The sequence below is a fragment of the Anser cygnoides genome, chromosome 5 (assembly GCF_040182565.1).
Source record: "Anser cygnoides isolate HZ-2024a breed goose chromosome 5, Taihu_goose_T2T_genome, whole genome shotgun sequence".
Lineage (NCBI taxonomy): Eukaryota > Metazoa > Chordata > Aves > Anseriformes > Anatidae > Anser > Anser cygnoides.
The window spans coordinates 35,818,982-36,065,988 of record NC_089877.1 but is presented as its reverse complement, the minus strand read 5'-3'; the positions used below and the strand labels follow the sequence as shown (position 1 = coordinate 36,065,988).

The following is a 247,007-nucleotide window of genomic DNA, read 5'->3' as shown; positions in this document are numbered from 1 at the left end:
GACAGGTTTTGCTTTCAGAAACTACCCGCAGTGCACTAATGAGAAAAGCAGAGCTGTGAAGAACATTTTTGAAGGCTGCTTTCCGTATTAGGGCATATGATCTGATAGGCAGTGTGCTTCCCCAGAGTGAATTCAGTGCTTAAACAGATCAACTGCAGCTATTTGATGTTGCTTGTACCTGTGGTCGCTGGGGCAGGGACTCCTGGTTTCTCTTACTGACTCCTATTTAGAAGCCTGCAATGCTCCAGCAGCAGCAAAGCGACCATCCTAAAGGCAGCAGCTCATGAATGCTACAAGCTGCCAGCTCGTGCAGGGGGCTCCTTCCCGGCCTCCTGTCGGGCCGTTCTCGGCAGTCCCAAAGACCTCCCTGTGCACGCAGGAGGCGCGCAGGATCTGCCTTCGCTGTTGTGCTCTGCTCCTGCAGACACAGAAGGTGTCTGACAGCTCTCGTGCTCGCTCTCACTCTCTCTCCATAAACACAAAGAAGTGCCCACGTGCAGCACAGGCACACAGGCAGCCAGCTGCAGGGACACGATGAAGCAGAGTGGGGCCATCAGGGCCCTTGCAGATGGGGTAAGAGCCGGCCACTTTGCTGCTCCCGGCCTGCAGTTCCGTTGCCTCCAGGCCCTCTGCGTGTGAGCTCTGCTCTGGGTGCTGGAGGGAATCAAAGACTAGCTTAGGTTGTAACTCCAACCCCCTGCTGTAGGTAGGGATGCCACCTGCTAGGTAACTACGTTTGCCTCACTACCCTCACAGGGAAGAAGTTCCTCCTAATGTCTAATCTAAATCTATCCTCTTTTAGTATAAAACCATTCCCAATGGTTCCTGGCATTGCCTACCTGAGTAAAGAGTCCTTCTCCATCCTTTTTATAAGACCCCTTTAAGTATTGAAGGGTCGCAAGGAGGTCTCCCCAGAGCCTTCTCTTCTCCAGGCTGAACAGCCCCAGCTCACTCAGCCTTTCTTCATAGGAGAGCTGGTCCAGCCCCCTGATCACCTTTGCAGCCCTCCCCTGGACTCGCTCCAGCAGGGCCACATCTTTCTTGTGCTGGGGTCCCCGATCCAGGACGTTCCCCTTATCCAGCAGCAGTTCCCCTGCGGCCTGTGGAGAGGCCCCTGGTGGAGCAGGCTGTCCCCCTGCAGCCCATGGGTCCCACATGGAGCAGATCTCCATGCTGCAGCCTGTGGAGTGGAGCCCACGCCGGAGCAGGGGGTCTGGGGGGAGCTGTCGCCCATGGGGGACCCGAGCTGGAGCAGTTTTCTCCTGGGGGATGGACCCTGTTGTTTGGAGCCATGTGGGAGCCCCTGCAGAATCAGTTTGGGAAGGACGGCATCCCGTGGGAGGGACCCACGTGGAGCAGGGGCAGAGAGTGACCGTGAAGGAGTGGCAGAGACGAAGCATCAGGGACTGACCGCAGCCCCCATTGCCTATTCCCCTGCACCGATCGGGGGAGGATGTAGAAGAGGGTGGATGGGGGAAGGTGTTTTTAGCTTGCTTTTAGTTCCTCACTCTTCTAGTCTGCTAATGATTGGAAAGAAATTATATTAATCTCTCTACACTGAGTCTGTATTGCCCATGCCGTAACTGGTGAGCAATCTCCCTGTCCTTAACTCAACCCTTGAGCCCTTTCCATCATATTATCTCCCCTATTGTCATCAAGGAGGGCGAGTGAGAGAGCGGTTTTGGTGGAGCTCAGCTGCGTAGCAGGGTAAAACCACCACAGCAGAGCCCGGCCCTCTCTGCCGCTGTCTTCAGATATAAATATTTGAAAATGTAAAATGTATTTCAGTTTAATTAACATAATTAATATTCCTTTTTCTTCAGTTTTTGAGAAATGGCATTTGCTTTCCTTTGGGTTTTTACGCAAAACTCCCGTAGGTATATCAGAAAGCCTAGTGTAAAAAAAAAAATCAATCTTTTTATGACATACTCTTATATCTTCACGTGTGTTAACTTCAGCCTGACAGGTGCTATATCACTGGCTATATATCTGCATACATACACTTACACATACATATATATATATATATAAAAGCACCTCCAGTGCTTGGGAACATCTGCCCTGAACAGGTGCAGAATCCTAAAACCCTAGTTAAATGTTTGAGAAAGGTGGGCCATCACCCTGGCAATTCCAAAGAGACAGAAACCACTACAACATGCAGCCATGCCAGCCCCTGCGACAGGCCCTGCGGCTGGGCCCGAGAACCAACCCATGCCTCTCTCAGTCACCTCTGTCCACAAGACGAAACAATGGATGCCAAAGTCACCTCGTTTAGTAAGGGCAGAAACTCCTACTGAGAAGGAGGAGGAGGAGGAAGAGGATGAGGCAGTGAGGCAGGCTACTCCAAAGCAGGGCCATCACAAGAACAGGAGGAAGAATCACAGAATCATGGAATGTGCCGAGTTGGAAGGGACCCACAGAGATCATCAAGTCCAACTCCTGGGTCCTCAAAGGACCACCCAAAAATCAGACCATGTGTCTGAGAATGTTGTCCAAAGGCTTCTTGAACTGCAGCAGGCTCGGTGCTATGACCATGTCCCTGGGGAGCCTGTCCCAGTGCCCAACCACCCTCTGAGTGCAGAACCTTTCCCTCACACTCAGCCTGACCCTCCCCTGTCCCAGCTCCATGCCGTTCCCTCGGGTCCTGTCGCTGTCCCCAGAGAGCAGAGCTCAGCGCCTGCCCCTCCGCTCCCCTCGTGAGGGAGCTGCAGGCCGCCATGAGGCCTCCCCTCAGCCTGCTCTGTGTGGGCTGAACAAACCAAGGGACCTCAGCTGCTCCTCACACGTCTTCTCCTCTACACCCTTAACCATCTCTGTAGCCCTCCTTTGGACACTCTCTAAGTTTTATGTCCTTATACCGTGGTGCCCAAACTGCACGCAGTGCTCGAGGTGAGGCTGCAGCAGGCAGAGCAGAGAAGGACAATCCCTTCCTTTGACCAGCGAGCAACGCCATGCCTGATGCACCCAGGGTGCAGTTGGCCCTCCTGGCTGCCAGGGCAGCAACTCCTCACATATCTTCCCCTCTAGACCCTTTGCCATCTCTGGGGAATGCACTTGCTTCTCCAGTTGTTTGGTGGACAATAAGTAGCACTGTTCCCCAGAGCTCAGCCCTAGAGCCAGTCCCGTTCAACATTTTTATCCATGATCCGGATGCAGGAGTGAAATGCATCCTCAGCAAGTTTGCTGATAACACTCAAGTGGGAGGTGCTGTTGCCTCCCTGCAGGGATGAGAGGCCATGATGCAGAGTCTCTGATGAAGAGTCCCTCCCCAGCTTTCCTGTAGTCCCCTTTAAGTAGTGGAAAGCCACTGGAAGGTCTCCCCGGAGCCTTCTCTTCTTCAGGCTGAACAACCCCAACTCTCTCAGCCTGTCTGCAGAGGAGAGCTGCTCCAGCCCTCTGATCACCCTCATGGCCTCCTCTGGACCGGTCCATGTCCTTCTTGTAGTGGGGGCCCTAGAGCTGAACACAGTACTCAAGGTGTAGCCTCAACAGGGACGAGTACAGAGGGACAATCACTTCCCTCGCCCTGCTGGCCACACCAGTTCTGATACAAGCCAGGAGGCTGTTGGCCCTCTTGGCCACGTCAGCACACCGCTGGCTCCTGTTCAGCCCCCTGCCCACCAATCCCCCCAGCTCCCTTCCCACCAGGCAGCTTTCCAGCCTCTCTGCCCCCAGCCTGCAGCCTTGCATGGGGTTGTTGTGCCCCAAGTGCAGGACGCGGCACTTGGCCTTGTTGAACCTCGTACAGTTGGCCTCGGCCCATCGGTCCAGCCTATCCAGGTCCCTCTGCAGAGCCTTTCTGCCCCCAGGCACATCAACACTCCTGTCCACCTTGGTGTCCTCTGTCAGCTTGCTGAGGGTGCACGTGATCCTACTGCTGTGTCCTGGGAGGTGGTGCTGGGGGTGCTGTGGCAGGGGAAGTGTCCCTGGGAAGCGCCGTGCCCTTCCCTCAGCCTGTTCTCCAGGCGGGGAGAGTGTGCAGCTCTGGGGCCAAAGGAAGGCCCCGGGCCCAGGCCCTGGGCTCTTCCCTGTCCTTCCCGCATGCCCAAAGCTATGGGCCTGCGGGCCCAGCTCTGCCCCATGGGACAAAGTGACAGAAGATGGACCCAGGAGAGAGAGAGGCACCGGTGCTGGGAGTGAGGTTCCAAGCACTTGAGGGCTTTAATCAGAAAGACCGCTGCGCAGGGAAAGGCCATGCTGAAAAACTTCACAAGGACCCTGGTATGATGTTGGGTCACGGGTGTGGGTGGGCCGATGGAGCCGTTTCTGCAGCGTGCTGAGGGCTGTGCAGGGATGGGTGCCCCCCCATGGGCAGGGCCACCCGTCCCTGGGGCCAGAGCCCCCTCTTGCAGCCATGTCCCCAGGCTCGCCTCACGGCGCTGTCCCCAGGGTGCTGACATCAACGTCATCATAGCCCGTGTCCCCATGGGAGTGCGCCGGGGTGTCCCCGCCGTGGGGAGCGGGGGCCTCCTCCGGCACAGCCGCAGCATCGTCGTAGCCATCCGGGAGGCTGTGCCCAGGCTGGGCCTGGGGGGCTGCACCAGGCATGGAGGGGCCGGGGCTGAGGACGCAGCTGCAAGGGCCACACTTCCTCAGCTCCCCAGCACCACTGCTTGGCCACGGCCCCTCTCCTCGGTCCCCTGTGCCTTCCTGTCTTTGCTGAGTGCCCCTTCCCCTACCTGGGACCTCCCTCGGGTTGTGCTCCTCCTTATTGCTATCCCAGTTCTCATTTTGCAACTTCATGCCTGAGCCCTTGGACTGGGAGCCTGCAGTGGAGAAGAGGGCACTGGGTGCTTGTCCAGGGATGGGACAGCCCCAGGCCCCGGGGAAGACCATGCTCCCACCTGTGTGACTGGGCACCTCCTGGTACTCGGGCATCAGGCTGTAATCCAGCTCTTCGTACACGGCCTCAGAGCCAGGATCCGTGGCTCTGATGGGGCCTGAAAGGCAGTAGCATTGCATCGGCATCCGCCTCTATCCTCTATGATCCCAGGGGAACCCCCAAGGCAGTGCCCACCTCGGCGTTGCACCCGTGTGCGGTGTGCCTGCACAGCCAGGGCTGCCAGGGCCAGGCCCAGCAACGTCCCCAGGAGCACGCACAGGACCGTGGGCACAGGCACGCTCCCTGACACTGCTGTCAGTGGGGCAACGCTGCTGGTGACACCTGCAGGGATGGCCAGGGGCAGTGTGAGGCTGGGATCCGCATGGCAGCAGGAGCAGGGGTCAGTGGGCACGGGCAGAGCCACCTGTGCAAGCATCCCCGTGCTGGCAGCGGCTACCTGCAGTTGTGGTGGCCCCGCTCGTTCCCTCGGTGTCCTCGTCACAGGCGATGTGGGTGACCCCAGCGGGGCCGCAGGACTGCAGGTGCCAGAGTGCCGAGGGGCAGCGCCAGAGCGAGGGGACCCCCTCCTGGCATTGCACCCAGCCCAGCCAGGCGGGGACCGAGCCCTGTGCGGGGACGGCCTCCAGCCTCCCCCTGGTGCCACAGCCCAGCTGGCGGCAGACAACGGCAGCTGTGGCGGGGCTGGTGTCGTTGGCGCACACGCGGCCCCACGTCCCCTCGTGCAGCACCTCCAGGTGCCCGCTGCAGCTGCTGCTGCCCCCCGCCAGACGCAGCAGCCCTGCAACAACAGGGGACAGCGGGGTCACGGCACCTCACGGGGCAGCGCGCACCCCACGGGCAGTGGGGACTGCTCCCCAGCTCAGGGATCACAGTGCTCACCTGAGCAGACGGCACCGGCACCACCGCCCCGGCGGCAGACACGCTGTGCTGGGGCTGGGCAGTCCCAGAGAGCCGCCTCCGTCCCCGAGCAGCCCCCGGCACCCGGCCACAGCGTCCCCACGCCGGGCCCGAAGCGCTCAGAGCCGGGCGCCTCCAGGGCCCGTCCGCACCCCAGCTGGCGGCACACGACGTCGGCATGTGGCAGGTCCCAGGCGTCCTGGCAGACGGTGCCCCAGGTGCCCTCGCTGTACACCTCCACCCTGCCGGCGCAGCGCCCGGGGCCGCCCGCCAGCCTCAGCCACCGGCTGCCTGCACGGGAGGGCCAGGATGGGGCTGGGGGCACCCGCTGGGCACCCGCGGCCCTTCCCGGCGCACTCACCTGAGCAGGCAACGGCCGCCTCTGTGGGGCTGTGGCTGGGCGCTGCGGCAGGCCCCGAGGCGTTGCACTGCGCCAGGCGCTCCTCGGTGCCAGCACACCGCAGCTCCTGCAGCTCCACAGGGCCCAAGCTGGCGGCCGGCACAGCGTAGACCTTCTCTGGCACACCGCAGCCCAGCTGCCGGCACGCCACGGAGGCAGCTCGGTCATCCCACAGCCCCGCAGTCACACGGGCCCAGTCCCCGGTGCTTGTGGCCACCTCCAGCCGCCCGTCGCACCGGCTCTCCCCGTCCAGCAGCCGCAGGGGCTCAGCGGCGCCTGCAAGAGCCCGGCCATGCCGTGGGGACGGGCACTGCTCCCCGCCTGCCACGGGTGCCCGCGTCCCCTGCACCCACCTGAGCAGTTGACGGCGGCGGCATGGCCAGGGGGGCAGGCGGGCTCCCCCAGCACCACCACGGGGCACTCGCCCGGGTGCCGCTCGCTCCCGCTGCAGCTCAGGGCATCGTGCCGCAGCGGCCCCGTCGCCGTGCCCGTCCCAAAATGGCCTCCTGGGGGCAGGGAGGCGGCGGGGCCACAGCCCAGGTGGCGGCACAGGACGTGGGCGTCGGGCAGGTCCCAGGCGGTGGCACAGAGGGGTCCCCATGTCCCCTGCTCCTCCACCTCCACCCGCCCGGCGCAGCCCGAGCCGCCATCCGCCAAACGGAAACCGGTGTAGGCTGCGGTGGAGAGAGGGCGCTAAGGGGGCAGCAGAGCAGGGACCCACTGGGCACATCACTCTGCAAGGGTCCACCCCAGCCCCCCAGCCCCAGCACTTACGTGAGCAGACGATAGCAGCGGGGCCAGCACAGGACTGGCCGTGGGTCGGCCGCCGGGCGCAGTTGGCGAGGAGTGGCTCGCTGCCGTTGCACTCAAAGGCGCCGTCCCAGAGCGGCCCCGTTGCTGCCCCAAAATGGCCGGCACCGGGGACGGCCACTGCCATGCCGCAGCCCAGCTCCCTGCAGACCACCTGGGCGGCCTTGAGGTCCACGTGGCCGTGGCAGACGGTGGCCCAGGCGCGGCCCTGCCGCACCTCCAGCCGCCCCGAGCAGGCGCCGTCCCCTCCAGTCAGACGGGAGAACCCTGCCGGGAGAGGAGGGCTCCTGGGGCGGATGCGGACGAGGGGGCTCCCTGCAGCACCGCATGTCCCCAGCACTCACCTTGGCAGACCACAGCCCTGTTGTATTTTGTAATTCTGGTATATGGTCCCCAACCCTGAATCTTGCAGTCCCAAAGGGCCTTCTCGTTTCCGGTACAGTTGATAAAGGCTAAGCTGATGGGACCTTCCGCTTGGCCAAAGAGGGAGCTGTGGTAGGCACCAGCGGCCGAGCCACAGCCCATCTGCTGGCACACCACCTCGGCGTCCTCCATGTCCCATGGATAGTCCGCCACCGTGCCCCAGCGTCCCCGCAGCTTCACCTCCACTCTCCCCTCACAGGGTCCCCTGCCAGCCGCCAGACGCAGCTCCACCGCCTCTGTACCAGGCACCAGCCTCAGTCCAGTCCTGGGGGTCCCAGCACGGCATCCCCAGCACCACCACCCCTCCTCACCTGTGCAGGTCACGCCCACATCCCACTCGTGGCCGCAGAAGTGTTTGCCCCAGCCAAAGTGGAGGCACTCCTCCAAGGTGGCTTCTGTCCCAAGACAGAAGATTGGATGCAGCCAGATGCGTCCCTTGCCCTGCCCAAACGGGGCGTACGGGGATGTCCGGGCCACCGCACCGCAGCCCAGCTGCCGGCACACCACGCCGGCGCCGCGGTGGTCCCAGTCGAAGTCGTAGCTGCAGACGGAGCCCCACTCGCCCTCGTGCTTCACCTCCACCCGGCCGGCGCAGCGCCCGCCGCCATCCACCAGCCGCAGCTCCCCGCTGCCTGCGGGCAACCCCAGGGGCCTTGCTGAGCCCGCGGGGTGCCTGCCCCACGGCTGCTCCCTGCCCCACCGCTTGCCCACTGCCCCACGGCCAGCCCCTGCCCCACGGCCAGCCCCACCACTCACCCCCGCAGAGCTGCACGCAGAGGAGCAGCCCCAGTGCTCTGGCAGGCACCATCCTGCCCCCAGTGCCAGACGCAGCCCCGCGGCGGGGAGGGGGATATATAGGCAGCCCCCGCTGGCAGGAGCCAATGGGGGCGGCGGAGGCACCTTGTGAGCCGCTATCAGGAGGGTTATCTGCTGCCTGCCGGGGCCCAGCCTCCAATAACCTGCTCCGTGCCCAAATATGAGACTCGGCTCCGCTTCTGGCGTCATGCACCCCCCCCGCCTCCCCACTGGGGCTCAGCACCCAGATGTCCTCAAGGGGAGCCAGCCAGCACATCACCCGTGTCCCCCTGAGCTGGGGTTGGGGCTGTGCCTAAGGAGAGCAGGTCCCCGTGGGGAAAGGAGAGGCCCCAGAATAGGGTCCTGCCTCAGAACATGGCCTCCCTCAGCACCCCAGTACTCAGCCTTTGTCGGGGGTTGGGGAAGCCTTGACCCACCTGGAACAAGCCTGGGGGTCACCGGGGAAAATCTGGTCTCTGTTCTGGCCCTGACACGTGCAGGAGGGACATCTCCAGCCCCTTGCAGCGGCTGGTGGCACAGGGCAGAAGGGGGACGGTTTCCCCCACTCGGGGACCTGGCGTCGGCACTGACCGCACGCAGCTGCTGGGCCACCTGCACTGCTGGCGATAGCATCGTGGCTTTGTGCAGCAGCGGGGATGCTACCAACGGGGCTCGGAGCCGAGGCTGAGCCCTAGGGACCCGCACAGCTTCTTGGGGACTGAGCTTCAGCATTGATAGCAGACAGTCCATGTGATACATGCTCTGGGGGCAGAAAGAAGGAGCCCCAAAGTGGGAGGAGGAGGAGGAGGAGGCAGTCTGACCCTAGCAGCAGGCACAGGGACAGCCACAGAGCTTGGTGCGGGGGGTCCAGCTGCTGCAGGGCCAGCACAAAAGCCCCCAGCTTTAGAAGGGGCCAGGAGCAGGGGCCCAGCCCTCCCTGCCCGTGTCCCTGTGTGCAGCCCGGTGCTGGGGCAGGAGGAAGTGTGTGCCGGATGTGCAGGTGCTGCTCAAAAGCGAAGCCCTGCCCGTACGCAGGGCCGGGACACAGGGCATTGCCCTTCTGGCACAGCCCCACTGCAGGAGGAGCGCGTGGCAGCACGGCTCGCTGGGGACCGGGGGCTCCTGGGTCCACGGCTGCAGGGACGGGCTCTGCCAAGGGGCTGCAGCTCCCGGGCTGCTCAGAAAGGCCCGGGCCAGGCTTCAGCGTGCAGGACCTTGCCGTGCCGGCAAGCTGGGCACCCAGCCCCAAACCCCCTGGTGGGGAGGTCAGCCCCAGGAGCAGAGTGGGAAGCTGCCGCCCCAGCCTGGGGTCCAGGCCCAGGTGATGTCCTCGGGGTGCCAGAGCAGCGCTGCTCTCCCCCCCGAGCTCCTTCCGCTTCTCGCTTTCTGCCCCAGGCAGCTCCAGCTCCAGCCCCGGGCAGCCAGGGCAGGAAGATAGGACAGGCTGCGGCAAGCAGGCACATGCCTCGGCCCAAGGAGTGCTGCCCAGATCTGCTCCACACACCACCAGCCCTTTCATGCCCTCTGTTTTATGTATTTATTTATTTTTCTGAGTTCTCTGCCCCATCCCACTTGGGCAGGGGAGGGGAGCCAGTGAAGGGCTCTGTGGTACTCAGCTGCCTGCTGGGTTAAACGACAGCAACCTGCGCCAACTCAAGCAGCTGTGCTGGAAATTACCAATCACAACCATCATCTGAGAAAAGGAAGAAGCAAAACCCATAAAGGAACAGCTCACTACCAGCTTCTTAACCACCACGTATCCTGAGGTTTAGCAGGTTGCTGTCTGGTCCAGGAAGGACAAGGACAGGTGAATGCTGTTGCCTATTTTGCTGGGACAGGTTTTGCTTTCAGAAACTACCCGCAGTGCACTAATGAGAAAAGCAGAGCTGTGAAGAGCATTTTTGAAGGCTGCTTTCCATATTAGGGCATATGATCTGATAGGCAGTGTGCTTCCCCAGAGTGAATTCAGTGCTTAAACAGATTAACTGCAGCTATTTGATGTTGCTTGTACCTGCGGTCGCTGGGGCAGGGACTCCTGGTTTCTCTTACTGACTCCTATTTAGAAGCCTGCAATGCTCCAGCAGCAGCAAAGCGACCATCCTAAAGGCAGCAGCTCATGAATGCTACAAGCTGCCAGCTCGTGCAGGGGGCTCCTTCCCGGCCTCCTGTCGGGCCGTTCTCAGCAGTCCCAAAGACCTCTCTGTGCACGCAGGAGGCGCGCAGGATCTGCCTTCGCTGTTGTGCTCTGCTCCTGCAGACGCAGAAGGTGTCTGACAGCTCTCTTGTGCTCGCTCTGACTCTCTCCATAAACACAAAGAAGTGCCCACGTGCAGCACACGCACACAGGCAGCCAGCTGCAGGGACACGATGAAGCAGAGTGGGGCCATCAGGGCCCTTGCAGATGGGGTAAGAGCTGGCCACTTTGCTGCTCCTGGCTCGCAATGCCCTTACCTCCGGCCTCCGACTGCATGTGAGCTCTGCTCTGGGTGCTGGAGAGAATCAAAGAGTGGCTTGGGTTGGAGGTGGTGTTAAAGATCACCTAACTCCAACACCCTTCAATAGGCAGGGATGCCACCGACTAGGTCAGGTTGGCCAAGGCCCCCTCCAGTCTGGCCTTGAACACCTCCAGGAACGGGGTATCCACAACTTCTCCTGGCAACCTCTTCCAGTGGTTCACTACCCTTACAAGGAAGAAGTTTCTCCTGACGTCAAACCTAAAAGAGCATCTAACTCCAACCCCCTGCCATAGGCAGGGATGCCACCCAAACAGACAGCCAAAGCTGCCACCAGCTGACCCCAAGGGAAGGGCTGCTGGGGTGGTGTTGGTGGGGCCACAAGCAACAGCAAGGATGCTCCAGGCACGGAGCCATGTTGGAGCAGTTCTTGAAGAGCTGCTGCCTGTGGGCAGGCCCCGCAGGCTCAGTTCGGGAAGGACGGCATCCCGTGGGAGGGACGCACATGGAGCAGGGGCAGAGAATGACCGTGAAGGAGTGGCAGAGACGAAGCATCAGGGACTGACCGCAGCCCCCATTGCCTGTTCCCCTGCACCGATCGGGGGAGGATGTAGAAGAGGGTGGATGGGGGAAGGTGTTTTTAGCTTGCTTTTAGTTCCTCACTCTTCTAGTCTGCTAATGATTGGAAAGAAATTATATTAATCTCTCTACACTGAGTCTGTATTGCCCATGCCGTAACTGGTGAGCAATCTCCCTGTCCTTAACTCAACCCTTGAGCCCTTTCCATCATATTATCTCCCCTATTGTCATCAAGGAGGGCGAGTGAGAGAGCGGTTTTGGTGGAGCTCAGCTGCGTAGCATGGTAAAACCACCACAGCAGAGCCCGGCCCTCTCTGCCGCTGTCTTCAGATATAAATATTTGAAAATGTAAAATGTATTTCAGTTTAATTAACATAATTAATATTCCTTCTTCTTCAGTTTTTGAGAAATGGCATTTGCTTTCCTTTGGGTTTTTACGCAAAACTCCCGTAGGCATATCAGAAAGCCTAGTGTAAAAAAAAAAATCAATCTTTTTATGACATACTCTTATATCTTCACGTGTGTTAACTTCAGCCTGACAGGCGCTATATCACTGGCTATTTATCTGCACACATACACTTACACATACATATATATATATATATATATAAAAGCACCTCCAGTGCTTGGGAACTTCTGCCCTGAACAGGTGCAGAATCCTAAAACCCTAGTTAAATGTTTGAGAAAGGTGGGCCATCACCCTGGCAATTCCAAAGAGACAGAAATCACTACAACATGCAGCCATGCCAGCCCCTGCGACAGGCCCTGCGGCTGGGCCCGAGAACCAACCCATGCCTCTCTCAGTCACCTCTGTCCACAAGACGAAACAATGGATGCCAAAGTCACCTCGTTTAGTAAGGGCAGAAACTCCTACTGAGAAGGAGGAGGAGGAGGAAGAGGATGAGGCAGGCTACTCCAAAGCAGGGCCATCACAAGAACAGGAGGAAGAATCACAGAATCATGGAATGTGCCGAGTTGGAAGGGACCCACAGAGATCATCAAGTCCAACTCCTGGGTCCTCAAAGGACCACCCAAAAATCAGACCATGTGTCTGAGAATGTTGTCCAAAGGCTTCTTGAACTGCAGCAGGCTCGGTGCTATGACCATGTCCCTGGGGAGCCTGTCCCAGTGCCCAACCACCCTCTGAGTGCAGAACCTTTCCCTAACACCCAGCCTGACCCTCCCCTGTCCCAGCTCCATGCCGTTCCCTCGGGTCCTGTCGCTGTCCCCAGAGAGCAGAGCTCAGCGCCTGCCCCTCCGCTCCCCTCGTGAGGGAGCTGCAGGCCGCCATGAGGCCTCCCCTCAGCCTGCTCTGTGTGGGCTGAACAAACCAAGGGACCTCAGCTGCTCCTCACACGTCTTCTCCTCTAGACTCTTAACCATCTCTGGGGAATGCGCTTGCTTCTCCAGATGTTTGGTGGCCAGTAACTAGCGCTGTTCCCCAGAGCTCAGCTCTAGGGCCAGTCCCGTTCAACATTTTCATCCATGATCCGGATGCAGGAATGGAATGCATCCTCAGCAAGTTTGCTGATAACACTCAAGTGGGAGGCGCTGTTGCCTCCCTGCAGGGATGAGAGGCCATGATGCAGAGTCTCTGATGAAGAGTCCTTCCCCAGCTTTCCTGTAGTCCCCTTTAAGTAGTGGAAAGCCACTGGAAGGTCTCCCCGGAGCCTTCTCTTCTTCAGGCTGAACAACCCCAACTCTCTCAGCCTGTCTGCAGAGGAGAGCTGCTCCAGCCCTCTGATCACCCTCATGGCCTCCTCTGGACCGGTCCATGTCCTTCTTGTAGTGGGGGCCCTAGAGCTGAACACAGTACTCAAGGTGTAGCCTCAACAGGGACGAGTACAGAGGGACAATCACTTCCCTCGCCCTGCTGGCCACACCAGTTCTGATACTAGCCAGGAGGCTGTTGGCCCTCTTGGCCACGTCAGCACACCGCTGGCTCCTGTTCAGCCGCCTGCCCACCAATCCCCCCAGCTCCCTTCCTGCCTGGCAGCTTTCCAGCCACTGAAGCCAGCCTGCAGCCTTGCATGGGGTTGTTGTGCCCCAAGTGCAGGACGCGGCACTTGGCCTTGAACCTCGTACAGTTGGCCTCGGCCCATCGGTCCAGCCTATCCAGGTCACTCTTTAGAGCCTTCCTGCCCTCAGGCACATCAACACTCCTGTCCACCTTGATGACCTCTGCTGGCTTGCTGAGGGTGCACATGATCCCCTCGCCGTGCCCCGGGCAGGTGGCGCTGTGGGTGCTGGAGCAGGGGAAGTGTCCCTGGGACTTGCCATGCCATTCCCTAGGCCTGTTCTCCTGGCTGGGAGAGCGTGCATCTCTGGGGCCAATGGAAGGCCCCGGGGCCAGGCCCTGGGCTCTTCCCCATCCTTCCTGCATGCCCAGAGCCATGGGGATGTGCCTGAGGGCCCAGCTCTGCCCTGTGGCCCCGAGGGACAGACGACGGGCCCAGGAGAGAGAGAGGCACCGGTGCTGGGAGTGAGGTTCCAAGCACTTGGGGACTTTAATCAGAAAGAGTGCTGTGCAGGGAAAGGCCATGCTGAAAAACTTCACAAGGACCCTGGCATGACGTTGGGCCACGGGTGCGGGTGGGCATAAGGAGCTGTTTCTGCAGCATGCTGAGGGCTGCGCAGGGACGGGTGCCCCCCCATGGGCATGGCCACCCGTCTCTGGGGCCGGAGCCCCCTCTTGCAGCCATGTCCCCAGGCTCTCCTCACGGCACTGTCCCCAGGGTGCTGACATCAACGTCGTCATAGCCCGTGTCCCCGTGGCACTGCGCCGGGGCGTCCCCGCTGTGGGGAGCGGGTGACTCCTCCGGCACGGCTGCAGCATCGTCGTAGCCATCCAGGGGGCTGTGCCTGGACTGGACTGGGGGGGCTGTGCCAGGCATGGAGGGGGCGGGGCTGAGGATGCAGCCACAAGGGCCACATCCCCTCACCTCCCCAGCACCACTGCTTGGCCATGACCCTTCTCCTTGGGTCCCCTGTGCCTTCCAGTCCATGCCGAGTTCCACTTCCCCTACCTGGGGCCGCCCCTGTGTCGTTCTCCTCCTCATTGCCATCCCTGCTGTTTATCGTCAGATTCATGCCTGAGCCCTTCAACAGGGAGCCTGAGGTGGTGAATGGGGCGTTAGGTGCTCGGCCTGGGATGGAGACAGCCCCAAGCCCCGGGGACAACAATGCTCCCACCTGTGTTGCTGGGCACCTCCTGGTACTCAGGCATCAGGCTGTAATCCAGCTCCTCGTACACGGCCTCAGAGCCAACGTCCGTGGCTTTGACAGGGTCTGCAAGGAAGTACACGTGGCAAAGGCATGATCCACTGTTCCCCACAGCCCCATGGAGACTCCCAAAGTAGCACCCACCTCGGCGCTGCACCCGTGCGCGGTGTGCCTGCACAGCCAGGGCTGCCAGGGCCAGGCCCAGCAACGTCCCCAGGAGCACGCACAGGACCGTGGGCACAGTCACACTCCCCGACACTGCTGTCAGTGGGGCAACGCTGCTGGTGACACCTGCAGGGATGGCCAGGGGCAGTGTGAGGCTGGGATCCGCACGGCAGCAGGGGCAGGGGTGAATGAGCACGGGTAGAGCCACCTGTGCAAGCATCCCTGTGCTGGCAGCTGCTACCTGCAGTTGTGGTGGCCCCGCTCGTTCCCTCGGTGTCCTCGTCACAGGCGATGTGGGTGACCCCGGCAGGGCCGCAGGACTGCAGGTGCCACGGCGCCGAGGTGCAGCGCCAGAGCGAGGGGGCCCCCTCCTGGCATTGCACCCAGCCCAGCCAGGCGGGGACAGAGCCCTGTGCGGGGACGGCCTCCAGCCTCCCCCCGGTGCCACAGCCCAGCTGGCGGCAGACAACGGCAGCTGTGGCGGGGCTGGTGTTGTTGGCGCACACGCGGCCCCACGTCCCCTCGTGCAGCACCTCCAGGTGCCCGCTGCAGCTGCTGCTGCCCCCCGCCAGACGCAGCAGCCCTGCAACAACAGGGGATAGCGGGGTCACGGCACCTCGTGGGGCAGCGCGCACCCCACGGGCAGTGGGGACTGCTCCCCAGCTCAGGGATCACAGTGCTCACCTGAGCACACGGCACCGGCACCACCGCCCCGGTGGCAGCCATGCCGTGCTGGGGCTGGGCAGTCCCAGAGAGCCGCCTCCGTCCCCGAGCAGCCCCCGGCACCCGGCCACAGCGTCCCCACGCCGGGCCCGAAGCGCTCAGAGCCGGGCGCCTCCAGGGCCCGTCCGCACCCCAGCTGGCGGCACACGACGTCGGCATGTGGCAGGTCCCAGGCATCCTGGCAGACGGTGCCCCAGGTGCCCTCGCTGTACACCTCCACCCTGCCGGCGCAGCGCCCGGGGCCGCCCGCCAGCCTCAGCCGCAGGCTGCCTGCACGGGAGGGCCAGGATGGGGCTGGGGGCACCCGCTGGGCACCCGCGGCCCTTCCCGGCGCACTCACCTGAGCAGGCAACGGCCGCCTCTGTGGGGCTGTGGCTGGGCGCTGCGGCAGGCCCCGAGGCGTTGCACTGCGCCAGGCGCTCCTCGGTGCCAGCACACCGCAGCTCCTGCAGCTCCACAGGGCCCAAGCTGGCGGCCGGCACAGCGTAGACCTTCTCTGGCACACCGCAGCCCAGCTGCCGGCACGCCACGGAGGCAGCTCGGTCATCCCAAGGCCCCGCAGTCACACGGGCCCAGTCCCCGGTGCTTGTGGCCACCTCCAGCCGCCCGTTGCACCGGCTCTCCCCGTCCAGCAGCCGCACGGGCTCAGCGGCGCCTGCAAGAGCCCGGCCATGCCATGGGGACGGGCACTGCTCCCCGCCTGCCACGGGTGCCCGCGTCCCCTGCACCCACCTGAGCAGTTGACGGCGGCGGCATGGCCAGGGGGGCAGGCGGGCTCCCCCAGCACCGCCACGGGGCACTCGCCCGGGTGCCGCTCGCTCCCGCTGCAGCTCAGGGCATCGTGCCGCAGCGGCCCCGTCGCCGTGCCCGTCCCAAAATGGCCTCCTGGGGGCAGGGAGGCGGCGGGGCCGCAGCCCAGGTGGCGGCACAGGACGTGGGCGTCGGGCAGGTCCCAGGCGGTGGCACACAGGGCTCCCCATGTCCCCTGCTCCTCCACCTCCACCCGCCCGGAGCAGCCTGAGCCGCCATCCGCCAAACGGAAACCGGTGTAGGCTGCAGCGAAGGGAGGGCACTGGGGGGGCAGCAGACCAGGGACCCACTGGGCACCCCACTCTGCAAGGGTCCACCCCAGCCCCCCAGCTCCAGCACTTACGTGAGCAGACGATAGCAGCGGGGCCAGCACAGGACTGGCCGTGGGTCGGCCGCCGGGCGCAGTTGGCGAGGAGTGGCTCGCTGCCGTTGCACTCAAAGGCGCCGTCCCAGAGCGGCCCCGTTGCTGCCCCAAAATGGCCGGCACCGGGGACGGCCACTGCCATGCCGCAGCCCAGCTCCCTGCAGACCACCTGGGCGGCCTTGAGGTCCACGTGGCCGTGGCAGACGGTGGCCCAGGCGCGGCCCTGCCGCACCTCCAGCCGCCCCGAGCAGGCGCCATCCCCTCCAGTCAGACGGGAGAACCCTGCCGGGAGAGGAGGGCTCTTGGGGCGGATGCGGACGAGGGGGCTCCCTGCAGCACTGTATGTCCCCAGCTCTCACCTTGGCAGACCACAGCAGTGTCATACTTATGTGGACTCTTATAGGGTCCCCAGCCCAAAATGTTACAGCTCCATAAGGCCTTCTCATTGCCATTACAGTCGACAACAGCAAAGCTGAGAGGACCCTCAGCTTGGCCAAAGAGGGAGCTGTGGTAGGCACCAGCGGCCGAGCCACAGCCCATCTGCTGGCACACCACCTCGGCGTCCTCCATATCCCACTTGTCATCTGCCACCGTGCCCCAGTGTCCACGCAGCTTCACCTCCACTCTCCCCTCACAGGGTCCCCTGCCAGCCGCCAGACGCAGCTCCAGCGCCTCTGCACCAGGGACCAACCTCAGTCCAGTCCTGGGGGTTCCCGGGACGGTATCCCCAGTACCACCACCCCGCCTCACCTGTGCAGGTCACGCCCACGTCCCGGTCATGGTCGCAGAAGTGCTTGCCCCAGCCATAATGAGGACAGTCCTGCAAGGTGGCCTCAGAGCCACGGCAGAAGAAGGGGTGCAGCCAGATGCGTCCCTTGCCCTGCCCAAACGGGGCGTACGGGGATGCCCGGGCCACCGCACCGCAGCCAAGCTGCCGGCACACCACGCCGGCGCCGTGGTGGTCCCAGTCGAAGTCGTAGCTGCAGACGGAGCCCCACTCGCCCTCGTGCTTTACCTCCACCCGGCCGGCGCAGCGCCCGCCGCCATCCACCAGCCGCAGCTCCCCGCTGCCTGCGGGCAACCCCAGGGACCTTGCTGAGCCCGCGGGGTGCCTGCCCCACGGCTGCTCCCTGCCCCACCGCTTGCCCACTGCCCCACGGCCAGCCCCTGCCCCACGGCCAGCCCCACCACTCACCCCCGCAGAGCTGCACGCAGAGGAGCAGCCCCAGTGCTCTGGCAGGCACCATCCTGCCCCCAGTGCCAGACGCAGCCCCGCGGCGGGGAGGGGGATATATAGGCAGCCCCCGCTGGCAGGAGCCAATGGGGGCGGCGGAGGCACCTTATGAGCCGCTATCAGGAGGGTTATCTGCAGCCTGCCGGGGCCCAGCCTCCAATAACCTGCTCCGTGCCCAAATATGAGACTCGGCTCCGCTTCTGGCGTCATGCACCCCCCCCGCCTCCCCACTGGGGCTCAGCACCCAGATGTCCTCAAGGGGAGCCAGCCAGCACATCACCCGTGTCCCCCTGAGCTGGGGTTGGGGCTGTGCCCAAGGAGAGCAGGTCCCCGTGGGGACAGGAGAGGCCCCAGAATAGGGTCCTCCCTCAGAACATGGCCTCCCTCAGCACCCCAGTACTCAGCCTTTGTCGGGGGGGTGGGGAGCCTTGACCCACCTGGAACAAGCCTGGGGGTCTCCAGGGAGAATCTGGTCTCTGTGCTAGCCCTGCCACGTGCAGGAGGGACATCTCCAGCCCCTTGCAGCGGCTGGTGGCACAGGGCACAAGGGGGACGGTTTCCCCCACTCAGGGACCTGGCGTCGGCACCGACCTCATGCAGCTGCTGGGCCACCTGCACTGCTGGCGATAGCATCGTGGCTTTGTGCAGTAGCAGGGATGCTACCAACGGGGCTCGGAGCCAAGGCTGAGCTCTAGGGACCTGCACGGCTTCTTGGGCAGTGAGGGGAACGAGGAGGAGAAGACAGCCTGACGTTAGCAGCAGGCACAGAGACAGCCACAGAGTGCAGCATGGTGTGGGGGGGGTCCAGCTGCTGCAGGGCCAGCACAGAAGCCCCCAGCTTTAGAAGGGGCCAGGAGCAGGGGCCCAGCCCTCCCTGCCCGTGTCCCTGTGTGCAGCCCGGTGCTGGGGCAGGAGGAAGTGTGTGCCGGATGCGCAGGCATCGCTCAAAAGTGAAGCCCTGCCCGTACGCAGGGTCAGGACACAGGGCATTGCCCTTCTGGCACAGCCCCACTGCAGGAGGAGCGCGTGGCAGCACGGCTCGCTGGGGACTGGGGGCTCCTGGGTCCACGGCTGCAGGGTCGGGCTCTGCCAAGGGGCTGCAGCTCCCGGGCTGCTCAGAAAGGCCCAGGCCGGGCTTCAGCGTGCAGGACCGTGCCATGCTGGCAAGCTGGGCACCCAGCCCCAAACCCCTTGGTGGGGAGGTCAGCCCCAGGAGCAGAGTGGGAAGCGGCCACCCCAGCCTGGGGACCAGGCCCAGGGGACGTCCTCGGGGTGCCAGGGCAGCGCTGCTCTCCCCCCCCCCAGCTCCTCCGGCTTCTCGCTTTCTGCCCCGGGCAGCTCCAGCTCCAGCCCCGGGCAGCCAGGGCAGGAAGATAGGGCAGGCTGCGGCGAGCAGGCGCAGGCCTCGGCCCAAGGAGAGCTGCCTGGCCCCACTCCACTTATCACCAGCCCTTTTGTGCTCTCTTTTTTTTTTTTCTTCAGTTCTCTGCCCCATCCCACTTGGGCAGGGGAGGGGAACCAGTGAAGGGCTCTGTGGTACTCAGCTGCCTGCTGGGTTAAACGACAGCAACCTGCGCCAACTCAAGCAGCTGTGCTGGAAATTACCAATCACAACCATCATCTGAGGAAAGAAAGAAGCAAAACCCATAAAGGAACAGCTCACTACTAGCTTCTTAACCACCACGTATCCTGAGGTTTAGCAGGTTGCTGTCTGGTCCTGGAAGGACAAGGACAGGCGAATGCTGTTGCCTATTTTGCTGGGACAGGTTTTGCTTTCAGAAACTACCCGCAGTGCACTAATGAGAAAAGCAGAGCTGTGAAGAACATTTTTGGAGGCTGTTTTCCATATTAGGGCATATGATCTGATAGGCAGTGTGCTTCCCCAGAGTGAATTCAGTGCTTAAACAGATTAACTGCAGCTATTTGATGTTGCTTGTACCTGTGGTCGCTGGGGCAGGGACTCCTGTTTTCTCTTACTGACTCCTATTTAGAAGCCTGCAATGCTCCAGCAGCAGCAAAGCGACCATCCTAAAGGCAGCAGCTCATGAATGCTACAAGCTGCCAGCTCGTGCAGGGGGCTCCTTCCTGGCCTCCTGTCGGGCCGTTCTCAGCAGTCCCAAAGACCTCCCTGTGCACGCAGGAGGCGCGCAGGATCTGCCTTTGCTGTTGTGCTCTGCTCCTGCAGACACAGGAGGGGTCTGACAGCTCTCGTGCTCGCTCTCACTCTCTCTCCATGAGCACAAGAGAAGTGCCCACGTGCAGCACAGGCACACAGGCAGCCAGCTGCAGGGACACAATGAAGCAGAGCAGGGCCATCAGGGCCCTTGCAGACGGGATAGGAGCCAGCCCCTTTTCTGCTCCCGGCCTGCAGTGCCCTCGCCTTGGGTCCCGACTGTGTGTGAGCTCTGCTCTGGGTGCTGGGGTGAATCAAAGAGTGGCTTGGGTTGGAAGGGATGTTAAAGACCATCTAACTCCAACCCTCTGCCATAGGCAGGGATGCCACCCAAACAGACAGCCAAAGCTGCCACCAGCTGACCCCAAGGGAAGGGCTGCTGGGGTGGTGTTGGTGGGGCCACAAGCAGCATCAAGGATGCTCCAGCCACCGTGCCATAGCTCTGGAGGGAGCAGAAGTGGCAGCTGGGGCTTATGGGGTCATGTCAGCTACAAGGGGAGGAAGTCGAAACGCCGTCCAGGAAAGAAAGGCACGCATCTTGTTTTAGATATCTTTATTTTGTGGCAGCCTAGGTCGAGGACTGAGAGCCTCCCCATTGTTCCTTGCAGTCATGACTGGCGCTTCTGCAGGGTGCCTGCCTAGTGCTGCCATCGGGGCGGTCTCTTGCGGAGCTGGGGATAGTCCTGGGGGCTGCTGTCGGCCTTACTCTTCAGGGGGCACCGGGGCCCCCCAAGCAACTGGCCCCTGCCCGATCCAGGGGCTTAGAGGCTGGGCCTGCTGCCCTTGGAAGACGGCCCTGCTGCCGCTGCCTGTCCCGGCCCCTCCTGTGGTGGCTCCCTTCCTCCTCTGTGGTGACAGGGGTGGCCGCAGGGCTGTCCTCCTTCCCCCCGGCAGCACGGGCATCCCGGCGCTCCCGCTGCCAGTGCACCCCAGTTCTGTACAGCTCTGCAGCGACGGTGACGAGCCGTGCCACGAAGGGCACCGTGTGGCTGTGGAGGGAAGGCTGCAGCTGCCGCACCAGGGCCTGCTGGTCCAGCCCGAAGATGCACAGGGAGGCGAGGACGATTCCCTGCACCACAGCCACGTCCCACCACTGGCTGCCGTAGATCCTCCGCAGCTCCTCTTGCAGCCACGCCAGCAGGGGCCTGGCGTCAGCCAGCTGCTCCTGGAAGAAGGCTGCCCAGAGCTGGGGTGGGAAGCTGTGCTCAGGAGTCCTGAGCACCAGCCCCGCAGCCCCCTGCTCATCCTGCTGGCCGTCCCCCAGCTGCTCTGCGGGCTCTGGGATGGGACACTCCAGGTAGTCGTCAGCTGACCGCACCGAGTACTTGATGGACTGGAGCCTGCCCCCGTACAGGGGGCAACTCGGCTTCTCCTTGGCCCACCGCAGCACACAGCCCAAGCAAAGCTGGTGGAGGCAGGGCATCAGGTAGGCCACGTCATCCTGGCCGTGACGACAGAGCGCGCAGGCCCAGCCCGACGACCCGTCCATGGCGGCAGGGCGCTGCAAAGATACCACCAACTGCAAGAGAGAGTGAGGCCACGGTCACTGGTGCTCCCAGGGTGGGCGGCAGCGATGCCCCGGTCCCCCAGCAGGAAACCCTTGGGCCCCGTGGCTGTGCCATCCCGTGTTCCTTGCTGGCATGGAACTTGGCTGCGGCTGTGGCCCTGGCAGCTCCCCGAGCCCTGGCGCCCGCCCCACGCCCCCCCAAGGGGACGCATCCCCGCACAGCTCAGCTGCGCTGCTGCGAGCGCACAGGGCAGGGCAAACACAGGCAAATGTTGTGGGGACGGGCACCCAGAGCAGCTGCCGGCGGCCCCACAGCACGACCCGACCGAATCCCCGCTCAGCCCTCCAAGCCTCACAGACACGCTGGGCAGGAGTGCAGGCACGAGCCAAGCTGGGCCGGGCCCTGCCGGCACCTGGACATAACGGGGAGGGCTGCGCAGTCACACTGCCTCGTGAGGTGACATCACACTGCCTGCTCGGTGACATCACGCTGCCTCGCGCGTGTGACGCCACATGGAGCCCCCAGCCCCTGCGGCGCTCACTCTGGCACCGCTCTGGCATCACTCCCTGCAATTCTGTGATTCTGTGATCATCTAACTCCAACCCCCTGCCATAGGCAGGGATGCCACCCGCTAGGTTACTTCATTTGCCTCACTAACCGCACAGGGAAGAAGTTCCTCCTAACGTCTAACCTAAATCTATCCTCTTTTAGTTTAAAGCCATTCCCACTGGTTCCTGGCATTGCCTACCTGAGTAAAGAGTCCTTCTCCATCCTTTTTATAAGACCCCTTTAAGTATTGAAGGGCCGCAAGGAGGTCTCCCCAGAGCCTCTCTTCTCCAGGCTGAACAGCCCCAGCTCGCTCAGCTTTTCTTCATAGGAGAGCTGCTCCGGGCCCCTGATCACCTTTGCAGCCTGGACTCACTCCAACAGGGCCACATCTTTCTTGTGCTGGGGGCTCCGATCCAGGACGCGCGACTCCAGGTAGGGCCTTACAAGGGCAGAACAGAGGGGACAATCACCTCTCTTGCCTTGCTGGTCACTCTGCTGTTGATGCAGCCGAGGATGCATGTGGCCTTCTGGGCTTCAAGCGCACTGCTGGCTCATATCGAGCCTTTCTTTCACCAGAACCCCCAAGTCTCTCTCCACAGGGCTGCTCTCAATGAGTTCTTCTCCCAGTCTGTACTCCTGTTTGGGATTGCCCCAACCCTGTGCAGCACCTTGGACTTGAACTTGTTGACCCTCATGTAGTTCATGCGGGCTCACTTCTCCACCCTGTCCATGTCCCTTTCGATGGCATCTCTTCCTTCTTTGGTATCAACTGCACCACTCAGCTCGGTGTCATCTGCGAACTTGCTGAGGGTGCACTCAAACCCATCATCTACGTCACCGATGAAGGTATTGAAAAACACCAGTCCCAAGACAGACCCTTGTGGAACACCGCTCACTCCAGCACCACTCAGGCCAGCACTCATGCCTCTGCACACACACCTGGGGCTGCAACCGCCATTCTGGACAGATTGGAGAGCTGGGCGATCACCAACCACATGAAGTTTAACAAAAGCAAGTGCCGGGTCCTGCACCTGGGACGGGGCAAACCTGGCTGTATGTACAGACTGGGGGACGAGATGCTGGAGAGCAGCCCCGCAGAGAGGGATCTGGGGGTTGTGGCTGACAGCAGGTTGAATATGAGCCAGCAGTGTGCCCTGGCAGCCAGGAGGGCCAGCCGTATCCTGGGGTGCATCAAGCACGGCACTGCTAGTCAGTCGAGGGAAGTGATTGTCCCACTCTACTCTGAGCTGGTGCAGCCTCACCTCGAGTACTGTGTGCAGTTCTGGGCACCACAGTATAAAAAGGACATTAAACTGTTGGAGAGTGTCCAGGTGAGGGCTACGAAGATGGTGAAGGGCCTAGAGGGGAAGACGTATGAGGAGCGGCTGAGGTCACTTGGTCTGTTCAGCCTGGAAAAGAGGAGGCTGAGGGGAGACCTCATCGCAGTCTACAACTTCCTCGCGAGGGGGAGTAGAGGGGCAGATGACCTATTCTCTGTTATCACCAGTGACAGGACCCGTGGGAACGGTGTTAAGCTGAGGCAGGGGAAGTTTAGGCTGGACGTCAGGAAGAGGTTCTTCATCGAGAGGGTGGTTGCACACTGGAACAAGCTCCCCAGGGAAGCAGTCACTGCACCCAGCCTGTCGGAGTTTAAAAAATGTTTGGACTGTGCACTTAGTCACATGGTCTAAAATTTTGGGTAGACCTGCCAGGAGTTGGACTCTATGATCCTTCTGGGTGTCTTCCAACTCGGGATATTCTATGATTCTATGATTCTTGTTGAGCATTTCCGCCAGCTCCCTCAGTACCCTTGGGTGGATCCCATCTGGCACCATAGACTTGCATATAGCTAAGTATACCTGAGCCTTTTCCTCATCTCTGGTCAGTGTGTTTTTCTACCACATCCAATAAGGGATGGGGATTCTCTCTCATCCTTCTTTTGTTGCTTTTTGTTGTTAAGTATTTAGAGAAGCATTTTCTATTGTCCTTGGGGACAGAAGCCAGACTCAGTTCCAGCTGGCCTTTGGCCCTTCTCCTTTTTTCCCTGCATAGGCTCACGACGTCTTTGGATGATGTGCCTGAGTGGTCTGCCCCTTCTTCCAAAGGTCATAAATTTTTTAAAATGTATTTATTTATTTTTCCCTGAGCTCAAGCCCCATCTCTCTGTTCAGTTGGGCAGATCCTCTTCCCTGCTTGATCATCTTTCGGCACACAGCCTGCTCCTGAGCCTTTAGGATTCCCTTCTCAAAGAGCGTCCATCCTTCCTTTCCCTTCAGGACTGCCTCCCAAGGGACTTTGTCAACCACTCTCCAGAGCAGGCCAAAGTCTGCCCTCCAGAGGTCCAAGGTGGCAGTTCTGCTAACCCCTCTCCTTACTTGCCCCAGAATCAAAAATTCTGAATTCCTGATCACTGGGGCCAAGATGTGATCTCCAGATGGGGAGCACTTCCCACTCTGCTTCTGAGGCTGACCTCCCCACCAAGGGGTTTGGGGCTGGGTGCCCAGCTTGCCAGCACGGCAAGGTCCTGCAGGCTGAAGCCCGGCCTGGGCCTTTCTGAGCAGCCCAGGAGCTGCAGCCCCTTGGCAGAGCCCGGCCCTGCAGCCGTGGACCCAGGAGCCCCCGGTCCCCAGCGAGCCGTGCTGCCACGCGCTCCTCCTGCAGTGGGGCTGTGCCAGAAGGGCAATGCCCTGTGTCCCGGCCCTGCGTACGGGCAGGGCTTCACTTTTGAGCGATGCCTGCGCATCCGGCACACACTTCCTCCTGCCCCAGCACCGGGCTGCACACAGGGACATGGGCAGGGAGGGCTGGGCCCCTGCTCCTGGCCCCTTCTAAAGCTGGGGGCTTCTGTGCTGGCCCCGCAGCAGCTGGACCCCCCCGGCACCAAGCGGCACTCTGTGGCTGTCTCTGTGCCTGCTGTCAGGCTGACAGGTCAGGCTGTCTTCTCCTCCTCGTTCTCTTCACTGCCGAAGAAGCCGCGCAGGTCCCTAGGGCTCAGCCTCAGCTCCAAGCCGTGTTGGCAGCATCCCCGCTGCTGCACAAAGCCACGATGCTATCGCCAGAAGTGCAGGTGGCCCAGAAGCTGCGTGCGGTCAATGCTGGTACCGGGTCCCTGAGTGGGGGAATCCGCCCCCCTTGTGCCCTGTGCCACCAGCCGCTGCAAGGGGCTGGAGATATCCCTCCTGCACGTGTTGAGGCCAGCACAGGGACCTGATTCTCCCTGGTGACCCCCAGGCTTCTTCCAGGTGGGTCAAGGCCTGTCCCCCGACAAAGTCTGGCCACTTAGGTCCTGAGGGAGGCCATGTTCTGGGGACACCCCTGTTGCTGTGGGGACCTGCTCTCTGTGGGCACAGCCCCAACCCCAGCTCAGGGGGACATGGGTGATGTGCTGGCTGGCTCCCCTTGAGGGCATACAGGCGCTGAGCCACCATGGTGCCCAGGGGGGTGTGGGTGCATGACGCCAGAAGCGGAGCCGAGTCTCATATTTGGGCACAGAGCAGGTTATTGGAGGCTGGGCCCCGGCAGGCAGCAGATAACCCTCCTGATAGCGGCTCACAAGGTGCCTCCGCCGCCCCCATTGGCTCCTGCCAGCGGGGGCTGCCTATATATCCCCCTCCCCGCCGCGGGGCTGCGTCTGGCACTGGGGGCAGGATGGTGCCTGCCAGAGCACTGGGGCTGCTCCTCTGCGTGCAGCTCTGCGGGGGTGAGTGGTGGGGCTGGCCGTGGGGCAGGGGCTGGCCGTGGGGCAGTGGGCAAGCGGTGGGGCAGGGAGCAGCCGTGGGGCAGGCACCCCGCGGGCTCAGCAAGGTCCCTGGGGTTGCCCGCAGGCAGCGGGGAGCTGCGGCTGGTGGATGGCGGCGGGCGCTGCGCCGGCCGGGTGGAGGTGAAGCATGAGGGCGAGTGGGGCTCCGTCTGCAGCTACGACTTCGACTGGGACCACCGCGGCGCCGGCGTGGTGTGCCGGCAGCTGGGCTGCGGTGCGGTGGCCCGGGCATCCCCGTACGCCCCGTTTGGGCAGGGCAAGGGACGCATCTGGCTGCACCCCTTCTTCTGCCGTGGCTCTGAGGCCACCTTGCAGGACTGCCCTCATTATGGCTGGGGCAAGCACTTCTGCGACCATGACCGGGACGTGGGGGTGACCTGCACAGGTGAGGCGGGGTGGTGGTACTGGGGATGCCGTCCCGGGTACCCCCAGGACTGGACTGAGGCTGGTGCCTGGTACAGAGGCGCTGGAGCTGCATCTGGCGGCTGGCAGGGGACCCTGTGAGGGGAGAGTGGAGGTGAAGCTGCGGGGACGCTGGGGCACGGTGGCAGATGACGCCTGGGATATGGAGGATGCCGAGGTGGTGTGCCAGCAGATGGGCTGTGGCTCGGCTGCTGGTGCCTACCACAGCTCCCTCTTTGGCCAAGCAGAAGGTTCCATCAGCTTGGCTGTTGTTGACTGCCATGGGGCTGAGAAGGCCCTCTGGGACTGCAAGATTCAAGGCTGGGGACCCTACAATGGCCCTCATGACTATGACACTGCTGTGGTCTGCCAAGGTGAGTGCTGGGGACATGTGGTGCTGCAGGGAGCCCCCTCGTCCGCATCTGCCCCAGGAGCCCTCCTCTCCCGGCAGGGTTCTCCCGTCTGACTGGAGGGGACGGCGCCTGCTCGGGGCGGCTGGAGGTGCGGCAGGGCCGCGCCTGGGCCACCGTCTGCCACGGCCACGTGGACCTCAAGGCCGCCCAGGTGGTCTGCAGGGAGCTGGGCTGCGGCATGGCAGTGGCCGTCCCCGGTGCCGGCCATTTTGGGGCAGCAACGGGGCCGCTCTGGGACGGCGCCTTTGAGTGCAACGGCAGCGAGCCACTCCTCGCCAACTGTGCCCGGCGGCCAGCCCACGGGCAGTCCTGTGCTGGCCCCGCTTCTATCGTCTGCTCACGTAAGTGCTGGGGCTGGGGGGCTGGGGTGGACCCTTGCAGGGTGATGTGCCCAGTGGGTCCCTGCTCTGCTGCCCCCTTAGCGCCCTCTCTCCACCGCAGCCTACACCGGTTTCCGTTTGGCGGATGGCGGCTCAGGATGCGCCGGGCGGGTGGAGGTGGAGGAGCAGGGGACATGGGGACCCCTCTGTGCCACCGCCTGGGACCTACCCGATGCCCACGTCCTGTGCCGCCACCTGGGCTGCGGCCCCGCCGCCTCCCTGCCCCCAGGAGGCCATTTTGGGACGGGCACGGCGACGGGGCCGCTGCGGCGCGATGCCCTGAGCTGCAGCGGGAGCGAGCGGCACCCGGGCGAGTGCCCCGTGGCGGTGCTGGGGGAGCCCGCCTGCCCCCCTGGCCATGCCGCCGCCGTCAACTGCTCAGGTGGGTGCAGGGGACGCAGGGACCCGTGGCAGGCGGGGAGCAGTGCCCGTCCCCACGGCATGGCCGGGCTCTTGCAGGTGCCGCTGAGCCCGTGCGGCTGCTGGACGGGGAGAGCCGGTGTGACGGGCGGCTGGAGGTGGCCACCAGCCCCGGGCCCTGGGCCCGTGTGACTGCGGGGCTGTGGGATGACCGAGCTGCCTCCGTGGCGTGCCGGCAGCTGGGCTGCGGTGTGCCAGAGAAGGTCTACGCTGTGCCGGCCGCCAGCTTGGGCCCTGTGGAGCTGCAGGAGCTGCGGTGTGCTGGCACCGAGGAGCGCCTGGCGCAGTGCAACGCCTCGGGGCCTGCCGCAGCGCCCAGCCACAGCCCCACAGAGGCGGCCGTTGCCTGCTCAGGTGAGTGCGCCGGGAAGGGCCGCGGGTGCCCAGCGGGTGCCCCCAGCCCCATCCTGGCCCTCCCGTGCAGGCAGCCGGCGGCTGAGGCTGGCGGGCGGCCCCGGGCACTGTGCCGGCAGGGTGGAGGTGTACAGCGAGGGCACCTGGGGCACCGTCTGCCAGGACGCCTGGGACCTGCCACATGCCGACGTCGTGTGCCGCCAGCTGGGGTGCGGACGGGCCCTGGAGGCGCCCGGCTCTGAGCGCTTCGGGCCCGGCGTGGGGACGCTGTGGCCGGGTGCCGGGGGCTGCTCGGGGACGGAGGCGGCTCTCTGGGACTGCCCAGCCCCAGCACGGCGTGGCTGCCGCCGGGGCGGTGGTGCCGCTGCCGTGTGCTCAGGTGAGCACTGTGATCCCTGAGCTGGGGAGCAGTCCCCACTGCCCGTGGGGTGCGTGCTGCCCCGTGAGGTGCCGTGACCCCGCTGTCCCCTGTTGTTGCAGGGCTGCTGCGTCTGGCGGGGGGCAGCAGCAGCTGCAGCGGGCACCTGGAGGTGCTGCACGAGGGGACGTGGGGCCGCGTGTGCGCCAACGACACCAGCCCCGCCACAGCTGCCGTTGTCTGCCGCCAGCTGGGCTGTGGCACCAGGGGGAGGCTGGAGGCCGTCCCCGCACAGGGCTCGGTCCCCGCCTGGCTGGGCTGGGTGCAATGCCAGAAGGGGGTCCCCTCGCTCTGGCGCTGCCCCTCGGCGCCCTGGCACCTGCAGTCCTGCGGCCCCGCTGGGGTCACCCACATCGCCTGTGACGAGGACACCGAGGGAACGAGCGGGGCCACCACAACTGCAGGTAGGAGCTGCCAGCACGGGGATGCTTGCACAGGTGGCTCTGCCCGTGCCCACTGACCCCTGCTCCTGCTGCCGTGCGGATCCCAGCCTCACGCTGCCCCGGCCATCCCTGCAGGTGTCACCAGCAGCGTTACCCCACTGACAGCAGTGTCGGGGAGCGTGCCCGTGCCCACGGTCCTGTGCGTGCTCCTGGGGACATTGCTGGGCCTGGCCCTGGCAGCCCTGGCTGTGCAGGCACACCACGCACGAGTGCAATGCCGAGGTGGGCACCACTTTGAGAGTCCCTTTGGGGCTGAGGGGAAATGTGGGACATGCCAGTGCAACACGTGCTTCCTTGTAGGCCCCAACAGAGCCACAGACGCCGGCTCCGAGGTTGTGTACGAAGAGCTGGATTACAGCCTGATGCCCGAGTACCAGGAGGTGCCCAGCCACACAGGTGGGAGCATGGTTGTCCCTCGGGCCTGGGGCTCTCCGCATCCCTGGCCGAGCACCCAGTACCTCATTCTCCACCCCAGGCTCCCTGTGCAAGGGCTTTGGCATGAAGCTGCTGGACAATCACTGGGATGGGTACAAAGAGGAGAGCAACCCTGGAGCAACCCCAGGTAGAGGAAGGGGAACTCGGAAGGGACTGAAAGGCACAGGGGACCCAAGGAGAGGTGCTGTGGCCGAGCAGTGGTGCTGGGGATGTGAGGGCATGTGGCCCTTGCAGCTGCATCCTCAGCCCCGGCCCCTCCATGCCTGGTGCAGCCCCCCTGACCCAGCCTGGGCACGGCCCCCCGGATGGCTATGACGATGCTGCAGCCGTGCTGGAGGAGCCCCCTTCTCCCCGCAGCGGGGACGCCCCGGTGCAGCCCCACGGGGACACGGGCTATGACGACGTTGATGTCAGCACCCTGGGGACAGCGCCGTGAGGAGAGCCTGGGGACATGGCTGCAAGAGGGGGCTCCAGCCCCAGGGAGTGGTGGCCCTGCCCATGAAGGGCACCCATCCCTGCACAGCCCTCAGCATGCTGCAGAAACTCTTCCATCAGCTCGCCCGCACCCATTGCCCAACGTCACGCCAGGGTCCTTGTGAAGTTTTTCTGCATGGCCTTTCCCTGCACAGCACTCTTTCCGATTAAAGCCCCCAAGTGCTTGGAACCTCACTCCCAGCACCGGCGCCTCTCTCTCTCCTGAGTCCATCGTCCATCCCTTGGTCCCATGGGGCAGAGCTGGGCCCACAGGCACGTCCCCATGGCTCTGGGCATGTGGGAAGGATGGGGAAGAGCCCAGGGCCTGGGCCCAGGGCCTTCCTTTGGCCCCAGAGCTGCACACGTTCCCCGCCAGAACAGGCCTAGGGAAGGGCACGGCGCGTCCCAGGGATGTTTCCCCTGCCTCAGTATCCATAACTGAGTTAGCACTGGTTCCTACTGCTGGGTGGAGCCACCCGAGAGGAGAGGAGTGCCTTCCGCCCCCCCAGCCTCCCCTTGCCTTCCCAGACCCCCCGCTGGAAGGGTAACCGGGACATAGCTCCCTCCTGTGGGGTGTCATGCTCCAGGAGGTCTCCGATCTTCAGGCTGGGCTTCAGCTCTCGCAGTGCAACCAGCTCCTGCAGTGCATCCTCATTGAGCGCCGACACACTCAGCCTTGCATTGGAAGGAAAGAAGAAGCCTCAGTACCAGAGGTGAAGGGGGCACCTGAGAGTCTCCCCGTGGTACGTGTGGCAGGGCTCACCCCAGTGCCTGCAGTGGGCAGGCAGGATGCCTGAGCTGCCGCAGCAGCAGCACTGCCCCGGCTCCCAGCTCGGTGTCACTCAGATCCAGGCAGCTCAGGCTGCAGTTCTCCCCAAGGTGCGTGGCCAGGGCCTGGCAGCAGGTGCCCATCAGGTGGCAGCTCCCCAGCCTGCAGGTCCAAGGAGAGACAGCGTTGGTGGGGCAGTGCTGGAGCTGCTCGGGCTGCGCAGGAGCACAGCCAGTGCTGCATGCCCTTACCGCAGCACCCGCAACTGGCAGGCGTGATCCCGGAGCCCCTCGCACAGCAGCTGCACGCCGGCATCCCGCAGTCCTGTGTTGAAGGACAGGTCCAGCTCCTCCAGGTGTGGGCTGGTGCCCAGCACTGCAGCGAGGTCCTGGCAGCAGGCGCTGGTCATGCGGGTGTACCGCAGCCTGCGGGAGAGAGCCTCATCGGCGCCGGTCCTCCCATGCCACACACCATTGCAGTGGCCATACCCAGCCCGCTGTCAGTGGAACAGAGGGACAAGGCCAGCCTGCAGGACATAGTTGGGCACATCCCCAGCCCTCTGCTCCCCCAGCCTGGGATGTGTCCACAGGGCCCTGCCAGGGACACAGCGTTCCCAGTGCCGCTCACCGTAGGATGCGCAGTTGGCAGCCAGGCTGCCGCAGCCCGGCGCAGAGCAGCCGCACGCCGCTGTCACCCAGTGCTCCATCGCCCAGCTCCAGGCAGGCCAGGCTGGGGTGAGTGGCTAGCAGCGTCCCCAGGGCCTTGCAGCCACCCTCTGTCAATCCACACCACTGCAGCCTGAGGGGAGAGCAGCAGAGAAGCCAGCCAGCCAGCACAGAGGGACAGCAGCCACCCATCCCATGGCTGGCCACCAGCATGGAGAGGCTGCCCTCACCCTCCCGCATGGGATCCAGCCCTTCCCCATCAGCACCCCCTGAGCAGGGACGGACAGAAGTGGCCACCCAGCACCCAGGGGCAGGCCCCATACCTGAGGTTCTGCAGTGAGCTGCCCACGTGCCCCAGTGCCTGGCAGAGTGGGTGCAGAGGAGAGCGCAGCTCCTCCTGCCGTGGATGTTGCCTGGGAACGAGGGGACAGGTATGTCCATAATCTCCCATGATTCTCCCCAAGAATAAGTAAAACCCTCCACCAAGGGACTAAACCACTAGTGAAGAGACATGGTGGTGTTTGGATGGAAAGAGGCATTCACCATTTCAGCTTCCAAAACCCTCTTTTGTGATGGAGAAGGGGAAATCTCTGTCGTTTTGGCCACTGGAGCAGAGCGGCGGTACTCACCAAGGCAAGACTGTGGCCGGCTCCTCACTGCACTGCTGCTGGCGGAAGGAGCAGCTCCGGAGGGTGACACTGTCCAGTCCATCCCACTGCTTAATGCAGAAGCAAAGAGCCATCTGGTCGTATGGCGTCAGCTTGATGTCATGTAAATCTATTCCCGTGAAACATCCCAACACCTTCTGCGCAAAGCTTTTTTCATTCATCTCGAACAAAAAGTGGAAAGTGTCCAACTCCTTAATCATCATCACTTCACTGCGATGGGAAAGGCCTCTGTATCTTGTCTGAAGCCACCTCAGAAGATCTTCCCGAGCTCGTGGTGAAATTCTGCACCCGATTCTTTCACCTGCGTACTCTATTGATTTGGGGTTTACCAGACCAAACAGGAACCGAATTGTTAAGTTCAAATCCTTCCTAGATTTGCTGTAGCTTTCTAACAATGTATTTACGTTCTTTGCAAGGGCCTCTGGGTCACTGACAGTTTCCTCATCATCATCCAGGACATAAAACATAGCCGCAAAAAACTCATGGAGGTGCAGGTGAGTGAAGCTGTAGACATTGCCTTGGTCTACGCCTTTCTTCAGGCTTTTCTCATTGAGGAAGAGGGAGAGAAGGTCTGGCCAGTCCAAGCCACAGTCCTTGATTTCCCTTTCCTCAAAGAGGACCTTGTGTTTCCAGATGCCATCAGCAGCCAAGGAGCAAAGCCTGCGCAGGAACTGCTGCAGGTACTGCTGGGCATTGCTGCCTCTGCACTTCATTAACCAGGAGAGGTAAAACATGCCCATCCACGTGGTGGCCTTGGAGCACTCAAGAAGGTTGTTCTTCTTGTAAAGCTCTTGCTCAAGGATGGTGCAGATGGTCCAGCTCATGATGGGGATGACACACAAGCTATAGAGGGTCTCATTTCCCCTGGTGAACCTGAAGGCCACATCTGCTTTATTGTCATTCTTGAAGTACCTGTGGAAATACTCCTCCCTTGCAGCTGCCGAGAAGCCCAAGATTTCCACGTAACACTCACCCTCCAGGCACTGCCCCAGGTTTTGAAGAGCCGTTGGCCTTGTGGTGATGAGCAAAGAGGATGCAGGGAGAACAGTCCTCTTGAGCAAGCTCATCAGCGTGGTTTCCAGTGGCTTTGCTTCCCTGGGGTCAGAACTCAGCTCGTCTTTGGGCTGAGCCAAAGGGAACCCCAGGGCCTCGAAGCCATCAAAGACAAACAAGACCTTCTCCTGATTGTCCAGGATACTTCCAGCTGGTATTCGCTGGTGAGGACAGCATTTTGAAACCAGGTCCAACATACTCACTTGTTTGGAAAGGGAAAGCTCCTTGCAGTCTATGCAGAAGACATAGTCAAACTGCATGTAGAGGGCCCCTTCCACCCACTCCACCATCATCTTCCTGACCATCATTGTCTTCCCCATGCCTGGGGCACCCACTAGCACCACAGTCTGTGGTGTTTGCCCATCTTCATCAGGTTTAAACAGTGTCTGCGCAGTGACAGCGATGGTGGTGTCGGCACATCCCCAGCTGACATCTGCACCTTCAGGCTCGCCTCCGCTCTGGCTCCATGGCTTCTTGGCGATAGTCAGGGCAGTGTAGCGGCTGCTCACGGACAGGTTCTCCCCCAGGCAGGAGTTCAGCTCTTTGTACCGGAGGAACTCTCTGGCCACGTGCTCTCTGTACTTCTGCTTGTACTCTACACCAGAGAGAAGCAGAGTCAGTGCCAAAGTGAGCCAAACTTCCTGACCAGCACAACTGTGCTCCTGACACACCAACAGCATGGGACGTTTGTTTCAATGGCCTGCCTCAATGCAAAATTCAGTTATGCATTTCCTACGTGCCACCCATCAAGCTGCCTTTATTTTTCTGGGAATTTTTAATGGGAATGTCCCCAGAGTGTCCCCCTGTGTCCCCAGCTAGGAACCCATCTGGCAACCTAGGTTTTCTGGGCTGCAAGAACTGCTTGAAGAAGCACCACTTGCCCCTTCCAGGCACCCCCATCCTTATCACTGTGGTCCTCTCTCTGCTGCTGGTCCCACCACTCCCTTAAGGGGAAGGGTGCAGTGGGAACTTGGCAGAATCAGTGGGACACCACCTTTCCAGCCTCATCACAGAGCTGAAACCTGCTCTTTTACACACTTTTATCTTTTGTCTCCAGATCTCAAAAGACAAAGAAAATCAAAGTTTTCCCCAGTTCCTTACCCTTCACCTTCTCATCCAGGATTTTTTCAGCAAGGTCTCTCTGGTTCATCTCCTCAAACAACCCAATGGCGATGTCCACGGCGGCATCTTCCCCGTAGCTGTTGCCCATGCAGTTGACAAGGGTGGAAGGGTGTGTGGCCTCCACAAGCACATCCTCAGGGATGTTCCAGCCTCCTTTGGTATGAACATGTGACAACTTTGTCTTGAACTCTTGGAAGCCTTCAAGTGTGAGACCTTCCAGTGCAGCTAAGAGGACGGTGAATGCACTCCCTTCTCCTGCCATCATAGGATATAGAAAATCACCTGCAAAAAAACAAGGCTTGGAAGTCAGCGCTCTCTTCCCATTGTTCTGGGACATGCCTGAGAACACGTAAGCACTAAAAGCAGCTGGGCTGGTACCGAAGACTCAGTCTCATGGCCATTCAGAAAGTACCAGGGTAGGGGTAGTGGTGTGAACTTCACCCACAGCTGTATATGCAGGGGAGGGGAAGGGTTGCTGAGACAGGAATAGCTGCTGGCTCAGAGATTCAAGAGGAGAAACACCTATGCAGAAAGGCAGCAAACCGTAGGGGACAAGCACCCAGGATATCACCCAGTGGCATGGCGCAGCACTGGAGGTACAAGCCATGGAGACCAACCTGTTCTTTCCCCGGGGCTGTGCCCACCTGGCTGGCCAGGACACTGCGAGCACCTTAGAGCCAGGAGCAGAGCAGTGCTCAGCCCAGCAGCACACGGGGCTGGTGTTCGGGGTGACAGGTAAACCCCCAGTCCCCCAGCGAGCTGTGCCGCCACGTGCTCCTCCTGCAGCGGGGACGTGCCGGAAGGACCCGGGCAATGCCCAATGATGCATATAAGCAGGGTGTCATTTTTGAGCGGCGCCTGCGCATCCGGCACACACTTCCTCCTGCCCCAGCACCGGGCTGCACACAGGGACACGGGCAGGGAGGGCTGGGCCCCTACTCCTGGCCCCTTCTACAGCTGGGGGCTTCTGTGCTGGCCCTGCAGCAGCTGGAAGAAGAAGGAAGCTGCAGGGGCTTGCTACTGCCTACTGCGGTTTCCACCCCGGAGCAAGGGGGACCTCACAAGGGGATCTGATCACAGGAAGTGTGAAACTGAGTTTAGATGATTGCCAAAAGAGATTAGGATAGAGAAATTAAAAATAGCTGTGCAAAATGGAGAATTAGACTGGGAGCTGTCAGGGAAGATGGTTATTGGGATGATATGTATGGACAGAAAGGAAAAAGAAGCTGGGAACAACAGCAGCTGTTGTCCTCACCTAACAGCTCTCCTGGACAGGGAGGTGCAGCAGAGGAAACCTCAAAGTAATGAGGGGGGCAGACAACAAAGCAGAGGAGTAGGGGGTGGCTGGAAATGGCAATGGTAGTGGTAGCACATCAGAAGAAATGGATTTTTGTATAAGTAATGCAGAAAGCAGGAAAAGGCCATCATAAAGGGTCAGATGACAGAAACAAGCTTTAACAGAGACAGATACAGTGTACTGGAAACAGCCATCCCAGGAGGATCAGTCCTGTGGAAAATCCGGTGCCAAAGCTGAAGTAATGGCACCTGCCAGTCCTCTGGACAAATACTCGTGGTCCTAAAGAAGGTGAGACTGCTCTGAGTAAAATTTTCAACAAATTTTGAAAACAATGTCGTTGTTTTTTTTAGAAATTATAAACCTAATTTTTCACTGTGGTCCATTAGCAAGGCTGACAGAAAATCCTGGCAAACAACGGTGGAGTACTGCCAAATAAACACATTCACCATGAGAACGGCTCCTATTTTAGGGAGTGTGCCAGTGGTTATTGCTAAGTTACCAGAAGACAACAAGTGGTTTTCAATTATAGGTCTGACTATTTCACCACCATCCCACTTATTGAAGAATCATTTTTTCAGTGTTGCTCTTGCATTTGGACAGAAGGGATTAAAACCCTGTGCTGGCACTACAGGGGCTTCCCAACATACTTGCAGGACACAGGCTTACTTCAGAAACATGTTCAAACTGTTGTCTCCAAAGAAAAAAGAAAAATCACCATCTTATATGGATGCATCCATATACCAGCACATACTCCAGCAACCAGAGCTGCAGAAGAAGCGAGAGTCATCCAGCTTTTAAAATTAAAACATGAAATAGGATTTGAAGTCCATTTGGAAGAGGCACAATTAAGTGCAAGCCCTGGCTACCTACTAGGATTTACCTTTGGTGAGACAGGAAGAGAGAGTTGCAAGAATGGTTAAGGTTTGCATGAAATCAAAGCTTTTTCTGATCAAGCCCAACTCAGAACACCGTTAGGGGGATTTAATTTATAACGGCAGCATGCCCATAACTCTGCTGGTATCAGCAGGCTGTTGTGGTTTAACCCAGCAGGCAGCTGAGCACTACACAGCTGTTCACTCATGTCCCCCCACCCCCACAGTGGGATGGGAGAGAGAATCAGACAGAAAAGGTGAAAACCCGTGGGTTGAGATAAAGACAGCTTAATAGGACAGAAAAGGAAGGGAAAATAATGATAATAGTAATGATAAAAGAATATACAAAGCAAGTGATGCGCAGTGCAATTGCTCACCACCCGCTGACCAATGCCCAGCCCAGCCCCGAGCAGTGTCACCACTCACCCCAGCCAACCCCACCAGTTTTATTGCTCAGCATGATGCCATATGGTGTGGAATGTCCCTCTGGCCAGTGTGGGTCAGCTGTCCTGGTTCTGCCCCCTGCCTGCTCCTGGTGCACCCCCAGCCTCCTCGCTGGCAGAGCAGCCCCAGAAGCTGGAAAGTCCCTGGCTGTGTGGGCACTGCTCGGCAAGTGCTAAATCATCAGTGTGTTATAGCATTATCCTCGTTCTAAATCTGAAATACAGAACCATACCAGCTATGAGGAAGAAAATTAACTCTATTCCAGCTGAAACCAGGATACAGACCATCATGGAAGTTCCTGGTTAAGCCTCTGGAGTGGAGGTGGAGTGAGGGATGGATGGGATGATGCACCAAAGTAGTGGGAAAATGCTGCCCTAAAAGCCTCTGCACCAAAACAGCCAGTACCAGAAATTTCAATAGGAACTTCCTCATCAGCTGGTTCTGGAGAGCTGAAAAATTAGTTATAGAATCACTTGGGTTGGAAAAGACCCTTAAGATCAAGTCTAACCATCACCTAACACTACCAAGTCCACCATTAAACCATGTGTTGAATACCTCCAGGGACAGGCCACCACCTCCCTTGGCAGCATGTTCCAATGCCTACCAACCCCTTCGGTGAAGAAATTAATCCTGGCATCCAATCTAAACCTCCCCTGGCACAACTTGAGGCTGTTTCCTCATGTCCAATAACTTGCCACCTGAGAACAGAGACCTACATGCTCCTCACTACAATGTCCTTTCAGGTACAATTGTCCTCTCAGTTGCCCAGGCAACTGAATATTAATATTATTTGCCATTAATATTAATTGGTATTTATTAATATTAATAAATATTAATCGATAATGCTTAATATTAATTGGTATCAATTAATTAATATTAATTGGTGGAAGAGTTACCATACAGACCTTACAATGACCAGATCTCAATCCTGCCCTGTCTGAGCAAGCTGCAGATCACACCGTTGAGAAAAAAACCCAGCTGCAATCATTGGCTGTGGATACAAGTGTACTAGTAATAAACCAGAGGTACACTTCATCAATGAAAACACTAGATATGAGCAGGGAAAAATAGTCCTCTGTGCTGCTATTAATAGAATAGGAGAGCAAGTAGCATGGAAACTATTAAAAACTCATGCCCACTGAGAGTACAGACATTATTAAGAGAAGAAACATCTAAGCAGAACCCTTTGCACCTCTTCTTGGACTGTGATTTATTTATTTATTTTTTTAAATAATGGAATAAAATAGGGAGGTGTGGTTGGAGAACGGGAGATAGAAAACATATGGCAGGAAACAAAAATGATATTTCTGATAAGCCCAGAAAGATAATGGAAAGAAGATATATGTAATGCATGTTAAAGCACATGGGAAGACTGAAAACAATACATAAATATTTTAATAAGCCAGATCAGCTGGCTCAGTTTAACTGCTGCAGTCTTGAGACACAGGAGGGTTTGCAGCATCCTTGCTGGACTCAAGAAAATAACCTGCCTTTGGTAGATGACGAGAGATGAAGAACAGTGAACACAGCACTGAGTCACAAACCAGGCCACTAGCTGTGTGTTGAGGTAACTAAACAAGCCTCAGCTGCCAGATTTTGCCTGTCTGGAGCTTTGTTTTATTTCAGTTTAACTGGAGTAGTCAGTAATTCCTGCAATAGGATTTTTCATGATTAGATATCTAACCTGTGCCCTGGCGTGGTCTTGCTTAGCTTGGTCTAACTCCTTAATGCAATAATAATAATTTAGGACCCGAGAATAAAAACTGTTACAGCTCTCAAGGGAACCCAGAGAATCACGGCATGGATGGATCCACCCAGGCTGGAGAGTCTGCTACAGTGTTAGAAAAATGCTCTAAAATTATAATAACATGATGATGTTGGGTTTATTCATTTACAGGATCAGCCTCAAGGGACAAGAAGTTGCAGTGAAGCAGCTAGAATAGTGACAGAGATGCTAAATCCTATAATGGTCCCTTAAACAAGGCAGATGCAGGAAGAGTTTGGGAGTGGGGTAGGGGAAGGAATCAAACAAGGAAAAAAAAAAAAACAAGTTTGAAATAGAGAGAGAGAAAGCTAAGTGCTAGAAGTATTTAATTAAAGACAGAACTGTGGATTAAGCATATACATACATGCAATTACAATGATTATAATCTTGCTCATGCTAACAGCAAACACATGGCTAACTGGGTGTGGAGGGGGAACTATCCATCGTTTTCAAAAGGTTAGGGGGAGGCATCCAGAAAAGCTTTTTAAAGAACAGAGACTGAGAGAAATGCTGCTGTGTACCCCTTAATATATCCTGCTAACCAGTTAATTGCATTTTTGCAAAGTTTTGTCAATTATTGTGATCATAATACACTCTAGAGGTAAAATGCTTATACATATGATTATTGCAGAGCTAGCCAGTTATGACATGAAGTACTACAGTTACTATATGAAACCTACAGCACAGGCCTAAGGTCCAAGCAGGAAGTAGAATTAGGAAGAGGATTAGAAGCGAGGTTACAAGACAGGGCTAAGGTCTTTCCTAGAGTTAAGGCCAGAAAAAAATTTCCTGTAGCATAGATGCAACGCTCCTCCCAGAAACAGACTAAAAATAAGATTAAATATACACCTGAGAGGTTCAAGGAAAAGACGTAGACTTGGCAATGTTATGATGATTGAATTTGATGATCTCAAGGCTCTTTTCTAACCTAAAATAATTTTATAAGCTACCTATAATACAGAATTAAAATCCATACAGCAGACAGCACTAAAAACAAGGGTACATACAAGCTCCTTTTTGCTGTACCCACCCAGCCTGGATGCCCTGCTCAGAGCTTCCTATTGTGCCATCCTCCAGCTCACTGGGCATCAGATAGGTCTGGGGACAGCTGCATCCCTCGGGAAGACCAGGACACATCCTGCTCCTTCCTAAGGCTGATGCTGCTGCTGAGCCCCTGTGCTCCCAGGAACAGCAGTGGAGCTTACAGCAGGGGCTCCCCAGAGCCAGGGATGTTCTTGTCCCTGCATGCTGTGAGCCCAGGGGAGGAGGAAAAATCATCAGCACGGTTTTTACAGTTCCAGTTTCCATCTGACCTTGAAGGAGCTGCTTTCACCTTGCTGCATCTTGAGCTGAAGCACTGCTTGCTGTGCTGGCACTCTGCTTTCTCTTACGCTCACCTGCTATTTGTTTAATGTTTGCTTCAAATGTGGGCAGATGTTTTTTTCTTTAAAGTGGGATTTAAACAGTCTGGGTATTTTTTTAGGCACGCTGATATAGCTGAGATGCACACCAGCAGAGCCATCCTGTGCATATTGGCCCCTCTTCCTACAACTTGCAGGAGTACAATCTCTTAAAATGCCCAGGCTCCCTGAAAAATCACATTAAGCTTGTCAGTGGGTCCTACATAACTGTATGGAGAAAGATAGACAAGCACTGCAGCCCTTATTTCCCGAGCAAATCAAGCTAAAAGAGCCATAGACAGTCCCAGGACTGTCCCAGGACTTTTACCCATGGGTAAAAGCAAGGTTTGACCCCAGAGATGTGAATGTGAGGACTGTGACTGGAGGAGGTGGGGGCTGGGGCAGCAGAGTGGGGGGGCCGCTTGCTTTTAAACTGGGAGGATTCAGGGAGAAGGGAAGAAGAGCTGGCACAAACCCACCCCGTTACACAGCGTTTTAGCTTCCTCCCCTGCACCGTGCACAATATCTCTGGCAAGACAGCTTGCCACCCCTTATGGGATCATCATTCTCAGATATCCTTTATCCTGGTGCCATAAGCCCCCCCGATCCTCCCCCCCTCCCTCTCTATGCAAAGAAAAATTCCAGATTACCAGGCTGCCCCCCTTGCCCCCCTTCCATTCTCCCCAGTACATTTCCCCCTGTTTGTGGCTACAACTTGCTGCAAACCCAGGTGGGCTTTGGAGGAGCAGAGGAGCGGGCAGGGTGCTCAGTGCTGCAGGGACAGCCCCAAATCGCTCAGCCCTGAGAAATGGGGATGTGAGACAGGGCTGGCATGCCTTATTCCCCCTACCCCCCTGTCATCCCGTCCCCCTCCACAGTCCCAGCCCTTCCTGCCCTATTGGAGCATCCTCCCCCCTCCCCTGCTCTCCATCTTCCTGCAGTCTGCAGAGCTGCATTGTGGGAAACTCCCAAGTTTTTTCCACCCCCCCCCCCTTCCTCTGCCTCCCTCCCTCTTCTCTGCGCAAGAGCCAGCTCCGAGGTGCGACTCGTAGGGCCGAAGGACAGGAGGTAAGGGCTGCTGCTGCTGCTGCTTTTCCCCCCATGCCCACCAGCACTGGGGAGGGGGCAGAGCTGCCGGGGTCCCTCGCTATCAGCCGAGAGCTGTGCGGTGTCTGTGCTGCGGGGTGGCTCAGCCAGACAGCCACGCAGATCTACCTGCTCAAGGTGAGTGTCCGCCTCTCTGCAGCTGCGTGTGATGGAGGCCAGGGGCTGCCATGCCGGGAGCGAGAGCGCCCGCCCGCGTGGTTTTTTTCTCCCTGTTAACAAATAATGATGTTTTTAACCCAAAGCAGCGAGGGCGGGTGGCTCTGAGCAGCCCCTTTCCCCACACCTTTCCTCCTGCTCCCTGAAGGTCAGGCAGCCAGAGGAGGAGGCATTTCCGCAAAGGCAGAGCCCGCCGGCCTCCGCGTACCTGCCGCAGCCTCCGCGCGATGCACCAGGCTGGCCTCACCGGGACTGAGCTCCCTGCTTCCAGCCTCCGGGGAAGCCGCAGCCCCGGGATGGAGGCTGGGGACCTGGTGCTGTTCCGGAGACAGAGCTGGCTCCGGGCATGGAAAACCAGAGCGGGCTGTGTCCCGGAAATGGTACGGGCAGGAGGAGGTCGCTGCAGCGCTTCGGTCTCAGCAGGAAAACTGCAAACCTCCCTGGAAGGCTTTCAGCAGGCTTCCAGCTGGGTCTCCTCTCCTGTCTGCCCGCACGGTGTTATTCATTCGCCCTTCGCTCTGTGTCGATGCGTTAAAAGTCTGTTTAATCACTTGCAATCCTGAGGCAGGAGGCTATGCAAAGCGAGCGCTGCTGCTGCCTCCTTTTCTGTGTTAGAAGCTGTGGGTTGTTGGGGGGGGAACAAAGGGGGGGCAAACATCTTTGATTACAAATGGATAGCCTTTGATACACTCCCCTGCTTTGTGCTGGAAAGCTTTTTACAAAGGAAAACCTGCTCAAAATAAATAGAATAAGCACAAAATGGAGAGCTGAAAGGCAAGGCTGCCTATTTCGGGCTTTGGGGAGAAGAGCGCACCAGATGAGCAGGGGGAGGAGGACACCAGACTTGGGCTTCCGCCTCACAGTGTGTACAGCAGGCATGAAATGCAAGGGGGAAGTCTTGGGCATGTTGGTCTGTCCTTGCCCCTGTGTGCATCTGTGCCCCATACGTTTGCACTGACCTGTTGATTTGCTCCCTGCTCCTGTCCGGGGTCTCAGTGACCATCAGGTGGGGGAAGGAACCTGATTCTTATCTGGGAATCAAAGTCAGCCTGGGAAAAACTTTAGCGGTGGGGTGAAAGAAAGAAGCCTGATGGCAGCCCAGTTTTCCTGGGTGGGGCTTGGGCAGGATGCTGTTGGGAGAGGGAGGGTGGACGTAGCTGGATGGAGCTCCCTGCTCCGTCTTGGGACTGACCTCCAAAGTCTGACCTTCACAGCTGTGACCTTCAGCAGTTTCCATCTTTCCTTAGCCACAGCACCGAAAACTAGCCCCTCACCCATGCTATTGCTGCAGAACAGTGGGAGAAAAATCCAGAATTCCTCTGAATACATGTATTCATCCCTTGGCTGGCAGACAGCCACGACCGTGGGCTTGCTCGGGTGTGCTGGCCCCATCCGTGGGGGGGGGGGGGGCGGGGGGGGGGGATGGGGGTAGGACAGCTCTGAGCAAGCCTTTCTATGCAGGATGTACTTGGGGTGTCCTTCCCCGATCCTATCCAGCTTCTGCAGGTGGCAGTGAGGGCGAGGACAGAGCTCGGGTTTTGGTGGTGGGCATTTCCCTGCAGGGTGCTAGGAACCTCCCCAGAAGGTCCCTGCTGAATTATCCCCCATCTGCCTGCAGTGGCTTCTTGCATTTCAGCTGCAAAGCAACAGTTTTTAGGCTGATGCCTGCAGATCTGCAGGCCGTGAGATTCGGACCTCGCTCTGCTCACGCAGATCTGCATTCGCACGTTTGTGATCTCTTCACTGGCCATAGCTGAGATGCAAAGGGGGTGATGGCAGGAGAACCTGGTGCAGTCCCGCATCCATCAGAAGGATTCGTCAGGGTGCCCATAAGATTAAGAGAGCTGTCAAATCTGCTGCTGCTTACTGCAGTGCCTGGGGATATTTTACTGTGTCAGAGGCGGCCCTTTCTTTTCTTTCTTTTTTTTTTTTTTTTTTTTTTTTTTTTTTTTTATTTTCTGCTTCTCTGTTGCATTTGAGCAAGAAATGGCACTTGCTGACTGTCAGGATGGGGCCTTAACAGCAGTACTGGGAGGGTAACGTGCACCACTGGCACATTGCATACCACACACACACAACCAAATAAAATCCAGAAAGGCAGAACTGCAAAGCTTGGAGGAGTTGAATGCGCTTGGATGATTTATTAGGAAATCTGACTTTTTGCATTCGGGTGCTAGCTCCTGGATCCTTGAGGGGGGCAGCACCCTGATTTAGAAACACCTGTCCTCTTGGCTAAGGCAGCTTCTCAAGTGCTGGAAGGTTCAAGGTGCAAAACTGGGCTTTGTGGTGGGGACAGCAAGGTGTCCGCTCTTCTCTGAGAGGTGGCAAGGAGGCAGAAAACATTTGCTGACAAGGTTATTCCTGAGATGGCATCGCAAAGCCAGTGTAACGCAGAGAATGGAGACTTGCCCCGTGGTCCCTGCCTGGTTGTCAGGGGGGATGCAATGGGGAATTGCTCAGCTATTCCCTGGGGAGACCTGAGGTTTTTGGGGGCGGCAGTAACCTCCATCATGGAGAAAGCAGCTCCCTGAGCGTGAGGCTGAGCAGAGCAAAACGTGGTGCAGACCTTCAGGTGATGGAGGTGGGGGTGCAGAGCTGTGAAGCTGGGGTTGAAAGATCAGTAAGTGGCTTCCCGGTAGCAGTGCTGCAATGGGAGGCTGCTGGTTCAGCTTTGGGTTGGGCTTTCATGCTCTGGTGTCCTCCCTGCAGATCTCACAGGAGGCGCTGGCTTGTTCCTGGCAAGGGACGTGCACCTTTCAGTGCAGCAACTTTTCCCCGGTGCCACTGAGCTGCTGGCATTGACTTGCTTGGCTCCAAGAGGGCTGGAAAAGCACGATAAAAAAGCAAAATGAGCATGCTTGCAGAACACCAAGTGTGGCAGAAAGCTGAGACATGGGGAGCTGCCCAGGGTAGGATACAGGTGTGCTACAGCAGTGTGGGATGCAGGCTTTGGTCGCACAGACTGAGGGCACGGGTTTCAGCAGGGTTTCAGCCCAGAAGTGTGTCCGTGAGGCTCAGGCTGGCTGGATGATGGCTGAGGTCCACACTGCTGGCTGAGCATCTTCTGCTGCGTCTCCTGAGTTGTTCCTCTTGAAACTGCTCCCAGGGCTTCAATCCCGTGTCCTGCCAAATAATGCTGTGGAAGGAAACCATCCTGGCTGGAAAGCTCTTCCTCTGTTTCCCCCAGACTTCTGTCCTGGGGTGAGCGGTGCTCAGCCTTGCATCAGGGAAAGGCTTGGGTTCTGATACCTTGTGGTTTCTTACCATTCAAATGGTAAGAACTACGTTTTTTTCCACTAGAAAAATGGAGATATGAAAAGAAAAGCAACTTTTAACTCTGCTTCCAAGGCAGGGACAAGCCCCAGGTTAAAGCTAGGGCAGAACACAGCCAAGCGAGATGCTCTGAAACTCTTCTGGTTATCTTGGTCCCTCTCTGAGGGTCTGTGCGCTGTGCCATGACCCTGAAAGTCCAGGCTCTGCAGCCCAAGGCCTATTTCCAACCTAGTCACAGCAAAGTATTGTCAGATTTTTATTCTAGAAATGGTTTTGCTGTAAACTGTGGCTGAGAGCACAGCTATTTCAGCTGCGTGTGAGGGCTGGTGGCACCTGAGTAGGTGACCAGGAAGGTGACAGCTCTGCCATCTGTGACTTCTCCTGCCCATGGCAGGTTGGGTGCACAATGGGTCTAATGCAATAAAGAGTCCAACACAAAATCTTTTATTCCTTGGGGTTGTTTTGGTGCTGCTTTCCCTGTTCCCACCATGTCCTAGGGCAGCTGCAAGCCAGGCCACAAGAAGAGGGTTTTGTCTTGCTTTTGTGTGTGTACCAGCGCAGGGCACTGGGCAGTGAGTGGTTAGGACAAGCCGTGCCCCTTTGGGACCAGGGATGGAGGAGGGAGGGAGTGCATTCGGTCAGGGTCTATTTTTTTTTGGCATCAGCCTGTGCATTTTTAATAGAGTGATGGGCAGGAAGCTGAACTGACCTAAGTGCTCTCTAGCCCATGATGCCACAGAGAAATGGTTGGGTTTGTGGCTGTGAGGTGCCCTGGGTCGGAATCATGTGGGTGGTGTGGCAGGAGATATGTGGTGAGCCCCCTGTACTCCCAGAGAAAGGCAGGGTGGGACAGCAGCCAGCCTCCCTTTCCTCTTGGCACTGCGGGTTGAAGGGCAGGGTTTATACCTCTTTATTTTTATTTTTATTTTTATTTTTATTTTTATTTTTATTTTTATTTTTATTTTTATTTTCACACAGGGTAAGAGAAGAGAACTGTGATTTGGATATATATATTTTTTAATTTAAAAAAAATTAAAGCCCTTGTAGGTAGCATGTTGTGTCTCTTTTCAGTGCAAACCTCCATCTCCAAGAATAAAATGTCTGCCACGTCTGTTCTGGCGAGAACTTTGGGATCAGGGCACGTGTGGCTTGCAGGAGTGATGCTCAGTTCAGATGTCATCTCCCGTGGAGGCTGGGGACCATCCAGCAGCACCCGGGCTGGTGCTGGCGGGAGTGCGTCAGGGCTGGCCACTGCATCTGGAAGCTGCGTGGGGATCCGAAATGCTGCGTCACCCACGTGGGAAGCGTGGCCAGGCTGTGTCGGCATCCTCTGAGAGGATGTTGGTGTGCGGGCTGCAAGCTGGGGCTCTGCCCGGTCTCTCTGCAGTTGCTCAGTTGCTCAGGTCTGCATCCTGGTCCCTTTGCAGATGCTGGATAAGGACAGTTTTGTGGGGCTGTGCAAGCCCCTCCTGTTCCCATACCCTGCCTTGGTGCTGGGTATAATGCAGTTTCTGAGCACCAGGGTGTCCTCCCAGGCTAGGGGAGAGGCGATGTGCCCTGGTGGCACAGATCCAGCAAGGCTCAAGGGCCATCGGATTTTGGGTCTCGGTGCAGCCGCAGGACTGACGCAACCGTGGAGCAGAGGCTTTGCTTTGATTTGAAGCTTCTGCTGCCTGTTAAAATACTTTCAGCTCTCTGACGCTCTCCACGTCAAGATTGAAAGGGCTTATTTGAAAGAGAAATGTTTAATCTGGGGATGAGGGGAGGGTTGCGGGGAGTAGCAAACGGCGGGTTGGGAAAAGGACTCATAAATATTTCATCAGAGTGAAGTGGGTCAGCGGCGTTTGCTGTAACTTGGCGCTGCTGTCTCCGAGGCTTTGCTTTGCGAGGGCTGGCAAGCACAGCTGTCTCCCTGCACAGCTTGGTCGTGATGCACCGGGGCTGTTAAAAAGCATCTATGGGAAGCGATTCCTGCTACGGTTGCATCTGTGCTGCGTTTTTATCACATTTGCTGTGCATTGCGTCAGCGGTGGGGGTCCAAAATAGAGATAAAAACCTCCCTGGGGAGATGCCAGCCAAACAACACAAACTCCTTACGTAAAGCCCTTCCAATATTTATGGCAATACTGAGAGGTACTGCATTACCTCATCCATCACCACGGCACCTCTTGGAGATAGGAAAAGGCTTAGTCACGCTACGCTGCCGTCACTTATCTTATATGCTTGTATGGCACCTCGCTGCCCTTAATGTGTCTATTGCCACAGCAGCTCAAAAAGGGGGAGAAGGATCATTTGTGTTATAGGGTGCTGGAGAGTTGAAGCTGCCCAGAGTCACGGGAGGAGACTGGGATGGGGCAGAGAGCTGCATCCAGCTCCTTCCAGCCCTGCAGAATCCCCCTAGCACAGCAGGGAAACAGGCACATGTCCCCAGGGCGCTTCCTAAGGCTCCCCAGGCTGCATTACTCAGGGGTTAGAGAAGAAAGTCAGTATCCCAAGTGTGGTCCCCTTGGAGCCACCAGCAGCTCTTCACTTCCATGGGGAAAAACCTTGCCTATCTTTGGACTCTTTTCCCTAATGTCACACTGAGTCCTTCTGCGGACTTGCTGATCCAGCACGAATCATCAGGACAGCCTTGACGACTGCTGTTGGCTTTAACCTGCTGGATGGGCAGAGCAGAGGGGAAGGACCTCCTTCCACCATGCTACAGAAATATCTCTACCACTTTTGGTGGTGGTGCAGTGGTGTTTACAGGGAGCCGAGGTCTATGTGTGCACAAGTTAGCAAGCAACACGGGAAAGGAGGCCTCCTTGCTTCCTGCTGAGCACAGCTGCTGCATGAGCTCAGCCTCCCACAGACCAATTATTCCTTCCTAGTTTGTTCCTTCCCAATTTGTTCCTTCCCCATCACACTAGCCGTCCGGCTTGATTGCAGGCTGAGGACAAGCTGCCTCGGTGGAAGAGGTGAGTGGGTTCCTAGGATGTCTCGGGGAGAGACATGAGACAAAAGTCTATTGAACGGCTCGGGTGACCAGCAGGAAAAACGTGAAGATGTGACTGATGCTTCTGCTTGGGTGTCCAGAGGTGGTGGGATGCGCTGTTGGCTGATACAAACTCTTGGCTGAGCCAATGTCTGCAGAGGATAGCAGAGGTGCTGTGTTTGAGCCAGTGGGTTTTCAAGGTGAATCCCATGGGGAGAAAGATAATGCTAGCCTAGCTGTGAGTCAGCAAGCTGATTCTAATTTATACCTTAAAATATGTGAAGTGGTTCCAGCCCTGTCCTTAGTAGCTGCGGAGGGACAAATCCTCCTGATTTTTATTTTTTTTTTGAGGTGGGATTTTGATGCTTTCCTATGTGACGTTCACTGGAGATAGACAGGACTTCACTCCCTCCTGCAGGCTGGTCACTTTGGCCTATGCTCCCTCTTTTTCTGAACTCACCTCCAAGCCACTTTGGTTCATGGGGAGATTTGGCAATGGACAGTTTTTGGGAGAAGAAAGGGAGGTGAGAATGGTCTTGAGCTTCAGGACCTGAGGACTAGCACCCCAAACCCCATTCCCATGGCTCTCTGAAATAACCCCTTTCTCCAGGGCAATGTTCTTGACTGCAGCCTATTTGTTCTGCTGCTAGAAGATGACAAGTGGCAATGAACCAGCATTGCCCTGTGGCCAGTAAAATCAGCTGTCTCCGTGGAAGACTTGTCAGGATAGGCTACCTTTTATCTGGCACTTTCATCAGCACATCATGAGCTGATCTTAGCCAGGTGTTCCAGCTGATTTTCCTTGGGCCACCTCAGCGAAGACCGCTTTGGTGATGGTAATGCTCAACACGGCCATGCTTTCTTCCATTGAGGGTCTGTACTGGGTTTACGTGGCAAGGTTTTGGTAGCAGGGGGCCATAGGGGTGGCTTCTGTGAGAAGGATCTAGAAGGTGCCCCATGTTAGATAACGGCCCCACTGCTGACCAGAGCTGAGCCAATGAGTGATGTTGTTTTGCACCTCTGTGAGAGCATATTTAAGACAGGGAAAAAAAACCACTGCGCCACACAGCAGCTGGGAGAGTGAGAGAAGTGAGGAACAGCCTTGCAGGTGCCAAGGTCAGTGAAGAAGGAAGGGGAGAGGTGCTCCAGGCACTGGAGCAGAAGTCCCCTGCGGCCTGTGGTGAGGACCATGGTGAAGCAGGCTGTCCCCCTGCAGCCCATGGAGTACCACGGTGGAGCAGGGTTCCACCCTGCAGCCCGTGAAGGAGACCACGGTGGAGCAGGTGGACCTGCACCGATGGAGGCTGCGGCCTGTGGAAGACCCCTGCCGGAGCAGATTCCGGGCCGGACCTGTAGCCCGTGGAGAGGAGACCACGCAGGAGCAGGTGACCTGGCAGGAGCTGCTGCCCGTGGGGGACCCAGGTTGGAGCAGTTTGCTCCTGGGGGATGGACCCCGTGGTACGGACCCATATCTGGAGCAGTTTTTGAAGAGCTGCTGCCTGTGGGCAGCCCACGCCGGATCAGATCGGCAAGGACTGCATCCCGTGGGAGGGACCCCACAGCACAGGGGACGAGAGTGACCGAGAAGGAGCAGTGGAGAAGAAGCGCTATAGACTGACCATAACCCCCATTCCCCCGTTCCCCTGTGCTGCTCGGGGGGAGGAGGTGGAAGAGGGTGGATGGGGGGGAAGGTGCTTTTGGTTTCTTTCCTTTGTTTCTCACTTCTCTAGCTTGTTAGTTAGCAATAAATCTTACTATCTCCCTATGCCGAGTCTGTTTTGCCCGTCACAATAATTACTGTGCGATCTCCTCGTCCTTATCTCAACCCTTGAGCCCTTTTCATCGTATTTTCTCCCCGTTCCTCTTTGAGGAGGGGGAGTGAGAGAGCGGTGGAGCTCGGCCGCCCACCCGAGTAAAACCACCACAGGGTCTTGCACAGGTGAGCTCAGCCTCTGATATGACATTGAATCAATTTCCACGAGGCAGTGAAGGAGAGAGGTTGGGAAGTGCAGAGGTCACACAAAGCCAGTGTCAGCACTTGATCCCCCCAGAAACACCACCATTTTCTAACAGCTTGGTCCCTCAGCTGTTTCATCTCATAGGTGCCTTACCTTTTGTACTCAGAGCAATGCTGCTTTTTGTTTTGGATTTTTTTCCCCCTTTTGGGGAAGTTATATTTTCAAGTGCCTCTTTGAAGTGGCCAAATTCTAACTTCCCTGTTTATGTGCACGGTCTGCCACAGGAACAAAATCTGCAGACTTCAGGCTAAAATTACCTGCTCTTCACCTACCAGCTGGTGCGTGAACCTGTGATGGTAATTCAGTCCTGTGAGCTGCTTTTGGCAGGTGCAAATTGCACTCGCCAAAGGGAGGATCTGTTTGAGAAGAGGGCCATTTTCTGCTCCTTAGAAATCTGATTTGATCTGAAATGGCCAAATGCAGGTATGGCAGTTGGAAAAAAAAAAAAAAACTGCCAACGGTGTCTGGGAAGCTCTTGAAACTAATTGGTGTTCGGCATCTATCTCACACACCGAAAATGTTTTTCCGTGCAGGTCTAAGAGCAGTTAACTGAAGGATATGATGAGGTCTCTGAGTACTGTGCTCTCATGTTCAGAGCTGTCCCTTAGCTTCGGGAATGAGGGACCCGCGCAGCAGGTCTCCGCAGCACTGCTGGCTGCTCTCGGCTCACTTCCAGCTATATCGTGTCAGAGGGAACCGTGGGCAGCCTCGGCTGCACATCTCATCTCCTCGCGGAAGACCTCTGTCCCTTGCCGGCTAGCGCTGAGCAAACCGCTTGCCATGCCTGGCCCAAGCAGTGTGGAGCTGCTGCTTGGTCCTTGCCGTGGTTCTGCTGCTCCAGGCGAAGGGGTTTGGTGGCTGACAGTGGAGATGGGGCAGGGAGAAGCATTAATACTTGTCTAGCCCTAGGGACCCAATTAATTGATCACCCAAAAGCCAACACAGGTCATGCTACTTAACTAGGAGTAGAGAGAATGGGGCTTTGGTACTTATTACCCTCTTCTTTGTCCCAAAAAGGCAAACCTTCAGGCATTTCTTTTCCAGACAGGTCAGGATGACAACGAGCTGGATGGGAGGTTAAGGAAGAAGATTTGAGGATTTTTAAGGTCTTTTCTGCCAAGCGTGGCTCTCTTGGCATGGCATTGCTGGAGGTCAGGCATGGCCAGTAGCTATTTCTGAGGCTAATGTTTTCAACCAGAGCAAACCTGGAGTTTGTGGGTCAGCCCTTTTGGTCGCAAGTATAAATTCAGATGCATGACCCCACTGTGTCAGCTGAATTGTTACCTGCTGACAGGCTACAACAGTCTGAGTCAGTGTGGCATTTGGGGACCCAGTGGAAATGGTTTGCTTTTTCATGAAGTGTGGGTGGGAAACTCCACGCGTGAACCTGTGCTCAGCACTGCTGTGACCCCACGCACGTCTGTGGGGTGCAGCTTCCCACCACACCCTGCAGCAACTGCTCCTCCTCGCAAAACTGCTGGGGAAGGCTCAGGAATGAGGCCAGTCTCCACAGAGGGAACAGAACCTATTGGTGATACCTCGCAGCGAAGCTAGCAGTGACTCATCTGTTCCATTTGGTGCAGAACTGATGCAGCATTTCATCTACGCACACAGGAGGCAGATGAATAGATGCATTTGCTAATTTGATGGGGAGGCAAAAAGGTGCACTTCAAGGAGCCTGGGAAAGCTCTGCCTTCCCCTGTTGCTTTGGATGGGACCAGCTCATTGCAACTGGTCAGTCTGCACTGACCTGGCCTTAATGCAGGAACCAGAACCAGCCCAGGAGGAGTGTGGTGGCTGTGTGCTGCAGGAATTTGGAAGGTTTGTCTGTTCCTTTTTCTCCTTAATTGCTGGTGTCATGGTCTCTGCTCCCCCTTCCCAGCCTGCGGAGGAGCTCATTGGCTGCCAGCAAGTGGAAAACTCTCTGAAATGGCAAAAATTGTTAAACAAAGAAATAGCACGGGGGGAGGGAGGGAGGGAACAAAGCCTGTTTCTCACAAAGCCCTATTCTCCAGTGCTGCTATCTGTGTGGGAGGCAGGGAGGGAGCTGGAAGGGGGAGGAATGTGTAGACAGGCAGAGGCAGCAAGGGAGGAATAAGTAGATGTGATCGGCTATGGAGAAGAAAGAGCAAAGGTGGAGAGACTGGCCATTAGAGAAAAAATTTGTGTGATGGAATGAATAAGGGAATGGGAGGAGGAGAAAAACCCTCACAGCAGTGCACGCACACAGACTTAATCTTTTTGAAAACGAGGAACACCCACATCAGGTGGAAAAGAAAAGTTGCTACAGAAGTGTTTGAAAACGAGCACACTCATGCCCTCGAAAGCACAGGACTGGAAAGGGGAAGGAGAGCCAAAAGGAAACGTATGATTCCCAAGGTAGGGAGTCTGGGAGGCAGCTGATAACACCCCGAGGAGGATTAAGAGCCTTGCTGAAAGAGGATGAGCTGCTCAGGATGAGTGCCCTGGGTCTGGAGGAGGAGGATGACAGCTACTGGTGGCTGCAAGCCAGCAGGATGCTAACACTGCTAGCAGTGCCACTGCCACCGGGGGCAGAAGGGGTGCTTGAGCTGCTCGATGCTGTTTGACAGCATCATCCTGACCAAGCCAAAGGGTTTGGAAAGGTGCTGGGCAGATTTGTGGCCCAGATTTTAATGCTTTGTGCAGACATAACTGGAAGTGCCTGCAAGGGAGGGGGAGTGAGGACAAGGTTTCTTTCTTGTTAACTGGGTTTCAAGAAGGCACGGATGATTTCTTTAAAACAGTACCCACTGCATTGCAAGGGGCCAGAGGTGTTTGCTTTGACCTTTCTCTGCCACTTTCCTGGCTGGACAAGCAGATGAGGCAAGGGGTTGTTGACCGGAGAAGACCTGAGAGAAGGTCAGAGAGCCTGATGGATACTGACAGATTTGGGATTAATTTTGCAGGATGTGCAGATTATGCTACATTTGGAGTCTGGCTTGGCAGAAACAAATAAATGCAAAATGTGTTCAACACGTTCACATAGTCCAACAAGGACTGCAGGACAAAGCTTCCTGGCGGCTAGTCCCACTGGTGGCAAACCGCTGTCAGAAAGCCTTTCACATGCACACTTAAGAACTGCTGGTATTGATTTTTTATTTTTTTATTTTTTAGTTTAGTTTGGTTTTTAAGGCTTTTAAAACCTTTTCTTATTAGCATAAGGAGCTTGCATTGCTTTTAGTGAAAACTCGCTTAGAAATCAAGAAATTCGTTAGTGAGCTGTTAGTGATGGTGCAGGGCATGGTCACAGGACAGGGACCATGGCACAGGGGATGCTCTGAACAAAAACAGCTCCAAGGAATCTGGAGTCCAGATCTGGTCAGTCAGAGCATGGGGGAGAGGGAATGGGTAATCCAAGGTATCTGCGCTGCACACAGTCCCCATTTCTCAGTGAAGAGGTGAATTTTCTCATTCCACAATTTACACACACATCCCACCTCTGTACAAAACCATGGGCTGCGTATAGCTTTCCTAGGGAAAGCAGCAAACATTTAATGGGAGCATCCTATGACTGCACAATGTGCGAGCAGCCCAGCTAAATGATTTGAAAGACACTAAGTAGGTAATTTCATATTTATGATACAATGAATCTGACTCTCCCTGCTTTAAACTCAAAGCCTGCTCCCACTGTGGGCCTTTCTATTTCTTTGTGGCCTGTGTCATCATTGCACCAGATGTAAATTGAGGATAAATTGCTCCCAAACCTGAGGAGCAGTGCCTTGTGAGTGGCTGTGGAGCCATAGCATGTAGGAATATGACTCTGGATGTACTGAGCGGAAAGTTATGAATGGTCTTTGGAGGCACTAGGAAGGAAAAGGTAAGGCAGGTGGCATTGACAGAGATATTACAAGTGAGCAAGGAAGGGAAAATATCCTTGCTCCTGACAAAGTGCATATGCTTACCCACCAAGACCCAGGCCACAGAGAAGGTCTTAAGCTTGGTGAGCACCTGCAGTGGTGTTTGTGTGCTACAACGTGCATATTGATATTATTGATCTCATCCTTAAACTCCAATAAAATCCCTCACTGTTACCTGTGAGTTATTTATTAGAGCTGATACATCTTCAGTGAAGCATGAGGGGAGAGTGGAGGTAGTTTGGAAGGACACCCACAGTAGACATGGCACGTGTAGAGCAGCTACATGGGAATTTGCTGTTTTTTTAACTGAGTGAAGAGCTGGTCTTATTTATTTATTTATTTATTTCCCCTGGATAGAGCTTGGAGCTAGACTGAATGGCAAATTCAAGGGAAGACTAGCAAATACCCTGCTTAAGCCCTGGGTGCGGATTATTTGTCTCTTTTCAATTATTTACTTCAAAGCTGGCCAGCTTGGATTATCTAATGTCTTTTGGAGACTTCAGGCCCCATCTCACCAAATAACTGCTCAGCTAAAACTCTTCTGCCCTAAGGGAGGTGTGTAAGGAGGGTCAGTGAAAAGCCTTCTGGAAGCGCACGTCCTATCCCCGTGCTACAGGGAGAGCTGAGATCTCTCTCCTGGTCTAACTACCAACCTTTCTGATGGCTGAGAGACATCCCAACCTTTATATGAACGGACTGAGTTTTCAGCAGGGCTACGATAGTGTGGATGTGTTCAGCATGGCTTGAGCATGACAGTGTAGACAGATGCCAGGGCTAGCTTGGGTACTGGAAGTGATTTGGCTACACTTGCCTGGAGCTCAGCACGTGTTATTTAATTTCACTGAGTTGCTGATGGACATCTCTTGCATACTGTGTATCCCCATTCTGAGGCTGCAGCTCAGAACTTTGCTCTTCAGTTGGATTTTAATTCAAATTTCAAGTTAAATTTTTGGTGTCATCCAGAACGTCAGCTTTCATAGGCAGGAGGCAGGATGGGGACTTGACTGGGATGTGGTCTGTAAGGGCTTTACCTGAGCAGGAAAATATTCTCTGTTCAGGGGAAGTATATGGCATACTAGTATCAAGGTCACAAGCGTGGTGCAGCACGGGAGCTGTGGACTTGTGTGACTCCAAGGCTGCAGCTCCCCCAGTCAGCTCCAGCTGACCAGCACTGGCGAAGATGCTGGCCATCACACAAGAAACAGTTCCCAGGGAGACCAGGAGAGAGGGCAGTTTCTCGCACCAAGCAGGAAACTGTTGTTTGGTTTTGCTCTGAACCCAAACCTGACATTTCTGAGTAGGTTTCCTCCAGGCCAGCATTTCCGCCTACGTGGAGATTAAAACACAGCATTTGTTAGCTTATTTCTCCAAAGAGGCAGCAGCACAAAGCACTGCTGTCACCCTAGGACCTTCTCTGTCTATCATTAAAGGAGAGATCTGCCCTCTGAGCCATTATGGAAGAAACATCTACCTGTAGGGGTTCTTGAGGAGCCTCTTTATTTCTAAACCCAGACAGCTAATAAGCTCGTATTTCACTTAGCAGGCAGAGCACTCTCAGCAGGCCCCTCCAGCACCGAAGGTCAGCGGGGAGGTAATGAAGCAGGTGACTCAGATCTGACTGCTGCCTCCTGTTTATTCACTGTTTCCCAAACCTGCCGTGGTGCTGTGCTGCTGGAGGCAGCCCGATGGCAAGCTGCCCACGGCCGCCTCTCCTTCTCCCCTGCGTGCAGGGATGTGCCTGTGGGAGCTCCATCTCCCACCTCGTCCTGCCCAGACCGCTGCCTAGCGAGGCTGGCATGGATGATGTTTTTGCCGTGTTTTTTCTGTCCCTTTGAAGCCCGCTCTGCCTGCTGAATTATTGGAATGCAGCCGTGCTGTTTACTGCTTTCATCAGCTCCTTGGGGAAAATGGCTCCAGCTAATCACCTGCAGTACAGCTGGCGTCCTGCTCAGCTCTGTAGGCGAGCCCAGCTAACCACTGCAAGGAGGAGACAGGAGTGAGAACTCTAAGTCACCAAAATCCATTTTTTTTTGCAAATCCGTGCAGCCGCACTGGAGTCAGTACACCATTTGGCAGCAGCTGGCCCTTACCTTGCCTTACAGTAGCATTGCTGACAGCCTTGTAGCTCTGATACCGGTGATAATTGAGGAGCTAATCCATTTTAATTCTGCAGTCCCTGTCTAAATAGAGAGTATCAGACAAGATCCCATTAACCACTTGTTAAACTTCACGTGAGAATACTGCTGCAAAACGAGAAGGGTAGAGTGTGAGTTACAGGCAGGGAGGAGCTATAGATCTGCTTCTCCATGGAACAAGATGTTCTCACCTTACCCAGGAGGAAGGCAGCTGAGGAGAGCAGATGAAAATTAAGATTTATTTGGTTGGAAGTGAATACATCTGGTCACTGACAAAGGGCACTGTATACGTGGCTAGGATTGGGTTGTCTCACGTGGAGCATAGCCATGGCAGCACTAGGTGATGGCTGGTGTGAATGTTTGGTGTTCTCTCAAGTGCAGGCACTGTAGTAGATGCCTTGACTGCAGCTCACAGTTGCTAAATGAAGAGCCAACAGTTTTCCAGTTTTTCTGTTCCTCTCCATCGCTTTCAGCTGGGATGTCGCTGGCTTGCTCTGTCTTCATTCACCTCTCAGTGCTCTGCTTTCTCTTCCAGGTGCTGTAACATGTCCAGGTAGGACACTACCAGTGTGAACATCATCCCAAGACAGTCACTCCAAGCCGTCCCTCTCAGGTGGCTCCTCTGCTTCAGCCAGCAGCCAGACAAAGGTGAAGACCTGGGATTGCTCCCCTTGTGAGAGGCATCCAGTCGCTGCCCACAGCACTCGTAGGGATGGATTCCAAAGGCAACGTCCGAAGTGGAAACAAACCCGATGCCAAGGCCCCCAGCTCTGGAAAGCCAGAAAAGCCCAGCCCCGTGCCTGCCACGAATGCAGACAAGAAGGAGACCCCCAAAGAGCAGCCTGCTCCTGCCGCTGCCACCAAGAAGGCAGGCGGCGATGCTGCCGTCGTGAACAACCACAGCAACCTGAAACCCAGCCCAGCCGCCACGGAGACACAGGAGGCCACCGGCCAGTCCCCTGACTCTGACCACAAGGGAAACAGCTCCGAGGAGTCACCAGGCAGCATCTTCGACAACATGAAGCCCTTGATCATCATCGGAGGAGTGGCAGTGGCTGCGCTAGCTGTGATTGTGGGAGTGGCGTTCCTAGCCCGGAAAAAATGAAGACCGAGGCAGGGTGGGCTGAGAAACCCAACCCGGCTGTACAGCTCCTTTTGAGACAAATGCATGCAGAAAAATTCTATACATATCTATATATATAGAGCGAGCTAGATAGGTCAACAACAAACACCAACCGCAACTCCAAGAGTCTTGTTCAAGACAACTGTGCCAGTTTGACCCGATGTGGGTAACTCCATGCACTCAGTGTGTTCTTTTCATGTAATATATCTTGGCTTATACCACTGTGTATAGATAACAGCTTCTCCTGATCGGTGTAAACGACGGTGTCCCCTCCCCTCCCTGCTGTCCTCTCTGGGAGACACCCCCACCTCTCTTGCAGTCCCCTGTTCTCAAGTCCAAAGTGTTCTTTGTCCCATCCAGAGTCCCTGCTTTGTGTTTTGGTTTCTGTTTGGTTTGTTTTTAAGTTGGGTTGTGGTGAAGAAGATGTAAGGAGAGATGGAGCCTAGTGAGAAGACCCAGTTCACCCGCCATTGTGTGTAGGGCAAAGTGTGATCTCTAATAGGTCTCGTGTACCTGCTGCTCGTCAACCCACCGTTAAAAACCCAACTCCAAAGTGCCCCAGAGAAACCAGGCCGGCTGTAGCTGGAAGCTGCAGCATGGCAGAGCTGAGTAAGCAGGTCAGGACATCACACAAGTCTTTTCACTGGCTGAGCTGCCAGCTAGGGAGTGAGCGGAGAGACTGTACTGTGACCGACAGTGCAGGTAGCAGTGTATGGAGATACCTGCCAAAGTCCCGTGCCGATTGCAGGCAGACAGCAGCTGCCATCTGCTTGGTTTCTTGCATGTTGGCAGCCTTCAACATCCCGCGGATCACCAGGGTCACAGGGGCAGTGCTCAGAGATAGAGAGGCTTTGTTTTGGATCTAGTATTTCCTAAATTTAGGCTGGGCTTTGCAAGATGCTGTGGCCTCAGCCCAAACTCCCTTGAGGTCAGCTGGACTCTATTTCTTGGGGGGTCTGGATCAGGCTGTTCACCTGGTGTTTTCCCACTGAAGGCTCTGGCCTCTCTGTAGATGAGAAGGTAGGAAAACAGGGAGACACAAGCTGGTTTTAGGGGCAGACAAGAGCTGGGACCCCATAAGAAATAACACTGACCTGCTTCACACCAAGGAAACCCTGGTCAAGGGTACTGGAAATCCATCTGGTGATCCTAGGGTGAATTCTCACCTCCCTTCTGTGAGTGGCAGGGATCTGTGACTCCTCTACATCTTGGAAATGGAAACAAATTCCCAATACTGGGGAACAGCCTGGTTTCATTGGTGAGTACCTCAGATCTAAAGCCAGACCTTGCAAGAAGGAAGGCAGGTGACCAGAGAGTGTTCGGTGCAGTGACAGATGACCTTCGCCTGACACCAAGAAGTGGGCAGATCTTACTCTGAGAGTTTCCACTAGGCTATTTTTGGCTTCTGTGCTACTGCAAAAAGACTCTTTACCTTGCTCTGTGTTTTTAAATTAGGCCAGAGCTCAGATGAGGTCAGAGATTAGATGAGGTCAGAATCACAGGCTCTCTGGAGCTCAGCAGCAGTTGCAGCCAACGGAGTTTTGCAGTAATGTTTAGAAAAAGGCCATGAGAAGGTGGGGTGAGTTCAGCAGAAATCAAAGAGCCAAAGTGACATGTCTTTGAGCCTGGATGTATAAATTTTGTGGGTACTGGGCCAGAGAAAGGCCTTGGGTACTGTCTTTGCAGTACCTGCTTCTGGCAAAATTACTGGCTAGTATGGTGGATGTGTATAACCCAATCTGGCAATTCTTCTCTTGGCTCACATCCTAATTTGCCTCCAAATTTGGCCTGATGAATGCATATGGCTTCCCCAGACAAAAAGCCTTTTTGACACAGCCTGGCCATTCCTATGCTGAGCTTTGTCATCCTCCTCTTTTCTCCAAGGCTCATAAAATATTCCCAAAAGGCACGCAACCTCTGGGAGTATCAGATGCTCTCTTCTGATGAACAACAGGCTGCTTGCAGCTTGAGCTTAATGTCTACCTCTACTTTTACCAGTACAGCGACAGGAGATGGTTACGTTGGGTTCACGGTGGTTTTGGTATGAGTGCTAACAGCCCCAGGGGAAATCCTGTTAGATGAAAGCACTCTTCCTCTGTATTGTGGACATGCCTCCTAGCAGCAGTGTTGGAAGCAGAGGGTCCATGGCTAGGTGCCCCTATAATGCCACTTTTGTCTTCCCCTCGTCCTGTTTTGCAGATGTTTAACGGTTCACTTTTTTTTTTTTTTTTTTTTTTTTTTTTTTTTTTTTGTGGGTGGGAGAAGGGAGTGCAAGCAACAGAGGAGTGTGAGAGGTATTGGGTAAGCAGAGATGTGAGACAGAACATAACTCAGAAGCCATCCCAGCAACGCTCCCGTGCAGCAACTGCAGGAGGGCTTTGCAAGAGCACACAGTGGGGCTGCTGCATCTCCTGCCTGCACCTAAACTGAGAGCCTGGGGCTGCTGCGGAGCCCCCAGACCCCGTCAGTGCCCTTGGTACATCCTCGTGCCGTGCCGGGGTGAGGCCCCTTTGCACACCAGCTCCCCCTGCTGCTGCTTGCACCCTGACCCGTGCATTCTGCTTTCCCCACGAGGGAGATTTTGGTGCACAAGCCAGAAGCAAACTGCAGTGCAGTGCGGCCAGGAATCTCGTCTACGCGACTGGGAGGACTGTGCTCACCGAGTACAGGGTAACGTATCCAAACGAGTGGGGTTTGGATACAGGGATGGATATTCCTGCGCTCCCCTTCCCTCAGATCTCTGGAGCACAAAGCTTTTGGCTGTAGAGAATTTTGTAGGAAATTTTGCTTATGTTGCCCATGAGGAAGGGAAGCAGGCTATCCCTGTTCTGATTCTTGTTTTGCCAAAGCAGGGCTGGTGATTTTCAGACATCGACTTCTGTTTTGAAGTCCTGTCTTCAAAAAAATATTTCCATCTGCCCTGTCTGCTCCTCCCTTTCAACCCCTGACGTGGGATTTATTTATTTATTTTTAATTATTATATTTTTAGCGGTGTGTGACATTACAGATGCAGCATCTAGCCATCCTGCACTGGCCAGCATAGGTAGATGCAGGGGGAGGAAAAAGAAACACCTGCCTTATTTGAATGCGTTTTTTTTTTGTTTGCTTGTTTTTTCTTTCTAAAGTGTTTTAGTGTTTCTATTTCCTTGGCTTAAAGTTCAGCAAGAGAAGAGGGGAAAAACAGTTCTCAGCCAATGTGGGCCTTAACCATTTCTGTCCACATCCAGCCCCCCTTGCCCTTAGGGCACGTGGATGGATTCGAGGCCAGTAACTTCATCCACAAACACACCACAGAGATGGTGCTGGGACTGCAGCTCATCCTCTGGGTATGTAACCACGTGCTAGCCCTCACTAGGCAGTGAATGTGGTTTGTCTTGTCCATAAGGGAACTTCTGCTTACTGCAATCAATTAACATCGCCTGCTGTCCGGATCCTTTCTCTGGAGCCCACCTCTCTGGTTTGGAAAAACACTTCTGTCTATGTGTGCGTGTGTGTGTGTGTGTCTGTACACCACCCTGCCTTGAATATTCTATGTATGTATGTATACTTGCAGGTTTATATTACTGCAGTCTGGGTAAAGCCACATTCTTTGTAAGGAAAAAAAAAGAAAAAAAAGAAAACACAAAACAAACCTGGAGATGACCCTTCGTTTGTTCCTCTGCATTCACACAAAGTGTCCGTGACGTCTTTTCTGTGCCATTCACATCACACCATGCAGCACCCGAATTCCTTTTTCTGTCCTGGTTTCTTCTCAGAGCAAAGAATGTATGGCGAGCGAACTGCCGAATGTACCATGTGCCCATTGTGCTAGGAGCTCAGAGTTACTGTTCCCCTCCCTGGATATTCGCGTGAGCTACTCGCTTAAAAATAAGGCACTTTTAGACAATACTGAACTGTACTGGACTGTGTTGTAGTGCTTTTCACAGTGTGGGTCTAGTGTTGACTTGAGTCAGGTAGATCAAGCGTAGATGCCATACAAGCTCCCAAGCACGCAGCTGGGGCCGTGCACTTCAGTCCTGAATTGCAAATGACATCCTCTTAGCAAACACCTCCTGTTCTGCCTTAACGTGTCAGGCTGTGCAGTGGTTTCGTTTTGAGAAAAAATGTCCAGCGAGAACTAGGCTGAGAAGAGCAAATTCATCTCTCTCAGAATCGAAGTGATATTGAAACCAAATTTGTTGAGAAGCAGAAGGCTTAAATGACTGAACTCGCTGTGCTAAATAAATAGTTGTCTTTTCTCATACTGAGCACATGCCGTTATTTGCTTGATGTTATTCTTTGTGTGGTGTTTGTGATATGAAGTCCTTCTAGTGATATCTCCACGGGGAGAATGAACTAATGCTTCAAACTAGTAAGATTCTGCGCTTGGGTTTTGAAGAGATCTAGATTGCTAGTTTACTCTTTTGATAAAGTGCAAATTAGAAATTTGGGAAACTGACTTCACAAATATTGCAGCTTATCTCTAAAACTATAGATTCAATTATTACACCAGATCCCAGTCTATTTTTAAGGAGCCATATGTTTTAGTCAAATACAAAGATGATGTTGTGCTCTTGAGCAACTTTGTAGAAGGTTTTTGATGCTTCTAGCTTTAAGAAAGATGAAATGGGTTACACGTCCGCTTCCTCTTTCTACTGGTTTAATAGACTGTGGTAAGTCCTGCTACTCCTAACAGTTCTGCAGTAGGATGCAAACAACCCTGGAAACAGAAGGATAATGTAGCAGCATTTTTGGGAGGGTAATAATGCATTCTTGCGGGTGCTGTCACACCTCACAAAGCACTGAGCAGTTGCTTGCCCTGAAGCACTTACTAGTCCCACTAGGTGGAGTGATACATTAAAAATGGATTTGTCTTTGCTGAATCAAAGTTTCCCCAGCTGCCAAAAACTAGGGGAATTTTTCCATTGGTTTCAGCATGCTGTGATCAGGCTTTGCGATCTTATCAGCACCAGGGTTATGATTGCAGGTCTCTGTGAAATATAAATTCATTTCAGTGGCATGTTTTACAAAACTGGCAAAAAATACTTCTTAGTCCTTTTCTGAGTACAAGGGAAACCTTCTCTAGTATTACCTGAGGCAGCCACGCTTATACTGACATTAGCGTTTATGTATAAACAACAGAATAACTAAAACACAAAACCAATCAACCAACCAAAAATACTAAAGCCAGTGAGAGGAGATGATTCCTGACTGAAATTCGCTTCCTTTCCCGGAAATGTCACTGGGTTTAGAAATCTGCCTTTTTCTAACTATTCTTAGAGCTGGTTGAAAATATAAATTCTGAGGATTTGTGAGGGAGAAAAAAGTGTTCTTCAGGAAATAAACCAAATAAGGAAGATAATAATAATAGTAATAATAATAATAATAATAATAATAATAATAATAATAAAAGACTGACTACTAAGCCATGCAAATTATCCCTTGTTAACTGGATTTCTCAAGTATATTTTTGCTGTCTCTTTTCAATGTTAGAGTCTATGAAGCAAGAAAAAGGCCTGAAGTTTTCCACAACCAACTTTGTGCAATTAAAGGAAATTACAAGTTTATAATTTGGGCATTTTTAAAGGCAGTGATCTCTCTTTTCTCATGCTCTGTTGTCAAAAAGTCTGAAAATCCAATGTAATCCCATTTTGATCCTCCAGTTTGTGACTTTTTGCTAGAGCAGGGATGCTGGTACATCTTACTGACCATACAGGTGTGTTCTCTTCATCGAGGACCCATGGAAGAGCTGCTTTCTGTAGCAGTCGGCAACCACATGGTGTATTTTTCATACACTGCTAGCAGTTCTGCTTTACAAGTTGGGCATCTCCCTTTATGAAGGGGTTGCCTCTGACATGGATAATTAAAATTCTGCATTTAAGTTAGTTAAGTTCCTAGTGCTGGAGGCTGGAATTGGGATATTTCCTGATATTTACCCTAGAGGTATTTGGCTCTTTACTCTTTCACAGAGAAATCTGCTGATGCTGAAGATCTAACCCGGACTGTCAGCACATTGTAGGACTTGTGAGTGGCACTCGATTGACAACTCCACTGCAGAAAGCAGGGAAGCCTGAGCAGCAATTTTCTGGGCTGGGGTATGTTGCACCATCCATGTACTTCAGAATTCATGCTGTGGGTGACAAAGAAGCCAGGAGAGGGTGATATGAGCAGTGTCTGCCTCCTACTGCAGATTAAATTTTGCTGCTCTGTTTTCAGCCCCTAAGTGGTTCTTGTCCTGCAGTGACTGTTTGGGTCCTATTCCTAAAATGTCTCCTGTCCCCACTTCAACTAGAAATTAGTTCTCTTCCAAACTTCATCTTTTTGAAGTATTACTAAATCATTAATGGGAAGTTATTTTTTAAGGGCAAAGAGCACAGAATATGGTTAATAAGGTTAATGATAGTCTTAGCGCTCATGGTCAATATGTGGCAAAGAAAGAGTACTTAATCTAGGTTCATCCTACTGAGTGCATCTATCCAGAAGATTGTTCTCCTTGGGCTAGACTATGATTCCTTGAATTTAGCAGCCCAGATGATAATGCAAGGTGCAGTTGAGGGGACTGCTACTTAACTGAGACACTGCCTTGAAACATGCCCTTTGTGACATTCAGCTTTGGCTGGCTATGTTTCAACACTATTTTTTAGTCTTTTATTGCATCTTGCATTGGTTAGCTCAGATCATATTACCTTGATTGGCCCTGGGGAGTTAAATCTGTTTAGCAGAGGGTTTTTTATGATAAAGACTTTCTTCCTCTCTCATATCATCAGTCCAGCCATGTGATCTGTTTCCTTTTTAAATCCCGAATTCCTAGACTGTCTGCTCATGCCAGGTCTGCTACAAACTATATGGCTCCACTGGCTTCTGGAGATCTGATTAATTGCTTGTGTTTTGCTGCTGCTTCAGCTACTGAACTGTATTCCCAGGCAACTCTGCAGATGTGGCCTTTCCACAGCAAGGCAAAAATCATGCCCCAGTGCAGGGGCAGATTTTGGGTTGCCCTACCTAACAGGCAGAGCCAAAGTTCAGCCACTCAGCACCCAAGGGGAATGCAGAGACTGTGTAGTGTAGCAAGGAATGTATGAAGTCTTCATTTGCCTTAGCTGCTAAGGCTTGGGGGTCTGAGATGCAAGATACTGCATGCTTGTCTGCCACAGAAGCTCAGCAGAGGATAAAACCCTAGCTGGAAGCTCCCTTTCTAGTCCTTACTCTTTCACATCAGAGAAACGCTGCATGGCCACGACTTCTGCTTGGTACTGAAGAGCCGGGGGCTGCCTGCCAGTTGGCTGGGGGGGCGGCAGAGCACCAGAACAGGTTGCCCAGTGAGGTTGTGGAGTCTCCTTCTCTGGAGATATTCAAAACCTGCCTGGATGCAATTCTGTGTACCATGTGTTAGGTGACCTCGCTGGGCACGGGGGCTGGACCAGGTGATCTCTGGTGGTCCCTTCCAACCTCAGCCATTCTGTGGTTCTGTATTCTGGCTGCTCAGGAGATGTTAACGCAGTGTGTGTGTACACTACACGTGGCTGAAGCTAGTGCTGCTTTGGTCCTCCAGGTTTTGCACCAAAAATACAGGCAGAGAAGAGAGGTCCTTGAATCTCTCAAGCTGGCTCTCTGCTGAAGCCAATGATCTGTATTTTTGCTGGCCTGGAAGAATCAGTTCTTGTGCAAGGAACACGCTGCTGTTCTCGTCCTCCATTAGCTGCAGGGCAGAGGACACAGAAGACTGAAAGAATTCCTCGATTTGAATGGGCTGCTCAAGTTTTGTAAAGTTACACGAGACAACTGGTCCTGAAAAATTTACATCTCATTCAACAAACCATGCTAAAAAGTTGATGCTCAGAGCACACGGTAACAGGACAGATCTTAGTCTTTGGTTTTCCAAATGCATGAGTTTGGCTCTACCCTGTACTGAAGTTCTGCTTGCTGCTTTGTGAAGCATTTGTTCTGTTCGAACACTGACATGCTGTACGTGGGGAGACATGCTCTCTGCTCTTTGAGGTTATGCCTTTCTGAGTAAATAGATCTTCTTGCTAAGAAATATAACTTGGATTAAATAGGTTCGGACCAACGGCATTTGTACATCTTACTCTTGCACTCAATTCTTCTCCAGTTCGTTGTTCCCAGCTTGAAATTCCCAAATTACTCCATTCTATTTTTCTAATTTCTCAAAAAGCAAAGCCCCAGCGCAGGATCCCAAGAATAGTCACTGGTTCTTTCCATCTGTGTGTGATGATGCTCCAGTACCAAAACTCCCAGGAGGAAGAGAGGAATCTTTAATCATCTTTGCAACAGTAAAGACCTGCATTGTATCCCTGGTTTTGCCACAGCAGCTTCAAGCAGTCAAGTTTCTGGGACAATTTGATAAGAACAAGGGTGCCACACGTTTGCCATGTTTAAAAAAAAATTAAAAAAATAAAAAATTAATCATTTGGCTTTAAGTTTTGAGCAGCCCTTCTTAAGCCTGGTGCCTTTTCCTGAGTCACTGGTTAGGACCCTTTCAATTGAAATCTTTAAAAGGTGCATTCTCAACTCTCCAGTGAAAACCAGCTCCCTTCTAGCAGTAGGTGCAGGTTATTTACAAACTTGTGGAGAAACCAAAATTGTAGAAAGGGAACTCGTAGGTCAGACTACAGGGGATTTCTTTTTTTCCTTTTGGTTTGCTTTGTTTCTATTACTTTGCCAGGGACTGACACAAAGGACTTGGAAGTCCGATGGAAAGCTCAACCACGAGCAGCAAGGACATGCCTGCTGCTAGGCTGGAAGCCACCGGCATCTTTCCAGTGTCTTTGGTGGGTTTTGTGTCAGCCCCTGGAAATGTTTTCCAATTGATATTAATTTTCAAGTGACATCTTGATTTCTTCCCTGTACAAACAGACCTGCTTGTCACTTACACATATTTACCTGTGTTCAACATACAGGTTTATTGTTTTTTTTTGGTTGTTATTGTTTCATTTTTTATTTTTTTTAATTATTTTCTTTCAAAAACAATATGCTGCTAGATACATTTCCTGGAGGGAAATGGACACCTACCTACACACAAAGCTATAGAGCTAATTTATACCTTGTTGAATTTATAATCTTGTCTATGCTTCTATGGACACTTTGTATGGGCTGCAGCTCAAACCTTAAAATAGTCAAGAATTTTTCCTTTCCCATATAGTATTCTATTTACTTTGACTTAAAAAAAAAAGCGTATAAATGCAATAATGCAGGTAGACTAGAAATACTAGATTGAAAATTAAAGTAGTTTAGCTTGTCCCATTGTGACTGACAGTGTTGTATGACACCCAACGCTGTACCCTAACATTTTCCAGGCTTTCTACGTAGCTGAATCTAGTATTAGCTTTGAAAACCCATTGTATGAATGGTGGGTGGATGGGTTGGAAACGTGTGCTCTCTACACACTGTATGTTACTCACATCAGAAGCTGTATGGCCACTCCATATGCTGTGAAACTGTAAATGATTCCCAATACACCTGTAACTCTTACCAGGATTGTGAGAAATAAACTATATATAGATATCTATATATACATATAGATATATTGAATAATTCCTCATGTGAGCATCTTTGTGTATGTGGTGTGAGTGAAAATGGCTATCCTTCCTCTCACTCCTCAGCTGTGACCATGTTTCCTGCAGGCTGAATATTTGCTAGGATTAGAGATCCCAGTATGAACCATAATGCAGGGCAGTCCTTGCTCCGAATCAATGCCAGCCTACCCAAGGAAGGTAGGCAAAGAAAGATTATTTTATTATTCCCAGAGAGAGATGAGGTGTAGAACAGCTAAATGACTTCTTCAGAGCCACCCAGGAAACACCTCCTGATTCCAATGATCCCCATTCTGCAGGCTGGTCTCCAGCCTTTGCTGCAGTATGAAACGCTCTCCCCACCAAATAAACTCTTTGATTTGCTTGGTTTTGTTTTTAAGTTGGCCTGGGATTGCCCATCCTCATGAGGAGTAAAACGAGCATCTGGCTGGTGTCCATGTCTGACGAGAGGGGAGGAGGTTTGGCAGTACACATCACTGCGAATAGCGGCCATCATGCTACATGCTAGCTCCAAACAGGGGCTCTGCAGATATCTGCAGGCTTTTGGAAGTGAATCCCGCAAGAGCTGGGAAGACAAAATCCCTCATTGTAAACCCCTTGGGGCCAGGAGAAAAGGGCAGCCTTTAGTTGCCAAAGCTTTAATTGCCTGTGATTCTTGCTGCAGAAACACAGATGAGGGCTCAGGTTTTTAGCTTGTCTTAATGTTCATAAAAGCAGAAGCGTAAATAAATTCTTGTCTGAGTCCTGACTCTGAGGACCTGGGATGGGTGGATTCCTGGCCCTCCAGCTAGGATGTGTAAAGCATCACATATATTGGGACAGTGAGGAAGTGCAGAGCTGTCTGGGCAGGGGTGGAAACCTGCCCTGCCCTACACGTACTGCATGAGATCATCACTGCAAAGGAGCTGAGGCTCCTCTTCAGTCCCTAGGCTGGGGAAATGCATCCTCTGGCCAGCGAAGGCCAGCCCATCTCCTCTTAGCAGAAGAGGGTGTGCAGCTGTGACAGGGAAGGCAGCAGGGATGGCGTGACAGCAGGTGATGCTCCAACACGGAAGGTTTCCCAGTAGTTTGGAATCAGTGGAGGTGCCTGCACAAACCGTCCTCCTTGGACATGAAACGGAGCCGCTTGCTTGAGGGAGAGGAGGGAGGATGGTCTAGGCATCTTTCTGTTGTGCCTCCTTCAAACAAAAATGGCTTATGACTGCCAAGGAAGGCAGCAACATCATTGGCGAATGTACAGTGAGCGAAAGCGTTTCCCAGAAATGTTCTTGCTCAGTCCTGAGTGTCCCAGCAGGTGGGCACGGCTGTGATGTGGCTTATTTGCAGATGCCCTATGGAATGCAAGGCACGTCTGAACACAGACGTGTCTTAGATATCCCCCATCCATCCTTCCTCGTTTTCCTCCACATTTTTCTCTGCACATGTTAACAGAAATTTAAAAAGCATGAAAAGCAGAGGAAATGGTTACAATTATCTTAAGCTATACACTGCTTTTCCCCACTCCTTTCAATTCTATCCCTCATTTAGCCAAACAAAATGGTGTGATTCCAAGTCACTGCACTATAAACAAGAAACACTGTGGTTATGTTTTACCAGACCAGGTTCAAAGAGGAAGCACTCAGCTAACTTAACTGAAACATCCAGGCTCTACCAAACTGAACAGTCTGCATGAGGTAGCAAATAATTTTTATTGTCCTTGTTATCCTACTGCAGTGCTAGTTACTACTCATGCTTGTTACCCTCCCAAAATAAGCAGACAGAGAGACTGCAAAGTTCATCCAGTGCTTGCTGGAAGAGAAATCAACAGAAGAGCATTTACATAACCTACCAGCATGTGCTCTGGTAAAGCTGAGATGCTGGCACCTACTGAGCAGTGACCAAGTATTAAGACATCACTATATAGTTTAATTTCCTAGGAACTGGGGCTCTCTCACATGCATTTTTTTCTTTCTCTATGTCTTCACTTTCAATCATTGTCAAGTCCTCCAATGCTTTGTATTTTGGACAGTCTAGGGAGGATGCTAAGAGCTGATGGAGCAGGATTTGAGACAGCAGTTGCTTTCTGCTCTTGGATTTAGAAAATAAACTGAAATGGACTCACAAGTAAGGAATAAGGAGCATAAATCTAATGCTCAGTGCCATAAAGGCTAAGGCTGCTGGAGTGTCACCAACCTCCCCTCACAAGGTGGTTAAACCGAATAGTGCAAGGTACCCTTTGAGTTTTGCTTGGTTTTAATCTTGTTCTGGTAGCTAAGCTGGAGCAAAGAGAGAAGAGCATCCAGGTGTCTCTGCAATTAACCAGTCTGCCGTTTCAGAACGCGCTTTTAGAGAGGAAAGGAGACCGACGGGCAGGTGATTGGACAGACGGACAAGCAGACAGTAGGATGGCATGATCTTTATTTCCTTTAGGAAATCTGGCTGGGTATCAGGTCTCTTCAAATAAATAAACAAAAAAATAATGGCAGAATTGTACTGTCTTCATTTTATACCTACCATTTTGTAATTGCGTTGTTTCTTTATAGCGCTCTAGCAAACATCAAGACGTAAACCTATTAAATTACCACAGAGATGAAAAATGCAGATCCAGAAACTAAACAAGGCTGGCAAAAAAATCACAATTCTTCCAGTGACCCATAGAGCCAAAAGCAATGACATCTGCAATAAACGAATGTTTTTCTTGAGGAATAATATTACTCATTAAAAATCAAGAGTAAACACAACTAATTTGATCTGAAACAGAGATGAAGGTTGGGAAGGACACTTTCAGGAAGGTTTGGATGGCTTTATTTAGTTCCTTCTTATCTCCTGTGTCAGAAACCCATGTTCATGGGGCTTCACGGGGAAGCTTTCGGTACTCAGCCTGCTGAGGAGGGATTTCAGAAGTCGGAGCAAGGTGGGGAACCCAGCACCTCAGCCGGCCACGGCCTCTCAGCTGGGCACTGAACATTTGCTGACATTGCAACATTAACATTTGCTTTTTCATTTCCAACACGCTGACGCCGCCTTCCCCTTCTCCAGCGTGGGGTGGCCAGCACATGCCTTCAGTCAGTATCTATTGGGAGGGGGGTATAAAACTAGCACGGAAAGCCCAACTTCCACACAAAACCCGATGAGAAGAAGCACTAAAGCCAACACAGCGCTGACTACGAGGGGAAATACAGGGGGCGTCCACCGCAGGGTGCGGGGGCGGCGGGCGGGAGGGTTTAAAAGGCGCCGCGGGCCGCTCATGGCCGCTCCCCTCACGGCCGCTCCCCCTTCTTCTCCCCCCTGCGCATGCGCGGCCGGGCCGCATGAGGAGACGGCCGCCGCCCCCGCCGCCCGGCTCCGCCATGTCGGAGCGGCTCGGCAAGCCCACCTGCCTCATCGTCGCCAGCGCTGCCGCTGCCGGTGAGAGGCCGCCGGGCCCCCCCCTCCTCCTCTTCGTCCGGGGGCTGCGCACCCCCCTCTCCCCTCCCTGGGCTTCCCAGGCACGCCTGGGGGAAACGAGCGCCTTCCCTTCTGCCCTCCTTCCCCTCCTTGTTGCGCCCCAACCCGCAGGGACGCGGTGCTCGCATCCTTATTTCTCCCCGTAGAAGGCTGTGCTTTTGTCTTAAAATCCCTCTCTGAAATTCTGGAGGGCTTTTAGGATGAGCAGGGAAACCCAAGTCTTTGCGCCTTGCTAGGGGAAGCGTGCTGGTGTCGTGGATGCTAGAACACAGATGTGCTTTCCTTAAATCGCTGGGCTCCTGTTTTCCAGGTGTGTCAGCCCAGTCCTTCCTTCACTGCTTTACGCTGGCCAGCTCTGCTTTTAACCTGCAAGTCGCCACTCCTGGGGTAAGTAAAAATGGGCAGTTGTGATTTCAGACAGAAACCAATTGATACCTTAACTGACAAGGGAGAAGTACACTAATTTATTTTCTTTAAGACGCTTTATTCACTTACAGATTAAGATATGCTTCCTTTTACTGCTGGTTTCTTAATATTGAACCTGAATGTGAGCATGCCGTAGTATGGTTCTGAACTTCTCTGTTCAGTATCCGCTCTTAACAATGAGCGGCCAGATGAGTATTTGAGAATCACTTCAATGGAAAAACTTGAAAACTTAAGGTTTTTGAGAACTGAAGTCTCTCAAAATCCTGCATGTTTATCTGTTAAGAAATGTAGCAGAAGTCTGCAGTGATACTAACCACAGTCTTTGAACCGTGTTTCCACTAGGGGAAGTCAATTGATTTTGTGGATGTGAATGAGAGCAACATGCGCTGGATACAGGACTTTCGTATGAAGTCGTATGCAAACCCTGCCAAGCTGGAGTCAATTGATGGTAAGGTCTTCGCTGTTGGCTGGTGCCTCGTTTCTATTTATGAGGGAAATATGCTTCTTCATGTTAGGTCTTTAGAGGATATACAAAAGGCATAAAACCTTGTGTTTTAAGAGGAAGCTGTGGCAAGTACAGTTTATTTTTACTGATCTTACATTGGTAATTCCCTCTTAACTATTCTATAGTGTATTACATATTATTAATTTTTGAAGTAAACGTTTTCCTAAAGTAGAATGTAGCAGACAGTGCTTTTAAGCTTCACGTAGGTAAGAATGTCTCATTAAAAACTTGTGTTCTCTGTTTGAAGAGCCACCTCTTTTTCTCTGTTCCACAGGGATCTTGTTTCCTTAGTTCTTCCAGTTTTTGAAGTTTGAGTGACTTATGTGATGATGTCCTAAGTTTGTCAAATCTGAAATGGATTTATGGTCAATTTCTAAATTTGTATTACAGTTAGTTTTTGTTCCCTTTTACTAGGTGCTAGATACCATGCATTGCTGATTCCAAACTGTCCAGGGGCTGTGACTGACCTTGCAAACAGTGGGTACCTGGCTAAAATACTGCAGCATTTCAGCACTGAGGAAAGTAAGTGAACATCGTTAGATATTTTATTAAATCAAGTAATCCATCCTACCTTGCTATTGTTGCAAGACTGTTACCTTGCAATGACTTGTTCAGGGGAATTATTTACATAGTAGTTGTAGAGTGTTGCAGCATACCAAACTGGAACAGCTATTTTAGAAAAATGTATCTTCTCTTAAAAAGTACTATCTTTGTGCAAATTATAAAAATAATAACAGTAGCTTTGGAATGTGTTTGTAAGAAGAAGGTTCTCTCCTCAATGATGCAGAAATTGCTCTCTCCAAGTCAGTAGGGCTGAAGGTTCAGGGTGAGATGTGGGATGTATCAGAGTAGTCATTAAGGCCCCAGTAGATCAAGGCTTTTGGCTATTTGCAGATGTTCACAACTTCTCAAATATGCTTTGATTTTTTTTGTCTCTAGAGCCTATCTGTGCGGTTGGACATGGTGTTGCAGCATTGTGTTGTGCCACCAATGAGGATAAATCCTGGGTTTTTCAGGGATACAGTCTAACAGGGGTAGGTTGAGCTTTCATCTGACTTGTGTGGGGTCTTTTTCTGTTATGAGGCTCTCTACCTGTCCAGGGGTCTGTGACTTGAGGTGATGGTGCCAATGTTTCTGGTCTTATCCTAGCACTTCCTACACATGTAAGTTACCAGCTTGGTATGCTTAGTTTACGTTCAAGGTGTGGAGAGTTATCATTGGCAAGGGGTCCCAATACCATGCAAAAAGGGATTGTCTCACTTCAGTTGTCACATGTTTTCCTTCCCACTGTTCCATAAACTTGAGTCTATAGGATGCTGGAAATGGCTGCTGCAGCTCTTTGGTTTAATAGCTGAGAGCTCTTAAGAATTTTTTTTCTGTTACACAGATGCTGGAGGTAGACTTTATTTCTCAAGGTGCTCGTTTGTTTTAACAGGTAGAGAAAGTTTCAGGGGTTGAGGAAGAAGGTGTTTAGCTGTTTCTGAGTTAAAAGCTAGTTTGTACAAAGTATGCAGATGCTGATGCTTTATCTACTGTACTGCCTTATCTCTGACCTTACAGACCGCTTATAGGGCAATTACACCTGTGCACCACGGTAATGCAAGCCTATATAGTATTACTTCTAGAGTTGAAAATTTACACCCAAATAAATTAAGTTTATGGGACTCAAAACCTATCATAGTGTCCTGATGTGCTTGTACTTGGTATTACAGTCTATGATGAAGTTTCTTAAATAAGAGGCATGATGTGGGCTAGCTATAGTTGGTCTGGAAACTCAAATTCAACATTTTTCTTTCTGTATAAAATGTCAACCAAATAATTCTAATTTTTCTTCTCTTCATTTAAGTTGTGTCTCATATTCAGCTCCCAGTAATGGAGTAATGTTATTTGGACTCCACAAGTGACACTCTAAATGTTCCAAATGTACATTTCAGTGTTCAACACCTAAGCAGGTCTTGTGCTTTTATGAAGTTAATTGCATGCATGCTGTTCAGTGCCCAGGCCTGCACCCTCTACCTAGTTAAATATCTGATCTATACCACACTCAGTGCAGATACATGTTCTTCTATCCTGTTTTGAATGGCTTATCCACAGGGTAGCTTCCTGAAAACCACTTGTACTAGAAATATTGGCTAGTGGTGTTGCAAAATTGGTACATGCATGGCTTCAAGGTAAATGATCAGTGCTGCAAGATTAGGTTTTAGTTGACAGTAAACACGTCTTGGGTTTGAGGACTGAATGTTTGAATATCAGCACCTCTAGACCTTGATGACCTGAAGATCAGGCTTGTCTGCTACTGGGAAAGAAGGTTTCCTAACACTTATACCAAGGTCTTGACTTGTTTCTGGTGTCACTGTATGATGATGCAGGAGTTCTCAGTGTTTTTCCTTGACTCTGTTGGGATGCTTTCTCTTTACTAATACCTCAAAGTGCCTTCAGAATATGGAACGGATATATTTTTGTTTCTGCTTTAAAGCAGTTGGTATGGTTAAGTAAGCAAACTCAATGCTGAGAATATCCAGCTGCAATAGCTTCTTATTTGGGACACTAATTTTGAGATAAAAATTGAATGCTTCCTGATATCAAGATCTAGTGTACTCCAGCGGACTTGCTGTGTGGGATGATGCATTACAGCTCTGCAGCAGTATTTCAAGATCTTTTTTTTAAATTAGTTTGCAATTCTGTCTGTTCTGTGGGTGCAAGGTGTTTTCTTTTCCTATAATGGTAATAACATTGAATTCAATTCCTATGGCGGCCAGTATCTTATATCACCTTATACTTTCTAGCTCAGAGTATTTTAAAGCAGCTCAAACTAGTAGTTTGGAAATTGGATCAAGTGGAATTTAAAAAATGCAATTGCAAAGTATGATGCTGTGTTAGTTCTTGGAAAGCTTCACAACTGAGGGGGGAGAGAGAATCATAGATATGACATCTTAGAGATGTTGCTTAGCTATTCTAGTTAAATAAGTGTTTAAATAGCAAATGTATACCGTGCAGATCTCTTTGGCTTGAATTCAGGAACCCTTCAGCTGATCTGCAAAAAATGAGTTGTCACTTTCTTTTTCTCATGTGGGAATCTTCAGTGTGCTCCCTATAGAAAGTCTGTAGAAGCTGTCTGTGGTCATCTAGTTTTCTGCTTTGTTTCTGTTGCATTTTCTATGTACAGCTGGGAGGATGGTAGTGGAAACAGGAAAAAATGACAGTTTTGCCTGGCTTATTTTCTATAAAAGCAAGAATTATTTCTTTTTGATCTTTTTCAGCCCTCTGTGTATGAACTAATAAGGCAGCCTAATTTTGCCAGTTTATCCATTATTGTGGAAGACTTTGTGAAAGATTCTGGAGCTACATTTAGCGGTACGTCACCCCCCATTGTCCAGCACTTCATTTCATGGCCACATGCTGGAAATTAATGTCTGTATACCCATTTTACACAGGTGAACAGGACTTGGATGTGATATTTAATCTTGCATTCTCATTTCACAGATATAACTGAATACCCTAGTGGATTTGAAAAGATGAATAAGTGCTATGAAATACTGCATGTGGATAAGTAGGGCAGTACAGTAGAGCACATTATCTATGTGGCTGTCCGTACAAACTTTTTTAACCTATGGTAAGCGTGAGGTAGCTTATCCTCCTGCGAAGACAGAACACATGCTACAGGGGAGTGTGTCTGCAGGAGAGTTTCCACTGATCTGCAGCTACACAGCCCATACCTGCAGGGAGATGTCTGCATGAAGGTCATGTGCTGCAGCTGCTTCCTGGCTACGCAGCAGGGAGCATGTGCTGTGGTGGGAGAGGTTAAGTCGTAGGTTCTGGCTCTTCTAAGCAAATCTGGCTTATTATTGAAAGCCAGAGGCAGTATACTGAATACTTCTGGTTATTCTGATCAGTTGTCCTCTAGCTTTGAATAAAATACTTGATGGTGAATCTGGTTTTGTAGGTTTTTTTCATTACTAGTAATTTTATTAGTAGTAAAAATGTAGAAGTTTGCCTTTCAAACTGCAAAACACAAAGCTCTGTACTGTGTGAGAGGAAAGATCCATTTAAACATGTCACTTCTTTCTCTGGAGTATTTCTGGATGTGCAGGGAAACATGTAATTTCCCTTTACAAGCTGCTCTCTTTCAGTACCGAAGAGCTATGGGGAGAATTAAAGAACAGAACCATTTACAGCATTTACAACCATTATTTGGTTTGCAGCTGTTTAGTCCCCTATTTTGCTAGTTTTTTTGAGTCTGCACTTAAAGTTAATGAGATGTCTATGGTATTTAAGTCAGCCTTTATTTAACAGAATAATGCCAGCCATTGAACTGATACAATTTGAAGTGGCTAGATTAGATATTACATATGTGGTGTAGGTGGGAAACAGAACCGGGATCCTAATGCTGCATATCTATTTTTCCACTGACAAGAAAAAAGAAATGCCACACTTATCAAAGTGCTGTGTACTCTTTGCTTAATCCTCTTCTGTCCGTGCTGCCATCAGACTGTGTGTGCTTAAATGGCATCTTTATGCTTTTTGAATGAGCTGCTGCTACCTCTTTCTGCATAACTGGTTCAGTACTGCCAGTTTAAAAGTTGGTGTTTCAGTGGTACATGTTATGTTGTGTGTTTGGCTGAAGAGGCGTTGACAAATTAAGCAGAAGAAGAAGCATGTGTGGTTTGAAGGCACTTTGCTGTACTTAGGTCAGTAAGAGGCTGGGGGGGCGGAGGAGAAAGTGAATTGGTTATTACTGACAAAATAAGGGTTCTGTCTGGAATGAAGTAACCTAAAAGTACTACTTGGAGTACTGAACAATTAACACATCAGAATTATAATTGACCATAAAGTGTTTTCCTGAAGGTTCTCTGTAGCATCATGATTACAGCTTTGATGTCTTGCATAAGAAGAGTTTATACAAGGCAATTAGAACTTAAAGTTTTCTCTAAGGCTTGTGTTAGGAAAATCTCTTGATATATGCTATTTACCCATCTGGTGTTAATTGAATTAAGGGACCAGTGTTGCTGTCTTACCACTAGAAAGTCCTCTGAAATTCAGGACTGGGGGCTTGAGGTTGACTTTGTTGGGGTTATAGTTCAGACATCTGTCACCCAGGAAATCCTGGTCTTGTGCATTAGAGTTCTATGAGATGAAATACTGAAACTGAAGTAGTGTCCACTAACATAATGCTTGTTGTTTTTCTCCTCTTGTATGTAGCCAGCAAGCCAGATGCTGTACATGTTGTGCTGGACAGGCACCTTGTGACAGGACAGAATGAGAATTCCACTCTTCCAGCGGTCCAGAATCTTCTTATGCTTTGCAATGTCAGGTGAGGCCATACGGGAAATGAGAACACGACCCGGTAGTGTCAAAGCATCCTTTGCTTTCAGGAATCTTGTCCCCCAGACAATTCTTTTTCCTCTCGCTGCTGAAGTGCATGTTGTCTTTGCTTGATCTGTCTATTCAGTCTGATAAGTCTTTTGGTAAAAAAAAAAAAAAGGCATTTGAGTATTTAAAAAGAGTTAAAAATGGGTTGGGAAGTACACAGCTATCCGTCGAGGCTGGTGGCATGAAACAGAGTAGGCTTTGCTAAATATTTCTGTTAAGAGAAACATCTGGTTTTTTTATGTTTTGGCAAATTAGCATTTAGTTAGCTGTATTGTAGGATCCTGGAAATGAACAGATTTCTATTCTTTGGTAAGAGCTTAGCTGTTTGACTCTTCCATCTTCTCAGAACACTTTTAATAACCACAAAAATATTCTTTCCTTCAGGTGAAAGGGTGTTAGAAGCCCCTTCCTGGCTGTGGACTAACAAGTCATGTCATGTTTGGATGTTTTATTCAGCAAGAAATGAAAGAGCAGGTCTCTTTGCAAACAGAATGGATGAAGAGCCAGCAGGCTAAGGATTGTCTTGCCTGTTAACTGGATAAAACATGTCTTTAAATTTCTATCCTGGACTATGAAGTGACTGACATTGAAGTGGCAATGTCAGGTTTTGCAGACACTGAATGGATGAAGGTTGTGAATAAGAAAACTTGGAAGTGCATCACACTTCAGAAGCAATTATGAAACCACCTTGCATTTGTGTTACTACATTTTTTTTATTGCTTCTCTCTAGACCCTTAACTTAAAGTTGTGGGAAACTATCTTTTAAAAAAAAAATCCATGGCCATGAGTATGATTTGGTGAAGCTGAAGACCCTGCTCGAGGCTGGCATTATACTGATAATTAGTAATTCTACCCCCAAAGAGCACTTGGACATTAGGGAATCATCTGGCATTTGTGGTTCAAATATAAAAGTCTACATCTAGTGCTTCAGTGAAATGTAATTTCATGTGTTCTTACCTTTCTGTTGGTAGGTCACAAAGTTACTGTCCGAACTTTAAATATCTGTGATGTTCATGTATCCTTAGAATGGAATGCAAAATGTATAGCTAAACTGAATAAAGCAGAGTCATTTGTTTGAAGACACTTTGCTGTAGTGCTACTGTTGGCATAACATGTCCTTGTTTTGTTGCCTTGTATGTTCACATTAATGGGTTTAAAATGTCAGCTCAGCTGATTTTTTAAATGGTCTTCTGTTAGCTGTTCTGCTTTGTGGTGTGTTACATTTTTGTTCTTTTCAGTGGTTGAAATTTTTCTCTCAGGCAAGTACATTGCAGTTGTTGCTGGAATTTTATGGACAAAGGAAAAAGTGTAGTAGATAATATGGGTCACATCTTGTGAGCAACAAACAGATCAAACCTGGTTTTTTCTTTCTGAGCAGCAGGTGTAACTTGAAGTTAAGCGTGGAAAGGAATATGCATAAGAATATTTGTAGATCTGGTAGCTTAAGTCTTTGTTTCTGACAAGCCTTCTCAGGGATTTAACCTCTGTCACTGCCAGGACATAATTTCCATCTGGATTTCCAGTGGGCTCTCTGGTGAAATGATGTGGAAGACTTTTTTTGTATTTGTATTGCAGAAGTATTTGGAGTTAAGGTAATTTTGTGTTGAACGTTGCAAAGCTACAGCCAGGAGACCTTATCCCCAGCTATTTTATTTAAATAAAAGTGAAGCTCCCCACCATAGATTGCCTGAGCTTCTGTGTAGGGAACTTAACAGGGGCTGGAGTCAGGTTTTCAGGATCCTAGAGGAGGTACGTGCAACTTCCATGGCTCCTAAGATGAGAGCTTTGCTCCTCTGCATCTAGCCCATGACTGCAGCTGCAAAGTAAAATCTTTCCAGGAGAATCTGAGAAGCTACATGTCTCTGGTACCTTTCAGACTGCTTCCATGCACCTTTGCCAAAATCATTACACCTTTCATTGCTTACCTGTAAAAATGGAATACTGGTGACTACCCTGTGTCCTGTTTTCTTAAGAAAATTTCTGTCCAGTCTCATCAAGAAGCTGCCAGGTGAAGAAGCAGTGTTCAGGCCACTGCAGGCTCTGATCAATTCCATTGTATGTTCTTTCCTAGCAGCCAGGACCTGTTGAAATTGCCTTGTTTGTGCCAATATCAGGAAGTACACTAAAGTACAAAGTACATTCCCTTTAGATTTTTGCAATGCTTCCTTCTTGCCCTGCGAGAACATGGAAGAGTTGGTGTCTATTTTCATTCTTTCACATGTGCAACTCTTCAATCTAAACGGTCGCTAGTGTTGAAGCTACTTCTGGAAAAGAGGAAGAATTGCATGACCCAATGCAATCCAGCAGAAAGTGGCTGGAGAGGGGATGTGTGTACTTCTGTGCCTACAGTTTTCTAGTGGGGGATGGTGAGGAAGGAAGGATCCTGGCTGTGTGGATGTGGCTCAGCTTCTAGTAAAACAGAATGATTTTGTTAAAACACCCCTGTCATGTGGGTGGTGGGATAGCATAGTCATCTTCAGAGATTTCATTGAGAAATGGTGAACAACTAGCAGCAATGATTGTATGAGAACATAAATCATGTGACCAATTTTAGCCAAGGATTGGGAAAAAAGATTATTTTTTTTTGCTGTGTTTAACAGTGGCATGGCCTCACCATAAACAGTGTGTGTGCTTCTGGGCTCCACAATCTAAAAAAGATGTTAAGGTCCTTGAAAGCGTGCAGAGGAGGGCAACAAAGCTGGTAATAGGGTCAGAAGGCATGACCTCTGAGGACATTTGGGTCCTCTAGTCTGCATAAAAGGAGGCTCAGAGGAGACCTCATTGCTCTCTGCAGTTCTCTGAGGAGTGGAGGTGGACAGGGAGCTGCTGGTCAGGATGAATATGAAGCAAAATTTCTTTGCCATGAGAGTGGTCAAACACTGGAACAGGCTTCCTAGAGAGGCGTAATTCCTGTAAGCGTTCAAGAGGTTTTTGGATGATGCCCTCAATAATATGCTTTAAGTTTTGGGTAGCCCTGAAGAGGTCAGGCAGTTGGCATGGATGATCTTTGTAGGTCCCTTCCAACTGAGCTTTTTTTTTTTTTTTTCTAAAGCTGGGGGAAAGATAGAATTGAAGTAGAAAATGTGTAGCTGTTTAATGTCATGCTAGAGGCATTCAGCAAAGTCTTATCCTGATGTTTTTTTGGGAGGGTTGGGGGCTGGGGTTAGTGGATTAGAGCGTGAAGGCAGTATCCGTAATTATTGCTTACTATCATTTGACTTTTGTGCCACGTGCAAACAACTAAATGCACTCATAATCTACTTCATCAAGAAGATACATAGAGAGTTGGTGACTTTTCATGATGTGTTTTCATTTAGTTCTTCATTCTGGAAGTTTCCAGTACATTTTTGTAACGTCTGCTTATTTTGAAGATGCTTAAAAGCAGTGGGGTTAAAGTACAGGCCACAAAAGCAACAGCATGTCTGGTTTGGAGGATTGTAGCATACTTCTTGCTTCAGATTCATATTAACTGTGTTCTGCAAATGTAAGAACTGTTTTTTTTCATGGCGAAGAGAGCAGCTTTCCTGTCTGGTCTGCTGTATCCATAGTTCTGAAAGGTCTCCCAAGGTCAGAGTAAGTGATTGCTGAAGACAGCAGATGCAGGGGGAGGAAAACAATGTAACAAGGAAGGTACCTCGGTGGTGGAGAAGAGACAGGAACTGTACAACTTTTCGTTGGAGTCTTCTAAAATGACTTCTTTGTCTGCCTTGAAATACAAACAGATGAAAAGAGAAGTGACAGCAGACAGCCTGCAGTCTCTGGCTGGAGCGAATCCTGCAGTTAGTCCCTCATCTTGTGTTTGCATAGATTTGGGCAACAACTAACAGCACAAACTGAGGACTACATCTGGTGTGCAGAGATAAGGTTCCTGGAGAGGTGCTTAGCTCTGGCTTTGTGCTGCCTAGCGAAGGCAATGATCACTTGCTGCTTCTGAAGAACAAGCAGGAAGCTCAGTCAAACTGATGCTTTCAGGTCTTCACTCTTTGAATGATCCTGCAGTTTGTGGCTCAGAAAGGGGTAATATTAATAACTCCCTTTTCCCCGAACACTACTGTGGGCTGTTGAAAGGCCAACAGGGTGTTTCATGATGTCTTGGACCCTTATGAGGCAAGGCTGCATCTGACTATGACCTGTAGGTGAATTGCTCTTCCCCTTTCTGTGTGATGGAGGGAACAGCAGCAGCACCCTTGGTGCCCACCACTTGGCAGGGCCATACCACCAAGTGGCTTGGCTGAGGTGCTGATCAGCAGCTGGTCATTGGCACTGTATTAATGGAGGTGTCTTCCTGCAGCCACCTCATCCCTTCTGCTGTCTGTTTGCTGAACTTAAGGCCAAACCTTAAACTGCCAAAGCCTTTATTTGTTAGGCCTACAACAGGGCAATAATTGCTGCTGTCTTCCCATCTGTATTTGCAGGTCACGGGGATTTCTTGAATGCTCTAGGTAAAGGTTCATTGCAGTGGCTGGCTATTTTGTTGGTGAAGATGAAAAAAGAATTATTATACTGGAGGAAAGCACAGGGGAGGAAGCAATAGTGTAATAATTCATCCTTGAATGCTGACAGTTCGGATTAGAGGACTATTCTACCTAGGGAGGGAGGAGCTCTTCTTGAACCATAAATCTCCCCTACCCTTGTGGGCTGTTGAGGCACGATCAATCTCAGGGATAAAGGACCAGACCGAGGCTTTGAAAGTCTTTTACCCAGACTGCTCACTGTTTGTCGTGTGACACCATGGGTAAATCACTTCAATCCTCTCAAAGAGGGTACATGCTTCTCAGCAGACTATTAACTCAGGTGTCTGCGGCACTCTGTGCTGAGAAATAGAGAGCAGAGCCCTATCTGAACTTGTAGCTGGACTTGTAACAGGATTTATGCACTAGTAGCACCTTTTTCTCTACCAGCTGCTGCTGCTGAGGCAGTTGGGGTTACTCCTCTGAACATCTCTCTCCTGCGCATCCCTCTGCTTGTCCTGGGAACAGCCAGATGCATTCAGTCCTCGGAGCACAGCAGAGCTGCAAAAGGAGGCACTGAACAAGGTGACAAAGACTTGAGAATAATGTGTTTTACTGAGGAAGGACGGCAGGCAAGTCTATTGCTCTTGGTCTGTGCTAGCTAGACAAAATACAAATAGAAATGGGGCATCTCGGATCATGCCTGCCTTTCTATCTGCTCTGTCATGATGATGCAGGTGTTGGTTGCCCTCTCCCTCTGCATCAACACAACTTTATGCTTGCATTGGGCCGGTTCCTGCACCCTGAAGGTAGACTAATGAAATATGAAATGAGAAAAACTGGCCTCCTTTTAGAGAGTCTCTTAAAGGGAGGCTACCTTTTCTTCCTTAATGCTCGCGTTGTCTCCTTCTTTAATCTCAAGAGCCAATACAGAGAGTGAGGGGCTGACTAGTCTGCTCCCTGAGACGGATAAATTTTACAGTGGTGTTTCCCCTTTGTAAGAAGGGGGAATAGGGCACTTTCTAACAGTAGATCAGAAATTGAGGATATTCTAGTCCATCTTGGTGGCTAGGCCAGTGAAATGCTGTCTTGGAAAGCTGAAAATAAAGGAACTGGCTTACTGTGTCAGTTGCGTGGACCTAGCAGCCCTCTTTCCAACAGCTCTGCTCTCTTGTACTCTCTTGTAACCGTGTTTAAAGAATACAGGAGGTACTGAGAGAAACTGGGAGCAGCAGCAGCCTGTCTCGAGGGAGGAAAAGCTTCCCCCCACCCCTGCCTCGTGGATGAAATGAGAGACCTGCAAACACCTGAGGAGGTTGATAACCCTGCATTTGTGCTCAGTGGTTAGTTGCTGCTGTTTGAACGGTGGAAAGGACTGCCTGGGATGTTGCAGCCTCCCACAAGGTGGTGGTGCTGCTCCACACGAACTTTCACGTTCCTCCTCTGCCACCAGCAAGCTCCATCCCCAAACACCAAGTACAAAAATGTTACTTTCCTCTTGTCAGTTCCCAGTCTGCGTACCTGGGCTGGGCAAGTGGCATACAGCTGAAAGAGAGGCAAAAAGCTGCGACGCTACCCAGTGCTACGCTAGTGTGAAATGCATGTTAATGCTGGATTATACATTAATCTATATGCAGCAAGCTGTACCCATGGCTCCCTACTAATTTATAACCAGAGGGTCTGCTGCCCCATGCTCCTTCCTTTCTTAGGAGGATGAGGGTGGCATAGTTAGAAATCCTTCCTTTCATGAAAGCCTGAACAGTTGTCATCTTCTGGTGCCTCGTTCATTAATGCTACCCTCCATGCTTTCCTTGCTAGGACTTATCCCCACGTGGAACAGGCTGTTGCTAAACACTTTTTCTCCATTTTTCTCCACCTTGCCTTTTTTCTTTATGTAAAGCCAAGGGCCAACTCGAAATTGTATCCAATTCTTTCAAGTTGCTCATGTCTCATCTTGGGCAATCGAGTAAGACTTAAACAGCTGTGCTGCCTCCTAAGTTTGAGGAGCTCCTTCGGTCTGCTTGTGGGTTTGCTCTGGCCCCTTGATCTCCTAGATCAAACACCAGCAATATAAACTGGAGCCATGTATCCCTGAGAATGAGGGAACAGTGCTTGTGCTACGAGGGCGCTGCAGAGATGAGGCTGAATTCCTTCCTTGTGCACGACATCCCCGGTCATCAGTGCAACGGGATGCCAGGCTGAGCATCAGGCTGAAACTGGGTGATGCAGATTGTAGCAAGGCAAGTGTCCCCTCTGCTTTCTAGAAATGCTACATCTCCTAAGGCAATTTTGTCAGGAGGGTGCTGCGATTGTGTGAACTTCCCAAGACAAGTCACAGACCCCTTTGCAGGTACTCTGCATGATCCAAACACATCTGATCCCAGACTATAAATTAGACCCCAGGGGTAAAGCAAAACCAAAATTGTACAGGTTAGATCATAAGCTTTGTTCCATTATGCTGAAATCAAATCTGAGCAGCAGGGCCTGCCGTGGCCCTTGACAGCCCTCACCCTGACGGTGCAGCGGCCACACAGCACACACAAGCCTGGTGGGGTCACCTGCAGGCCCTGCTGCTCAGTTTTGATTTCAGAAGAAATGCAGGTCTTCTGATCCCAAAGGAGCAGTCCTCCACTGCCTTTTCCACCGGGAAGAAAAGCACAAAGTTGTTCTCTTTGCTCTGTGGAGCTTCCTCAGCAGCTACTGGCCGTGTTTGGAGGCAGGACGCTGAGCTAAATGGACCTGCAGTCAGACCATTCCGGCTTTTCTTAAGGAGTTGGACTCGATGATCCTTATGGGTCCCTTCCAACTCGGGATATTCTTTGAGTGTTAGAGATGTATATCTGTTAGACTATTTTGAAGCCTGTTGTTCATAACTAATAATGTTAATAACATGTAGTTTTCTATTTCAGCTACTTTAGTAAATAAACTTCCCAGGATCCTGTAGCTGGCCTAGTAAAGGGCTGATTTTTTCCCCCACAGCCTTGGCAGTATTTCCTTATATAAAAGCAGGCTTCTGTGATTTTTTACTTTTATGCACGGCTTTTCTCCTCTTGCTTGTAGGCCTGAGATTGTCAATTGATGTGACATGCAAACCGAATGTACTTGGGGATGCATTTGCCTGCTAGATTGAACTGCAGAGGAACAGAGGAGTGTTAGCCTCCCTCTGTTCTGCTCCTGAGGCATTGTATGGGTGAATCTCCTGCATCTAAGGCCTGGCTGTCTGCATCAATACTTTCCTTGGGAAATCCTCAGCTATCAGTTCCATGGGGTATGTCCCTTCTGAGCCCATCCCACCGTATGTTAGAGCACAGCTTTCCTGGACCAGAAGGAAGACAGAGCTGAAGCACTGGCCTGGCCTCTAGGTGTCAGCTGGGAAATCATGAAAGTTTGCAGACCCTGCCTCGCAGAGAGAAGCTTTCATGGTAACAGATGATTTTACCTGCTAATGAAGGCACGCAATACTGATAAAGCAAGTTCATGAGCTGTGTGTAATTAATTTTATGAAAAATATACAGAGAATGAAAGGAGAAACAAAAGTAAAAAGAATACTTCTGGTTTGTTTGTTTGTTTTTTTTTGAGACTATCATTAGTGTTACCTAAGGAAAAACTGTCAGGAGGAAAAACCTACTCAGTGTACCTCAGTTTCAAGATGAATTTGGGTATCCCTGGGGGAGCCTCTGCATGTACGTTGGTCTAAGCAGAGAGAGTTGTGCAGCCAAATCTCTGTTCTACCATTTTCTACTATAAAAGTAGCCAAATCCATATAAAAATATTGGATAGGATAATATTGTAAGGTAAAAATCATACTGTAAGGCTCCTCAGAGCTCAATAGTTTCTTCTTGCATTTTGCCCTTTAAGTTGCTGCTTCAGCTGGCTTGTACCTCCAGAGCTTCCTGATCCTTTTACTTCCACATGGCTAAAGTGAAGCTAAATTGTGCTGAGCATGAAAAGTCTTTTTTTTTTTTATCCAAGAAGATGCAAAATCACTGAAATTAAATTTTATATTTTCTTTTTATACTAACAAATATTTTTAGAGGCTGCAGAAAAAGCTGGGAGACAAAATGTTATATTTGATCCCAAACAAAAGGAATTTTGGCTTTTTAATTCCATTTAACCTGCTTATAGTAAGCCCCAGATTTGTTTTCTCATGGTTTTTATTGTTTTATGTGATTTTTTCAATTCTGTGAGCAAATCAGAAATCATTCACTTGCCAGCTGTATTCTGTGCTCCCGAGCTAAAATGTCTGCACAGTCTGTTAAACAAAATTTCCTTTTTACTGGGGTCTTCTTTTTTTATTTTTTTTTGGATTATATTTCTACCATTTATTTCCCTGCCTAAGAACTACAGTGAAAATAAAAGCTTAAAATGCCCATTTAGATCCCTTGCTTAGGTACTTGCCTGAGCAAAGCCTGCTGCTGTTGGAGGCTCTGTAACTTTAACAAATGCTTTTCTCTTGCAGCGATGATCCAGGACTCAGGATCTCTATGCACAGACACTTGCAGTATCCCACTGCGTGAGCCAGACCCGCATGTATAGGGAGTTACAGCACTGTTTCCTCTCAGAGTTCGGGAATGAAGGACAGAAGGTACAGCTTTGTCCAGGCTGGCATGCCATCAGACTTGTGGGGCGTATTTGCATTCTCCCTGCAGTCGCAGGAGGTGTCCATAAATGCAGATGTGGATTTGCCCAAGGATAACCTCTGCACCATCACTGCATTATTGGCGTGGTTGCTTGTCTTGTCCCTCCTCGAGACAAGCCCAGCCCAGAGAAATGCCTATTTGTTTGAAGCATGGGGTCTCTCTCCCTGACCATCTCCCAGGGAAAACTACAACCTTACGTGTATGTGGGGTTTGTGGTGCTCTGTCACTTGGACTAAAAGCACTTGGAGGAGGGCACAGTGCAAAATTTTGTCAGGCAGAAGGCTGATCTCAGCCCTTTGTGCTGACTCTTCTGGTGTGGGGCTGGGGAAGCCCAGGTGAAGTCCATCATCTGGGGAACACTGGTAATTGGGCTCAGGTGTAGAGCGGGTTTTTAAGGGAGCCTTCTTCACTGCCCTAAGAGTTTGCAGAGGCTTTAGGGAAGTTTTGGTTTATGTGTTTGGGAAGTGTAACTGGTTCTGTGTGAGTTTAATAAAGTTTAATAATTTTTAATTTGAGTTTTAAAGTATGCATATTGGTTCTTTGGGATTTGTCCCCTATTTTTTGTCCATGCTGGCTGTGTCTGGAGGGTGAGTTTCAGCATTTCTAGGCTTGCTGTTATGACTGATAGCTAAAAGCTTTTCTGAGAGACGTCAAGCATCTCCTACCTTCAGTTTCTTAATCTAATGAGGTTATAGAGACCTGGGCAGTTGCTAGAAGGAGTTTGTAAACTGGGTTCAGACGTGACCATGGGAGAGATGAATGAAACCTGAAAAAGATTGTGAGGGCAAGGGTGCTCTGTGTGCACATTTTTCCTGCCTTCTCTTCCCCTGCTACTGCAATTACTGTCTTTTGAGCAATTGTAAGTGCCTGAATACTGATGCTGGCCCTGGGCAGCTCTTCTGTAGCTGCATAAGGTTCCAGGTCCTGTGGCTCTGCTGGTAGTGTGAGGGCGCAGGGCGCTTGCCTTGCCCAGGAGGTAGAAGGGGTATTTCTTGCAGAAAGTGGAGCAAAGCTCCTCCTCAAGCACATAGTGACACCTTGCAGTGTCCCCATCATGGCCCCAGGCATTCAAGTTGTATGCGGGAGGGCAGTTCTGGAGAACTTTGGGGGGAAAAAGCAGTTAGAGTAGGGCAACATGTGCTCCTTTCCCTCTGCAGTTTGCAATTTTTATAAATCCTTTCTTTCCTGAACTCATACTTACGGTTTTTGTGCGTCTTGAGGTGAGATTAGCCTATAGACTAAACAAAGCTGGAAGAAGGATGTGAAGATCTTGAACTGCTTTAGGGTGGAGGGTTGAATATATGTTTTTGGTCTTAAAATAATCGTTTGTGGTCTTCCAGTTACGGCTTGATGTGAGTTAAGTGCAAGGGGGGTGGCAAGCTATTAATTATCTGTGGGGTTTTTTTTGTTTTGTTTTGTTTTTTTCCCCCTTCCCCTCCTAAGAGCTGTGTTACTTTGGTTGGGAAATGAGGAGTGGGTGTTTCCACAATTAAGTTATTGAGAAACTTAACAAAACTCCAGAAACAGGTGAAAGGGGCTATTGTGAAACAATCTGAGCTACCTACAGAAAGTGCTGCACTTCTGTTTTGTGCTTTATCTTCCTGCTTTGCATGGGCTACTGCTCTAGACGTTTCAGACCCTGTCTTTTAAACTCAGGTTGAACCAGGCTGAGGGACTTATCCAGGTTTTTTGCAAAATGTGTTTTACCTCCAGGCTGTGAAGTCACGTACAAGGCCCACTGGGCTAGTGGATAACTTTACAAAAGCTGTTTCCTTGGGTTCTGCCCCGTGCTTTTATGTGAAGGCAAACAGAGTCTCATCTGTGACTGAGCTTGGAGATGTCTGATCTTGCTGCTTCTGGATGTGTGTTAATGGGGTCCTATGACCTGAGCTGCATTTTAAAGGGTTATAATATTTTTTTTTTTCCTTGAGTAACACTCTCAGGTGTGTGTGTGGGGAAATTACTGTTACTGTTCTTCTCTTTACTCTGAGGGTGATGAGATGGGAGCTCGGAGAAGCTGTGGATGCCCCATCCCTGGAAGTGCTCAAGGCCAGGTTGGATGGGGCTTTGAGTAACCTGGTGTGGTGGGAGGTGACCCTGCCACAGACGGTCTAGTAGTTAGACTAGATGATCCTTAAAGGTCACTTACGTCCCAAAAGATGCTATGATTCATGATTACTACTGTTAAGACATCATTTGTGGTTTGGAACTGGAAGCAAGCCAAACTCAGCTGCTTGATCTTATTATGAATGTTTCCAGTCCTGATCTGGTGTTCTTGCTGCAGCTCAGAGGAGCAGGCAGTTGTTCTGGGTTTCAGCAGAAATTGCCCACCCTGTTGTTGAGGGGCAGCAGGGAACCAACCTACAGCTTTACATGTATTGCAGAGATCTGTAAATGTTTCTTTCCTTATTGCGTGGCTAAAGTAAATTCATGTTTTTTAAAGGAATAGGAAGAAATGTTTCCTTATGACAAATGGGAAGCAGGGAAGGAGATAATAGATGATTCCCCCCCACCTCCCATACCTCACTCTGCCTAGGAAATGGTTTGAAGCTGGGAAATAATTTGGTTCAGTGCTCTGCCAAAGAGTACTGGACACAGATGTGATCTGAACTGGGAGGAGGAGTGGGGAAGAAAGTGAGTGTTGGTGTAGTTAGGAGCAGATTTCTAGCAACTGGTGTAAAGGTAAAGCCCTTCCCGTTCCCTCAGTAAATCTTCAAAAAGTAATCAATTCTATTTCTAACTTCCCTGTAGCTTGAGAAGCAGTCCTGGCAGAGAGCAGAAGCCCTCTGCAGGAGCTGAGAGCCCAGCAGCTTGCAGTTTTACTGCTGAGTGCAATGCAGCATCTTGTCCCTAGCTCATTGCTGCCCTAAAACTGCTTCCTTGCTCAGAGCTGGTGTGCTGGGGATTTGAGTGTCCGTGATAGTGGCTTGAACCAACCCGCTGCCAGGAAATGCCTGGGACTGTATACTAGTGATTAGCGCTCAATTTGATTTCAGTCCTGAGAGAGGAAATCTGTTTATGGGAGGAATGTTCTGTCTGCCTTGATGAGGTGCCTTCTGGAATCAATTATCTGGAGTCTGCTGCTGATGTTGCCTTATTATCTGATTGCTTTCAATAATGACTGTCAGCGAGAGCTGGCAGCTCTGGTGCTCCTTGCCTACACCAAGAAGTGCACAGAAGCATGTGTTAGTGCACCAGTACCCACCTGCCGTGGTTTCACCACTATGCCTGCAATACCTGCTGGGCTGAGCAGCTGGAACAGGGAGGTGAGCTGTTTTTTTTTTTTTTTCTCCTGTTTCAGATGATGCAGGGTCATTCAGCTTTCCTTTTAGCCCTGCTTCATAATTTTATTCAGGGAAATGTCCGTGGTTGACTTTAAGCCTCAACTCGACATCCTCTGTTTTTTTTTTTTCTTTCCGTAAAAGCTCTGCTCTGGCATTTCTTGAAGTCATTAATGCCAATGACTTAAACCATATTTCAAATCTCTCGTGTGAAACATCAACACATGAGGCAGAACATCTACGAAAAGCAGCTAAAGTATAAACTGGTTAAAGAAATAGCCAACAAAACATCCATCAGGATCACTACGTGTGCCTTTAGACAGACACTGTGAGGCCAAGCCTGCCTGAGAACCCCTGCACTTCACGTGCCCTGTCACTGCTGTCCTCCACGGAATTATTTGTGGAGATTCCTTTAGGAGAGCAGCACAATATTAATATTTTTTGGGTTGCTGTCACTGTTGTTTCTCATTTCCTTGGGTCTTCCAGCAGTTGAAACCTCGGAGGACCTGGGATCCTGTAGGTTTATCAAAGAACAGCACGTCCCGTGGCTTCCTCAGAGGCAGAACTTTGCTGTGCTGTGAGCATATCTCATGTATCAGTCCCTTATATGTTCGGGAGAGCTGGTATGGGGGAAGTGTAAGCTCAGCTCAATGCATTTCATGGCTCTAGGTGTGGGCAGCTGAGGCACTGATGACTGTGTCTCTGCATGACCCCAGGTAAGGGACTGGTAGACCCAGAGCCACTGGAAGATCTCCCCCAGTAGCGAGGAAATCTGAGTTCCATTGCCACATAAAGTACAGAGGCAATGAGGGGTTTTGCTGGATTGTCGTAGCCCTGTCTCGGTGATGAACTTTATCCCACTTATATCAATTTGCTTGGCTCCTGGTGGATAGGCTGCAGGTCATGTTCCAGTGGTGCCTGAGGCCTGCTGTGTGTGTGTGGTGGAACCTTGGCTCTTGTTCTTCCCCCCATCAGGGATGCTGCCTGCCATCATCCTTCTGTTTTTTATTTATGTTTTGGCATAGATCTTGATTTATATATGTATTTTTTTTAATTGTAGAATCTTTCAGGGACAGGATAGACCCATGTACCCTATGTGTTTTATTGGCTTATGGTACGTGAATGTGCAGGAAGAAATCTTAAGGAAAGGCACATTTTACAGTTGATCCTGATGTAGAGAGCAGTAAGCAGCTCCGAGTGGGTAAGTCTCATCCCAAAGGATGCTCAGCCACCTGATCCACAAGCTTGTCAGAAGTTTGATTGGCTTCTAAAAGGCACTTGAGCTGAAGACTGCATTTAACAACAAGTTAACAAATGCAATAAGTGTGATCTCCTGCTGTTGCTAAGGCCCATTTTTTATTTGCTGTGAGTCCTGGTCTGAGGGTCTGGGATCACTTGAAAAATTTAATGATGCTTTCTGTCTCATGTCTAAGAGCTGTAGGACAGGGTAATAACCAGTGATCCCATGTGCTGTCTGACTGCCTGTGGTCTCAGTTTGAAGGGCTGACAGCTTAAATAGTCTAATAAAGGTTTGGAAAGCCAGCGCTCCTGCTGTCTTAGAGACAAAGAAATGGGACAAGGAGGTAGCCAGCTCTTCCTGTCAAGTCACTCAGGGAAGCTATGGCAGAGCCAGGAATTTCATCCAAATCTCCCAATTATCTGAGCTGCTAAATCAGACACCCCTTCCAAGGGAATTTTGGAGCTGGAGGGAGACTTCTGCCGAGGCTGGTGTAGTAGAGCAGTGACTAAGATGTTGTTCTCTGCTTTGAGGCTCCCATTTAAGCTGCTTCAGGGCTACCCCAGAAGCAACAGAGGCAAAAGCAGTCTTGCTTCAAATCAAAGCTTGGGCAACAGCACTGAAAGCTGTGCCTTACCTCAGGTGGGAAACCTTCCAAATCTAAGTAGAAGAGCTTGGGGAGTGGTTACTTTTCCCATAGCATAGAACTGTTGCACTGGTTTCTGTTTCTGCCACTGGGAACCTGGAAGTGCAGTTCACAGCCCTGCAAATCCCATCTTCGGTAGTGGAATAGTGAGAAGCAATCCCTCAGTAATATAAAAATACCTGACAATGGCATGAGAAGAATTAATGTGATGCTCCCTATCAGCAGGAACACTGTCCACTTCTGGGAATCTTTATCTCTCTGGAGAGGTGAAATCTGCTCTTGGTGATGCAGCTGAGAGATGTATTCACAATTACTCGCTGGCAGAGGGCAGGGAAAGCAGCACGCCGGTGTAGAGGTTGTACCAGCACAGCAGCATGGAGCCTTCCAGGTGGTGTGTTGGTCCTAATTCTGACTGTGCTGCTTTCCATGGCGTAGTTTGGAAATGTGATGTACAGCCTGCACACCCATGGAGAGGCTTTTGCCTTTCAGAGACCTTGCCGATGTTGGTGAGCAATCTGTAGGGTGCTGTGATGAGCCACTGGAAAGGTTCCTCTCTGCTTTCCCAGCTTTTTCCCTGTGTAAGCATCCGCTCTCCCCTGAGCTGTCTCCTGGCTGCTTGTAGCAGCGTGCGAACACCAGGCTGCTGGAGAACATCTGGAACCTGCTGTGAAAGCTGAGATGACATGCAAGTCCTGTGTGGTTTATGTTTTTGCACACTTCTTGCTGATGGTCCAGCCTTGTGGAAACACAGCTATGTCTGATGGGTCTGGAGCATCTGTTAGCTCACTGAGCCTGAGCATTAGGATTTGTTAGCTGCTGACCAAACCAAAGCTTACTGGGCAAAATGGCAGGGCTTTACTGGGACCAGTGGATCTGTTCATCCAATGCTGGAGCAGATCCTCACCTAGCGAGTCTCACTGCCTATAATGCACTTCAAGCTTCTGCTTTTCTGGAGTAAGTAAGCCTCAGCATCTCAATGTGTTGCAGTGCAGGAAGTCTCAGAGCAACTTAAACCAGAAACAGGCACAGCTCTGCTGAATGTGCTTTGTCCAGCTCTGCTTTTTAGCTCGTGACTGCTAGCGTTTGTGTTTCATTATGTAATATTTGAGGTGGTGTACGAGCTATTTTCTCACAGTTAGGCTGATGCTGATGGCTTTTTGCCTCATTTAGGATGGAGGGACAATAAACAGCCCTGAAATACAGGTCAGGAACATCCAGCTGGTACTCATAGCTCCCCAGCCAGATGATGAATCAACTGAGCCTTCTTGGGGGCTGCTGGAGTTTGTTTATGGCATACCCATGCTTGTGGACGTGCTGCTTTGTGCTGCCATCCAAGGGAGAGGCTTTTAACTGGCATAAGGGAGGTGGTTTAGGGTGCAGATGTCAGGAGGGCAGTTACAGGCTGGCTGAAAACAAAGGCTTCTTAGGAGAAAGATCCATCCATGGTCGTAACAGGAACTGGCTGAAGTGGGGCTCAAAGTCTCAGCAACTCAGCAAGCCCCCAAGTTCTGCATGCCTGAATTCCCCCCCGACATGGTGCAAAGCTGGTTGCTCACAGAGATGTGTAAAAGATAAGGGATCAGCAGAAAGACTCCTGTTGATACCAATGCACAGTTCAGACAGGTCCTTCCGTGCTGCATCTGGAATGAAGCTGGTACAAGGCCTGACCAGCCAGGCTGGGCTATCCTGGGGAGCTCAGCTCCATGCAGCACTGTGCAGTGTAATTATGCCTGAACACTTCCACCTGTAAGAACGCAGTAGTGGCCTAAAATACCTGCTAATTCTTTTGCTAAGAAGTCAGGCGTCAAGACATGCTTGCCTTTATGTAAGCTGTGGATGACTGAATATCATCCTGCTACATAAGTGAGGTAATAGCCTGTAGAGAGGTTATCACCTGGCAGTGAGCCTGAGGAAGAAAGACCTTTGCTTTTCAGGGAGATCAGTGGCAACTGCACAGACTTCTCTATACAGCAGTTCGTATTTGCCTCTTGTACAGCTCCAGGTCTTCTTGCTCTTCGGAACGTGGGATACTCAAGCTCTTCATGTGTAATGTTGCATGTAGTGTTCACAGTTTGATAGACTACGTAGGCTTGTTGCTGTGGGGAACGTTTTTTTTTTGGCTGAGGATCCCCATCCTACCCTGCAATCTTATCTGACAAGATTATTGTAATAGCAGTTTTTAGAAAACACGTTTAATTCCCTGCATATGAGTTGTGTTACCTTTCAGGTGTCATCTCCGGTTGTTCTGGTCTGCCATGGTTTCGCTGGTCTATAATGTCTACAGTTGTCAATCTCACAACAGTGGTGTGCAACTTTATTCAAACTATCCCAGGGAATTTGTGACTGGATGAAAGCCTCATCCAGTGTGAGGAAGTCACGACTTAACACTTTTATGTATTAAGTCTGTTTATGGCTGGAAGTAAATTTGCTTGTTCTGGAAGTTGTGGTCTGCTAAAAAGCTAGGGATCTCTTCTCATCTCATGCTCTGGGACAGAAATCACTTTGAGAGAGATCCGAACAGCCTACAGGCTTGGACAGTGGCATCTCTGCAGTCCTTTAAGTTCAGTTTCAAGATTCAGCCACTCAGTTTTTAAAGATTACAGGGCTCTAAATCACTGTACTGGCACTTTATGACTTGTAGCAGTAGGTTGGACAGCTGCATGGCACAGCGTAGGGAGGTGTGGGCAGGGTATAAAGCCTTTAATGCTAGCTTGACCTTTGAAAGGAGGGAAAGAGGCCACCTCCCTCTGCACAGCTTGCTTTCTACCATGGCCTGCTTCTCACAGTTGCCTGCTGCTGTTGAGAGCAAAGGGGGCTGGAACCATCCTGTGAGGCAGCTTCATCTCCCCTTGACAGACTGGCACTTTTCCCAGTCCTGTGCAGGGCAGATCCAGGACAAAGCTGGGAAGATGTAGCACTTTGTAGACATGTCTGGCACAATTCTACATCTGGTTTGCAAGCGTACAGCTATCTGTCACTTTAGTTGAAACAACAGTTTCCAGTTTGTTATAGCAATGTTCTGACAATACTGCTGAAGTGTCAGACTGATCTTACTGATCTGTTGCTTCCTTGGCTTGGTTTTCTTGTGTTATTCAAGCAGGATATTGCTTGTGTATTAACTATTATAGCCTTAGTGTTGTTGGTTTTTGTTTGTTGTTTTTTTTTTAAAGGCTAAGTTCAGGCCACTTCATAAGGAAATAGTTAAACATGTCTACATACAGACAGGAAACTCTTGTCTACGCTTGATGGAACTGGACCTATACAAATCAATAAGATATTTAATTAGTCTTTACAAAATACGCCATGAAATGTAAACAGATGCATCCCTACTTAATAGAGAGCCCTGTAATTGGGAAGTGCTGCATTTAGGATTAGGTCATTCCTCAGAGGAAGACTGACACACAGCTTTCATTCTTTTACAAAGGAGGAAGCTTAAAGCCAAAAAGGAACAGAGGGAGTAATACAGAGGGTGTGTTTTTGGTGGCTTGTGTCTTTTTAAGTGTGATAGGGTTGGCAGCAGTTCCCTAAGTGTCATAAAGAGATAAACTAACTTGCTCTAAAGATGATATACAAATCTGTAACACTTGACTGAAACAAAGCTGTAACAAACAATCCTGAGTTACATCCACATGTTCATTTTGTCAGTTCAGATTAAACAGTTAAAGTTATTTATTAACTGCTTGGAAGACTTAGCTATCTAGTTTTGAAAAACTGTAACCTCCAATAATATCACAAGTTGTAGCTTATGCTGGTGTTGTAATAGCAGTGCCATTTTCGGCTTCAATCAATTGCACTTGTGCTCTTACCTTGCTCTGGGCTCTTAGGCAAGTGTTTGACAAAATCCCTAAAAATTGCTTATGATGCTGTTTCTCTCTCCCCTGACAAAAAAAAAAAACAACTTTAAAAGCTTCACCATTTTTGCCAATCAGTAAATTGCTGCTGCCACCTTAGTTGCAGAGAGAAGACAAATGACTGGAGCCATTGTTCTAGTGTACATGTGTCAGATAAGAGTACTTCTGGGTATGTATCATAGAGAGCTTTTGGAAATTTGTTTTTTTTAAAGTCACGGTAAGACAGCATGAAAGAAAACTGCTTTCTTAATGTGTTAAGTATAAATTTACAATTAGGAATTTAATACAAACAGCAATATCAGTATTCTAGTAGAAATTGAACTATCATGTCAACTGAATCACCTGATTCCCCTGCAGCAGTGAACACATTACAAGGAAAGTATGTGTTAATTGGCATGTATTGACAAAAGTGCCACAAAAAAATTGAAGTTATTTGTCCCTTTGCAAATTGATAAAAAAGCATAATACAGAAATCTATGCATACACAGCATAAGACTTTTACAGGTAAGACATTTGTACATCCATTTAACCTCTGGTGATCCACTCATTCAGTCTTGACAAGTCAGGAGAATTCTGACTTCTCTATTTTCCATTTTCAGCACTGAACATTCGCTCCTAGAAAGAGAAGTGAACAAATAAGTGGCAGTTTGGGAACTGCACTGTGCTTTAGTAATGCAAGTTAAGTCACTGTTAAGTAGTTGTCAGTCAACAAGGGCCTAGATGACATAATTGGTGTATTTCTACCCCCCAAAGCACAAAACTCAGTTAATCCCATCTAAAAGACTTATCCTACACTGACAGAAAACTTTCATATGTCTTAGTTATATCTGTGCTTGGTGCCTCCTACAAGGAGTACAAGCATGTACTATTTCTAACTCACTCTCTGAAGATTATTATTGATGTTAACTGTCAGCAGTGATACAAGTCTAGAATCAGACTTTTCACTTAGCCAGTAGTGTTATTTTGATTAGCTGCTACTCTAAACACTGCCTTAGGCCTAAAAAACAGGTGTGTCTACATACACCTGGCATGAATATAAACTTCACTGCATCTCAAAAATAAAAAGTTCATTCCATGGAGGTGTCCAGTCTGCTAGCTGCCTGTCCTACATAACATGTACCGCCTGTACAAAACTTGATCAGGCTTGCTGACACATTCCTAGTCCTCTGCCATACCACAAGCAATTGAGGGTTAGCTGCCGTACTTGAAGGAACATGAGAGGTGGAAAGAGGCAGCATGACATAGCACCTACCTTTAACATTGTCTCCAACTTTATTGCATCTGCAGCAAATTTTCTGATCCCATCAGATAGTTTTTCCACAGCCATTTGGTCTTCATTATGGTGCCAGCGGAATGCCTTCTCATCCAGGTGGATCTTCTCAAGATCACATGCCTGAGCTGCACAAGGGAAATTCAAAAAGAAACAAAATTGTATCATCAGATCGATATCAAAAGCCACCGGTATCTCTAAACTGTGGCCATCAACAACTGGAAAGTTTTGAACACTACTTTCAGTGTGACTTGCTGCAAGACTGAAAGTGTTCCTACACTGTGTTCTGAAAAAAAGTTATACAGAAATCAGTCTCCCTTAAAACACAATGTTCATAGGTATGCCATTATCTTGTATCTGCTTCTGAATGGTACAGTACTTTCAGGCCTATTATCAAGAATTATGCAATGGTCCTACTGCAGCAAGATATTCTAAGCAAATATGCTGAACAATTAAGTCTTTGATTATTTGGCAAGCACCTAACAAAAGCTCAATTGATAACGTGCCTACGAGCTAGCTAGCACCCTGTAAGCAGCAACCCATGACAACAATTCTGTAAATCTCATCATCTGAGTTGAGAACTAACATTTTAGTAAGGCAATGGAAAAGCAAGAGCAGTGCAACAGGAACATACGCTCAGAACTACTGTGGCATTATATCACTAGAACAAATTATTCTTGCATATTACTTCATTTCTAAAGTTTCTGGAGGAAAAAAAAATCTTTTGGCAGGCCTAGAGCTAACAATATCCTGATGCAATATCAGCATAATGATTAAACTGTTTGGCATCTTTGCTAACAATCAGTAAAAAATCATCCCAAATATATGAAGTATAAAGTTCGTTCTTCTTTCCCTGTCCTCTTGGGGGAAGGTGCTCAAAACCCATCTTAATTCCAGTTAGCGTACTCAGAGGGACCCAAGACCCTAAGGAAGTAACTATGTATAAGCAGTGGTAGTAGTACAGCTGTAATGTAACCCCTTCAGAGAGGGGTCAACATTCAGTCTTAAAACAGAATGGAAGCAGGCACTGTAGAGCTGAGGGGAAACAAATGCTCTTAATGCTCAAGAAGAAAGGGAGACAAAGCAAACCTGTATTACGTAGAAGTAGACTTACCATCTTTAACACTGAGCGTGGGAGTTAGCTTGACATGCTCTTTGCTGAGCTCTGCCAAAAGCTTGGGTGAAATAGTGAGATAGTCACAGCCTGTAAGCGCTTTTATTTCTCCTGTATTTCGAAATGAAGCACCCATTACAATAGTTTTGTAGCCAAACTTTTTGTAGTAGTTATAGATCTTAGTGACACTCTTCACTCCTAAAGAAGAAAAATTGGCAGTTTTCAGAATAATTCATTTGAAGCACAGATGGTTATTTAGAACATGCTGAAAACCATTGGTTTCACAAGGGGATTTTTAGAAGTAAATTGCAGTTCAAATGAGTAGACATTGGGGAAAAAAAATATTTTTTTTAAAAAAGCTTACCTGGATCCTCTGAAGGTTCATAGGTTTTCTTATCTCCATTTGCAACATACCAATCCAGGATGCGTCCTACAAATGGGGAAATCAGAGTAACCCCAGCTTCAGCACAGGCAACTGCCTGGGCAAAGGAGAACAGCAAGGTCATGTTGCAGTGAATCCCATACTCTGCTTCCAGAACCCTGCAGACATAGGCAGGCTTAAATGGCATTTTCCTCACCTAATGAACTTACATTCTAGCAATGTCAGTAGGTTAAACTACTGATTTCTTGGCTTTAATTAGAGATGTGGCACAGTTTATAAGCTTTAAAGTGTAAAGGTAGCAAATCAAATGTTTTGCACTGCTAGTGATCTATTTAATATTGTTCCCTGAACCAAATGCAGATGACTTAACACAACATTTCAGGAAACTGTTTACAAATGGTCCAGCCCTTGTATGAACAAACTTTTCCTAATTCAGCAGAAAGCTTCAGTATAGCACCACGCTTGCTAGCTGTAGCCCTGGCAACAAGTTTCCTGGTGCAGTGCTTTCAAAACAATGCTTTATTTTATGTGTAGAACGTGTTTAAGTGTCCAAACAGCCAGAAACATACTATGAATCAGTGTACCAGCTACAGAAGTACTTACTTGCCAGCCTGGATTCCTTCCCATGTTGAAGAGAGCTTTATGAGAATCCGATCTTTACCAATTCCTGCTTCCTTATAAAGGTCAATAAGACGCCGGGCCCTCTGAATCATTCCTTCCTTATCAAAGGACAACCTTTGGAACAAGAGCAGGACTTCTTAAGTTTTATTAAAAAAAACTCTCCAAAAGAAACAACATTCTAGTAGCAGGTTTTTCTTCTCAGAGATACTTCCGTGACTGTCAAGTAGCAGTGACGCAGCGCTGCTACTGTTTAATTCGGAGAATCCGGAGCTCAACATAACTTTCTCAGAGAAAGTTATATTTTCCTCAAGTTTTTCCATAATGAATGTAGAAGCTGAGCCTTAGAAGAGACTTGACAAGGAGCACATGGACAGACAAATCCTACACAAGTCACTAAATAAATTGTTAAAGCAGATCTCTTGGAAAATTGAGGACTACCACACAGAAGAGAATGAGCAAAGTTCTAGGTATACTAGAAGCATGATGTTTCCCTTGCCTAAGGACCAGAAGGAGGACAACAAAGAGATCTCCACGTTACTTGTTCTTATGAAGTTTTGTGACCAAGTTATAACAAAGTCCTGATCAAGCAAATGAACTGCAATTCATTGTCTAAATATTAACAACACAAGCTCCTGGTAGTCTTGTAACAGTGAACTGTCCAGTCAAGAACATATTTCTTCAGCTCACATCATCTCCTTTTGTAGGCACAAATATACAGGGTAACCCAGAGGTAAGAGAGCCAACCTTGCATCTACTTCTGTGGACACACGTCCAGGTATCCTCTTCAATATTTCAGCTCCAAATAATACAAAAAGTTTGTCACAAGCATTTTGTATTTGCTCATCTTCTGACCTAAAAAACATGAAGAACAAAATCTTTTTTTTTTTTTGGGGGGGGGGGGGGGGGGGGGGGGGGGGTAGCATGTTCAAGATTTGCCATTGATTTCAAGATCAAATTTCACAGTCCGTTTAACGTTAAATTCCTGCATTCAAATAAACACTTCTGCTCTGCTCCGTGTTTGTTCTGCCCTCTGTGTACCACTGATAATATTAGCCTTCAGACACTATTTCCTATTATGCTGTCAACTCAGGAATGTTTTCTGGAACAGTCCTAGAAGGCTATATGAGAACTGATAAATGGAGATGCATTTCTGAAACTTGTAACAAGCAGCTTTTCTTTAGGGTTGAGGCTTTCTGGTACAGGAGATAAACCTACAAGCACGCAGGGGGAAAAGCCCTAGTATGTTGCTAGTAGTACTAAACACTATTTGCATAAATGAAGTATCTTAAATATAGACCTACGGGGGGAGGGGAACGACAACATTTTTCTTACCCGCCAAGTTTTTTTCCGTATGCAACCGCATCATCCACAAGTTTCTGGTAAGCTGGCATCTGAGCCGCAGCTAGTATCAGAGATGGGTTCGTGGTGGCATCTAGGGGCTTATACTCGTCAATTGCTAGGAAAACAAAAAGAGCTCATTTAAAATATTAAATTAAAAGGATTTTGCTCAGATATGTAAAGACAGAAACACTTATGGCCATAGGGTAGTTGCATTCATGACAGAGCAGACTAGTGTATGGTGATGTTCAAATATCACTGCTTGAATGTTGGCTTGCATCAGAAGTACCGCTACAAGGCTAACAGCACTACAGCAATATACAACAGAGCAAAGCTTACTCACTACTTTAGGCAAAAGAAATAAATTTGTAGAAATGACAGATGAAGAGAAGTGATACAAGACCTTCACGTCATATTCACCATCATAGCTGAGTTCCAGGAATTAGAGGGGAAAGTAAAGACAAAGGATTCTCTTCGCTTCTAGGGTTAGGCATTTGGGGTTTTGTTTGTCTACAACTGTTACAACCAGAGAAAAAGAAAAATTCATCTGTCAAAAAAAACTGTTGGTGTCTTTTAGCGTTTTAAAACCTCCAGTAGTTGCAGATGGCTTTTTGGTGTCAGGTCTTATAAGTTCCTTGTACTGCCAGGCTGCCTTTCGTATATAAGACATTTGAATGTTTGGCTTATCCTAATCCCTGGACTACACCTATTTCAGGTGGCAGCAGTTGTTTACCAAAGTAGGCTGTGACTGTGCATTGTCAGGCCCTAATCAGAGCTGAGCTGCCCAGCATGCCGGGTCTGACTCAGCAAACGGGTCAGTGCCTCTGCAGGCTCTTTGGTGACTGCTGCTTACAAGCTCTGGAGAGTTAACCAGAGTTAACACAGCTGAATGTCCAGAATAACAAAATATTATCAGCTCCTTTTTCTCTGCATTTCTGCATGGGGATGAAAACACAAGTTAATAGAATATGACAGTTTTTGTAGAGATAGAAGAAAAATGTTATGTTTGTTTTTCATAACTTCCCCACAGGCAACGATTGTGATCATGAAACAATTTCATGCCATATAAACACATCTTTCAAAAAACACTTTAATTCACAGGGATGCTGCTCAGAATAAAGTGGTACATTTATAAAACTGTATTCTGAAGCAGACACAATTTTAGAAAAGTATATTTTTGACTGCTTATTACATCTCTACAGTATTGCAGCACTTAAAATAATCTTATGGGTTTCTGGCAAGATGCATAAAGTAATCTCATTAAGTCTGTCACCCATCCTAAACAAGACAATTAAGCATGTCAGGCAAGAAACTGCAATTTTCCCCTGTAGAGGGCTAGGTAGGTATTCCAGGGGATGTCGAGGAGATACTGGTAATGATATGGTTATTCAGTGTTTTCCAGATGCCTGTTCAATGCGAGGGTAATGTGGCTGATGGAAATGTTTCAAAAAAAAAAAAAAGTGGTCTTGTGGGAAGCTCTTAGCCTGTATTTCAGCTGCCTGCTACAAGCTTTTGCAAGGGGGCACCTGTGACTGGTGTGCCACCTTTTCTCACTGTGAGCACAAAGAAAACTGTGCAAGAGTAAGCATAGGCTGGTCTGGCTTGCTTAAAACTGCAAAGTTATTGCAGCTACTACTGAAGCCAACCACCACTTGGTGCAGATAAAAGTGAAGTGGGCAGTTTGTCTCTTGCTTTGGGAACCGTTCAAACTAGCCTCTTTTCTTACGCAGCACCATACAGACACATTTATGTAAAAATCCTGGCAATTATGTTAGCAACAACTGCACCTTAATTAGTAGCAGTGTTTAAGCTGAACAGGGAGGGAGCCAGATGTCACCCGTAGCCTTGTTTGCACAGTAAGAAAGATCCATAGGTGACAACACGCAGTCAGAGATCAACTGCAAAAGCATTTCAAGGAGCACATTTAAACTTTCCAGCAGGCAGCTCTCAGCCTCCTTACTGCCACCAACACAAACACCCCCCTGCCGTCACGAGGATTCTTCGTTATGCTTTTCTGAAGCCAGGGTAGCCAGTGCAATGCCTTAAATTCATGTAATTTCACCGCACGCTGGTTTTTAACTAGGTTTGTTGCTACTCCAAGGCAGGTAAACCTGACGAGGCTCAAGCTGTCACTTACTGTTCCTGACTGCCTTAATTTCACCTTGACAGAGGCGCGTGAGTGCCCTGCGCCTTTCAGGTGCTGCAGTTGTCTGTGGTGTCAGTCAGAAAGGAAAGTAAATTTCTCCGTAACGTTTCACTTAACTGGACACTTGAAATCAGGCAATCCCAAGCATTTAACAGACAGACGTGGCCGAGAGCCAGTGCATATATACAGGCACACAGTCATCTTTGGGGCACGGATCTCACCTCTGAACACCTCTGTGCGTTCCTAGCCTTAACTTTATTAACATAAGGCGGTGGATGGTGAATGTCCGGGGCAGTGCCTGCAGGATCAGGCGGGTAGGAGGCAGATGGCTGCGTTATGAGGGGCGGCAGGGCAGGATTCACCACACGACGCCTGTGAGACCCACAGAGGTTCAGGGAGGGGGCTCGGCCGGGATGTGCTGGGAGGGTCAGCGGGGACAGCCGGGGGCTTTGTGGCCCAGCCCCACCGCTTCCCAGGAAGCGCCAGCGCCTTCTCGTCAGATAAAGAACGCCAAAAAACCACCCTCTTGCATTATTTTATTGCTTCACAGCTGCTTTGCTTCCGTCTTCTGAAGAAAGGGGGGGGAAAAAAAAACAAAAAACACCACGACCCAACCGCACACAGCGGCTATCGGAGCGAGCTCCCCCAGCCTGTTAATTACCAGCGAGCCCCCCGCAGACCGCCTGTTAATTACTAATAAGCCTGCTCCGGCGGACACCCCGCAGAGCGGCTCAAGGCGGATTTCCAAGGGGCTGGACCCGGCGGCAGCGCCGTGCCCCTGCGGCCCCCCGGCGCCGGGAGCCGGGGTCTCGAACCCGCGACCCTGGGGGCAGCAGGGCAGCGCACCTGGCGGGGGGGCGGCGCGCTCCCAGCCCCCCCCATCTCGCCGCGGTGGTTCGCTCCCCCTCCGCCCCTCGCCCCCTCGGCCGGACGCGTCCATTCTCCGCCGCGGGGGAGGGTGTAAGAGCCGCCGCCCGCCCCGCCGCTTTTCCCCTCCACCCTCACCGTTGAAATCCCCGGTGTCGGCCACCACCGTGGTGTGGTGCTTGAGCTGGTCCAGCGCCGACTCCATCTTCTGCCGCTTCACGGGGGACACCGACATTTTCCGCGGGGCGGGGGGGGGCTGGCGCCGGCCTTTAAGGGAGCTGCGTGCCCGGAGGGGAGCCGGCCTGCGCGCGCACCCGCCGCTCGTGCCCGACACCCGCGGCCTCGGCTCCCGGGGAGAGGTGGGGCCGCCCGCCCGGCCCTCCGCCAATCCCGTCTCGTGGGAGGGAGAGGTGAGCCAATCAGAAGCGCGGTGACAAGACGGACGGCGGCCAGCAAGAGGGAGAGAAGGGCGAGGGGAGGGAGGAAGCTTCTGATTGGCTGCTTTCGCCGCTCGGGAGGGCGGGAGCTCGCCACCTTGGCGACGGGGGATGCGGCTCCCCTGAGGGCAGCGCGGGGACGGGCAGGGGGGGTGAGCCGCCGTGTGGACGTCCTGGGTCCCTCCCTTGTCACAGAATCACAGAATCATCTAGGTTGGGAGAGACCTCCGAGATCACCGAGTCCAACCTCTGGTCTAACACTAACAAGTCCTCCACTAAACCATATCGCTAAGCTCTACATCTAAACGTCTTTTAAAGACCTCCAGGGATGGTGACTCAACCACTTCCCTGGGCAGCCCATTCCAATGCCTCACAACCCTCTCAGTAAAGAAGTTCTTCCTAATATCCAACCTAAACTTCCCCTGGTGTGAAGTTCTCTGTGTTCAGCTTTGGGCCCCTCACTGCAAGGACACTGAGGCCCTGGACTGTGTCCAGAGAAAGGCTACGAAGCTGGTGAAGGGCCTGGGACACAAGTCCTGTGAGGAGCGGCTGAGAGAACTGGGGGTGTTTAGTCTGGAGGAGAGGAGGCTGAGGGGATACCTTATTGCTCTCTACAGCTACCTGAAACAAAGGTGTGGGGAGCTGGGGGTCGGCCTCTTCTCACAGATATCTAGTGATAGGACTAGAGGGAATGGCCTCAAGTTGCGCCAGGGGAGGTTCAGGTTGGAAATGAGGAGACATTTCTTCTCAGAAAGAGCAGTCAGGCACTGGGAGGGGTTCCCAGGGAAGTGGTGGAGTCACTTTCCCGGGGGGTGTTCAAGGAAAGGTTGGACATGGCGCTTAGGGACATGGTTTAGTGGGTGACATTGGTAGTAGGGTGATGGTTGGCCCAGATGATCTTGGAGGTCTTTTACAATCTTAGTGATTTATGATTCTCCTCAGGCACCTACGGCTCTTGATGTGCCTCAGCTCCGTTCAAGCTCCGGAGAAGGTGATCCTCTGCACCAGCCATTTAAAAGCCCTGTTAGCACAGTTGCGCTTCAGAGATAGGGAATGGGTCTTGGCCGCAGATGTTGCAGAAGCTGCCACTTGGCCTTCAGACATAGGCAATTTGGATCGTGGTGTTCCCTTCGTTTTGTCTTGCATTGTTTCAGTTGTGGAAGCTGTGACAGTAATTTCCCTTTCTGATGTACAGGCACATGCTTTTCTAGAAACCTCTCACACTTTGTCCAACCCAGAGAGAGGACAATGGAAAGAAGCATTAGTTTTAAGTCTGCTTTGAATTCTATGACTGTAGGAAACATATTCTCATTGTCTCCAGGGTCCTTGCCAACACTTGCAAACCTTGAATGTCTCTGCTGCATATCCCTTTCCTTCTCTTTGTTCCTGGCCCTCCATTAGCTGTCATGGACCACAGTTGGGCATTTTTATCTTGTCAGTGCAAAATGTGGTCTTGGACAGTACCTGTTTGTGTGAGTACTGTTATTCTCTCTCAGTTGCTTGTTCCAGAGGTAACAGATTTTTTTTACTCAGCATGCCAAGAAAGGGGATGTTTTGGATTCAGCTGGTAACTTTCCCAACATTTGATTGTTATCGTATGTGGAATTTTACCTAGCACTATTTTTAGACCTGAATGATTATCAAGGCCATAACATCCTTTCTTTGAATGGCAGTCCCCAAGAAATGAAAGGAAACATGCTGTTTCAGATATTCCGCTGTGTATCTGAGCAGACTCACAGCAGCAGGTCATTATTAAAAGCCAACCCTTAACAACAGTTATAAGTCCTGTTGCTTTCTTTTATATCCAAAAGAAAGAGACAGAGATGAAGTTATAAGTATAACTTAACTATTTTAATAAATCTTATATAGTGCATGGTTATATCATTTTATCCTTCGTTCAATTACATTAATGTACAGTGCATTATAGCATTATCTGCAGGCGGTACAAATATAACAGATGCACAGCTCAGTCGTAAGGAAATTTTTAAAAGTGACCTGCTATAAGGTTTACTGACACTCTTATTTTACGAAATGCTCCCCTGGCTCTTAGTTTCACGGAACTGTTGTGTACAATTCTATTAAAATCCCAAGTAACTATAATTCCATGTGATTCTATGTTTAACCTCATAGACAAAAACAAGAAAGGTATCATATTCCCAAGCTCACCATTTGTTTTTATTTTCATTTTAGAAACGATTCAGCTTCCTGTGCTTGTAACACCAATAGTTTGCCAGTATTCACACCTGCTTCCCATCTCCACCCAAATCCGGTGCCAGGGCTTCTCAGGAGAATTGTCCTCATCATCTCTCCCTGACCAGGTGAGTGCCCTTTGCAAATTCCAGCCACTGTGGCAAGCCAGAGGCATTGTGACTGAAAACATAATCCTCCTCTTCAAGCTCTCTGCCTGCACCCTAATTCTGCTGGTGCTAACAATTAGCTATTTAAATATTAAGGAAAATATATCATCAATTGGAAACACTGTTGGAATAACTAAGCCAAAATTGAGAGATGCATCAGTATGCTCAGATTTAGACCCCTGTTTCCCTGCTGCTGCTTTGCATCTGCACAGCCTTGTTTCATTGAATGTGCAAGCGCAGGCCCAAATTATACAAAGACTTAGGTATGTGCCTAGCCTTTTGAGGGGTTCTCTGTGAAGGTGGGGACCTTTCACAGCACCTAAAGGAAAGCACGTGTGTAAGGTGTATAAGTCTTTGTGGGGTCTGGGCCTGAATCCCCATTCAGCCAAAGTAAACACGTGAATGAGAGAAAGGCGAAATCTTCCCAGTCTGTGAGCACTTCCTGTAGATGTGTTTGCTTTAGTGTATTCTTACCAAGTTTGTAAGTAAAACGTAGACCTAAGTACTGCGTGCCAAACATGCTGTGGACAGGAAATCTATTATATGCTTGCTTGAGTCTTTAACACTTTGACTAAAATATTGATGCACAATCACTTGATTATATCTCTACAGACAGGAATATTTTTCCTCATCCCTATTTATAGATTGTAAGAGTAAGGGGATATTTCACTAGAAAGGTATATACATATGCACATAACATTATTAAGAAAAACAGGAATTGAAGAACAGCAGCATCTACTAAATCAGATAACTTTTTTGCATTTTTTTTCCTTGTGGCTATTTATATTATATTAAAACAGCCATTCCAATTGTGTTTTGTTTTCTTATTTAGGAAGCATCTCAGATTATTCTTTGCAATGAAAATGTGAAGGTGAGGCTGAGTGGTGAACACTCAGAAAATGGCTTTGGGTGTGGCTAGGTGGGGAGCAAGTGGTGGGGGCTTTTCTTCTTATCTGAGGCCTGGCTTTGGCAATTCTGCAGCTTTTGGATACAGGCTCCATGCCAAGGTGAAGGGCTGCGCAGCTGTCCTGAGCCCCAGCCTCTGCGTAAGTGGGGATGATCAGGCTGAGCTCACCTATTTGCAGATTAAAATCACTTCAGTTGTCACTCAGATCCTGCTCTTTATTACGCAATGAAAGCTTATTTCCACTGTTCAAAGGCAGCACTAACTGGTACGTGTATTTAAAGCAGCCCAGTCTTATGTAATGTGTGTTGCAATTCCAGAGGGCATAGGGGGACAGGAAGGGCACTGAACTGCCACTGAGCCTTTACTAGTGAGCTGCAGGGGATATCTGCCACCAAGAAGGAAACAAAAGGTAGGGAAAAGACATATTTCCATAGCCCAGACTCTAAACGTTCAGGCTGGCTTGTTCTGTGCGGCGTGCCATGCCCTCCATCCCCGAGCCGTGCCGGCGAGGAGACCAGAAGCATGTACAGCCCTATGTTAAAAGCTCTGTGGGGTCCAGCCATTGTCCTACATTCAGACCCGTGTCAGTTCTGATCCACTCTGATCACATGCACATACAATTTCAGTATAAAATATATAGATATATATATAAAAAAAAAACTTCATGCAATATTAAAACACCTTTCCCGATGGGACATGGTCTTAACATCTGTTCTTATCAACAGTGTTCAAGGAATTGTCACTTTGATGGCAATTACACTGCTAAGTGTGGAGCACTGCTCTCTCTCGTCTGGACTGGGGATCATTGCTTTTGTTCCCTTTTTCTGCACTACTATGACTAATAGCTGAAAAAAAGCAGATAGATTTTAATTAGCAGAATCAATCCTCTCCTGGCGACGCTTCATAATTTCTTGGAGCTCTGTCTCCCCTCTGTTTTTCTAGAATGGAAACAAAACAGCAAGTTTGAATTTCGACTTCAAGCTGTGGTTAAATTATAATATTTAACTAATTCCATAAGAGTAGAGCGAATATCAAAGGCAGCAGTAAAAAGGCAGTCCAGTGGAGACAGAGCGATCTGCCTTACAGATTTGAGGCCTTTTTGCTTAAGAGAATTCGCAGTGTTTTTAGGGTTGAGTTCATTTGTTGGTTGTTGTGTTTTAATTGTGTTTCTTAAAATGCATGTTTAAAGCACCATCTGACACTGCTGGTACAGGCATCCATTTGGGTGGGAGTTGTCCAGAAAGCTACTTACCTCCAGTTGGTTTTTTTCCACCGTGATTTTACTGTACACTCTGTTTCCCTCATCGCCACACACTTTCTTCAGTTCCTCTCTGTTCAGGGAGAAAAGCTGAGCTCCAGTAAGGATGCCAAGGTGTTCCACTGTCCTGGGGAGACACAAAACGGGGAGATAGTTGTGTTATACGTGGCCTCTTGCCAAAGGCGAGGATTCAGAGATAACAGGGCTGGGAGCAGATGAAGTACAGCCCCTGCACCAGGACCTTTTCACATGCAAGGCCCTGGCGATGTGGCAGCTGTTGGGTAATGCGAGCTCTCAGTGGGGTTGACGGCAGGCCAGGAGGAGCGGGTGAAGCCAGTGTCACCCCGGCATCCAGTGCGTGCCCAGCCCCGTGGGTACTGCAGTGGTTTCACGCCAGTCGCATTGCGTTTGGGGAGTGATCCTCCAGCTTCTCGTAGCACACTGCACAGGGCGTGAGTTGTAACTTGGGACCCTTGCCCACATGCAGCGTTTTGGTCCGTGTGGCTGGGGCGATTTCTTAGCCCTGGCTGAGGATTTGTCTTTTCCTCAGCCGTACTTCAAGACAGCTTCTCCAGAGATGGGCAGTCATGTGGAATTTGCATTTCAGAGCCTCTCAGGTCATGGGGTTAGTTAGTTAATTATTTTTCCTCTAAGTTCAGTACTTTGAACTGGCTAACTGGGGCCAGATGAGCAGCAGTGGAGGATGTTGTTCAGCATTTGCCTGTTGGTTGTGTGGATGAGCAAGGCCTTTCCTTTATTTGCAGCTAATTGTGAGATCTTGCTGTACTGTAAGACAGCGTTTATTTGATAGTATAGAGGAACAAAAGGGATTTGATTTGTGCTGAATGTACTGGTTATATAGCCTACATTTAATATAATTGAAATCTAGTTTGCAACACAGTCTCTGTAAGTAAATCCAGCTGAAATGTTGCAAGCTGCCTACCCAACTCCTTTTTAAATGAAGGACCAGCATTTCATATAGCAGTGATGCAGATCTTACCCTTTGCTGAATGACTTTGCCTCCAGCCAAGCTTTGACTTCTTCAGCACTGGATTCGAAGGTGAGGGGCACAAAAGCTTCCTGAGGCTTTTCCACTTTGAAATTCCTGTGGGGAGGCTGAATTTTACTGTTTGTAATCTTCTTTAGCAATTCATCATTCACTTCGTCCATTTGATGCAGAAGTTCTGTGGAAACAAGGCACACCTTTTAGAGCACAAGGTTAAGAGTGGAAATGAAACCAAGTCTTCAGTCACAAGTCCAGTTAAATTAATGTTTGCAGTGAAATTGTAGGAAAGATCAGAATGTGGCTCAGCATTATTATTAGCTTTGTAAACACATCAAAGGAAAGTGCTTGCTTTTGTGTTTTAGTTCTAAAGAACAAGTTCAAGTACTTAATTAGAGCAATAGATTTGCTCTAATTTGACATTTTTGATCTTCAAACTTCAATTAAGAACAGATGGGATACCACCATGGTTTTGGAGACCGGTACACTAATGGAGCAGGATTTGCTTGCCTTTCCTCCCAAGCTTTTCAACCTCATTTGGATTTTGAAACCTTGCTTTTCTCTCTGGGAGAAACCTATATTTCTACAGTTTTTCTCCAGAATGATGGAGAGGAGAAATCACAAAAACAACAGCCAAATGCTCATCACCCGCACAGCAGTCACTGAATCTAAAAAGCTGCTTAAGAGTTTCATACAGTTTAACTGTTCCCCAGGATTTTGGCCCAAGATTTTGACCTCACTGCTTCAGCAATGTCCATTGGACTAATCAGAGAGTCTTGGAACAACTGCTACTGTTCCTAGGAAAAATGAAATTTCTAGCCCTGACGATGCCTGGAGTTAATAGAGCTGTGTAATTGCTAGAGAAAAGTGCAGAGTGCCAACCGGCAGACTGAACTCTCTCATTTAAAGCAAATCTCCAAATCTTGCTTAACTGAGCAGAGGTTGGTCTGATGTGAAGGAGGAGAGCTCACATCTACAGGGGCACTTGCTTTTAGCCAGCAGGAGCTAGGCTACCCGTTGAAAATTCTTGTTCAAAAGCACTTACTGGGGGAAAAGCATGCTATATTGGGTAAGATATTAGGATAAGGTTTTAATAAGAACATGTTCCTTTTGCATGACTGGTATCTATAGCGGGTGCTGGTAAGGACCCATATTTTAACCTATTTTATATAAATATATATACATATTGCAACTGATCTCGTTTCTTGTGTTGCTAACCTATCCTGTTCATCACACCTCATTCAAAGCACATAACCCCCTCCCCAACACCACCTAGCAGAAGTTTACTTAGTGGTGTAAAACACCTGATCGGGCGGTGTCTTTGCTACCAGCGGTGCTGCCAAGTGGTGACAAGGGACCGACTCTCTGATGTCTTGCTCTGCTGTTGAGTTTTTGCTTTAGATCACCATCTTCCTGTTTTTGAGTTACTTAGTTCCCTTCAGACTATTGAAATAAGGGAAACTGCCCTGCAAACTTTGCAGCAGAGAGGGGGGGAAAAACAGACCACATGAGACAGCAGTGGTCAGGGAGGCCTGACTATATGTTCTTCAGAACAGGTTCCCAATTTTCTGTACCTCTGTGTCGCCATTTATTTTCCTTCCTGTTGTCTCTTTGCTATTACCCAATGTTGAAGGCCAAGCCTGGGATCACCAGAGTCTTGGTTTTGAGCTGTAGTCCTGCTCCCTCCACTTTTCAGTCCTCGCTGCTACTTCTAATAAGTAATTCACTGACCCAAATCCTCAGCCCTCCAGCTTTTGCTGTGCAGCTAAATAGAAGTGGCAGGAAGCTTGAACTGGCAGTTCGCTCATAAAACTCCTGTGGCGCATCATCCAGTATCACTTTTTCCATGAAACTCTTTAAGACTGTGAGGAAAATGACTTGGTGTTATGAATAGACATGTGTCTGTGATGCTTGTGTTGTGGGGCCTTCCCTTGTCCCAAAAGGGCTTCTGCTTTCAGGAGTCTGCAGTGGGTGAAAGAGGATGAACCCTGGCTGTGGCCCTCAGCAGCTGGTTCGCTACAAGTGTATTTAAGGCGGTGAGGTGTGCAGGGCTCCTGGTATTTCTCATGCTCTGTGATCCTCTATGGCTTGTGCAGGGTGTGGGAGGGATGTGAGTCTGGTATTGACAGATCTGGTGGCTGGGATTTCTCTGAAACCTTGTGAAGGAACAGGCCAGGTGGGCACTGCGTGTGCGACTAGAGGAAAGGAAGCAAGAGAAAGGGCTTGGCCTGAATACCGATGGTCGCTTAGACACGCTTAAATCATGCTGGGGGTGAAAGGAAGCTCTCTCCTTGGGAGGAAGGGGAAGGTTAAGGTGATATTAAATCACCTTTTTGCCTGCCTTTTCTCAGGTTGCCTGGGAGCCCATGGCATGAGTCACTAAGCTCCTCATGACTGCTCTGTTGGCTGCTGCACTACTTGGAATTTCCTCTCTACATCACTGCCAGCCCCTTGCTTATCACTAAAAGGTGCAGCCACTCCTCGCACAAAGCCGTGTGAGGGGGGCCATGTGTTTGGGTAGGTCACTGGCTACATGCACACAGCAACCAAAAATAGCAAATAGCGTTATTGCAAAAGTCAAGAGAGAAAGAAAACAGGACAGAGAGCATGCAAAAGCACATGTTCACAGGAACTTTAAAATTAAGTCCTGAAACACAAAGCCGTGGTGCCAAGCTCTTGGGCTGCCTGAGCCTGCTGTGAGCACAGCGTGGGACACATACGTTCTTTGGCGTCCTGGGGAGAGTTGCGTGATAACATTTCACTTCCCCATTTATCCCCAGCATAGCTGGCCGGTAGCTTGTGAGTTGGGCTGGATGGTCCATAACCTCTGGGGCTCAGGTCTCCTTTGTACCTCTGGTTAGCCTAGATGATAAGAAAGAAAAGCAAGGTGTAAGATTTTCTTTGCTGTTTTTTATTGTCTTTAACTTTTTGCCTCCCCCCGATGGTAACAAGGAGAGGGACAAATTGCCGCGTCCTTCCTGTGGTGGTCTGGGACCCCTCAGCTGAGTCTCATGTGAATACAGGAGGTGCTGTGTGGAACAAGTTTGACTCTGGGCTCTCATGGGAATTAATACAAACCAAACCAAAGGCTGAACGCGGCATGAAGGCATTTACACCCCTAGGAAGCATGTCACACTCGCCACCTGGAGAGGTGTGGTGATTTATGTTTGCTTACTACTGCTGTGGGTGACTGCTGTCACGTGCGTGACTTGGCACTCTAGCCTTTTGCTATGCAGAAATTACTGCTCATAGGACTTCTCTGGAGATGGAGAGCAAAGGAAGCAAAAAGATTCTAATACAAAAAGAAAACAAGCAGAAATCCCATTTGGAGCTAAAACATCAGTAACTGGATGTTGAGTGTGACTATTTCTAAGTGCCTAGAGCAGTCTGGAAAGAGGTTTTCGGTATTTTCGTGATTAAACTAGCAAGACCTTTGTCCAGAGGCCTGTTGGGGCACTTTATGCCTTGCCCAAACTGAGAAATACCGAAGTGGGAATCAATTCCTTGCTTCCTTAGGGCGTTTGGAGCTCTCCACCTCCACATTTTTGCAATACAAAGTGCTTGCGAACTATATTCACTTAATAGTCAGATGGTGTTTCCATCTACCTCTACTCCAGCAGCTTATTCCTGCTGCCAAACTGAACTGGATGAGAGAACTGTCGTTTTTTGATATAATCCCCAGTAAAAAACTTCAGTATTTTGGTGGCAAAATGTGCTTTCATGACTGCATTAGCTCTCTCATCCTGTTCACAGCACAGCCCTGAAACCAGCAGAGTTTCACAACAGAAGGTGATAAACCAGAGGCTGAGAAGTGCGTGGGTTTAGGGGGAAGGCACTGGCAAAAGGTGGAACTATTTCAAGCCACCATAGCCAACAGATGTTTGGGGACACCTCAGTGTCACCTTTTCTGTGTTTGGGATGATAACATGTGGTGCTAGGCTTGGGGTGGGTGTCCCTTTGAGCGAGGGTCTCACTTCATAGCAGGCTGCTGTCTGTCCCGTACCCCTGCTTGCCAGGTGCCACTGGCAGCAGTCAGCGTGCTTAGCATCTTGGAGCGGGAGAAAAGCACTAGGCTGCTGCATGGCAGGAGGAATAGGCTTTTTTTTGGGTAGGGGGGATAAATGGTGGGAAAATGTGGGAATTTTATACTAGGAGACTCAGGACTCTGGCTCATCTACTTGTGAGATTTCACGCTGTCCTGCACGTGGTATCCTAAGAAATCCAGAGAGGTCTAATTACAAGGTTATGGTCAGTGACTGATTATGCCCTGCACCTGGCTACAGGTTAAATATCACCTGACTAGAGACCTGTTCGAGCTCTTCCAGTTTCACCTCATCCAGGATGTTATAAGGGACATAACCAGCCTGCCCGCTCCGGTTGAGCAACTTCCACCACTGCTTATTTTCTTCCAACACCTGAGACAGAAAAAAATACAATTTTGGTAGGGAGAACATCAGATTTCTGGCATATATAAGTGGCACATAGTGAAAAGAAACCAGGCAGTAATGTGAAGTTGCCAGAATAACATCACTGGGGCCAGGAGCTGGCAAACAGATCTGTTGCACTCATTTGCAATTCAGGAGTGAAGCCTTTCCTGCAAAGCGTCTGAACTTACCCTAATGGTGAGAGGAGAGCACCTCTGGGGTGCTTAAGAACTCAAAGTTCCTACTTAATTTACTTGTTTCTTCATCTTTTTTCTTTATTTTTATTTTTCAGTGATTGATTTTGCATTCTCTTTTTGAATTAAAATAAAAACAATTCCTGCCAAAGGTGCTAGAGGGTTATCATATGACTTGATCATGTGTCACATCATAATCATGATGTGGTGAGGAGATCACCCACTGCTGAGATATCTCCTATTGCACCTGTCCCCCTGCTCCTTTCAGCAGGCTTGTTTTTAAGCAGATTTTTAAAAACTTTTTTTTTTTTAAATAATCACTTTGCGGTAAGTAATCTCCCTGGAATCGATGAGCTTTGCTGATAGCTACAGTTTGAACATTTTGAAGTCTTCACCTCAAATCTTAGGTCCATTATGGTTAGTGCGTAGACCAAGTTGTGCCCTACCTTCTCCAGTGGTGCAGTAAGAGAGAAGTTATGAGAAAGGATTATTTTGTAGAAAAGAATTCCCTTTTTTGGGGACAGGAAGGGGAGACGATAATGAGCATAGGCCTGGTAAGTGCATGAGCAGTATGCTACAATGACTCGTCTTCTTTCCTCCTCACTACTTAAGAAAAGATGCTACTGACGTGTTTCAGCTGAGCAAATGACCCGAAGCATAGTCAGCTCTAGATTTGAACAAAGCTTTATTGCTGCTCAGAAAATATCAAGCAAAAATGAGCTGGCACTTGGTAGTACCTTGAGATCTCTCTGCTGTTCCTAGAAAGGGGAGGAAGGCACACCTCTTTCCTGAGCACATTCACTTACCTCCAGGATTTCATCCTTAAGCACTGAGAGTTCATTGGCATTTCGCGCAGTGAAATCATAGCGGATTTTGGCATATCTCTTCGGCAGGGCCATTCCCTGTGCCTCAAAATTCCTGCAGGAGGGAAAAAAAAAAAGGACTGATAATGGAGGCCAGTTGAATAACTAAGGCATTATAGGGCCACTGGCAAAAGGCAAGTGGTGATGGCTGACACCGTCATTGGTGACGGTGAGGCTGCTGCTTTCAGGTGAGAGAAAAGGCTTCTTCCCCTGTCAGTTGCTTTTCTGCTGCAGGAAGGACTGAGAAGACTGACAAAGCACAAAGAAAGTGCTCTCATTCTACCCCTTGTGAAAAATGTTTGTGAAACACTCATCAATCTGATAAGTGGAAATGACTGTCCTGTGTGCCAAGGCAGAGGAGAAGCAAGCACCAAAGCTGGGAGAAGGGTGACAAACATGAGCACAGGTTGAACTGACTGGAAATCTGTGGGCTTTTTCATCAGGCAGTGCTGAGCTACTGAAACAGAATTCCACAGGTTCACAGGAAAAGTGAGTTTGAATGTTTCTGTTCTAAGATACCCTTAATGTGTTCAAGTGTTTTGCTTGGAAATTTTTGACACAAGAATATACAGCTTTCAGTGTTAAACCGGCTTTTCATTTGGAGAGAGAGATGAAATAAATATGTTAGATTGTCAAACGTGGAGATCTGAAATGCAAGATTTTGTTTGGCCCAAACTGAAATGTTTTGGGTCTTAAGTTTTGTTTTGTTTTGCCTGGCTTAGCAAAAATTTGCATATCTTATCTTTTTCTTCTCCAGCTAGGATGGGAGCATAGTATTATTTTTGAATTCCAAAAACATTTGCAGTATGGAAAAACTGGCTTGCCTAGTTGCATAAGTGTATGCAGGAACTATTTTAGTGCACCTTCTATGGATCTTTCTGCTTATGACTTGCAACCAGCTGCACAATACAGAGGAGTCCCAGGTGCCCGTACCCACAGTGAGCATGGCAACAGGGTGTGAGATTCTCCTCCAGTGGAGCTACAGCAGTTTATATCAAGATCAGTGTAACTTGGTGAAGGCAGTGCTTCCAGCACCACTAGCAGCTATGTTTTTTAGTGTTATGTTTTTCCATTCCTGAGTTCTTGGTTTTGGTCAGTGATTTGTGGATCTTGGTTTGGTGTACGATCTGTGGAAACTCCTTTGTTTGCAGACTACCCCTGAGGCATCTGTAAAACCCGACTTTGAAAAGCAAGTACATTGTTTAGTTTAGTTCTTTTTTTACGTTTAGTTTTAGTTCATTTTGCTGTCTTCATTAGGTAGCCTTTGGTGGCCTGAAAAAGGTTGAAACCATTGGCTCAGTGGTTTAATAACGTGCATTGTCTTTAGTTCACTTCATTTGGGACAGTGCTCAGTCTACTCACAGCCACGTGCACTACAGAAGTTTGGAGCAGACCTTTAGACAGAGTGAATCCACCAGTCAAGAAGGGGAGTGGTGGCCTTACCCGGCAGTGCCTGAAGGCAGGGAGGGGGGCAAAAAGCCTGAGTTATGTAGAAATTACTTCTTTTGTAGCATTCCAGAAGGTAAATGAGTCACGAGAAAAGGGGACAGTTGGAGGAGTATGAGGATAATGTGCATTCTGCGTGCACCTAGGTTTTACACAAGAGACATTTGCTGGCTATTGTAATATTGCTTGGGGCTTCCATGATGCTCCTCTGCAGCCCGAAGCCCTGGTTTAGCTAATAATACTGATGCATGGGTGCTTTTGCTAATATAGGGTCTCTCGGTTAGAAAAGTAGTTCAAACTACCCAGAAGACAGTGTGAATACAGCAGGAAGTACGGCTGTCCCAGGACTGTGATCTTGGCAAACAACTGGGCAGACTTGGTTGACGTCCGCTCTGGGCTGAAGAGGCATGGAAGCACATTCTCAATTTTAGCATCTGCTTCAGTGCCATTAGCTTTGATGTTTTTTCTTAAATGTAACACAAGGGAAAGTTGCTGTTGTTAGTCTGAAAGGTAGGTAAAAAGGTAAAACACCTGTCCCAGGAGGAAGGACACATCCTCACCTATTCCTCCGTGAGCTCACGCTGTAGTTAGGCTGGGTGGTGTCTCAGGGTCACCTTGGTAAAGTGGCACACTGCTAATTTGTATTCCGGAACCCGATACTACTATTTATCATTTCCCTCTGCTGAGACTAACAGATGAAAATATTTCTTACGCAAAATGTCTACCGGTCACTTAAGATGGGCTTAAATTTCTCATGTAAACTAATTTCTTATTTTTCATAACATCACCATGAAAAATGGAATTGGACAAGAGAATTTGTTACCGTAATTCTGTCTCCGCTCAGCACACTGTATCTGTACTGTTTTATGTCCCACCAGGAACTTTGTTGGGACAAATGGGAAGAATAAGTTGTTTTGCTGATACAATTGGATTTGAGGGTTTTGCTGTGAATTTGAGCTTTTTGTAATAGCAGTAGAGCTCATAAATCTTTTGGATTAAAATATGAAAACATGAAACAAACGGTCTGTCTTGCAGCTATTTTCCAGTCTAGTGCTGGCTCTGGAAAAGTCCATGGTTAACTGCTTTGCTGTGTCTGGACATCAAGTCTTTAAAATTTCATGGATCATTAGTGTAATCTGGGCCTGTTCTTGGGCAGAGGGGAAGACAGTTCAGAACTTCATGTCAAATCGCTGCAACTTGGAGTGGCAGAGAATTCATTTGTCCTTTTGGAAGAGTTTGAAACTCAGGGGTCTCAGGAAATATCCAAAGGCACATGTTCTTTAATTTCACTTTGGTGGGCTGATGTTCTGAAACAACATACTGGTAGACTAATGAAATCAGCCAATATTTTTGCCTCTTATGGTGGAAAACACATGTAACCCATTTCCTTGTAGACCTGCTGATGATAAAAAGCAGACAGCTTGTCTGATCTTGGAGTTCTCTTGATCTTGTTAACAAGTCTGAATTTATAATGGCAGAGAGCGATCTGCCAGGATGCCAAATCATCCTGGTACCATGATGTGGTGCAGTGCGTGCTTATGAGGTTACCAAGGGGAGCCGAGGAACCATTTTGGTGCTGGTACATTACCTATTTACATGCTGAGTTACGTTCTGCTTAAAGGCATCCACAGCTTGTGTCTGATCAGCTGTCTGGCCGCGTTTGAGTGAGGAGTTACGGTAAGGGTATCCATTGGCTGATGATAGCTGGAAAAGTAAACATGGTGTCAGTGCTACCAGGAAAGGGGAAAGCTGCATCAAAGAGAAAGGAAGGTGATGAATCTGGCCTTATTTGCTTTCTGTATTTAACTGGAGTGACCAGATCCAACTGAATTTTGAGTTGACTACTTGTTACACGCCGTTGCAAACTCCATGGTTGCACAGAGGAGTCAGACCAGAATTGGAGGAAGCTGTCAGAAGTGCCTGACAGCTTTGCTCTCCCTGCAGTGCTGCTGGGTTCCCCTGGTGCCAAATCCAGAGGCCAGAGAAAATAGCTGCAGGCTGGGCAGATCCCTCTCACTCTGAAAAGGGGAGAGGAGAGGAAGGGTGAAAGGAAGAAAGGATGATCGGGAGCACGAGACTAACCTCTTCTTGCAAGTGTCCGATGTCTATTTCCCAGGGAGCTCCACGGAAGATTTCTATGGGTGGTTCCCAGCCATTGCGGAATTTGGGGATGTAGGTGGGAATGTTTGCTTCTCGGGGCCATTCAGCTCTAGGACATGAAGCAGGGAACATGGGGAATATGTGGTGAGGCTCACAAAGAGCGTTTGTTGGAAAGCATCCAGTACTGCTTGTCAGGGAGAGGCAGGGGCATCGGAGCATCCCTCTGACATGCCCATAAAATCAAGCATCCCCTCTGCCTTTCTTAAGAGCTCGGGGAGCCTGGTGAGATGGCAACTCTGTCCTCACCTGGATCTGGTCCATGTCTCTCCCAGCGACTCCCAAAGGCTTATCTCTTTTGGTGTCAGGTGTCCTCTGAGGAAATCTGTGGCATCTTTAGACAGAAGCGGGCTGATGACAGACCTGGCAAGCTCAGGGCCAGCACAGCTATTGACAATCTAGATTACACACAAACACAAATATGAGAGATATTGCAGGAAAGGTTCCAAATATCATAGCAGCACACATACAAGAATAGAAATCTAAGACAGAAAAATCAGTCGCTCTGATCATTTGGAGTCCCTGTACCCTGCCCACTCCAAAGGAAGCCAATATACCCTCCATGGCAAGTACCTCTAAAACCAGACTAATTCGTATCAGACTTGCACTTCCAAAGCTCTCCTCTGTGCCTTCATATGTAAGGGTGAGGTTTCACGACACAAATGAACTAAATTAATGGTTTGCTGCTCCCTAAAAGGAATGCTGTATTCCCTCAGTATCCCCTTTCTATCATTGTACTGTACTGTATTTGATTTGCAGATTAATTAAAAACAAACAAGAAACAAATAAAACCAGACAAATAAGGCAAATAATTCTTGGCTAAGTTCTCCACGGGATAAAATGAAAGCCAGAGGGCAACCCTTCATGCCAAGGGATGGCCTGACTCTTGTTGGCAGCAGCTGATTTTTAGATCAGTTCAGCTGTCTCGAGAAACATCAGTCTAAACCTTTGCATAACACAGGAATTTTTCTGTTGGAGTCAAAGCAGGGTTTAATCTAAAAATTAGTCGTTGTTGGAGACAGGATCACAAGCTGCCACATTAAAAAATGGAAAATTGCTTGGTATTTCTGCGTCACTTCTGGCTTCTTTTTCAAGTTGAGAATCCTGCTTCTTCCTTTCAGTGCAAATACTGAGCCATGTTTACCTGAAGGTGAGATCAGGCAGATTCCCAATAAGAACCATAAGTTGCCTTGCACTGCTCACAGTAATTCTTTATTAATGTGGTGGAAAGATTTGTATTTGCTAGGGTTTATGTGTTTAGTTCAAGCTGGGTATCAGATCAGAGACCAGAAACACTGACGTTGTTGCTTCTGGACTTTACTGAGACAGCTTTGGGCAGTTCTGAGCAGCCTGCTGGCTCTTCTGCATAATTTAGCTGCCTGTAAGTGCAAAAGCGGCATTAGAAATAAAAAGTGAATTCACAGCAAAACCCATGAGTTAGGTTTACCAGCTCCAGTGGTCCAAATAGGAAATGCACCAACTCTGAAGCGCTTGGGTTCTGGATGTGCTTTCTCAGTTTGGCCTGAAAAGATAAAGGAAAATCCAGTTTAATCCTAACCTGGTTTTGGCTCCTCTTCTGTGACATGGAGGGATTGTTGCTGACCGACATTTGCTAGAGTTAATAATGCAGCCTGAAAATAAAGGGAACTTTCAGCAGTGTCCTTGAAATCAGGAAAGAAAACTAAGTGACTGGGGAGTAGGAATCATTCAGTTTTTGATCATTTCTATTTTGTGTTCATTTCTAACAGCCTTTACTTTCAGAAGGGGTGGAGTACCTACTCTATTAAAAGTCGGTCCCTTTGAAGGTATTTTGAGCAGAAATAGAAAACCTTGGTTTACTCTGAAAAACCTTAGAGAGGAAGGGCCAGGCCTGTAGCTTCTGACTCTTGCAAAGCTGAAAATGCCGTTAGTTGCTGGGAACGAATACAACAGAGCGAGTGTTTTGCCTTCTTCAGCAAGGTCTTGCCTGCAGCACCTGGAGCTGCCCTGGACCCTGGGATGTGTGGCATTTGGAGGAGTCGCTGCTGGAATGGAGGAATGAATGCTTCGGGTTACCTGGCTGTAAGAACTGAGCTGAGCTGTGGTGAGAAACCGTTTCAAGTTGTGCTTCCGTTCTACTGTATCTTGTGTCCTGCGCTATTGGCATTGCTGCAATGGAAAACAGCCCCCTTCCCCTGCCGAAATGCGAGGCCTAGTCATTTCAAATGCTGGTGATTAAACATTAATGCAGAGCGGAAAGCGTGAAATAATTGATGGCAACGAGGCGCCTAAAGGAAGCGGCACTTCACAAAGACGCAGGCACGGGGCACGTGACAGCGTGGGGCAGATACGCCGCTGCTCCACTGCTGATTCCCTTCTTACATTCCCCAGCCTCTCGCCTCCTCTTTGTGGGTTTGTGGACCAAGGCTGGATTGCTGGGAGAGCCAGAGCATGTGGCTGAATTTCCTACGTGTTAGCTCCCGCGCTGCTCTCAGGGGAGCAGCTGCAATGCTGAGCTTGGCGGGGCTGCGCACCAGTGGACATAATGCAGCCTGTAATGGGCACTTGTGGCTGTGTTACATGACTGGCACAGCGGCTGGTGTGGGACACCAGCCCCGATGTGCCATGCCTAAGGGTTTGGCTGACCACACCAGCCCCACTGTATCCATCTCGGCTGTGCAAGCAGTCAGAAAGGGCTGGGATGCAGCAGCCATCATTTCTTGACGCTTGGAGAATCCTCAGCTGCCTCTGCAGAGCAGCCTTTGCATCAGGCTGTGGATGCGTGGCATGGCCCTCGCAGGGCGCCTGATCGGTTTGTGTGGGAGCAGTTGTTGCTGGCCAAAGCTGCCACCTCCAAGACTCAGTTCTGGTCCTGAGCGAGCAAAAATGTGTGAATGCTCGCTTCTAAAGGAAAAGGTTGCAGCTCGGTGTCCTGCCTTAGGCTTGTTTACAGTCTCTGTGGTTTCCTTACTAACGTCTCAGGAAGGATCTTGTTCACTGGGCAAGTTTGGTCAGAGCTGACAATCTCCTTCTGGCTTATTACCCTCCTGGTCTCACACACTTAACTAAGCAGAGCTGGGAACATGTCTGTGCTCCAGCTTTTCATCCCCTTCTTGACATCTCCCAGTGCAGCTCCTCCAGGGGAGAAACAGCGGAGGATCCAGAAACCTTGGGGCAATGAGGGACATCAGTTGTGGATAACCAGAGACTTTTCAGGACCCTGGCTGAGCAGCTTCACTGCTGCTCTTTAGACAGGATCAGGTGAGAACAATTTAAAGTAGATAAGACTTTTTTTTTTTTTTTTAATATTTACAGTTCTGGTTTGTGCCTCAGAAGGATAACAGGGACTAGAGCTCTCACAAAATTACGCAGATTTCCAAAAGCCACAAGCAAAAACGAGTATCACGAGTGGAGACGCCTGTATAAGCCTGTGCACAGCTGTCAGCACAGCAGGCACACTGGTTCTTGAATCTGCAAGCCCACGACTTCACTAGTGCTCTAAGCCAGGATTGCATCAGAAGGGAGCTGCGGGCACTGCAGGGCCCCAGCTGCTCAGTCCCTCCTGCGCCGCCGTTCCCTGAGGGAACGTGCACTCTGCAGCTGCAGGGTGAGCCTGGCTAGGGAACTGGTCTGACTTTAGCATTGCCAAAAGAAATTGGTTGGTTTTCACGTGTATGACCTCTTCAGCCACGTGCCGGGGCACAATTGCTTGGCCTGGCATAGAGAGAAAGGAGGCACAGGGAGATGGAGAGGAATAGTTGGCTCCGTCCAGCAGCACAGCTGCACCTCAGCTCACAGCGTTTGTGGAATGGGTCCTAGGGCCTGCTGCGTGGGCACCACGGTGCTGGCTTTTGCACAGGCAGCAGGAAGGCGCGTGCATTTTTCAGACGTGGACTTTAGGCTTCTAGTTTCAGTTTAACAACTTGGCCCAAGAAACCTGCACAAGCCTCACACAATGTTTGGTTTGTGGTTGCTTCTGGCAGAGGAATCTGGAATTCACACCTTTGTCCCTTGACAGTGTTTTTCAGTACAAATTTCACTTTAAATGCTTAGTATGGCAATATATGGGAAACAGCCCTACCCCTGCATAAGACAAAAACATCCTCTGTGTCTTACCAAGAGGTTAAAAGCCAATTTGGTTTTCTGGAAGCAGTCGATGAACTCAGCCTCGTTCGGGGGTCTTGCTCGAAGAGTCAGCACGCCCTCTTTTATGAGAAGGTGGAGAGAAAGGCACTTTAATTAGAGTGTCCCCTTCCAGAGAGGGGTTCGTCTTGCTGGCATGCAGAAGAGACAGCAATAACAGGTATGGAGACTAGAACTACTAAAAATCAAGGGTTTGAGAATAGTCAGATGTCTTTCTCTGTGCTGGAGGCTTCACAAGGCTCTGTGTGCTCTACACTAGATCCGCAGTGACCAGCAGGACCTCCCAGACCGTTGTATCTGCTGTCGGGTCCATAGCAGCGCTGCTGCACCGACCTGCCCTTGCTAAAGTGTGAACTGAGCTTTCATCCCAACCTTCACCTGTGCTCCCACATTCCCCATTTGTTGTAGCTGCTGCACTGTACCTGCTGGCCCTTTCTTCTTGTTCTTCTTCCCTTTCTTCCTTTGATTGAGCTGTTTGAATGCCTCTGCAGCCTTCTGAAGCCTGGCGACAAACACTTCGATATCATCCAGAGTGCAGTTCAGGATTTGCTGTGAGGACAGAAATGCAATGAACCCAGGTGGAAAAAGCCAAAACTGCACACAGCCAGGAAGCCTGAATCCCCGAGTGCCTCGATCTGTGCCCGCTTCATTTCCCGGAAGAATGCACAGGAATGGGGAATCCAGGCATGAAGTTAATCTGGATTCATCACTTTCCATACACAAAGCCGTGCCCGTTTTGTGTGCTGTACTTGCCAATGTAATAACTGACCACTGGCTGATGGACATCTGGAGAATAACCCCAAGAGTAGACTATGGATCAGGGAGAAGCAGACCTTCTAAAATCAGCTCAGTTACCTCAGGTCAAAGGAGATTGCACCTAACCAGTGATGGAGCTTTGCTTTTGCTCCCCTTATCTTTCTAAGCAGTAGGTATCAGCTTAACAATGACTGAACTATGCATAAAATGTTTGGTTGTGGAGGAGGAGCCCCTTGCTTTCTTCCTCTCTTCCCCCATCCCTTCCGCCTATTGACCGTGCACTGTTCTTGCTACCAACCGTTTCTTTTTCAATCTTCTGTGCTAAGATGATTCGGGACTCTTCATGGTCCTGGGAGGCAGAGCCTCGTCGTTCATAGTCTGCAAACAAGGAAAAGCAGAGAAAAATATTTTTACCATCAAAGGTTGAAGATGGACTCCATTAAACGCAGGGACCGATGGGATGGTCGCTCCTGGCTGGGTTTGTTCATTCCTGTATTCTGAAAGCACCTCAGAAGACCACAAAGGTGATCAAAGTTGCCAATTAAACCTTCCAAGTGTCACAGCAGCTGCCCCCAGCCCTGTGTGTCAGTATGCTGCCTGTTTTCAGACACCAGCTCTGGGTGAATGGTGAGGAGCAGCCAGCTGCTGGTACAGGCAGAGACCTGCACGCCCAGGTCCCAGTGGCTGCCAGGCACTGACTCCTTTGCCTTTGACGCATTAAGCTGCCTTACACCTGCCGAGGAGCTGCCCCTTGCACTGCTGAGCACTCCACGGGTACGTCACACGTGGTCAGAGCGGCTCCAACGCTCTCCTCTAACCCCCTGCCCCCCGCAGGAGCCTTGCTTGTGGCAGGGATGCCAGCTCAGCTAGCTGCCCATCAAGAAAGAAGAAATAAGACCTGGAGAGGAATGCAATGGCCCCTTGCTAGAAAGCAGCACACCAGGAATTCTGCATGATTGATATTTAGACAGGCCCAGGCAAAAAACAGCATTTTTTTACAAACTCATGTGCAATGTCTCGAGTGTTTTTAATCACTATTAAAAAAACTCGCAAAAATAAAAACCACAGGTATCTCCCAGCTTCCAGAAGGCAGACACTCAGTGGGACAGCAATATTTCAGCGTGAGCGCTTGCTCAGGCGGCCTCTTGTGACAACAATAATGTGTCAGCTCAGTGAGATGGGCTCTGAAAAGGCCAGCACAGCCGGTGTTCGGGCAGCGGGATATATCAAGTGGGAGAACTGGGGAGGCAGTTTTGGCAGAGGACGGAGGAAATTGTACGTCATCTTTAGGCATTAAGATGAGATGATTAATTTTGACAGGTTTTGTAGAAAAAGCAGTAAGGCACGTTTCAAAGGAGAAATGATCCCAGCAAACAGGCATCATTCAAAGCTTTCTCCTGACTCCTGCTTTTGTGCCGGGCTCTGTTTTCTCAGATCCAGAAATCCTGCCTGAGTAAATGCCCAGCTGTGCTGGTGGGAGCAATGGACTTAAACCTTTATGTTAAGCCTACCGGGAAGGGCAGAGTTAAGGGTGGCTGTTTCATGGAAAACTGCTGTGCGTCAGAATATAGATGTTGAGAGATGATCCAGCTCTGAAATAGAAATCTGATTTTCATTATGCAAAGCTGGACCTAAAATAGGCTCTTCATTCAAGAGGCTGGATCATCTGCTTGGCTTCGGTTCTCAGCCCAGGGAAATGCTCTCCTCAACTGGTATTCAGAGTTTCTTACTGTACCCTGCTTATAGATTTTCCTTGAGCCTAGAAATTAATCCCAAGAGAAGCTGGTAGAATTGGCAGTGGTAAGAAAGGGTTAGAGTTTGCTGGTCATTTTAGTCAATCTGAGCTTTATTTCAGAGAAGGAGCTTATTTCTGTTACTGGGAACTTCTTTCTCCAAAGAGAACTATAAGTTTTCTCCAGACAGCTCAAACTGGGATGAAGTTGGGATGGTTTTGGAGTATGGGGTAAGTTCAGATCTGCCTTTTTACCCTCCGCTCTGGTATATGTGCAAACCACCTGACTTCTGTGGGTGAAATCTTGGTTTTTGTGAAGTCAGCAGGGCCAGGGATGTGCCTTTCTGACCACATCTGTCTTGTCTGTATGTTTTATGATCACCAGTGCCTGGTCCAAGCCTCATTCAATTGCTGTTTGGTAATGGCCTGTCACCTCTTTTGGGAATTTCAGTGTCTTTACTGTTGCTTCATAACATAGTGAAAAGACACTGGGCAGCAATGCTGGGGCTGAAATGACCACAGGCTGTTTCAGGAGGGTGGGCTGCCCAGGCTAATGAGCCGCCATCCTCAGGACAGACCCGCTGAGCTCTCCCAGTACCTGGTTCATACTGGGAAGGGGGTGCCACCCGGTTCCTGTTCATCGCTGGCCCTCGCATGTCATGCTGGATCGGGATGGGAGCCGGCCCTTGTGGCGGTGGGAGGATAGACTGTCTCTGCTTGATCTTTTCTTGGTTTGCTCTGCAAGGCAAACAACAGAGAACAACCCCTGTCAGAGGCTGACGATCCTATTTCCGAGAGAGCAGTGTGCGAATGCACCAGCCTGAGCAGGGGTGCGTGCTCGGGGTGATGCTGTGTGCTCTGGCTGCCTTTCCCCCATGCCCTGAGGCTTGCAGGTTTGGGAGGGGTGGCTGCGAGGGGACAGCAAGCGTCTTTGGGTAAGGAGAGCTGTAGCACCTGACTGGTTTAAATGGAGCTTGCAGCGTGTGGTCTGGAAGGCCAGTTCTTCCAGCGCACACCAGCTGGTAGCCGTGTAGGGCTGTTTCGGCTGGTGCTTTAGAGCAGGGAGTGTCTGTGAGGCTGGTGAGATTCCTTGCACAGAGTCAGCAGCACAAACCATTGGGGGGGTATATCACAGCAGCCAGGAGGCTTGCTTTGAAGTCTGTCAGCCGAAGAGTTCCCTCGGAGTGATTTGCTTCAGGGTGTAAAATCTCCTAGGGGTGGTTTATGTGAGATGGAGACTCCGTTCTCAGGCGTGTAAACCAAGGATATATTTGGAGCAAGGAAATGCAAAGAACAGCCAAAATTCATATCCTTTTTGTAAATAGCAGCGAACCTCAGCTAAGCCCACATGAGTGAGCATCTTGTCTGGGTCATCTTGAAGAGGGAGGCTGGCCTGGCAGTCACTGCACTCTGAGTGTTCTCTGCAGGGGATGTGATTTGGGGGATTTTGTTACTCCCAGCTCTACCCTGCAGTACTTACTTGAGCGTCTGTGGTCGTACTTTCTTCCCATGCTTGTGGTCTGCCAGGGCGCTTTCTATGTCCTCATGGACCATCTCCGCCTTAAAGATAAAACAGGGGTGTTTTACTAAAGGGCTGTGCTTTGGAAAATTTGAATTGAAGGCTCCAAGTGGGCAAAGGAAGAAATGGCTGGCAGACAGCTGGGAGCATATCTCATTCTGTTACCAGATTGCTTGGCCGTGGAGTAAGCTGCACAAGACTGGCAGTGTCAGGGGGGCAGGAGCCTTGAGAGGTTAATGTGAAGGCATTGATACCTGGGCAGGCCTCTAGGGCATCTCACGGCTTCCTCTGCTGTCAGTGCCTGGAAAAGTCTGGCAAGGGGGCAAGCAGTGAGTGCCTGTGCAGCGCAAGATGCAGTTGGATGCTGTGCTGCTGGCATGGCCGTGCCTGAAGGCACTGCTGCCATGAGAGGGAGAGATGGCTTAGGATGGACCTTTTTCTTTGGGAAAGCCAGCTGCAGGCCACAGTAGCCCCATCTCACAGCACACCCCACTCGCATCCCGCTGGCAAGGAGGGCTCTGCTCACCTCCACCTCATCGCAGTTGAAGAAGTGGATGTCAGGTTTGTGCTGCTCCGAATCCTGGCACACCAGGAGGAGGATGGAGGAATAGCGCATCTGATTCAGCACCGTCTGGCAGTGCTGGACTGTCGGCAGCGGGAAGTCCTCCAGCTCCTCCTGGAAAAGAAGAAGGAAGAGGCTGGGCAACGGGGATCTATTGAACTCCTGGGATCCCTTCTTAAGGAGAGAGACCTGACAGGGATTGTGCTTCTCAGCAGGGATTTGCTGGGCTCTTCAAATACTCATGTCGCAGTCTGCAAAGGGGCAGTGGCTTGGGACTACGTAGGACCAGGAAAGAGGTGGATGGAAAACAGAACTCTTGTTCTCCTGAGTTCCTGAATATGGGGGCCCAGTGGGAGACTTGAAGAACTTGAGCTCTCTTGCTCACTGTCATCTTACTGGTGTGCTTTACCTGCCCCAGTATCATGCATCCCAGCATCCCAGCGGAAAGATGCTTTCAGGGTAATGGCAGTGAGGAGTTTGCCCTTCCACTGACTCTTGGATGACCTTGGGCAAATCTTTTTTAGTTTCCCCTTGCTAAACTCAGCGCAGTACCCCCCTTCTCCTACTGTCTGGCTGCTCTTTCCCATCAGATTAGGTGTGCTGTGTGCACATACATGTGTTGCTGTCAAAATGGGGCACTGTTCTCAAGCAGGGGACCCTGCGTGTTATTTTAATACCAGTAACAGGTCCTTCTCTCTCTGCTCATGCTATATGCAGGTCTCTGTGGACCTGTAAGTCTGCATCACTCCCACAGAAAGCAGTTTTACTGTTTGCCTGGAGCACAGATCAAGGTATCTTCCACCTGGAGTCTCTGTGCTCTGGAGCCATGAATAAATCAGCCCACACCTGCCTGCCCTTTGAATTACAGTCAGCCAGCCCCTGCATAGCCTGGAGTGGATTTTGGTAGCGATCTCCCCTTGTTTGGGTTCCTCGCAAATGGCTCCCCAAAGCAGAAGGGGAAGAGGATACTGCATGCCCCAGGTTAACCTGCACCCTCACAGAGCGCTTTGGGTACCTGCGACTCGCAGTCGAGCAGGCGGATGGACTTGTCGTTCACTTGCAGCAGCATCTCCTGCGTCCAGATCTTCTCTTTAGAGTTGAGCAGTATGAGTTTTCGGATGGCGTCGTCCACCGTCACGATGGACTCGCTCTTGTCCATGATGAAGGTGGCCAAGTGCTGAAGGTGGGAGGGAAAGAGGAGAAAACAGGTGAAAAAGCTTTGATGCTGCTTGTGTCATAAACCACTGGTGAAACCATCTCTAGAGGTTTGGGCTGTTTGTTTTTTATTGCACGGGCACGAAAGAGTCACTGTGGAACGTGTTCGTTCTGGTTATTAGTACCAGGCCGTTCACAGTGGTGAAAGATTAGAGTTTTGTAACACAGCAAAGGTTTTCATAACGAGTTTCACTGCTTGCATATTTATCTCATTGTATGCCAATTCTAGCAGCTCTGGCCGCCATCCAGCATGCATGTTTGCAAGTGCTTTGCACAAACGAGTTAGTCCCCTGGCTTTTCTGAAACCGCAAGACAGCTCCAAGCCTGACAGCTGACTCTGCTCCAGCCTTTCAATCCCCTCATGCTGCTTTCCCACCAAAATCACTCAAATCAGCTCTCGTGGGAGTGAAAAGGGGCCTCTCTGACCGTATAAAGGAGTATTTTGGTACTTGCCTCTGTCCTGCACTGTGGCTTTGCTAGATTACCCTGGTCTTCCTCCCTCCCTCCACCTGCCCCATAGACCCGGCCTGGGGCTCTTCCCACTTCCAGCCTGATTTCCATGCTGCCCTCCCCTCTTGTGCTGGCTGATGTGTGCTGAGATGGTCATGTCCCAGACAAGACTGCACTCGCATGCTTTCCCAGCCCTGCCCTGTGTCCTGAAGCGTGCAACGCTCCAAGCATTGCACTTGGCACCCGTTCAGTTTATGAAGAGTCCGTGTAACCGAGCTGCACCTGCAGGCTTTTCACTGCTCGTGGGGCTCCACCTGAAGGGAGTGCTAGGCAGGGCCGGGCAGGGAGGCAGTTACAGAAAGAAGTGTCTGCTGCATCCAAACGGTGCACGCGTGCCCCCAGCAGTGGGCGAAGGCCCCTCCGGAAATCCAGGTAACTAATTTCTCTCCTCTCAGATCACCAGCTCACAGTGCTGCTGGCCAGCCGGTGAGAGCAAGTGGTGCTCTCCGCAGATGGGGAGAGCGTGCTCTGCCAGCAGAGGGGACTGCGAGGCAGGAGAAGCCAGCTCAGCAGCCAGGTTATCTGTGCCCGTTGTCCCCATGTCAGTGACAGCACGGTCAGGCCACATGTTCGGGTGACATCAGGGAACGGGAAGTGTTGGGGAAGCAGAGGGAAATGGTCCCATTTCACCTTGTTCCCTGTGCTGCTCTGCTATGTTCCTGGCAGCGAGATAGGAAGGAGAACGTGCCGGAGTGGGAAAGCAGCTGGAAGTTTTCCCTGTTGTAACCAACTTCCTCCAGGAGAGGAAGGCGGGAGTTTTTCGGAAGGGCACATTACAGGCCTGATCAACACATCCTGCTGATGTTGGGGGCCTCCTGCTGCCAGCAGGCTTATCAGGACAGTTCCTGGCTCCTTCTCTCTTCCCTGGAATCTCTCTCAGCCAATTCCCCCCACATCCCAATTCCCCTTCTTAATAGTATTAGGGTCACTGACATGCTGCTGCTGAGTCAGGCTAGCGTGTGGGTTAGCAGAAGTGCAGTGGAGCTGTAACTGCTCTGGCAGAAAGACCCGTGCCTTCTCCCAGTGATCACATAACAGGTTTAGGGCTCAGGCAGTTTCCTTCTGGTGCTTTTTGCTACAGTGGTGCTGTAGCAAGGGTCAGGGTCCAGACAGTGCAGAAACACAGTCTGTGTCCAAGAAGACTGGCGAGCAAGAGCTGCAAAACGCAAGAAGAGAAAGAAAAAGAGCTAGGTGGAAATGTGTCCCCAGTACCAGCCTCAGCTCCTTGTGGTTAGCGTCCACAACAGGCAGGTGTCTCAAGGAGCAGCAAAGGAGGAAGAGAGCAGTGCTCTGGGGAGGAAGTCCCTTCTACCTGTAAAAACCCAGGCTGAGTCTTTAAGCATGAAATTCGGCAGTGGGCATTAGGGGTGGAGAGAATTTGTGGTGACCAATTTGTTGTTCAGGTGGTTGTTGGATAGCTTGCGATGAATGGATAGACCAGAGAAGAGGATAAACACTTCAGAGGTTAAGTGAAGACCCAGTTCTGTGCTCATAAAGCAAAGGTATGGGGTGAGGCACTATCTAAATAAAATTCCTGGCAGGTATTTGAGCAGCTCCACCGAAAGCTGAGATTAGCCGTCCAATCAGATATGAAGAACATGCTTGGGTATGTGTTACTGTAATTGTAAAATGCTGCATGAAAAGGTATTTGCAAAGTCAATATTATCCACGCAGAGGTGACAAACCCTCTGCCTGCGGAGCAGTGAAAGGAATTGGTTTATACCTGCTGACAGGAATCTTATCTGCTCTATTATTTTAACTGCCAGGTTTACAATCTTCATAAATTCCTTTGTTATTTACTGTTAAGTTAATTTTCGTGGAAACGAAAGCTACTTGTCTGACTAGGACTCATTAGAATATTTTTTCCTTTCCATTTTCTGTAGATACTGGTGGACTGAGCAGGGACAGAAGCTGGTTCTTACCTTTATCTCACTAAAAACCCCTTTCATCCAGACGGAGATTCAAATATGGTAATTTTTATAAGAATGGGCAATGATTTTCTCCACTTTTAAACTTTGATCAGCTTATAGATTACTTTAAGGGTGTAAAATGCCTCATATAAGGAAACCTTTTCCTGCCTCACTGCTTGCCACTGAAGTCCTGTTTGTCTTGGTCAAAGTCCAAGGTAGAAACTCACAAATGAGTGGCATATGGCATAATTAATAAAGAATTAATGTACGTGTCACTGTTTAAAGTCCCTTCTCTGACTCCACAAGTGACTTTATTTGTTAGGACTTGCTGATGGGGATGGCTGGCCAGGCCACTGATGGGGTGGATTGAGTTAGTATCTCAGGTGGAAGCCAGGGCCTCCTTCCAAACGAGTGTTTTTAAAAGTCAAAATTTCATTGTAGGCAAATGAGCAGCTCCCTTTATTTTTAACTGTGTTCTTAAGCTCTCTGCTGGACTGGGGCCTTAAATCAGAGAAGAGAGGACCTTATCTACTAAACATGAACCTCGTGAACTGTTTTCCCCTCTTGCCTTGCCAGGTTTTCAGTGACAAATGGCCCAGCTGGGCAGAGTTCCCGTGGTACGGAGGCTGCTGGCTGGCAGCGGCACATTGCGTTCCAAGCATCGCCAGGCCCCGGGCAGCCAGGCCGGCTCCTCTCTTTAAGTGGATGTCTGTGACACTGGGGGATGAATTTGGCTGAATGCCTGTCATGGCTGAAGGGTTTTGAATTACTTGAGAGGACGGAGTAGCTGAGGGAGAGCTGAAAGATGATAGTCGATGTGGTCTGTGTTTTCTGGGCAGGTGAGTTCCTGTAACCACTGTGGAACACTGTTTTTAATCTGTCTGTCAAGAAGGGTTTGAAGGACAGAGAAACAAGAGGAACAGCAGCTCCCACTACTCTCCTTCAAATGCAGAGGAGGGAGAGGACCAGCCTCTCCGTTTCCTGTTTCCTCATACTGAATTTCCCTTGTCTTTTTAACATATTTTTTGTGTTCTCCACCCCCCAATTACTAAACGTTTTAATTTGCTGAATCTTGATCGGTTGTATTTTTGATAAACGATGGATTTGCATGCCATTTTCAATTTAAATTTGAAGTAGAAAAGAGGTCCATCTGTAATTAAACCAAATTCATGTTCTTTAATTACTGCTTTTTGTCCTTGCTTCCTCTCAACCATTTCCCATCTGCTGGCTGTAATGACCACGTCCAGCCGAATGACTTGTTGTGCTGGCTCACAACAAGCCTTGACCTCTTTGTCCCCAGACACTCATCCTCGATATAGCCCAGCAAAGGACAGGGGACACGGCAGTAACTTCTGAGCCTTTGGTACAGGCCAGCCATGCAGAAGCAGCAACCGTTCCCTGTCTCTTCCCCCATCCCGAAAGCAGCCTGTCTAATATTGGAGTCTTTCCCACTCTTCAAGTTCAAAGAAGTGTGAGGGATCCAAGCTAGGAACAGTCGTAGGGTCAGATAAGACGTGTAATGCAAGGTGGGGGAAGCCATCAAAGCCTCTGTTTTGCTATAGCATTTAAACATGACCCAGAATTGTGCCCTGGAATACTGTTGGAGCCTTGTGGAAGGATCTGTGAGCTATACCAGAGTCTATTTGCATTGATTTTCAGACAACGTCATACCATAATGGAACGACTGCTGCTCTTCAAAGGTAGGAGTTGGAGACGAGCAGCAGAGAAATAAAAGGAGCAGGAGAGCTGGTATTACTTTTAGAAAGAGCAGGCAGTATGTGAGAGGAGAGAAAGGGATCCAGTCCAGCCCGAAGCCTCTGACTCGTAGGAAGGAGTGAGGTCAGTCTTTGGAGAGGAATCATCTCAGGACTTCTGCTGCTCTCCTGTAGTTTGCTCTCCTTTAGTCCTTTAGTTTGTCTCCTCAAAGCATCTTTGGTGAACAAACTCCCGTGCTTCGCCTACATATGCTCTTTCCTTTCATCCCTCTTTGTCACAAAGGAATCTGAGAGGCCCCGAGGATCCCAGCCTCAGCAGTGTGTTCCATGGATGGAGAGGACTTGCGTGGTCTCAGCCACTTGCTCCAGGCTGGCTGGGTGGCCCACAGCACAAGGAGGGGAATTACAGTGGGTGGCTGTCTGCAGGCATGCCCTGCAGTACAGGAGCTAGAAATTACAACCCCTTGGAGGGAAGCTCAGGAGGCAAATTTATCTACATGCAGGAGCTGGGAAAAAGAAATAGGGCAACGGGGAAGTCCCACCTCCCTTAAGGAAGAATGGAGCAGCTTTGCTGTTTGCCTCTCCCAGGGTGTGGAGAGCAACACTTGTGTATTGTAAGAAGGTTCCCATCTGGTCTTTGACCTAATAAACTCCAGGACAAATGAAATACATTTTATTATCAGCATCTATCACTGACGTAGGCCTCTCAGTCCCATAAAATTTCATTGCATACTCACCTGTACGTGGTACTGTGAAGTCTCATGCATAATGATATTGGAGTTGGAGTATTTTTTCCTTTGTTCTGAAAAAAAAAAGACAACAAGCTTTCGGTTCAATGGCTGTTTATTGGTATATTAGGGAGAATTATAGTTCTCATGATGGGGTGCTACTCTCTGAGCTTCCAGTTTCAATCAGTGTTGAGAATCAAGGACATCAACTTTTGTCTCAAGGATTGGCAAATTAGGTGTGTAGGATGCACATTTAAGTTGTATCCCTTAATGTTGCTGCTAATTTGATTCCAGCATTGTTTGTAGAGGAAGTGAAATCTTGTGTACAGGGAAGCCTCAGACAACAAATGACAAGGGGCACTCGCGGAAGAGGGCTGGGAAGAAGAGGAACAGCCTGAGCAGGCTGGCACAGGGCTATGACGTGCATGTGGCAAGAAGAAAAATCCAACCACAATCCTCCAGTTTGGACACAACAACCCTTTTAAATGTCCTCCAGAAGGAACCCTCTGCACTGCTGTGACGTTGCTGGTTTGGTTTCTTACATTTCCTGGCAAGGCACAGTGTAGGGCTGATAGGAAGGGCTGTAAGGATCAAGGCCAGCCAGTCAGAGCCTGGCTTTCTTGAACAATATTTTTATGAGGCAACAAATCTTTATTGCTTCCTGCATTTCTCACTGGAAAGCAGCACTAAGAGCAATTGGAAAAAAATATATATTGCTTGGATTTTCATGAGGCTATGGAATATAATCCTATAAGAATTCACCCTGTCAGGTTTTACTCATAAATTAATTGGTATGTGTCCAGTGAGTCCATATATGTACTTTGTGTACATAGTAGAGGAATAACTACCAGGTCTCAAGTCTCAGAGTGATTTGCGACTAACCAAACTGAAAACATCTTCCTCACCAGCAGAGGACATCCTCTGATCCCTGGTTTGCTTAGCAAATGTAATTGTCATTTTATATGTTTTCACCCATCCTAAGCTGGAAATAGCCTGTGTTATAATATCCTGTCCTCTGCAGCAATAGTCACAACCAAGAGGATTTCATGGCACAGCAAACACTGGGGCTGCTTGTGTTTTAAATAAATATATATCATTCTTAGTTTATTTGTGGTTTACTTCAAAGCTCTCTTTAATGCCTTCTCTGGGATTTTGGCTTCTCTATTTTTTTCCCTTTTCCTTTAAACACGGAACATGTGGTCTCATTTTACAAGTTTCATATTTAGAGAGACTGGCACCCAGAAAAAGAATATCCTCATAGAAACTCATTTGGTAATTTGAACTCAGTTTCTAATCTATCTATCTATCTATCTATCTATCTATCTATCTATCTATCTATCTATCTATCTCTTCTGGTGAAGTGGTGCAAGACCCAGGTAAAACCTCCCAACATGTTTCTTTGGTTTATATTTTTAGCAGCAAGCCACGTTTTGGTTGAAAAGCATTCCGCAGAGACTTACAAGACATACTGGTAATATGCAGCCAAGGCTCGAGCAGCTCTCCCTGAACCCAGCTGCCGTCAGCAGGGATGCAGCGAAATGGCTGAGGGATGGGTGCCCGTCACAACGCAAGGAGGAAGAGTGGTGAGCGTGGGTGATAAAATCAAAAGAAGAGCAGAAGGGAACGGCACCTGGTCTGCTTTTGTGCTGTTTGAGGAATTGTTAGAAGCCTCCTTCTTTTTTTTTTTTTTTTTTTTTTTTTTAAGGTGCCTGAGTGCATCTTATCGTGGCTGCTGTGGGAGGGACAGTGACAGGGGGACAGGAGGGCAGAGGCACAACAGGGCATCGGCATACGGGGAAGCTGTCACGCTCAGTGCAGGCAGTGCCTCTGGCAGCCTTTGCGTTCTCTCCTGGCTACATCCCAACAAAAGTACTCTCTGTCCACTGTGCCCCAGGAAAGCACAGTCTCCTGGTTGCTCCTAAACCGTGGAGTCATTTGCTACAAGTCTACCAAGCCTGTCCTTTACATCTGCTCCAGAATCACCAGGAGCCACAGAGACTCCTGGAAGTGGGCAAGTGGCTGGGAAGTAATTAGGCCAACACTTAACGAGTGTTCTCCTTTAAACCTTGTATGTGGGAAAGCACTTGGAGGGAGTAACTGCAGTGAACAGAGCATGCTGCTGTTACAAGAGCAGAAAGCCCAAAAGCATCAATCAGGAGCTTTAGCTTAGTCCTGGGGGGCTCCTAGCATTCAATTCTCAACAGAATTGCTTATATTTAATCCACCTGCCAGCAGATCCTGTGCAAATGGAGGGGAAACCGGCCCAAATCTGCTACTCATCTTTCCTGGAGAGTTGACAGGAGTTAAAATATCTAATAGGCAAGTGCTTTCTTGGCACCGATTGCCAGGATTTCTACAAACAAGCCACACATCCTTCCTGAGGAGTGTGTGTGCCCCCACGTGTAACATGCAGTTACATGCCTTGGTTTTCCTGCCTAGAACTAGATGTGATTTCGAGCCAGCTCACCCGTGAGTGCTCGTTTCAGCTTACTTCGATTCAGCTCACACCAAGTGGGAATTTGAGGTTTCTTTGACTGTCCTAACATGAGAGGGCTGGCAGGGAGGGCAGTTAAAAACTGGTTGAACAAGCTCAAATCTCTCAAGTATATTAGACTGCTGGCCTTCTGCAGCGTTTTACTGCTCAGCGCTGTCACCCTGTGACTGCTCTGCTTTGGTCAGACACAAGGGGTGGTGGAGCTGGGATCAGGCCCTGGGACAAGTGCATGTCTGCAGCACGCTCCTGCTTTGAGTTCCACCCCTTTAGCATGAACCTTTTCCCCTGGCCTCTTTTGCACCTCTGTTATGTTTTTATTTCTGCTTGACTTCCATCGAGACAGAAGAGAGGATGAACGCGTTTCAGAGCTCAGCTAGGGCTCTGCAGGCTCTGCCAGCAGGTGTCTCTCCAGAACAAGCACTGGCCTGAAGGGTTGCTTTCTGTGGGATTTAATTTCCGATTTTCATCTTTCTCAGGTGAAACAAAATTTGCCAGCACAGAAGAGCTTTTAAATGGAGCCCCTCGTGGTACTTCTGCAAAGACACAGGGCTGAGCACTGGTAGCAGAACTGCCTGCAGATGCAGGAACATCTTAATCATACGAAGAGGGGCCCTGAGAGGACAGAAATGAAAAGGGATGCTGGTGCTTTTGTTTGAAGCAAGGGTTGATAGCAACAGATTTCTAACCTTTTTTGTTTTCAAGCCCGAGAGCTGTCTCATCAGCTTGGCAGGACACCCGTATACTTTGTACCTTCACAGAATCACACAGAACCACAGAATGGCTTGGATTGGAAGGGACCTTAAAGATCATCAAATTCCAACCCCCCTGGCCCAGGCAGGGACACCTCCCACCAGACCAGGTTGCCCCTAGCCCCATCCAACCCGGCCTTGAAGACTTCCAGGGCTGGGGCACCCACAGCTTCTCTGGGCAGCCTTGTGCCTCTGTGCCTGTCACTGAAAACACAGTAGCGTGTTTCTCTCCAGCTAAGTCCTGGTAGCACTGAAGTGGCTGCTGAGCACAGGTAGAAATGGTTTCTCAGAGGGCACGCTGGCAGAGGCATCAGCCGAGGCTCCAGGTCTCCGGGCCAGAGCCTTTACACCGCGACCGCCGAGCCAGAGGCAGAGCGAGGGCAGCTTGGGGGAGAGGACCTCAGACACCCAGCACAGCTCCCTGCTCAGCCCTTAGCACCCAGAGTGACCTTGAGGAAATTAATTAATATGTCAGCACGGCCACTTCCCACCTTAGGCTCACATTGAAGGGTCGATGGCACTTTGTTTGCCGTACGTTTTAATTGCAGTCTGCTCTACTTCAAATGTGGGGCAAGGTCTGGAACAGGGCACACGGCAACACACGTCCGCAGGGAGTTGTGTCTCATGTGAGTAACTTTTTTCTCTCAGTAACCTCAATTTCCTCACCAAGCATTTCTCATGTACATCGATGACACTAATGGAAATGAGAACACCCCGTCTGTGTGGGATGGAGGCAAATTTGGACTTTAAGACATCCCGTCCGCTCCTTTTTAAAAGGGAGTGGAAAAAGACTGAAGCAGTCATTCTGGAAACAAAGGATTTTTACTTTAGGACAGGAAACATCTTCAGCTCTGAAAGGAAGGGTGCTGAGCAGTGTCAAGAGCTGGTGGATACTGGGGAGATGGGGTTTACAGAGGGAGCCCAGCCACAGGTCCCTTCAGCCTTTTCCAGCCCTGGTGAGGGCCCTGTAGCCCGGTGCCAGTGCTGGGGGCCTGGAGCTCCCTCTCCACCAGCCTGTGAGCCAGAGGCAGAGGAAGGGGGTGTTTTCTCTTTCCTGTCCCTCACTTTAAGATGTCTGCTTCTTCCTTCTCCTGAAATCTCTCCTTGTTGGCTTCTACCTGGCCCCTATGCCCATGGAAACCTTTCCTTTCACGTTTCCCCCTAGTATCCTCAAAATAAAACTTCACAGCCTGAGAACAGCTGGGCTTTCCTGGGCAGCAGAGATGCAAAACACTGAAATGTCCTTTTCTAGTGCTCAGTTTTGATTTAAATGCAGGAAGAAGTAAGGATCTGGGCTGTAAATGACAAAATAGGCAATCTTAGGTCACATCTGTCTGAGATGTGGAAGCTTTAAGAAATAGTTAGGGTGTTATGGGTATATTTACTTCAAAGAAGTGTGATGAAACACTGTAGGCCTTTCTCTGGATTCATCATTGTTATACCTTAGCTTAAACCTGGCTCTGGTCATGCTGGGATGAAGCAAATATGCCACACAGAGTGATGCCCGCATGGAGACCTGTGGCTGTTTAACTCTGCGGATAATAGGAGATCCTTTATGTGAGCCAGGTGAACTCCCTTTGCCAGAAAAGACATGAGAAAATAGGACACGTGTCCGAGTGGCTCCCACACTGCCCTTCTGCGTAGCCTTGTCCTCCATCTCCTTAATTTTGTATGAATGAACACTGGAGCGCTAGCAGCAGTAGCAATTTCCTCCCAGTTTATCTGACACCTCTCATGCTAGAATACTTTGCATTTCTACAGCGTCTTGCAATGGAGAAGACCCGAGCATGGTAACGTTACCCAATCCATACCGCATCCCCAGGAGGCAGGGAATTTGCATAAACCCCATGTGATGAATAAGAGTTACAGGAATATAAAGACGGTTTTCCTGAGATTGGATGGCAGCTGCTGTCACAGCACAGACACCAGCGTGCACCTCTTTAAATGAGTCACCTCTCCCTTTAGAGGCTGCTGTGGTGGAGGGCTACTGGGATGCAACACAGGCTGGATTGCAAAGGGCATGAGAGCTCCAGGGCCATGGCACAAGTACAGCAAACATCTGAAGGTGATAAAAGCTGGCGTGAGACCCACAGTGACCACTGCTGTACTTTTTCCCTTCTGTCTGCCAAGAGAGCCGAAGAGACGGGAAAACAATAGAGCTTTGTCCCTTGCTTTTGGTGTCTGGCAACAAAAAGCCCTCATAACGTGGGGATCATCATCAGGCCAGAGGTGGTGGGTACGACCCACTGCTGCAGCCTCGAAAATGATGACAAGTAATTCACAGTCGCGTCATGCCGAGCCTAAACATTTGCTGTATGTCTGGCACAGACACTCTGGAAAGTTTTGAATGACTCAAGCACGGATGTCACGTGGGATATTCACACATGCAGAACTGTATTTCTTCATTAAATTGTCTCATCTCTTGCCTCGAGAGATTTGGTCCCATGAGCCCTAGGACACCTCTTTCAGGAAAAAAAAGTGTAAATGATTCTGTAACTGAATTCAGTTCAGTCTTTTCCTAAGCAGCTAGCTTTCATCTGAAGTCATACCCAGAGTTGTGGGAAAAACTGCAAAGCCATTCTCTGAAGAATGTTATCTGTCACCAATATCTCGCAGAAAAACAGCACTGCGGAAATGATGTTTCCCATTGGCACCAGTGGCCACATGAAGAAATGGAAAAAGCTGAGACCACTGCAGAGGTAACAAGGTGGATTTTGCCAACTCAGAATGGGCTCAAAACTGGGTGCTGTGCTGAAAATCTAGTGGCAACACACAAAAGTCCTGGCTGGAACGGAGAGCATCTTGCTTGGCTTTACATTGAGGAGTGGAAAGGATGAAAGACAGGAATTACTGAGAAAGAAGGTACGATCAACTCACATCCTGGAGGAATGGGGTTATCGGCTTAGTCCAGGAAGTCAAAACACATCTTAAGTGCCAAGTTCCCTCCCCATTTCCATGCAACACCCTTTTTTCCAGGGGTTGAGACGTGGCTGTGAACACTCCCTTCAACCTGGCACATTGTGTGCAAAACAGATCGCCTAGCGGGATAAATTCTGTCCAGTGGGTTAAAGTTGGTTAAAGTCAACAGGGATTTTGAGTAGTACAGAGGAGGGCAGAAAGGCCTCAGGACTGCTGTAGCACTAAGTGTGACATGAAGCATTCCAGCAGTTTTGGGGGAATTTGAGCACTTTCCTCCTGCTGGCGGAGGGGGAACTGTGGTGCTCTGCTGATCCTCATTAGGGCTTACAGGTCAGTTACGGGCAGGGTCCCAAAGCTCAGCCCCGAGATGCCATTTCTGCCCTTCCGTTGCAATATCATTTCTGCTATAAATGAAAACTCGCCCACGCTCTTGCTGTACGCCAGGGCCAAGTCACTCGTGGTGCAAACAGGTGCTGCTGTGACAAACGCAGCCGTTCGCACCAGCGTTGCGAAGGCCCCAGCCTGCCCTCTGTGCACAGCCTTCGCTGCTTAATTAGGGAGTTTTATCACCCAGGATCCTCCCTCATCCTCCCCGCATCTCCCCGTATTTGTTTTCTGCTGTTGCTGGGTGGAAGGCTCTGTAGAAACTGTGGGGGACGGACAACTCATCAGTGAAGCAGTCTGTAGGGAACCAAGGAGTAATATCAGCCAAGTGAAACGCGACACGATATGGCCTTGTGGTGTCGTTGCTTCTGCCCTACATGCAGACCACGCTTGCACAACCGTGGGGGAGCACAGCCACCTCTGGTGTGGGCGTGGGAGGGAAACTGCATCCGAGCACAGAACATCTGTCCCTCTGTCCCTGCCGGGTCAGGTCTGGGAGATGGCTGGCGAACTGCCTCGCCGCAGGTCTCGGCCACCTTGTGCTGGCAAGGTGAGAGTGCGGCAGGTGCAGAGCATCCGTCTCTGTAGGGGCTGGCACCACAGGGCGACAGGGACCACAGACCTAGAAAGGCTGTTATCCTACAAGGATTTCGAAGGGACCCAAGAGTCAGGACTATTGCTCAAGCACTGAGCTTTGTTTCAAAGCCCTGGTGAAAGACACGGACACAAAGCTGAGACACTGCAGGGGATGAGTAAGGATCCAGTGCAGTGCAATTCAGAGCTGAGATCCTGGTGTAAAAGCGGTGTGAGCCTGAGCAGATTTGGCTCTGCCATTCCCATTTGATAGTTCTTATGCTCTTTTGCACATTATGTTTTATGGCATTTATAGGATTGGTTTGTTATCATTGGCAGTACCAAGCCAAAGACCTCTCCTTGATTCCCTCCCCCTGCATTGCATTGGAGACCTCCCTGTGTCCATCAGAGCAGCCTGAGGAAAGTCCTGGCTGTTGCCTTCTGGAGCTTGCCAATTCTTTACATTTTCTTTATATTTTACTATCTAGCAGCACACGTGCTCTTTATAGTAACCTGCCTATGTAGTATGAGCTGGTTCTTCTGCCAAAGCAACATGTCAGGACACAGCCCTTCAGAGGAGAAACGAAGCAGCAAATGCTTCAGAATGCTAATGGCAATTATGCAAATTTGCCAGGCCTGCATTATAAAGCAGCCTTACGAAACAGCATCCATTCCCAGGATGGGAGCAGGAGGCCAGATCTGATCTGGCAGTCTGATCGCTCATCTGCGGTGTGCAGCTCTGCCGACCCAACAGGCTCCTGCTTCCTCGCCGAGTGGGAGGACGCTCCAGGTTCTGCAGGGTTAGTCAAGGATCTGATGTCGGGCACTGCACAGACCTGCTGCGCCTGGGCTCCCGGCCCCGAGGCATCTGCAGGCTCTGTTGCTGCCGGAGCTTCCCTGCTCGGGGGTTCCCATGGTTGGCCAGCACAGGGGAGAGCGTGTGGGACGTAGCGCTCCTGCCTTCCCCGTGCCATCGCCTGCCCGGCTCTCCCCCACACCGCATGAGTATTTCAAGGAAGGAGAAACCACAGGAGGTTGGAATAACATTGCAATCAGCTTGTTTTGCACGTAGGAGCTGGGATAAGCAACGCCACAGGAAAATTTTGCTGGCAGGGGTAGTGTCTGACAGGGGAGCACCTCGCTGCATCGGTGCGATCGTGTCAGCAAAGCCGCCCCAGTGCAGAGCCAGCCTTCGGCCCTAACTGTGTAACTAAGCCCTAACTAAGTAAAAGTGTGGCACTGCAAGAAGATCTGCTGAGCAGTGAGAGGAGAAAGGCAGCAGGAATGAAACGCCACCAAAAGCTTTAGAGCCACGGCCCAGGCTCCATTTCGGAAGCCTCTTTGCAGCTTCTCCCAAAGCATCGAGCACCCTGTCCTTCCTGCCACCACCACGGTCCCCTCCGAACTGCCAGAGGCCGTCAGTAACAGTGGCCATGACAATGGGAATCTGTGGGGACAGCTACCCCTTTTGGGTGGCACATGGCACGCGGGATCTGGAAGCTCCCGAAGTGAATGAGAAGGCTCTCATTGACGCTGGGGGTGTGAATGGGCCGGGCAGCGGGGAGCTGTTGTCTGATAGCATGTTGGCAGCTAGTCGGTGTCAGGAGGCTAAATTCCTCCCTGGCATGCCTAATATTTGCCACTAGCTCAAGCCCAATTGCTCACATTCCTCTTTTATTAGCTGAAGACACAACCCACTCTAGAATAGCAAATAAAAACCTGACCCTTGTGCACGGGCTGTGCACATCTAGTAACACTGCCTGCCTGTGCCCGGCACGCCGAGGGACGGACAGCAGCATCCTGAGCAGCCGCTCGGCAGAAAATAAGCAGGCTATTGAGAAACTCACAGGCAGAGGCATTCCCTGTTCCTTTAACATCAGAGCTGGAAGAAATATGCCAGGTTATTTTTCACTAAACAATTCAAAATGATGTTTTCTAAGCTCCCCGTAGCCGGTAATGACATTTTTTGAATATCAGGCCCTTGACTTAAGTAAACAAACTGACAAATTTGCTTCACTTGAGAACCAAAAACCACTCATAATAAAAAGTTTCCCCTATTGTTTTTGTCGTCATTAAGTAACCAATCCAGCGTTTGTTCCCAGAGTACCTGGGCACATCCAACAACCCGTTTCCATTCAAGAAAATGTCCCTACGAGTAAACTCTGAGCAGATCCTCCATGCAAGGAGAGAAATTGCACTCAGCAGGCTTGAAGCAGCAAGGAGAATGGGCTGCTGGAGGTACAGACCAGGCACTGTGGGGTCAGAGGGGGAAAGGCCTCTCTGCAGACCCCATTGCTAGCTGCCATCCCAAAAGCATTGCGATGGGGACGTGAGGGCTGCCTGCTCAGAGCAGCCAGGGCCAAGCTGAGCCAGCAGCACCCAGAGCAGAGCCTTCGCCTCCCTGCTGAGCCACCGCCGGGTTTTGGTCCGCAGGAACCACCAGGAATGCTGGCTCACTTGCTTTCTTCCAGCCCCGTTTCCAGCTGGAGTATTACGTTTCCAGGCTTTAAATAAAAGGCTCACCCGCAAGGCAGCGTTGGAGAGGAGCCGGCGTAATCTGAAGCTGGAATCTCGGGCGGGAAAGGGGACGTGAAGAAAGACGCTGAAGTGGCACAGAGGGAGCCGGGGGGCGGACAAGGGAGTTATTCAAGGCCGATGGCGGGGGAGATGGGGAGCCAGTGTCTCAGGCACTGCTCTGACTCGGACCCGTGTGAGCAGATCAGCGCTGCCCGGGGGTTTTCTTGCGGCGGGCTGGGGAAGCCAACAGCAGCAGCAGGTGGGAAAGCTGCCCTGCCTTTCTCTCCACCTATCGCAGGAGTATTTCAGCTCCTTGCTGTTGCCCCATTGCACTGGGAAAACGTCAGCAGGGACACTCCCTCCTCTGAGCAGCTTTCAGACCATGCTGGCACCGGGCGGGAGCAGGGAAAAGGTGAAATGCGTTGGTCCCGGTGGTGCAGCCGCTGGAGGCAGACAGCTGTGTGCCCCTGCGCCCTGTCCTGTGCTCGAGATCCTGGGCAAGCAGTAAGCAAGTCCTTCGGGAGGAGTGTGCAAGAAAAACTGGGCTGCTAAACGCCTGCTAACTTTAGGGAAAGAAAGGCGGTATCCAGTCAGTGTTTCTGTCTTTCTGCTTGAGCTGGCACAAGCCCTGTCTGTAAAGGTGTCTCGCCAAGGCCCTGCTTCACCTCGTGCTCACCCAAGGTGCAAGTGCAGACATGGGAGAGCAACCGGCAAGGAATTACAGGCTAGGGGCCATGCAGGGAGCTGTCCAGTCTTATCTTGCCCACACAGCCCCGGGAAGAGATACAGGAGGCCTGCAGAGACCCCCAGGAGCTGGCTTGTGACCATTAAACCTAAGTCAGTCCTTCACCATCGGCGTATTCTGCCTACAGCTCATGGGTCTCCTCTCCCCACGGCTCCCCAGGCAGATGATACCTGTCCCGGGGCCCGGCGGGAGCGGCGCTTGTCTTTGTGTTCGCATCCCGTGTCCTGTTACAGTGCCGAAGCCTTTCTTGGGTTACGGGAGGCATGCAGTGTCAAGTGATCGCGCCTCGCACGCTGCCGCCTTGCAGCTCCGCGTTTCTCCAGCCTAACTCGGGCCGCCGGCAGTGCTCGTGCCCTGAACTCCCTTTTCCAGCCCTGTGCCACACCAAGGTTGGGTCTTTCCCAGAAATGAGCGTATCGAGGAAGGCAGGCGGCTTGGCGCCGGCTCTTGTCAGGGCAGAAAGCAGCTGAGCATCACAGGGACAGACTCGGCATGAAAAAGAAGTGAGATCTGCTGCAGGGCCATTTCCTTCTCCTAGCCCCGTGTGAAACCCACTATAACCATTAAACTCCCCTCGACTCTATACAGCTCCTCCCGGTTACAGCGCCTGATCCCTCAAGAGAGACAGCACCATCCGATAATCCACAAAAGCAGCTTGGATGAGTGCCTGCAGATGTCCACCCAGCTATCGCCACAGGAAGGATTGGCAAGCATGCACAGACACCTCCCTTCCAGCCCTTCCCTTGGCTCCTCCTGGAGCCACACTGGTTTCCCCCCCACGGCCTTTCGTCTGGGTTCAGAAGAGACGCCGGTAAGCGGAGAAGCGGCTTAATTTATTTATGGTACGCATTAACATTTATTCAGCCGGTTGCTGTGCATTGAGCAAGGTGGCAACCTGAGAGGTGACAGCCATTCCCCCTGCTGCCCGCCGAGCTGGGGCTCTCTGTATGGGCAGCCATCGATGCTTCCAGAACACGGAGCTGAGCAAATGTGATGCTGTTCTGCTAAGGGATGTGGGAAGGATGACACGGCCCCCATGACAGCCGGGCAACTCCGCCAAGGATGGCTGAGCACCCTAGAAAGAGCTTTGGTCAAGATTCTGGTAGGGATAGAGCTGGGGGAAGATATCTCAGGGCTGTAAGCCATTTTTCTGCAGAATTCCCTGGCGATTTGGGTCTCTCTGCATCCCTCTGGGCTCACCACAACGTAAAAGATTTGGTGCTGTGCCATGTACCCGGTGTCACAGCACTTAGAGCAGGCCAGCTGTGACACCAGGGCAGCCACCTTCCTCAGGGGCTGGCACCTCTGCGGATCTGCGTGGCCCAGCAGCTGGGACCTGGGCACTGTGAGCTGCATGCTATCGAGTCACAGAATCAGTGAGGTTGAAAGAGACCCTTCAGATCGTCAAGTCCAACCATCACTACCAAGTCCACCACTGAACCATGTCCCTACGTGCCACATCCACACGTCTCTTAAATACCTCCAGGGATGGTGGCTCCACCACCTCCCTGGGCAGCCCGCCCCTACACCTGACCACCCTTCCCATGAGGAAATTCTTCCTAATATCCAATCCAAGACATCTGTGTGCTTTGGATCTGCAGAAGGACGTTACCCAGCGAGCTTTAAATGCAGCAGATGTCTGTGTGCTCATCGCACCCAGGCTTTGGAGGCCTGGCAGCGTGCACAGGCTGACGGTCCAGCCTGACTGCACAGGAGAAAAATGGAAACATAAAAAGTCTCCTAAGCTCTGCATGTCCCTTAGCAGCATCATAATCACATAATCAAGGCCAGCTCGGCTTGATGTGATTTGTTTCATTATGAAACATAATTCTCCCTGGAATTTTAGTTCTTGCCTGCCCTCCACCCCCAAATGTGCCAGCTCACAGCAGAAACTGATGTTGGGGGAGGGAGGATTCAAGTGGGAAGGGGACCCGAACATTTAAATGTCGGCTTAACACACGCTGAGTGTCCTTTGGAAAAGGCACACTGAATTAGTGAACAAGTCTCAAGCTCTGCCAGGCATAAACTCCACGGACGTGCTTGTGCATACGGAGCCGAGCCAGCCGACAGCCACTGATTTCTGCGGTAAATGACTGCAGCCCTCATAGTGCCCTGCTGAGGCGGGAGGGAAATCAGGGGCCGCTGATTTAATTCCTCTTGAGGATTTGGCCTCTGGACTTACAGTACTCATTTGAGGTTTGCTGTAATTTGGTGGGAGAGGGCCTGTTCTTGCTGAAATTTGCTTTTGGGGTGTGTCCATGAAAAAAATAAATAAAATTTGAAGATATGAAGATGTAACTCAGTGTTTAAAATGACTTATTTGAGAAAGTGTTTGGTTTCAAAGCAGTTTTTCACCCTTTCCCTTTGCTTGCTTTTACGATGAAGGCATTGCAGGGTGGGCAGTACTCACCACCAGATGCTGCCACATCAGTCCTGTGCACACAATTAGATCCCACCCCAACACCCTGATAATTCAGAGCCCTGGGCTGTCTCCATCAGTGGGTGCTAACCTGAGCTCGTGCCCTGTTTCCAACACAGTTTTCAACTCTCAGTTTCATTTTCACATGTCTCTGTACAGTTTCCTATTTACCTTGCAACTAAAATGTTTCAGACCCTGATTTGCAAGATTTGCAAGAGCTTTCAGAGCACAGCAAAGGAAATGATGCTGTCAGAGGCAAGATGAGATGACTGAGATGGCAGTCCTGCGTGCAGAGTGGAGCAGCACCTGAACATTGCCACTCCTCAGCCTCTCTCTTCTTTCTGGGCTTAACACATGTCCTTTCATCCCCAGACAAATGACAGACACAATTCAAACCTTCTCTTGGCACCTGCCCATCATGCAGCATCGAGGCCACAAGTAGCCCTGTCCAGTAGCATTAAATTGCTCGTCCACCTTTATTCCCATGTTTCACTTCTTTGCAGCTAATCAAAGTTAGCATTTCCTGTGTTTAACAGTTCATCCTCTAAGTACAGTCCCTACCGTCCCACCAGTGCCCTCTTCTCGAAATCCATCATTTGGGGGACAGAGTTTCAGACCACTCCACACTGATAAAACTCCAGGCAAAGCCATCTAGCAACCAAAAGCACTTTCCAGGGACAAACACAGCCACCCTCGCCTTGCAGCACCAAAGGGAGCTTTCCGACCAAATACAAGCTCCTTGACAGGGGGCTGTCACAACGCTTCCACACCCAGTGCAAGCATCAACCTGGCAAACTGACAGCTCTCTGGTGGGAGCGTTTGCAAGTTTGGGCTCCCTGAAAGCTGCAAGTGTTCCCCCCAACAAAACCCCTTCTCCTTATCCAGAGAGCATCTGAGGGGGATGACTTCTGACACGGCTCTCTGCTTGTTCTGCCCATCCCAGCATATCCCACAGGACAGGGCTTCACCTGGGATGCATTAAGAGAGCTTCTAAGATCAGGAAGAACCGTTATTGATTCCTAAATATTCTCTAGTGCTCCTCAGCCTGTGTTTCACTGGCTCCTCTGGAGCTCCAGTGGTTTATGGACAAGCTGCAGATCAGGCTCTGCACAAGCACCGATCCCACCGATTCCCTCTGCTTCCGACCAGCCAAAGGGCACTGGAGTTTTCATGGCTCACCGAGTAGTTAAAAGAGTATAATCATTAACATGCTGAGGACAGTTTTTCCTTTGCCGGGCCCCTTATGGGGTTATCTTGATAGCATAACTGGAGAGGATCTGGGTGGCGGGTGGGGGGGCGAGAGGAAGCCGTGCCTGCGTTTGCTCTTCTGTCCGCACGAAATCACCACTGTGCCCCGCGTGGGAGACGGCAGCATGGAGGCAAGGTGTGTTTTCACTGCCATGTCAGGGCAGCCTGCTGTGCGTGGAGGTCTGATACACAGGGCTGAGTACCGGCCTAAAGCTCCCTAGCAGCTGGCTCCAGATCTCCAGAGGTGCCCTTGCTATAGCAAACCCTACATGTCCGTGGGCATGACTTACCATACAGGTCCTTTGCGCTCAGCTTGGAGGCTCCATCCGCTCTGCCCATGCTGCCACTGTAAGAGAGACAAGGCAGAAATCAGCCGTCACTTGTTAACCTTGTTAACATCTGCTCTCACGTGCGATGCACGCGGCAATCGTCACCGCAGCCCCATGGCAATCCCAAAGGAGAGCAGAACTGCCCTCCTCACCACAGCTATCTGGTATGCTGTGGCCCCAAATCGCCTGTGTTTGCTCCTCTGTCCGTGCCAGGGAAAAGGAGAACTCCCATTTTACCACCGAGTCCACCTAAACCCAAGGCAGCTTAAGAACCAGGCCTTAGGGCCCTTGTTAATGGACCCTTTTAAAGCCCACCGCAGCTGCTCAGACACTGAACGCAGCCCCTGTAAAAATGTGGAAGGACGTAGCTGAGCGCAAAATGCTTTGAGTTTGGGGTGTCAGGCCTCCAGGCATGGGTTATATCCCCTGTAAGGCCATCCCTCCCCCTGCCCTGCCTGCCCGGGCTGTGTGTGGGAGTGCTCAGCCTGAGGGAATGGTGGGGACAGGGGAGGCTCAAAGCAGCACCTCAGGGTGTCAGGCGCCATGGCTGAGGCAGGGGGTGGCTGGCAGCTCCTGTCACGATGTCCCCCTGGGTGCTGGCGATGCTCGGCAGCACTCTTACACCTGTACCCCGCTCTCTGGAGACCAGGAGTGTGCAGGAAGGACGTGCCCGTGAGGTGAGAGGCTGCGATGCTGGGTACCACCACAGCTTGTGAGGTGCCCAGGAAGGGTGAAACAAACCCCTGGAATTTTCAGGGGATGGCAGGTGGGACCCCCAGAAGCATCCCCCCGGGTGGTGGGAAGGAGCAGAGGTGCCAGCCACGAGATGGAGGGAGCCCACCATGGAGATCCTTACTTTGCTGAGCCAGGGCTGCTGCTGAGGGATCCCTTGAGACTCATGTCGCTTCACAGGACAGGCAACTGCAGCGGAAGCAGAGAACACAGGGTTAGCAATCAGAAACCAGCCATCACACGCTCAGATGATTTATCCGTGTGCATGGTGCCCTCCCCACCTCTGATTTGGGGTCCCCAGGCAGCAGCCTGAACAGGTGAGAGCGGTCAGTTAGGTACGGTGGGGTTTCCAGGCCGGTCTCTGCCCCGTGGCTCAGACACTTGTCACAGCTCTGACCTGGGCCGAGGTGAAGATGACACAACCTTTCTGAAACCTACTTCCACCTCTACCCTCTCACCCAGACCGTGCAGGCACACCCAGACTCCGTGGCATCTCAGCACAGCCGCCTGCTACCAACGCAGCCCTGATGATGGTTTAGCACGGCCTGACGAGGCCTTTGCCTTTATGGCCTGTCTGAGGCCATTAACAGGCTCACAGATCACTGTGGCCGTGTGCTCACCATGGTAAGTGTCCTGAGTCATTTTTCATGCACATACTGCCATTATCTTATGCCATGTGGCTCTAAATCAGCTGTTAAAGTATCCTTACCCAGCGTATTCCCCAAATAGAGAAAAGACTGCTCCACCAGCAGCATAAGGATGGAGAAAAAAATTATTGCACTGTCTGGCTACTTGGTGAGAGGCAGGCAGGCTTAGCACTGATATTTCACCTCCTTTTGCTGATGAGAATTATAAATAACGAGAAAACGCTTGAGAGAGATGCAGGCGCTGCTCTGAGAGCAGAACTGCAAGAGAAAAAAAGGAAAGGAAAACAAGGTATAATAAAAACTTGGGGGACATTTCGTATTGGGATCCAAGATATCCACCTCAGTTCTAGTGCATGAGTTGAAGGAAAGCCAAGACAAACTCTTCAAGGTTTTTTATTCCCTTTTAAGAAGCTTGGGAGGCACCTGTGTGTGGGCTGTGCACTCAGCGCCTCTTTTCCTTCTCCTGGGTCAGATCCCGCTCACCTCATTATAAAGTTGTCAGAATTCAAAGGTATGGCTTTAAAACACTCATTGGTGGTCTGAAGGAAGGCATTAATCACTGTCTTCAGTAGGAGCTCCTGCAATGGGACCTTTCAAGTTGGTTGGCACGTGCAGAGCTGCCTCCCTGAGGTTTTGCTTAACTGAGTTTGGGCTCAATCTGTGTGCAATCCCTGGGGAACACTTTGGAGTCATCCCTGGCATCTGGGATTTCCTAACAGGAGGCTGACTGTCTCTGCTGCAGGGCTTGTTGTATCATCGGCAGATTCCCTAGGTATCCGGTTTTATTCCTCGTGTTGGAAACGCTTGCTTGTGGTATTTCGCTCTGTGCCTTTTGCCCTGAGGTCAGGGCAGATTCGCAGCTTTCCTACCAACTGTAACACGTCAGAGGGATGTGCTTTGTGGCTCTCCAGATACAGCTCTCCAGGTGAGGCACACAGCCTGTGCGCACACTTCATGCGAGCACGCCGCTACTACCATTGCACAGCCACACGCTCGTGTTCACACTGACTCCCCTGGCACGTTCTGGGCTCAGCCTGATGGCTTTCAGCCTATTTTGTATCGCAGTTATGCTCCTCAGCGCTAAGGCACAGGTAGAAATTACTTTAAAGTGCAATTTGTAGATAGTATATTAAATTCCCATTTTCATATATTAAATTCCCATTTTCATCTCTCTTTTGGCAGACACCAAAGTCCATGCACACACAAATGTGGCTATAAATTCATATATGTTAGAATAGAAACTTGGTGTTCTGCCAGCCTCTCTGAGCGTAAGAAAACCCGTCCCTGTGCCCAGGCTTAGGTACCTGTGAATTTTTCCTCTGTTAATAGCTGTCTGCTGGTTTCCTCTTACAGTCCTCAAACGGTTCCTATCTCTCAGATCTCTGTGTACATTAGCATAAGATACCTGGAAAAGGGAACGTGCTCTAATAAACCCAGCTCTCTTATGTTTACTTTATACTGTCTGAGCACTTTAGTCCCATGGCTAATGATCAGAGCTGGGAACGTTTCTGCTTATTAATGTAATATTTCTGGCTCCCTTTCACTTACTGCCGCAGGGCCGTGTCCTTAATGGGCTGAAATCCAGGTTACTCCAGAAGGTAAGGGAGTGCCGTGTTTGGCTGGTGGAGTTCAGAGCTTGCTCCCAGGCCCCAGATGTAAAAAACAACAGGAGGAACCAGGGTCGCAGCCGAGGACATGCTGCTTTTGGTTTCTCCTTCACAAGAAAAAGACAAACTCTAGGGGATCTGGTCCTGCTTTTAGAAGAATCCGTCTGGCCAAATCCTGCCTTGCTGCCAGAGGAATGGGAATGGCAGCATTCACTGCTCAGCCTCAGGGGTAGAACAGGACCAGCCATAAAATGGGCCAATTTTTTATCTGCTGACGGTTAATAAGAAAATACCTAAGGGAATAAGCTGGGCTCCCTAGAGGAAGGCAGAATGTGCCGGTGTGTACCTCAGCTAGTAGAAGTGTCGCCAGACCTTTGCAGTTACCAGAACTACCTGCCAGCGTGCTGCCTGCAGTGTGCAATGGGAACAACCCGCCGCCCAGGAAACAGCACGAGGGGTTTTGTGCCGCTTATACGCTGATGCTCCAACAGGCTTTTGCTTAGCCGAGCAGAAGCTGTAATGCATGAAATGTCAGCAATGCTGATATCAATTGCTCTGTCCGACCCATCTGCCTGAGTGATCCCTGCTCCATCTCCTTGTTCGTAATTACAGTAACCCCAGTGCCCCCAGTGCCCCCCTCCCTCCGCCTGCTGGGAGGTTGTGCGCACTTCCAGGTTGCCTGCACCTGAACAAGGGCACGGAGCAGGGAGCAGTGCGAGCGTCTGCCGAGTCAGCAGGTCTTTATCCTGTTGTGCTCCCTGCTTTTTATTTATTCATGCTATTTTCATTATTTAACCTTCTTGATGCTGCTTTAAGGACCGTGTCTCTGTTCAAACTTGTGTTAAGCAAAATGAGGGTGTGGTGTGATGCTGACCAAATTAAACCAGGACAGATCCTCGTGCCAGAACTTTTAATTCAGTTTAAATTGTCTGATATTAATTGAATCCTGGCTGGTTGACTGGGGGAGGACACGCTTCTGAGGGGTTGGAGTCTTTATAATTATTTTGCTAAATTGAGAGACAACCAGACTTGAATAAGATGAAGAAGGGGCTGAGAGAACATCACCTCTAAATGTGGATGGAGCCAGGGACAAGAAGCGAGAAGCTCAAGGGGCTGTGGCCGAGCAGCTTGCTTTCCTGGGTTCCCCATCCCCATGGTGACATCCCTAAGAGCTCCATCAACCTGCAACCCCGATGCACATGTTGTCTTCTCCCTGCTGTCTTTTCAGCTGTGCTCACGCTCTCCTGATTAGAGGGTTCCTGATCTCTCTCTTATCTCCCTGCAGGGTGTGGCTGCTTTCTCCTCCTTCCCCAGTGGGGCCAGCATGCATAAGGAAGGGAAGCAAGAGGCAAATTTAGCAGTGACCCTGTAAAGCCTCCATCCCACATCTCCGTCCGCCCAAGCCATGCCCAGAGGTCCCATGTGCTGAACTGGGGGCCCAAGGGAGACCAGTGGAAGCCAGTGCTGAAGGACACTGAGGTGGGTGAAGCATTGTGCTTTAAAGCCAAGGAAATCTCACTCCCTGACTTTCCGGACATCCTTGCCCTTGAAGGTCAAATATCCTCCCAAAGACACACACACATTCATGGTAGGAGCCTGTCATTGTTGTCTGTGCTACAGTTCTGTACTTTTATAGTAAGTGGAAAAGGGCCATGCATTGTTTTGACTTTCTTTGAGCCTTTGAAGAGGGAGCTGCACCCCTGCAAGGGTGGAGAAGCTCTGGGGTAGAGGAAAAAGTAATAGCTCTCTTCTCTGTGGGCTGATCACTGCGATTGTCATACGGTATTTTTATCAGGAATACTTCCCACTCGTCTGCTGTGGTCATGCATTGTTTTTGTTCTCAAGCAAATGGAAAGGGATTGTGAAAAATTCTAAATGCTGGGTGAAGATTGGACAACTTGAAAGTGGGAAATACTCGTGTATTTTTAGGGCCAGTACAATTCTCATCATAATCACAGTGAATACCAATAACAATAGCAGCATCTAGTGCCTGCAAGTGTTTTTCCTCATGGGTCTAAGAGCACCTTTAAGACTGAGATCAGAGCGGGCTGGAGAGGGTTTGTTGCTGTCAGAGCCCATCACAATACACAGTTGTAGCAGCAGAGAAACGCTGGGCAAAATGTAACAGGTTTTGCTGGAGCAGCAGAAGAAAAATAAGGCCAAGCTCTACTTAAGATGCTTGTGAGTGGAAAATTTGATATGTTCAGTCTGAAATGATCTCCAATTTTACATCTGTTAAAACAGCAGGATTGTATACTTTAATGTCAGCTAGATTGTGTTTGATGTTTGTCAAGGGCAAAATATATTCATCTATGTGTAAGAGCTGTTTGAGTGCGATTTTCCCTAAGTTTGTATTGAATGAGATTTTTGAAATATTCCATTTTAATTCCAAGCTGGGATGAAGCCAAATCTCAGAAACTTTCAGGAAAAATAATTAAAAAAAAAAAAAAAAACTTCTTTCTCTGTGCAGTTCTGACTAGAGTTACTTCACCTGTTTTATGCACAAGAAAACTGTGGCATGAAGAGGTGGAAAGAACTCGTCAATGACCATGTACATCTTGGTTCTAGAGGAAGGAAAAGAAACCTCAACCTTGCATTTCACCCATTGCTCTGTCTGGTAGGACTTGCTACTCCTGAGCTGGGCAGAGTTTTGTTTAAGAACCGTCTCCAAAACCTTAAAACCCAACAAGCTACCTAGGTATAGTAGTAAGCTTTTCTGCGCATGGGCTAACTCACTTCTAACAGACCTTGAAAAATTCTGCTAGGTGTGATAGGACTTCCATAATGCCTGTGGACTTGCACTGAAACATTATCCTAATTGGAGCCATTGTACTAATACTGCTGGTTTAACCAACGTGTCACTAAAAAGGGGCCAAGTAGGACTTGATGTCCATAGCCTAAAGCTTTTCTTGACCAGATTGGGCCAACGGGGCTGAGGTCAACAAGCGAAGCAGTCCAGGCAGCCCCATCCATGCAGCACAGAGCTGGTGGTGGGAATGGCCTCGTTCTGCCCCACACGTGAAGTGCCCTGGGACATGGCGAGAGAAGGCACCACCAAGCAGGTTACGGGGCTTGGGCACGGGTGAAATGTACATGATGGAAAGGCTGCCCCAGGGCAGGAGGGCACGGATCCCCAGCAGCGTGCTGCTGTCTGTGCAGGCAGCCAGAGCCGACTGGATGGGCCAGGCAGAGGTGCTCGATTAGCAAAAGCCTCAGCAAGCAGCATAAAGCATCAGTTAGAAAGCTAGAAACATTAGCTGTCCACCTTGTGATGCTATCTTTTTAACTTCCCAGGACAACAAAGCGCTGTCTGTTAGAGTTGCTGGGTGTTTTTGTAAGGGAATGTCATGCTGATGAAAGCTGTTTGACGGCTGTCCTGCGGAGCTAAGTCTTGTCATGTATACAAGAGCAGGGGAGCACAGGCACTGTGGCAGGACTTGTCCTGCGCTGCTTGGCTCGTCCACGCTCCAGACGGCCCCTGTGAGTGTCCCTCCAGCTCCCATCATCTGCCCTGCCTGCTGTGGTAACATATGGGAGGAGCTGGCAGACAGAAGGGGCTACATCCCACGCCATCCCACTAACAAAACAGCTTTGTGGTGTTGGGGAGGCTCTGTGGTGTGTGCTCAGTGCTCCCCGTGGGGCACCCGAGAGCTGTAAATTCCCATGGCCTGCTTTAGGTCTCTAAAGTGCTTGTGGGGTGTAACCCAGGAGCCTGCAGCAAATCTGAGAATTTAACCTGGGTCTCTTGTGTCCCGGTCCAGCATCCTTATGAAGGACCCACCCTTCTCTTGCCTTCAGTTGCTTTTCTGAACCTGCCAGTAAGGAAGTCTGGCAGGCCTCACTGGAAGAAACTCAAACCTATTCTGTAGGGTCTCTTCCAAGAGCATATGCTCCTAAAAAACCTATGTTTGGGTTAGTCAGATAGCATCAGGAGAAACCCATATCCAGAGCAAAGAAGCAAGTGAACATGCTACGTTTGTTGTTGCTGCTTTGTAAGAGCAAGCAAACAAGGCTCTTGTTTCCTCTTAAGACTGAAATTTCCAAATCCCATCTTTCAAATCAGGCCTTGCAAGTCAAGGTGGTTCAGCAAGACCAAGTCCAAACTTCACAACTCCATTTGAACCTGTTGCTGGTGATTCCTGCTTTGAGAAGGGAAAAGCATCCAACCAATCTCTCTCAGAGACTCCCTGGGAGTCCCCTTTATTATCTGCCCTCTTTGAGATGTCTTTACAGAGCCCCATGTTTTGGAAAGCAATGAGTCCTGTTTTTTTGCTTCCTCCATCCTACCCGTGGCACCCTTTCAAGTTTTCATCTTTGCAGTGATAGAGCCACTCAAGATCACGGGTCGCTTTGGGAAGATGCTAGCTCCTATGGAAGAGGTGAGCCCGAATGCATGCATAGCATCAGGGTACGCACAGCACGTAGGTGTTACAGTCATTAGAGTCACAGGCAGTGGGTACAGCCTGCTGGGTGCCTGCAAGGAACACTCCCTGCTCTGCACATGGGATTTTTCACATTACAGAGATTCTCCACAAGACAAGCACCCAGATAAATACAACCCAGCCCAGCAGGTCAGTGACATCAGTTGCTGGCAGAAAGATGTTGTGGATTTAGCCAAATCCCAGCTGGGACTGGTGTGTTACTCACTGTATAGCTATTGAACACATAGGCCCACGTAGGGAAGAACTAAGTCTTCTTCAGCCTCCGTGGAAGAAGCAGGGAGCAGCTCTTTTAGACCAAGACACCTCCGATCTATAGCCACCCCTCTGCTTTGATGGGCCCTGACTGCTGCTTTTTAAGTCTCTCCCCTTCTTATATGCTGTGCCCTTCTGTGCTCAGCCCAAATGGGATAAGACTTATACCCATCACTGAGGATCGCAACCAAGGAGCCAGTGCCTTGTTCACCAACCTCCTCAGAAACAACAACTTGTGCTTAAAAAGTATTTCCTGAGAAAACAGGCCAACTTCCCAGCATCGAGAGGGGAACACCCACACGCTTGTCCGGCAGTTGGGCTTGGCATGAGCGGTCCCTGCGGGCCACACAGCCCTGCCAGCTTGCACTAGGAGTTTGGAGGCGACACATCTGCTGTCTGCACTATTGATCCATCACGGGGCTGAAATGGAAGCTTGTGTTAATGCTCAGAAACACAAACTGATACCGTGGAGCAGAAGTGCCAATATTTACAAATTCCCAATGTGAGATTCACGGATCACCTAGGGAAAGGATGGGAAATCATCCCCCTGCAGCACACCTGTACACACACACGCGCGCCTGTGTGGCTGTTTGCAGTCCGTGGCCGACCTGCAAACAGCCCTTAGTGGAGGCCCAGGTCAGGAGCCCAGGCAGGGCTGGAGGCTCTGGCTGCCCACAGAGGCCGGTGTGGCAGAGGAAGGCTCTCCGCACAAGCTGAACCAAACTAGGAGCTTTTATATTCCTGCCAGGAGGTAAAACTCCCCTTAAAGAAACAACCAAAAGCAAGTCTAGACAGTGCCTTGCCCTATAAATATCCAGGGAGAACGCACAAATAGCCACAATCGCCAGGATCTTGGGACAAAAATTGGAAGCTGACTCCACCTCTGCTGCCCCTCTGAAAGAAGTGTGGGCAGAGTCTCGGGGCTGAGTCACAGTTCCTGAATTCACACTTTTCCTCTCTCTTGGAGAAACCCCGCAGAAGCCACGGAAAAGCACAGAGCAGGCCTGGGCTCGCTGCTTCTGCCGAGCTCGGCTCCTCCAGGGCTGCCAAGCTGAGCATTACCTGTGCCTGGGCTGTGGTTTAGCAAGCCTCAGAATCCAGCCCAGAAATAGCGTGCCAAGTATTAATAGATGCTTTTGGAAACATGGGGGGAGGCAGAGGAGTGCATGCTGTATGAAAGCTCTTTAAAATGGCGTAAACTAAAAGATCCTAGTTCCAAACTATCCCAATGGGACAAAGCGTGCTGTGAGTCCCCTGGGAAGAAATGCAACATGAGTTCCTTAGGATTCCCAGGAAGGGAAGAGTGGTGTGGGGAATTTTGTAGCCTTTTCCTCCGGCCTGGTTTCCTTTGTGCCCACACCTCCTGCGAGCAAAGGCTGTCCCCTTGTCCGGCTGCTGGCAGATGGGGCATCGGGAGAAGAGAGTCGGGCAGGGAATGAGGGGGTTAGAGGGCAGCAAGGGGGTTAGAGCTGTGATTTTCAGAAGGGGGAAGGATTTGACACTGCGCCTCTGTTGCTGAAAGGGATCCTTTTTATTTTCTCTGTGTAGAAATCAGGACTCGGATGTCAGGCCAGTAAAAACAGGGAGTGACTGCGTGTGTGTCATGTTCCAGAGCAGGACGGATCACAGCCCAAGGCGCTGCCCTGTTCTGCTCCAGCCCAGCCTGAAGGAGGGCATTGAATCGCCTCTGTCTCCAGGCAAAGCACCAAAGCCCTCTGCGCAGCTGGCAGCGTGCTCATGTCTGCTGGCTGCAGGCGCTGACTCCCAGAGCTGGTCCTCACGTGCTCCTCACTGCACAACAGGGACACCTCTCCTTTCTCATTTGGCTTTTCCAGGCTAGAAGGAGTTTAAAGGCTTTGCCAGCAGAGCTGGCACCGGTGTGGCAGGATGGGCTAGCAGCCGGGGCGATGGGGAAGGTGTAGGAGAAGGTTCCTGCTGCGTCCCTGCTGTTTCACGCAGTGGTGTTAAGGCTCTGATCAAGAGCACAATGAGCTGTTCTTCCTTGTGCTGGGACTTTAAGAAAGGAAAGCGAAACCACTTCTTCCAGAAATAGTAGCTTGTCCAGCCGCCAGCCGACTGTCCTGACACCACACTGTCACCTGGGTGGTCCCTGTTATCCCCCAGGGGTGTCCGTGGTTTATTGCCAGTCGCAGCCGTGCAGATTGGTGAGTGACTGGCCACTGCAGTGGTGATTGCTTTGGGCTGACTACCCGAGTGCATTAATAGTTCATTAAACATTTGCTCTAATGTGTAGGTATGCTGCGACCCCACCTACTACCGTACAATCCTTACAAGCCAGCCTCTGCAGCTACTGCTTTTACAGGTGACCTAACAGATAAATTTGGCAGACAAATGCATTTTCCACACTGCTTCCCAGCAAAGGCCTTAGCCCCAGGAGGACCATGACACTTAAACCTGAACATTGCTTGCCTGGCTAGTGCCAGCCTGGACAGGGAAGAAATGCTTCAGGGGAGGATGTCTGGGTGGCATGGCTGGTCCCTCACAAACGCTCAGGAGGGGCAGGAGGAGTTTGCCTTGTAAACAGACTCCTGCACGCCACCGATTCATGAGTAAGACAGGGGCGTTGAGATCGATGGACGTTTCCACTGCCTCCTCCTAAAGGAAGAGTGTTTTTGGTCACTCCCTGACGTGCTGATTCATTTGTCTGGCAGAGGTTCAGGTGTGCAGCAGGGCAGCTAGTGTGTCAAGAGCTTTTTTTTGCAGCTGAGAGAAGTTTGTTGTTAGGCTGAGAGTCACTTTTGGGGCCGTGTTCATCTTCAGTTTGTCTCCAGTATGGTTGTCTTGAAGTCCCTGGGGTTGCAGCAAGATGTAGAACATGATGGGTAACTGTGAACCAAGGAATGCTTCTTTCCCTGCGTAAGAAGGTCACACCACGAGATCTTTCCCCAGAGAAAGGGAGAGGACTGCAGCCTTTCTCCCTCTGCCTGTGCCAGCAAGTAGCTGTTCCACAATGCTCCCTACTCCTTTTGCAAATGTCTGCCTATAGCACTTTGGGCTCGGGGGAAGCTAATGCATCAATAATTTTCATTTCCTGCTCTAAAATTCACCCTCTGACTTTGGCCAGGAAGGTGGGGCAGAAGATACAAGGGAGATTCATCTCTTGAAAAACGCATTTGATGTTTTAAGGTTTTTCCAGCCTCTTTAGCCTAATCACGACAGCATTCGTTGCCACCTCTTCCCACCCCATTTTATGCTTCCTACTCATATCCTGTCTGTGTATTTTTGGCCACTTACGAACAATTCATTTGAGCTAAAACTTGGCACGTGGGAGCACCGGTACAAGTGTCACTGCAGGAAAACAAGCTGACATCAGTTTAACCAGCTCAGTGACTTGGTGGCAACCACGGTACCAGGGACGTGACAGGGCTCAGGTCAAATTTTGGGCTGGCAAGGTGTGGGGATTCTCTTATCAAGTGTCACTTTCTGGTCACCCCTGGAAGGCAGAAACAGGAGTTCATCAAAATGTGCTTTGGCTGTCAGTCATTTATTTGTTTTTCCTGTGAAACGTTGAGATTTTTGGATTCCTGCAGAATCCCCTTAGGAACTGAAATGGTGATTTCTGATGCAAAACGTGTTCTGTCGGAAAATATTTGACCAAACTTCCATGCTCTGCTCTGAGGATAGCCTCTTTTACATGGTGAGTTTGCAAATGAAGGAATAAGGGCAGAATGTGAGTGAAAATTATTAAAGTAGGGGGTGTTGCTTTTCAAAGCAGGTTGGCAAAGCCATATCATACATCACAGGCATTGCTGTTTCTGCTGTCACCACTGCCCAGTATAAGAAACCTGCTTCTCGAAGCAGAGAACATACAGAGAGTCAGGAGATGACTGGCTATGGATAAACCACCCCTCTGCAGAGCAGTTTCAGGTTTCCTGATGGTGGGACTGGGATTACACAGAACAGGGATCTGCTTTTCCGTGTCCTGTGTCTATTTATGTTTTCCACAAATCTGCCCAGATTGCTCTTGCCAGTTACGGTGTGTCATACCCCTGCTCCCTCTTCGGATTCAAAAGACGAGATGCACAGGCGCTGAAAACAGTGAGGGAACGAGAGCCAGGTGCTATTGCCAGAAACTCTGTGCAGAAAACCTGCTCCTTGCATAAGACAAACTGCACATCAGGGATGAGATTTCAGCTCGCCAGTCTGCAGCAGGTCTCCTGTGTATCCTCCAGCACATCCTTTAGACCCTGCAGGGCTCTGCTCCCACGGGTGAAAGGGCAAATAACAAAAATGGCATAACAAAACTGTACGGTCTCACAAAGAGAGAGCTGCAGGCTGCGGTAGAATCAGCTCCTGTGGCTCGGAGGAGAAGTGCAGGGCAAGTGCCTGAGCTGGGAAGAGCGGCTGGCTGTCAGGGGAAGAGTTGCACTTGGTGCCTGGAAAGCCACAGAGGATGGGCACAAGGGCAGGTGACACAAATGGGCTCATTCCTTGCCTACTCTCTTTAACCTCTTCTTAAGCACCATGTCATGCTGTCCTCTTGACCTAACTGTAGTGTTTTTTGGCAGTCTCCTAGAGATGTTCCTCGTATCAGCCCCTGTGGATGACTTAGGATACAGCCACCTTCTCCTGGTAGTTCCTCTCTCCTGCTTTAAGGTCCTGCTTGACTTTCACGCTGAGGCCTGGGCTAAAGATGAGCGAGTGGTCCTGATTCCCCCTCAGTAACTTGCATCGTACGGTGACAAGTTACAGTCTTGGTTCCAGGAGCAGCTCCAGCACTTCCCACCCTCCCTGCTGTCCCTGCCCACCAAGGTGGTGGCCCCAGCAAGTGTGTGCACGAGCACCGTGACCCAGAGCAGGAACCAATAGGACTTGAAACCCATTCCCCCAGACACACACGTTTTTTCACCTCACTGGTTCATTTTCCAGCCGGATCAGCTCCAGGACCTGACTCACAGCCCAGCCCCACGGGCTGTTGTGCCAGGACAACGAAGGAGAGTCACAGGAGCACGAGTGGCCGAGAATGCTTCAAGCCAGCATCACTGCCAAATGTGGAGCCTCCTCCTGCATGCATGCTGGTAAACCCTGGGCTTTCTCAGCGTAACCATCTGTGATCTGAAAGCTACCAGGCTCTGGGGATGAGGCCTGCAGGAGCGGGATTTTGCAGCACAAACAGCCAATTACGCAGTAACCAGAACAGTCCCGTGAGAGATCATTCCAAAAACAAACAAAAAAAATCTGTTCCCTTTGCCCTTTGTTTCATTTAGAATAGAAGGATGTGTGTGGTTGGGTTTATCAAAAGAATTTAAATGGCAGTTTCTAATCTTACAGTGCAGAAATGTTTTAACAATCTCACTGAAAAAAATAAAATAAAATTACACTTCTGCTAGGGCAAAGAGGAAAAGCATATTTGGTCCCTGCAGCAGAGGTCTGGGATGAGAGTCTGTGAGGATTACAAGAAACCAGGAGTGATAACAGAGCCGGAAAGGGCATAGAAGAGTTTCCTGCAATGTCTTGAAGAGGAAAGGCTTCATCAGCTGCTCCCATGTGCCCACAGGGGCTTGGCACAGGCATTTCCAGTCCCAAAAGACTAAAGCTCTGCAGGCAGACACGAAGGAGACGCTTTCTGCTGTGGGAAGCTCAGCACTATGGAGCAGGTTACCAGAGAGGCTATGCCATCTCCAGTCTTTATTTTCAAGAACCGATCAGGTAAAGCCCTGATTTCAGGGCTGACCCAGCTTTGGCTGGGCTAGAGACCTCCTGAGGTCCTTGCTGACCTGAATTACCCCATGATCCTCAAAGGGGAGAGGGGGATTGAGCAAGAAAGCCCTTTTATGCAAGGAGGTGGGCAACCTCCTTGTACAGGGGTCGGGGTTGTCAGAGGATGGCACACCGTTGTGCCAACGCAGGCTGCGTGGATTCTCCTACACCTGAAGAAGGAAGCAGAGGTGCTGCTTTCTACAGCCTGCGGTTTAAGGCAGAGTCCAGCTCTCTTAAAGACAGTCTGACTGTCTTTAGGGTATGCTGATCACTCAATGAGCTGCAGGCTTTGATGGGAGGGGCAGGCAGCCCAGAAAAGCACAGGAATACATGTTGTTTTGAGAGGGACGGGGGGCCTCTGAGAAACCAAAGGCATTTATCCTGCACCAGAGCAAACACCAGCTTTCCTGAACAGCAGATATGCAACCCTGGTAGCAAAACTTCCTGCACAGTTCCCCTCAACTGTAGATAAAATTATATTAAATATAATTTTTAGCTCTTTCAGTAACTACCCGTCCTGGCCTGACCTTGGTTGACAAGCAGCCCTCCTGCTCCCAGCGCTTCCTGAAGATGCTCTTTCAGCACACCCAGCCCTGGTGGGGCTCAGCTGGGCTATGACAAAGTGCTACTCCTGGTGCTCTTCTGCCAGGTCCTCATCAGTCCTGCTCTGTAGGACCAACTTGTGGCAAAAGCATAGCGTGGGCCTACTGCTAAGTTGGGTGTTTTGAGCTAACCAAGTCCTAATTTCGCTCGAGGTGTTGGGGGACAGGATGCTGAGACAAGAGGACCTGAGTGGCAGTCACCCGTGCAGTGGAGAGCGGATTCTTCATGCAGCATCTTGGCAGCTATTCGCACTTATCTGGCCAAGAACAGATTGTGTTGGAGCCAACGTCACACACGGTGCTCTAGGGAAAACACTAGGGACTGACGAGAGTGGTGACAGCCCAGATCAGCCCTGCTGTCTTCACCAGTGCTTTAGATGTTCTCCTAACCTTTGACCGTTGGCTTACAAGGTCTTGGCAGGCAGGGAGCAGAGATTAGGAGTTTCCTTGGAGTTGTGCCAGGTGTGGGGCAGATGTTCTGGGGACCTGTCTGGTCTAGTTTGCAGGTGATTGCAGCAGGCGGGAGCTGAGCGCTCAGCTTGTTTCATCCAGCCACCCTCAGCCCTCGCTTCCTAGGCTGTGATTAAACCTACACGACATTTCCTCCCACCGATCAGTGGCTGGGGCCAGACGCAGCTGCCCGGACACGGTGTGGCCCATCGCTTCTCCCCCTCCCCTGTGCTCAGCTCCATGCGGGTGTCAGGGTGAATTTGTCCGACTGCACTTCATCCTACCCATCTAAACTTTTGACACCCCAAACCACCTGCGGCAAGATGCTCCGCAGCTCAGCTCTACGTGGTGAGCTCAACCATCTCCTTTTGTCTGCGTCACACTCGCCAGCTGCCGGTTTCACAGGATGCCCCCCGGCTCTGTTATCAGTAAACAACTGTTCCCATTTCACTGTCTCCATGCCACGGGCAGCATGGCAGATCTCGAGGACAGCAGCACCTCAGCTCTGTCTCTTCCAAGCTGAAGAGTATTGAGAGTTTCGTAACTTAAGTCACATATAAGGGAGCCCTTCCTTCTTTATTTTTAAACAGCAGCAGAACGGAGGAGCAGTGGAAGAAGGGTGCTTCCACGTGTGAGAGGATTGCTCAGGCAGCTGATGGCCTGACCACACCTAGGGTGTTACCTGCTCCTACTGGCAAAGACCAGCAACGAGCACAGCTCTGGTACATTTGCTTTCAATTTATCCTGTTCAACCTGCTCTCACCTAGGTCAGTGCAGCAGCTCTTCTGACTAAGCTGCAGCTTTTCTGGCTTTTTTTTTTTTGTCAGTTGGTGAATTTTTTATTTTTTTTTTTTAACTTATTCAAGCAGTAGCGACTGACAGCAGCAACAAACCTGACAGTGCTGTGGATCTACAATCAACCCTGAGAGCCTTTTATGGCACATTTTCTCTCCCCACTTCTATTGAAAACAAAACAAAACAAACAAACATGCTCCCCACGTTATTCATATCTAACCTGCTCTGGCTTCGTTCGAGTGCCTGCTTGGATCGAGCTTATGCCGAGATGCTGGACTGGGCTCTCCCCTCACCAGCCTCTGTTACTGAAGCACTGCAGGGCCAGCTGAAAACTGCTGCCTTGGACCATTTAGGAACCAGCGCTTTGACTTCAGTGGGGCAAATTGCTGATCCCATGTCGCAGAGGTACTACTGTCCTCCTGCAATTTGGAAGGGTTTGTGTCAGCACAGTCGTGTACTATCACCACCTGGAGATCCGCTCGGGATGCTGGCATGCAGGTGCCTGGTGCTGCAAGGCTCCGTCCCCTGCCAGCCCGAGGGGCCTGGTTCTGTTCTCCTGTGGAGCTGAGCGTGGATCCAGCCTGTTGAGGTCCATCTAATTCCAGTCAGAGGCTCGTCTCTCAGTGTTGCTTGGGTGCAGGCTGGGGCAGGCTTCATCACAGAAGTGCTGCCTGTGTCAGATACTAAGGGCTGGAGTCTCAGCAGGGCACAACTGGGGAGCCAGCCCCTAATACCAAACCTTACACCGGACAAGCAGCACCCACACCTGCACAGGCTATCCGGATGCTTGTTGCTCCTCTTCCTTCTTCAGAGAGTTTTGAAAGTCCCATATCTTGACCCAGAAGCAATGCCAAGAGCATCGGGTACTGAAAACAAGACGAACTGCCTTGCTGTGTGAAAGTCAGTGTTACAGATTAACCTGCGGGAATGGCCGGGAACAAGTCCATTCACTTCCTCCCCAGAGGAAAGCATAAATATCTTTCTAGGGAACAGAGAGGTTTTAATTAGTGCTCCCTTCTGCATAAAGCCTGGCTCTCCTACTCTGTCTCCTCAGATGAACACAGCTATAATTAAGAGGCAGCAGTGTCAGGAATGAGAGCAGGCTCCAGCCTGTGATTTATTAAGGGCTGTCGTGGGTGCAATTACCTTTCTCTCTTCCCCTCTCCTCAGTGTTTTCATAAAGTGAATTTACTGATGAAAGGGGTGTCTCAGGCTAGGGCAAATAGATGCCTCAGTGCTTATCTTCAGCACAGACACAGCAAAGACAGAGTCGCTGCTTCTTTCTCCATACAGTTACCATTGAAAGCCTCAAACCTGGCTTGGAGGATTTCATATCTATGAGTCCCAGTTCTGGCCCAAGCCCCAAGCCTCCATGACTCCCTGTGAGCCACACCTGGACCAAGGACCAGCACCCACCAGCACCCTCCTCACTGCCAACCATCTCCTGCTGGTCACCAGGAGTGACCCTGAAGGAGTCCTGCTGGTGGCAACCAGGAGCGAGCAGCAGTAAAGGACAAGGCACTTGCTTTATCCTCAGCAAGGAGGTGGGTTAGGGTTAGGGTTTGGGTTTTGCTTTGTATTTGCTGGTGCAGGTATCTAAGTGAGCCCACAGCTTGGGTGGCAGCTCTAGTTCTCCCAGCAGCCAACGCCTCCAACACACAGAGAGCTCCTGAGTTAGACACAGCCCTGGTGTGAAGCCAGCACGGGCACCTTGTCACCTTGTCCCGTCTCAGAAAACCACCGCGAGGAGCATCAAGTGAGTGGCACCCTGTTCCTTGCTGAAGCTCAGTGATCGGCTCCCAAATAGTTCCCACTTCTGGTCATCTTCAGCGAGAGGGAAGCTGCATGTAAACAGTCTGGGGGAGGCTGGTGTTGGCTTGGACTGTGTCTGCTCGCTTGATTTAATCACCATCCTGCCAGCAGCAGTTTTTTACTTTCTGAATTACTTAGCAATGGTCAGCATTACTGCTGGGTGGCTGAACTTTGGTTTATTGACATTCAAATGGTCTGCAATTTACCTTTGTAGGATATAAATCTGGACAGGCTCAGACTGATAAGACAGTGAGGAAAAAAAAAAAAAGGAAGTAGGAAGAACAAAATTCAAACAAATTCAAATTATGAAAAGGTTTGAGGTGCCAGTACCCCAGCTGGAAACCAAATAAAAGAAAGCATTTGCTGGCTCTTTTCAAGGTGGTGTTGAAGACCCCAGCCCACCTAATGTGGAGTGTTACTGCTCTACTGGCCGTCGAAGGAGCCGCCTTCACCTAGGGCAAGGCTGGGCTGGAGGCCAGTGAGCCACGAGGGCTCATTTGTGCCACGCCTGCCCATCATAGCAGCCAGAGCTGCTGCCAGATCCCATCAGCTGCCCCCTTCTTGTGAGTCCCCCCTTTGGCTCCCTCTTCCTATCCCCGTCCCACCACCACAACTGGGAACAGCCCCAGCACAGCCCCTCCTTGCTATGGGAGCCCACGGGACACAGACTCCTTCCTCGTGACAACAAGCCCAGAACGAACACAGGGTCAGTGGAGGAAGGTAGCATGTGTGCCCACTGTCCAGAAGGCAAGCTTTTGGGGAAGCTTTTGGTCTGCTTCCTTGGTGGGACCTCGGTGGTGGTGAGCACATCGCAATAAAACCCTTGGGAGCATTCAGGGAATGGGAACACGGGCTGGGCTCTCCTGGGGAACTGCAGTGCAGATGAATGGGGAAGGTCTCCAGACTGGTCCAGCTCCCAGCTACACACCCTTCCTAATTGTGATTCTTCCTGATTTATCTGAACTACCAGGAAATAAAAACACCAGAGCTTTTTTGGTTAACCTCCTGTGGCACCGTGTATTTCAAGTTTGCAGGCAGTGCCATCCCCAGCCAGGTCAAAAGGAAACCTCCCACTTCCCTGGGAGAGGAAAAGCTCTCCCAGTTGTGCAGAAGTGGCCCCGTCCACGCAGGAGCAGCTCAATGACAGCAGTGCATGGGATCGTCTCTCCGTGATCATGGCACTCCCTTCGAGTCCCTCTTGGCAACATTTCTGGAAGCTACCACCCTTCCCCTCCCTTCGAGTGGGAGGCTGGAATACCTCCTGGGTAGGCAGGTAGGTATTTTTTTCTGGGCACCTGCTGAACCTTGGCCAAAGCAGGGTGGTTCAGGAGGCCATGCTGGAAAAGTCAAGCGCTGCCAGGCCTTCCCGGTACTGCGTGCGCGTTGCTGCTCACCGCAAGACACCCTGCTGCCTGGCTTTATTGCAGCGCGGGAAGCCATCGCTGCTGCTCCAGAAAGTCAGTGCACTGCCTGGGACACGCTAGGGAAGGCCGGTGAGGCTCGAGTATTTTTAGAAGGTGATGAATTTTATTGCCAATGACATCAAACTCATAGGCTAATTGCCATGCAAAGACACCTGCTGACTGCCGTTTTGTAAGACAGACACGAGGCCAGACATCAGCCCCGCACAAGGAGAAGATGGCTGAGTCCTCGTCAAAACCACAAACCTGCCCTGACAGCACGCAGAGCGAGACCATGGCATGGAAGAGAGAGAAAGCAAGAGAGTGTGGTGGAGATGGCTCCAAAGCAGCGCCCCAGGACCCAGCCCTCGGGGAATAATACTCCGAGGCTCCCCCCACGCGCTCAGGCTTTGCACCCAGACTTATTTATATGGATGTTTCTCAAGCCCACACAAGCCAATGCGTATATTTCCTGTTTCACTCCTTTCTTTGTCTACCAGAAGGACTGAAACCTCCCAAGTCCTTCAGCGCATTAGGGTCTCTTCTGAATCGCTGTCCCTATGAAGTTATGCTTCCAGCCTGAATTCCCTGTGGCCCTACGAAAAGCTCTCTGTTTTCCAGCACATTCAAAGCTATCTGGTGGAGGGTCAGATGCCAGCACACATCTGCAGACTTGGCCCTGAGGCCATCCATCTCAGCGGGGGCTCCTCGCTGGGACGAACAGCCCAGTTACTCCTCCGGAGTGATGCTAGCTGGTGTGGGTTCCTCCTGTGCAACCCCTCCCTGCCTCTTCATGCCCTTGCCTGAAGCCAGGCAGCCCCAGCAGGACAACCCTACAAAATGGTGGCTGCTGCTAATGCTACCGCAGACGGCGCCTTCTCCACGAAGCACCTGCATGCATGCGGGCGAGCTGCCATCCGGCTCGGCAAGCACCCGGTCCATGCAGACGAGGAGTTGGTCGGATGGAGCCCCAGCAGCAACAACCTGGAGGACCTACATGGCTGGGCTCGGGGCCAGGCTTTGTCACTCCAGCTGATGGTGAGTTGTTTGCAGTCAACAGAAGCGGGCACCAAAGGAGAGAGGCTCTCTGCCCCTGATACAGAGCCCATGGCCCAGGAGATATTTCCCCCTTCAGGCTGCTCACCTCTGTCCTGGTGAGTTTGCCCACTCTGCTGTTGGGAGGTGACAGGCACAGTGGCAGAAAGCTGAGGTCCACGAGCTTGGCAAACTGCTTTATCACACTGAGCAAAGGGGGGAGTACGCATGTGTGCACGCACAGCAGCAGCGCTCTTTCACAGCTGTTCCCTTCCGTGGGTCTTTACCAATCTCCTGATCAATGACTCTGGTGCTCAACTTCTTTTCAGGTGCCCAGAAACAGACCCAGCCCCTGTAACTTTTTTCCTTACATGACAAACCCATCCTGCCCCGCAGAGCGCAGCGGATCCTGCGCCGGACCGGCTGCAGATTCCTGTGCGTGCTGCAGGGCTGGGATCCAGCCAAGAGAGCAAGAGGTCCCCGACCAGCCTTGCTTCCTAACACTTCAGGAGCAGAAACCAAGAGCAGATACAACCCAGGCCCAACAGCAGGCCCGGGGGTTAATCCATCTGTTTGTGTTATCCCAAACACCAGTTTTTAACCTTGTTTTTAATAGGGCGAAGCAATGACCTTTGCCACTTTACAGACACGTTCCCACAGTGGATCCCAACTCCCTCTTCACAGCTGTGTTTTAAAGGGCTCCATGATCCCTCTGCCCTTTATGTGTGTTAATGACTAATTTTTCTCCCTTGTCAACCCAAAAATCAGTCACTTGACTAAACAGAGCCAGGAGCCCCGCTGCATGCGACAGTCTCAGGTAAAACCCCGCGTGGGTCTCCCCTTCGGCTGCTGTGCATCTGCGGGGGGCTGAGCCTCTCTCTGTCATTACTTTAACCCAGAAAAAGTCCTTTTTCGGGACAGAGCCCACAGAAGCAGCTCGGTGCTGTAGCTCTTGGCCACACGACCACCAACAGATCTACTCCCGGTTACAGCACTCGCTTCATGCGGCGTTTCAGAGCAGCCCAGCACCAGAAGCGTTACCCCCTCCACTGCCCTAATTGTGGCAGGGCAATCACTGTATTTTACTACTGTGTTGTCTCAGAGTTATTCTTCATATTTAAAAATAACGTCAGTCAAATCATTTGTCCCTGAACCTTGTCCTCAGTGGAGTTTGCACTGGCATTTTCCAGGCAAATAAGTGAAAGGGGAAGGAGAGCAGCTCTCAGACTCAGGAATAGGAATGAAAGCTCACAGGTAGCCCGAGCTGTCACGCGAGGGGATGGGGTGGCTCAGAGCGAGCCTTCCCCTGATTCTGAAATAGGGTAATGAATCCTGCCAAGGTCACGGGCAGGGAGAGCTCATCGAAAGCAGCAGCCCGCAGAGGAGCCCGGTGGGTAGCGGCAAAAATTCTCTCCACGCACATCCCAAAAGGAGGAAACCCCAAGGTTTGCAAACAAACAGCTGCTCAAAGCTACTGTCTCCGAGCTTCATTAGAAACGAAAAAAAGATCCTGTTCTGTGCAGGACGGACATTTTGCTGCCAAGAAAGTGCCACCTACTGGATCTGGCCTGCCGGGGACGTGCAAGAACGGGAAACAAACCCAGAAAAAAATAATGCTAGAAAAATAACTTTTTTTTTCACATTTAAAAAAAAGGATATAAAACTATACATTTACAGTTATCCCAGCCACAGCCCCCTCTGATCACGCCCCCTCCGAGGCTGAATCAGCCAAACTTTTGAAGCAGATAAACTGGGGGATTGGGGGGGGGGGGATGTAAAGTTTTAGGGTTTGAAAGGAGAGACTCACCGGTGCCGAGAAGCCTCTGGTGTCTCCTGCAGTCTCCTTGGCTCCTGTATGTCCTGTCCCACTTAGCCGTGCCCTCCTAGTGAAATCCTGCTGCCATTCTCCGGCAGCCCGGCTCCCTGTGCCTCCCTGCGATGTGCTCTGTCCGTGAGCCGAGTGCCCCGGCCGAGAGGATGGTGGGGAGAGCAAGGCAGAGCCCACCCAGTGCCCCAGCCCGGGGGTCCCGCTGCCTCCGGCTTCGCTCTGCCCTTTCGTCCCCGTGCCACTCGCCCCAGTTGTCTGAGAGCAGGTGACAGAGGTTTCTTGGCAGAGGAGAGAGGAGGGGAGGGATGTGGAGGCAGCGAGAGGTGGAGCTGGACCCGGAGCAACAGGTTACTGTATAACCAGGAGCCGGTGGCCCCGGCGCAGCGGCTGCATCCCCGTGAGGTGCGGGGGCACCTGGGGCCTTCGCCCGCTCCTGGCCCAAGGGGAGCCAGAGCCGAGCCGTGCGCTGCCCGAGGGGGACGTGTAAAACTTCAGGTTTCTTCCGCCCGAGAACATTTCGTGCCCAAGCGGGAGGTAGAAGGCAGTGGGGGGGGGGGGTGGGTGATGAAGGAGTGTTTTCAGCTGGGTTTTCCGTAGGCAGCGAGGGAGGGGACGCGCTGCCCTGAGCGCCTCGCGGGGGGAACAAGGCACCTTTTGTGCAACCTGGCGCCCTTCTCTGCAGCTCCGCTGGTTGTTTTCCTCCGGTTTTGCTCTCGCCTGCTCCCTCTGCCCTGACATCTGCAGCGGGGAAAGATGCCGCGAGGTGGACAAAGAGGGCAGAAAGTTCTCACCCCACGTCCCCAAACCAGTGGGGGGATGAGGAGAGGAGCCCCCACCAGGGTACTGCATGGCACAGCTCTGCGCCCCTCAGGGTGGCACGGCCATAAATCCCCTCTTCTTGCCCCAACTCCTCAGCTGGTGGGAGGTAGCAGGGCTCTGCCCCACGTCTCTGCCCCACGTTTCAGCCCCTGGCACTGGGCAGAGGCAAAACGCAGCTTTGGCAGAGGGTTACGGCAGGAAGGGGGCTGTGGTTACTTAAACCACCTTTGGGAGGACTGAGACGAGCAATTGCTGTGGCACAGGGGGGAGCTGAGGGCTTGCTGGCCTTTGGCACCAGGCAAGGCTTTGGTAGCGGCACCGTGCCACCCGAGCAGGAATTGCTCCTCGGCTGGAGGTGCTCGTTGCGGGCTCTGCTCCGTTGACTGCTGCGGGCAGGACCCTGCCTTTATTCACACACGTGTGCCCACGCGCTCTGGCGGGGATGAGCTCTAAAAGACCATTTTGGCCATTGTGCAGAGCATTCCCATACTATTGCAGTGCTGTGTCGGAACTCCCCTGCGGCTGTACAAGCCAGATCGTCTGTACCAGCAGGAGCCAGAGCATTGCCCCTTTTCACCTGGTACCAGGAGAGACACTCTGAAAGCAAAAGCAGCTTCTGGCAGTAAGGAACCAAGGTAGGACTTGAGCATCGCTCCTTGCATTGTGGCGAGTGCTCTCGCCATCCCTATGCATTACCCTCATGCTCTCTGAAAGGGTTTCTTTAGAAAACAAACCTCAGTCTCCTCTCATTTTCCCTTGCTGCTCCTCTCTTGCTCGCCAAAAACCAGATGGAAATTTCAAAGGATGGTAAGGCTTCTGTTGCCAGAATACATTGAGGATGTTTGGGTTGTGCTCTGGGGTCTGCCCTACTGCAAGCTCTGTGCTGCTGAGTGTGTGGTTTGGGGCTCGGAGGGACGCTGCTCTCTGGGAAACAGTCTCTCGTGTGGGCAGATTATTTCTTTCAAAAAGTGCCTAGTTTCGTCTGTCTTAAGACTTAGTTTTTAAACATTTTTTAAATTGATGGGATTAGCTCATGGGCTGAGGATCGTTAAGCTGGAAAATACCAGCTGAGTTCATGGGTGTTACGGCAGTGGTAGTGTGTGATCCATCTGGTTGGCGGATCTTGAAAAAATGGAGCTTATTAAAAGATTTTATTAAAGTGGACGTGCATCACAGACACCCCCCTCAGCCCTCCAGTGTGTGATGAGCCCATGGCACATGGATGATAGACGCCACCCGCCACCGGCCCTAGGAAGCTGCAACTCCAGCAGAGATCAGAGAAATACAAAGACGCTTCCACCACGAGACGCGAGCCTGGAGGAAGCCCGGCCTCCTCAACACGGTGCCTGTCAAGCTCCCCGTCGTGGTGGTTTCCTCAGTGCCAGCTGCACCACGGGGGCTCGTGCTCAGCTCTCTGCCTGGCCCACGGCCGAAGCCATGCGGCAGAAACGCCCCTGGTGAGTTATCGTGGGAGGAATGCTGCTGGGTGAGCCGGACGGGCAGGGGGAGAGCCAGCTCCCCAAAGGACAGCTTAGATTATCAGCAGCTCGGTTTTGGCAGGAGAATGACCTCTTCCGCTGCGGGGAAATGTGATCTGATGCTGCTGAGCGTAACACACCCACCCAGCACCCCGTCATCCTCCTCGCCACAGTGTCAGCGTGATCCTGGGGGCATCTCTGTGCATGCAAACACAGCCGGCCTTGGGAGAAGCAGCATTTGGAGACTGCCAACCACACCACCCAGGAGGGGAAGGGATATCGGTTCCAACAGCAGGAAAACACGGTGGGAATGTCCTGGCAGGCCTTGCAGCTGAAAGATTTTGTGCAAGAGAGCCTTACCGCTAAAAATGCGTCAGCTGCCACTGGGGCGTTCCAGTGGGACCGCTGGGCTGGGCTCACTTTCCCGGGATGCAAACAGGTAGTTGGAAGGGTATTGTTGGAGAAGCTATTTAATGTTTCAGGCACTAACTGCTTGTTATCTGGCAGTTTCGGCTCTGCGTTCATTAGGAAAATAGGCACAGCGGGCTACCGTGAGGTGCCATGCCCCGTAGGGAATCTGACTGCTGAGCAGAGGAGGGAACTTCTGGGCAGGAAAGAAAACCACAACTGAGCTTAATACAGCTTCCTTGCAACATCTGGTGCTGGTCAAAGTGGGGCAGAGGCAATAAGCCAGACGGGGAGTTACCCTGCTGCACAGTGGCAGTGCCTGCACACCAGCTCGCTTGGTTCCCACACGCAGAGCCGGAGGAGCGCACATCCTCAGCCTCTCTCCTTCTTCCACGGCTCAAAGACATTCAAAACTGGGATGAAGGCAGCTGTCACCGCAGGAATGCAGCACTTCGGTTGCATTTTGGCCTGTATGTTGTCTCTGCCTGCTGTGGAACACGGAAAAGGCAGAAAAGCTTTGGACCAATAAAGCCCCATCTCTCAAAATATCTGAGCGTGAAATGCCAGGAGGCCGACTTGCTTCTCGGGATCAGCCTTTTAAATCAGGTTGGCGGCAGACACCCCTCTGATGGCTTGAGAACAAAGACTTCTTCCTTGCAGAGTAAACAACACCCAAACCCAGCTCCTCAAAATATGTGTTCCTCTAAATTTTTAATGCCATTTTCATCCAACTTGCTCATCCTGTTTCAGAAGGGCTGGGCCTCATAATTAAAAGCTCCAGCAATCTTATGTCTGGCAAATGTCATCAATGGCTTTACTATGCTGTGCTCTAGCTTCTCTGAGCAGTGGGAACAGTTTGGAAAGGAAGTTGCTGGTTAAAGAAATGCTCTGAGGTCAGGGCCTAAATCACTTTGGTCTTTGTTGGTACAGCACAGAGAGAAGCTGTCACGAAATCAGTCACCAGCATAAATGACAATTCCCATTCAAACCCTGGAAATACCCGAGGTGGAGGGGTTGTCTGAAGCTTCTTTCTTCTCCTACATCCATCACAGAGTGAGGGACTGGCACCAGTGGAAGTATCTCAGTATCTGAGCATCTAATCAGAAGAAGTCCCTGGACAATTTTATCTTGGAATTGGATGAACGACGTGGAGCTGTCCTGCCCTTCTGAGGGTGCAGGTCCAGGTTGGCATCAGCTGACCCCCAGCAAGCACCAGTGGTCAGTCTGCAAGCCATCAGGCTCTGAAACAAGCCTAAAAATTGGTTTGTCATCATATACTTACCCACTGCAGCCTGTAAGTGAGCATTATCAGTCTCTGTTAGTTCTCATTTTCCATCTAGCTGATGTTGTGAGGCCATTAGGGACCAGCGGGCTCATTGCGGAGAGTGCGTTCTGAAGCTTGAGGAGGTGGCTGCTTTTCTCTGTGCGGTACAGCAGACTGTCCTGAACCCATATTATGCTGTGGGGGTAAACAGAAGCATGGCAGCCATCAACCCATGAACACCTTCACCAGAACAGCCATTTCTCAGGACTGCTTTCTGCATGAGATCCATTTTTACAATGCAGAGTCCAAAACGGCTGTAGGTCAGTAGCTGAGGTGGTGGTGATCTGTGGTGGGGACTCAGTTAAACATTTCAGGGTAGGAACACCGTCTGCTAACTTTACTAACATGTCGTGTATCTGCCTACACTCTAGGTCTTTGCTACCTCTAGTTGTGCTAATATTTTGTATTTTGTCTGTAGTAAGCACCATGAGATGGAAGGAAGGTAAAGGACAGAGGCTGCAACTTGAAGTCAACATGTGTGACTCCATCTGCTGTACCACCTACATTCAGGTAAAAAAAAAAACATTCAACTTCGCAGTTTCCTTTAAAACCTGTCAGACTTTCTATTTCCAGACCTCTGTATAAGGCAGGTGTAAATAGATACCAGGAAAATTTGTTCTTTTATTTGTACGCATACAGAAAGGGCTTTCGCTTGGAATGCATTCATCATTACCAGGGTAGATCCAGGTAGGTATGTTTGTCACTCTTCGTAACAAGTATGCGATGAGTACATTCCGTTATGCCAAGCAAATCTGGAAGAACAAATGGGTGGGTATTTGATTTGTGCAGCTTAAGCCCAGAAACATTTGGTCATTCAGTTTACTGGCTGCTTCTTCGCACTCAGTTCTGCTGCTTCACTGTCTTCACGGGTGCAACCTTCCTCCCGCTGAGCAGCAAAGGGTTGTTTGTGCCGCTGACTAGAACAGGATGAGGATCTGGCCCGAGGAGATTCATGCCAGCATGAAATGTTTTGGTTTTGACTACTGGGCGGTGTGACGTGGCCAGAAGCTGGTGTTACCTGGCCTTGGAACGGGCTCCCCCAGCTATGACTGAAGGATGAAACTGGGTGCTTCTGTATCTTTGTTCCCTCCTGCCACCACTGGCAAGAAAAAAGCGATGTGGCTGAGGCTGTGCTGGGTCTATACCACTGTACTTTCAGCCCTTGGCTAGTGTAAATTAGCGCAGACCTCAAACACTCTTTCCCAGCGCAGGAGCATGGCCTACATACAGCTACAGCAAGATCAGAAGTTTGTTGCACACATGCAGTCTTGCCCCAGTCTCTCTTTGTGCAGCTTAGCTGTACCCTAAGATTTGAACAAAATGCTCTGCACTTCAAACACTTCTCAGATCTAACACATTATTTATTTGAATAAATAAATACAAAAATAAGAAATTCTGAATACAAAAACTGCTTGTACAAAAACCCCGCAAACTCCTCAAGCTACATGTTATTGCATATTTTTGATAGAGTAAAAAAAAAAAAAAATCTGAAATTGCACACAGTTCTTCATTTCTGCAGAATCATGGATATAAATACATTTAATGCTAGACAGAAATACACCTGACAACATTCTGTTGGGCTTTCAAATAGGACACAAGGGTGTGTGAATGATGAATGTTTATGCTCATCTTAGGTCCGTCCTATTTAAACAAACAAACCCTCACATTACTGCCTTTGGCCTCCACATCAACAAGAACCAGCTGCCCAAACCTTACCGCTCAGCTCTCCAAGTATGAGCAAAACTCAATTCCACTCTCTCCCACTGGGATAAATCAGGTACTGCCCTACTAAAGTCAGGGAAATTACCACTGGGGTCTGAAAACACAAATGAGAGCAGAAGATGTATAATAAAGCAAAATTGTGCCCTGACACACAGAAGTGTATGTGGCAAGGCAGAAATGAGTCCATGCTATGCTGGCCTGATTCACTTCTGTGTCACTTTGGTTGTACGTTGCTGCCAAGCTGTGAAAACTCATGCAATCTCAATGACACGTCGCTGTATGATGCATTGGCTACTGTTCCGTGTTGGGAGTGAGCATTTAGTATCGATTTCTGACGAACATCAGGCATTTTTGCTGAATCATCTCTGGTGTTTGCCCATACATATGCTAATTAGTGAGATAGCGTAACACAGCTGCAATATTTATTATCTTATGGTATCTTACCTACCATCTGGGGAGATCTCTGCCAAAAAAAAATAATTCAAGCAGGAGAAAGATTTACAGATTTTTTATATGCAAAAGAATCAAATCTTTGAAATGTAAAAAACACTCTTTAAAGGAAGAAATATGTTAAAAATGTGCTGTGCCACATAGCTAGGTTTTAGCCAACAAAGGCAGCAATAGCCAGGACCTGTAGTACTGACTCAAGCCCATATGTGAAGAGAAGAACGGCGTTTATAATGACATCTGCTTTCAGCACGTAAGTTTGCCATATCAGGAAGTACACAGACAGAATCACACTTCCGACCGTTATCACAAGACTGAGCCCTAATGGAGCCTCTTCTTCTGTCAGGTTTCCCTTTGAACCTTGAAGGAAACAAAAAGCTGGTATGAATCTTTGATTTCTTATGACGATGTCTCAAGCCCCAAGTCTAGAGTTTTCCTGTTCTAAAAGGGCTCTATTTCTTACAGTTCAGAGTATAAAGAAATACTGGCCTGAATGAAGGCACTGTCAGTAAATCTAAGAACCAACCCAAACACCAATGGACAATCAATTTCTTGCTGACTGAAGTTAAGGTAAATAAAGGGCAACCAGTTGACACTCAGAGTCAAGACGCCAACCTTTTCTTACTACAGTAATCAGTTCTGAAGCTGCAGCTATTCTGATTACTCAGTCTGACCCTCTTCTCGGTCAAGCACCAGATTTTCCCCCAGTGCCCCTCCAGCCCCACACCCAGCATGACAACTTGGTGACTGCGGGGCACACTTAAGGATATCCAATATTGACTTTAAAATCTTATGCAACAGAGAATCTTCTATATTCCCTGGTAATCTATTCCTATTTCAAATTACTATCATTATGAAGAAGCTGCACTTATTTTTTCTTGCATCTTATTTCTGAGCTCGTCTTGGTAGATTTTAACTACATGAAACTTGAAATTTGTTTTTTTTTTTAATTTATCCAACTGCTCCAAGCAAATATATGCAGAGTGCTTTAAGGCTAAAAATTCACCCCTACAGCAACTCATCAGAATTCAACAGAGACCCACCTTGTGTAAATGTCTTAGATATATCTAGCACAAATTTAAATAGTAATATTTTGTAGTAGTAGTAATACTTTAATTGTAAACCTTGCTTAAAAAAAAAGAAAGGACTTTATGAAATTACAGCTAGCTCTTGGGAGTGGTCAGTAGGATTCCAAATGGGTCCTTTATGCTGTTCAGGCATAGTGAAAGGAAGATGTTGGAACTGATGTGTGTCTTTAGAAGGAGTGAAAGGAAAAGCTTTAGTCCCAGTAGGCTGCTCAGGGACATCCTTAGCATTACCTGCTCCACAAGGCTCCAGCCATTTAGCTACTTTTGTACATTGCTGGAGCAGCTGAAAGAAGCTATATCGCCTCGGTGAATGGAAATCTCTGTTTCAACATGTTCACTCTCACTTTTAAACAGCACAGCAGCATTCCTGCTGTCCCAGTTATACTGCTTTCTGACAACCCTGCTTTGTTTTCCAATGGCGTTATAGATCATACACCATAGGAGAGCAAATTCTATTTGACCCTCTGGCCAAATATATTGATCAGTCAGATAAAGTTTAATGACATAAATGAACAAGACTCCAAAAATCTGCTTGTCTGCTACATTAGCACATTCTGACACACGCTCGGTTTCAGAATGATTAATGGTTAGAGACTATATTCCACTGAAAAGGCACAGTGATAACATGACATACCCAAGTATAATCGGAGTGCTTCCAGAATGGCCATAATGAAAAGCAGCGTGAGATCAGGAGCCAAAAAATTATCTGGATAACTGAAAACTTGACCTGTAAAATAGCACAGCATAAATAAACCAGAAGAATACAGTGGGGATACCGACAAGACACACGCAACTCATAACCATGCAGCCTAATTCTGGTTAGAATGCATGCAACTTACTTTTATAAACAATCATCGCAAGAGTCGCCAAGAAGTAAAAGATGTAATAAAACCCGTTTATATAAAGTAGAATCTGTAAAGGAACGGATGAGAGCTGATAACTGCTGTTAAGGATTTCTCGTAGTAATGAGGTGGGATCCATTTCATAAAATAACCACTTCCTAAGTAACCTCAAAACATACTGCTGTGCCTTGTTATACTAAATGAATCAACTATGACTGGCATATTGGGTAGGTTTCAGAAAGTAACTTGAGATCACAAATGCCAGGAGCTAGGACAACAGCTGGCTGTTTCAGGCTTGGTTTTCATTCCTTTTTTAATATTTTTTTTTAATTTGGTTTGTAGTGGGGTATTTGTTAGCCTAAGGAAATGAGCTGTGTGTGTGTGCACGTGTACATTTCCCCAGACTTCTATACCTGTTAGTCAGCTCAAACCAAGTTGACAGACGGTTGGCAGACTCCAATATATCAAATTCCTCTATGTTTTTGAGAATAGGTGGCTCTGTGAAGCAGACAAGCCCTATTACTGCCCGCACGATGGAAAGTCTGAGAGCTGAGCTCAGCCTTTGTTATGTGCCTGAGAAAGGCCATAAGCTCAACTTTGAGATGTAGATTTGTACAATAGACTTCCTTAACTCACTGCTCATAAAACAAACTGTTGTATAGTATAAGGCAATAGTTAGCTGTAGTTATTTATATCTGTGCGGATCCACTGCCAAGGTATTTGAGACCTCCCGAATCCTTAACACACCCTCGGAATGCCTCTGAAAGGCAAGGAACACAGCAAGCACCGAGGTACAAATAGGGAAAAGTTACTTACAGGCTCGGGACAGATTCATCTCACCTGCAGCCATCCCAAGATGATAACCATCATAAAGTTATGCCTCTGGTCTGAATTAATCACCTGGGCTCCCCCTGGAGACAGCTGAGATGAGCAACTTCATAACCAAGCAGCTCCTGATTGCAAAGGGATAAGTTACCATCCCACCTCTCTGACTACATAAGCATTTAAATGCCTGGTTTATATGAGATAACTAATAGATGTCTTCAAGAGCCCGCCCACTCACCCCCACAGTCAGTACAATTCCTATATAGCAGGTACCACACACTGACGGAATCATTTTCTCCTGAGGCACAGCAGCACGTTATTAATGCAATACATAAAACACACAAAGGACATCCTGGGGCTCACCACCACATGGAGAAGTTGGAATGTGACTCAAGGAGTCTAGAAAGTTTGGCCATTCAGAGGTATTTCTGATAAGTAAATTACACCAGATGCTTTTCTTAGTCTTAAATAATACAATGCAATTCATACAAGGAAGGTATCAGTACAGGTTTCGTTATTTCCAGCTGTCTTTCTATACTCGGAGCATTCTTTATCCCCTCTTCTCTCCCCAGCCCTTCTCAAATACCCTGAGATTCTCTAAGCAGGGATTTCATCCCAGGCATCCTTTATGGGAACGACCCATCCGGTTTTTGAAGGGAGCACCCACCCACACGCAGCAGATGTATTCCAGTTCCCAGAGAATCTCATTTTATTAAAACAGAACCAGGTTTTTGTGTTTTTCCAGTTGAAGGAGGGTGGAGCAAAAAAATTACTAGGTGGGTTCTAAGCATGGAAATCTCTGAAGAGAAGGGTGTCTCTTCTTAGGAGGTTACTTAGATCTTGGCAAGAGTAAAGGTTGGGTGAATTAATATGAAAGAACAGGAAGTACTACTGAAAGCTGCTTTTACTGCCTCTTGTCAGCTGTCTGTGAGGTGTGCTGCATGGCACTTGGGTCTGTGAACCTACAAATACAATTTTTAGCCTTGCTTCTTAAGTCAGTGAGAAGTTATGAGATCAGAAAATGTGTCTGCCAGCCCTCTGTCAAGACTGGGAGATGGGTTAGAGGGGTTTGTACAGGAATGGGACAAAATCTCAGCAAAAATCCCCAGCTACAAAAACCACCTTCCCTTGGAAGAAATGCTTTATCTGTTTTGCTTCATATGGATGGTGCTGACGATGGAAGACTCACAGAATAACACTAAAATAACATTGCGCAGATTTATTAGGCAGGAAGAGATGAAACTTTTGCAGCTGATTTTCTTGAAGATGCCTGCATGTGAGGGATGAATGGTACAAAAAGGATACAACTGATGAAGTTCTTCCTTTCCGTTGAAAAGAAAAAAAAAAAAAAGAGCAGAAAATCAGTCTCAATATTTACCAAAAGCACTGCAGCAACATTCAAACCACTGATGTTACTAGCAAGGCTAAGCGTGGTTGTAGAAGTTTTTATCTCTCAGTTCACTGCAAGACTTGGGAGACTTTTTTTTTTTCCTCAGATCATGCAGTTCAGGTTCCAAGAGTAACTTTTTCAAATACCTGAACTCTAAAGTAATCTGGGGAAATCCCTGCTGTGAAAAGTCACTTTCACCAAGACACGCAGCTCTTTCAAGATGTAAAGAAGTACACAGAACTCGTTCATCCTGTCCTTTCCCAGCAGATGACACTTCATCCCCTCTAACTATGCAGGAACAAGGGAAACATGCAAAGGAACCAGAATGTAACACTTGCTTTTAAATTGTGAGAGGCAGCACAGAACACAGGGCTCCCCGCTTCCTCTAAAATAACACCCTTCCAAACCAGTTTGCTCCAGAAGCAGCCATTGCATGTAAAACCCTCATGTGCTCTGATCACCCACAGACCTGACACAAAATACAAGTTAATAGATACGTTTACTCTTTTCTTTCCAAAACCTCAAACAAAATTCCCTTTCAACATGATGGCAACAACCTATTAAAATACTTCTTAATTAACTCGTAACAGTCTCAGCCTCTTTCAGAGGCAGGAAGAAAGGAAAAGTTACAACCCCTGCTTCACGGAGAGCAAAACCGCCTGTGGAAGGCTATTCCACCTGTCTTCTTGAAGACATCTCATCATCATCGAATCAGCAGGACGCGCTCACCTCACTACCTCCATCCCTGGGCTTCTTGAGGTTAATATCCCCGTCACCTCATAGCTTTATGCGCTTGGGCCCAAATTAATCCCCACTAACTTTAGGCACCCAATTAAGCTATCCAATTTGGGAACACAGTGGAAATAGGCAAGCAATTTTAGGTGATTCATATTGTCTATGACTTGAAATGCCTTTGGGCATGCTGCATCTCCTCTCCATTTTCTGTGAAGGGAGCATAGGCTCCTACCAGACCGGTCCCCTCACTTGGCCAAAAAGCGTTTTGATAAATGCTTTCTTTCTTTTTGTAGATTGCAGTTAAAGGTTTTATTATATATCTTGTTTTGCCGTGCCTAATGGTTAAATATGTGCTCACATTTACATCCCAGTGAAACCCTCACATGAAAGTAATGCCTTGTATCAGGACTATGCATTTCCTGTCTTGCTCAGGACTAAGGAGATGTCTCCAGGTTCAAGTTATTCTCAGCTGTGAAGTGGGGTGTTAAGGTAAAACACCACAGCTGCATGTGCAGACATGTTATCGTTCTACAAGAGGCGTCCAGAGATGGAGCTCTGCCTAAAGAGCAGCAAATATAACCAAACGCGAGGCGTACCAACGTATCATCACCCACTCATCAGCCCCGCGGCCACGGTGCCAGGGGGATAACTGCAGTAGTACGGTTTTATCGTATGGGCAACCTGAAACGTTTTGAATTCCCTAACGGCAGCTCCCTGCATTTATTTGTATATTGTAAAATCTTTTTCCACAGGAGGGCACTGACCACATTCTTGCATCTGCTCCACGCACAGGTTTGCAGGCACTATTGTTTAGAATATGCTGCCTCCCCGTGAGAGACAGAGGACATTTCACACAGGTTAAACACTGAAACCTCACAATGTGAAAGTGATACTGCGCTTTAATAATTATTATTGAATATATAACTAAAATTGTATATTCAAATTAAAACTGTGGGTTGCTAATCCCAGCAACCTGAGACCACCTCACTGCTAGAACTACTGAAGCCTGCACTGCTGCTGGGGCATTTTGAAATTGAACGTGAGCATTCTGGCACCTGAGAAGAAGCAGAACAGGAATTTTAAAGCATTTACATGAAGCAAGCAGACTTGTGGCAGCAAGAAGGGCATTCTGCATTTGTAACAGTGACTTTTGCTGCACGCGGGCTGGCACCTCATTTCTGCCTATTCTAAAGCTTGCAGGGTCCGAAAGAAAACAAAACGTAACACTAATTGTTTCCGGTGCAAGTTCCCATTAAAGCACTCATACAGCCCTTCTGTCAGTGCTTTAATGAAGCGCGCTAACTCTTCGGGTACCTGGGATGAGTAGGGATCGCAGCCCAAGCCTTCCCCCCCAGGTCACGTCCTTCCTGGAGGCAGAATACAATCAGTTTTCTTTAAAAAAGGAAAAAGTATGTGATTTTTGTTTGTTTGTTTGATTTTAGTGCCAGAACTGTATTAAGGGCATGCAGGCAGCCCCAGCTGCAGTTAAAATCGCCCGGTGCGATGATCGCAAGGCAAAATTCTCGCCTCCTTCAGGCTGCTGTTCTGCCCCCGTGAGCCTCCCCTCCCGCGGCGCCATGTCGTGACTGTCGCGACACGGCCTGGGGCTAGGAAAGCCCTCCCTCCGCCAGGGCCCCCTCCCGCGGCCTTAACAACGGCGGGAGGAGTAGGGAAAGCACCGGGCACAGGCCCCGTATGGAAGGGGGACGGGGGAAGGCCCCGAGCGGCGGAGGGCCCACACCGCTCACCTCGCCTGGCCGCCGCCATGTCAGCCGCCCGCCCCCAGCGGTCCTCCAGCGTCCCGGCAGCCCCCGCGCGGCCCCGCCCCGCCCCTCGCTCTTCGGCTGCGATCGGAGCGTTCGGCCCGGTTCGGTCGCTTTCGGGCGGCTTCGGGCAGTGCCCGTTCGGGCGCCGCCGTTCGGGCCGGCGAAGGCGTTCGGAGGAGGTTCGGAAGAGCTCGGCTTTCCTCGCGACCGCCTCAGCCGCCTTCGGGCGAGATCGGAAAAGACTCGAGCGGGTTCGGGATTCTTCGACCCCGCTGGCCGGACCGCTCGGGGACTCGGCCCTGTTCGGGCGCGCTCGGGCGGGGAGCCCGAGCTGTCAGGTATCGCTTCGGGCCGCGGCCTCGGCCGCGTCCCGCCCTGGGATTGGCCAGCCGGCAGGCAGCGCGGGCCTCGCTCGTCGGGAGCCATCGGACGAGGCCCGACAACGCTCGGCACGCTTCGGGTCCCCTCGGAAGCGCTCGGCCCGCCCGAGGGGAGCACGTTCGGAAACGCTCGGCTCAGCTCGGAACCGCTCGGCCGCCCTCCGCCGAGCGCCCGAGTGGCCTCGGGGGGACCCCCCCCCAACGTCCCGGGGCCCTCTCGGCGGGGGTCGGGGCCGCTCGGGCGGGCTGGGTCCCGCTCCCCCCCGTCCCCCAAACCCTCCCGGGCCGCCCCGCATGGAGGACGCCGACTCGGCGGCCAAGCAGCTGGGCTTAGCGGAGGCGGCGGCAGCGGCTGCCGCAGTGGCGGCGGCGGCGGCCGCGGAAGGACCCGAACAACAACAACAACAACAGCAGCAGCGGGGGCCGCCACAGCAGCCGCAGCCCGCGGCCTCGGAGGCGAAGGCGGAGCGGCGGCAGGAAGAGGCGGCGCGGGTGACGGCCGTGACGGTGATGGCGGCGGACGCCCAACACCTCGAGATGGCGGCCGGGGCCCTGCCCAGCGCCGACGAGGCCGCCGCCTTCGCAGGTCAGGGCGGGCGGCAGCGCGCATGCGCAGCTCCCCTCACTCGCCCCCCCACACGCACACCCCCGGCGGCGCCTCAGTGAGGGGCGGACGGGGCGGTAGGTGTTGCTGCTGCCCCTTCCCGCTCGCTGCGGTGTCCGCAGTTCTGTTGCTGAGGGGATCCGATGAAGTTTATTGCCCCTGGTAACATGGTGAACAAGTCCCAGGTTTACGCTAAAGCTGTGCTGACGCCCAGACTTGTAGAAAGTTGCACCGGCTTCACGCTACGCGCAGTTCTCACCCCGCAAAGTGAAAGGAGCGGGAGCCTCCCGTTGGTGTCTAAAGTTATTTTGACCCTGTGTGCAAATCTCCCACTTAAAAGTGCCCTGAAATATGCAGAATTCTGGAAGCATGCTCTGGTAACGCAGGTAGTATCAGACCCCGCAGTACCTGGATCGTTATCTCCTTGTACACATGAGCTTCAGTGTTGTTTTTTTTCACTTTTACCCTATGCAAGGTGTGGAAGAATCCCTGGTTTTAGGTAGGCAGTCAGATGTGGTATATATCATATCCAAGTTACAGCCAAATGTTTAAGAGTTTTTGACTGGATAAGGTATATAGGTAACAAACAGTAGTCTAAAAATTAACGTGTCAGAGGCACGGTCAGTTCTTATTTTGATGCTTGCCAGTCACCTTTTTTAATGAAAAATTCACCTTTTTTTTTTTTTTTTTTTTAGCAAAGAGGGAGTATTCATTTTCCACTTAGTACATCACATACTGATGGTACTGTTACGTTCTCAAGGAGGTTAAAGCATGTTGGTGTTCTAGCGGTAGTCTGGAGGTGTTCAAGGCCAGGCTGAATGGGGCTTTGAGCAACCTGGTTTGGTGGGAGATTTCCCTGCCCATGGCAGGAGGATTGCAACCAGATGGTCCTTATGGTTCCCTTCCAACCCAAAGCATTCTACGTTCAACCCAAAACTTAATAAAAATCAGAGTGATTGGATTTATAACGACTTAAAGGTGTCATGAAAAATTAAACAGATGCTCAATATGAAAGAAGAAGGAAATGCAGTTATATCTTTTGATGTTTAACTGGTAATCGAGCTCCCTGGACACAGCAGAATTTCTGATTTATGTTTCAGAAGTCACCACAGTAACAGTAGCCAACGTCGGTGCCTCCGCAGACAATGTTTTCACCACATCTGTGGCAAATGCAGCTTCAATTTCAGGACATGTGCTGGTAAGTCTGGCCTTTCATTTGAGGGCCTTAGCAAAGTCCTACATGCTTTCTTAGTGTAAATGGAGAGCTCAGTTTGTGTGCAAGTAAGGTCAAAAATGTGTTTTCATTGCTGTATACAGGCATTAAGGCTCAAAACCATCTGCTGGTGTACATACAGGTTTTTCCTTATCACTTTGAGAATTTTTCTTTACCTTTCCATCCACATATACCTATTCTGTAATGGTACAACCTGGAACATGTAAGCTTTGAATCTGCTTGGCGTAAAGCTCAAAAACTAACCTAGTTACTGCCATATTCTTAGTGTTGTAGGGTGACTTTGAGAAGATTTGTGGGAATACTAAAATACATTGGTATTTTAACTCTATGATTTAAAACTCTTTTATTTCCTCCATAGTCTGGGAGAACGGCCCTCCAAATTGGGGACAGCTTGAATACTGAGAAAGCCACTCTCATAGTCGTTCACACAGACGGCAGCATTGTAGAAACCACGGGACTGAAGGGGCCATCAGCACCTCTCACACCAGGTATAAGGCAATCTGTTTTTGAAGTGTCATTCTCCCGGAGGGGTTGCGTTTTAATTGTGTTGCTGGAAATAAATAAAAAAAAAACCAACATGCATATTATGAAGGGACCGTTGATCCTCTCTTAACATAATGTTTCTTGTGTTTCTTGGGAGTAGAAGAAGAATATTTACTCTGGTTTTGGTTTCATAAATGTATTTCATTTTCTTATTCATTGCCCTAATCTTTGCAAGTAAGCTTCTTGAAAGAGCTCACCCCGCTGCTGGGCTATTGCATCCATCTCACCCCCAAAGGCAGATCGATCATTGTAATATTGATAATAAAAATATCAATGTCCTACTTCTGTACGTGGGTTCTTTTTAAAGGGTTCTTGCACATAGTTTTGTGTCCATTCAGGCCTTTTGCTGATATTTAATTGCCACTATGGATGGTATCTTCATTTGTTCGCAGCTGCCTTGTCAGTTTCCTTTTTGCCCACAAGATGGCATGGCAAACCTTTGGCAGGCAGTCACATTTTACAGTCTTGTCCTTTGGGAACTGTAAGATCCAGACAGCTGCAGGTTACAAGCTGAGCATTTAGCACACCGTTAAGAGCTTGTTTCCTAACAAGCAGTTTGCTTTATTTTCTGCCATTTTCAGAATGTTACCTTCTGTGAGGAATTCTTGAGCTTGGCAGGGCAGACTCACTGCTCTAGCTTACATCGGGCATCTGCTCCAACCTGAATTTTTCGTGGTACACTGTGTAACTTGCAGCGGTTTGGAAAGGTGTCGTCTACTTGAACTGACCAAATGACATTGGTGGCCTCACCAAATTCAGTGTGAAGGTATAGTCACTGTGCCTTTTGGTTGCTGTCACCTTTCTCTTCATTTTTTTCAAAGGACCTCAATCTCCTCCTACACCTTTAACATCCGTCCAAGAGAAAACTGGAACCAAGTATAACTGGGACCCATCTGTGTATGACAACGAACTCCCGGTGAGGTGCCGGAATATCAGTGGGATTCTGTATAAGAACAGACTTGGCTCAGGTAAAAGTGACCATCTTGTGTGACGAAGTATGACATGATGGCTCCTTCACTTCATGCACTTTTCTTATAATCAGATTACCTTGAAGGGCTAGTCATGAAGAAAATAAGGACATTTTCATAGCCAGCCTAGTCCCATGAGTATTCTCACGTGTTTTGCCCTTTTGTTTCCTTGCTCTTTCTTCAGAGGCTTTTTAACTTTTTTCTTCAATCTGTGAAGATACAGCCTGCTGTGCAGTGAGTCTTCCTGATAGTCATCTGACTCTTCTAATGTTCTTTTTGTGGACCTCTCAGAAGTAAAACCGTGTCTCTACAAAGCTCTGTAGAATCCCTGCTGGATTGGAAAGTAGAGAGCTTGTCTCCTAATAAGACTCCTAAGTTGTCTTAGCCCCTTCTCTTCTCTTTTATCTCTGTGGGAAAGCTGAAGAAGCGATGGCAGAAATTGCCACAAGCCTGACTGCACTGCACAGCATTTGCTTCATGGAAAGAGAGTTTTCATCATGACCAGAAAGATTAGAAATTTAACTGAAAATTAAGGATGGGCTTATATTCATGATGGTTATCCAAGAAGGACTTATCCTTCTTGTGGATGAGTAGTTTTTTCTAGCCTGTTTCAATATTGGTGAAGCACAAAGTTGGAACTCACGCGATCATTGTCACAGCCAGGATAGTAAATGGGCACGGTTATCCTAGAACGATGAGAAACAGCAGATGGGCATAGTTGGTAGTTACTGTAGGTTAGCTGCTGTTTTGTCCAGCAATTTTGGTATTTGCTTCTTTACGAAAAGAGCAGAATAATCCTTGACCTTTACTAACATTTTTTTTCTTTTAATTTAATTCAGGAGGCCGTGGCAGGTGCATTAAGCAAGGGGACAACTGGTACAGCCCCACTGAATTTGAAGCTATGGCAGGACGAGCCAGCAGCAAAGACTGGAAGAGGAGCATCCGCTATGCTGGGAGACCGTTGCAGTGCCTTATTCACGTAAGGTTAAATTTGTTTCCTCCTTTCTGCTGGAAGGGGCAGGGAGATTTGGGACTGAGTCTGTCAGGCACAGCAGTCCAAGCTTTGCATGGTACCTCTGCAGAGTTGTGTGATGGTGTTGTGGGGTGATTCAGAAGCAACGTGTTGATTTGGTTGAGGGGAGATGGCCTTTTTTTTTTTATTGTTTAGGGCCCATAGGGGGAAACGGTTATGTCTCTCCGGGAGCTGCCTGGCTCTTCAAGCAAAGTACAGGCATGCTCTCACTGGTTTTGGTGACTGATGCTGAATTTGTAATCTTCCAATTTCAGGATGGGATTTTAAATCCTCACGCTGCCTCTTGTACTTGTGCTGCCTGCTGTGATGACATGACTCTGGTGAGTTGTAGGTTTTATATCCATTAGTTTAAAAACAATTCATCAATCAAGCTGCCACAGCCATCTGTGAGCAGGTCATGAGTGGCCCAGAAACACTGACAAGTACTGTGGTCACAGCAAGCTTTGTCCATGCTTCATACAGATACAAGACAGGGAACTGCTAGTGCTGTTGCAGCAGCCTCTGATGTTCATATCTGCCCCTCACTTTAACCGGGTAATAGTTGTTGCTGGTTTTCTCTCTTTTTTTTCTTTTTTTTTTTCCTAAGTAATATATTTATGTAAAATGCCTTTGCGGGGATGTCAAAGCTATTAGTGTTTTCCGACTTAAATTCCACAATTATTTGAGCTGGAAAAAAATGTTTTTATGAGGAAGTAGTGTAATACTCCATGTTAGATCCGTATTTTCCTATTAAACTGCTTGCTTTTTTTAAAAAATTACGCTAAAGTCATGAAAGCACAATCATTTAGCTTTACCTGAAGTACTGTTTTGTACTTTTTTGGTGTGAATTGAATCATTTGCTCGTTGTCTAGACCTGCTTCCTGTGTTCCTCTCACTCTTGTTCCCTTTCCTTCCACCACTGTGGATAGCCCAGTTTTGCTCCTTATGTAATGGTGGGAAGAGGCTGAATCTGTGCCTCTTCAGCTGAGTGGAGCTAAATGCAACTTTTTATTCACAGAGGTTTTTTTTACTTTGGAGCTACTGCCATAGAAGTTTTTTGGTCACTTGTTGCAAACCATGTATCTTCCATGGGAATATGTACTGCATGACCTTAGCTGCATCTGGAGAGATTGGAGTAAACCCCTAGTCCCCAAAGAAATGCCTTAGCTAATGTCCTTTCCTCTTTCTTTTTTTTTTTTTTTCACAGAGTGGCCCCGTACGACTATTTGTACCATACAAACGGCGAAAAAAAGATAGTGAAATGTCTGCAAATACTGTGAAGAAGGAATCCTCCAAAAATATCACTCTGCTTCCTGCCACAGCTGCTACTACATGTAGGTTTTTTCTTGTGGTAAAAATTGCTTTCCTTCTTTGAAGAACTGCCAGACTAGATATTTTGTGTCTTATCAGTAGCCCCATGAAATTATCCAGCTGAGAAAAATCATCTTATTTTTTGGCACTACTTCCTTATCATTGGGTAGTTTTATTGGCTCTTTTTCTTTAGCCAGTATCCCTTCACCTTTTCTAGAAACTAAAGCAGTGTCTTAGTTTTAAGCATGTTAATATCCTTTTCCAGTGAGCAGTAGGCTTCATATTTTGTTCTGAGACAGGCCTGGATGATGTTTTCCCCCCTCTACCTGCTCTCGCCCTGGCAGTGCAGGGGTAGTTGTGGAGTCCTGGCCTTGATCCACAGTTTGCTTTAGGTACGCTTTTCACAAATGACATATGAGAAATTTCCTGATGTTGAGGTTAGGTTGAGGGGAAGGCTGTCTCTTTTCTGCTCTGCAGGAAATCCCCATTCTGTCTCCTGAGCTTGGGTTTTGTCCTTTAGTAGCCGGTGAGGGCTATGTAATAAGATTTGTGCTATTTCTTGAAATGCGTAGAAAAGTAGGCTCTAAGCAACTGTAATGAAATCCACAGCCTGAAAGTCGCTAATGAAGGAGGCAGAAGGTGACACTTTCATCTGCAAATTCCTCTCAAACAATCAGGACACGCTTTGTTACTTAATGTTTTTGGTTGTCAAACCATCTGTATGAGAACAGAAATTAATTTGCAAGCTAGTCCAGCTCACACGTTCCCTGTCACATTCATGTGTCCTCCTGCTCTCATCACACTAGCATCATCTGGACGGTAACATTACAAAGTGAATTGAGGAGGAAGCTACAGAAATATTAAAAAGAACTGAGCAGGCCAAAAGCAAGATTAGATTACTGGAAACAGCAGGGAGAGAAATACATAAAGATTCTGTAGAGGTTTTTTTTTTTTTTTTCCATCCCCCCAAACAGCTTTAATCTATATTGGTTCATTAATGTCAGCTGCTGGGAGGTTGCATGTTTGCTCATGTTAGCACTTGGAGAGAGCAGGACTGTTTATTTTGGTAGCAGCCACATCTTTCACCAGGAATGAAACTGTAGCCTCGATGTCTTATAACTGAATTGTTTGTAAAAACATCCTTCAAACTGAGCAGTGTTTCACAGAATCAGACCATTACCAATTAGTGTTGCTGGATTAATCCTGTTTAAAAAAGGTTTTAAACATTTTAGAGCTGCACTGGTATGTTCATCCGAGTGTATTTTGTGACATGTTCCTTGCATTGGCCAAGCAGATTGTATCACTCCGTGCAGAAAGACAATTAAACTTGTTCACCAAACTCTCATAGAATTAGTTGTAATCCACAGTTGGTGTTTTAAATCTATTTTTAAGTAGTAAGAACCACTCTGGCTAAAGCTCTATGATAAATTAGGACCAGCCAGAAACTAATGAGTTTTGTGGCAACACTGGATTTTTTAAGTAGGTGTCAAATTATTATTCACGTAATCATTGTAAAGGTGGTGATTTGGGAGGAATTACTTTGTAAGTGCACATTCTGCCCTCATACACCCAGAGAATAAACAGAGGCTTGCAGGAGGCCAGCAATACCTTCACAAGTTGAGCAGGGCTTTTCTTCCCATTTCTAGTTTTAATGGTTATAGATGTGATCCAAACTCGGCTATCACAGGCTGTTGACTGGTCTGTGAGTTCTGTGACTTTGGATGATTCAGAACAGGGATCTCAACAGCTAGACAACCAAGGCCTGAGCACTGATTGTTAATTATGAAAGTACTTCTACCATTTCCAGTCACCGTGACTCCTTCTGGACAGATCACTACCTCCGGTGCTCTGACCTTTGACCGCACATCGACAGTGGAAGCCACAGCAATTATCTCAGAAAGTCCATCCCAGGGTGATGTTTTCACAGGAGCCACTGGTAAGGGTTCAGGTGTATGTCTGCTCGCCATCCATAAGAAGCAGAAAAAAAGGGTTTGGACATCCCGTTCCTGTAGCAAGAAGCATTTTGTATGCTGCATGAAGGATTTATTTTTAAAGAACATACACAGAGGCTATACATAACCTTCTGTTCTTTCTTTGAAATGATTTTAACAGCTTGAAATCTTTGATCAGTTTCACAAAAGGTGTTTAAATGTTTTGTCCAGATGCTGCAGCTGCTAGTGTACACCTCTGCTGGTTTCTTTCGTTTTATGGTCATCTCTGTCATTTTTTCTTCGCTCCTTGTTTGTCCTAAAATACTGCCAAAAATAGCTGAGCATTTAAACTAAGTGAAAAGTGCTGAATAAATGCTGAAAAATGCCAGAATAAAACAAAGAAAACATAAACGTGTAACATAAATTTCAGTTCTTTCAGTTTAATTCTTATATGGGGTTGTGAGTACTGCTGGAGCAGCTGAGGGAACTAACCTACTCTGAGAACAATAGTTTGGAGTCCTTTGGTCAATGTAAATACCAAGGTGTGTGAGAAGGAAACTGGCAGTAATTTTTACAGAAGCCTTTAAAAGTGAGCACAGAGAGAGATGAAGTCAGGGCAAGGCTGCCTTGCTTGGTAGCTATGTAAAATCACTCTGTTGTTTCTCATTTGCAACCCTTAGAATTATCATACAGCATAGGAACTTTAAAAAAAAGAGGTAAAAGAAGCACAAGAAATGTCTGAAATCTCTGTTATACGATGATTTATGATGATGTTGTTCTTCTGCAGTTCAAGATACCAATGTTCAGCAGCCTTGCCGGGTCAATCACCCAGAACCTCACTATCCAAGTTACCAGGACAACTGTCAGATTTCACCTTTTCCTGAAGCTGCGCTGCCAACATCTCATCCCAAAATTGGTATGTTTTACATCTGTAATGTAAGACACGGTTAACAGTGCTTGAATTTATGTTGTGATCTTCTTTCCCACCGGAGGTAAAGGTTGAAGCAGAAAAATAAACTTAGTTGTGTTATTTTTTTTTCTTAAGATTTTTGCAGTTATTAAAATTTGGATAAACAGATTTTTTTTCCATACTTCAGGAAAGTTTTTTGCTTTGTTATTGAGAACTTTGATTTGTTGTTTTTTAACAGAGTGGTTTCCTGGGATCTTGCTTCCAAAATCATCTTTGCAGCCCCCTGACTTTCATAAGGCTTTTGCTTCAAAGTTTCTGTCACCACTTGGATGCTGTGGATAGATATTTATTTATTTAACCTTTGATCCAAGGAAACCATCTCTCCTTGCTGAGATTTAAAATTATATCGTAGAAGCTTTTCTAAAAATTGCGACATCTCTTTATGAATCCACTAATGCTAGATGCAGTTTTGAGCAGGTTTGGTGTGCTGCTCTCACATCCCAGGTCAGTTTTCCGTCCGTTAACACTGACATTTGTGCTGGGATGATAGATGCTGGTTAATAAGTGCCAGTGAGGGTCTGCCCTGCTGTGGTCAAATAGGATTCTGGATGAAAAAAAAAGAAAAATGACATACAAATCAGCCCTGTTTGGTAGGACAGGTTACCTTGATTATCAGGTATCTCTTCGAGTATAATTATATTACATAAACTTAATGACTTTTCTTTTGTAGAGTTGACCTATGAATTAAGTGAACTACAATGCTGTTTTAGTGTTGCATGTACTGATAGAAACCATAAGTGTTGAAGAAACTGGAATTGCAAACTTGGAGTGTTGTTCTTGTTTTATGTGTTTTAACTGAGCTTAAGGAAGACATACAGCAGGGAACAGTCTGCCCTTCTCCTCCTCTAATTTCTTTGGTTCTGTAAAGTTACTTTGGTACTTACTGATATCACTGATGTGAAGATGCAAGACAGGCAGGTTTGGATTCCCACTGAAGTTGTCAGGTATCAAAAAGATGTCACATAAATGTAGTATTCATTTGTGCAGTTGTGAAGTCTTTCTCTTTTAAAGCACATGCTCTCCTTTCAAGTTGACCTTTTATTTACTTATTCAGAGCAGCACAGTGCATTCCTGCTCTGTCCAGAATGAAATATTGTTGGTTTTGAGTCTTAGTCAGATCTTGATGTTATTAATTAAACATTGATTTTCTTTTCACCAGTGAAGCAAAGATCATCACTTTTTCTTGGCAGATATAACTATGCTAAAATGAGGAATCGGAAGTAATTCCTGTTAGATAAGTTATCAAATGCCAGGCTGTGATAAATACTGTTCTGGAAATATAGCAGTGGAAAAGGTTGTTCTGCAAACAGTTGCTGATAAAAGACTGATTTATCTTTTACTCATACCTGAGTGCAAATAGTTCTATACCAGTCACGCGTGAATGGAGTGAAATTGCTATTTTAATTAAGGGCTGTTGTGTGTAAAACATCAGTTTATCTGTATGATAAACTTGCCATGATGTCCAAAAAGGTTGTACATCTAACAGAGTGACCTGCAGTACGATGGTTTTGGAGGCTTGTTCTCTCTCTCCATATCCATGCTGGAGTCTTTCAGCTTTTGCTGCTTGTGTGAAAAACTGCTAGGTATGAATTGAAAAGGATTAAAGTATTAGTATACTGAAATTAGTCGCTCTCTTGGAACATATTCCCCGTTAATTCAGCCTTGCAAGAAGTCTCGTGTGTCTACAGATACCTTACTAAGCAGAGGTTCACTGTGGGTGGAATTGCAGCCTGGTTGCCCCGTTGCTGTTCAGGACAATACTTACACTGATTTTTTTTTCAGGACAGTATTCACATTTGAATTTTAAGTATCATTTCAAGTGCAGTCACAAATATTTTTTTCTTGAATGGGGGTTCTGTTGTTCTGAGGTTTTAAATTGGTTGTGCAGCCTGCTGTTCTGTGTCCCCATCTCTCAGTGAGAGAGGTTTGAGACTTGTTTCTGCCTTTGTTTTTGCAGCCACCTTAGACACACTGGCCTGACTGGAAAGTCTTATTTGTGACCATCTGTAATGACATCCAAAGCGGATTGTGATAATAGATTGGTGATAAAGTAAATGAGAATAAATTGCCTTTCAGTCGCTTCAGCCTCTACATTTTGTTCAAGAGCTTCCTGCTTACTAAATTTCTTAAGTCTGGTTTCAAGGAAGAGAATCAGGCTCCAATAATTTTCCATTTTATTGAAACCAATTGTCAGCACCTATCAGTGGCAGCTCTCCTGCCTGCGGCTGTCTCCAGGGCACTCCTTTGCAGACGCTTACAGATACGGCACGGAGGACACTGTCAGTGCATTCTTTATCTTCGGTAACATCAGCAGTGCAGGAGCCTGGAGACAGTCTGCCGAGCAGAGGCGCTAGAGGTGTAAGAGTAATGCTTCCGAAGGAAGGCAGACGCTTGAAGGATGTGAACATGAAATGTTAAATAGCTCACTGCTTCTGGTATTACATTCCCTGCTGTGTTCAACATTTCCCCGTGGGCTATACCATCCATCGGCTGAATGGCCCAGCATTTATCACATGAATGTGTCACTCTTTATTTAAAAATCAAGGAAGCTAATTGACTTTTGGTGTCTGGAATACTAAAAGCTCTTCCCTTGCCAAAGCGGAACTATCCAGGAAGGCATGTAGTTTCTCAGCCTGTACTACATACTGTTTTTTTGTGTGTGCTGGATCATTCTGAAGTTCCTACCTAAATGTATCAAGAAAATTCCTGAAATATACTAGCAGTAGATTTGTGGTTAATAAGAATGCCCAGCCCCAAAGTTAGTGGTGCCTTTCTTTTTTCTACTAAACCATTTAGTGAGGAATTTACAGGCTGGCTGTTGGTAGATGTGAACGTCTTAGACTTAATTTTGTGGCAGATTGTGAGTGTTTATAGCTGGAGTTTAATTTTGAAAAAGTAAGGCCAGTAAAGCCAGATAACATTTTTTTCCTGGAAAGCGAGCTTATGCTGTGTGTTGTTGGGTTCCTAGATCTAAATTTAATTTCCTCGCACTGTGGCCTCCCAATATAGGTGCAAACCTAGTGTGAAAAATAAATGTTTCAGGGACACAGTAACTGCGGATTTTTTTTAAACATTTGCAAACGTAAGGCAGAGACTGATGTTGTTGGTTTTCTAGGACTTTTAATTTTCTAGTGCAGGCTTTGGAAAAGAGGACTGCAGAGCCATGATAATGGAGGGGGTCAGAGGTAAGTTGAAGGAACATGTGGTTAGGTTACCAGGATAGGAGTTTAGATTCATTCTGGTGGCTTCCTACTAAACATATTCAAACTGCAGTTACTGTTAGGGCTATGGGTAAGATAGGAAAAAGTAAAGGCTGCAACACCTCAGTAGTTTTGGGGTATAGTTTTCTTCTTTTGTCTCTTGGAGTATGCTTAGGAGAAGTATTGCTGGGCTTCTTTTATATTTAGCTTCCTGTCTGTGGCATTCTAGATTATACAAGAGTGAAGATCTGTAGTGAGGGTTCTGGAGGAAAGGGCTGTAGACAAGAAATTACTCCTTTCTTGAAAAGTGTCCAACACAGTAAATGTAAGGCAAATGTCAGGGGATGTTTGTGTCTTCAGTTCAAGCTTCCATCTGGACTGTATACGTTTGCTCTCACCTTTGGCATTTGGCAAGAAGAGGTTTGGGAGCTGCAATGAGCGTTGCTATTTGGAAGACGGAGGATATTTGAAGCCGATATAGGTGGCTTTGAATACCTTTTATTAAAATTCTAGGTGTTTCAGTGTGGTATGATTATTTTTAGGCCCGTAGTTTGTTTCATGGGTAAGAGCCACGATTAAAGGGTCCAAAGACATTGCAATGGCTGAGGGTATTTTAAAGGCCTCCTAAATGGTGGTTTTAGAAAGTGCACGTTTATGTCATACACATAATTTTGAAGTGATGGCAAATGTCTTGTTTTTATTGCAGTCGTGAGACAGGTTTATGTTATGATCAGAGTTCAGGAAGTGTTAGGGGACTGTGGTGTGGATCGGTGCCTGGTTTTTGTCATTTTCCAACCTGAGGATTGACATCTGTACAGCGACGTAAGAATATTGCAGAAAAGTCGTCTGGAGCCCTGGTGTTTTGGGTCACTTAACTATGAATTCTAACCTTATGTAGTGATAGTTAAGGGCAACATAGTGGAACATTGTGGTGATAGTGACAGAGGAGTCCCTGGGAACGTTGCTTGCTTTGCTTAATTGGTCTTCTCTGCAGCAGTGCTAGAAGGCGTTAATTCCTGCTCAGAGTACATGCTCTTCTGTTCTCTAGGTTTGATACTGCCCCAAGGGCTAACTCTGCACAGCTCTGATTCTGTGCACTTTGAGTCACAGAAGGTAAGTCTGTTTAGCTGAAACTTAGTTGGATTGGAAATTTTGGTAGACCTTGTTAACAATTCCAAAAAAAAACAAAAAACACTTCATGGTAATGCAGTGCCCTAACTCTCTCGATTTTATTTTTCTTTCTTTATGTTCAGTGTTGACCCCAATCCCTGCTCTCTCAGTGCCCCCCTCAACCCCCACGAAAGCCATCTCGCCATCAGTGGTGAATGGGCTGGAAGTGACCGAGCAACGAAGCTGGTTGTACTTGGAGGAGATGGTCAATTCCCTGCTCAACACTGCCCAGCAACTGAAGTCTCTCATCGAACAGGCCAAGCAGGCCAGCTCCTCCTTCCGCGAGGCTGCTGTCACACAAGCGAAAATTCAAGCTGATGTGGAGAGGAAAGAGGTAATTACGCCAGGGGAGGTGAGATGACTCAGCCAAGGACATCTTTTTGGCTGAGCGGTGAACAGAGTAGTACCCCGCTGTTTTCACTGGCTATAACTGTGGCAGCCCTTAGAAAATGTCTCTAGATGTCTTGAGAGCAGTAGATAAAACTAAGTTATTTATATGACGGAGAAAGGAATAGAGTGCTTTGGGATTCCAACAGCTCTGGGTAGCAGTAATATAAAGTGTTTTTTGTTACAAGTCCTGAGCTCTCCCATCAGGCGTCCATAAATTTACAAGGCACTGATACTGAATTACCATGAGTCCTGGTATCGGAAAGATCATGAGCGTTCAGCCATGCGATGACTGCTTTCGTTCTGTCAAGTGAGCGAGGCTATCAAAGGGGCTTTTGATGGCCTGAAGAGACAGAGAGATAATAAAAACAGCAAGCTGTAGAGTTTATGGGGAAGATAACCAGCAAAATTTAGAGGTGTCTTGCTGAGCACTGTGCAAGCAAAGCTGAACTCTGTTGTGTCCTGTGATAAGAACGCAAGGCCAGCTGGCATTACAAGAGTATTGGCTTATACCCAGTGGCCCCTTTCTCCTCTGTAGGGGATTATCTACAAGGACTGCCCTGTTTTCCCTGCTTTTCTTCTCTTTAATTAATGCATGGTAGGGACCCTGGATTCTTCTGAACACCAGCACATGCATGCACCCTGAATCCGGCTCCATGCACTGCTGAATGCATTCCCCTTCTCTCACAAATCCACAGCTGCTGGTGTGGACTTGAGGGAGAGAGGTGGGGGGCAATGTACCGTGAAACTCATGTCGTTGTCGGTGTCTGAACCGGTAGCACCACGCTGTTTGCTCTTGCTATCGGCGTTATTGCTAACGTCAGCTTTCCACTGAATTCATAGGCATGAGTGTGCAGCAAGAGGCCTTGAAGAAATGTGTGTGGGAAGATTTTGCTGAGAACCCCTATGACAGTCCTTGCAGCATCTTTGATGTTCTTTGCCACGTTGTCTCTGCTAAACTCTTCTGTACGCTGCATCCTTGATGTGCAGGTGTGTGATACGTTGAGAGTCTTAATTCTCCCCTGCCTTCTGCCTCGGCAGAATGGGTATTCATGCTGCTGTCCAGTTTTGGGCTTTCTGCTGCTAAAAACTGTGTAGAGCATGGGATAGCAAAAAATTGGAAGCTTTGACAGTTTACAAATGAACATCTTACTTTGTTTAACTCCGCCCTTTGCTCTTTTTCCAGTTTACATTCTGTCTTCCCTTCTGTTTATCCTTACAGTGGTTTCTGGAACCACTGTTTCAAAGTCCATTCCTCCCACCCTCTGATCCAAATCCAGCTCACTTCAGTGTATGCCTAATTTCTTCTTGCCCCAGGAATGGGAGTTAAATTCACTCCTGTCTATTGATCTCCAAGTGCTGACTTTACACGGCAAGGATGAAGACGTGTTTGTTTCCAGAGGAATTTCTTTTGCCAGTAATTACTGAATCCCTAATTATTCAATTTGTGGGTCTTATCATTCTTGTTTTGTAAGGGGTTCCCCAAGAGTTTTGTATTTTGATAAAAACACTTGGTCATGTTGGTATTTTTTTAAATATGCAAATAGTAATTCTCAAGCTTGCTGCTGTGTGCCAGCACCTGGAACCATCTGGACAATATTCTGAGCTCCTTCTAGCGAATTCCACTTTTGGAAAAATTCCATGTTTCTGGGTACAGGGCTGGCATCGGAAGTAGTTACAATAAATACTAAATAACAAGCTGTCTGCTTTTGTGTTGGTCAGAGGTGTTTCTCCATTTTCCTGAATGTTTCCCTGGTTGTAACACAAGTCTCTTTCCCTTTTTGTCTCTGGTCAAACCGTTTCTTTTGGCAATTAAGATATACCAGAGGGTGAAAGAGGTGTCATCCTCCCTTGTGTGTTGCTGATTTTTGCTGGACCCAAAGAGAGAGGAACTATATCAGTATTTTGTGCTCGTTACGGTGACAAAACTTCCAAGGGCTAAGAGACAGGAAACCTTCTTGCTACATCCTCCATTTGCATTAGCAGAGGCAGCGAATGCAGTGGTGTGGCTTGTTCCCTGCCGGAGTGCTGCCAGTGTGCAGAGTTTCTGTGTGGCAGTATGTTCCTGCGTATTTAGAAATGAAAGACTCTGATTATATCAGACCTGCAGAGCAAAGGCAGTACAACAGATTAAATTATAATAAAGCTATAGACTTAGCTCTTCCTGGAAAAGTGACTGAATACATAGCAGGATTAAAGAAATCTGTTAGCAGGAGCAGGCTCCTTCCCGGCTGGCTACACAAGCTTCAATGCCATGCCTGTAAATAACAACGTGTCTTGAGTTTTCACAGCAGTGCAGAGCCTTCAGCCTCCTGGCTCTTGCAAATGTTGAGCTCAAGCACTTTCAGTCTTGTAGCTGTCCACGCCCCTGACCGTATCCTCCTGTCATCCCTGCTAAAGAGGGAGATAGCCTCTACCTTCTGGCAGAAGAGCAAGACAGAGAGCTTGGGACAGCACTGTCTTTACTGCCCTTCAGAGAAAGTCTGAAGTGGCCCGCAGTTTGAGCAGAGTAGAGAAGTAGCAAGAACAGCAGACATATCTGAAAGCTAGCTTGTGTGCCAGTTTCTCTTCCTAGAGAACAATAAGAAGCATTGAAAGTTTTAATCACTTATAATATACCTTGTTGTATATTGCATGTCAGTTATTCTATTGTGTTTACTTATTATACTTACTATTTAATGGCCTTCGGAGTTCATTAAACACCATAAATGAGCCAGTCTGCTCCTGTACAGCAGCAGTTTGGTTGATTTGGCTTTAAATACCAGAAGCTGTACTCTCTAATAAGCAGTGTTCAGTGCTTGTGCAATTTGCACAGCTCTGACATGTGAAAGGTAGGCTTTTTCTGCAAGTTTTTGTAGAGCAGGGGAGACATTTGTGCTGCCTTTACATTGTTATCTGTGAAGTCAAAGAGCAGACATTGCTGTATCATTCTGGTCCCACTTGGTAACTGTATTATCCAGGACTGCTCAGTGGAGTCTTAGGAATACATTATTCCCCTCGTCCACATGATTTTAAGGGTGGAAATGCCAACATCAGAGAGGAATTGTGGCAGGAAGAGGATTTGCTAAAAGTAGCAAATAAAAACCATAAAAATGATAAGTGTGGCATAAATTAGAAGCATCTCCAGTCACATTTCTTTCTTAAGATGGCATGTCTAATCTGAATTTTGTGGAAGGACCAGATCCTTAATTGCATTTCCAAATACATGGTGATACCCAGGTGCAGAGTCCTCAAAAGCAACGGGGGGCTGGATTGGGAAGTGCTGAGTCAGGCTGTACAGCAGTGGAATAGAAATGCCTGTCTTTATATATAATTAGAAAAAAAATATATATAAAAAAACCACTTGCCTTCCATTCTTCTCTTATATCTGACATGAGATTTTTCACTTTGGCTCTCTACTAGAATAATTTCACTTTTTTTTTTTTTTTTTTTTTTGTGCCAGGGTCTTGTGATGTCCTTAGCCGTTCTGAGGGAATTGTAGGTCACAACTCCCAACTGCTGGAGCTAAAGGCTTCACCAGCATAGTTTTGCTTGCACAAAATTTGGAACTTGGAAGCCCTCACATGCACTCTGTTGCTATCTTTGCCCTTTTTAGTTTCTGTACATTTGTTTAAGGGTCACGTTTTGCTGCACAAATTACAAGACTGAAGATCGCTTCCAAATTTTGTTTCTATCTTTGCCACAAGTTATTTAGATGCTCTTGGGCAGGTCCTTGGGCTCTCTGGGCCTTAGAGCCTTCTCTTTTAAACAAGGATAACACTTGTTCCACAGAGGGCCTGCACACCAGTTTGCAAAGGCTCTCTGGATAAAAGGCTTTGTAAAAATGTGCCAGCCATTCAAGTCCTTGAAATAATGAGAATTTGTAAGCCCAAAATCTACAGCTCCAGTGTTTGTGAGAATATTTCTTTTGCAATAATTACTTTTAAAACAGAGTTGTTCCTGGAGTCTAAAGAAGAGGCTGAAAACACCTTTCACCTTGTGTATGCTGTCTGTGACTCTTGATGATGAGAACTCAATTAATAGGCAGAGCCCTCACAGAGTTACTTCCAGTCACAAAGCTGACTCTGTTTAAGAAATTTGGATGGCCATAAGCTTGTGCTTTCTATCTGTAAACAATATGCGCATATGCAGCTGGTGCTCAGCCTGTGTGTGGCCTTGTGTTGGCAGAGACACCAAATACAACTTGCATTTATGTTACCTAGGAGTCTCGGGGAATGGTGTTCTGAAAGAAAAGTAAACCACAAACCATATTAACTTACAAAACGTGTCGTGCTTATTACAAAAAAATGAATATCCATATATTTGTAAGCTATTTTGAATTGCAACATTTTGCATGGGATTCATTAAATAAAACTGCTCTGTCAGAACTTTGCACAGCTGTTCAGAGAGAATTCTCCACTATTGTAATTAAATAGCTTGTAGATAAATATATCAGATCTTTTGGTTTCTGTTGGAATTTTGGCTTTACTGCAACAAGGGCTCTGTGTCTCTTGCAAAAGATATTTGACCACTTGCAGGATTGGCCCAAAAGGAATGGATTAAAGACTACTTTACACAAAGGTCTGTGTGCTTTGGAAATGTAATTTTTTTGAGTGTGCATTAAGCCATCATTTATATCAGATAAACTTTAAAAGGGGGAGAATACACGATCTCTCCAAATTGTGTACCATAAGACACACTGGAAGGTAAAGATATTTAGGAAATGTGTTAAACCGTTTTTCTGTATAAAGTTAAAAAAATCAGTGTTGAAATCTAACAAGTGTTTTAATTGAAATAGGCCTTTTCCTGTAATGCAGTGATGCTTGTGGAACCCTGTTCATTTGAAAACAAGGTGGAAGATTAAATCTGTTAACAGCTGGACCATCTGAATTCATTTTTAGAAAGATTAAAACAATTCAGAGCTAGAGAGTATGAAATTAACCTAAAAAGGGTTGGGCATTTAAGAAAAGTAGTTCTAGTGAGCAAGTAATGGCTTATATCCTCCAAAGCAGCAGAGGAAATGTTTGGGAGTTGGAGCTTATCAGTTTCCTGGAGACGATTTTGTGAGAGATCCGGACGTGTCTGGCTTGATCTCTCTCTTACTGCACCTTTTCCTTCTCTGCAGCTTCTGAATGACGTGCCTTCTTCATACCATAGCTGGGCAGAACCAGAGGGCTCGCTATGGGGATAGATAAGAAGGAGACAGAAGGGGGTTAAATGTGTGGTTTCCATCAGCACGTTTTGGGGACTGAGAGCAGAGCTGAAGGAGCTACCATGGGTCCGACAAGGACAGCGGAGCACCGAACTTCCTCTTGATGTCTTTCTCGTTGGCAGTCTCACTGGAAAACAGAATTGGCCACGTTCGTAGAGAATGTAGTGGACTTTGACAGTAGAAAGGGTTTTAACTCAACTCTGGAGCTGCGGCACATTCTCAGAACTGGAATTCAGCATCTTCAGCCCAAGTGCTGTCTCTGTGCAGGCTGTTGCAGAGGGAGCTGTAGTAACAGGGTTTATTTACGCAGAGGTTTTCAAGCTGCGCTGAAATGCCACCTTACCACACGCTTTGGCATCAGTATTTCCATCAGTATTTCCACTCTCCTCACCAAAAAGAAGTTTAAAAACATGGTGCAGTTTTCCTAGGCCAGTATGCTCAACAAGGGTCATTCGTCTTTCACTGCATAACAGAAAACACATTTTATCCTCTCCTGAAGAATCTGCAGTTTCCTGCCAGCCCAGTTCTCTGCCAAGTCTCTGTGTGTAGGGAACTGGATGGCAGAGAGCAGAGGCTGCAGCACGAAGCATTGAATCCCAACTTCTCCACAGCTGGTGCTCACTGACATTGATGATTCTCTCAAGAATTGAGGTCATTTTCTTCCTGAGACATGGTAGGGTTGATTCTTACACCAGAAGGCACATCTCAAGCTTGCTGGGGTGTTTCCTGTCTTCAGGAGAATGTTATTGACTTGGACACGATTTTGGTTTTCAAATAGTAGTGCTGAAATAGTAATTTTAAAATCTCCATACATGTGATATACACTTCATCCACCCAGTACATGAAGTGCTAGGGATGCTATGCATGTGTACTGTCTTGCTCGTTACCTTAAGCTTGCCTATTTGTCTAACGATGGCAGAAGCAAATCGTACCTCTGTAGTAAACAGTAAGAGGTTTCCCTGCTTCCTCCATCTCCCTAAAGAGTTTTTTAATTTGAACTTGTGTCATGCTAACATGAAGATTTGAAGGTTGTGATTTCACAGGAGAATAAATACTGAGATGTCAGGTCATAGAGACACTCTTAAATTAAGCCTTTAATCTCCTTACATGTTGGGTCATACTCAGTCCTGGATAAACCTGCTTTGCTGGAAGGTAGGGGCTTGGGTTTTTCTTTTTAACTGTACCCAATGAAGTTGAAATCAGGGTTAGCAGGTAATCAAATCGAAGCCAGTTTTGAATTCCTTTGTTTGAGTACTCCTGTCTCTGAGCAGCACTGGCTGTTGAGATAGCAAGACACTAGGTGGGGGAGCAGGTGCTTTTTGGACTTGAACCGTTTTGATGTAAATCTGCAACACACCTGAAGTATGCTTTGAAATTCACCTTCAGAGGACCGCTTAATTGAAAAACTGTCTGAAAGCCCTTTTATTCTTTCATTAAAAGAAAGACAAATGGTTATGGCTGATGCTGTTTCTAATGTCTTGGGTGTGTTAATTTTATCTGTGTTTTTTTTTCCTAATCCAATCCCATGTCTGTTGGGCTCTTCCATTTCTCAAGACTCACCCTTGCCTGTTAGTGGATTAGGATCAATAGACTTGAACCAAAATTTTGCCCAAGAAGATGCACTTGGCCCTATTACCTTGGAATTTTCTTTTTCCTTTGCTAACTTCTCAGTGTCTTATTTGGGTTGCAGTTCCTTGGACACAGTTAAGTCACATGTTTTAAGAACAAGTGCTTGGCTGGATGGAATGCAGTTTTAATAAATGCTGTGCTTCACTGACGGTTTGTCACTGACAGTTGTCATGGGCCGTTTTCGCTCAGGGTTTGTCATCTGACTCCACATAATGGCATAGTGTCCCTCTCTTGTAAGGGAGGAGTGAGGTTCCCCTTGGTCCTCATGGAACTGCAGTTTTGGGCTTGATGGAAACAAGCTCAGTGGCAGGATCCTCTATACAGACCACCCATTTTAACCCCTCTTATCATACTCTGGCTGTGAAATAACAAGTGTGATGTTTTTTTCCTTGCAGCAATATCAGAACCAGTTATTTCAGCAAACAGAAGATGTGGATGGGAAAACAGAAATCATCATCAAGGTAAGCTCTTCATATTTTATGAAGAGTCCTTTGTTCTTTGTCGTGTTGCATTTAAAGATCCAGAGGTGTGTTTTTTTTTTCTTATTGCTGTGGAAATCATGTATTCTGTGGCTGGCCTTGTCTTCTGGCAGAGATCTGAGCTTTCTTTAGTGGGACTGATGCTCTGTTCTAGTAAAGTGAAGCCTTTTGAAGCAAAGTGAACCATTTCCCAAGCCTTCCATGTTATCACAATCCTTTCATGATCATCTGACTAACCTAGTCAATCTGAGTCACCTCTAAGTAATGACAGTGCAGCTCCAACTCAGGTGTGATAGGAAACTTTTTTTCCTTTTTGTCCTGGTTATTAAAGCTGCATGGTCCCCTCCAGCTGTTGGAATGGAAATATGAGCCGTGGTACTTCAGAACCCGTGATATGAGACCTCATAGCTTTGTGTGTCATTCTAGTCTTTTCTAAGATCTGCAGGTACAAGTACACACGCTGCGTATTTTCAGCTTTTCCCAGTACTGTACAAGTAATGAACAGCTTTGATCAAGTATCCCTATGGGACGTATTTCACAAGCTGGAGCAGCTCTAAGCCTCTTTTTGGTAGCCTGACTTTATGGCTGTATCTCAGGAATACAGATATATTTCAGTCAAACCAACTACTGATTGTAGGTACCTTGATAAGGTGTGAGCCAGAGATGTGTTGAACTCGGTGTTAATCAGGGCGCTGATTGTTAGATTGCTTCTGCTCAAGAGAAAAAAGGAGTCGGTGGAACTAAATTCTGCCTGTGTTAAGCACCACGCTGACGATACTTTCACAGCCAAGAAACGCTTCCTCTCATGGCCTCGCACTGCCACTCTGATGTGTTAATGATTGTCAGTAATTTAATGAGTTGGAAACTGAATGCTCTGTGAAGTGCTTATTTTTGTTATAATTCAGTGATATTTCCACCTAAATATACAGGTTATGTTAATTGATGTCACTGATATAAGATTAAAGTGATAGAAACAAAAACAGCCTTTAAAAAACAGGTGTGATTTTTCATCCATCTGTCCTATCTCATCTTCTGGGTTTAAGTCCCGTGCTCCTGTTACAGCCTTTTTAATTTTACTCCTCTGTCTCCTATTTCCCTATTAAGACACTGCTCGTGTACTCATGCAGCTGACTGGCAAAGGAAGTAAGCTTCTTGGGCCCACAGAAGCAGATCCCTTTTCTCTCTCAAAAACAGGCACAGATGAAACTAGAGTGCCATCCTCATCCCTACTCTTGTCCTTCCTCAGACCCTGTCCTCAGAAACATGCAGGACCGTAAAGCTAACAAAGCCACCAGACAGATCTGCCTTTAAAACTTCAAATTTGAGATAAACTCAGAGCTCAGGTATTGATGGCCTGTGTGAAGCCTGTACGCTGCTGTGTGGAGCACACCTGCTGTTGGTGAGACTGACTTGAAGCCTGTAGTAACTTGGCAGTGGCCAATGGATAAACTGCCCCCGTGGAGGGAGGCATCTCCGCTTTGTTGTGGGCAGATTTCCATAATGACTCAGTATCTCACCCATGGTTTTGAAGGGCTTCTTGCCCTCCAGACAGGAAAACAAAGGTACACGTCATTTTCCAAAGTGATCCCTGCTAAAATGGCGAGGAGAGTGGGTCTCTGAAAGCGTGTCCAGAGGCCACCGTGCCTGTTTGTTTGCGTTTGTGTGTCGAGGATATATTGGCAGACAGGGACTAAGGGGGCCGTAATGCCTGCCCCGTGTCTCCACGCTGGTGCCAGGTACGTTCCCAGTTACACGCTGCAGAAGCACTGGGAACAGCTCAGCCCCTCGGTAGCGGTCCTGCATTACATCGTGTTACAGCACCTGTATTTCACTTCAGTGACCTCCCTGTTGTTGTTCTCTCTGACGTGGTCACTTTGCTGTTCATTTTCACAGCAGTCCTGTGTCAACTGTGGTCGTGAGGCAATGAACGAGTGCACAGGATGCCATAAAGTCAACTACTGCTCCACTTTCTGTCAGCGGAAGGTATAAGATTGTTTGTGAGTTGCAGACTGAGTTGTGCAGAGGGGGCCACGGTGACCCTGGGGAAAGCCAGACTGTGCTGCCTGCTGGCACAGAAAGAGGAGCAGGCCGCAGAACGGGTCGTGTCGTGCCAGCAGCCAGCCCACAAGCCTTGCACAGGTCAGCAGCCTGGGTTTCACGCAGCAGCCCCAAACACGCCGTGCCAGCTGGATCGCTGGCAAGGCTGTAGCGCTGGGGCAGGTCTGCGGGTCATGGATCAAACGGGTAGGGAATGGCCCCAAGATTTGCACACACCTTCTTAAAGGGGGTCTAGAAATCTGTGTAAAACCAGAAGTGAGGGTGTGGACACCTCCCTGTGTGAACTATGGGGGTGAGTTAGTTGGGAGGACCTGTACAGCCCTTCCCTGCTGCTTCCTGGTAAGCTGTATTCTCAGTACCTACAGTCCTGCTGTGCCACTGGGGACAGTTCTCTGATCCTTTACATCGCTTGTGAAGCTACAAATGAAAAAAAAAAAGAATTGAGCACACTGAGACAAACTGTAAGATTTTAACGTGGGAGGTAGAAACAGATATGAAGTACAGTGGAGGAAGCTGCTGTGCTTTGTGTTTCCCATCGGTTCCTCACAAAGACCCCTGGCACTTCTTGCTTTAGAGGAAGGGATACTTTTAGTTCAGCCAAGGTTATGGCTCTGAATTCTGTCCAAGTTCACTCTTCATCAACTGAATTGAGTAGATGAAGAATTTTGACTGTTTCCTTTGGCCTGTAACAAAGTATAATGATGGTCAAGTTCTCTGCCTGCATAGTGGAAAGGCTAAAATTTCCAAAGAATGAACAAATGCTTCTTACAGATAAATTACAAAGTCTGCCTGCTGTCTCCTCAGGCGTCTCAAGGACAGCAATTCCACCCTATTGTTCTGTCAGGACAAAATGTACCTGGAAGTGTCACAGAGTAGTCATGTTTTGGTCCCCTTCTTAGGCAGCCTATTGCTTCTCTGTGCCCATGCTGGTGGCCAGTGTTCTGCACTGGAATAGGGTGGGCTGGTTTGAGGCTCTTGCCAGTAACTGAGTCCTTGAAATTCCCCCTGTACTTACGAGCTATGATGTGCAACCTCTGAGTGGAACAAGTTAGATGAGTACTTTGGTTATTTCAGACTAGAAGGTAAAAAAAGAAATCTTGAGAGGTAGTAGGGTGTTACCAGGAATTCTTTTCTTCTCTTACCTTTACTGAACCAAGACCCCTTGTATGGTGCTGCCCTTCAGGAGCGCTATCTTGTATCGAGCCATCTTTCAGGAGAGTGTTTAAAGCAGGGTTCTGACTCTGTTTAAGTAAAATTTCCACAACCTAAAGGACGTTGATGTCCTGAGTTGGTTTTTGGATTGAGAAACCAGCATTCTGCTTAGTTTGTTTCCCCTTCTAGTTTTGACCCAGCATGTGGTTCCTTTCCTGCCTCTGGTTAGTCTTGTGTGGCTGAGCACTAGAGACCTGCTGCATCCCATCTGCATGGGAGAAAGCGCCTCTCAAACAAATACAGCTTCTCTTGGGGCCCAGTGTGCTTTGGCAGGCTGTATGGTTTCCCCGGGCCATTTCTCTTCATGGCCTTTCCGTCTGCTCTTCCCTCGCAGGACTGGAAGGAGCACCAGCACATCTGCGGTGAGTCAACCACAGTGACGGTGCAAACCGACGAGGTGCATGTCACAGACAACGTAATAGAGAAAGTCTCCGTCTGAACAAATCTACCTCATTAACCTTCCATGAACAATGTGGTGCAGCCGGCTGGATCGGCAACCTTATGTGAATTGTCTGTCCTTTACAAACAAACTCATTTCTGAAAGACTTTTTAATACTGTGATAGCATTTGCCTACTCCCGATCCTATTCCAAAACTTTGAGTAATGCAGGAACTGAGAAAACCTGATCTGGAAAAAGCAAACTGCAGCCTACCAGCTGGGAGCCACCTTCAGCTTGAGGACGCTTCGACTTTGCCAGACTGAAACCTCCACTGTGTGGATTACAACATTCTCTTCATCTCTCTTGAGATGGATTTAAAATAATTGCTGCAATGAGATTTGCCAGTATTTTGTTTCCCCTGTGCCTCCCTACCTCTTGTTTAAAAAAAAGGAATGATCCTTCATTTGGTTTATTTAATTGCCTTGAAAAAGTACGAACTCTTAATTTGCCTTTGAAAGGACTTTTTTTTTCCCCTGTGTTCCCTCTGCGCTGGGCAAATTTGGAACACATTGGAGCTTCTGCACTTGAATACAAGTGAAAAATAACATGTTGTTAAATAAAATGCAATGAAAGCATGAGTGTGCCCAGCGGTACTGTTTAATTCCCATGGCAGCACTTTAATGTGCTAGTAAATGCAGCATGTGAGCAGGTGTGGCTGTCAGGAGTTGGTGCAGTTACACACACGTGTGTTCACTCTTTGTCTCTGCAGGATGATGGCGTGGATGTGGTTTGGTCAGCAGGGGCAGCGTGGTTTCATCGTGTTGACATACCTTGGCTTGCAGAGGCTGGCTGGCCAAAATCAGATCTGATCAAATCCAAAGTAAGAGTAGATAAATAGAGTGAGTGCTGGCCTCTCATTGCTGTTTAGCAGCTTCTAATTAAAGAAGTGTTGAGCATTAAGAAATAATTGGCTTCAATCACTACAACAAAGTCCTTTAATTAATAATGTACTACTTTAATAATGTAGGCTAATAAGGCACCTTTATTCGTGATTGAAGATTAATGTACCAGACTGGAGGAGGCCCAGTAAACACACATACATCTACTTAGGTTCTTTTTTTCAGCCTCAGGCATGACAGCTGTGAGGGGCTACTTGTCCTGTGTAGTTATTCACTGCAAATTAGTATTGTTGGGGAAGGAAGATTATTGTGTAGCTTATACTATAAGAGGGGCCACCAAAGTAGTAATAGAGAAAAATGCAATGGAAAATTACTTGTTTTACACTGGCGGTTTCTAAGAAGTCCATTGCTTCCACAGTTAATCTTAAAGGTCTTGACACATCACGCGCCATGTGTTACAAGGAGATGCAGAGTGGTGGATCACCTCACACAGCAGTTTGCTGTGCTGTCGAGGCCTCTCTTTGGAAACACCTGTTGGCAGGGTTTTGCTTGCAGCACCAGCTGTTGAGAAGCAGCCGATGAGACCTGTCCGCAGAGGGAGGATGGCGGATCTCCAGCACAGGTTGGTGGCACTTGATTGATGTTGCTTTCTCGCTGTGTCCTGGCAAGGTTATTCCTGGTAATGCAGAGCTTAATGGGCAAGGGAGGCAGTGCCTGTGAAAGGAGGGGCCACAGCCCAGTGAGGGTAAGGAACTGGCATTAGCCGAAGGAAGTTAGCAGCATGCCTGCCTCCTCTGAAGGAGATCATTCTCTAGTGGAAAGCCAAGCACAAACTGAAGCAGGCTGAGAACAGACATGTGAAACTCTAGGGAAGGAAAGAATAGGCAATTCTTTAGAATCCCATAGCAAGCAACATACTTCTGCTTCCCCAAAGTAATACTTCAGTATTTATAGTTTCTTCTCACAGTTACATGATGATTGCTTGTTTTCTAAATCTTTAAGAGATTTAGTTAATGGAAAAGAGAGTCTTAATTGAACCCACAGCAAATACAACTAATTTACAGCATTTCTTGCCTCCATCTATTGCCCATTAAGGTTCTGACTAAATCAAACAGTGCAGTATGTCGAACACCTCATGCTGCTGTGTGGATAAAGTACCAGTTTGTTTTCAGCAATCTGCCTCAGCAGCATCTTTGGGTACGTGCAAAGCTCTCAGCACAGAGGTGCGTCAGTGAGGGTCTGTGTGCTCACCGGATCCATGAGCCAGTCGCTGAGCTGGCCAGCGCTGAGAAGGGAGGATTGCCAGCAGCGGGTTCTTTTCTTCAGTCTGAACTCCCCTCTGCGCTGGCATCTTTGAGCAGAGGTGCTTTTCACAGAGAAGGCTGCAAAGTCACAATCCAGTGAATCTGTGGATCAATTCACTCCCAAAATAAATAAGGGCGAGATGACAGCGTCTCGCATTAGAATGCAGTGGAGGTTGGCTCTGAAGTGGCAATTCTGGTGTGTTAAAGCTGCGCTTTTGAATGTCAAACTCACCTTTCAGTTGGGAAATGATTATTTTTGTTGCTTCACTCCTTTGGCTCACCTTGCATTCTCCACAGAGAAACACCCCTATAGAGTACTGCAGGTCTGAGAAGTAGAGCTCTGTGTTGCTTCAAAGACAATTAGAGCAACTTAAAGAAGTGAGCACAGCTGTAATGTATACATGCTTACCACGTCTCCTGTTTGTGTAGGTAACTGAGGAGCAATTTGTAGCAGCAACACACCTAAAGTCCTCCACTATCGTCATTAAATAGCTTATGGATGAGTATATCCGATCCTTTGGTTATTGTCTGAATTGTTTCTACTGCATTGTTTCATTAAGGAAAAAACAATTCTGAAGAGAGTGAGTGAGGTAACATTCCTAAATGAAAAATTTGTAGGTATGACTCGTGGAATTAAAACTCTTGGGAAGCTTCTCATCAGGGCCCTGGCATTTGGGGCAGCTGGCCCCAACATAGTGATGCAAACCATGGAACTTGAAAATTTACAGTATAATCATTGTGGGAATTTAATGTGTTTGCTTGTTGATGATAAATTCATTGAGCAATTGTTATCCTTAGTCAAAGAAAATCTCAAGACCTCCCAGCAGTACTTTCTTCCTTTTATTTCTAAGCAAACAAATTACCCCTTAGAAAGCAAGAACCCTATACAAAAATCATTAGTCAGAAGATTGTTGTTTTGTGCGATAATTTTTTTTCCTCCTGCACCTCAGAGAGCGGCATTGCCTACTCCCTCTGGCTACCCTTGGTGTCACTGTGCTCAGGTTTACCAAAAGGGATAAAAGATTTTTCAGCGGGCTGGAAATGGTTCCTGGCAGGTATTGTTCAGCTCAGTAAGAAATTCTGGATAATTCCTGGTGAGTAACAGCAATAGCATCATTGTGCCTTTGGATGTGTAAATCTAAAATTAATACCAGGCAGCCGCATGCACTCTTCCAAGAAACTTAAGGTTCTTCTCCCTGTTCAGACTTTTGCATGCTCTGCTCCAGCAGCCTGAGTGCAAAGAGTCACCATGTCCAAGCGGGGAAAATAGGATGACGAGCAAGGCAAGAACGTTGTTTTGTGAGCTGGTGGTGAGCTGGCAGCTGGGAGCTGTCAGTCGTGGTCAGGACTCACCAGCTCAGCGCTGCTGCCTGCTGGGAGGGATGAGCGATGCGATGCTCCTCTTCCTTGTGTGGTAGGAAAGGCCGCTGGAGACGGGAGCTGTCTGCACAACTCCCTGCTGCACTTAGAGCTGTGGGATCACAAAGTGCTACCTCACGGCGTTTACCTAAGATGATACATTGACCAGTTGATTTCTTCAGGTCCTGACCAAATTTTGGCATTTCTTAGCCAGGGCCAGCCTTTCTGCCCTGTGGGTGTTAGTGCTATTGGGCAGAGGCTGGTTTTTGTAGGACCTGAATTTCTTCTTGTCCAACATGAGTCAAACCAGTCTTTGTATTTAAAATTATTAGGGGTAGGGGGAAAGGAGGTTACACAGGTATATACACCCTCATCTGGCAGGTGACCATCTAGGAAAACAGCTTAGCTCTGTTTTTCTTCCCCACAGGCTCCTGCCTTTGTTACCTTACAGCCCAGTCCAGAGCTGCCGCAGCAGTTGTGTCTGCAGACATGAGCCTGGCTTATCCTCACAGTTTAAATCACACGGCCTCTGTGGAGACGGGATGCAGTAAGGCCGGGCTGGTGCCCTCAGTGGAACACCTTGAGATGGCAGCTGGTGAGACGTCCCCCATGCAGGGGTGAGGTAGTGAACGAGTCTCGAGGCCAGAGCAGCTGCAAGCTTCAAAGTTCTCCTGTGTGCCTGGAGCATGTCTGGGGGTGGTGGGTGGTGTGATTTTGTTTAGTGACAGCTAAGAGGAGCCCAGACAGATACATCCAAAGCAAGAGCTTTTCTGAGAACCAGCCATGCTGTCTTGTGGTGTCTCTTGCTGCTTATGTCAAACACCAAGTGTTAAAAATGTGGCTACACCTGCAGTTGCCAGTGGAGAGTATCCAGGCTGTATCCATTGGTACTTACCTGTAACTCCTTGTAGGGGACACAGAGGGCTGGGAACCACCATCCTATAGCTGCCATCGCTCCTCCTTCCCTCCTCCCCAACAAAGACAGCAAACCATAGGCAGAAATAGATCTTTAATGAACTATACAAAAAGTCCTGGTCGCTCCTTCTCCCAATTCCAGTGGGCTCAGCAGAATAGGTGCAAGACTTTGCGGAAGAAGTTCCTAAACTCGGCGTTGAAAACAGTATAAATGATGGGGTTGACAGCACTGTTGACGTAACCCAGCCAAGTGACAGTGCTGGTGACTTGAGTGGGAATGGTGCAGGACTTGCAGAGAGCCCTTGTAATGTGGACCACAAAAAAAGGCGTCCAGCAGAAGAGGAAAGCACCTGCCAAGAGGACATTAAAGAGAGAAAGTGGCATGTTAAAAAGAGTTTAAGTTAACAAGTGCAGCCTGAGCCAAACAAGAACGGTGACAGCTCAGAGTGCTTTGAGGGGGGGAAAAAAAGAAAAGCAGCAGATGTGCAGAGCTGGGCTTCCTCCAAGACAAAAACTTTTAGACATCTTTCTCATCGTAAACGTTGGTGAAGCAAAGTGTAAGTTATGTATCGTTTTGAATTAGCATTTAAGACATCAGGATTCATGCTTACATTGAAGAAAAGGTTGAGTTATAAACAGTGTACATATGTTCTTTCCCAAGGGTGATGTTTGTTGTTGCTACCCTGGATCAAAGGGAGATGGAGCTGTTCTCTGGGTACTTGTTACCTCTCACAACCTCAGATGGGTTCGGCAGGTCTGCAGCTGCAGCCAGGCTGTTCCGCAGCAACAAGGGCAGGGTGAGTGCGAACACAAGAGTCCACATGTGAGGAGAGTGAAGGCATTGCATTGGGAAAGTGGAACAAGAGGGAGGTGGCTTTTACCCTACCCTCACCTCCTGCAGGAATGAAAATAGCATGGGCTGGAGTGACAGCTCCTATCCCTGCACAAACACCCGTGCTCAGGCCGTGCGGCTCCTGCCTGGGAGTCCGCAAAAGAACCGGCGTGTGTTTGCCTCGCCAGGTTTAGGCAAGCCCTGCCAGACTGAACCTTGCTGTGGGACAAGGCAGCACGTTTCCCACCCACCCCATTTCCAGCCATCGCCGACTGTAACTCACCGACGACGACAGGCAGCACCCGCATGGCCTTCCGCTCCCGACCATTGATCTTGGCCCGCTTCCGACTGTGTCCTGGGGGTGGGTACTGGAGGTGCGGGTAGGAGACAGTCTGGACCCCATTGTTCATCACATAGTCCCCAGGCAGGGGGTGGTCAGAGTGAGCGTAAGGGTTGCACTCGTCTGGCTCCAGTCCAGCCTGCTCCCTCTCGATAAAGGGCGAGGGGTGATAGAGCTTTCTGTTGCCCCCGTAGATGCCGCCCCGTAGCTTGGCCTTCCTGGCTTCTTCCCAGCGCTTGAGTCCCTGGAACATGGCGCAGTAGAGCACCAGCATGACGGGGCAAGGGATGAAGAAGGAGCAGATGGAGGAGTACACAATGTAGTTGTCATCCTCCAGCTGGCACAAGCTGGGGTCCCGGTTTGGAACGTTGTTGAGGCCAAATATGACTGGGGATGCCACAGCAAAGGCGAATATCCAGGTGGTGGAGATGAGGATCAACTGCCGCAAGTCGATTTGTCGCCGGTTGTAGTTCAGCGGGACTGAAACAGCAATAAACCTGCCAACAGAAGGCCCCGGGTGAGTCAGTGGTAACATGAGTGGTTCCCAAGCTGCTTGTTGCTGTCCTTCCCTGTTCAGTGACCTCCTTCCCCCGAGATGTGCTTGCACAGGCAAGGCCTGGGCTACAACCAGTCTTCCCACTCAGAATAGCACACAAAGGGACAGCTCTGTCCTAGTCACACAACTGTGCTTTTAGCTTGGCCTCAAGGGTACAGGTGGGACACAAAGCTGACAACGAGGCAGGATGGTAGCACAGAACATCCTCCTTTGGGGGAAACAAGATGCAGCCTCCCTGCACGGGATCCTTGCGAGGGTGTGTGTGTGTGGAAGCAATATGGTGCTGGGACACAGCTCTCTGGCCAGGCACGCTCCCTCTCTGCTGGCAGGAGGAGGAGGAGGAAGGCACTTACCGATCCACGCTGATAGCACAGAGGTTGAAGATGGAGGCCGTGCACAGCATCACGTCCATGGTCATCAGGGCATCGCACAGCACAGTGCTGAGGGACCACACGCCTCCCTGGAACTGAAGGACAAGATCCCTGGGGTCAGCAGGTGCCAGATCCCACTGCCTTTAAAATGCAGGGAGACAACTTTGGGTCTGGGAGCCTCATGTCTTCCTCCACTCAAATAAAGGGCCTGAAGTCGAGCAGTCCACCCCTCTCAGCATGGTACTCCCCCTTCCAGCTAAACAGTGGTGCAAGAGAATTAGCCCCACATGAGGCTCACAGCTTCCTTAGGGCTTTGCAGTTCTGCCTGGCTGGAGAATTGAGCTCACAGACAATCGGCATTGCCAAGCAAGTCACTCTGGGCAGAATAGCAGATGTAGTGACAGCCCTCAGACTCAAAACCCCCAGACTCATCAAATGTGCCACCCCAAATATCTCCCCAGCCATGCAGGACTATCATTAGCTGCAAGTCACTGAGGAAGCAGGGAGAGGCTCCCCAACAGTCTGCAGGGCCTGTAGCTCCTCTTCCTTTTTTCGTTTCCAAACTGCTCCAATGCCCTGTTTGCAAACAACATGAGCAGTTTTTGTGTTACACAACTGTTGTATTCTGTCGTGCTAAGCACAAAGCCAACCTCCCAAGACCGCCAGCTTGTAGAACAGGACCACTTCCTCAGCAGTGTGCTGTGAACCTGTCTCTTGGAAAATGGAAATGGAAGGAAAATGGAATGGAAGAAAAATGGGAATGGAAGGAAACGCTCAAGAACAGAACTGTATCAGGATTCATTAAACCCTTAGCACATGACACCAAATATTTGCCAGACTGTATTGCACCCAAAGCTGAGAAACTGAATGTCAGATTCCTTTGCTTGCACCAGGACACCTGCCTTAGGACAAGACCAAAAACAGAATTTTTATTAAAAAATATAATTTTAGTAAAACTAGAGAGGGTGGGTACCTTTTTGTCTTTCCCTGTCAGTAAAAGAGAGTCTCAAATCATTTAATTCTCAGCTCAGTCTAAGCCCCTCCACCCTAATTTAGCAGTTTAGAAGAACAGCTCCCTCATTCCCCTAAATTAAACTCATATAATCAGGACTTATATATATATATATGGATAATAATGCTCTATCAACCCACACTGCCAGAAGACCAGACGTCTGTAATTGGTCTGCAAGCACTGAGTCCAAACTAAATCATGTTGAAAAAAAAGAATCAGACACGACAAACTGAGCCTCTTGTATCTGGCATAATGATACCTGAAGCCTGGATGTTATTTCTGCAAGGAGCTGGGCACAAAGCAGTAGTGCTGGCAGAGAACAGGCAGTGGTGTGGGCCAGATAGCCTCAGCAAGAAACACACACAATCTCCTGAAGGACTGGTCTGAGCTGTCAGACTTTTTAAGAAGAAAGCACATATTTCATTCGCCAGGCAAAAAATCCTTCTCCCTGGAGGTTCAGAGAAATCATATTATGAGACCATGCTGTTGTGCCTAGGCATCACCCTGTTTCATCCCTGCTATGGCAAACCAGGAGCAAAAGATCCTTCCAGGTCTAATGCTGTCCATGCAGCAATTCTGGCACTTCCGCTCGCAGAGCAGCCGAGCACTGAGCACTTCAGGGCAGGGGCTGGCACCCTGGTGTTCCCAAGGGGCTGCTTACACCTTTGCTGAAGGCATGGCAAGGCTCTCTGGTTTTCACTGGGTTGTTTCTCAGCCAGTGGCACAGACTGCACAGCATGAGACCGAGGACAGAAGGAAGGACAGCAACACCTTCAGCTTTGCACGGCCACCAAAAACTGCTTGCAGAAGTTTGTTTGAGCCACACTCCAGTCTTGTCTGGGTATAAAACCAGCCAATTATTTCTGCATTACAGCGCTTTTAAGTGGAATACACAGAAAGTGTCAGCTCAAACCTTCTCTGCTCCATGCCAGCGTGTCATTATTCCCTTGAATTTGGTCAGCACAGACAGGGAACTGACAAATTTGCTTGCAGGCAAATCAGAAAGTCTCAGTGAGCTCTTCCTACTACAGCAGCAGAGAATTTTTCCTACATTTGTGATTGCCAGGCAAACTCTGCAATCCTCCAAGTGCCTCTGCAGAGAGAAGCTGGTGTAAGAACCCCCACTTACTCTACTCAACGTGATGTACAAATAGGTGTGATTTTAGCTTGAAAACAAAAAGTTTGGTAGCACCGGCTGCTTGTCATCCTGGATCCAAACAGGTCTTTTAAAAGCAGCTTGCATATCTTGGAGATATTATATACAGTGTTGGAGCACAGCCTGGCATTTCCCCCCTTTGCAAAGTCCCAAGGGCATTTTTATATCTGTATATATTTGTATGTGTACATAAAAACATTTCTCATATATACAGCATACATACATTATTTACGTACTTTCTATATATTAAACTGAATATATAAAGATAAAATTATATATAGCATACATATATTATACTGATATATGAACTATATATTATATATATTGCTATAATATAGGAAAGATATGATATACTCAATATATATTTATATATATGATGAATATATAGTTTTTTAATGTTTTACATATATTAATGCAATATGTAACTCATATTTATACGTTACATATTTCATACATTTCTCTAGATGTTATCTGTGCTATATTTGTAATACATGCATATATAAATTAGATTATGAAAATTACTAGATTATTAAAAATAGATTATAAATAAATAAATATGTATATAAAATGTCCCCGTGAGTTTAGAAAATATTATACAATATATACACTGTGTATATAATCTTATTATATTATATATATATAATAAGTATTACTATGGTTACATATTACTACATGTAATATATATGATTTACTGTATATTTTTTATCTCTTCATACAATGTGTTACATATATCTTTCTATATATGTGTGTGTGTATATATATATATATAAGCCCCTGGAGCTTGTGTGTATTTTATCTATGTATAAAATGTGTATTTATTCATATAATTTATCAATTCATTAATATGCATTGTGTAGTGTATTAGTATATCATAATATCATACAATCACAGAACAAGTATAAATACAGAATGTCTATATGATAGAATATATGTAGTCATAATAGGTGATATGCTACATAAAATATATACATATGGTAAGCACTACCTATGCTTATGAAATACACGGGATACGTGTATATATGACACCGCACACAGGCAGAGAGGGATGCGGATGAGCTGCTCTGTGCACGTGGAAGGACCTCAGCTTGCTGGGGGTGACCTGCAGAGCCCCCCCAGGCAGCCAGCGAGCCGAGGAACACGGCTCCTGCTCCCGTGTTCCTGGATTAGCTCCAAAAACAGCACTTCGGTACCAGAAAACTATCGACTGACTTGGAAAGGCAGCCGTTAAAAACCAGTGGGGAGCCGAAGCAAGCGATTCGGCGTCTTGGGAGGAAGAAGAGCAGAACGCCTGCAATGGGGCCAGCAGGGAGGTACCAGGGGCCCGGAGAGGAGTCTGACTGAGGTGCAAATGCAACCTGAGGGGTATCATCGTGAGGCCAAGAACAGAAATAACTCGACTGTATCTGGTTCTAAACCAGAAGTAGAGAGAAGCGCTTTTGTTTAAGTAACCCAAAAGAAAGCCACCCGGGGAAGCAGCCGTCATGTCCCAGCACTTACAGATGCTGTGGGTACCAGGACCGAGGCCGGAGGGCACACTGGGGGCCTGTCTGCCCCCCAGGCCGTGGCCCTGAGCAGCTCCACGCGCCCAGGGCTTGCTGCCGGAGTCCTTAGGGCAGTCCACGCGGTTCCACTCCAGGCCCACGGCTGCTCTCCAGTCTCTGTCTTTGTTCTGGGTGCCCTGCCCCAAAACTGCATGGCACCGCACCCAGCGGTTCATTTTGCTGGTGGTTCCCCCTCCTGCAGCAACCTCCCCGTGCCCTCAGGTGTGAAATCACTCCCAGTTTGAGCTGTGCTGTTTGAGGCAGCAAGGTTTGCACCACATTATAACCCACAGAGTATACAAGCCTTTGCAAAGTGACAATACCCACTGGTCCAAGGAGAAAGAGCAAAAAGCAAGCTCATCAGGTCAGAAACTGCCTATACTGGGTCCAGGGGCAAAGAATCCTCCTCAATCACAACTGGCAATTATTAGGCACATCTCAGTGGGCACCTGGGATGGAACTGACACTGTCAGTCCTTTTCATAAAATAATAACTACAGCTGGAAAAGAGTGGCTTGTTCTTTCTCAAGTTCTGCAAAGTCAAAGTGTCAGCATCCTGCAGAACCAGGACAGAAAATCTCAATCCTACAATGCAACAAGTTCTCCTGCACTTGAGGACTTTGGTATCACTTCGTGGCACTTGTTTCTGAACTGTTTTTTGAGACATCTCTACCTGGTGCTCCGCTAGGAAGAGATTAGGGCTGCAGTTTCCTCAGAGGTCTTCAAGAAGCACAGCCTTTTTAAGTCTAGTCCAACCAGCACTTTTCTTTCCCTCTTGTTTTTTGACCATCCACAGTGACCTGAGCAAAGTTGATCTTTCTCTACATTCACAGTCCTCCCTGTTCACATTTACAGGAGCAGGCAGCTCTGCGAGGATTAATATCAGGCAGTAGTGATGTCACGCATGGGATTATGATTAGTGGAGCTGTAAAGCCAAAGTAGACTCTGAAGAAACTGTTTAGCTATTTTTACACACCCATCTCCTTGAGAGGCAGCCTGAACTTCCAGATGAGGTCTGGATTCAGACCTGCATGTTTCATGCAGGCTTCTCTCTAGTGCAGATCAGCCACTCCAAACAGAATTTGGGAGCTGAATCAAGAAACACAACCCTCAAATTTTTGCCAAAAGTTCACCCGGATCCTCACCAATTCAGATTATGAGGGAGAAGATTTGACTCAGAGCCACAGTGTTCAAAACCCATTTGTGATTTCGGAGAATGAATGTATTCTGCAAAGGACAAGATCCGTCAGGCTGCAGCACCTTCCAAGGACACAGTCTTTGCCGTGAGACTCATGCTGGGCACTCAGAAAGTTGGGAACCAATAGCAAAATGTGCCAAGAACCTCTCTGATGGGGGAGTGACTTTGGATTAGAGGCATAGCTGGCTTTGCTGGGTCATGTGGCTAAGTGGTACCTAATTACAGCAGGTTGCAGAAGATTAGCCCACCAAGGTACACAGTGTAAGGGTTTAGGGATCATAAACAGCTCAAGCCGCCTTTATGTGCTCCAGAGCAACTCTCTCTTTTTTTTTTTTCCTTCTCTTTCTTTTTTCCATTCTCTGCCCCTCATTTTCTTTTCCAGAAACACATGCATGATCAGTAGTGCTGGTGCTGAGAAGACACAGCCAGCCAGCTGCAGAGCAAAACATGCTCTACAGGCAAGTCGTCTCCCTTAACAAAAGAAAACAAAGCTGCAAATATAACCCCGCAAGGCAGCCTACCTGCTACATCTTTTATAAGCCATCCTCTGCACACCCAAACGGGTGAGGATAGGCACGTTAATGACCACACTCAAAATCTGCAGGCATCACTTGTTGGAGAAGATGGAAAACTGTACGTGTGTGGCACGCTTTGCCCTTAGCTCAGCGCTTTGTGGAAGACAAGGAGGGTTTATAGGATGGTGATAATCACCTTCTCTCTGGACACCAGCTGAAGCCCTTTCAAAGCGGTATTCCAGGCACAGACTGAGTGCTTGTTTAGCACCAGGAAATTCACATGCAGCCACTGCGTTCGCTTACAAGATACCGGTGTCTCACTACAAATGGCACTTAAGTTCTGGATCAACCACCTTGCAGAGAGGAGGAAAAACTCCAACTTCTTCTCATAAAGAATAAAAAGTTATGGAAAAGATTTTATAGGATGGCAGAAGGTGGACTAAAATGCCCTTGCAGGCTGCCTTCCTCGCTGATGTCCCTGTTCCTAAGTACAGCCAATTTGTAAGGGAAAATCTGCCTTCTTGCACACAAGCCTAATGCCAGATGAGTTCTTAGACCACCAGTGCTCCATGAGCCAGGGCAGGGCCAAAGGTTTTGCTCTTTTTTTCCTATGGTAAAAGCACTTGTCTGAGTCCTGCCATGTGCTTTGCCATGGTACAACATAGGAGCTTCATACCTGCCTCCTGCCAGCCCTGCAGACAGGCTCCGTAAGAAGCAGGGCACACAAAGCAATCTTTCAGCCTCTGGTGGTGATGGCATACAAAATAAGAGACCCAGAAAATAGCAGCCCACAAGAATTAGGACATGCCTGGCTAGATTTCCAAACGAGTACCTGCCTCTGCTCAGCAAGGCCATGGTTCAGGTGTGCAACATGGAGAGACTGAAAATGCTAATCCTAAGAGCCTAGGCCTGCTGAGAAAGATATGGCACCAATGAGAAGAGCAATAATCCCTGCATACGGGCAAATCCAGGATCTGATTCAAAAAAATAAGTAAATCTGAATGCCCACCAGAAGCTGACTCTGGGCTTTTTTATGAGCCAGGTTGGCTGCTGCCTTCTCCAGAAGACAAAATGCGGCCTGCAAAGAGAGAGTAAGGAGAGGAGAGGGACACAAGACAAAGGTGGCCTCACACCTGTTGTAACATACTTTAAAAACGAGGGGGAAGTCTGTCCACCTGAACCGTTATGAAGGCCCTGAAAATAAAATCCTTAGCACTGGTTCATAATTGCTGGCATATATCATATCACCTCCCCACTACTTCATCCAGGGACTGTATGGCTCAGGTATCACTCAGGCTAGAAGAACATCTATTTCCACTGAAGCTGTAAGATTCCAGGAAAGACTGTAATTTCAGGTGCTATTGCAAACAGGATGACATGCATTTACAGACAGACACAGAAAATTTGGAGAACGGTAGAGGTCTGCTCTCATCAGAAGCACTGCATCACAGGTGATACCAAGTCAGAAGGACATTAGGTTTTCACCCTGATAGAATAATAGAATCAAATTTGCAATATTTTACTATGTTTAGTTAGATAGATGGAAGACTGGAAACTTTGTATGCCTAATGCTACCTCACTCACTAAAGAATCAGCCTTATCTGTAAGACCATACAGAATTGTAACACAGGATTGGGGAAAGAGGGCAAGATAACCTAGGCCTGGAGGACGTGCCTGCAAAGAATAGGTGCAAACTCATGGCATGCACATCGTTGGATGTGTAAATGACTTAGTTTAGTATGCCTGGCTAAGCTGGAACAACAAGATAAGAAAGAGCCTGATGTCCTGAGCATGCACAAGGACTGAGTTCAAGCAGGGAACACAGTGAGGAAGACTATCGATGACCACCAGAGACCCCTGAACGACCACCAGTGGAAACAAATGCTCATGCATCAGGAACTTTTACATATCTTAACGAATTACGGAAAGAAGTAATTATTTCTCGGAAATCTAATGAATACTTATGTTCTAATTGCATATAACCCCTGTAGCCCGGACAATTCGGCACGCACACTAGGTGGAGCGATCCCCTGTGCATCCATCCGGTGCTGCAATTAAAGAATGTCTGACTTCTGAAACTCCAAATTGGGTCTTAAAGAGCTTCTTTGACCGACTTTTACGGTATCACAGGCACACATATAATACAATTTGCTGCAGAAGAGCTCTTCCTACTCCAGTGTTACACTGACACCCTGAAAAGTTTTATGCAGAACAGCGTCATCCTCAGCAGGAAAACGGCTGGTGTAATTAACGCTGGTTGTTCTGTTGCTCTGAAGATCTGCAAGGCCAAGTGCCTGCTGGGGAGAGCCGTCTTCCCTGACCTGTAGAGGAGCAGGGTAAACACGCAGATCTGCTAAAACCGTTTCCTCTTTTTCGTAATCAGTTACACGGATCTTACGGGCAAAGATGTTTACGTAACCGTGCCTTACACGGCTCCTGCCAGCAGCTTCCTGGATCAGACCTGTTTCACGGCTTAGGCCCTCGGCATGGATTAAGGAAAGCGCTGATCAGAGGAACGCTCGCAGTGAAGCAGGTAGGAGGTAGGCTCTGCAGCTGGCTACAGAAGTGGAAGTCACTCAGCCTGGTGCCTGCCCTAATTGTTGGGAATGCCTCCGCAACTGAAAGGCTGCCGAGGTTCCTGTCATCCTCACAAAGCCTTTGGGGCAGACAAAGCAGTTAACACAAAGGTGAGTCTTTGTAGCCGCACAGCCACACACTGCAGATCTCTAGTGGGCAAAGCCCCTCAGAGCTTAACAATATTCTGCAGTACCTCCACACCACCGCACAGCTCTACTTTCTCATGTGTTCTCACTGCCACAGGGGAGCAATAACCACCATACTCAGTTCTGTCGCTGCTCCAGGCAGACTTTTGTGTCTTTTCCTGGCCTCCATTCACACAGAAGCAGGGCTTTGCTCCTGGGGAATCATCACAGACCCCTGGGAGTGCCCCAGGCCACCTCCTTCCCCTTTGCTTCCCATCATCTTTGCTACATTGCCAGCAGATTGCTAGGAGAGCACGACTTCACACTCCAATTAGAAAGACAAGGATGCTGTAGAAGAGCAGTCTGCCTTTCCCATGGCTTTTTACTTTGCCCCATCATACCGCTTACTGAGGCAGAACTCCTGCTGAAGTCAGTATGATTACAAACCCAAAAGCTGTTTCCCAAGCAAGCTGGAATTACAAACGCCTTCTGCATATCTGGGCAGCCCTCTGTGTGGTAATTAACACCTGGCAAACTCTAGAACATCTCTTTGGTCTGTGTTTGAACAAGTTCAGTGGAAAGTGCTGGACACGTCCGCATCCCCGTGCTATGATCTGGCACACGACTGCACCGATACCTGCACGCTGGCTCTGTCACCACTGCGTAGTAGCTAGAGAGGCAGATGGCGAACAGCACTAATCCACCTCCGCTGCCCTCTGCTTGTCAATCCACTTCCATCCAAAGCAGCACTCCAAAGAGAACGAAGAACGATCAGGTTACAGAAGTGCTTTTGGTTTTCTCTAAAGACAGTGCATTTCTGCAAGAGAGAAACTGGCAGTAACCACTGCCCTGGCAGGAATTCACTTCACATCCACAGTCTCGGGAACTGCTCAGTTTGGAAATGGATGCTTTAAGCCAGTGGAAAGCTGATGTTTCTTTCTTTCCCCATCCATAGGGTATTTCTTGGTCACATCAGGCTGTGGAAGATCAAAACTGACAAATGACAGCAGCGTTTGAATTTAGGGAAGACAAGCTTCATCACATCAGTTTAACACTCTTGCTCATTAAGGCCCCGAGCGTTAACTCGAGCTGTTAAGGTAGGTAAACTTGACTATACAAATTAGCGAGGAAAGAAATACAATCTGAGGAACTCCCAACAACACAGTCAATACGAGGATGGGGCAGGACTCAGGGGCAAGTGTTCACCTCACGCAGTGAAGGCTGGTCTGTGGGGAGATGGGGCCTGCATCACTCAAGGCTTCCCTGCACATCTGGAGAGAGCCCCACGGCCCCAGCTCAGGGGGATATGCTGACTTCCTGCACCACCAGCCTGTCTCCAAGGGCTGTTTATTCTTTATGGTATATATGGTATATATTCACATACCAGTATGGCTGAGGGAGCCTAGCGCAGCAGGGCAATTGGCCAGGAGTGACAGACACATCTCCTGCTCACCGTTAGGATGATGGCTTTGGTGCTTCGCTCATAAACTGCCCAGGGGAGGACAGGACTGGAGGAGGTTTGCAGCAGGTGGCCCCATTTCCCTGCCCTTCTGCTCAGCTCTGGTTCCAGTCAGGACTGCAGCGGTCGTGAAATGGTACAGAAAAGAAGAGGTTGTGACCACACACACCAGGTTCTGCCTTACCCAGCACCTGCCTTCAGCAGTCCTCCAACACTGCAGGGACAAACAAGGGACGCCCACAGGGAGCAGACACAACTGGGCTCCGTACATCCAAGACCTCTGAATGCTCAGGGTGGACTAGAAGTTTAGCTGTGACATTATGCTGGCTTCTTAAGAAGTACAAAAGGGGAGCATGTGTCAACAAACGCTGCTAATGGGCTGCAATAAGCTTTCTTAACGACTAGTAGTAGCATCTAAGACTTCTCCCATTGTGCTCAGGCTTCTGTGAACGCCAGCAAAAGATAATCCACATCTCACAGGAAGGAATCCCATCCCCGCTGAAGCTTGTGGGAGATTTGTTGTTTTGAGGAGATGTCAGATGTCACCTCAAAAGTTTTTAAAGTGTTTTTTTTAAAACTTCCACCTGTCTTCTAAAGCCCTGACTCAGAGGGATGCTTCCAAAAACCCAATATCTCAGAAGAAAAAGGCACAGGACAGCCAAGCTTCTCCTGCTGAATGAAGGAAGCAGTTCGACTTTATTGGTCTGTTTCTGCTAAACAAGGAGCAAAAAGTCCCCTCTCATCAGGTTCTCAAGTTTTTCAATACACCCTCAAAGTCCACCTTTGCTCTGTGAGAACCTTCAGGGAAGTTTAAAAAAATAAACACAAAAACCACAAGAAGGAATAGAAGCTGTACTGAACCTTCAGGACTGTTCAGGCAACATTTGCTGTGGCTAAATGCAGTAGTACAAAGTGCAAGTTGAAATCAATCTACTTTTAAGCAGCAGCGATCACTACACCTTATGTCCCTGGTGCTGCCTGCCCGGGTCACTTTTCCTTTCCTCATTAACAAGTGGATGTTCCCCCTTTGTGACACCCTTCACGATAAGTGACACATCTGCATTTATACACGCAGATTGAGCATCTGATTCTGATCTACAGTTTTCACATTGGCCTCTGAGAAAAATGAAAATTTGTCCCCCGGCACTGGCACAACGGCTCCTCCGACTTTTCCTTACCATATTTCACAACAAAATGAGCTGCAAATCCCCACACGCAGGAGATGCCCCGTTGCCTGCTCCAGAAGGCTGCTGCACATCCATGCCCGTCCAGCACCTTCCGCAGCCACTCTGCGTGCGATTGCTGGTTGGCAGCGGCTGCTACAGGAGCACAGACCCTGCTGCGTGCTCCGTGTTCTGCCTGAGCACCCAGAAATCGTCTGTGGTACCCAAGGAAGCTCCCACAAGGCTCGTGCCCAGCAGGAAGCGTTTTTAGCAGTATGCCACGATATGTCAACCAGCATTTTATGTATGCCAGCAAAGCCCAAGCCTGCAGGCTAAAGGAAACCACACTGGTGTCTGTCTGCCCACAGATTCAAGAACAGAAGGCACGGTGAGACAACAGGAAGAGCAAGGGGGGAAAAAAAAAGGAAAAGAATTCCAATTAGCAAGAAATAGCTGTTAAGGATGATAGAGACGGAGGCTTTTTAACCACCAAAACTGAGACAACAAGGGAAAAGCAAATGACCAAAACCAAGCAGCATGGCAGGGCTCCTGAGTGCAGGGGAAAGAGAGAGGGGAATCTATTGCTCCTGTCCAACACCGGTTCTTCCTAGGGTTCCCCAGCTGAACCTGTCCCTCTAGAAGACCTCTGTCTCCGGAGAGGTCACAATGTCCTCCCAAATCCTAGGACCAGGTAGAGGCTAAAAGCATCCTAAGCTCTAATCCGCCACCTTCCTTGCTTAAGAAAATAGGGACCCTACCCAGTCAGGCACTGAGCAGCAGCCCTGGCGTGGGAGAGGAGAGTAGACACTAAGGCTTGAACTCTGCTGGTATGATCCTGCGTTAACCTTCACAGATGGGGCCCCACACTGCCTCACTCCTGGGGACTTCCCCTGGCACTCCCGAGTGACATTTAAGCCACTGCTTTACAAACCATATGTCAAACCAAAAAAATTGCGAGGTCAGGTCTGACTGACCCACCCTCAGGCTCGCTGCGGCTGCCCACCTTCATTGCATCCTGGCTCTCCCCACATCAGGAAAGAACTCCTCTGTCCTCCACTCCACCAGCCACCACAAGGCCAGGGACACAACACCTGCTACTTCGGCCTGTGGGTGCTGTCCTCCGTTCACCTCCGGGTGCTGCGGGGAGGGAGCCGCAGGCTGTGGCGAGCCTGGTCCAACAGATCCCTCCTCACCCTGGTCCAACAGATCCCCCCATCTCAGAGCATCGATCCTCAGGCAGCACAAATTTATCTCCCTTCTACGGAGAGATGCAAAACCACTCAGCCTCAGGAGCACGTGAATTGCACCCCTGCCCCTCGCTCCCGCTTTTCTTTCCCTCAGCTGCCGCAGTTTTGGAGGTGGACAGGTTTCGGGGGTGGCTGGAGGCCCGACTCTACACCTCCCACCAAAGCCACTTTGGTGGGGCGATCCCATCCCTAATAATGTCCCTAAAAAGGCAGCTTCCCCTACTCAACCTGTCTCAGTAACCTCCTTCCTCTCCCTTCTCACCCAGCCCTGCTCACCTCGCACCAGGCAGAGCACAGCAGAGGAGCTGAGCTCTCTGTCCCTTCCCAAACACCTGCTGATGGCAAAACGGGACGTGCACGCTGCGGCGGCTCCCCGGAGCTGCCGACCACCCCGGGACATCTGCACTGGGGTTTTCCAGCCCGGCAGGACGAGGGGAGCCACCAAGCAGCGATGCCACCGGGGCCACCAGCGAGAAGCCGCCGTGGTTTATGCATCTCTCTTCGGAAAAGGGAGATCAATTTGGGCTGCTGGGGATCGATGCCCCGAGATGGGGGGGATCAAAAGCGACACAAGCAGCCCGGCGGGGACCGGGCAGGGTGCCCGGGGGGGGGCCGTGGCCATCCCAAACCGGAGGGAGCTGGGGGGCACAAATCCCAAACCGGAGGGAGCTGGGGGGCACAAACCCACCGAGGAGCTCCAGCCCCCGACCCCCGCGGCCCCCCGGGCGGCCTCACCTCGGAGTACACGAAGAGGGGCAGGACGAGGAGGGCCAGCAGCAGGTCGGCGACGGCGAGGCTGACGATGAAGTAGTTGGTGGTGGTCTTGAGCGCCCGCTCGGTGCAGACGCTGAGGCACACCAGCCCGTTGCCGCCGACGATGAGGAGGATGAGGACGATGCCCAGCACCAGGGCGGCGACGTTGTGGCCACCCGGAGGCGGCGGCGGAGGCTCGCTGCCGTTCCCCGGGGCGCTGCCGTTCCCCATGGCGCCGCGGCGCTGCCCCGGCAGCCGGGCTCATGGAGCCGCCGGCCTCACGGTGCTGCCCGGCCCCGGGGCGAGGCCGGGGGAGGCCGGGGGAGGCCGGCAGAGCCGGCCCCAAACTTTGCGAGGAGCGGGGAGGAGCCTCCCGGAGGCAGCCCCGGCACCAAGCGGGTCACCGGGAGGCTTAGCGGCAGGGGGCGGGCTGCCCGTGTCCCCCCCTTCTGCCCGTGTCCCCTCCCTGTGCCCGTGTCCCCCCCCCTCTGCCCGTGTCCCCTCCCCGCAGGGCACCCGCAGCCCTTGGGGAGGCTGGAGGGAGGCTGGGGTCGGGGGGAGACCCCCCCAGCTCTCGCCGTGGTTGGGGTGCCTGGCCGGAGGTCCGCTGGGGGAGGCTCCTTCTCCCCCAGGGTTTTGAGCTGGAGGAAAAGGACAAGTCTTCGGTGACACCGCTGAGATTTCTTCTGCGATCAGCCGCCCCCCTGCCGGCACAGCGTGGCTCCGTCGGGGTGAATTCCCCCGGTCTTCCCACCCCAAAGCTCCGGGAGCGGTGCTGGAGCAAGGCGACGTGCCCTTCAGAGCGAAAAACTGCAAGAAAATGAATTTGAAAGACTTTGCGGCGGCACGTTATGGGAGGCAGAGGAGAAAAAAAATAAAAAACAAGGTCCGTATGTTGAGCGTAATGTCTTCCCCGGTATGAGGCTGACCACTTTTATATGTCTCCGAAACAGCGGAGGCACTGGCCCCACAAGCTCTGCACTGCAAATGTTGTGGCAGATCAAAGCACCCTCGGATCGGTCAGACCTTGACGAAGCTACACCGTCGGGAAAAAAAAAAAAACAGCAAGTTTCAGAGTAGGTGGTTGTTTCAAGTCAGCCTGACCTGAAGGTATTTTCCCCAGGAGATTCAAAGCAATAGTATGAACGGTAATTAGAGAAATCAATGCTGTTAGCCTGGATCCCTGAGAGCATTTGAAGGACTGGGGAGACTATAACCATCCAGAAAATGGCAAACTGCCTCTTTTTAAATGGGGAGGGACAAGAAACCAGGGACTAAAGAGTAATCTGTATTTCTTCAAGTAATAGAACTTGTTCCTTGCTAGAGCTAGGAGGGAAATAATTAGATATCACGTACCTCAGCTTTAGCTCTGCTGCAATCTCACATAGCATTGTCTTCAGCAATGAAAGGGGGAAGACTAGCTGAAATTATTACGGATTGGGTGAATAACAGGTTGGAAAACTGTACTCCGAGGTCTGTGCAGAATCTGGTAATGTTTAGAATTTGCATAATTGACCTGAATGAGTGTCCAGAGAGACCACTAATTAAATTTGAAGATACTGCCAAGACAGGTGAGGCTGCGAGCATCTTGGAGCACAGGATGAGAATTCAAAATGTTATGTTGCAAAAAACACCTGGCAAATGCAGGATGCAATTCAAAAGGAATTTTGCATCTGTCCTGTGCTTGGGCAGGAATAATCAGCTGCAGAAATGCAGGACTGAGGCAACAACCAGATGGAGAGTAGGTGTAGGAGCAAAGGTGCTGTAGCAGGTTGTAAGCTGCACATGGGGACTAGGATGTCTTATTGTTGTAAATGAGAGAAAAAGAAGCCAAAGCTCTCCTGGAGTAATGCTGTGGTACCTGTGGTACAGAGGTACCTGTGCACCTGCAGACTCAGGCAGCCTTCATTCTGCCAGCCACACTCAGAGTCACCTTTCACAATACTTGCCATAATTATGCCAACTAAAATAAGAGACAGAGATTATGATTCCTAGAGGTAGGGGTTAAGGTGACATTTCTCACTCCCTAGGATGAACACCTGCCGACTGCAATGCTGCAAGCAGCAAGGCAGACACCACACGTGTTCGTCTCGGGTACCAACAACTGTGCCTTTTTTTCTGCTTAATGCATCACTGCATTCACCCCTGTGCTGACAGAAACTAGCTCAGTGCAGTCCCGCAGAGATAGTGCTGGAGGCTGGGGGAGGACGGGGGAGCTGTGACCCCCAGTTCTAGCCCAGATGTTTTGGGAGATGTGGGACCTGATCCAGACCGATGGGCACCTTTCCAGCCATGCCACCAAACCTCAGATCAGATGTTTGGGGTGAGCTAACCAGCCAGTTCCACTTGGTGTTTGTGGAACGCAGTAGGAAGAGAAGGCATAGAAGGAAAGTATAATTTACACCACGTGGAGAGTGGGAACTGCATTATTGCCAGCTTTTTATAAGACAAGAAGATTTTCAGAGCTGTTTATAGATACCAGTACATTACCTGCTCCAGATATGGGTTTTATCTGATCTATTAACAGGCTGGCAGAAGAAATCCTCTCTCCAGTGTCTGCCCCCACCGATTTCCTTCACTCTTATTTGGAGAAGGACACAATTAATCCTCAGCATGTGAAGCATAGAAAAGCCAGAGCCCTGTTACCATGAATGGGGACTTGGACCTCAGTACCATCCTTTTCCTGTGGCTAACAGCAGTTAATCCTGCAGTCTGTTTTCCCCAGCTGCCCCGAGTTTCACAATTTCATACATGGGTAGGAGAAAATTACTTTGGTTTAAGTACTTACTTGGCAATCTGTCTTGCCATATTGTCTCCAGAGGTGTGACTTCCAAGTTCTTCCTAAATTTCACAAGAATGCCATCGGCTTTGTAGCTGCTGAGTTGTACTGACTGTGTCCTGTCCCTGGAGCAGGTGTGCCATCCTCACAATGATCCCAATACCTGTGAGTATGTCTACTCCCCTCCTTCTGCCAGCTGACCCAGCTTTGATGTGGACTCAAACCAGTGTCAGCTCTGTCCTGCAAAGACAAAACAAAGCTCCAGCAGCAGTGGGTACTCACACACTGTCCCGTCTGCCCATAGTTCCCCATTCCTTTGGGAACAGTTCAGGGCTTAGGTGGGCGCAAGCAGTGCTGCAAATCCGTCAGGTTAAGAAGATATACATCATCCAGTGCAGTGAACTGGGACAAAACTACCCCATCAGTACTTCTTAAACCCACATGTCCTGGCAGAGGGAGTTTGCATCAGCTCAGTGGTTTGTATCCGCTGCTCACAGCTTTTCTGCTCTGCTGGTCGGATCCTAAGACGCAAGTGCTGGCACAATGTGCTGCTGTCACAGCCTTCACTCAGTGAGGAGCGGGTACAATGGGACCACTTTTACTAGAGCTTTTTTGCTACAAAAAAATAAACCCAAACTAGCCAAAGGAGGCTTCAAAGCACATTAATGAAACTGCACTGAACTCCTGTGTGGATAGAATGCCCTTAATTTATTTATGTTTAAACAAGCTGAGCAGCAAAGGGGTGGGGATTGAGTTGTGACTGCAGGGCTTCTGCCTTCCCACAGGGATTAATACCATTTATCTAATCTCCTTTAACAGTCAATTTGTATTAATTATCTTGATTTTCCCTGTGGGTTAGCGCAGAATGCCTCTTAACTCTCAGTGTGGAAGCCCTTATTCCAGACTAGCAGTACCTTAATCCCAGACCAGTTTAATCCTGGAGTGGATTAAACTAATGTGAAATAAGGCTTTTGACTTCCAAAAAAGAGCAGCCATGCAAAGCACTAATTAGGACGGCTCTCCCATTGCAAACTCCCAGGCTGCAGTGATCCTTGATCACTGCCACTAAGTCCTGCAGTTCCCCTGTGCCTGCTGCTGTTGCTCAGCCCTCGGTGCAGCCTTGGCAAGCAGATTCCAGTGGCTTTGCTGTGTGATAATGTCCCCTTGGGAGTAATCCCAGAGAGCGAGGGCTGACAGGAAAGCTTCCTCTCTTCTGTTAGTAGATTTGAGCCACCGCCCCTTCCTGGGATGAGAGGAACTGTCCTCCTCACAGAAGAGAAGGAAGGGCTGTAATGCATCAATATACCCAAGGAAGTCATTTTATGCCACTGCAAATATAAAAAAGATGACAAGCAATAGAGACATTTGTCACCCTTGTGGAAAGCAGGAAGCATTATGTATATCCAGGGCTGGGATGTTTGAGCAACGGACAGTGAGTGTTTAAGAGCACCTTTGAAGAGTTTCTGGTGCGATCAGTGGTTTTGAACAATCCTTTCTTGCTTGGATGTGCAGCTTGCAGAGCGTCCTGGTTCACCAGTTGCACTGTGACATCCTGCTGGCTCAGGACAGGGGTTGGGGAGGTTGTAAAAGTCACCCACAGCCGCCTCTTGTGACATAAAAAATATTTTATTTTGTCCTAAGCAGGTGCTGTGAAGGACACAAGGGGTGAACAGCAGCACTTTCTGCCATCAGGGCACCTCAGTCTCAAATAAGTCTGGTGCCCAAGCCAAGCCATCAAAGAAACATCTGCCTATGTAGGCTCCTTCCCCTGTGCCAGGAATAGATTATCTGTATAAACTCATTTCAAATATGGGACAACGAGGCTCTGGTACTCAGCATTTCGCAAGACCTTCAGTGCCATGCATCTGCAACCATAGCCTGTGGCATGCAAAGACTTCGCTCGACTTGCTACCCACAAGCCACCCACTTCTGCCCGGGATCAGCAGCACCAGGAAAGCACCCATTTCTTGCACAGAATGGCAAAATAGTGGAAGATCTGCCTTTTTGATATGTTTTGAGGCATGTTTTAAAAAGAGTCTAGGAATGAGCAGTGCGGTCATCTTTCAGGAAGGGGGCTGCGGTGGAGCTGGTCCCTGACAGCTAGCCAAGGAGGCAGAAGGAGTCCTCCAGAGACTTCCCAGGATGAGTTGACAGAGGATTTGGTTTTTAGCCAATTCAAAGGACCAGAAAGGTTGCAAAGTGAGACATCTGTCAGAGTCTCCCAAAAGACACAGAACTTTCATCACCGTAGTTTTTCACATTTGAGGCACTGAATTTTTAAATAGAAAAGGAGAACAAAATTACCTGCCAAAGTTTCAGCACAGATGTGCCTAAACTCGGCTATTGAATAGTACCCTGATAGCCAGGCAACAGATCACTGGGGCTATCTGCAGGATCAGAACAAAGGGAGGAAAATAAAGAGCTTTTATGGCCAGTCCTGTTCCTTTTACTTGACATATTCAGCTGAGCAATTCTCTATGAAAGTGTCATCCATAGCAAAGCCGTCCTGCTTTACAATCCACCTGTAATGCACTTCCAAGAAAAAAGACAGAGGCAGCATCCTGCCTTTCGGTTTAACATTTGCAGGAAAGGGAAGAGGATGGCAGGGCTCTCTTGGTTCCCAGGCTCACTGAGTCCCCCTTCAAGAAGCTGCAGGGATTTACATACACACTGGATAGCTCTTTTGACATTCACCGTTCTGGCAAGTTATGATAAATCCATGTAAGATGTAAAATCTCATGCATTTTTAATGGCGATTAGCTTTGGGAATGAAACCACAGAGAAAATGGCTGGATTTGCTGTCTCTTTTAGCTTGTAATCACACCAAGATGTTTTTGTGGGTGCCTGGTTTCAGACTAAGCCATATAATTCATCTCATGTGGGGGTAGAGTGGTGAAATACAAGGGCTTGTGTCACAGGACAGATCAAATGAATATACTTCAATAGTCTCTCCTGCTTTTAAAACATCAATGAGCTTATTGGAGCCACTCATTAAGAAAAACCTCCTGGGGAGGCTGCAAGGTAAGAGGCCTGGAAAGGCATGCCTGTGAGCAGCTAGAACCTCTAAGTGCACCTCCTTCCTCCCTTATCTCGCACAGCCTGTTCCCTTCCACCTGGACAGGACAGCCTTCCAGGTCCCTGACACAGGCCGTAGAGGGACACAGCCAAAATGTTGTCCACGTGGCTGTGCGGCTGTCAGGATCCGCCCTGCTCATTGCTGGCACCACGCACCTGGAACAGCTGGGCCAGACCTGCCAGCCAGGACGCAGAGCATGCCATCCTTATAATTAAAATTAATTCCCTGGAGTGCGTTCTCCTCTTCCCCAGACACAGCAAACAGCTGGAGGCTGAGATTACGGATGCTTATGCCAATTAGAGCTGTGATAAGGCCAGACGCATGGGGAGCATTAGTGCGCAGCTCTGCAGTGGAGAGACAGTGCTTGGATCTCCTCCGTGTCAAGGTACGAGGGAGCTTCCAGCTGAGCAGAGCAATGCCAGGCTGAATGCCAGGACAGGCAGAGCAGCCCTGGGGAAGAAGCCACCCAGCCGTGTCCCTGCAGCGGTGTGTGCTGTCCGTCCACGCATCCCACACCGCAGAAACGACCTGGGGAATGGCTGAGTGCGCTCACTTTGTCAGGCCTCGAAGGAGGTTTGGAAGAACGGTCATAGGATGTAAAAAAAGGTAGCAAGTGACTGTCAGGGGGAGCAGCTTGCCTTTACAGGTCTTTAGAAAGTTCTTTGTGCTTCCTTGGTGACACCCACGATATGTACGTAGGTTGGGAAAGCAGTTTCCCTCTTCCCCTCAAAATGACACCATCCCCCTGAACCTGGCTTTTGCTTTTCTGGGTCGCAGTGCCAGCCCCAGTAAAACCAACCTTTATTTCCCTCTATTTTGTCCAGCTTCAAACACGGGGAAAGATTTACGTGCAGGAGGGAAGTGCCTCAAGGCAGCCCTTCCAAATTCAAGGCTGTCTCCTGCTTGCTGCAGGTATGCCTGCAGACAGGAGCAGCTCCTGAAGGCTGAGCCTGGCTCAGCCCCTGCGTCCCGGGGCAGAGCATCTCTAGGGAGGCAGACTCACACCCCCAGGGGACCCTTTGGGTTAGCAGCCAGCTCTGCTCTGGAGCAGGTGGATAAGGAATGTTTTGGCTTGCTTCCAAAGCACCAAAGCACATCTATCATCCCATCCCGTGGAGAGCCAAGGCACTCACCAGCACCCAAGGTGGGTACTCACCTGCCAGTTGGTTATTTTTCCCCTCCATTCTTGCATTTCTTAGCAAAATGTTTTAAAGTTTTTTTGTTGTTGTTGTTGTTGTTGTTGTTTTTCAATGTGAGCAGAGTGCCTCATGTTTTCTTTTGAAAGAGCCAGATTTTGCTGCAGATTTCACCCAAGGGTTTGGCTCGAGGCAGACACGACCTTGATGCAAATGGCTGAGGTCTGCTGTAGCAGAGCCCAGAGCTCCCAACACAAAGGTTTTGATCTCCTTGCCCATGGGTAGCGCTGCCAATGGTAGAGATAACTAGCATGTCCAGCACCTTCCAAACTTCAGAGCAAATGGTCACGCTTTCAGGAATGTGATATTTTTTACGAGTGATTACCTCTTGCCCCCCACATTTTAACTTTGTTTTTAGACAGGTGCAAATCCAGAAGGGTGCCATATGTTACAGCAAAGCACAACGCATCTCTGACCTCTGCTGCCCCGTTGAACAAAACAGAGGAGAGAAATCAGCAATAAAAGGAACCCAAGAGCAGCTCAGGAGGTGAGCACTATATAAGCAAATAGAGAGACGGAGGAGCACACATCCCTCACCTTCCCAGGTGACTCCTGGATCCAGCCACCTGCTTTGCTTAGAGCAATTTGCCCCTTGCTCAATCACATGCTGCTGTGGGAGGATCTGTAGCCACAAGGAAGGGGTTCTCCCTTTCAGGACTGGGACTTGAATAGATCCCAGATATTTTGTTGCACTGGGCAGAGGGAGGTGCATGCTTCCTGCTCAAAGAGGGAGCCCTTTAGGGTTTGCTGTGGACCTTTTACACACACAGAGGCACTGGGAAGCCAGCAACACAGAAAGGAAACATGGCTTTCCCCTCTGTTTTTTGCACTGCTAAGCACAAGCCACCAAAAGGGACCATGAGGGTCTGTTTCTGTGAGATGGATTTATTCCAAGACAGGGAACGAACCCTACTCTGTTCAGGATCTTGGAATAACTGAGTCCACCTTGGGGCTTGGGAGTAGGGTGGATTTTGTTTTTTTTTCTGAGGTCTCACTTAGCTGTATGAGACTGTAATTTTCCTTCTCCCTTCATTTCTCAAGCCCACCTACCCCTGCCCCTGCTCCCACCCCATCCCATTCTTCCTTTCTGCAGCCAAAATTACAGATCAGGTGGTAAAGATTAAAACCACTCCTGAAACCGTCCTGTGCAAGAAAGGAGCATTTGGAAAGCTAAATCCCCCAATCCCCTTATTCCAATTAGTGTCCTTTCTCTAACAGATTTGGAGGTGGTTCAAGAAAATGACTCCAATCTGCTCTCAGTAGATAGCAGCATTGTGGTCAGCTCCTTGGCATGGGAGTAGGCTCACCTGGAAACATAAAAGAGAAAATTCTCACTACACACGTGGGCTCACACATATACATACTAAGAAAAAACAGAATGGGGGAGGTAGAAGTTCCTGAACACGCTGTAAGCTGATTAAAGGGTATTTTACTTTTACGTAGGAAGGATTTAGCCGTGCAGTTCCTAGTACCATCTGACCTCAATAAACTCCCATGCCATCAGCAGATGCCACCACTGGATGGTGTCACAGCCTGTGCCAGGGCTCCTTGAAGGATGGCTGCACCTAGACACCTTCAGGACTTGTGATGCCATTGCTGGACATGTGTAGTGAGTGAGATGGTCTTTGGCAACCTTTTCAACCTGTTTTGACCCCAGTGCACTCAGCCATCTCAAGGCCACAGATCTCAGAGCAGTGCAGAGGCTGCAGGAGCATTTGGGAATGTATGTTTTGGCCAAGCAAGGTGTATCCATGAAGAAAAGCAGCCCCAGCAGATCCTGAGTTGCTGCAGTAACACATCTGGGGTCTGGGCAGTGGATAAGCTGGCATGAATGCTACCTTGTAAGGGTTGCCCTGGATGAACAGCAACCCCAAAGGCTGGATAGGCTTTCCCCATCCAAGGCAGGGGCTACAACATCCACATGACAATAACAGCATTTATCCAGCCTATTCTTAATGCTCACTGGAGATGCACCCACATTGCTCCTCCAGCTAGAAGGTCTTTCCTGATCTCCTGTATCAATTTCCTTGAAGCATGAAGGGGAATTTCTCTCCCTTTATGTCTCAGAACAACCCCCTGGAGCTGCGTGTGGTAATTTTTGAGTCTTTCTTGCAGTGTGGGATCAGAACACTTGCCTTTATGATGAAACCCTGTCTTTTCCAAAATGCTGTTTCTTTTGTCTTCTCCTACACCACAGCCAAAGGACAGGCTCGTGCTTTCTTTAAATATTGCCAAATTTATGGCAGTGTAGTTATAATGTGATGCATGTCAGGTGGCAGGTTTGGTGACCCCTCCGTCCTACTGTAAGGAGGAGAAAAAAGACCTTCCTCTCTACCACCCAGACTTGGTGCCCCTGAGATGGGCCAGGGTGTGCACCAGTCATGAGGTATTCTTTAGGATAAATGAGGTATCCTCGGTGTCGAGGTGGGGACGGTCGATGCCTTTGCTTGCTGCCTCACATGAGGGTGTCCCCAGCTGACAGTGAGGCTGCCGAGAATAGCTCTGCACCAGTGGCAAGTGGATTGAATTAATACAGCTCACCACAGGTCTCTCCATGCTGCGCATGTCAGCCGGCGTCAAGGCTAAGCAGAGGTGACTGCGCAAAGATCCTGGCAGCTTTACACCTGGGAACATGATCAGGGCAGCCCACCTCCCACTCAGGGATGGCCCCAAGGCTCAGAGACCCCATCTCCCTCCTGCCCTAGGGCATCTCTTCCTGCCTTCTTCATGGGGTGCTGATGCACAGCCTCAGACCTCCTTAGTTTGCCAGTTTGCAGACTTTACTATACATCCTGTAAATACTGTGTCATGTCCCATAAACGTGGCTGCCTTGTTCAGGTCCATAGGAAGAGGACCGCAACCCACACTTTCAGGTGCTGGTTGCCTCCTGAGAGTCGTGGGCTCTGTGAGGATTTCAGTGGGACGGGTGAGTAAGGAGCACCCAGGCTTGGGCCGCATCTGAGAGAGGCCCAGCCTGAAGGCACCCAAGCCCAGTCTGTCCTGCTCCTATCTCAGGCACAAAACCTGGCTCTGCTCCCAAACTTGGGCTGTTTTCTTGAAACTTCTTCACCAACACTTAGCTTGTGGCCAGACAAGTAAGATCAGTGAGGCCATTTCTTTTCATTTTGGCTAAGGAGCTTTTCCCTGAGCACATAGACAGCTGTGGGCACTGCTTTGTCGTTGGTGCTGTGATGCTGTGGAGGGCCACATCGTATTTAAAAGCAGAGCATCCATAAATTTCCACATGGAGCCTGCTGGAAGGTGATACCCAACCTTTCCTCCAGCCAGGGACAACATGAAGTTGGCGCAGCCTGTGTCTAGATAAGTCACTGGCATCAGGCAGCAAGGATCATTTCAGCTCTGACTTCTTGCAGCCTTGGGTGTGACAACTGTGTGAGTTGGGGATCATATGAGGGCAACAATTTCCTTCTCTTTTGTCATTCTTCCAGTCAGTGATGGAGATCTTTCCCCTGCAATGCTGTTGCAAAGAGACAATGGGGCAGATTACAGTGATCAATGGGTGATTTAATCACACTTTTTGCCTGCTGCCTGCAGGTAAGGGGAATCTTCACTCCCACTTTGAGTGCTCACACATGTGGAAAATGGGAAAAGCAAGGTGCAAACTCTCAAAAATCCGGACAGCTGATATTGCTTAGCAGTACTGTTGTTTCTCTCTTCTATCTCAATATCTCCTGATGAGAGTTTAATGTTCATTCTGGTTAAGAGGATCATATGCTCTTTCAGGACTCAGGATTTGTTTTGGGCTTTATTCAGGTAAAAATTAGAGCTTGCAAAAAGCTTTGAGTTTCCTTGTATGCCCCTAAATTTCCTCACCAGGGGCCTCAGAAGCTGTGTTTAAGCTCAAGCCCACAGTTGTCACCTGCGTTATGTTGCAGCATTGCTGGGCCTGTCCACACACTTTCTCACCCTGTCACCTTTTTACTCTCTGCCACTGCTGCAGCAAGGCAAAAACCACTTTTTGTTGCTAAGTAGATAAATCGGGTTACTTCAATTCTTGTTTCTTCCAGTCTCGAAAAGCTTGTTCTCTCCTGTTACTCACTCTCTGCTGCCATCCTGGGGCCACTTCATCAGGCATCCGTGCAGCCTCTCCTGCGTGCCTCTTATCTAGACCCATTTAGGTGCTCAGGCACACTGATTTTCCCCTGTAGTGGGGGCATTTCAGACCCGTTGACGTTATTTGCAAATGAAAGGAAATAGCATTAGTCATTTTTAGCTCCCTATATGTTGTCTGTGCTTTTTTAATAAACTTTTTCCCCCCTTTGTTCTGTTCCTACATTGCCATTCTCAGCTGAAGATGTTTGCAGTGGAGCAACACCAGTGGTCCCAGCTGATCCTTTCACCAGTGATACTGTCGTAAAATACAAGTACGGAAAATATAAAGATCTAAACACAATTCCAGAAAATTGCAGACATCGCTAGCATCACTGAGGGTTCCCAAAGCTAGGCTGGGTGCTCAGAAGAGCTTTCAGATGCCGTGAGAGAAGGATGTGACTCAGTGAATCTGCACCTGGTTGTACAGAAAGGAAATGTGTTGACTGAGCCTGTAACACTACAGACAGGGGTATCAGGGAGACAGTGGAAGGGTTGCAGAGGAATGACAACTCTAACAGTGCTGAAGAAAGCAGCTGTAAGGGCTATGTGTTGTAGAAAGGACAGAAAGCTGGTTGGGAAATGCTTGAATGTGTGTAGGACTGACCTGGACTGTCTTAAAGGAGAAAATGGACTTCTCTATCCAAACGGTGGCCATGGCACCTCCCTGTCCTCCAGTCCTGGAAAGTGGCAGCTTGTCTCTGCTGTTGAGTCCCCTGTCTCGTGTAGGGGTATAGCTACAGCCTGCAGTCATAGTGCTGAAGCTTGCTGCTCATCAGTGTATGGGTTATTCTTCCAAGGGAAAGATGATGGGGAAAATTAGGTTCCTCCCAGCCCTCCAGCATGGGGATGCCCTCTGCTTTCCCAAAAGAAAAAAAGGTTAAGTAGATGAGAAAAAGTGTAATATAATTTCTATTTCTCCAGTAGAGAAATAAGAAGATTTATTTATAACAATTAATCCTACCAAGCTACTTTATACAACATAAAAAAGGAGAGAAAGAGCATAATCCTATTTTCTCCCTCCATTCCCATGTCACCTGTAGTAGCAAAGTTTTAGAGCAACCAGCTCTGAAACCCAGCAAAGGCAGGGGATATATCCAGGATGTTTTCATGCATGTATCAGTATGCTTCTTTCTTTGAAGTTGTGATACAATCTGTTCTCACCAGACCTTTCCCAGAAGTGGCTGTGAAACCACAGCATGAAAAATATTGTCCTCTCCTGCAAACCCAGACCAGTCCTACTGATTAGACAGTGTTTGCCCTAAGAAAATTGACATGTTGTATAGGCAAATCACACTCATCGAATCATCCTGGTGATTGCAAACAAAAGCCGAGCCAGAATTAAAAAAAAAAAAAAGAGCAGAAGATTAAGCTCATATCAAGAGGTAATTAAAACCAGGGGAGAGATAATGATGACAATCGTGGTGAATCAATTGGTACAGGGATGTTTTCCCTACAAATTACTCTCATTAAACACACAAACAGGAATTATTACACATCAGCAGAAATATGGTCTATTGAACTGTTGTGAATGATCCAGTTGGGTTTAGAGAGTAATTAAAAGGACATTTCAGTCCGGATATGTTATTTGCTGTTAGCCATGATTACTTATATTCATATCTTTACTCAAATAATTGCTTTTGATAAGGGCTTCAGATTTATAGGGGCTGCGGAGAGAAGTGGGCCAGTGGTGCGCCATCAGCTGTAGGACAGCTGGGAGCCTGGAGTGACCACGGTGTGGTGAGTACGGCTGTGCTGACGCTGTCAGGCTGGATGGGCTGCCTCTTCCCTGCTTGCAAGGCTTGGGTGGTGTATTTTGGGCCTCCGTGATGCTTTGCTGAGCTATTGCCATTGTTCATCCCTCTCCTGAGCAGCAGTGATGATGATAGATGGGGTTTTCCTCCTCTAGAACAGCCACTGGGAAGAACGGAGCCAAACAGCAGCTGAACCAGATGTGTTTCCAGAGATTCATGGTCCTTAGTTTTAGGTAGGGATAGGCAAGAACAAGAAGGTGCACCAACTGGCTGTGTAGTGCTTGCAATGTTCCTTTTGGGAAGTTCTCCTGGCAGTAGTGCTCCTTCAGGGTGACGGCAGCTTTGATTCAGCAAAGCCTGTGGGTGCAATGTGACATTTCAGCAGCAGGATTTCTCTGCTGCAAGGGGCTGAGCTGTTCTCAGGTCCTGGGCTGAGTTGGTGTGCACTTCTTTCAGCTAAAAGTACTAGCAATCCAAGGAGTTTGTATTTATTGAGAGCCAGCATCACTGGGGGGGGCAATAAAAGCTTGGAAGGTCAAGGAGGTTAAACAGTGTTACAGCAATGAAACTCAAAATCTACCTTCTCACATTATCTAATTGATTAAAAATAAAACAAAAGAACTATGCAATACAAAGTAATCATCAATCATTACCGATACAGAAAGAAAGCTCCTCAACCACCATCACTGTTCCAAGAGACTTCAGAAAGCAATCTGCATGCGGAAGAGAAGATCACGTCCAGAAAGGGAAAAGACAAGTTGATCCCCTTGGCTAGCAGCCAGAAAGATCACCAAGAGAGGGGAGACTCTGGAGCTAGGGCTGGTGCTTAAAATGGTCTGTTAAATGTGGTGCTCCAAGACAAAAACCTGCCCAGGGATGGCACAAGAAAGGCCAAAATGCTGTGGTGAGATGCTGGCCGGGGGGGCAAGGCACTGCATGGCAAGTCTTATACTGATTGAGGACAGGCTCAGGGTCCAGGTTACCTGTCCCTGAGGGGTGGCACAGACTATTCTTGAGGTCTGTTTTCAGCTCCTTCACATTCCTCGAGCGGGAAGCAATAATGTGGAGTCTGTGCTGTTTGGACTCCCATAAGGAACTGATCTTTGAAATGTCCTTCTTTTCTATTTCATCCCCCTCAAAACCAAATCAGGCAGGAAAACAAAGTAAAAGCATCAAAAATGTGTGTGAGGTGAAGCTTACAGGTTCTTAATCATGAACGTCTCTGCCAAACCTCTTTTCTCTGCTCTGCAGCCCCCATTTGTGCCGTGGCTTACTGCAAATACATTTCTGCATAAATCCCCCACTCTTCGCCTTGCTTGTCTTGCCTCATTTTATCTTGCGGTATCTTTAGATTAGAAAACAGTCCCAGGAGGGTGGCTAGAAAGTGTTGAGGAAACTGTCAGTCCTTTAATGCTCTTTGTTCTGTTTAGTTTCAGACTAAAATAAAACCAAAGTGAGAGGACTTTGATTTTGGGTTAGCAAGTACAGTCTGAGAGTTTCCAGGACAGTGACTAAAAAGCAAGGTTTGCTTCTTTGCAGGAGGAAGACAAGAATATTAAAAATTACAAGCATGTTTTCTGTGTATTCCTTGGGAAAACGTGAGCACACTCTTATAAAGGCACATACACATCTCTGCAGGCATAGAGCTGTGAAATGAGGTTGGAAATAAGAAGAAAGAACATGCAATGGCTTGTGATAAGCAAAATGCAATTTTCTTTTTATTTCAGTTAGAAAACAAAGGACAAGATTTTGCTGTTACTGAAAATGTGCTATTCCTTTTTTCCCTCTTGAAAGATTAGAGGATAGGCAGATATCAGCACACACACGAGTCCTTCCCTTCCCCTGTGAGTGGATGAATTCTTCTTTGCTACATGCCAATCTTTTCACCTGATAATTTACAGGAAAACAAAACAAAAACAGACAAACAAACAATGGCAACAACAGCAAAAGACAGATTTCTCCTGGGCACCCTCTAGGTATATTAATAACTGTGTGGGATATTTTAATGGGTGTTTTAAATCCTCTCCCTGAAGACTCATCTGTCAGACACTCATAGTGGAGTGGAGGTTATTCCACGGAGTTGTGCCACCAATGGATTAACTCAATGTGATACCTCCCTGCTTATTCAAGGTGTATTATACTGACTCACAGCAATACTCCAGCACGAACATTATCTCAAACAGGCCCCTCAGATCCATGCACCGGGACTACATGGTGGTAGTGGTGGTGGGATAACAGCTACAAATATTTTACAAGTATCTGGCAACATGAATGATTTGAATTGTTCATCTTCTGTATTTTAAAGAAATACTATCTTTGCTGGCAAGAATTCCTGCTAATTTAGTTATAGTGAAGTTATTTATAAAACATTGTCTTCCGTGTGGCATGTGAACTGTACCAAAGATCAAGGTCGTTTGTTCTGCTGGTCATAAAACCTTGTGCTTTAGTTTAGGAGTCAACATGTTTTCCCTGATGACTGGTCTGTGGCAGCTAATTATTCCCATGATTGTCCTGTCTCACTTCTCAGCATCTCTTCCATCCCTGGAGAGGTAAGCATTTCTTGTGCCTCTGCTTCCTTTTTCTCCATGGCTTTTTGTTCAAAGAGCCTGCTAACTATAAAACCAGCCTTTTATCTTACTTCCAGAAGTTGCAGCTGCTTGGCTGTTATTTTTGTTCCCCTAAATTGATTTAGCTAAAGGAATACCAATGTTGTAAATATTTTTTTTTCCTTGCTTAAGATTAGAAGATTTGACTTGATTGAGAAGAAAAATCAGAAACCCAAACAGACCAAACTACACCAAAAAAAAAAAAAAAAAAAGAAAAAAGACACTCTTGAACCTGTTTCCCTACTAGATACTTATACAGGTTGGTAAAAGTGGAAGGTTCTGTTTTAAACAGCTTAGTGTCACAAAAATGTAACCAATAATAGGCAGTCCTGGTAGTTCACCAGTTCCTAATCTTGCCTGTAAGACTGAGGCAGAGCTGCCCCTCCTCCTGCTTGTGCAGGGGCAGTTCAAGCCCAGAGAGACCAAAGGACTCAGGCTGGAGGAGGACACAGCTGAGACCCTTGCAGCCCTTCCATGGCCACCACCAGAGCCAAGTACAGCTGCCCTAGTGCCACTACTAGCACAAACACAGTCACACAAACGGGTCTCTCCTGAGGCTTAGACAGATATCATGACCTTTTATCTTACCCACTGTCTAGTCTGGTTTGAAGTTTGCCAGCCTTGGTTGAACATCTCTGAGGCTATGAGCACTTTTTCAATGCCTTCTCAATCAGCCACCTGTGAGTCTTTGGCGCTGCTACCATTACCTACCAGGTCCTCAGGGTTTCTGTATCTGGGTGTTCAATTTCTTGAGGTGAAGATGCTAGAGCAAGGGCAGGTGCTTTTGCTGTGTGATGGTTAACACAGGTATTTCTTTTAAACTCTTGGAAAATATTCTTTTTTAAACTTTTGCCAAATTAGCACAAATTCTTGTTTATCTTTCCTTCAGGTAGCAGTTTTAAATGACCATTTTCCTCCAGTTTTAAAACCGTGGCTTTTTCATCCATTTTTTCTTTTCTGACCACCTAGGACTGAGAGACACGCGGATGGGCTCTTCCACAGTGAGCTCAGCAAGATGAACGACAATGCTTACGTGCAGCAGCTAGTGAAACACCTGGTGGGCCTCAAGGAGAGGTAGGGAGGAGCTGAAACCAGGCTCCTGGGGCAGGGAAGTCTTCAGTGGGAGGTGGGAAAAGAAGCCCATGGGGCTGAGCTGCCTCCAGTTCCAGAGCCAACCTCAGTGCTGGCCTCATCCAGAGGCTGCTGACGATGAGAGGAGACAGAAGGGCAGGGATACAGGGCTCCTGGATACTAGGGCGAGAGAAATTTCAGAGTCTTGGGATAAGTCTCATGACTGGGAGGAGCAGCTGTTGTATTTTGCCTGATGCAGGTCCCAGAGGCACTCAGATGGACTATTTACCAGCGAATACAGCAAGATGAGAGGAAATGCCCAGGTTCAGAAATTCATCCAAAATCTCATGGGCCACAAGCGCAGGTAAGAGCTCAGCTTCTTCAGGAAGAGGAAGGCAGCGTGGGCAGTGCAGGCTGCAGGGAGCAGGCCCCAGCTCCAAGGAAAGGGGGATGGCATGGACACTGGTTTGGAAAACTCAAGACAAGAGCAAGGTGTCTGGGGCTTGGTCTCCTCCTGCGAGGCCACAGTGGAGCTTCTGTGCAACAGTGGAGATGCCCCACCAGCACAAACCTTCTGAGTGTGGCAATTTCTGAGCATAAGACATTATCTGTGGCATATGCCAGTATCAAGCTTAATCCATAGGACAGAAAACTTGACACCAGATCACAGGTTGAGATTTTTTTGTTTGTGTTTGGTTTAGTCTTTTGGGGAATGTTGTAGTTGATTTGCCTGCTAAAAACAAAGTGCTTGAGAAAATGCTCATAAAAAAAAAGTGGGCTCTGTTCCAGAATGAGGGAGACCTCGGAGTTCATAGTCCCCAGCCATGGCTTTGCCAAACTGGGCAGGAGTTAGACATAATCATATACATCGCCAAGAGGGTTCCTTCAGACAGCTGAAATACTGAACCACTAGCTCCCACTGAAGCCCACAATCAGTTACAATACATGGCCCTCAGGGCGATACACCCCATAACTGCTGCTGTCCTTGACTCTGGTATGTTATGAAGGGAGAGCATTGCCTGCAGAGGCATCCTGCAGGCTTGGTTCTCCAAGGCAGAAACATAGCACATTGATTCCTTCCCATCTGTTCAGGGTGTTCTGATATTTTCTAGGGCATGCACTAATAACAAAATCCTGGCAGATGCAGTAGATTTTTAATTTCCAGTTGCTGGAAGAAGGTATATATCCATGGGCTGAAGGACATGATAGTACTGGGTAATGAGGCAGCATACAAGTGCATATTAAAACCTATCCTCTTGCCAGTTAGAGAACATCTGAGCCTGATTTGAAAAGGATACCTCTTTCTTTTCCTACACAGCTAACTGTCAGTCAGCAGGTTAATAGAGCATGGCCCATGTGGCAGGTTGCTGGTGGGGTGAACCTGCCTTCCAGAGAGCAGTGCTGTTTTACAACTGTGGTGGTTTCAATATTTTTATTTTTAATTAATATTTTTCTTTATCTAAAGCAGCTCTCCAGGCCCAGTCAACACAGACGTGCAGATGAGAGAGGAAGAAAACAGCAATACGGACCTTTGCTTTATGTGGCTGTACCAGAGCTTTCTGAACGCCAGGTAGGAGGGACAGACTTGTCACCTTGGCATTTCTATGGCCCAACCACCACAGTATTGAATTCAGAAGAGGACTTTCAGTAATTTGTAAATGTCCAGTTTTTGCTCTGACTGCAGAAGTCTGATATAATGCAGTAGTTATGGGGTCTGTGGGTCCTTGCACTACAGGATCCAAACAGCTCAGCTGATATCCTCAAAAATATCCACACCACTGGATTTATGAAATCGCCCATCTTTTAAAACCACTTCTTCTTTTCTCCCCATCAGCTTGTAAGGCACTGTCTTGGGGATATGGTTTAGTGGAGGACTTGTTAGTGTTAGGTCAGAGTTTGGACTGGGTGATCTTGGAGGTCTCTTCCAACCTGGACGATCCTGTGATTCTGTGATTCTGTGGGGAGTGTCACTGCTGAACTGCAGCCCTCCATCACACAGTTCTGTACCTCCTGCCACTCTGACAGCAACTGCACTCCCAGAGGTGGTTTGCAGAGCTAGCAAAACAAATGCTTTGGCCTAACTGCAAGACAGCAGGCAGCTGTGTGCAATCTCAATTGATTTCCATGCCTGAATTCCCAGTAATCTCAATTTCTACATGCCGACCCTGCCTGGCACTCAGTTTTGCTTTATCTAAAGCAATGTTGACATTGAGATTTACAGCTAAGAAGTGCCATATAAAAGCCAGTTATTAAAAATAATACAACCCAGGGAAATGAAATAAGATTCTTTTCTAATTGCGGAGTTGCTATTCTGGACTTAAAAAAAAAAATGCACATCTCACTAGGAAGCCTGATCCAACAGTTAAAATAGAAAGCCTTTGCTACCATGTTTTGATTCAGTTACTGGTTCAAATACACACCTCAGGATGGCTACCCCAGCACCTGGATATTGTATCTTCCCAATGACCAACCACTTTCAACTAGACATCTCACTATTAAATCACTAAAACTAGGAGGAGTAAGCTGGCCCTTAGTACTTTCTGTCCACATTGCCTAGAATAAATGAGGATGATCAGAGGGCTGGAACACTTCTCCTACAAATAAAAGCTGAGAGAGCTGGGGTTGTCTATCCCAAAGAATAGAAGGCTCCACTGAGACCTTACTGCAGCCTTTCAGTAATTACAGGGGGCTTATAAGAAAGCTGGGCATACAAGGGCATATAGTGATAGGACAAGGAGTAATGGCTTTGAAGTGAAAGAGGTAGATTTGGATTAGATATAAGGAAGAAATTCTTCACTATGAGGGTGGTGAGGCACTGGATCAGGTTGCCCAGAGAAGCTGTGGTGGTTTTCCACCATCCCTGGTGGTGTTCAAAGCCAGGTTGGATGGGGCTTTGGAGAATCTGGTCTAGTGGAAGGTGACCCTGCCCATGGCAGGGGAGATAAACTAGATTATTTTTTACATGTCTCTTCAAATCCAAACCATTCTGTGATTCTATGATTCTGTGATTCTCTGATGAGACCAATAACCTTGTCTGTACATCTGTTAGGTACCTTGCATCAGGTATCTCTGATTTGAGCCCCTCTGTCATACATCTACTTGTGGGTATCATCTCTGAATTTTACAAGGTGGTCTTGTCACTATTCCAACAGTCTGTTCCCACAGGAATAACAAACTATTGCTCATTTTTCCCCTCCCAACAGCCGTTCGGACAGTGATGCCAGGGAAGCTGCTGCAGTTACCAGCCAATACATTTGCCCCATCTCTGAGCAGCTGGTTGCAGACATGAAGGAATACATCAACACTTTCGACTGAAGGCAAAGTGAAAGTCAATGCTCTGTCAGAAGCAGCACGGTTCTGCATGCACACAGCTTTGAAAAAAACAGGAAAGCTATTGTATTTTGCTTAGTAAAAACTCTTGAGATCAGCAAATAAAATAAAATAAAATTCTGGAAAGCAGCCAAAAGAAAAAAAAAAGAAAAAAAAAAGCACAATAAAACCTCTTAGATGATAATCAAGAGTAAAATACATGTTAGTGTAAACTGTTGTCAATAGGTGGAGCCTGAGTGAAGCATATCACTTCTACTATGTTAGCATCTGGTTGCCTACTTCTGAAGTCAAATAAAGATATGTTAGCTGTGCCTGTGCTTTGGCTGCAATTTGGGAAACATGGTGAAGGTGGTACCATTACTAGGTGTCGGGAGGTGGGGAGGAGTATTTTGGTATGCTTACCCCACCAACATACAGCAGCATGCTGGGACTAGCTGGTGGCTCTGGCCACATCTTCTGTGTCTGGGTTTCAGCACTGCCCACAACTCAACTTTACAAAGAAGCCAGCATCAGTGTTGGCTCCATTTAGCAGAAACTTGGGTGCTAGATTTTATTGCAAAGAATTGTAATGAGAACTACACAATATAGATACACACTGTAAGTACTGTTTTCACTCTACTTTGCCCTCATATTTGCTGGCCCAACCTTATCACTGACACTAAAGGCAAAGCTCCGCTGGAAGGAATTTGTTCCCATGATTTAATGAGGTTTACATATTATCTCTGCACCATGCTGCCTGGCAGAATCATAGAATATCCTGAGTTGGAAGGGACGCACAAGGATCACTGAGTCCAATTTCTGGATCCCCAAAGGACCACTCAAAAATCAGACCATATGTCTGAGAGCTTTGTCCAAAGGCTTCTTGAACTCCGGCAGGCAGTGCCATGACCACGTCCCTGGGGAGCCTGTCCCAGTGCCCGACCACCCTCTGGGTGCAGAACCTTTCCCTAACACCCAGCCCGACCCTCCCCTGTCCCAGCCCCATGCCGTTCCCTCGAGTCCTGTCGCTGTCCCCAGAGAGCAGAGCTCAGCGCCTGCCCCTCCGCTCCCCTCGTGAGGGAGCTGCAGGCCGCCATGAGGCCTCCCCTCAGCCTGCTCTGTGTGGGCTGAACAAACCAAGGGACCTCAGCCGCTCCTCACATGTCTTCCCCTCTAGACCCTTAACTACCTCTGTAGCCCTCCTTTGGACACTCTCTAACAGTTTTATATCTGTTTTATACTGTGGTGCCCAAACTGCACACAGTACTCGATGTGAAGCCACACCAGGCAGAGTAGAGTGGGACAATCTCTTCCCTCGCTGGTTAGTAATGTCATAACCCAGGGTATGGTTGGCTCTCCTGGCTGCCAAGGGACACTGCTGTCTCACGTTCAGGTTGCTGTTGACCAAAACCTCCAGATCCCTTTCTGTGGGGCTGATATCCAGAATCTCGTCCCCCAGTCTGTACGTACAGCCAGGGTTGTCCCTTCCCAGGTGTGGAATCCAGCATTTGTTCTTGTTAAAATTCATATTGTTGGTGGTTGCCCAATTCTTCAACCTGTCTAGATCTCTCTGCAAGGCCTCCCCACCCTCAAAGGAGTCAACAGCTCCATCCGATTTGGTATTGTCTGTGAATTTGCTCAAAAAACCTTCAAGTCCTACATCCAAATCATTTATGAAAACATTGAAGAGGACTGGTCCTAAAGCGGAGCCCTGGGGAACCCCACTAGTGACAGGTTGCCATTCCAATGTAACACCATTTACAAGAACCTTTTGGGCCCGACCCGTCAGCCAACTGTTTACCCATCTTATTATGCATTTATCTAACCGTACTCTGGTCATTCTGTCCAGAAGGACACTGTGAGAGGCAGTATCAAAAACTTTACTGAAATCCAGAAAGACTACATCAACTGGTTTCCTTTGGTCAGCTAGATGGGTGATCTTGTTGTAAAAGGAAATCAATTTTTTTAAACATGATCTTTCCCTTGTAAACCCATGTTGGCTGTTACCAACAACTGTGTGGTCCTTCAGGTGTTTTTCAGTAGCTCCCAGAATAATCTTCTCCATAATTTTACCAGGCACTGAAGTGAGACTGACAGGCCTGTAATTGCTAGGGTCTTCTTTCTTACCCTTCTTGAAAATTGGGACAACATTTGCCAGCTTCCAGTCTACTGGGACCTCTCCAGATTCCCAAGATCATTGAAAAATAATTGAGAGAGGTCCCGCGATGACATCAGCCAGCTCTCTGAGTATCCTGAGATGAATCTCATCAGGACCCATGGATTTATATGTATCCAGCTGGAGCAGCAAATCCCACACAAATTCAGGGTTGACTGGAAGTTTATTGTTCCTGCAGTCATCTAAGCACCCATCCCCTTACCGTGATGCCGTAAAGCTGCTCTCAAGGACCTTGGCATTTTTTTATTTTTGGTCTATATGAAATCTCTGCTAGGAAAGAGACTTCTTGGAGGAATTTTGGAGGGAGTTTTGACAATCTACATTTTGTTAAACTGCTTGGCTAAAATCAAAGAACTTTCCACAATCAATTAGGATTTTAAAAGGAGCAGCAAGAGCAGCTGTCCTCTTTCTCTTCCTACACAAGGGACAAGTTGAAAACGATGGCTTTTTTCTGCACAACAAGTGGCCAAATGTCTTGCCATATGGTATTTGGTTTGGAAAAATGTACACAGGCTCAGAAAGAGACAGGATGAAGAGAATGTAATACTATGAGGCTTCAGGAAGCTGCTGAGATGTAAATAGTTGGCACCTGGGTGGAGATTACGGGGATCATCCCTACAAAGAGCCACTGGTAGAAGGGGAACTGCCTCATGCCTACAGAGTTGCTGGGAAATCGATCACTGGGCTACGTGTGAGCCTTGTCACTGTTTTTGGATCCACTCTGCTCACCTGGTAGGGGTCCTGTAGGGCAGCTGGGAATAAAAAGCTTGTCTCAGAAACATAACTGATTATCTCAGCCTACACAGGGTCTAGCTCTTTCCTTTGCCAGACGAACAAAAGAGCAGCTAAGATGGCTTTGTGTTCACTGAAATGTTAAACTTTTTCAGAAATGAAATCAAGATATTTGTGAGTTGACTTTTAAAAATAATACATATATATGATATATATATATATATGCTTTTCAGGACACTTTCTGCACATTTTCATCTTTTGGAACCTGATTGTACTACTTTTCATGGGAAACACTCTGTAGTCTTTCACAATATCCCTACTTCTCACCCTCCCAAGCCATTTTAATGGTGGGAGCATTAATATGCCTCCCTTTGTCCTATCTTTGCTCCATATATGAGGTTTTCTGTCGGTAGATGCTCCTGTAACTGGATACACACGGTGCCCAGCACACCATCCCCCAGTCCCCACCTGATAAACATCAGGGCCTTCATTCTCAGCAGATTCTTCCTCAGAAAATGGTATGTTTTTGATAAGAGGAAAGACATTTCTCCTGCAATGTAGTGCACACCTGCCCCTGTGCACATTACAAG

At 49.2% G+C, this 247,007-nt stretch overlaps 13 protein-coding genes and 1 long non-coding RNA gene across 33 annotated transcripts; 6 read left to right on the top strand and 8 right to left on the bottom strand.

The window, feature by feature from the left end:
* Positions 1–4,157: 4,157 nt before the first annotated feature.
* LOC136791026 (antigen WC1.1-like) lies at positions 4,158–8,233 on the bottom strand. Its single transcript, XM_066998901.1, has 12 exons — positions 8,130–8,233; positions 7,685–8,005; positions 7,295–7,609; positions 6,915–7,217; positions 6,494–6,814; positions 6,102–6,416; positions 5,723–6,031; positions 5,280–5,621; positions 5,018–5,164; positions 4,845–4,940; positions 4,680–4,766; positions 4,158–4,535 (listed from the first exon to the last, which is right to left on the bottom strand). Exons 1-12 carry the CDS (start codon positions 8,179–8,181, stop codon positions 4,372–4,374), a joined length of 2,772 nt encoding a protein of 923 aa, XP_066855002.1. The 5' UTR covers positions 8,182–8,233; the 3' UTR covers positions 4,158–4,371.
* A 5,479-nt stretch (positions 8,234–13,712) lies between these two features.
* LOC125181887 (antigen WC1.1-like) lies at positions 13,713–18,054 on the bottom strand. Of its 4 annotated transcripts, XM_066998819.1 has the most exons (12): positions 17,680–17,880; positions 17,235–17,555; positions 16,844–17,158; positions 16,464–16,766; positions 16,043–16,363; positions 15,651–15,965; positions 15,272–15,580; positions 14,829–15,170; positions 14,567–14,713; positions 14,393–14,488; positions 14,227–14,313; positions 13,713–14,081 (listed from the first exon to the last, which is right to left on the bottom strand). In XM_066998819.1, exons 1-12 carry the CDS (start codon positions 17,729–17,731, stop codon positions 13,918–13,920), a joined length of 2,772 nt encoding a protein of 923 aa, XP_066854920.1. In that variant the 5' UTR covers positions 17,732–17,880; the 3' UTR covers positions 13,713–13,917. The 4 variants fall into 4 exon arrangements, with proteins under 4 accessions (XP_066854920.1, XP_066854918.1, XP_066854919.1 ...); XM_066998817.1 differs by having other exon boundaries at positions 17,235–18,053; XM_066998818.1 differs by having other exon boundaries at positions 13,713–14,313.
* A 2,375-nt stretch (positions 18,055–20,429) lies between these two features.
* Positions 20,430–21,959, bottom strand: LOC136791021 (E3 ubiquitin-protein ligase Topors-like). Its single transcript, XM_066998864.1, has 2 exons — positions 21,687–21,959; positions 20,430–21,410 (listed from the first exon to the last, which is right to left on the bottom strand). The coding sequence occupies exons 1-2, from the start codon at positions 21,957–21,959 to the stop codon at positions 20,601–20,603; spliced, it is 1,083 nt and encodes a 360-aa protein (XP_066854965.1). The 3' UTR covers positions 20,430–20,600.
* LOC106047050 (NACHT, LRR and PYD domains-containing protein 12-like) lies at positions 20,430–41,929 on the bottom strand. 3 transcript variants are annotated; one of them, XR_010832104.1, is made up of 10 exons: positions 40,974–41,282; positions 40,718–40,818; positions 33,704–34,006; positions 31,511–33,197; positions 31,205–31,294; positions 30,844–31,014; positions 30,468–30,641; positions 30,211–30,378; positions 23,211–30,122; positions 20,430–22,387 (listed from the first exon to the last, which is right to left on the bottom strand). XR_010832104.1 is itself a non-coding variant. In XM_066998831.1 (9 exons), exons 3-9 carry the CDS (start codon positions 33,987–33,989, stop codon positions 29,891–29,893), a joined length of 2,808 nt encoding a protein of 935 aa, XP_066854932.1. In that variant the 5' UTR covers positions 33,990–34,006; positions 40,718–40,818; positions 41,725–41,929; the 3' UTR covers positions 20,430–29,890. The 3 variants fall into 3 exon arrangements, 2 of the variants coding, with proteins under 2 accessions (XP_066854932.1, XP_047921118.2); XM_066998831.1 differs by lacking the exon at positions 40,974–41,282 and adding an exon at positions 41,725–41,929 and having other exon boundaries at positions 20,430–30,122; XM_048065161.2 differs by having other exon boundaries at positions 20,430–30,122.
* On the top strand, positions 25,592–29,288 carry LOC125182918 (scavenger receptor cysteine-rich type 1 protein M130-like). Its single transcript, XM_066997582.1, has 11 exons — positions 25,592–25,648; positions 25,773–26,093; positions 26,170–26,484; positions 26,562–26,864; positions 26,965–27,285; positions 27,363–27,677; positions 27,748–28,056; positions 28,158–28,499; positions 28,614–28,760; positions 28,839–28,934; positions 29,014–29,288. Exons 1-11 carry the CDS (start codon positions 25,597–25,599, stop codon positions 29,286–29,288), a joined length of 2,796 nt encoding a protein of 931 aa, XP_066853683.1. The 5' UTR covers positions 25,592–25,596.
* Positions 40,431–65,348, top strand: CEND1 (cell cycle exit and neuronal differentiation 1). 4 transcript variants are annotated; one of them, XM_013198351.3, is made up of 2 exons: positions 40,431–40,570; positions 55,582–65,348. In XM_013198351.3, exon 2 carries the CDS (start codon positions 55,759–55,761, stop codon positions 56,149–56,151), a length of 393 nt encoding a protein of 130 aa, XP_013053805.1. In that variant the 5' UTR covers positions 40,431–40,570; positions 55,582–55,758; the 3' UTR covers positions 56,152–65,348. The 4 variants fall into 4 exon arrangements, with proteins under 4 accessions (XP_013053805.1, XP_013053806.1, XP_066855000.1 ...); XM_013198352.3 differs by having other exon boundaries at positions 40,552–40,726; XM_066998899.1 differs by lacking the exon at positions 40,431–40,570 and adding an exon at positions 46,866–46,998.
* Positions 65,349–68,930: 3,582 nt separating this feature from the next.
* GATD1 (glutamine amidotransferase class 1 domain containing 1) lies at positions 68,931–76,509 on the top strand. Its single transcript, XM_048065163.2, has 8 exons — positions 68,931–69,086; positions 69,436–69,512; positions 69,894–69,999; positions 70,471–70,578; positions 70,996–71,090; positions 73,317–73,410; positions 75,256–75,367; positions 75,811–76,509. The coding sequence occupies exons 1-8, from the start codon at positions 68,990–68,992 to the stop codon at positions 75,812–75,814; spliced, it is 693 nt and encodes a 230-aa protein (XP_047921120.1). The 5' UTR covers positions 68,931–68,989; the 3' UTR covers positions 75,815–76,509.
* A 17,277-nt stretch (positions 76,510–93,786) lies between these two features.
* Positions 93,787–101,614, bottom strand: TALDO1 (transaldolase 1). The gene is made up of 8 exons (XM_013198399.3): positions 101,409–101,614; positions 98,252–98,375; positions 97,664–97,771; positions 96,902–97,033; positions 96,281–96,456; positions 95,917–96,114; positions 94,785–94,930; positions 93,787–94,147 (listed from the first exon to the last, which is right to left on the bottom strand). The coding sequence occupies exons 1-8, from the start codon at positions 101,503–101,505 to the stop codon at positions 94,115–94,117; spliced, it is 1,014 nt and encodes a 337-aa protein (XP_013053853.2). The 5' UTR covers positions 101,506–101,614; the 3' UTR covers positions 93,787–94,114.
* A 1,922-nt stretch (positions 101,615–103,536) lies between these two features.
* EPS8L2 (EPS8 signaling adaptor L2) lies at positions 103,537–167,069 on the bottom strand. Its single transcript, XM_013198373.3, has 21 exons — positions 166,765–167,069; positions 146,319–146,383; positions 145,424–145,479; positions 131,095–131,159; positions 126,023–126,184; positions 124,972–125,121; positions 124,407–124,486; positions 123,525–123,664; positions 121,493–121,572; positions 120,861–120,987; positions 120,412–120,500; positions 117,764–117,838; positions 116,566–116,714; positions 116,242–116,368; positions 115,748–115,863; positions 112,657–112,768; positions 111,540–111,647; positions 109,953–110,094; positions 107,230–107,413; positions 106,224–106,356; positions 103,537–105,909 (listed from the first exon to the last, which is right to left on the bottom strand). Exons 2-21 carry the CDS (start codon positions 146,360–146,362, stop codon positions 105,838–105,840), a joined length of 2,211 nt encoding a protein of 736 aa, XP_013053827.1. The 5' UTR covers positions 146,363–146,383; positions 166,765–167,069; the 3' UTR covers positions 103,537–105,837.
* LOC136790920 (uncharacterized) lies at positions 118,269–129,933 on the top strand. The gene is made up of 3 exons (XR_010831791.1): positions 118,269–118,399; positions 128,616–128,702; positions 129,219–129,933. It is a non-coding gene; the product is annotated as an uncharacterized lncRNA (long non-coding RNA).
* Positions 167,070–172,285: 5,216 nt separating the features above from the next.
* Positions 172,286–179,714, bottom strand: TMEM80 (transmembrane protein 80). Of its 6 annotated transcripts, none has more exons than XM_048064912.2 (5): positions 179,612–179,714; positions 177,044–177,060; positions 174,911–175,004; positions 174,706–174,798; positions 172,286–173,343 (listed from the first exon to the last, which is right to left on the bottom strand). In XM_048064912.2, the coding sequence occupies exons 1-5, from the start codon at positions 179,628–179,630 to the stop codon at positions 173,138–173,140; spliced, it is 429 nt and encodes a 142-aa protein (XP_047920869.1). In that variant the 5' UTR covers positions 179,631–179,714; the 3' UTR covers positions 172,286–173,137. The 6 variants fall into 6 exon arrangements, with proteins under 6 accessions (XP_047920869.1, XP_047920870.1, XP_066853964.1 ...); XM_048064913.2 differs by lacking the exon at positions 177,044–177,060 and adding an exon at positions 175,754–175,866 and having other exon boundaries at positions 174,911–174,983; positions 179,612–179,688; XM_066997863.1 differs by lacking the exon at positions 179,612–179,714 and adding an exon at positions 175,754–175,866 and having other exon boundaries at positions 174,911–174,983; positions 176,928–179,499.
* On the top strand, positions 179,544–204,922 carry DEAF1 (DEAF1 transcription factor). Of its 5 annotated transcripts, none has more exons than XM_048064907.2 (13): positions 179,544–179,967; positions 181,714–181,811; positions 182,206–182,335; positions 183,212–183,358; positions 184,198–184,337; positions 184,646–184,711; positions 185,578–185,704; positions 187,489–187,617; positions 188,400–188,528; positions 193,036–193,286; positions 200,555–200,620; positions 202,532–202,621; positions 204,243–204,922. In XM_048064907.2, exons 1-13 carry the CDS (start codon positions 179,559–179,561, stop codon positions 204,345–204,347), a joined length of 1,887 nt encoding a protein of 628 aa, XP_047920864.2. In that variant the 5' UTR covers positions 179,544–179,558; the 3' UTR covers positions 204,348–204,922. The 5 variants fall into 5 exon arrangements, 4 of the variants coding, with proteins under 4 accessions (XP_047920864.2, XP_013053822.3, XP_047920862.2 ...); XM_013198368.3 differs by having other exon boundaries at positions 179,629–180,595; XR_007163692.2 differs by lacking the exons at positions 200,555–200,620; positions 202,532–202,621; positions 204,243–204,922 and adding exons at positions 194,183–194,329; positions 198,444–200,548 and having other exon boundaries at positions 179,629–180,595.
* A 2,478-nt stretch (positions 204,923–207,400) lies between these two features.
* On the bottom strand, positions 207,401–223,879 carry DRD4 (dopamine receptor D4). The gene is made up of 4 exons (XM_048064909.2): positions 223,591–223,879; positions 210,846–210,958; positions 209,880–210,433; positions 207,401–209,114 (listed from the first exon to the last, which is right to left on the bottom strand). The coding sequence occupies exons 1-4, from the start codon at positions 223,837–223,839 to the stop codon at positions 208,912–208,914; spliced, it is 1,119 nt and encodes a 372-aa protein (XP_047920866.1). The 5' UTR covers positions 223,840–223,879; the 3' UTR covers positions 207,401–208,911.
* Positions 223,880–236,489: 12,610 nt separating this feature from the next.
* Positions 236,490–243,841, top strand: SCT (secretin). Of its 3 annotated transcripts, none has more exons than XM_013198323.3 (6): positions 236,490–236,509; positions 238,971–239,072; positions 240,099–240,203; positions 240,460–240,564; positions 241,669–241,770; positions 243,404–243,841. In XM_013198323.3, the coding sequence occupies exons 2-6, from the start codon at positions 238,984–238,986 to the stop codon at positions 243,513–243,515; spliced, it is 513 nt and encodes a 170-aa protein (XP_013053777.3). In that variant the 5' UTR covers positions 236,490–236,509; positions 238,971–238,983; the 3' UTR covers positions 243,516–243,841. The 3 variants fall into 3 exon arrangements, with proteins under 3 accessions (XP_013053777.3, XP_013053776.3, XP_047920867.2); XM_013198322.3 differs by having other exon boundaries at positions 236,495–236,509; positions 241,666–241,770; XM_048064910.2 differs by lacking the exon at positions 236,490–236,509 and having other exon boundaries at positions 238,962–239,072; positions 241,666–241,770.
* Positions 243,842–247,007: the final 3,166 nt, after the last annotated feature.

Coding starts and splice junctions, on each gene's coding strand:
- LOC136791026 (XM_066998901.1), bottom strand. CDS start 8,181: ATGGTGCCTGCCAGAGCACTGGGGCTGCTCCTCTGCGTGCAGCTCTGC. Junction 7,610..7,684: donor TGTGGGCGTGACCTGCACAG/GTGAGGAGGGGT, acceptor TGCCTGGTACAG/AGGCGGTGGAGCTGCGTCTG. Junction 7,218..7,294: donor CAGGGCTGTGGTCTGCCAAG/GTGAGTGCTGGG, acceptor CTCTCCCGGCAG/GGTTCTCCCGTCTGACTGGA.
- LOC125181887 (XM_066998815.1), bottom strand. CDS start 17,928: ATGACGCCAGAAGCGGAGCCGAGTCTCATATTTGGGCACGGAGCAGGT. Junction 16,364..16,463: donor CGCTGCTATCGTCTGCTCAC/GTAAGTGCTGGA, acceptor CCTTCGCTGCAG/CCTACACCGGTTTCCGTTTG. Junction 15,966..16,042: donor CGCCGCCGTCAACTGCTCAG/GTGGGTGCAGGG, acceptor GGGCTCTTGCAG/GCGCCGCTGAGCCCGTGCGG.
- LOC136791021 (XM_066998864.1), bottom strand. CDS start 21,959: ATGCCAGAGCGGTGCCAGAGTGAGCGCCGCAGGGGCTGGGGGCTCCAT. Junction 21,411..21,686: donor GCCGCCGGCAGCTGCTCTGG/GTGCCCGTCCCC, acceptor TCTCTCTTGCAG/TTGGTGGTATCTTTGCAGCG.
- LOC125182918 (XM_066997582.1), top strand. CDS start 25,597: ATGGTGCCTGCCAGAGCACTGGGGCTGCTCCTCTGCGTGCAGCTCTGC. Junction 28,500..28,613: donor CGGGGCCACCACAACTGCAG/GTAGGAGCTGCC, acceptor CCATCCCTGCAG/GTGTCACCAGCAGCGTTACC. Junction 28,935..29,013: donor GGAGGTGCCCAGCCACACAG/GTGGGAGCATGG, acceptor TCTCCACCCCAG/GCTCCCTGTGCAAGGGCTTT.
- LOC106047050 (XM_066998831.1), bottom strand. CDS start 33,989: ATGATGGCAGGAGAAGGGAGTGCATTCACCGTCCTCTTAGCTGCACTG. Junction 31,295..31,510: donor CCGGCCACAGTCTTGCCTTG/GTGAGTACCGCC, acceptor CCTCGTTCCCAG/GCAACATCCACGGCAGGAGG. Junction 31,015..31,204: donor AGCTCACTGCAGAACCTCAG/GTATGGGGCCTG, acceptor CTCTCCCCTCAG/GCTGCAGTGGTGTGGATTGA.
- CEND1 (XM_013198351.3), top strand. CDS start 55,759: ATGGATTCCAAAGGCAACGTCCGAAGTGGAAACAAACCCGATGCCAAG.
- GATD1 (XM_048065163.2), top strand. CDS start 68,990: ATGAGGAGACGGCCGCCGCCCCCGCCGCCCGGCTCCGCCATGTCGGAG. Junction 70,579..70,995: donor GCATTTCAGCACTGAGGAAA/GTAAGTGAACAT, acceptor TTTTGTCTCTAG/AGCCTATCTGTGCGGTTGGA. Junction 71,091..73,316: donor AGGGATACAGTCTAACAGGG/GTAGGTTGAGCT, acceptor GATCTTTTTCAG/CCCTCTGTGTATGAACTAAT.
- TALDO1 (XM_013198399.3), bottom strand. CDS start 101,505: ATGTCGGTGTCCCCCGTGAAGCGGCAGAAGATGGAGTCGGCGCTGGAC. Junction 97,772..98,251: donor TACGGAAAAAAACTTGGCGG/GTAAGAAAAATG, acceptor CATGTTTTTTAG/GTCAGAAGATGAGCAAATAC. Junction 96,115..96,280: donor TGAACCTTCAGAGGATCCAG/GTAAGCTTTTTT, acceptor TTTCTTCTTTAG/GAGTGAAGAGTGTCACTAAG.
- EPS8L2 (XM_013198373.3), bottom strand. CDS start 146,362: ATGAGTCTCAAGGGATCCCTCAGCAGCAGCCCTGGCTCAGCAAA. Junction 120,988..121,492: donor AGAAGATTGAAAAAGAAACG/GTTGGTAGCAAG, acceptor CTGTCCTCACAG/CAAATCCTGAACTGCACTCT. Junction 120,501..120,860: donor CAAGAAGAAAGGGCCAGCAG/GTACAGTGCAGC, acceptor TTCTCATAAAAG/AGGGCGTGCTGACTCTTCGA.
- TMEM80 (XM_066997861.1), bottom strand. CDS start 175,052: ATGGATCCCACCTCATTACTACGAGAAATCCTTAACAGCAGTTATCAG. Junction 174,799..174,910: donor TGCGATGATTGTTTATAAAA/GTAAGTTGCATG, acceptor GCTATTTTACAG/GTCAAGTTTTCAGTTATCCA. Junction 173,344..174,705: donor AGCACTCCGATTATACTTGG/GTATGTCATGTT, acceptor GTTTCCTTCAAG/GTTCAAAGGGAAACCTGACA.
- DEAF1 (XM_013198368.3), top strand. CDS start 179,629: ATGTCAGCCGCCCGCCCCCAGCGGTCCTCCAGCGTCCCGGCAGCCCCC. Junction 182,336..183,211: donor ATCAGCACCTCTCACACCAG/GTATAAGGCAAT, acceptor TTTTTTTCAAAG/GACCTCAATCTCCTCCTACA. Junction 183,359..184,197: donor TAAGAACAGACTTGGCTCAG/GTAAAAGTGACC, acceptor AATTTAATTCAG/GAGGCCGTGGCAGGTGCATT.
- DRD4 (XM_048064909.2), bottom strand. CDS start 223,839: ATGGGGAACGGCAGCGCCCCGGGGAACGGCAGCGAGCCTCCGCCGCCG. Junction 210,434..210,845: donor TGTGCTATCAGCGTGGATCG/GTAAGTGCCTTC, acceptor TTCTGTTGGCAG/GTTTATTGCTGTTTCAGTCC. Junction 209,115..209,879: donor GGTGCTGCCTGTCGTCGTCG/GTGAGTTACAGT, acceptor TCCTCTTGGCAG/GTGCTTTCCTCTTCTGCTGG.
- SCT (XM_013198322.3), top strand. CDS start 238,984: ATGTTTTCCCTGATGACTGGTCTGTGGCAGCTAATTATTCCCATGATT. Junction 240,204..240,459: donor CTGGTGGGCCTCAAGGAGAG/GTAGGGAGGAGC, acceptor TGCCTGATGCAG/GTCCCAGAGGCACTCAGATG. Junction 241,771..243,403: donor CAGAGCTTTCTGAACGCCAG/GTAGGAGGGACA, acceptor CCCTCCCAACAG/CCGTTCGGACAGTGATGCCA.